General features: G+C 39.8%; 2 protein-coding genes and 1 long non-coding RNA gene across 5 annotated transcripts; 1 reads left to right on the forward strand and 2 right to left on the reverse strand.

Annotated features, from left to right (window-relative positions):
• Positions 1–10,844: 10,844 nt before the first annotated feature.
• On the reverse strand, positions 10,845–11,907 carry LOC132492783 (uncharacterized). Its single transcript, XR_009532865.1, has 3 exons — positions 11,839–11,907; positions 11,569–11,728; positions 10,845–11,023 (listed from the first exon to the last, which is right to left on the reverse strand). It is a non-coding gene; the product is annotated as an uncharacterized LOC132492783 (long non-coding RNA).
• A 135-nt stretch (positions 11,908–12,042) lies between these two features.
• Positions 12,043–39,495, forward strand: RNF20 (ring finger protein 20). Of its 3 annotated transcripts, none has more exons than XM_060101098.1 (20): positions 12,043–12,167; positions 13,240–13,394; positions 19,673–19,867; positions 19,988–20,135; positions 20,288–20,470; positions 23,833–23,951; positions 26,175–26,321; positions 26,496–26,573; positions 26,781–26,900; positions 28,273–28,452; positions 29,409–29,544; positions 29,870–29,991; positions 30,113–30,483; positions 31,974–32,091; positions 32,671–32,820; positions 34,811–35,023; positions 35,572–35,697; positions 35,865–36,005; positions 36,961–37,062; positions 37,317–39,494. In XM_060101098.1, exons 2-20 carry the CDS (start codon positions 13,266–13,268, stop codon positions 37,491–37,493), a joined length of 2,955 nt encoding a protein of 984 aa, XP_059957081.1. In that variant the 5' UTR covers positions 12,043–12,167; positions 13,240–13,265; the 3' UTR covers positions 37,494–39,494. The 3 variants fall into 3 exon arrangements, with proteins under 3 accessions (XP_059957081.1, XP_059957083.1, XP_059957082.1); XM_060101100.1 differs by having other exon boundaries at positions 19,700–19,867; XM_060101099.1 differs by having other exon boundaries at positions 12,052–12,152; positions 37,317–39,495.
• A 7,353-nt stretch (positions 39,496–46,848) lies between these two features.
• On the reverse strand, positions 46,849–198,512 carry GRIN3A (glutamate ionotropic receptor NMDA type subunit 3A). Its single transcript, XM_060101066.1, has 9 exons — positions 197,814–198,512; positions 155,618–156,222; positions 132,926–133,973; positions 86,077–86,222; positions 81,913–82,028; positions 73,027–73,178; positions 53,564–53,728; positions 51,911–51,987; positions 46,849–47,188 (listed from the first exon to the last, which is right to left on the reverse strand). Exons 1-9 carry the CDS (start codon positions 198,510–198,512, stop codon positions 46,849–46,851), a joined length of 3,348 nt encoding a protein of 1,115 aa, XP_059957049.1.
• Positions 198,513–288,358: the final 89,846 nt, after the last annotated feature.

Consider the following 288,358-nt stretch of genomic DNA (forward strand, 5'->3'; position numbering starts at 1 on the left):
ACCCCCCAAATCAATTCTGAATGAAGTCCTTTTGACCTCTAGCTAACTTTGGGGTGTTTCAGACGTTCCCTGAAACATCTCAAAGAGAGGTATTAAACTAATGAGGCTTATTTTGGTATGCTGAATTATGTTGGAAGCATTGTCAAATGAGTGATGATAAATTTTCTTAGATTATATTGTATGGGCAAATATTATTAATATAAATGTTCTAGAAGTTATACGAAATTCCTAAAATTCAGATATGTGTTGGTATGTTGTCAGTCATAATTCTGGTTATTATCTTAAAATTTTGTATGTCACAGAAGTATCAAAATTTCCTTTTCAATTGCGTTGTAGTCATGTCTTTAACCATGCCATTTAAAGTCTTTTGTCATTTACAGACAGTTATTGTTTTACTCTGATGTCTTTACAAAGATGAAACTCTTCAAGAAGATTAATAAAAAGGACTTTTTGACAAGTGCAGGTTTCTGATAACTTTTAGATAATACCACTGAACTGGGTAAGAAATTCCAGAACACTAATGGAAAAACTTTATGACTTCATAAACTGTTAATGGAAATCATGATCAACAAGAATTAGTTACAAAGGGCTGAATGATCATTTTTATGACTTTCTATCTGAAATATTACTGTCTTTTAATCTTCCTGTTCCAGATATAAGGAAAATTTCCTGCTTAAGCTAACTATAACTTGGAGCAGTTTGGTAAATTACACCTTTGTAAGCAGAATTAAAACATTTGTCTTTTTCTCTGTAACATCTCTCCAGAATTTGAAATTCTTAGTGAGTATTCTTATCTTTATGGCAGTATAGTTATTTGCATAAGTTCAATAAAAATCTGTTCTCCTTATAACAGGACACAAATGGGAACATTGGTTATATTACCAAGGCTTTGACTGGAATGTCATGTTTGAGAATTACATAGAATCAGATATAACCAGACAGCTTTAAAGAACTAAGATGGACTTTATGGAGCCATTTCCTTAGAAAAAAACAGTCTGATACCTTGCTTACAGAGTTCCCAGCAACCTTACCAGGTGACTAAGAAAGGTCACTTCCTGGCAGGTGTAAGAACCTAAAGATATTTTGGGGGCCTTGAGAAGAAAGGAATTCACCCAACTCTATAGGTATTACAGTCAAATCTCATGGTGAGTCCTTGGAATGACGTTCCTGGCCTCAGGAGTCTTTCAACAGTCAATCTGAGATTCCTTATAAAAAGTTCTATAGGGGCTTCCCTGGTGGCACAGTGGTTGGGAGTCCGCCTGCCGATGCAGGGGACACGGGTTCGTGCCCCCGTCCGGGAAGATCCCACATGCCGCAGAGCGGCTGGGCCCGTGAGCCATGGCCGCTGAGTCTGCGCGTCCGGAGCCTGTGCTCCGCAAGGGGAGAGGCCACAGCAGTGAGAGGTCCGCGTACCACAAAATAATAATAATAATAATAATAATAATAAAATCAACTGCAGTCCCCACCTGATCAAGGCTCCCTCAAATGGCAATACACACGGCTAGTATCCAGACTAGGATAAAGGATTATAAAGGATTATAATCCTTTATAAAGGATTATAAGATTATAAAGGATTTTAAAGGATTCCTTTATAAAGGAATGTATGGGATAAACCCAAACATCTTTGGTTTCTTAATCTTATAAGAAGATGAAAGTAGTTAAACTTAGACATGCTCAACAATTAATGTTTCATTATTTTATCTTATTTGGAAATGATCTGGATATTCAATAAACTTCCATCATTTAGCTTACTTTAGAAAAACTCTAAAGTTTTAAATTACCAAAAAGATTTGGAGAAACTATTTAAATAGACATATCATAAAACATAATTTCTTTTTTTAAAGACCTCAGAAGGATATTTTAAAATTGAAGTAACATTGGTTTAGAACATAATAAAAGTTTTATGTGTACAACATTATGTTTCAAATTTTGTATACACTTACAGTGCACCTACCACCAAAAGTTTTGTTTCTACCCATCACCATACAGTTGGTCCCCTTTACCCATTTCACTCTCCCTCTGGTAACCAGTACTTTGGCCTCGTTATTTATGAGTTTGTTTTTGTTTGGTTTGGTTTTATTTTACTTTTAAAATATTCCACATATGAGTGAAATCATACGGTATTTGTCATTCTCTGTCTGATTTATTTCACTTAGCCTAATATCCTCAAGGTCTATCCATGTCATAGCAAATGGCAAGATCTCAACTTTTTATAGCTGAGTAGTATTCCATTGTAAATATATATATATATATACAAAACACCTTTTTTTCTCATGAATGCTGTAATTTTTATTGATATATAACTCACATGCCACAAGTCAAACCCAGACCAATTAACCCTAGAGGCAAAAATGTCTCCATTATTGCTTTTATTAGCCCCTGAATATTAGCCCCCAGTTTTTACCTCATACTGTGTGGGCTCCAGTAACCCTACTGGTTTCCCTTTATTATGTTAAATTAACATTGCCTGGGGGCAGATTTACATGCCCTGTTTTATCATAGCAGGTGGGGAAAACATTCAACAGTTGAGACATAATGTCTATCTCCACAATATAATCCACCAAAAGAGATGCACCCGTCTTATATAAAGCTATTCAGATAAACCAACTTTCTTATAAACTTCATCTCAATTCTATTAACTCTTACCCCCTTAACCTTAGCATCCATTAGGACCCCATTAACAAAGTCTTGGTCTCACAAGGAGCCCCGGAAACTTTTTCATCCCCTGGCAATTTTATCCATTCCTATATAAAAAGGCTCTGGGGTCTCTGGTGAGGGGTGGAGCCAAGGGACCCAGGCCTATTTGTCAATCTTTAACTTGATTAATTGGCCTAACTGTTGCCCCAAGCAATTGCTGGTCAGGTTTCTCAGTGTAATTTTATCTTCCAGCCTTTTAAATTTTTCTAAAGTGAAAGAGTAGACTTGTATCAACAACAATGACAAAATTAATCAGTTGATCTAAGGAAAAACAATGGAAAATTTTATTCAAGCCAAATTGATGATTATAACCTGAGAACAGTTCTCAGAAAGCTCAAAGCACAGTTACATAAGTGTTTGAGACAGAGGGTTGTACATTAAATGATGTATTATTGACAGTTTACACAATCCAGATCTAAAGAAAGTACAAAGCAAGGAGTGGGTCATGGGTCATCAAGCCCTTTACAAGATTAAGAAGGAAAATTATCTCCTAAAGAGTTGTGAGCCTAGATGAAATTAAGAAGAAATGTTATCTCCTCGGGAAGTCTGGTTAAAGCAGATGCACAACACACACTAAAGGGGAAGGAGGAGGCCCAAACGTGGAAAGAAAAATTCTATGTTTAAATTTTTCTTGTCTTGCCAGAAAATAAGAGTTTTATTTCATCAATCGTTTGGGGCCCTTTAATGTTGGAGGACCAAAGGGTGTCCTTTTGGCTCATCCAACTTTAGGTAGTGCTGTATTCAAACCTTTGTTTTAATCCCATCAATGTCTGTTTTATCTATTCGATTTCTTAATGGCCATCTAAAGGCTTCCATTCTGCTGGGACAAGTCCTTTTAAAATTTTCCACCTGTTGGGAAGAGTCTCTTGACTTTCCTCTCAGTTTTTTATTCCCTTGTTAACAAACCTAATTAGCATTAACTTAATGTTTTTATTAACATATGTAAGACCCATTGAGGGGAAGGTGAGATCACAATTTCAAAAAGTCTTCCCAAACCATTTTGTTTGTTTGTTTAAAATAAGGGAGTTCCTAAGGTTAGCCATTGTCTTTGTATCCACCTTTTAATTTGGTCTTTCCATAGGTACCAATAAGCAGTTATTTATGATGACAGCTCTCTAAAAATTTTCCAGTTTAGAAGTTAATTACAATTTAAAGGGTCCCTCATCTAGAGGACCTTAATAGCAACTCAAATCAACAACACACAAGAGGTGTCCCCACAAGAGAGTGCAAAGGATGTAGCCCTTACAAGATCTAGAAAGTTTACTCCCCTTCAAAAAAAGTCTGGAAAGTAAAAGGTCTTTGTTTTACAGGTGGATGCAATGAAGATTGAAATGACAAAGGGTCCCTTGGGGACTGGGACCCCTTATGATAAATTTTCCTGAGAGCTGGCATGGCCAGACAAAGAGACTGTCTGGAATCCCAGTGTATTTGATTGGCTGCCAAATGTACACCATATGCATACCTTTCAGATGGCAGAGACCAAAGAGAATTCTCTCACTGGTCAACAAACCAAAGAGGGTACCTCTTTCCTGAACAGGCTGAAGTTCAAGGAAACCCTACTCCTTACAGCAAGGAGTTTATCAACCACCAGATAACACTAAGGATTATCAACCAATATGGGAGGTCTGAAACCCAGGAGAGATATACCCAGGTGTCTGGACTCCCTGAGGAGGTAGATGGGTACAAGGGGCCCTTGCTGGTACCAAGGCTCTGGATCCTCATAGAGCTCAGCTGAAGGAGAGAATCTGCTCAGTTCCCTTTATGGTCACTCAAACTGTCCACTGAAAGAAAAACATACAATCTAAAAGTTGCTTCAGTTTTACTGAGGGAACTTACTGAGGATGAGAGGCTGGGCAGCAGCTCTGAGGAACGGCTCCAAAGAGGTAGGGGAGGAGCCAGCATATATATGAATTTTGGGGGCTAGGAAATACATGTAGTCAAGCACATATCTTTGTAAAAGATTACTGCTAATCACAAAGAAAAGATATCTCAAGTTAATGAATTTAGTGCTTTTCTGTGTATGGGAAGATGCAAGAATCTGGGATTCTTGAAATTCTTCCTCAGATATGTATCTTAACTATCTAGGGACCCATTCCAAAGCACAAAATGCTTCATCCTGTTTTTCCATCTTGATTCCCTTCAGGGTGCACTGTTGTTGGGCAACTGCAGTGGGTTTTGACTTAACCCTTTGTATAACTGGATGATAAGTGACACCCTTTGTTCTTTCTTTGTTCACAGAGGTTTTAGTTCAATAAGTAAGGCATAACAACTTAATCCATATGAAGGGGAAAGGTTACCTACCAGACTATGCTTGGGAGGAAGAATAGGGAAGGGATGTCATCTGAACTCTCTCTCACCTGCTCCAAATAAGATCATGTGTCTCCTGCTTTATAAATGTCTCCAACAGGAAATATTATCATAATCCCACAGTAAAGATCAAGCAAACTGCAAATGTGAATGAGTCACTTGTGACAGATAACACATCAGCTTAAATTCACAATAGTCAGTATGTGTATGTACAAGGTCAGAGTGTTTCCTGAGGTTCTGAGAAGGAGAAGAGAGAAGAGAGTTGGCTGAGGTATCACAGAGGTGACAGGAGTAGGAACACAGCTTTGAGGACTTTACAAGAGCTGGGATGCTGGAGGGAGTCTTGGTTGACTTCACAACTCTGTAGTAACTGTAACGGAGTTAGTCATCAGTGTTGTCAGCCTTATTCTTCCTCTGAGGTGGAGAAGGAGTGCCAATAAGGCAAGATTCTAAACATCCATGGGGTCCTGGCCATATATTGATACTACTACTACAAGATCTCCTTTCAGCTAAGTTTGGCCACATGACTTCAAGCCCCAGAAATTCGTAACTGAATATATCCAAATGAATGTGAGTAACATCTTAATACATGTAGTTTGTTAGAATCAATGAATATTTAAATTGATATACTATGCCAGTTATATTGATATCAATTCTCCTTTATTGATCTCAGAATAATTTAAAAGATAGAGAATGAAAAAGACTAGAAATAAGTAATAATCATGAACCAACCACACAAGACGTATATATACAACTAAATAATAAATAGTATTTTTCAAACTTAAGTAATGTACAGATTCCTGTCTAAAGGAAAATAAACTTCTCATGGACCACCTAGTGCTTACATAAATTATTTTTATTATAATGTTTGGTAAAAATATATCAACGTAATCTTGGTATAAATGCCTTACGCTTAAGCTATAAAACCAAAACATGTTTACAAATTCAATATAAATAAAGTCAAATAAGCTTCACCTGAACAACATTTGATGCGACACTTGATGTCATTTTGCTGAAATTAAGATCCTACCCAAAATGTGAATACGGTATGATATAGATTCTTTGGAGTTCAGTGATCCATCTCATAACTCTTGACTGTGCATTGGGGAAGATGCCTGACCTCTGTCCATGTGGATTCCCTTGAGACTCCTATAAACTCCAAGGGTGGGGACAGAGAGTTGTGCCTGGAAACCTGAGTTCCCCAAATTTGTGCTTAGAGGGGTTGAACTGAACAAGCAAGCACAATTACCCTGGGCTGGGATAATGATTACTGCATTATAAAAAAACACTTTTTGGGGGGGTGGTGAGAACATTTAAGTTCTTCTCTTTTAGTAAATTTTAATTATAAATATGGTTTAATTTTTTTCATGAAAATGAGCATATTATTCATATTGTCATGGTGTTTCATATTAGTACTATAAATTTAGATACGTTTTCCATTGTGAAGCTGTATCATTATTTAGCCAGCCATTCTTGATATGTACTGTAAAAATAATACATCTAATCCTGCTTTTTTTCATTCCAGGTTCACAAAGTAGCCTTCTGATTATCTATAAATGTGGCTTCATGCACACACCAGCTACAAGAAGAGAAATTAATAGCCAGAGAATGAAAACTCTTGTCTTGTTGAAATAATTAACAAAAGGGCATTTTTGTTAGAACATTACATAGAAGTTTGGATAATGAGTGTTTTCTTTACTCCCTGATCACCTTTGGGGGTCCTAAAACTCTAATCAGTTTTGTGTTTGCCCCAGAATAGGAAATAAGGTGACTTCACCTACATACCACCTGGAGAGATATCTTTACGTTAACCAGACCAGCCTTCCTTAGGGGATGCTTCCTTCTTGCATTGCATTTCAAGTTTTAACACTACCTTCATTGTCAGAGTTGGTGAGTTTCCGCAGCAAGAGTCTGGGACATGATCTGGAAAGTCTTAATCAAAGGAATAGAGATTTGAATTGGGCCTTAAAAGACAGATATGATTTAGATGGGTGACCCAGATGGGGCATGGTGATTAATAAATGAGGGTCGCATCACACAAGCAAATTCAGCTGTCAACTTCTGAATGACAGTATATAAGGTGATTGGCATGGACTGAAAACAAACATGGTGGGAAAATACATGTGGTGGGGAAAAAACACATGAGGAAGGGAATCTTCAGTATCATCATTCTCTTCAAAACATAATGAGATAAGAAAAGGGATAAAAGGAGTATATATTGAAAAGGAAGTAAGACAAATATTGTTATTTGCAGATTATATGGTTGTTCTCCACCCAAAAAAAGGAAAAGGAATCCAAGAGAATCAACAAGAGAGTTTTGTAAGATAACAAGTCAAAAGCTATATATATGTATATATATGTGTGTTTGTATATATATATATATATATATATATATATATATATGCATACACATACACACATATACATATATAATATAGCACTGTCCTATACAGCACTTATAAACAATTGGAAAATATAATTTAAAAAGTCTTATTCTCAATAGTAGAAAAACCTATGGACTACCTAGATATAAACCTAATAAGTAATGTGAAAGAGTTATAAGAAGAAAACCATGAAATTTTACTGAAACATAAAGGAAGACTTGAGAAAATGGAGAGATATGATATGTTCCTGGTTGAGAAGAATAAATATTAGAAAATGTTCATTTCTAAATTAGTCTATAAATGTAACGCATTATATCAAAATCTCAATGGAATTTTGTTTGTAAAGTTTACAGATGGTTTTGATTCCCTGTTCCTGTCGTAGGCCCCATCTCCAAATACCATCACATTGGGCGACACATACGAGTTTGAGGGGTGCACAATTTAGTCCATAGCACTGGATTATTGGAAGTGTTGGGAAATGGGCTCTTCTTCCATTTTTATCTCTGCAGGAATAAAAACAGAGCCATAATTTCAGAGTAAAATACAATAATCTACATACAAACCATCATCTGAAGGGATCAAGGAAGTACCTATATGCTAGGAGTTAGACCACTTTTCAGCGAAGACACCACACTTTCTTTTGCAGAAGTGGGAGCCCCCGACCTCTGTCTCTTAGCAAGACTAAAGTGACATTCTTTCAACTCTCACAGCTCTAGGACCTCCAGCACTGATTACCCCTATCCTTTGCTCAACCAGTGGATGCCATGGTGTGCTGCCAACATCTTCCCCACTCCCCATTAGAACTGAAGAACTCATTTTCCCCAGCTGCTGGGAATGTTGGACGTTGACAGCGGTGAGTTGAGTTCCCCTCCAGAGTTTGCCCTTGGCTGAAGGAAGCCACCTTGTTCAAGCTCCTGCCCGCTTCCCCAGGCCACCCAATATCTACATCCAATGACTGATTGATGTAGGGGTATAAAAGCCTGGCCTCCCTGCCTCAATTCAGGGCAACTCTGAAAGGCTTTCCCAGTTCTAGAGCTACCCATGCTACCAGTAGAGGCCTTTGTTGTGACAGCAACACAGTCCAACTTCTCCTTCTCCCCAGTCCTGCTTCCTTTACTTCCCTTAGGTATTAAACCTCTTGCACACAAATCTCCATCTCAGAGTCTATTTCCTGAAGACTCCGATAAGGAACAATCTCTTGTTCCTATTTGGCTTTGCCCATGGCCTTTATGTATCCTTCCTTCACCCCTCTGCATTCTTTGAAATTCTTTCTGAGTGCCTTCTGGAATTCCTGATCAATCAGCAAAAATCTTTATACGAAGGTTTGAAACAGACAATTTTCTTTCAGTCCCTTGGATGTTAGAAGAGTTATATCTAGTTTACTCTTTTGGGGAGGGGTCTGTAATAGGCACCCAACCTTGATAGTTCCTGGGCTTTGTCTCCTGCCCCACCTTGCCCTTCAAGGCCATGAAAACCTAAGTTCATATTTGCCCAGTGTGACAAATACTGTGCTGCTGGAAATGAAAATTCCAAAACTCACCTTTGTAATTATGCTCTGTACCCCTACCCTGATTAAGTACAGTACTCTCTGCAAGCAAAGTTTTACAAGAGGAACTGGGGGTGGAAGCATGCTGCCTGCTTCCACCTGGTGGCAGAACTGTATATTTAACGAAGACAGGCAGCAAGTCTGAAGACTTGGGTCCTTTGAGAAATATTCATCAACTAGGAAAAATCACTTGCAATCTTTATGACTCTGTTTGCTCCTTTAAAAAAAAGGACTATTACCATATTACTTAAATTATAATGTTGTTGATACAAGCAATTAGAACTTTTGAAGACAAGTAGTATAAAATAGCAAGTATTCTTATAGCACAGCAAATGTTCTGCCATTTAGTAGTGAGGGCCAAAATTATTTTTCCAGGGTTATTCTTTTTTTTCTCTTGATTACGATTGTGAACATGTGGTAGCTGATCAGAAATTGGAAACATGGTCAATGAAAGAGGTCTCTGCCATCCTCCATTTCATCTCTTCCATTTTCCCAAATCTCTAGGGTTAGGCTATCTCTTTGGATCAGGACAGGCTATTGGGAAGGTGTCAGATGACTGTGGCTTTTGCAAAAGATAGATCTCACCAGTAGCTGGAGAATCTGGTTATCTACATGGTGAGAATTGAAAGGTTCTATAAAGGTCTGCTTTCTTCTCAATATCTTCTCCAGCACTCTGAAGTGTGGGTGGAGTAGGGGTGTCCTAGCTGAGTTGATCTGGTGCCACTTCCCTGTTAAAAAAGAAATGACAGGCCCAAAATGGAGTCACCTGTGCTAAAAGGAAGACTTAATACCTGACCTTACTGCAGTTACAATCTTCTCCAAGAATGTAATCCTAACTGGTCAGTGTGGAACTTTCCGGTCAGCACCAATGAGGTAATCCTTTCCATCCTCCAAAAGGAAGATGAGGTAATCCTTTCCATCCTCCAAAAGGAAGATGAGGTAATCCTTTCCATCCTCCAAAAGGAAGATGAGGTAACCTGGCACATAGATCCCCTTCATCCCATATAGATAGATTATCTAAGCCTGAAATAATCTTTATGTTTTGTTTTGTTTTTGACTTCCTTGTCTTACCTTTAAAAACCTCTCCCTTTCTATAGCCTTTCAGAGCTCCCCTCTACTTGCTAAGTGGGATGCTGCCCAATTCATGAATCGTTCAATAAAGCTAATTAGTCTTTAATATTTACTCAGAGTTTTGTTATTTAACATCCCTTAGATTCTCTTTCATCTCTGTGTTGGTTTCATTATCAAGCCTGGTAGCAAGAAGGCTCCAACAGTTTCAGGCCTCACAAGAAATTCAGAAGATAAGTAAACTGCTTCAGTCCTAGTATTCCAAGCAATTCACCCTGATTAAACTATCCAATGCTTAGACTAGGACTTTGGCTTGGGGAATGGGACTTACTATTTAAATGAAGACAATCTTTGGAGATGGAAGTGAAGTCAGCTTCTTTCGAGACATATAGAATGAAGGGGTCTAAATGGATATAAATAATCATATGAATAAAATCCTGGTTGTGTTCTATTAAGAAGGTGAGAGGGGAAATGGATGCTGAGTAGGCAATCAACAATGTTCACTTAGTATCAGGGATTGACTTAGCACAATACAACACACAGGTGATAATGTTCAAATGAAATTCAACTAGTGTCAGGGAATTGATAATGAATAGTGGTGATCACGGCAAACAGGAATAAAAGAACAATCCAATTCTAGGCAATGTGGCCATGCAAGAATATAAACCCAGTGTTACTAGATCTTCAACATTTTCAAGAGAAGTTGGTAATCTGGATTTTTATGTAAAATATCTTATTTTAAATGTTGGCAACGAAGTCAGTTTTTGTTTTTAACCATAAAAGGCAGCCGATACCGTCCAAAATAAGCAAAGCATACCTGTTGGCCACATACAGCCTGTGAACCTCAAGTTTACAAACGTTGGGCTAGAATCATTGCTTGCCATTCAGTGGCTCTGTGGATGCAAGGCTTGCCGAGAGCAGAGCCGAGTAGCCAAAGGAGGGAAGTCAGAGAGTGTCATTATTTCATACAATGCTTTTCCGTGGTGGGTCCCCAAACACGGTTCTCAGGCTTCTGCTTCACCTAACAAAACGTGAAGTCCATTTGGAGCCAGTTACTTCTTTCTAGGTTAGGCAAAGTGTGATAGTACCAGGAACAGTGAACACTTGTATCCCACTGTTTACGTTCTGACGTTATTAGGTAGTTTTTCATAGCTCTGCGAGGCATACAGCTTTTTATCGATACATTACATTGATTACCTTCTTATCATTAAAACACAGACATTTAGTTTAATTGAGCGGGAAATAGCAGTTTGTTATTAACTATAAAAATCAATGCTTAATTAGCTTAAAATAGGCTAGTGTTGAGATCAGAAACTACTTATTGATTTACGTTTATCTTTTCCCGGCTCAATTTCTGCTTCAAAAGAAGCACAAAAGCAATTGTCAATCCCGTTTGCACATTAGAATCTCGTGCGGGTGCGGGAGGGTTGGGGAAATGCTTTTTTAAATAGTGTGGATGCTCAGGCCCTACCCTAGAGGGAAGAGAACTACCCGAGTGACTCTAATGTGTAGACAGAGCTTTTACACATTTCCCTGTAAGAAAAGTCTACAAGCTCCGAAACCTACCTAATCTCTTGGGTTTTCTCCAGAACCCTTCATTTCAGCAAGAAGGGGCTAGAAGTAATACTTTCCCCAAGTGTCTGAAAACTAGTTCTTTCCCCTGGAGATTGACGGGGCCATCAGCCAATCGGCAGTCTAAGGAGAACCAACTGAGTCTCGGTAGAACCTATAATAGGCAACAAAAAAACAGGCACTTTAAATAAACAGGCACTTCGTCTCAGTAGAAAAAGCAGGTCGCAGTAGCAATGGCCAACAAGAGGAAAAAAGCAGAGGCACCCCCTCCGGCGTCAGCGAGGCCTCGGGACACCTGGAGATCTGAGCTGCCGCCGGATCCCCAAGCGTTGCTAGAGAGACGGCGCTTACTTCTGTGCCGGGGCGCCCTGGAAGCGCGTCACTTCCGCCCGGTTGGGTCTTGTGGCCCACTGCGCCAGGTTGAAGCGACTTCCTCTTTTCTTTCCCTTCTTCCTCTCCCTGGCCCCGCCTCCCGGAAGCCTCGCTTGGTCTTCGCTCGCGGGTAAGGGGTGAGAGGTGGGAGTGCTACGCGGACGTTGGTGAATAACTGCCCAGAATTCCGCTCCCGGGCGGCGCAGGTTGGAAGAACTCAGGTTAGATGTCTGACAAGGGTGGGACGGGACTCTGCAGGCAACGGAATCTCCACCCTCTCCCGCTCCCAGGCCTCCCTCTCCGGGGCCTGCAGTTGGCCCATCCGGAGGCTGGGGTCCTTGGCCCCTCTCGAGTAGGATTGAGGCCCTTGTCCTGCTCCTCTCTCTCCAGGCGAGGTCCCACTCAGGTTGCTGCTACCGATACCCTTCTCCTGGAGCTTGAATTGGAAGCAGAGTAGTGTATAGTCTCGTTGATGGCAGGGCTATTTCCTAAAGTAGTAAAATGCTTTAGCATCTATTCCGCCTCCTATGAGCTCCGAAACCTTGGGAGGCAAGTAGGGCAGACAGAATATCTGTTCTCTTGCATTGTGTATATGGAGAACTCACTCTTCCAAGGCAGCATGGCTCCCTAAAAGTTAGAACTGGGATTCACACCCAGGTCTAGCTTCCACAGGGTTGCACAAATTCGTGGGGAGAGCGTTTGGAAATAGAGAAGAAACTGCAAATATATAAAGGAAAGCTAGCATTTCTGAGTGCATACTTCATGCTAGGCATTATGCTGAGTTCTTTCTGTACTTATTTATTCCTTATAAGGAGCATAGGAAGCTTATATTGTTGTTATTTCTGGTTTAGGAACTTGAGGCTCGGAGATGATAAATGACTTGTCCAGTGTTAATAATTTAGTAGACATCTCCCAGGTCTCTTTCAGCTCTCTAGTTCTCCCAACGCTATAGAATTAACTTCTTTTCTAATCAAACTGAACTTTTCAGATGTTGACATTTCAGGAAATGAGATTCCTGAAATTTTTCTTGGTCTCTTCACCCTTTGCCCATTGTCTTATTTCTTAGCAGCATCCTATTTAGAAATATGTAGTTCCATAAATTCATCTGTGACTCTTACTCCACAGTTTTTCTCTTTCCAAGAGGAACTTAAGGATCATGTTGCTGAGTGTGGAATTAATGGATCCAGGTTAAAGGATTGGCCAGAAAAACTGCTAGTTTTTACATCATAAGTAGACCCTCTTTACTTCTCTTTGCAAAACTTACCTAAGTTTCTGTCTTTTTTTTCTCTCCAGGAAAACAGCTATCATCTTGTGCCAAGATGTCAGGAATTGGAAATAAAAGAGCAGCTGGAGAGCCTGGCACATCTGTACCTCCAGAGAAGAAGACAGCTGTTGAAGACTCAGGGACCACGGTGGAAACAATTAAGCTCGGGGGAGTCTCTTCAACAGTAAGTGGAAATAATGCTGTGAGAGTGTGTTTTTCTTCTGTCAGTGGCAACCTGAAAGTAATCATTTATGGAAGCCTTCTGGAGTAAGGGAAATTGATTTGAAAAGAAGAGGAAAATAAAACAGCCAGAAGTAGATGAAATGATGCATTGCTCATTTCTGAAGAAGAAATATATTGACATTTGATCTTTATTTTTAAAGGTATGTTTATATTCTCTGAAGAGTCTGGTCCCTGATACAGCATTGAGGTATTTAGCATGATAGGTATTTAGCAGTGAGGGAGCTATACACTGATTTTTCATTCACTGAAAACTTAGGTGCCAGGTACTAAGAAGCAATGTAGCAAAATCACTGAGAGAGTGTCTTCTTATTTCCTTGTCTGTAAAATGTAATTATAGTACCTAACTCACTGGGTTTTTTTTTTTTTTTTTTTTGCGGTACACGGGCCTCTCACTGTTGTGGCCTCTCCCGTTGTAGAGCACAGGCTCCGGACGCACAGGCTCAGTGGCCATGGCTCACGGGCCCAGCCGCTCCGTGGCATGTGGGATCTTCCCGGACCGGGGCATGAACCCGTGTCCCCTACATCGGCAGGCGGACTCTCAACCACTGCGCCACCAGGGAAGCCCACTCACTGGGTTTTTGAGAGGTTGAAATGAAAGAGTTCCTGTTAAGGAATATTACCTTTAACATGGTAATGTACTATTAATAGTTTTTATTGGGCTAGACATTGTGGCTATAATGGTGAATAAATAGATATTGTCCTTGCTGTTACGGAGTTGACAGTTTTATTAGACTGTTATACACCAACAGCTTATAGTAATGTTATATGTCCATTAGACATCAGAAGCTCACTATAATAGGTCAGGAGTCTGTATTTTGGAACTCAGCCATGGTGATATGGTGTAAAAATGCTTCACATTTGTATAGCCTACAAAACCACATCTACTCTTGGAAATTGAGGATCAGAGAGAATAATAGGAACATTCAGAGTAAATTGTTGATCAGTATCATTTCTGAATTCGTCTGGGGTTCATCAGCCTCCTGTTGCCAGGATTTTTGTCTTGGCACTGTCTCACGTCATGCATCCCAAGGACATTTATTTTATTTATTTATTTATTTATTTTTTTAAGAACTAGACAGGGTCTTTTTCTTTTTTGGGTGGGTGGGTGGGTGGGTAGGAGTTTAGTAATTAATTAATTTATTTTTTCTGTGTTGGGTCTTCGTTTCTGCGCGAGGGCTTTCTCTAGTTGTGGCAAGCGGGGGCCACTCTTCATCGCGGTGCGCGGGCCTCTCACTATCGCGGCCTCTCTTACTGCGGAGCACAAGCTCCAGATGCGCAGGCTCAGTAGTTGTGGCTCACGGGCCTAGTTGCTCCGTGGCATGTGGGATCTTCCCAGACCAGAGCTCGAACCCGTGTCCCCTGCATTAGCAGGCAGATTCTCAACCACTGCGCCACCAGGGAAGCCCCCGCAAGGACATTTATTCATTCAATAATAAATATTTGTTGAGAATCTGTTATTTGCCAAACACTGTGCTTTACCCTAAGGACAGCCCCTGGACTTCAGTTTGTAGGTTGGCACTGAGAAGGGAAAAGACTGTCATAATAGAGTGGGAAACGTGCTCTTCACAGGGATAACCACATGTGCTAAGGGAAGCACCGAACACACGTCCCATTTTGGACTTTATCCAGAAGGCCGTGAGGAGCTACTGGAAGGTTTTAAGCAGGGGAGTAACATGCTCTGACTTAGGTTTGGAGAATAGACTCTAGGGGAGCAAGGGTTGTAAGCAGGAGTTCAGTTAGCAAAATTGTTCCCTCATTCCTTCTCCCTCTCCTCCCTCCCACTCTCCCTCTTTAAGGGTGGGGAGCTGGGGCATGTATCCACTGATCCCTGCCCCAGTTGGTTGAAGGTTGCCCTTGAAGGCAATAACTCCTCCTTTGCACTTTGAGGTTGCTGTAGTAAATAAACTGAGATTTCGGAGCAAAAAAAATTGAGACTGCAAGGTATGCTTGAAGTGGGACACTGGTAGGGTGACTGGAGCTGTCCACCGGAGGTGTGCTGAAGTCTGGAAGGCTGACAGATCGTGGCATGGGGCGCAAAAGTGTCTGCTACATGTAGGAGGCTGTTGCCGTAATCTTGAGGGATCACGGTGGCTTGGGCCACTGTGGAGGTAGTGTCGACAAGATTTGCTCATGGATTGGGTGAAGTATATGAGAGGAAGGAGGCACGATGACCCCAGGATTTTGGAAGTATGCAGTTTTCACTAACTGAGCTAGGGAGGGGTATGAGAGGAGCAGATTTCTGGGAGCTTTGGGGGATGAATCATGAGTTTGAAACTGGACATATAAGTTTGAGGTATTTATTAGACCTGTGAGTGGATAGGTAGTTGGATGAGGTGATCTGAAGTATGTGGAGAGATCTGGGCTAAAGCTGTACATTTGATAATCATTATTTTTTAGATGGTATTTAAATCCATGAGGCTGTAGGCTCTCCCATAAGGAATGAGCATAGGTAAAGAAGTCTGAGAACAGGGCCCTGGAGCACTGCAACCCTTCACGTCAAGGAGATGAGAAGAGACTAATTTAAGAGGGGCCATTGAAGTAGGAGGAGAATAAGAGAGAGTGGGGTCCCAGAAGTCAAAAGAAGAAAGTGTTTCAAGAAGGAGTTGATCAGGTGCTCCTGATGGGTTGAGCAAGGGGAGGACTGAGACTTAGATTTAGCCATAGAAATTTCACTGGAGACTTGACAAGAGCTGTGTTCATGGAGTGGTGGCAATGGCAGCCTGACTGCAGTGAACTTAAGAGAATATGAGAGGAGGGGAATTAGGGAAAAGAGGGCAGAGATGTTGCTTTGGAGGAGTATTGATGTAAAGTAAAACAAAGAAAATGGGGCCTTAGCCAGAGGGAAATGTGAGGTTGAGGGAAGGTTTTCTTAATTTGTTTTTTAAAGTAGGAGATATTACAGCATTTTTATTTTTTGATGAAATGATTTGCTAGAGAGGATAAAGTTGATGATGTAGCAGAAAAAGAAGACAGTTACTGGTGTGATGTCCTTGAATAGAAGAAAGAATGTAATATGAAGCACAAGTGGGAGAATGGGCCTTAACTAGGAGAGGGATGTTTTATCGACAAGAAGGAAGGCAAGGGATGTGGGTTCAGACGTAAGCAGGGCAGTAGTGAGGGTTGTGGGAGATGGATGTGGACATGCTCTTCTGATTGCTTCTGTTTTTTTTTCAGTGAAATCAGAAGCAGGACTCATCTGAGAGTGAGGATGGGGGAGGAAGTTTTGGAGGTGCAAAGAGACAGGAGAAGGTAGGAAGTAGTCGTCTTGAAGAGAGAATGGACTAGAGAGAGGGAGTAGGGCTGCTGGGCAGCACTGAGGACCTACCTGAGTCTGTGAGCGTGAGTTTAAAGTGAGGCCAGGGCTTCCCTGGTGGCGCAGTGGTTGAGAGTCCGCCTGCCACTGCAGGGGACACGGGTTCGTGCCCCGGTCTGGGAAGATCCCATATGCCGCGGAGTGGCTAGGCCCATGAGCCATGGCCGCTGAGCCTGCGCGTTCGGAGCCTGTGCTCCACAGCGGGAGAGGCCACAACAGTGAGAAGCCTGCGTACCGCAAAAAAAAAAACAGAAATAAAAAAAAATAAAGTGAGGCCAGTCAGTATGGTGCTTTTTTTTTCTAGTCACATTTAGCTTCATGGACGTAGGTGGAGAGTTGGATGTTACCAGGATTCGGGTTTTTAGCAGGCAAATATGGAGCAAGGGAGGAGAAGCTTAGAAAACAGTGTGATTGGTCATGGAATTTAAGTTTGATAAGGAAGTGAGGAAGTGAGAGGAGTGAAAGACATAGGCACAGGACGAAGGTATAGGACCAGTGGATTGTATAATAGATCCTGGAGGAGTTGAAGAATTGTTGGAGTTGATAAACTAGAGAGAGTGAGCTGGAAAAACAGGTGGTAATTGTAGAGAATGGGTTGTTTGAAATTGAGTTTATAGAGAACATCCAGGTACAGCTAAGACCAAGAATAGGAATAACTGGGAGTTTGGTGACTGAGGGAGGTAAAGGACAAGATCATTGGAGGAGAGGAGGTCAGGATACAGGATCTGAGTTACAGGAACGATCATCTATATGGGAATTGAAATCAGTAAGAAGTACACCATGAGTAGTATTGGAGAGAGTGATGACAAGCCAGGTGCTCCATCTTCAGGAAACGTGGGGAAGTGACCTGGGCATTTATAGGTGAGTGCAGCAAGGCAGGGTGGCAGGTGGTCCAGACCAATGGCATGAGCTGCAAAGCTAGGAGGTTTTAGGGAGCAAAGTGGATAATGGCTTAGTGGCCGTGGAGAGCAAGGAGGACACCCACCTGCCTCCAGGCACAGGGCTTCAAAGCGTGTGGGAGAGAAACAGCCATCACTGGAGAAGCCTGCAGGGAAACTGTTCTTATCCAGGTTTCAGGTGGAGCAAAGAAGGGGAAGGTGATGCTCAGAAAAGAGGTTAAAGGTATAGTTTATTAATAGTATTCATAAACTGGTACAGTTGGGAAGCTGTTGACTGTTTTGGTGTATCAAGACTGTTTAACCAAATGGAAGAGAGAAAGTAAAAGTAAAACAAGAAATTGGTGCTCTAATAAACGGTTCTTACTTTAAAATATTCATTAATTTCTAAGTAAAGTAAAAATGCAATCCTTTCGACATGCTGTTTCTTTGTCTGAGGTTCTCCCTCCCTCCCCCCCACCCCCCCATCCCCCACCAGCTTTTCTTAGAGAGAGGTTAAAGATACTGAGAGGGGTACACAATTACTGATGGAGTGACGTTTTTGCAGAAACAGAAGAGAATGGGATCCTCAGCACAAGTTGAGGTTTTAAGAATATGGGCATAAGTTGGTAAGTTGTGTGGATGGGTTTAGGAGATGGGAAATTGAACAACTTTCCATCTGATGGTTTCTGTTTTCTCTTTAAAATGGAGGCCAAGTCACCTGCTTAGTGTGATGTGAGAGGAGACAGGGTTTGGTAGTTTGACGTTGCCTCAGTGAAGAATAGGAGCTAGATCACTTGATCCAGAAAGAAACATTTCCGGACAAATGATAAGATCTGCTCAGGTTAGAATTCATTTTATTTTATTTTATTTATTTTTTTTTAATTAAATTAATTTTTTTTTTTTTTGCAGTACACGGGCCTCTCACTGTTGTGGCCTCTCCCGTTGCGGAGCACAGGCTCGGGACACGCAGGCTCAGCGGCCATGGCTCACGGGCCTAGCTGCTCTGCGGCATGTGGGATCTTCCCGCACCGGGGCACGAACCCGTGTCCCCTGCATCGGCAGGCGGACTCTTAACCACTGCGCCACCAGGGAAGCCCTAGAATTCATTTTATAAAGGCACCAGTCTCCCTGGTTTAATGACCTTATCTAGAAGTCTCAGCATACTGGGTATAGGACTGGAATAGTCTAATACGTGGATTAATTCAGACTGGGGTTTGTTCGCAGAGGTAGAATAAAAAGATTAAAGGCAGAGAACTTGAGGAGCCTGATAGGCAGGAGTTTGAAGGAATGTATTATAGGGTATAGTCAAGGTATGGAAGATAGTGGAGGCAGAGGAGAAAGGAGAAAATTCAAAATTTTGGAGATCCAGATGAAGACTGGTATATTGAGATAAGAGCATGAGCTATCTGGAAAGATGGATTCATTCAGAGAATGGAAAGTTGGAATTTAAGATTTCAGATGTGACACAGTTCCACATAATGACAAAAGTCTAGGATGTGGCTTTTGAAATGTCTGGCTGAAGAACAGTGAAGGAAGTAATCATTGGAGTTAAGGAATTCAAAATGCTGACAGCGTAGATGCTAGAGGATTTGATGGTTTGTCCACACATGTACATGTCCACATGTATATTGAAGTCACCAGATGTGTTGACGGGGACTGGGATACAGAAGGACCTGGTTGTCAAAGTCTTGAATAAATGACGGGCAGTGGTTAGGAAATAGTTGATTGATTGGGGTAGAGGGTGATCTAGCTGGATGGTGGAGCCTCACAGTAGCAGTATTTTGTGGATGTATGTGTGACTAGAACAGTGAGCTGGGTGAAGTCTAGGCTCTAGTGTATTTGTGTGTGTCATTCTTTCCTCCCATCCTCACAGACCTTTACCTTTATTTATTTCCTCTGCTTCTACTTCTTATCCCATTATTTGCTGTAAGATTTTGTTAATAAATAGCTTTTTTCATAGGAACTAAGTAATGCACATATTAGCCCCTGTTGAGTTTAACCACCAATTTGTCTAATTTCTTTATGGAGATTAATAAGACTGGTTTCCTGGGGCAGGAGGAGTTAGACATTCGAACACTGCAAGCCAAAAATCGCAAACTGGCAGAAATGCTGGATCAACGGCAAGCCATTGAAGATGAACTCCGTGAGCACATTGAAAAACTGGAACGAAGACAGGCCACCGATGATGCCTCACTATTGATCGTCAACCGGTACTGGAGTCAGGTAGCTAGCTTGTTAATGTACTCAGGTTTTTATCTGAGCATTGTAGTTCTCCTTAGCAGAATCTTTATTTCCAAAGTTGTTTCCTTTTGTATTTTTGTAACTGTACCTTCCCTCCTCCAGTTTGATGAAAACATCCGTATCATCCTTAAACGTTATGATCTGGAGCAGGGTTTGGGAGACCTACTCACAGAAAGAAAAGCCCTTGTGGTGCCTGAGCCAGAACCAGACTCTGATAGCAATCAGGAACGGAAAGATGACCGAGAGAGAGGTGAGTGTTGGTGGCGGATTTGCCACTTCACGCTTTCTGGGTGTTTGAAGTAGAGCTTTGCTTTGAGGCTCTCCATTTGAGGGGAAAAAATAGATTTTGATATTTCCAGTTTTATAATTTTAGGGGCTTCTTTTTTCCCCTTGTGTCCTCAGGGGAAGGGCAAGAGCCAGCTTTCTCTTTCCTTGCTACTTTGGCCAGCAGTTCCAGTGAAGAGATGGAATCTCAGCTGCAGGAGCGCGTGGAGTCTTCCCGCCGAGCTGTGTCCCAGATTGTGACTGTCTATGATAAACTGCAAGAAAAAGTGGAGCTCTTATCACGGAAGCTGAACAGTGGAGGTGAGGCAAAAACCAGGAGACTGGAAGCAGAGGGGGAGAAATAGGAACTCACCTTTGTATGCTAGTTTGTAGTTTTCAGACTTACATATTTATTTTTAATTAAATTTCTTGGAGTCAATTTTCATATGTCGTTGTTTTTTGTTTTTCTGTTATCTCTAATATTTTCAAAAAAAGTTGACTCAGGCTTTAGAATTGTTAGATTTCAGTGTTTAAAAAGATAAAACAAAATATTATAGGGATGGAAAAGTGTCTATTTGAAATAAAAGTATTATTTTATGTTACTAATTAGATTTAATGCAAAAACTTACATTTGTTCAGTGTAGTTAAGTATTTGTGTAGTTAGGTTGCATCTTCTTTTTTTTTTTTTAATTTATTTATTTTTGGCTGTGTTGGGTCTTCGTTGCTGCACGCGCGCTTTCTCTGGTTGCGGCGAGCGGGGGCTACTCTTCATTGTGGTACGCGGGCTTTTCGTTGCGGTGGCTTCTCTTGTTGCGGAGCACAAGCTCTGGATGCGCGGGCTTTAGTAGTTGTGGCACGCAGGCTCAGTAGTTGTGACTCATGGGCTCTAGAGTGCAGGCTCAGTTGTTGTGGTGCACGGGCTTAGTTGCTCCGCGGCATGTGGGATTTTCCCGGACCAGGGCTCAAACCCACGTCCCCTGCATTGGCAGGCAGATTCTTAACCACTGCGCCACCAGGGAAGTCCAGGTTGCACCTTCTTAAGTGCCTTGATTTCATGCTTTAAATAATAATCCTGGTCTAGTTGTAATATATTAATTTCTCTGATTGTCATTAAGATGTTTAACCTTTCATTTCTGAAAGAAATATGTCGAATGCAATGGAGGTTGAACCATTGGCTGTGAAAATAAGAATTTTCTTACTCTGTAATTTTGTTTTTTAAGATACTTGGGCTAAATTATCAATAGAATTAAAAGGAGAGGCATATTAAAGACCTGTGAGTATTTTGTGGGCAGAGGTTTCCTTTGCTTTTCCAATAGGGTGTTTGTGTATTTCTGTATTTTATTATTTGGATAACAGATACTTGTTTTAAGATACACAAATCAGAAATCACATAAAGTACACTACACAAGTCCTTCCATCTTACTTTCCAAAGACAGCCATTGTAAACAATATTATTTGTGTCCTCCCAGACTTTTGTGTTCATATATTACATCTACTTGTGTGTTCCCAGCTAAGCTATGTCTCTTGGCGCGGTGCCTTGCCTCACTCTTCTTTGTTTCTCCATTTTCTAGCACTGTTTCTGGTGTCTAGTGGGTGCTTACATAATGGTGAATGAATGGCTATAAATCTTCCCTGTCACCTAATGTAAACCGAGCTGTATGTTACTTCTTTCTCCCTTGGCTCCACTTGAATAGTTAGAAGGTATTATTAAACATTAGTAATATGCCACATGGATACACCATATGCATTATGGTTTATACAATATGCATGGTATACCAGATAATATGCTATATGCAGAGGCTATGTCATTATGAAACTTGATTTCATAAATGAATATCAAGTAAAGGAATTGCTGTATTTAAAAAGTAACTAAAATGAGTAGCGCATTAAACAGTACTTTAAAATTATTCTTTTTGATGGCATGCGTTTTAAGGTCGGATTTAAGTTAAAAAATAAAAACATTCATTACAAGTTACGAACTGCTAAGCTATTATTTATAACATAAAAGGCGATTGCCACTGATAAGCTGAACGTTCTAAGAGATAAAGGTGTATAAAGTATGAATTGTAGCATCAACTGTAACTTTTGATGGTTCATTTCTTTCCTCATGTTTATTTGGTCCTTGATTCAAAAGAGTTACATTTATCAGCTTGTTTATTAATTCACTAAATACTTATTGAGCTCTTATTGTATTCTGGGCCTATTCTCAATGTTTCAAGATATTAAGAGGACTAAAATTCAGCCCCTAGTTCTTAGCTTGGGTTATGAATCAGAATCACTTTGAGAGTTTTCGGAGCACACTCTTTTTTGGCCCTGCCCATGTTTATTCTTATTTAGTAGGTATAGGATGGGTCCTAGGTATCTAATGTTAGAGGTTCCACAAGTGATTCTGATGGGTAATCTTGGTTGAAAACCATGAAAGCCACCGCATGACCAACCTGTATTATGTTTCTAAGAGTGGTGCCAATTTTACTTCCTGATAACTGTCTCTAGGGGCAGTATATAACCCGAGAGTATGTGGTTTCATTTACTAACATTTGGATTTCAGCTATAGTATTTGTGACTCTGATTTTAAACATACTAATTTGGTATGGTAAGTTCTGTAGATTTACTACCTTCTTTGTAAATAATACTGCACACTTTGGTTTTTTTTGTTTGTTTGTTTGTTTTAACATCTTTATTGGAGTATAATTGCTTTACAGTGGTGTGTTAGTTTCTGCTGTATAACAAAGTGAATCAGTTATACATATACATATGTCCCCATATCTCTTCCGTCTTGCGTCTCCCTCCCACCCTCCCTGTCCCACCCCTCTAGGTGGTCACAAAGCACCGAGCTGATCTCCCTGTGCTATGCAGCTGCTTCCTACTAGCTATCTATTTTACGTTTGGTAGTGTATATATGTCCATGCCACTCTCTCACTTTGTCACAGCTTACCCTTCCCCCTCCCCATATCCTCAAGTCCATTCTCTAGTCGGTCTGTGTCTTTATTCCCGTCTTGCCCCTCCCTAGGTTCTTCATGACCATTTTTTTTTTTTTTCACACTTTGGTTTTTGAGCCTCAGGAGTGCCTCTGGCATAGTATACCAGAATATGATAAGTAATTCTATGCTCTTGTCTTTATTCTTCATGATTTTATAGGTGCTCATTTGAACAAGGAAATTACTGCTCCCTGCCCTGCCCTTCCCTTCTCTCCCAACAGAGAGATGCTTCATGTTGGTGTTAGTGAATAATAGGAATTTGTGACAGCCTTAGAAAATAGAATTTTATTGCTATTAAGTCTGACATTGATTAGAGATACTTCTGTCTTGTCTACAATTCTAAAATGCAGTTTTTTTGGGTGATTGTGCCTTATCTGAATAAAGTTATAGGACCTCTCCTTTTCTTTTCTCAAGGCATTTTAATTTTATAGAAAGGGATGGGTGTTAGGTGACCTTGCCTCTGTGTCTACCTCTACAGAAGCACAAAGTTGACTTATTTCCTTAAGCAAGTGCTTTAACGAAGGACTGAGTCCTCTAAGCAAGCCTGGGTTCTTAATCTGTCATGTGAAGATAATAAAAACCAGCCTACTTCTTGAAGTTTTCAGGAAAATAAAGTGAGATAGCACGTTAATGCTTTGGTGGGATACACAGTTGTAAAATCTGACACTATAGATGCTAAACTAAAGTACAGTTCTTCTCCCTCAGATAATCTGATAGTGGAGGAAGCAGTGCAGGAGCTGAATTCCTTCCTTGCACAAGAGGACATGAGGCTACAAGAATTGACAGACCTCCTTCAGGAGAAGCATTGCACCATGTCTCAGGAGGTACTTGACCAGAAAGGAGATGGCAGTTTCCAGTGGCCTGTGGCAGACATTGACTCAGAACACTAAGTGCTTCAAAGATGATCTTACTCTAGAAAGCCTGTTTTTATACTGAAGAGCATGCAGGGCAGGTTAAAGCAACCAGCTCTGAGAAATCAAAATCCGAGTAAAGGTTAAGGGAAGGAAATAATTGAACGTTTCTCCTTGACTCTGCCTCTGTTTAAGTGGACATTTTAGTACCTTAGTTTTTAGGAAGAATTACCATCATGGAGATTTGCAAAACAACACACCAGACCCCCAAATATTAAATTACTCCAAATATAAAAGACCATGTACAATGTTACTGAGGAATAGGTTGGTAGAAATTTATCTGAGAATGGAGCAGTAGGAAATACTGCATTTATGATGACCTATGAACTTGAGGAATGTGGGTTTTCAATCCCAACTTGGACACACGTAGTGCCACGACCAAACCATGTCAAGATTTGGGTGTTTGTTTATTGTATAAAATGATTGAGACAATGTGGTGATAAGCCTTCTGCTGAAATTTGACCTACCTTAGTTTGGCCACCCAACTCTTATGCTTATTGGTAAGTTAATAGTTAACCGTTTACTTAGTGCCTAGCACTTAAGTACTTTACGAATATTATCTCTCATGGTGAAATAACTCTCATCTTACTGCTAAGGAAACAAATTCAAAGAAATTGGTGGCTGGTCTGAGGGCACGCAGCCAGAAAGTGATTGAACTGTGATTTGGATGTAGGTCTGTTTAACTTCAAAGCCTATGTTCTTCATTATGCCCTCTTCCTAAACTCCAGTGCCAAGGTGCATGCTGGGCTGGTTGCCTGGGAATCATCTGGGAAGTTTATTAATACTTCTCATCAACCTTCAAAGGGGTTAGAGTATAGTGATGCTTATAAAGAAATTGGAGTGTAGTAAAAAAATCAGTATAACTTTCTGTCATGTTTTATGGCGTAAGCTAGGTGCTACCAAGATGAAAAGGTCTTCCTTAACCAGCCCTTTCCCAAATCTCATTTAGCGTTACTAAGCTGGAGAGACATATTGCTCTGCTCAGCTGAGCTGATATCCAAGATGGCTCTCATGGCTGGTTGTTTTTTTGTTTTGTTTTCTCTTGTTTTTTGGGTTTTTTTGGCCATGGCACATGGCTTGTGGGATCTCAGTTCCTTGACCAGGGATTGAACCTGGGCCACGGCAGTGAAAGCACTGAATCCTAACCACTGGGCCACTAGGGAACTCCTGACTCATGGGTGGCTGTTGATGCTGCCTGTCAGCTAGGAGCTCATCTTAGTTGTCCACTGGAGTGTCGCCTCTCCAACATGGAAGTTTCAGGGTAGTTGGACTTCTTACATGGCGGCTGACTTCTTCCAGAGAATGAGTGTTTCAAGACTATCAGGCAGAACCTGCATGGCCTTTCAGACATAGCCTTGAAGTTATGTAGCATCATTTCCACTGGGTCACCAAAGTTGACCCAGATTTAAGAGGAGGGGACAGTGACCTCACCTTTTGTTGGGAGGACTGTCAAAGAATTTTGGGGCCATATTTTAAAACCAACACAAAAGATACGTGTAGATTAATGTGAACATGTAACAGTTTTATAATTAAAGTATTAAATAGCATTAGCTGTGTATATCCTAAATAAGCAGAGAACAACATAGATTTTTGTATCTTTATAGCATCTGATTCTAGATTGCTCTGGACTCAGCTTGAAAAAGAGAATGGAAGTTTTCCGTCCATTCTCTTTGGATTATCATTTGTTGGAATATGGGAAGGGAAAGTAGAGGGTAAAGATAAGCTGTCTTTTCTAAATAAATATTTAAATTTTTATCTCCTAAAATATTTGTCTGGTAAAATCAAGATGTTATCTTTTGTCTCTTAACATATTTTCTGATGGGTTTTTGGTCTATATAGGGAAATGGTGCTTCTCAGAGGTAGAAAAATTATTGAATCCTAAGTAGTCTTTTCTTTGTGAGAGTTCTTATACTTGTACAGTTTTCATGATTGTGACGTACCCAGAACTGTTAAACCTGTGATTTCAGTTTTATACTCATGTGTTGGGAAGAGGGTGAAGTAGCTTTTACTTAAATCTTTTCTTTAATGACACTTAAGCAAGGGTTAATTTTGTGGGATTTGGGATATAAGGCATTCCTTTTCTAACTTGGTCTTTTTTTTGCTGTATTTTTCTGAACACCTGTGTTTGGGATGTAGTTCTCCAAGTTGCAGAGTAAAGTGGAGACAGCTGAGTCACGAGTATCTGTCCTGGAGTCCATGATTGATGACCTGCAGTGGGATATTGACAAAATTCGAAAGAGGGAACAGCGACTCAATCGACACTTAGTAGAAGTCCTAGAACGGGCAAGTGCTGTTTTATTCATAGTTTGAAGACTAGAATCATTTTAAGGAGTCTACTCAGAAAAGATGGACTTGGGTAGTAGTACTTGGAGAAAAAATGGACTTCTTTGAAAGTACTTTGGTTATCAGACTAAAATTTTAGGGCCTCTCACTAAAGAATCTTTGTCTTGTCCATAGGTGAATTCAAAAGGTTATAAAGTATACGGTGCAGGGAGCAGTCTCTATGGCGGCACAATCACTATCAATGCCCGGAAGGTAAAATCGCGACTCCCTGAGGGTGTGTTTCTTTGACCTGGTGTCAGGTATTGTGTTAGGTACTTAAGATTGTGTTCACAAGTTCACAAGTGACAACGTGGGGTTTTGCTAGAAGAGTGGATCAGTGGATCTGGAAGCTTAAGAATGGGAATGATTTAGAAATTCCTTTTCTTTACTCTCATTTTGCTATTTCCTCCTTTTCTCCAGTTTGAGGAGATGAACGCGGAGCTCGAGGAGAATAAAGAGTTGGCTCAGAACCGTCACTGTGAGCTGGAGAAACTTCGGCAAGACTTTGAGGAGGTCACTACACAAAATGAAAAGCTGAAGGTAGGAGACACAACTCTGAGAGGCAGTAAAATGAAACTTTTTGCTGATCAACTCACATATGTGTTGTGAACCGTCATAATTTATTACGGAAAAGAAAAATGTAAGTTTTGTTGCTATATTCATTTATCTAGTTATATATATACTCAATATTGGTACCCTGCCTTTTCTGAAAAGGATTTAAAGCAACCTACAAAAATACATTGGCTGAATCAAAGTGCACTAGCTTAAGAATTGTTGAGAAAACATGAGGAGTAGGGTGAACTAGGGTGAGGATCCAAAGTGGGTTTTAAAAATGGGGCTTGTTGGGCTTCCCTGGTGGCGCAGTGGTTGAGAGTCCGCCTGCCGATGCAGGGGACACGGGTTCGTGCCCCGGTCCGGGAAGATCCCACATGCCGTGGAGCGGCTGGGCCTGTGAGCCATGGCTGCTGAGCCTGCGCGTCCAGAGCCTGTGCTCCGCAACGGGAGAGGCCACAACAGTGAGAGGCCCGCGTACCGCAAAAAAATAAATAAATAATAAATAATAAATAAAAAAATAAAAAGGGGGCTTGTATACAAGATACATGCAAGAAGCATGTAGCTACAGTACGTAGGCCACTCTCATGTCAGTAATTGCCAAATGTGGGCCACAGAATTTGCCTCTGCAGTTTCTATCTGCCAAAACAGAGAAAGAAACATGGTCAGTGATCCTATTGGTTTTCAAACCTGCCCATTAGAATTTTCTCTCCCTGGTTCTTGCGGGGAAGAAAGTAGATTCTGAAAGTCTTCCCACCCCTCTTTCGGTCACAACCACCCATCTTTTATAATTTGATTTGTTTCTAGGTAAATATATGAATAAAGATGTTTGAACTGGAAAAAAAAAAAAAGAAAAGAACAAAAACAACCTGAGTTGAATCAGTTGAAGTGTTTGGGTAATTAAAGTAAACAGTTACTTAGGAGAAGCATAAGTAGTTTTGATACAATAACAAAAATATTTTTCTCTGTGACTGTCAATAAAGGGAACAAGTTAGTGGCTAGGGTCCTCAACTATGTTCTTAAAATAAGTATCCTGACAAATTTCATAGTGCTCTTCTCTGTCCCTAGATCTGACAGATATCATAGGGCTCTTCTAGTGTCCTTGGATCTAGGTTGACACATAATGTAAGACATGTATCAATTAAAACAATCCTTGGGTGGAAGAATACAGGTACCAGGTACCACCTCTTGAAGGGTCTAATTTAAGTTAGGATAGATTTTATGTAACTAGAGGAATAGGTAGATAGATTTCATAAAGTTTGTCTCAGTTGCACAAGACGTCAGAGAGTTTAAGATTTTATTTCCAGGCTAGCATCCTAGATTCTGCTTCTGACTTTTCGTTACTTTGGGCCCTCCTAAGGTGGAATTGCGGAGTGCTGTGGAGGAAGTGGTCAAGGAGACTCCAGAATATCGCTGCATGCAGTCACAGTTCTCTGTCCTGTACAACGAGAGCCTGCAGTTGAAAGCCCACTTGGATGAGGCTCGGACCCTGCTTCATGGCACCAGGGGGACCCACCAACGCCAAGTTGAGCTCATTGAGGTAACAGCCTAGCTTTGTCTTCTGTATATAAGCTTTCTCCCTCATAAATTTTATAATTTTACTCTCTTATGCTCAATCTTTTATTCATTCAGCAAACATTTATAGAGTGGCTGTAGGTCTTTACTCTGCTAGATGGTGGGCATCCTGCCATCAGAGATCTTAGAGCCTAGTGGGGAGAACAGTATCCAGTAGAATGCAGTGTGTTGCAATAGAGCATATCCAAAAGGTGCAGTGATAAAGGAGACAGAACATCTGATTTGACTGTGGAGCCGTCCTGATTCCACTTGCCAAAATGCAGTATGACTCTTAAGGATAAATACAAGTTTACTGGTAGATAAAAATAGGAGAAGGGCATTCCCAGCAGTGAGAACAGCAGATGTAAAAAAAATAGTTTAGTATGGCTGGAGTCTTATGTGCACTGGGGAGAATAGTGTCTAGAAGCTGTATCACTGCTTACAAGCCATTATATAATGGCATATGTAAATAATTTTTTTAAGGCAGGAACTTTCATTCATGTGTTTACTTCTGTATTTTCCATTGCCTTTAAGGTTATGTTAATAGTAGTTTGTCTTTTACTGTATGTCTGCCAAAGAGTTGAGTATATCTTACTTTACTGTTTATATACTGTTTTATTCTTTAGTTCTCCAACCAGATTGTAATATTCTCAGAGTTAGGAGCCATTTCCTATATTTCTTGAGTCTCCTGCTAGTTCTCAGATCAGTGTTTTGTAGCTGTCTGGTGCTCATTAAGTATTGATTGAATTGGAACTTTTCAGAGTAATCCCTTTTTTCTTGATATTTTCTCTTTTTCTTCTTAGATCCTTATAGATTAAGGATCTATATACATAGATAAGGATCTTGATCCTTATAGATCAAATTTAGGAAACAGTAATAGAATATGATGACATGTCCACATTTTGATAAGAATTTTTGATTGGTTCCTTTTTCTGTGTGTAGCGAGATGAGGTTAGTCTTCATAAGAAGCTGAGGACCGAAGTGATCCAGCTGGAAGATACACTGGCCCAGGTCCGCAAGGAGTATGAAATGCTGAGGATAGAATTTGAGCAGACCCTTGCTGCCAATGAACAAGCAGGTACAGTTAACTCTGGCTCCACCCTGTAGTTCGTCTGCTGCACATGCCTTCCTTGAAAGACACAGCGTGGTCACCAGGGTTTGTTATAGAGCTCAGAAGTCCTAAAGAACCTTAATTCAAATCCTGTCATTCATTTTGGTTTACAGCCTGGGTGCTTGTTTTTTGACTCAGATTGCCCAGTTTTGTTTTCATCTTCTGAGAAGGAATCTTCCTTTTGTCAATTCTCCCTGTTTCTCAGAGGTCCCTCATGTGTTCTACACTTTTCTCTCCTTGTGCCTTTGCCCTTGTCACAGTTCTTCCTGACATTGCTATTGCTGTATTTAAGGTCCCATAAACCGGGAGATGCGCCACCTCATCAGTAGCCTCCAGAATCACAATCACCAGCTGAAAGGGGAGGTCCTAAGGTATAAGCGGAAACTGAGAGAAGCCCAGTCTGACCTGAACAAGGTAACCAGGAGGAGGAGAATAAGTATTATTTTCTGTTAAGTTTGCAAAGCTGTCTTGGGGTGAGGAGAGTGATGTGGTTACCATAAGTGTGGGTGCTGCCTTCCTTTCTCTGCCCTTCCAGACACGGCTGCGCAGTGGGAGTGCCCTCCTGCAGTCTCAGTCCAGTACTGAGGACCCTAAGGACGAGCCTGCAGAGCTAAAACAAGATCCTGAGGACTTGTCTGCCCAGTCCACCGCATCGAAGGCATCTCAGGAGGAAGTCAACGAAATTAAGTCCAAACGCGATGAGGAAGAGCGAGAACGAGAAAGGAGGGAGAAAGAGAGGGAGCGAGAAAGAGAGCGGGAGAAGGAAAAGGAGAGAGAACGAGAGAAACAGAAACTAAAAGAGTCAGAAAAAGAGAGAGATTCTGCCAAGGATAAAGAGAAAGGGAAACATGATGATGGAAGGAAAAAGGAAGCAGAAATTATCAAACAATTGAAGATTGAACTCAAGTAAGAGCAATGTTTAGAGTAACTGTTTCCGACTCAAAAGCTAAGGTTAGGACATCGTGCATGAAATGTTTGAATGATGGTGTGGCTTATTCAATAATTGTAATGTATCAGGTGTAACTAAATGTACAATTAATGCGGTCTCAAGTCTTGATCAAGTGTACAACTTCAGTGGCCTGTGTGGCTATTGTATAGTCTGGTTCAGTGATCAGGTCTCAGTAAACCCCATTGTTGTAGCCTTATTTTTCATGAATCCAAATTAAGGAAAAGGATGTCATGATTGAGGTAATACTCATGAGAATTATTGGAAATAAATACTGCTGTTTACTAGATTTGTGCAAATTGTTGGCATTAATTATAATTTAAATTATAGTAGGTAGAATATGTATTGCTATAACTTGAACAATATTGATCTCTTTGCCTGACAATTAAGTAGTCTGTGTATATATCAGATCATTTTAAGAGATTTCTGGGAGGTTTACTCCTACAGGCATTGAAACGGTAAGACAGACCTTTAAGTCAAGAAACACTGCCATAATCTCACATATCGCCGCTTCTCATCCTGCTCAGCCGTGCCTTTTCTGATAGAACTGGTTCCTTCTTGCTCCCCATTGGTCATGGTTGAGCCTTTATTGGTGTTTGGATTTAAGGGACTACTGTGCTCAAAACATTTGAACTACTTTGGTATATAAAAGGATAGTTAAGAGGTTCGAAAATTTAGTAAGATAAAGTTTTAGCCTTTAGCTGATGGTTAATCACTCAATTGTCAAATCTAGGATTAGCAGTATATTTTTTTTTTTTTTTTTTTTTTTTTTTTTTTGGCGGTATGCGGGCCTCTCACTGTTGTGGCCTCCCCCGTCGCGGAGCACAGGCTCCGGACGCGCAGGCTCCGGACGCGCAGGCTCAGCGGCCATGGCTCACGGGCCCAGCCGCTCCGCGGCATATGGGATCCTCCCAGACCGGGGCACGAACCCGTATCCCCTGCATCGGCAGGCGGACTCTCAACCACTTGCGCCACCAGGGAGGCCCTAGCAGTATATTTTAAACTTTGAATTTTCTCCCTTTTTTTCTCGCTTCCTCTTGCTCTCTTTAAGGCAATTTTTTTTCCTCCAAGTGTGGTATCAGAATCATTTGGGTGACTTACTTAAAATACATTCCTGGACTCCATCCCAGACCTACAGAGTCTCAGTTTCTAAGAGTGGTGCCCCAGAACTTTGCCTATTTAACAAGTGCCATAAGTGTTTATTTTATAACTATATTGGAGAACTTGGTCTGACGGGAGAAATGAGTCTTTTGTACAACTTACTTTTCTATACTTTCTGAGTGTATCCAGAAATCTCTTGATAGTCTGTGCAAAAGTTTTGTCTTTTAGATGTGTTATATAAAGTGTAAAATAGGACTGTTGTAAAATATTTTGCATAATTCAAAATTCCCTTGCTCTGATGCCCTTTGTTTTCTCATTACACCATTCCCCTCTACCACCCTCATCATAGGAAGGCACAGGAGAGCCAAAAGGAGATGAAACTATTGCTAGATATGTACCGCTCTGCCCCAAAGGAACAGAGAGACAAGGTTCAGCTCATGGCAGCTGAGAAGAAGTCTAAGGGAGAGGTAATCTAATCTGCCATTACCTGTCTTTCTGGTCAAAATCTTCCATTTGTGGGATTTTCCTTCACACTTCTGAAGGCTGTAGTTTCTTTAAAGTTAGCATTTAAGACTTAGCAACATTTTCTTCCCTTTCAAAGACCATCTAATATAGAGTCTTCCAGATTTTCCACTAGGTGGTAAGGTATATCAGAATTACGGGGAATCGGAGTAACCTTTTCAAACTTTTTGTTCCCCTTTGTGCGATATAAATCATTGTCATACTGATTTTCTGGTTACTTTTGGGAAGAATGCCTTATTCTTTTAAAATTGGGAGCCTAGGAAAAAAAAGGGTGAGAACTATTCTAAAGAAAAGTACATTTTCACTCCTCAAAAATGCCACTTGCAGAAGCGTGTGATGTTGGCATGGAGTGATGTTAAAGCAGGGTTGTGATGTGGTGCACTAGTGTATCATTTGTCTCCTTCCATAATCCTGTAAAGGTTCTTTTGGTGTTATGGGCCCTTCATCTGTGCACAGTATTAACTTTTGAAATTGTATTATAGCTTTTTTGTTTTTCTTTTTGTGTGATTTCTTTCCTCCTATAGTTGGAAGATTTAAGGCAAAGACTCAAAGATCTGGAGGATAAGGAGAAAAAAGAGAACAAGAAGATGGCTGATGAAGATGCCCTGAGGAAAATCCGGGCAGTAGAGGAGCAGATAGAATACCTGCAGAAGAAGCTGGCCATGGCCAAGCAGGTGGGCATACTTTCTTTATTTAATGAGCTTTTTTTTTTTTTTTTTTTGCGGTATGCGGGCCTCTCACTGCTGTGGCCTCTGCCGTTGCGGAGCACAGGCTCCGGACGCGCAGGCTCAGCGGCCATGGCTCACGGGCCTAGCCGCTCCGCGGCATGTGGGATCTTCCCAGACCGGGGCACGAACCCACGTCCCCTGCATCGGCAGGCGGACTCTCAACCACTGCGCCACCAGGGAAGCCCTGAGCTTTTTTTTTTTTGTTCTTTTTTTTCTGCGGTACGCAGGCCTCTCACTGCTGTGGCCTCTCCCGTCGCGGAGCACAGGCTCCGGACGCGCAGGCCCAGCAGCCGTGGCCCACGGGCCCAGCTGCTCCATGGCATGTGGGATCCTCCCGGACCGGGGCACGAACCCGTGTCCCCTGCATCGGCAGGCGGACTCTCAACCACTGCGCCCCCAGGAAAGCCCTAATGAGCTTTTAAAGTAAATTTTACTTGATAAGTAAGTTATTGACAGTGAAATTTGCCCTGTCATTCCAGTCTTTTTTTTTGGTTAATATTTTTTTCTCCTATATGTTTGTTTTTACATTGAAGTCTGTCATCCTTCAGTTACTTTGTTTTGTGTATTTGTGAGGAAGGAAATTTACTTCTATTTTCAAATGGATAGCCAGTTATTCAAAAACTGTTTCTTGAGGGATGTATCGTTTCTCTGCTGATCTGCAATCAGGGGATGTAATGAATATAAAATTTTATAAAAAGATATAAAATTTTATACACATTATTATTATAAATACATGAAACCAAGAAAAACATGTTCCCCAAATAGGTTACAAATAAATAGCCAATATGTCAACTGTAGTGGTTTCTGTATCATAGAACTATAGAGACTTGTCCCCTTCTCATAAGGAACATATATTTCTTTATTTTTAAGTCCCAATGAATTTTATTAACTTTCGATAATAAAGATACCAAAAATGGTTGGAAAAACCATATAGGTACATAAATAAACCAAAGTACACATGGGTATTTAATATGTGCAAAAGATATAGTTTTAAATCAGCAAGAAAAAGGAAGACGATTAAATGCGGGCAAAAACAAAATAATTTTGGAAAAAAGTTGGAGATATATTTGAACACTCTACACTAAGATAATTTCCAAATGGAACATATATAATGTTAAAGAAATCCATAGAAGAACCAGAAGAAAACAGATAAATTTCTTTTTAAATTTGAAGTGGAGAAGACCTTTCTAACTATTAGTAAAAGTCTAAAAAATATGAAAGGTAAGATTGATAATTTTGACTTATGAAAAAAACCACACAAAACTTCTACATGGCAGCAAAGCCAAAGGGTAAATGAGAAAGCTGGAAAAAATATTTCTAACTCTTATCATGAAAGGGCTTATCTTTCTAATATATATTTAAAAATCCCCAAAAAATGATAGGGAAGAAAACTCAAAAGCCCAATAGAAGAACAGACAAAAGATATTAATAATTCATAGAAAAACAAATGGCTCTTAAACGTATGAAAAGATGCTCAGTGTAATTTATAATAAGACAAATGTAAATTAAAACTATTTTTACATTCAGTTTTTCACCTATCAGATTGTTATGAAACAGATGTTTTCAGAGTTGAAAAGTCTGTAGATTCAAGTCAGTATTATAATTGTGGAAAAGTATGAGAAAATGTGAGGTTTTATGACAGAAATTTTCTTAACCAACTCCTGCTTGATCAGTTTGCTAGATCATGGTGTGTATAATTTTAGTCTGCTTCAGCTGACCTCAAATACGGATCAATTAATGAGCATCAGACCAACAATCAATGCCAATGGCTTCAGATTCCTAGGGCTAACCTAGTGACAAAACTAAGCTTCTTAAAACTGTGTTCTCTGTCACTAGGTTATTTCCATAACAACAGTAGGAAAGTTTAGTTTCCTGTGTGCATTCCTTTGGAGTTAGAAGATTCTATTAAAATGAAGGTTCTTCTTTCTTATTTTAGGAGGAAGAAGCTCTCCTCTCTGAGATGGACGTCACAGGCCAGGCCTTTGAAGACATGCAGGAGCAAAATATCCGTTTGATGCAGCAGTTGAGGGAGAAGGATGATGCAAATTTCAAGCTCATGTCAGAACGTATCAAGTCCAATCAGATCCATAAGCTGCTAAAAGAAGAGAAGGAGGAGCTGGCAGACCAGGTTTTGACTCTGAAGACCCAGGTAACTAGAATGAAAAAAGCTTTCCAGAATCCTGTTGAAATAGGGTGCTTTCTACACGAAGATACAAGTAAAAAAATGATTATTGTGGCATTTTTTGTAATAGGAAAAACTCCCCAAAACTAATGTACATGATTAGGGTATTGGTAAATAAATTATACATCCCTACAGAGGAGTACAGTGCAGCTGTTTAAACAAAAGTGGATCTGCTAATAAGGAAAAATGTTTAAATATATCATTAAGGGATTCATCTATTTATCCCTTTTGTGTTAAAAATGTGTATGTCTTTGTGTGCACGTGCTGTGTATCTTAAAAATTTCTGGAAGGCTGCATGAGAAGCTGTAACAGTGGTTACCTGATTACGCCTGAACATTGGGATGAGAGAATTCCCGTAGTCTTGCATGTAATTTGAAGGGTTCATGGATAAAATCAGCAATAGTTGGAGTTTTCTAACAGATTCTCACTTATGGGCCTGTGGATTAACAGAGCCTAGTCAGTTTTTTGTTTTTTTCCTTCCTGTTTGTGTTAAAATGTGATTTTCTTTTTCTAAGGTTGATGCCCAGTTACAGGTAGTGAGGAAGCTGGAAGAGAAGGAGCATCTGTTACAAAGCAACATTGGCACAGGGGAGAAGGAGCTGGGTCTTAGGACCCAAGCCTTAGAGATGAATAAACGCAAGGTATGATCGATTACTCTGTGGTCTAAAGTGACAGTTAGTCTTCAGAGGAACAAATAAGTTTAACACTGATGAAATTACAGGTTCACTTTATTCCTTGGGCTTGGTAACATTTTGTCTCACTGGAAATAAGTGGTGATAAGATAATGTTGTTCATACATCCCTCATAGGCAATGGAGGCAGCCCAGCTTGCAGATGACCTCAAAGCACAGTTGGAGTTGGCTCAGAAGAAGCTACATGATTTTCAGGATGAGATCGTGGAGAACAGTGTCACCAGAGAAAAAGATATGTTCAATTTCAAACGGGCCCAGGTCAGTTGTTTTTCCTTCACTTTTTGCCTTTTATGTATTTTCTGAGCTCTAAGATGACCTATGTTACAAAGAGTCATTGGTCTATTGTATCAATATGTCGTTTCCTATTTAACTGTAAGTTCCTTGAGTGAAGAGATGGAGTCTGTTTTCTTCACTGAAAACTATCCCCAAAGCCTATCATGGTGACTGCCACCTAATGGGCATGAAATAAATACTTATTTATTTAAATGAATAGGTCAGTGAAATCATAAAGAAGTAGCAGCAAAAAAAAAACACTAGGGGCTTCCCTGGTGGCGCAGTGGTTGAGAGTCTGCCTGCCGATGCAGGGGATGCGGGTTCGTGCCCCGGCCGGGAGGATCCCACATGCCGCGGAGTGGCTGGGCCCGTGAGCCATGGCCGCTGAGCCTGTGCTCCGCAATGGGAGAGGCCGCAACGGTGAGAGGCCCGCGTACCGCAAAAAAAAAAAAAAAAAAAAAAAAACCACTAGCGAATTTTAAAGTTCTTCTTTAAATTCTTCTACAATTTTTCTATTTTTTGCATGCCAGCTGTTTCTCATGATGCCTTTCTATACTTACCTATAAATCTGTAAATTTTGATCCAATCTGTCTTCAGCCTAAAAACTAATTGCCTTAAAATAAGGTGGCCTATCAAGTTTTCATCTTTTTTTTCTTTTTAAAAAATTTAATCCCTCTAAACTTAGACTGGAGTTTTGCAGAACTGAACTGACAGTAGTTAGATGCAACTGAAGTTTGGTGATATGATTATGGTTGCCTGTTCCGAAAAAAAAGAAAACAGCTTGTCATTTGCAATTCTCTACATTCCTAAAATATAGTTAGGCATGAAAGGACAGAAAGTCCTTTCTTTCTGCAACAGAAAGTTCAGGTTGGAGCAATTAATTTTTCTCAAAAATGACAGATCTTGGGGAGTATGTAATGGGTATGCTATCCCACCACAGGAGGACATCTCTAGACTTCGAAGGAAGCTGGAGACCACAAAGAAACCAGACAATGTACCCAAATGTGATGAGATTCTGATGGAGGAGATTAAGGATTACAAGGTTAGAAAAACTGCCTCAGTGATTTGTGTGTTTTTTTGTTTTGGCCTACAGTGGCCTACTAACAGATTAGTATAATAAATACTGAACCTCTTTACTTGAAGGTAACAGAGAATGCTTTATTATGTGTGTGGGGGTGTGTGTCTGGTGCTATTACTTACTGTCTTAGTGCTTAGTGGATTTTTCGCTTATATATAAGAGCCATTTGGGTCATAAACCTTTATGGTTGCTCTGACTCTGATTTCTTTTTTTTCTAGGCACGCCTGACCTGTCCGTGTTGCAACATGCGTAAAAAGGATGCTGTACTTACCAAGTGTTTTCATGTTTTCTGCTTTGAGTGTGTGAAGACCCGCTATGACACCCGCCAGCGCAAATGTCCCAAGTGTAATGCTGCTTTTGGTGCCAATGATTTCCATCGCATCTACATTGGTTGATCCAAGCCAAGAGAAGAAGAGGGGCAGGCTGGACAGGCACTTAGTCATTAACCACCAAACCTCTACCTCTTCTCTCCTTGACTGTCACCCACAGGGCAGTTTGTCCGTCAACTCCCTTTCCTTCACAGACTTTACGTCCAGGTTCTCCTCACTAATACCTAGGTGACTTCGGGAGGAAAGGACTGGTAATGCAAGTCTTGGGTTTTAGAAAGAATTAGAAAAAACTTTTATTTGTCTTCCCTACCAGCTTTGTGTATTTCCTGCTTTTAGACTTTTCAACATCTTCAGGCTTACTGTATAATCTTGGATTGTCCATTCCTCCTGAAGAAGTCAAATTGGTATTTTTGACACAGAGAAAGAAAAAGAGGAGAGACACATGACTACTTGCAGTGGGCGGTGATCTTTTAGAAATAAGCTGTCTGCAGGCATAAACAGTACTTGATTGGGGCAGTAAACTTTTTGTAAACTTGGATTATAAAATGGTATCATCCTGCTACTTATTCCTGGATAGTTTGAAGCCTTAATAAAATTTATGTCCAGGATAATTCAATCCATTTCCTATTCACTAGCTAAGTAATTTGTTAAGGTCAGCTGGCCTCCTCGTTACAGTTACTTAAGTTTTGAATGTTCTACTCATTGATGCCTTTAAGTTTCTCGAGGCCAGAATAATTTCAAATACTATAGCCCCTTTTATCTTATAATGAAATCAAGATTGGAGAGGATGGGGCACAGGACTGAGATGGTGAAGAGATCTTCTAGGTACTCTGGGATCTCGATACAAGGAGGCCTTGGTGAGCTATGAATTAGTCTCATCTGCCTCTCCACAGGGGTTGTCGTCACTCCTGTTTTCCAGGAGATTCTCTGTAACGTTTCTGTAGGACTTTATACTCCACAAGCTTCAATTAAAGCAGGATTCAGTTTGCTTTTGTGTTCATGTTTTCCTTTGAAATTTTTCTATTTGTCAGTATTAGTTGATTTTATACCTGCTGTTTTAGAATTGAATTCTCTTGAACAGAAATAATCAGTTTTAGATTAAGGGGCTAGCTCTGTTTAACGTGTTTATTTCTCTGATTAATTGAAGCACTTTTCTCCCAGTTGTTTTATTGAATCTGTTCTGGGGAGAGATTATGCCTAAAATATAATGGTTTATTTGACTATTTAGTTCTCTCTCATAGTTCGCTATGGGGGTAAGAGATGATGATTTGTTTTCCAGAGGGTATCAGACTGCCTGGCACTTTAGTTTGAGAGTTCTTGAAGTACAAGATTTATAGTAACCAGAAAACCAGAGGTTTTCTATATCTCTGGTAAGGGGTTGTGTAAAATGGATCCCTTCTTGATCATTACCTGTCCTAGAAGATGGGTAAGGACACATTGCGTGTCCTTTTGTGGTCACTACCTGTAATTAGAAGGACTTGCGATGGGTTCTGCAGAGTCATGTGGAAATGGGTCAATAAACGAGTCTAACTGAGAAACCTTACAGTGTCAGCAAAGAGGTCACGGGCCTCTCGATCCCCCCTACCCAACACACACACAGAGCCATAAGGGGGTCTGGCCCTGCTTCAGGATACACGGTGCCTTTGCATTCATTAATAGGGCACTTTCCCCTTACTGTTCTCTTCTTATAAGGCAAGCACGAGCATAAGTTTGTTGTGAGGGCAAACAGACTATTTGGGCAGCTAGTGGTTTGGGTTTGCATATTAATTGTTTATGACACTTGGCTAGGAAAGCCAGCTTGCCCAGCATCAGGGGACCCTGGAGCCTGTGGAATGTTGTGGAAGAAACCAGGAGTCCAATGGGAAGCTGGATTTAGGGGAAGTTCCTCTAGCTGGAGAGAGCAGGGAGCCCCTAGTCCCAACTAGCTTCAGGTCCAGGCAATACAGGAGGAGCTCTTAAAGTCATTTTTAGATAACGACCAAAAACAATGGTGACTTGGTGCACTCCGGCTTCTCATTAGAGAAGAGGTCAATGAATGGGCTTCAGGAATACCCACAAATGGTATACGAAATTTTGTTTGTGTGTGTGTACATTAGTCATAGCTTTTTTCAGATCCTTAAAGAATCAAAATTTCTTAAAGGAATTTTGAAACTTAACAAATACCAAAAAAGTTAAGAATCACTGCCCTAGATCCATAAGAGATTTTTTTGAAGATTCCTTTCAAGTAATGCCTATAAATGCCAGTTTCGAAGATTATTGTGGAAGTACTAGAGTCTCTGTTTCTCTCTCCTTTTTTTAAACATTTCAGGTCTTGTAGAGATGGTCTCTTATTCTTTTTTCTTTAGTTCTTACCTTGGAAATTATCTTGGCAATTTGGACCAAAATCAGGGTTGGTGTGCTCTAAGGCATATATCTTAACTGCATGGCTTGGCTCTTACCTTCTTACCTACTCTACAGATCTTTTTCAAAGGTCTTTGGCTGTTTCTGCTAGTGATTGCATTCTCATATGAATTTACAGTGGGATTTCTTGGTTCTTCTTTTTTTTTTTTTAATTATTTATTTATTTATTTGGCTGTGTCGGGTCTTAGTTGTGGCATGAGGGTTCTTGGTTGCAGCATGCATGTGGGATCTAGTTCCCTGACCAGGAATCAAACCCGGGCCCCCTGCATTGGGAGTGTGGAGTCTTATCCACTGCACCACCAGGGAAGTCCCTAGGACTACATTTTATTCCCTTGTTTAATGAGAGTTCCCATAGCATTTTGTTCTAGCATAGAATTGAACCAAAAGGATCTTAGGTTTCTCCTTGCTCACTCAACCCGTTTATGCATTTGTGGAGTGCTTATTGAGATTCCAGGCACTATGCTAAACGTATTTCTCATGAAGTCAGACTTGGGTGAGTATGGCCCAGCTGCTTAGCAAGTTACTTCAGCTCTCTCTGTTTCAGATTCTTCATCTATAAAATAATAACTACTTTGTAGGATTGTTTTGAGGATGAAATGAGACAATATATACAAAACATTTAGCCCAGTGCTTGCACCTAGTAAATGCTCAAGACAGCATTTTGCAAATAAAGAAATTGAGAGGTCAATTTTTCTTTCTTCTACATTTTCTTTCTGTTTCTAGGAAAAACAAGACTGACATTTTCTTTGGAATCTAGGCCATGTGTGTTTATCTGTGTCTGTCGGTCTCTAAGTCCACCTGTCCCTGTTAAATGATGCCATGGCCAAGTCATTCCAGAACATCAAAAGGTTAACTTCATTTGCTCACTGCCCTACAAACAAATGCATGTGAATGACAGCCAGGTCCACCTAGTGGTGAGGATCCTGATCTTTTCACAAATCCGTTTTCAGCTTAAAATCCTTGAATGGTTCCTGTAGTCTTTGGGATACAAATCCAATTTAGCACAGTGATCTTGCCTCTGCTTTTCTCTTTCCGGGCCTGATAGCTTGCTACCCACTGTGTGTTTTATGTTTCTGTCATATTGAACTATTTGATGTTCCTAAGTGCCTTGATTGCCATAGTTTCCCAACTCCAGAACTGCACGTGCTGTTTTGTTTTTTTTTAACCTGGGATGCCTATTACCCTCCACTCAATTTCTCCACTGCACACTGCACACACACACACACACAGGAAAAAGGGAAAAAGTGTCTTCTTTGCTCCCGTAGTACCCGATGTGCATTTCTTTATCAGAGTACACGCCACATTGTTTTCCCAGTTTGTGTCTCCCCACTAGACTGAGCTCCATGGGATCAGAATCTGCTTTATGTCTTTCTATCTCCAGCAGCCAGCCCAATGCCTGGCTCAGAATAAGCATCTAAAAAATGAATGACTGAATGATGCACAACAGACTTGGGTAAGTTGGTGGTTGAACTAGGTTATATAGTAGGTCTATATTTTTGTAGGATTTGACTTGGGTATATGCCAAAAGATTGTGTGGGAAGAATGCATCCATCCAGCTAGCAGATTGATGACGGCAAGTTTGCCAGCAGCTAATCGTAAAATGCCTGAGACTGCAGGACTGCTGAGTGATTTGCAGCTGTGTTTGCACCAGTTCTTGGTTGGACTAGAAAGCAAAAAGAGATGCCTGAAACAGTATTTCTGTGCTACTCAAGGGCTACAGTGTGGAGTTCAGTGGACCATGGCAGGTGCAGTTACCACGTGAGCTTTCTGTGGAGCTGGGGACCAGGCTGAGGCATGGGCAGGAGGCAGTATGGCAGAAAGACTAGAGGGGGAGGGTTAGAGGAAGAAGGGGAAGTTGTAAGGAAATAATCAGTATGCTGACAACATAGTATGGTTGTTCTGGAATTGCACTGCTTGCGTATGAATCTCTGCCACTACTCATATTAGCTGTGGGACTGTGGGCAGCTCACATAATTCCCCGACCCTTAGTCTTTCCATCTATAAACTAGAGGTCCAGCTTGTCTACTCTAGACTAGGTCTAGAGTATCAATCTCACGGAATTTTAATGGAGATTAAATGAGATCACAGTTACTAAAATAGGTGCTCAGTAAATGTCAGCTATTATATATAGTATTATCAGTTTACAGGTTGTGAGAAGGACAGATGAGAAGGTCCCTGAGGTTAAAGACCATGCCCATCTTATGATGGTCTCCAGCACGTGGCACATAAATGTAAATTCTTTAACAAATGTTTGTTGAATTACTAAATGAGGGTGGTTGGAGCAGAGTTTTTTAGAGATCTCTTAATAGTGTGGCTTTTCCTAGAATGTCTCAGACGAAGCTATTTCAGTTTAACTGCATGATGCCAGGGCTCTGAGTTTGCTCAGCATGTTTTGTGTCGCTTTGGACTATACCAAAGAAATAAGCATAAGTCACAGCATCACTGGGTCTCCTGTTAGGAAGGGGCTGGTATCATGTCAACATTTGAGTCCCCAAAGACAATGCCAGCAGTACATCTGGAAGTGAAGTTTTTATCTCAACATTTATTCCACAGTCATAGAAACTGAAAATGGAAAAGGCCTGAGGACATCTAGTCCATCCACGTGGTTGTACAAGAAAAGTGGCTGGAGCAAAACAGCCTGTTCACCTCATGCTCACAAGACAGCATTTCAGTTCTTCCTGGAAGGGAGCGATTGCAAACACATTAAAGTGAAGACACAATGCAAACACTCTTTACAAACCTTAAGAAAATACTTATAGGTACATTATTTTCATAAAACGATTAGGAACTAAACTTAAGAATGAGGGAATCCTGGATTAGATGGGTGAAGAAAGGAATAAGTAAACAGTGCAGAGTGAAGTGGTTTTGATGACTAGAAAGCAGTTCCTTCTGAAGACTGGATGGATTTTCTGGTTTGCCCATCAAATATATGAGTTGGGAGGAAGAGAGGCTAGTAGTTTCTTTCCCCTTAAGTCTTTATCCATACCGAGGAAGTGGTCACTAGCTCCGAGGCTCTAACAGACCCAGCACCATCACTGAGAAGTCTGTTGCCCAGATGACATAGCTCTGTCCTGCTCAGCAGCTGCTCCACTTACTGCATATCTGGTTGGCACAGAAGCAGCAGCTCCCATATAAGGTTTGTGCAACAGCAAGATCCGTGGATAATGGAGAGTTACCTCCAGGCACCTTAAAGACCTCGAATGATTGGGTCCCTGTGGCTGCCTCACTTGTCTGTCGCACTCATTCTTCCAACTTGTCTTCAATTGTTGGAAGGATCCCCCTGCTCCTCCACCTTGGGCATCCACACTCTGGGGCCCTTATTTTCATTATTTACATGAACCAATAGCCTTATCTGTTCCAACTTGCCCAGTCCTACTTTATTATGTGCTTCCTGTGCCAGGAATTCCCCCTTGGAAAGCAGGGTTGGGGGGTGTGATAGTGGACTTGTCGTGCACATGATTTCCTAGCATCAGAGCTTGGAAAAAAATGGAGGTCTTGGGCTTCCCTGGTGTCTCAGTGGTTAAGAGTCCGCCTGCCAATGCAGGGGACATGGGTTCGAGCCCTGGTCCGGGAAGATCCCACATGCCACGGAGCAACTAAGCCCGTGTGCCACAACTACTGAGCCTGCGCTCCAGAGCCCGTGAGCCACAAATACTGAGCCCATGAGCCACAACTACTGAGGTCTGTGTGCCTAGAGCCCGTGCTCCACAACAAGAGAAGCCACCACAATGACAAACTGGTGCACCGAAACGAAGAGTAGCCCCTGCTCACCGCAACTAGAGAAAGCCCATGCACAGCAAGGAAGACCCAACACAGCCAAAAATTAAAATGAAAAAAAAAAAAAGGAGGTCTTCCTGATCTCATGGAAGAGAAGCCCACAATAGGAGGCAAGGTAGCATCCCTTATCTCCTTCTTCTTTACCAGAAAACCACCCTCCACCTGAAGACTTCTGATCCTTGTGTTTCTTGAGCCTGAGGGGAGTTGAGAGAACAGAGGTGGAGCAGAACAGGAAGGAAGGTTTTCAAAGGACCCACCATTTCATGAAATCTTTTTACAAAACACAACACACTGTTTCACAAATTGCAAAACACTGTTCAATTACCATTCCTACTTAACATGAAGACTGCATCATTTTAACACAAGCGATTATGCTTTGTTTTTCTTTGTCCAGAACATGGAGGCATTTCAAGCAATGCTGACGGCAGTAAGCCTGCTTTCAGCTCCTGCTGCTTCTGGCCACATCCTGGCCGCAGTTTTGGCCAAGTAGTTCCTCAGAAGATAATGGAGGAGCCATGCCCTGGTCATCTACATTTTTGTGGATAGGCAGGGTGATCTGGAATATTATCACCACTGCTCAGAATGCCTCAGTAGAGAAGCTTAAGGTAAACCTGATATACAAAAATCCAAACTTACAAAACAAATACATTAAGGGATAATTAATTGCATTAAAAAAGGATTCTTTACAAAAGAATTCACCTCTGGGTTCCTTTAAATATCCCACTTCTCAAGTACAGTCAGAATCTGAGCTGAGTTATAAAAAATGTCCAGGTACAACTTTAGGAGCATGGCTGTTACGTGAGTTGAGGTACACCTATACATCAGCCTTCCAGGCTGCGCAGAGGTTAGGGCTGCAGAGCATGATGGCAGAGTCTCTAGAGCATCCTTAGCTGTTGCAGATGGGCGGGGATGGCTAAGGGGCATAATCTTCCAAAGGCAGTTGCAAACCTTTTCTGTCTGGGGTGAGAACATGGGAGGATGGGCATTTCAAAGCAGAGCTGTCCTTTCTGTTTCCAGGGATCACTGTTCCCTCATTGTTGAACTGTTTCATCTGTGAGGTTGATGAAGTCTAACTTTAGAACCCGTCCACCTCCCTCATCAGAATCTCTAAGCCTATATCCACCCCCAGGGTTTTCTCAGACAGCTAATTGCTAGAGTCTTATCTAATTGCAGCTTAAAGTGTTATCTTTCCTTGGGGGACTGGGCAGCTCTTGGTGGAAATGCAGGGGCTGCATCCAAAAGTAGGGAAAGAAATTTTGTGATTGAGGAGCCTTCCCAATGATCTGCAGCTTACAGAGCACGGTGCTTGGCACAGTGCTGAGAACTCTTTGTAGGTCTTCAAACTGATTGGGGCGGAGCAAAGATGATAAGCAACTGAGAAGATAAAGCAATTAATTGATAGACAAGGAAGTCTAGTCCTACGTGGTGTCCTGGGGTGGGCGTGGCTGTGTGGACAGTGAATCATCAGGTGTGTGATGAAGCCTTTTGAGAAACTCTCAAAAAGGCTCTTCTCAATTCTCCCCATGCCTGGAGCAGCCAAATTTCTAGAACAATGTTTCTTGAAGAGTAATTTTTAGACCACATGTCAGTCACCTGGGAGTGTTGGTAACAGGTTTCTGAGCCCACATTCACGCCTTTCCCATGTCATCCTTTGGGAGAAGAGCCCTAGCAGTCAGCATCCTAATGAGTTCCTAGGTGACTGAGAACTGAAGTTCTATAGTTCACGTATTCCTTTCCCTTTCTGTGTGTCCAAGCCTTTGCACACTGGAAAAGGGATGCCTAGGCAGAGGGGAAACAGCTTACTCATATCAATCTCTTGGGGGCATTAGATGGGGTTTGGGGGAGAATCAGAGGGACCAGTGCCTGTTCACAGTTTCTCACAGATGAGGGGGTGTGAGGCTGCAAGACTGACTTGCTAGTGATCCATATAGATATGAAAAGCACAGGGCACATTCCTGAATGTTTAAGCTTGTGGTGTTCACAGGCTTGAAGTTCACTTCTGGGATTCCTATAGCTAAGACCCAGGTGACTGCTGCTCTGGAAATAGCCAAATATATGGCTTGCAGAACATCTTCCCTTAACTCACAGTGCCAGCTCACATGTCCTGTGCAGGCAATTAGCAGGAATATTCCAGTTTCATCCTAAGGCCACATCCTTGCCTTGCTCTTCTCACTTTCCTTTCTGAAAGGCACACACTATAGTGGAGATGCTTAATTAGATTAGAAGTATGGGCTTATTCATTCCTTAGCCAAATTGCTTTTCTGGCCCAGAGCTTTTGTTTGAAGAACATGGTATACATTTTTTTTTTTTTTTTTTCCTTTTTGCGTTATGTGGGCCTCTCACTGTTGTGGCCTCTCCCGTTGCGGAGCACAGGCTCCGGACGCGCAGGCCCAGCGGCCATGGCTCACGGGCCCAGCCGCTCCGCGGCATATGGGATCCTCCCAGACCGGGGCACGAACCCGTATCCCCTGCATCGGCAGGCGGACTCTCAACCACTGCGCCACCAGGGAGGCCCCATGGTATACATTTTAATGCCTCTTCTGCCTGTGCTCTTTCCGCTCACTATATCCCTGTTCCCTTTCATAGTGGCATGTAAACATGTTCCTACTAAATGTTAGGATGATGTTGGAGATCCAGGACCCTTTCAAAAACATGGTTCTTGCCTGATCCAATTAATCCTTGGCCTGCTATGATGTGAATGAGTTCAGTTAATTTTTCTAAGTACCCACCTTCCTGTCTTAAGTTTCTCTAGCTCTTCCCTGGCTCCCCATTCAGACTGTAGGAACAAATCTACACTGGGGAGTTATAGCAAAAGTCACAACCCTGAATAATCCCGCTCTATACTAAGATTAAAACCAACAACCCAGTAAGACACAGGTATAAGTAACAATTTTCTCTCGTTGATAGTGCAGAGAAAGGGCTAAAAACCAGAAATGTTACTGTGGCACCAGGTGAAAAGATTAACAGGAGCTGGAGTTGTCTGGTTATTCACAGATCCCTCACAGGGTGTTTACTTCTGACTAATGTAAGATTCCTGCTCTGAAAAATCCTCCTACCCTGGAGACCTAGGAATGAGCTTGAGGAGCCTGCTGCTTTGCAGGCTAGGGAGAGCAGACTTGACCTCTAAGAAGACCCAGACCTCAACTTCCCCCCACCTTGGTCAGTAATTACAAAAGAGCATTACAAAGTGTCTTAAGGGCTCAGAAGAAGACCAGGAACTGAGAAAAGAGAGCAGCGTGGCCACTTAGGGCTCACAAATCCGATTTGTCCTTTGGTACTCTTCCAGCTCCGTTTTCCTGCTCACAGCCAGCTGCAGCTCTTGCTGGATCACCTGAATCTGCTTCTCCAGCTCTGAGAGCTCCTGCATCACTGAGTTCCGAGCCCCATTTAGGGAGTCTGCTTTCCCATTGGTGGTCAGTGAGGCAGGAAGCTCTCTTCTTCTTGGTGGGAGAGGGATGTCTTGGTGGGTCCGGAGGCTCAGCTGGTTTTTTCCCCCCTCATCACTGAAGATGTATTTTCGTCGATTGTCATGACTCAGATTGGACGTATTCCACACAGTGAGCTGACAGGGTCCCACATTGGACCTAGGAAACCAAGAGACACTTTAGATTGACTTTCTACTCTGCAGCTCTCCCCATCTTTTAGCACTTCCTTGTGAGTAATATGGAACTGGGTACGCAGAGAGAGATGGAGTCACAAAACCATGGACAGACTGCCTGCTGGAGTGTCAGGGGAATAAAAGGAGCCAATGCAGTTCTTTTCAACTGAAGTTCAATGTTTCATCAAGTCTCATGCTGTCCTGAAACTGGAATGGGTGTTTCACCTGGAAGGCTGATGGACCAAGGTATGGCACATTCTTTTATGAAGAACCTTAGATGCTTTTCTATTCTCTTCCTGCCAGTGAGGCTCAGAAAGCCGCACTGACTTGAAACAGACTATGGCTATGAAGATGATGCTTTGGTAGAAATGAGATTCTGTTTATTCAGCTGTTGGACTCTAAGCATGGTCCTGCTGGTAGATACTCTAATATGACTCATCCTTGGCCCTGCAGGACAACTCTGATGTTTAATAGTTGAGTTTGAGGAGAATAAAAGCATTCAAGCTGCAGGTTTCAGCCCAAAGTGTCCCATTATAAGGATGACTTTGTGAGTTGAGAATGACAGCTGAGGTCTGAAGCTTAAAAAAAAAAAAGACCCAAGAAAGCCTCAGGTTCTTGCTGGAATAATGAAAGTCAAATTGAAATAGATTCATAATCCTCTTTCAGGCTCATGTCAAGCCACCTACCACCATCCTTGAGATGGCTGTAGACAGCAAAAGAGTTATTGCTGACCAGGCACAGGAAGAGGGGGTCTGGTTTCTGACATACACTTTGACAGATGCAATGAGAAGAGCTTCTTGCTATAAGAACAGATTAGAGCCCTGAGCACGTGGCTGCTAATTTCTTCTAGCCTTGTTGAAGGAGAAGGAGGAAGAGGAGGCGGAGGAGGATTATGACCACTTTTGCAATCTACCACAGGGCAAAACAAAATAGAAACACTCTATTAAGTCCTTGTGTCTTTGTTCCCATCCATGTAACTGAATCAAGACTTTATTCCTGGACTCTTACTAACCAGGAGGAGAAGGGAAGGACCTGCAGGCGAGGGGAAAAGGGAGAGATAATTAAGTGTTGATTCAGTTACATGGATAAGAACAAAAACACAAGGACTTAACTAAGGTGATCTTGTTTCATTTTGCCCTGTGGTAGATTGCAAAAGTGATCATAATCCTTCGTTCTTCCTTTCATCCATATCCCTCTGCAGTGTGACTTAGCAACTCACCCTTATCAAGGGGGATTCCAGGGGAAAGTCTTCTTTCCCTCCCCCTTGAATTTGGCCTGGTCACATGACTTGTTCTGGCCAATAGAAAGTGGCAGAAGTGGCAGGTGGTGGTTCCAAGTCTTGCACACTTCCACTGCCTCTCTCAGAACCCTGCTGCTACAGTGGAACCAGTCCAGACTAGTCTATTGGTTGATAACAGACCATTGGAGAGAGTCCCCAGTCTTCCCAGTTGACCAGCTGAGGCCATCCTAGACCAACCAGCCCTCTGCTTCTCCCTCCTTTCCCCAAGCTGGCTGTAGACACAGGAGCAAATGTGACCATGATCAGCCAAATTTGGCCCAAATCAGTAGCCTGCACAGCTGACACATAGATTCATAAGCAACTCGCTGTTGTTTAAAACATTATGAACTGAGATGATTTCTCACACAGTGAAAACTGATTGATACGTGCTCCGAGCCATTAAAACACACAAACACATTCCAAACCACTCTGCAGTTCTTTAACATTTCTCATGATTTAAGTCCCATATAAATGAGCAGGGAGCACCACAGCCCAGCTTTCCTGTGTTCTGGGCTGGGTAAAAGTTCTATAATGAGCTCACTTACAGCTCCATTGTCTTTACACTGGGTCAAAGGTGTGGTTATAATTTTCCTTCTAGCCTTACAGTTCCCTTTAATTCTTCCTTCAAATCTTTTACTATTGAGTTTGAATAATTTCAAAACAATCTTGTTTGTGGCATGTGTTATTTGTATATATATGGTTTACAAGTTTTGTATATCTTGAGGTGAGAGGAAAGAGAAAAGAGGAGGTGTATTGGAAACCCGGTGGAGTGAAGGACAGACGAAAATTTACATGAAATCTCATGTTGAATAAACTAAGGACTATATATATAGTCTTTTGCAATATATACTTTTTTCCTCTGCTTTAAATAGAAAAAGAGCAAAATGTTTTCATACCATGGCCCATAATTTCCTCAGGCCTTTCCTCAAACCCGTATGTTAGTAATTCATTCACTTATCTATTATTTTATTCACTCAATAAATATGAAACATAGGGGAGGGATGTCAAGTTGCAGTGGATAAAGGTATTTGCATAGATATTCTTGCAAAGAAAAAAGAGGGAGAGAGTTTTTGAGCCAACGGACCTAACTCTAGGATCATGGAATGATTCATAGTGCAGGAAATCCTGGGAGTTAGGCATCAACACATTTTCCTGGAATGTCCAGGCAGCCTCAGAAATCAGGCAAATAGAAATAGCCAATCTGGTTTTTTTCCAGAGCTTTGTACATATATCTGGGAGAATAATATAGAAGAATAAGCAAAAGCTGGCTTCCATGACATACTCTAGGTGGTAGCATCACAAGTGCTCTGACGATTGACATGCGGCTCTGAGCCACCTACGAATGCAAGGTGATAGGTGCTGAATGCCGGATATGGTGTCTAATTGGAAGAAATGAACGTGTTATATTGTTGGCCTCTACAGTGTTTTGATTGTGGTTTGCAAGCTTCCTCAGCCTTAGAGTGTAAGGCGACCAGTGAGTTAACTGAAGTTAACACTAAAAAGCTTTCACAGGACAATTTTGTAATGCTGAGGTTCAATACTCCACTAGACCATTCAGAAGAGATGTGACAGCTGTGAGCCCTCAAACACTCACTGCGTTTGAAAGGTTATAGGTGGGTGTTGGGTTGTAGGGAGGTACCACAGGAAACATGGGCCCACTGAGCCATGAGGGTGTATTGCCTTAGCTCCTTCTCAAAATAAGGGATTTCAGAAGGGAATCTGTCAACAAAAATGGATAAGCTGAGTGAAAGATGCATTTGGTTCTGAATTTAGGTGAGAGAAATGCAAATAGGAGTCATCTCACAGTTGGAAATGGGATCACTGGCAGCTCCCTGTTTCTATTATGGCTGGAAAACAAATGCTTTGTTATTATGAGATGGTGTCTTTGCTGCTATGTCTTCTTGTGTTCCTCTCTCGTTAAAAATTTATGTGAAAAATAATTATAGAAAAAAAAATATGTAACATGACATAGAACAGCTGTGACCTGATCAGCCTGCAGCTTGTTGCTGATGGGGCCGCAGTGTGATACAGGAACACCACAGACCCTGAGGGAGAGGGGTGTGTGCTCGCTGCCTGGAAAGAGAGGCTTTAAGAGATAACGGAAATGATTCTGACAAACTCGATGCAAACTGCAGAGAAGGGGACTGCAGCAGTCCCCAAGGAGGTAAAAACAATGAAAAAGAGGGCCTCCCTGGTGGCGCAAGTGGTTGAGAGTCCGCCTGCCGATGCAGGGGATACGGGTTCATGCCCCGGTCTGGGAGGATCCCATATGCCGCGGAGCGTCTGGGCCCGTGAGCCATGGCCGCTGAGCCTGCGCCTCCGGAGCCTGCGCGTCCGGAGCCTGTGCTCCGCGACGGGGGAGGCCACAACAGTGAGAGGCCCGCATACCGCAAAAAAAAAAAAAAAAAAAAAAAACAATGAAAAAGAATCCTGTTTTCCACCCCCTTTTCCTTGTCCTCTATTGTGAATAGGAAGTGTGCGTGTCAGGTTTTAAAATTACCCAGAAAGCCAAGCTTGGAGCTGAGGATCTGACATAGATGAGAGAGTTGCTTGGAGGAAATGCTGTAAACCGAGGCCTCTGGACATAAGAAAGAACCAGGACGCTGTCTTAGGCAGCATGAAACAGAGGCCAGCCAGGTACTAGACCCAGATACTTCTAACATCCTTAGCCACCATGAATGAGGCAACAGTCTTCCACAGGCTGGATGTGGGGAAGATGCAGAGTTTCAATTTTCAAATGTCAACTATGCATTTAATGCTTGTTACTTCCTATTAATGAGATGCTCTTTTCTGGGGAGTTTGTAGTAACAGTGCCGGAAAATAGGTTAAACAGAACACGTCTGTTGCATATTTCAAATATTCCTAGGAGTGCTGGAAAGGAGTGGGGAGTGGAAACATGCCAAAAGGGCAATATTGCATGAAATTGCCTGTGGTACTTATGAATTAAGTCTAACTTGTATTTTGTACACAATAATAGCTAAAATAGCTTTGTTTTCAGGGCTTTAGATGTGTTTTATCATTGAATTCTTATAGCATCTCTAGAAAGTAGGTACTCTATTTATCTAATTTTCACGAGTGAGGAAATTGGGGCATAGAGAGGTTAAATAAAGGACTTGCCCAAGACCACACATATTGTAAGTGTCAGAGTCAGTATTTGGATCCAGATGCTTGACCTTAGAGATCACACCAGCACTTAAACCACAACATATATTGCCTCTACTGCATTTCAGTGTCCATCTATGTACAGATATGTTTTTTATTTTGTCTGTTCTACTTCTATTTGAGACCATGTATTTTTACTGATGGTGTTTATCAACAACTTGGTCCGGATTTGATTCATTATACATAATTTCCCTTTTGAGCATGAAGTCTCAGTTACATCTCTAAACTTCTAACAAACATAAATGACACCTGGAACTGGCCTCTTACCTCTTTTCCACACGCTTAGTCTTGAAACGCTGCCGCTTCTCCTCTACGAATGAGGTGTTTAGTGCTCTATGTAATCTCTGGCAGAAAGAACAGATTCACACACAGAGACTGTTAGAAACACACAACCAGGGGACAAACTACCCCCTGAGATTTAATCTCTTCACTACAAACCTAGGCCTCTTTAAACAACTTAACAACGATGACGGAAAAAAAATCAATATTCAGTCCCAAATCTCAAGAGAGCAAAAATTCTAATTATAAGTTATTATTCTACCTGGAGGAAAGAAAAGTAATTTGATGGGAAGCTCAGAAATACTCTGAGTTGTAAAAAGGTATGCGATATAAAGAAGAGTTATAACCAACACGTGGCAAAGGGCCTGGTACAATCGCTAAAGGTGAGTCAAATACTTAAGTCTGACTTCTTAACAGCCAAAACAAAGAAGGTAAGAACTCCTGATTAATTAAATTAATCATGCTAGCATACAACGGAGAGGATCAGTTGTCTGCAGCGTCCTCCTTAGGAGACCAAATAGGTCCTAGGATGAAAGTAGGAACAACAGGGTTCACAGGTAACCAAACCAATGATAGTGACCTATTTGGAAAAATGTATTGCGTTAACAAAGCAGCGAGTCAGCATAACAATGCAGGGGGCAAAGGTGGCAGAACTGGCAGCCTCACTACTGAGAGGCTGCGATGATAGTGCACTGGGAAGTAGGAGGGAGTCCGTCGGGAGGTCAGGATGGCTCCTCCGGCCTCGCTCGACGCCGCGCTCAGCGGGGAACTGCTGCCTTTGCTAGAGCTCCTTCATCAGTAAGAAGCCTTCGGAGTACATTTTGGCTCTCAGTGCCAGTTTCCATCAGGGTGAGATGTGCAAAGGGATACGCTTGCATGGTTGTCTGCCTGACATTTTCAGTTCTCTCTGTAAGTGAGTGTGTAGGTGTCTGGATTACATGAAGGAACTTTGATCCTGTGAGCTCGGCCTTGGCACCAGTGGACTTCAAAGCTCTGGACCATTGAAATGCAGTGAGAACAGGGGCTGGTAGGTTCATCTAAAGGGAAATGGACTTCAAGCTCATGTAATGGGTTTCAATTTTTTTTTTTTTTTTTTTTGCGATACGCGGGCCTCTCACTGTTGTGGCCTCTCCCGTTGCGGAGCACAGGCTCCGGATGCGCAGGCCCAGCGGCCATGGCTCACGGGCCCAGCCGCTCCACGACATGTGGGATCCTCCCGGACGGGGGCACGAACCCGTGTCCCCTGCATTGGCAGGCGGACTCTCAACCACTGAGCCACCAGGGAAGCCCTAATGTGTTTCAATTTTGGCAAGAAAAGAGTCTATAGGAAACAAATCTTTCACACCATCTCTTCAGACTGTCACTAAGAGAAGCCAGGTTAAAAGCGATGCTATTGCTTCCGCTGTGAGCAACAGTGGAGGATTATATGTAAAGGCACGAGCATTATGGGATAGCTTAATTTAAGGGGCAAGTGAATTAATGGGATAGAGGGAACTCCATCTTGTACATTGAGAGTGTCTACACAACCCTGGTTCTCTTGGTAACCTGTCATTTGTCAGTCTGACTTGGGGTCCTGGATTCTCCCATTACTGGGAATTCTGACGTTTAGGAATATTGGAGGAAGATGCCTGTGGCACTCACCTGACTGGTGTGGAGCCAGTATTGCAGCCTAGATTTGTTCTTGATGCGTGGGAGCAGCAGCCTGTACACTATGTGCTCACCAATGGTGGTCAAGATGGAGAGACCAAATCCAATGCACAGCAGCACGAAGAGTCCAGAGAAGTGTTTGATGCCCATTTGCAAAGTCTGTGGCAGAACAGGAAAGGAAAGGCAATGAATGTGATGCTCCATCTGGTCCCACGATTGTTCACTCTTAGATGCAGATTCCTTTTTGCTGGACCCAAGGAAAGCTGGAGACTGTTCCTCTGCATGCTCCGCAGACATCACTAAACTACACTGTGAAGGGAATCCATCCAGGACTGAGGGTTGCTGCAGGGCACAATTCCTGGGGTGCTACTCACATACAGTCCTATTGTATGAATGGTTTCTGGAGTTGTGCAGAGGCCCTGCATCTGGACTACCCTATGGTCTCAAGAGAGACACAGAGAGATAGACATCGAGAGAGACTGAAAATGGAAACAATTTAATATATCAAAACATTAGTTATCAAGGAAAGAACCTCTCTCAGGGACAGAGAATGAGTAGATTTAAGGGGAAAAAATGATGAGTTCAGTAATTTTGACATTTAGATCTGCCAGGGAACATGGAGATCATCTAGTTAAATGTCCTCATTTTAAAGATGAGGAACCTGGGCCAGAGAAGTGAAGGAAATTGAGCCAGGTCACAAAATTAGACAGCCACAGAGGAGAAAGAGAAGGGACCTATTTGTTGATTGCTTACTTTTTTTTTTTTTTGCACCGAGATAGGTACGATAACTGCAATTTATAGTTGAGGAAACTGAAGTTCCTGCAGCATTTAAGTGACAAAGCTGGTCTATAAGTCAATGTTTGTTTAGCTCCAAAGCCTGGGCTCTTTCTACTCTACAACAAAAGAGCAACAACAGCCATAAATATAATAACTTTAACACTTGTGACAGGCACTTTGCTAAATGATTTACACGAAGTCCTTATGAAATACGTATCATCCAGTCACCGACATCGATGACCAGTCAGTCCTGCAAAAAGAAAGACATTTGATACCTTGAGTGCCTACTATGTGCCAGGCACTCTCCCAAGTACTGGGGGGGTGAAGATAGGAGGGTTATGCCCCTGCCTTCAATCAGCTTGAATCTAGGGAGGAAGCAAACATTTATACCCCGTGGTAAATTGATCCATGCCTCCTGGGTTTTGCAGAGAAGCTGGCTTATGAGATAAGACTTAAAGTAAGGGAGGTAGAATGTGGAGGCTCGGGTGGGAAAGTAGCACACTAAGCTGAGGGAAGCAGAAACAAAGAATGTAACAAAGACATGAACTTCCAGCACAGTGATCTGGGGGCTTGTGAAATAGAGAGCTGTGTTCAGGGGTAGGGTGCAGAAGGTCTGTGTCCTGAGGGAGAAACAGGCCCGCACTAGGCAAGCCTAGATTAAGCACCTCACCCAAGATCATACAAACCAATGCTAAGGAGCCTAGGTGTCATTCCTTTGCTGGAGGCTTTTGGTCACCATCATCATCGACAATTATTTAGCACTTAATATGTGGAAGACACAGTTCTGAGCTCTTTATCAATGTAGCAACTTGCTTAATCTTCCTAAGCACCTATGAGAGAGGTACTGTTACTACCTCCATTTTACAGGTGAGGAAACTTAGGAACAAAAGAATTAAGTGACTTGTCCAGGGTCACATAACTAGTAAAGGTCAGAGCTGGAGTTCACACCCAGGTAGTCTGGCTCCAGAGCCTACACTCTTAACCACATAATTTGACTGACATGAGTGATACTCCCGTCCTCTTGATGGGTCTTCCTTTCGTTCATTCTCTCCACCTCTACCCCCAGTCCTGGAGAAGCAGCCATTCGGGATGGCTCAGACATGGCTAGACCTCCGTGGTATGCCAGGAAGTCTATCTGGGGACCCAGACTCAGAGGCAGAGTTTGGAGATTTCAGGCTTTGGGGGAGCCTGGGTCATGGAATCTCTTTTCCTCCATGACACTACTTCTGGCAGTGGCTCTGGACCAAAGATGGGTGCTAGGATCCCTGAAGAAGAAAAGACGAGGTGAGCAGGGGCATAGAGTATGCACCAGGTTTAGGAGACTGGGACACAGGCAGGAAAACTAGCACACACCTGAGAACGAAGGAGGAAGCCCAGCCTTAGGGAACAAGAAATGCTGGTCTAGGAAATGTGAGAGGTGTATCAGACCCTGAAGGCTACTCGGGTACGAGGGCTTTTCCTGGGACATCTCTGTACAAGTGGTGACCAGCCTGACCTCCAGAAAGTATACACAAATGTGCTTGAAAACCTCCCTTGGCCTGGGCCTGTTGTAATGTGTAAAGGATACGGCTATTACAGAAGGATTCAATTACTACTGCTGTGGGTGAAGAACGCCCTGGGGGAATTAATTTTGGACTTTAACACTAACAGCATCAAACACTCAGCAAAACGCTAAACAGACTGGTGTTGCTTTCTTATAAGGTGCTGCCAAGATGAAGAAGAAAAATGTAACTTACAGTGAATCATCCTGCTTTTAAAAGCATGATGTTCCCTCTGTTTTTTTCTGCATAACAGTAATTAGTCTCATTTTTCTCTTATTATCCCAATAACAAAGAGGCTGTATTCAGTTTATTTTATACATTTCTTTCTTTAAATTTCTGTTGTTTACATCCACATGCTAATAGACTAATAGAAGTAGTTGCTGCGTTTTTTTTTAATTGGACATCTGTGTGCCAGACACCATATATGCATATTATGATCTTATAATAACATTGTAAGTTAAGTAGTATTATCCCTATTTTACATTTGAGGAAACTGAGGCTCATTAAATACCATACCCAAGATCATATAAGCTAATAAATGGGGAAGCCAGGCTATGGATCCAGGATTGTCTGATGCCAAAGCCTGCACTGCCTTCAAGCGAACACCATTCACAGCTACCCCTTGCTATCTGAACTCTTACTATTCCCTGCTACAACTTGCAAAAAATTTTATTCAGAACTCACCATCTGAATAGAAAATCCACTATAATCTGCCTTTGGGCACCAATGAAAATGCTTATACTGTGTCTGGGTCTCAGTGATAAGATGTACCGCTGCAGTTGTAATTCAGCTGTCCTTCCCCTAGGACCACACTACTTCAATGTGCTATGCATTACATATGTGCATCGGCCCCACATTATCAAGTGAAAACTTTTTGTCTGATAGAGTGGAACTTGCTCAACTTGACATTTATCACTGGTCAGAGGAAGAAGAAGAGGAGCAATGAATATTCAATGTCAATCTTGAAAGTAAATTTAAGTGATGCAGACAAAATAATGACTGCAGGTGCAAGTGACAGGAGTAGAAACATCACATTCAGGAATGCAATCACAGCCCAGTCTCATGTTGTCAAGAGCTGTATTAATGAAAGCAAAGAAATGCAAACAGACATAAGTTTTTTATTTTCTTCATCCCATTACTTTATCCCATTTGATAGCTCACAGCCACGCACTTCTGGAGTCTCAAGAGCCAAGGAGAGAAGACTGTCCCAGGATTTAGCCACAGGCAAATCTCAGGCATTTATGGCTTCACTTACTTCTTCACAAGCTCACTCTAGCCCATCCAATCTCACTCCGTTAACTCTTTAATCAATACGTAACCACTCAAAAAATTGTCTTGCTTGCATATCAGCCTGTAGGTAACCATGCTGAAACTGGCACAACAAAGCCATGGAATACCTTACCATTAGATCTACACAGTTTAAAAGAAAGGGAAAGGTTTAGAGGCTAAAATATTTGATGACTGAATTATTATCCCGACTGAATTAACTAGATCTTAAAGAAGCATGGAAGGGTGGAAAGAATTTAGAATAGTATAATAGGGGCGGGGCGGCGGCTGTTAGCGCGAGACCGAGATGGTTAGCGCGAGACTTCGAGACCTCGAGACCTTGAGACCTCGAGACCAGTAGTTTTCGGCGGCTAGAGGTCTCGCTCTGCAGACAGTCAAGCGGGCTGTGGTCCCCATGGTAGAGAGTGCGGTGAGAGGCGGATCGCGGTCTTCTCTCAGGGGCCCTCCCTTCCAGGCCCTCTGGCCTCGGGCTGGTGGTTGAGCCGTGGGGGGCGGGGGGGGGCCCGCACACAGGCTGAGGGCTGTGTCCTGCAGAGCTCCAGAGCCCTCGCCATGGCCCCCTACTGGCCGGGCCCAGGCCTTGAGGCAGCAGCGAACCTCTGCCCCATCCCCACCTCCGCCACCTAGTAGCGGCGGCGGCAGTCACCGTGGGTCACCGTCCGTGGGACCCGGCCCTCGTCTGGGGGGTCTGAGGACCCTGAGGGCCGGCTGGGTCCTGGGCGGTGATGACGGCTGCGCAGGATCTGGGGACGTAGCCCTGAGGGTGCTGCCAGCTGAGCTCTGCCTCTTCAGTCGGGCTGGGCACTGGCAGGAGGACCCAGACTGAGTGCTGGACTAACGCTCCCGGGCAGGGTAACTGGCCCCCCGCAGGGACTCCTTCCTCTTAGCCAGGGCCTGGGCCTCAGAGGGCGAAAGTCGAGCCTTGCGACCTTGAACAAGTAAAATGAGGGGTAATGATGTCGCTTTGCTTACAGAATTTGTTAAGTGTTAAAAGCCGCAAGGAGGCATGGAGACAGAACTAAATGCCTCCCCTTCCCTTTCTTGTCAGAACAAAGAATAACATTTGTTTTGGCGAGGTTTACAGGAACATCATGACCTCAAGAACAAAGGATCTGACGCCAAGAAGTCTGCATCAACTAACCACGCCCCTCCCTCACCTTTCCTATAAAAGGGCTTTGCTGAAAGCTTTCTGGGAGTTCGGCGTTTTCAAGGTATGAGCCACCCGTCTCCTTGCATGGCCCTGTAATCAACCTTTCTCTATTCCGAACTCTGATGTTTTGGGATTGTTTGGCCTCACTGCGCATGGGGCACACGGACTTGCATTCTGTAACAATAGGGCAATCAAATCTTAACTGTCTACTTAATAGCAGTAAACAACTTGGAGAATTTGCTTAATGTCAGTTTTCCCCATCTGTAAAATGGGGCTAATAATATATTTAAAACAGTTGTATGAGGATTAAAGCTGTTACTAGCCAATATGATAAATCATTATTATTGTTGTTATTATTACTAATTTTATTACTATTTACCCTGCTGGTGGAGATGAAGGCTTAAAGAAAGAATACTTGGCAGCCTGGGCACTTAAGTGTATGTGCATTCATTTAATGAACACTCCTTGTGTACCGTGTACAATATGCCAATCGCTGCTCTAAGCCCTTTGCCAGCATTAACTTCAGCTCCTCCAGAGCACTGTTCTTTGGGGGCTGATGGCAGATTTTCCATCGCAGGCTTGAGGAATGCAGTGACGGACCTCACTCGTACTCTTATGGAGTCCTCATGGTTTTCTCCTGAGTAATGCCTTGATGGTTGTCCTTTAGGAAGGAGTCATCAGTGTGGAAACTCTTAAGTAAGTGCCTTCCTCTATACGGTGTGTTATTAGGAGGTAGCGAGGGGCAGTGGTGAGAGCATAGGAATTAAATAGACCAGGTTCCAGTCCCTGCTGTGCCCCATGAGCTGTGAGCTCTTAGAGGAGCTGTTACTGTCCCAGCCTCAGTGTCCTCATCCGTAAAGTGGTGATAATAATCACTTGCTTTATATATTCTAAGAGTGAGATGAGGGATTGCATATAGAAATATTATGTAGAAGGAGAAATATCATCCCAAGAGTTAACTAATTTAATGGTGAAACAGACATTACCAGGAAGATGGTACCACTTCTTTGAAATAAAACGGTGCACAATCAGAATTGCTTTACTCCTGCCTTGTAGAGGAGGTAATGTGATGCTGGATCTGAAATTTTAGTCAGTGTGAAGTCGAGTTCCCCATTGTTCCACATATTAGAAACTTTGTAGTTCAGCATTATTATGGGACTCAATGCCATTGTTTCAGTTTTCTCCAGCCATTATTCTTAGTCATTTCCATGGAAAACACTATTTGTCACTCTTTCCATGTATCACTGTGGGGGGATTTGGATTGCTGGACATTCACTGCAGGAAGCACATTAAAAGGACTGGCTGATTGTTTTGGAAGAAATCAGGATCCTGACACCACTTCCATTTCAGTAAGCCATTTTTTTTTCCTCAAGAGTTTTCAGGAAAAGGACTGTGAAGGGTTACATGCAAATACAACTGACACTGGAAAATAAAATAGAAACAGAAGTAATGAGAATTGAGGCTCATATAAAGCTTCATCTTCCAAGTTATTCAGCAGAACAAGTTTCTGAGTAATTCACACAGTCACTCTGGGAGCTTTACAGTTGGAAGCCCTCACCTTTCTGTGATTTTGCTGGGCACCATCTTTAGCATCTATTTGTATTGAGGTAGTCACTGTGTAGACTGTGGAACCACATCGCCGTGAGTTTAAAAGCATTCATGAGCATCAGAGTTCTCAACTGCAACTCAGAAATACTATAATGGTGTCATATAATGTTATTATAGGTTTAAGTGGGATAACATCTAAAAATTAAAAAAAACAACACAACACAACTAAAAGAGCACACCAGCGCACATTAGGGGCTCAAGAAATTTTATACCTTGTCTCCTTACTTTTCCCTCTCCTACTCCTTTATTTGCTTTCTCCAAAGCAGAAATTTGACTCTGGCTGTATGTGTTTTATCTTTCTTGGATGTGACAAACCTTGTTTGAAGTTTAAATCCATTTAACAAATATTTCAACAACATGGATGGACCTAGAGGGTATTATGCTAAGCGAAATAAGTCAGAGCGAGAAAGACAAATACAGTTTTCACTTATATATGGAATCTAAAAAATAAAATGAATGAATATTATAAAACAGAAACCAACTCACAGATACAGAGAACAAACTAGTTGGCTCCCATTGAGGAGAGGGGTGGGGGGAGGGTCAAGGGAAGATAAGGGAATTTAGAGGTACTACTAGGTATAAAATGAGTAAGATTTAAGTATGTAATGTACAGCACAGGGAAAATATGGGCAATATTTTATAACATCTTTTTACGGAGTATGATCCATAAAAATAGTGAATCCCTATATTGTACACCTGAAACTAATATTGTAAGTCAACTCTACTTCAATAATAAAACAATCCATTTAACACATATATATTGAGCACCTACTATGTGCCAGGCCCTGTGCCAGGTAATGGAATTTTCTGTGGTGAACAAGACACAGTCCCTTGAGAAATCTACAGTTTAGTAAGTGGTATGGCTTTAAGGATGTATCACTATTTGCTCAGTCTTTTATGTTTATCATGTATATTCAAAAGGATCAAGAGTAATATGCTTGATTTTCTTTTGTAATTCTGGGATGGTGTTTAATATGAGCTTTGGAACATACGGTTTTTCAATCATAGTTTTGCTATTTAACAACTCTGTGATCTTGGGCAGAGTTACTTACCTGAGCCACTGTTTGCTCATGTGTAAAACAAGGATACAATTGCTAACTTATAGCATCATTTTCAGAATTAAATGAGATAAAATGCATAAAGTATTAGACTCAGTGCCTAGCACATAGTAGGTACAAATATGGTAGATATTACAATTATTGCCTACTGGAGACTTGTCTAGAAAATTCTAATTCTAGTAGATTGTTTGTATATATACACATGCAAATATACTCAAGTACTCATTTGTTTTCTACACAAATATCTATTGAGCATCTGCAATATGAGAGGCATATGGTAGTGACCTAAGGCAGATACTTTCCCAGCTGTCTCTGTCCTCATGGAGTTTACCGTTTGTAGGGAAGATGCACATGAACCAAATTATCATGCCCATAAATGTTCAGGGGCACCTGTGGTGAGTGTCACAGATGAGAAGTAACACAATAGGAATTTAATCTTAATCTAGTCAGAAAGATTAACAGAACTTTAATTGGGGAAGTGATGATTGAGCTGAAATCTCAGGGAGAAGTTAATTGGATGTTTAGGTAAGGATGTGTGTTCCAGGAAGAAGGACTTCCATGTGCAGAGGCACTGGGGCAGGAAGAGTATATCAAAGAGGACAAACTTAAAGGCCAGTGTGGCCAGAACAGGGAGGTCAAGGGAGAGCATGGTATTAGATGAAGTGAAGAGATGATCTGTCCATGCCTTAGACACTGAAGAAAGGGCAGCATTTATTCAATCATTCCTTTACAGGGCATCATTTATCCAATTATGTTTTGACATATAAAGCATTGAGGGCATTCAGAGATGGTCCCTACTCAGAAAGCTTACCTACTGCTGAGTGAACTGAGGCATTAGAGATTGTGATTAATTACAGCACAAGATGGAAAAAGAAAGATGTCATCAGAGAGGTAAGGGCAAAGAGCTATAAGAATTCAGAGAACTGAGAAATTGTTGAGAACTTCCTAGAATTCTTGCTGGGGACAAATGGAAGAAGATTTTTTTCCCCAATACAAACAATACAAAGAAGTATTGTTTGATCCTGATGAAGACAAGGGTGACAAATACCATAATCATAGAAGTAGGAAAGGGAGTAGGCATAGATACCAGCAACTAGTTTAATGCGGCTGAAATACTTGAGCAAAATATGAGAAGATTAGCTGGAAGGAGACAGATCAAGGGGAGTTTTGAATGTTTGGCTGAGGACACTTGGTTTCCATATGACAGGGAAAGCACAGATGAGTGACCAAATCAGAACTTTATTCTAAAAAGATAAATCTGGCATTGTTAAGGGTGAGCTGAACAGGGGGAGTGCCTGACAGTTGGGAGAGCGCCTGACAGTTGGGAGAGCGGCCAGCGAACAATGACAACTATGCATGTTTGTCTGGAATATGAGAGCCTGAGCTAGGATGAAAGAGGCACTAGAGGTGAAAGGTGAGGTGTATTCATTTGCTAGGGCTGCCATGACAAGTACCAGAAACTGGATGGTGCTTTCAACAGAAATTTATTGTCTCCCAGTTCTGGAAACTAGAAATTTGAAATCAGGATGTTGGCAGGGCCATGTTCCCTCTGAAACCTGTAGAGGAATCCTTCCTTGCTTATTCCTAGTTTCTGATAGTTTGCCAGCAATCTTTGGTATTCCTTGGCTTGAAGCTGCATAAATCCACCCTCTGCCTTCGTGGTCACATGGTGTTCTCCCTGTGTGTCTGTCTTTGCATGCTAGTTATCTTCCTATAGGGACACCAGTCATGTTAGATTAGAGACTCTCTCTACTACAGTGTGACTGTTTAATATCATCTTTGATGACCCTATTTTCAAACCAGGCCCTATTCTGAGGTACCAAGGGGTTAGCTCCTTAGAACTTAAACCTATCTTTTTGGGGGGTACAATTAGACCCATAACACTAGGCCCAGTGTCTTACTGGACAGAAGGACAGAGGGAGGAAGCAAAGGTGAGACTCCAAATGTGACTGCACTGGCTTCCCTGGCTGACCAGCCCTGTGCTTGGATGTTGCAGGAAGCCACCTCTGCTGTGTGATGAAGGGCTCACACGGTGTGTGTAAGGGCTCCAGGGCTCCCTGCCCCGCACCCCCTGACGATACTGGCTTCTTATCCAACTCCCACAGCCACATGGGAGGAAGTGTCTTCAGAGGAAATGTCGGGGCAATTTCTCACATTCTTAGACTTGGTTAATACCATCTGTGAGATATAAAAAAGATGGTTTTCTGATATTTTGTGACACTTCACATTATAGCCACTAGGTGATGATCTTCACACATTTCCTTCCTTTTTTTTTTTTTCAAGCTGGAATCTTCAGAGCCTGGAGAGTTAACTGTTTAGCACTGGGAATAATTAGGGAGGAGTCCTGTTTCATGTGATTCCCCCACAGATTTCAGTGTATGGAAATCTAAAGTGGAAGGAAGACTGTCTCTCACAATAGTTCTAATCAGTCTGAGCACTGTTCACACCTTTTAGTTGCATAGTAAATAACATTTTGTAAATATTCACGAGTTCATTGAATTCAACCAGGGGAAAAACAAGGACTATTAACAGTATGCGATCATGGGTATAATGGATGCTCAAGCATCTCTGGTGTATAAAAGAGGAGACCCTTATTCCATGTTATCTGTTTAATTGCTCATTAGCATGGGTAAAGCGGGACACTTGCTGGAATTAGTTTTCACTGTATCAGAATTAAAACTTCTGTCATTTATAGTAACCAGAGAGCAACAGAGAAGCAGCCCTAGCTTTGTGATGATATGGGGTGACGAGAAAACAAGACTAGAGAATTGTAGGTCTCCAGCTTGTGCACCCAGCAACCGGACTTTGAAATACCATTGACCACATTTAAAGAAAGTAGTTACTGTTGTTTCTTTAAATATCTGTTTTAAGTTCAGGCTAATGGTTTGTATAAGCCACCTTCATGTTTTCCCACTCAACCTAGAAGCTGAGTTGGACAAAAGGAATAACATGATACTGTAAATGCTGGTTTATCCAGCACATTGCAAAACAGAAAATTCCAGAATCATGTATTTCACAAGTCCTCCCCCCAAAAGTCTTCAGTTCTAGAACATGTAAGTAATATAATATAAAAGAACATTTATGTTGGAATTATAAGGTGCTTCTGCTTTTTTGGAGATGGGTCCAGGAGTAATTTTTTGCATGTGTTTATTATTTATCAAATATTTTTTCTTCTATATGCATAGCTCTATACTCAGGGAAGGAGGGGGGAACATTTGCTAAGCTAGGTGTTCTCCATAAACCGTCTCATTAAATACATTTTATTACTTACAAGCAGACTCTATTATTATTCCCAGTTTTGGGGTGAGGATGTGAAGTTTTAGAAGTTTCACGGCTTGCACAGACACAATGATGGAGCCAGGAGTCAAACCCTAGGATGTCCACTTCCAGAACTGAAATTCTTTCCATTATTCCAGACTGCCTTCAATACTAGAGAGGATGTCCCCTGCCCTCGTGGAGATAATGGTGGGCTCCAAGGCAGAACACAGGAAAAGTCAAAGACCTATAATTTATTCCTGGTTCTAGCTGTGGCTGCATAACAAGTGGGCCAGGGAAGGTGGCCACCTGTAATTTTAGAATCCCTGAGGAGGGCACCACTAAAAGGATGTGGAGTCCTGTGCATCCAGCGTGGTTTGGTGCGGTGTCTCTGGAGGGTGGGGCCAAATTGCATTGCTTTTAATTTCGTGCCTTGGTGTCTTGCTCACGCTCTGACCAGAGGGCTCTTCACTCTACAGGGGCTTCCCTCCTCCAGAAAGCCTTCTCTGATTCCTTCTTGCTCTTCTGTGAGTGAACCATGGGCTTGCCTGTGTCACCGTTCCACCTTGCATCTTCTTCTACTGCTGCCCCTGTGGGGTGTGGTCTAGGGCAGGGGTCACCAACCCCTAGGCCACAGACTGGTACCGGTACCGGTCCACGGCCTGTTAGGAACCGGGGTGCACAGCAGGTGGTGAGCGGCAGGCGAGCCAGCGAAGCTTCTTCTGCTGCTCCCCATCACTTCCCACTGCTTACGTTATCGCCAGAACCATCCCCACCACCCAAGTCTGTGGAAAAACTGTCTTCCACGAAACCAGTCCCTGGTGACAAAAAGGTTGGGGACTGCTGATCCAGGGGGTTTCTTCACAAGTCTGTCTCTACCTGCCTGTGAGCTCTGTATTCATCTTTGCATCAGCTGCCCCTGGCTTGGAGCTGGCACACAGGGATTCAAGACATGTTTGCTGAAAGATGAATGAATGAACGAGTGAATGAATGAATAAGTGAATTTGTCCTGGTAGCAGAGTAAGGGAAGGTGAGGCCTTTCTGAGACTGGGCTCCCTTTCTTCATGCACAATTTCACTCCACATCATAAAAGCACATAGGTACAACTTTGTGTTTCTTCAGGTTTCCAGAAAGCGCTACCTGGATAGGTTCCATCTGACCTTATGCTTGGCTTAAATACTAAACTTAATTACTTAGGCTAGTCCAAGGGAAGCACTCAGCTCTCAAGGTGGTTCTTGACTTACACATGTTTTCAATTTAAAGCAATCTGCAGTCATTAACTCTCCCTGCCTCGCCATAACTTTCATCAGGTTGAAGAGCAGACAGAGACATTTTAAATTGAAAAAGGAAGGAGTAGGGATGAGAGAGGTGCAGGAGGCTGTTGAGATGTGACCTAGTTGTCAAGAGCAAAAAAGGACTGCATTGAGACTCCCCCCTCCCCCACTCCCATACCATTCTGTTCGGGTCTTTAAAAATAAACTGCAAAGAAAATTGACAGGCATTGAAGCTTCTTGATGGGACTGTGTGATCTCTTCAGATTTCAGTGTATAGTTGACTAACCCATTACTCCTCCCCACAAAAAATTAACAGAGGGAAGAATGGGTCTGCCGTGAGAAAGCTCCATTTTCTCAGTGAACAGATATTAATAGGTTTCACACTAGATGCACGTTTTGGTGGTCTGGGGCAGTGGTCGGGGATGGAGAGCCTACACTGGAGGCCAGTCAGTTCATTGTCTTCCTCTGTGTCCCAGGATCCAGATCTTCAGCTAGTTAGGTTGGGATCCCTCTAAACGCACCTGCTTGAGAACCACAGCATTCTCTTAAGCTGGACATGCTGCTCGACTCAATCTTAAGGGCCGGAAACAGGTATCAGAGAACTTAAGGTTTGCTGAAGGTGACTCAGTTGGTTCATGGCAGAGTCAGGACAAATATGGTAACTACCATTCATTCAGCACCTACCACATGTCAGACACTTTTATGTACATTATCTCTGTTCCTCACCCCAAGGCGAATCATCAAATATTCTTCTCTCCATTTTGCATAGGAGGAAACTCAGAGAGGTTAAGTAATTTGTGTTCATGATGTTTTGATGTACCTTTTACATGTGGATATTTTGACACCGTGGTTGTTTTTGCATTTGCACCTCTACCGTGGTCCTAAAGACAGACCATTTACACTTCAGCTTATAAAAATGACTTAATAATGAGCTTCACAAACATCTTCACTCCACCCCTGTTCCATGGCCTCATCCCTTACTGGATGAAGTTCAGGAATGGGGGCTGCCAAGGATGCGTAAGATTAAGAATGAATTAAAGGTCAGGTTGGGGTTGGGTGCCAGGAATGGGGTGAGGGTCAAGTTGAAGGTGAGGTCATGGGTAGAATGGGGCAGAGTTTCTTAATGTGCACTTTCCTTAGTAATAAAAAAAACACTGAAAAGATTAGTGATTTATTTTTAGACTATTTCAACATTTCCTTTTCCTTTTCCCTACCCTATGTAATCGAGGTCTCTGGATTCCTGAAATAGAGCTCTCTCCAGTGCAGTGTTCCACTTCTTGCTTAGTACGTATTTGTTTCCCTAAATACGCAGTGACAACACAAGGAGACCCATGGATTCAGAGGCAGAAAACCTTGTAAAAACCCAGGAAGATATGGATTCAACTGAGGCTCACAGAGATTCAGTAACTTTCCCGAGGACATAAAACTGCCTCCTCACAGTAATGATGGAGCAAGGGTGACTCCCAAGACCAAGGTCATTCCAGTGGCCTGGTTGTCCTTCTCCCTTCTTCCTGATCAGTGCAAGGCATGATCTCTCTCCCTGCAGGTTGGACCTCTGCAGTTACAGAAGCTGCACATTCATAGATGGTCAGGCTGCCAGCGCTTTCCTTCAGCTGGCCCCATCCCCACCTTCATTTGCCATGAGGGGCTGTTCTGGACATTCTTTTGCCCTTCCAGATCCACTTTCCACCTCTTCCCATCCTGCTTTGTGCCCTGGGGAGGTCCTATATGGACCACATTGACAGGCTTCCTGGGCTTAAGGCAGTGGTGGAATATTGGAGGGCCAGAGGAGACTAAGGTCAGGTATTTACTTCCTGGCTCTCAGCCAGGTCACTGTGGCATGGCTATGTCCCTAACCAAAGGCTGCAGCTCCTATTAGAATGCCCTCACCTGTGCCTCTCTGGGTTCTAGGAGTGGCTCTCTCCATTTTTCCCTTTGAGCTAAGGTGTGGTAATGGCTCCTTCACTTTACCTGCCCTGAGAGATTGCACTATTTCTGTTGGTTTACTTAAACCAAACCATATCTCTGCCAAGAGTTTCTTGAAAACTCTCCTTAGACTGTTTGAGTATGCTATCCATTCCCTGCCCAAACCGTTTCCTCTTCCTTCTTGACTATTCCAAGTTGGTTAAAAGGCACATTATTCAACCCAGTATTTAAAGGAGACTTTCAAAAAGAGGTATCATCATATATCTTAATAATTCCTTGAAGAATTTTGGGAGTTTCCTAAGCTGTGATCTGCTGCCTTCCTTTTCCTGGTTTGTAAATAACAGATTTCACAAAACTGTTGCCCTGGAACTCTTAAATTCAGTCAGTGACTCAAAAAAAAAAAATACAATTTTTTGCTGAGTCAGAGGGAAATGAAGGTAATTTAAAGCCTGCTATACGTGTTCCCCTGTGGAATCGATCCACGAGTCCACTGTGGGCAGAGGCACAGCTATGCTAGGAGGATCGTGAAGAAACATCTGAGGTCAGTTTAAAATTCCTCTCTGAAAATTGCTGGAGTCTGGCCTGCAGAATTGGACCTGCAATTTCCTAGGTGACTCTGGGAGCAGATAAAGCCCTAAAATTAAAAAAAAAATGAGTTTATCCTCCAGAGAGATTGCAGCTAGACAGCTCTGGTGTTGCCAAGAGATGGAAGGTGAATAGATCAAGGTTCTGACAGGAGACCAAGTATTAATGTCCAACTGTGAGAAACAGGTGGAAAAAAAGCATCTTTCATGTCATGTTACTAGGTGACCATATATTATTCATTAGGCAAATGAGGATATTTTTTTCAGAGTGAAATTGTTTAATTACTTTGTGACAACATACATGGACTAGGACTGTACCTGGAAAATGGGAAGTCAGAGGAATGTCTTTCTCAAGAGCACCTGTTGGGAGAGGTACCCTCCAGAATATACCTGCTTCTGCTGTGCTGTGCTCTGCACCCCTCCCCCTGGGGAGAACGAAGGAGGAGGGATGAGTTCATTAAACTACCATTTTATTAACTCTTCACAAGAAGTTACTGAAGAGATGAAGAAGCTGAGACTGAGGTAGGTTAGTGATTTTTCCCAAGTCAAGTGGATGGTAGACGCAGGCTTCAAATATGGCTTCTCTGATTTCAAATCCAGTCCTACTTTCTTCACACTAATAGCCCAGCAATGTATGACATTTGAGGCAAAAGGGATGGCAAGCAAAGTACTGACAAGCATGCTTCCTTCTTCTGACCTTTTCTGGGAGAAAGCTAAACCCCCCACCCAAACAGCAGGTAGAGACTCAGGAACTGAGTGATAGAAAATCCAGCAGGCACAGGGCCTTCACAGAGGAGACTAAGCTCAGCCAATGAGCTGAAGATGGGTTTCATTTGATTACATTGTACCTTTAGGTTCTGTGAGGGTGACATCCTGAAATTCTGTCTTAGGTTGTTCAAGACAAACATGCCAGTCAGTGCACAAGGATATGCACTCGGTTTAAATGCACACAGGTGAGCAACATTGCAAAGCAGATTGTTACTGCACAGACCAGAATATGCAGTAGTGCAGGCCACCATCACTGAGAAGTGCTCCATACATGTTCTTAACATTCCCTGAAGCTGGGGGTGGCACCCCCATCTCTACACACACATGGATGTTATCATAATCTTTATTTGTGTCTCTGAAGTTCCAGTTAAGGGTACACCTCTCTTCCATTCTCCTCATTCCTACCTCTCGCCCCCTTCCAAATTCAGCTGACCTGGAAAATGGGCCCAGGGTTGTCTTAACAACCATAACTTGATCCTGATATCAGCCTCTTATCCAGTTGCTTCCAGCTCACTACCTCCAGAATTTCCCTAATGCCTCTCCCCTGAATTTGTCCTGTTAAAAACCATGGTTGAAAAAATATGTGGTGTGTTTTGCACATATCATCTGAACAGTTTATGGCTTTTGCTGATTATTTGTTTTTCAAAATCTGCCTTCTTTTTTGTCCACACTTAATTTGGTTTTGTTTGAAATTACTGATAAATCCATACAGCCCTGGAACAGTTGAAACCTCATCATCCTTAAGGATGTAAGTTACTTTGTGGTTATCATATTTGGGTATAGGCTCAGTATTTTATAAGCATTAATTATCTGCCTTAATTTTCACCACAATCCTATAAAGTAGACATTATCACCCCAATTTGCAGAAACTGAGGCTCAGAATGGACAACTAACATGTCTTGTATCACACAGGTGGTGACGTTCAAACCTAGAACTGTTTCCAAAGCCCATGCTTTCAACCATTATGCTATACTGTAAATATATTAAATATTCTTATCTCAGGATGACATAAAGGAAAGACCGTAATCGCTGTATCAAAGGTGGGAGGGCTCTTGCATATGATTAAATCCAAATACCTCATTGTAATGATGACTAGAAGTGGGTAGGATGGGAGAGAGTGTAGAAGAGGTGGTTGGTTGCCTATTTAGCATTCATTCTCCTGTCTCCTCCTTCCTAAGGGAGCCCTGCTTTCGTTTCATTTCATTTAGAGAACCCCATTCTCTATGGGGCCATGTATTTCAAGGGAAGCTGCCCCTGGAGCAGCTAATAAGTCCTGGAGGATGAGTCATGACTGGCTAATCTATCATGGTGATCTCATTCCCCTCACCACTGATTGGCTTTAGACATGGACAGATGATGTAATTTTGGCCAATGAATATGAGGAAATCTACTGGAGAATTTCTGGGAAGGTTTCCTTACTTCTAAATAAAGCTGCAGAAAGATAACTGAAGATATCTGTGAACCCCAGGAAGTTCTCCTGATGGAAGGAGAGGAAGTATTAATATTTCTATTATTTACTATGCCAGGTTTTTTACTCGGTCTCTCCATAAATGATCTCTTATTCTCAGAACAATATGACAAGGCAGGTTTTGTCATATCCATTCATGGATGAAGAAATTCAGACTTACGAGCAGTTAAGTCACTCAGTTGTTAATTGGTAGAGCCAGGATGCAAGTCCAGAAATGTATGGCTTCAAATTTATCATGCTTTGTGTTAGATATTTTCACACTAGAATCAGTAGATTTATGTTAGTGCTTGTTAGTCTCCAAAAGTATGTTCCCCTGTATGTGCCCAGGTGGAGTTAGGTTCTGAGCCTGAAGAGCCCTGCACCCTCAGAGGCTTGCCCTGGGAGTCAGTCCATCCAGCTGATGTCTTGGTCTGATGGTCCTCTGAAATGGCATAGCCTCGAGGTATGCTTGTGATCAGGGAGGTGCCAGTCATTCTATATTGCTGGCTTTGGGGGCATGACGGGGAGGCTCCCTTTGTCTTGTCTAATGTCTTGCTGTCAACTTTGAATTACTTGGAGATTTTGGCTTGAGTTAACCATGGTCAAAACAAATGGTAGGACCCACGAAATGATTGTTGCTTTCTTTGCACAGCTTAAGCAATTGGTTTGTTTATTTTCTTGGCTGAATTAATTCAGCTGACCAGTGTAAGCCCAATTTTATTTCTTTTAGGAAAAGCCATGCAAATATCTCCAAAAAATATAAAAATGCTTGCCTTACAGGGTTGTAGTGAGAACCAATGAGTTAATGTCCCTAATACAGTTTTTGTCATGTGATAAGAAACAGAGCATGCTAGTTCCCTAATTCCTTATTTTCCTCTTTGCTTCCTTTAAATCTTTGCTCAGTGACGATCTTCTAAATAAGATATAATATGAGATTATAAAGGGAGATATGATTCAGATTGCATCAGGGACTATGGGCAGGCTCTGAAGAAGGGAGATTTCAGCTGGGAGTTTATAATGAGAAGGCATTAGCTAGGTAAATGTTGGGGGTTGGGGAGAGGAAGAGTATCTGGGAAGGAGGATGCAACAGCATGTGCCAAGACCTCAAGGCAGGAAAGCCACTGGTGTATCTCCATCTGGAATGACCATTGTGGTGGGGTGTAATGAGCCAGGAGGAAAGTTGCATGAGATGAGGCTGAAGAAATAGGCAGGGTCATGTCCCGCAGGGCATTGCAGGCCATGTTCAGCATTTCAGATTGTTCCCTAATTAACATGGGAAGCCATCACAGGCTTCTAAGTAGGAGAGTGATCTACCATGTGGAAAACAAATTGGAGAACGGCAGGCATGAAAACAGAGAGACCAGTTAGGAGACTTTTGCAGTGGTCCAGGTGAGGGATGATGGCTTGGACTAGAGTGTTGACAGTGGAGATGACAATAAATGGGCATATTTGAGACATATTTTATAGAGGAAAAGATATGGCTTGTTGATGGATGCAGAAGGTGAGATGTGGGAGGCATTAAGGATCCCTGCCAGTTTCTGGAATGAGATACTCGATGGACAGAGGTGCCATTATCCAAGATGTGACGCACAGGGAGAAAAGCAGATTTAGGAGAGAAGAGCAGGGTTCAGTTCTGACAAGTTAAATGTCAGATGCCTGTAAGATATTCAAGTGGAAATGTCAAATAGGAAGGTAGATGTATGGTTCTGGAGCCCAGAAGAAGAGTTGGTGTTGAAATACAAATGTGAAAGTTGTTGGCGAAGAGAGGCTATTTGGAGTCATTATTGTTGGCTTTAGATTTTTTTTTCAAATGTCAGGCAGACCTCATACTGCTTTATTTGGCTTCTCTTTTAAATACTGAAGCCTATGGCTCTTGTTACACCTTTTAGTCTCCTATCTTAATCATCCAATTTCTGGCTCACTTTGCAGGTTTCCTTCTAATTACATCATAAAGGCAGAGCATTGCAATAAAAAGATGTAGATTCTGACTATTTGTGTGCCTTGGGCAAATCACTTAGGATCTCTGGATATTAGTTTTCCATCACTAAAAGAAGGGAATTGGTTGTTTTCAGTTTAAAAAATCTAGGATCGGGCCTCCCTGGTGGCGCAAGTGGTTAAGAGTCCGCCTGCCGATGCAGGGGATACGGGTTCGTGCCCCGGTCTGGGAGGATCCCATATGCCGCGGAGCGGCTGGGCCCGTGAGCCATGGCCGCTGGGCCTGCGCATCCGGAGCCTGTGCTCCGCAACGGGAGAGGCCACAACAGTGAGAGGCCCGCGTACCGCAAAAAGAAAAAAAATAAAAATAAATAAAAAATCTAGGATTATCTAAGAATTACCAGTTATAAGTTCATATCTATTTCTCTAAGCAGGATTCATCACTGGACCACTGGGAAGTTAGCTCTTGAGAATATTTTGAAGTCCACATTGTGACCAGCAATTAACAGTTAAACCAAACACTGTTAATGTCAATCTCAGATACTATTGCTGTAATGCAGAACAGCATTTCTTCTGCACTTGTGGATATAACATATAGGCAAAAAATAGAAATTCAGACATTTACTCATCAAAATAGCATCACAGTTAAATCCAAGACAAACTTGTCTTACGGAAAATTCCTATTGAATAGGCATCCTTCAAGTGAAATTAGGAGTAATCTAAATACCATGGTGAGTCTTAGGAGATGTAATAGCCTGGATTATTGGCCACATATGACACCATTTCCTCATATTTTTCAAGGTAAAGCTGTACAAAGCATCAACATTATCAGCAGTTTTTCCCTTACCTCAGTGACAGCGAAACTTCTCTTGCCACAGGGAACCACCTTGTACCACTTGTCATGTAGCACATCCATAAACCCATGTGACTTGTATTGACTGATTAGCTCGGACATATTGGAGGTCAAAGGAGAGTTGGGAGGGAGACCAATGCCGTATCCTAGGAGAAAATATAATCTCAGGTGAGTATTTCACCTGAGAGGTTCCTGAGATGTTGCCACCACGCTTGCATGATATTGCTGTCAGGCCTGGTGACAAGGGCATAGTGAGCTTTCACCATCTTTCCTTCAAAGGACTCAAAAATGTCCAAGGTATATGGGGAAGGGGAAGAGTAAGCTGGGACAAAGTGAGAGGGTGGTATGGACATATATACACTACCAAACGTAAAATAGATAGCTAGTGGGAAGCAGCCGCATAGCACAGGGAGATCAGCTCAGTGCTTTGTGACCACCTAGAGGGGTGGGATAGGGAGGGTGGGAGGGAGACGCAAGAGGGAGGAGATATGGGGATATATGTATATGTATAGCTGATTCACTTTGTTATACAGCAGAAACTAACACACCATTGTAAAGCAATTATACTCCAATAAAGATGTTAAAAAAATGTCCAAGCTATGATTACCTTGGATCTGCTACCCCTCTGAGTAAAAGAGATGAGTCTGGAAAGGAGAGGAATGAGCTGTGTACTGTGTACTGGGGCACATTGTATTCCAAGGCTTTCTGCCCTTCCCTTCAAGATATTCTTTAGAAGCCATCTTCGAGGTCTTTACCAGGGCTAGGATTCCCTATCTACTTCTTCCAGAACACCTCCCCTGGACCTTAAATACACAAAATTAGATGAATTACAATCCCTGGTTTATGAAATACTCTTATCATTGGTCATGCATGACCCTCTTTTACTTTTATTTTTTAATAATAGAATGAGACCATGTGAATGTACAATATAGCATAAGTACTAAAACATCAACAAAAACTTGTCAAAAAAAAGGGAGTCTGATAAAACCAAGTGTTGGTACAAATGTAGATCAATAAGATCACTTATTTGTTGCTTGTGGGAATGCAAATTGATGTACCCACTTTGGAAAACCATTTGCTATTACTTTGTATAGTTGAAGATTTATAAGCTCTAAAACAAGCAACTTTAAGTACATTCCTAAAGAACTCCTCCATAACCACACCAGGAGCTATGTACAAGAATGTTCTTAGAGGCGTTCATAATAGCAAAAATTGGAAACAACCCAAATGTTGACAAGAGAATGGGTAAATAAATCGTGGAATGTTTACACAATGGAATATTGTATAGTGTGAAACATATGAACTAGAATGACGTGGAATAATATGGATGACTCTTAGCAACACTGAATGAAAAAGATCAATCCCAGAAGATTATAGCCTGAATCCATTGTGTAAATGTAAAAACATTCAAAACAAAACACTGTATTTTTAAGAATTCATATGTATGTGACAAAAGTATATTCAGAAAAAAATCAAGGAATTGATAAACCAAATATCTGTGACAGTGGTTATTCAAGGCAAGAGAGGAAGGGAGAAGGATGAAGGAGGAGCGTAAAGAAGATGTAATTGTCAGAGTTTTATTAATTAGCTTGGACTCTGTATCCTCACTTAGTATGGGGCTTTACTTGCTTTCCAAACTGTTAATCTCTTTGAAGAGCCATGTGAAAGAGCTAATTACCTACATTTTGTCTGTAGCTATTGGATAGCATAGTCGAAAAAAGGTGTATTGCCCTCAAGATGACTGAGGAAGACAAACTGAAACTATAGCTAGCTCCTTTTTTCACATATAAAGACCAAAAAGCTGTCAAGAATCCAAAGATACTTCATGGAAACAAATACTTGCTATAATGATTCTATCTTACAATTTATTTCCAAGGACATTAGTTTTTGTTCTTTTTTTAAATTACAGATACACAAATCCTTTTTCAAAAAATACAGGGCTTGAGATTTGTGTATAACTAATAAAAGAGAGGAAATAAGTAATACAGAAAAAAATTTATGTGTTTTAAAGAGCTATATATTTTTCCCCCCCTGGTAATTTTGTTTGTTCCTTACCAATGGCGAGTCAAGGAAATGATGACAATGTCAAGAGCATTATTAGAATTTTCCATTCAGAGAGCTATTCTGAGTGCCTATTTTGTGCCTAGTAGTTTTGTTTTGAAAGGCAAGACTGACAATAAAAGACTTTACACAGGCAGTCTGTTCTGCTGATTCTACCATGAAATAACATTTATTTAAAGTAATGGGTAACTATAAGGAAGTAACCAATTTTCTTTAGAAACTTTTATTATAATGAATGCTATTGACAAATTCAGTTGCACAGATTTTCATTCAGTACCTATTTACATGTCAGGCACAATACTAGTCATGTGTATGATAATTTTCACTGACTAATTCACACATTTATTCATTCACTCATTCATCCATTCAACAAATATTTATGAGTGAATAGGCACTGTGTTAAGTGGTTGGGATTTAGCAGTGAGCAAGGTAAATATGGTCCGTGCTGTCATGGAGTGTACAATCTCTTAGGGAGACAGATATTAAACAATGCACTGCATAATGATTATTTCATTACAACTGAGACATCCCAGCTTGTACCAGCCTGAGGGAGAAGAACTGGGACTTATACAAATAGTAGAAGATCTTGGAACTATCTGGTGGGTATGGGATTATGGTCAGGATCATTAGGCCACGTTTGCTGAATATTTTATATTTTTCCCCTGGAGACAATAATTTTCAACAACAACAATTTCTAATACTTATAGAGTGCTTACTATACACCAAGTACTGCTCTATAATAAACTTTTTACATGTCTTACCCCACTTTGTAGATCATGCACTAGTCTAAGATTGCATACTGGAGTGTGGCATACAGGTCAGTTAAATCACTCTGGGATTCTAATAATGAGAACTAGAACATACTGAGCCCTGCTCTGTGCCAGATACCATTCCACATGTGTCTAACCCCTATGTGAACCCATGCAGAATAGAAACTTAAAGATTGAATAAATATACAGCCCAAGTTCACACAGCTCATAGATGGCAAAGCTAGCATTTGAAATTAGGTTTGTTTGAGTCTAAAACCAATGCTCCCTCCACTGTATCCATTATAGCATGTGACCAAGGCAAAGGAATACTTGACCTATTCCTCCCCTTCAAACAGGCCCTATCACTACAATCATATTGATACAATCTCCCTAAACCAGGCAATGCAGTAAAAAACTACAATCATCTAAACTGGTGGTTTGAATTCAGCAGACACAAATATATATTATTCACGGGCAAATTTTGTCATAAACTTTTCAATAAGTTGTGTAAGTATAGTGTAAGTACAGCCCCAATTGGTATATGATTGTACATAAATGAGGAAATTAACTAGCAAGGACCCTCCCTGACTATATTGTTTCTCCTAAAAATCCCCTTAAAGCCAGTAATTCCAGCACAGGTTACTGTAATCATGGCAGAATTGTTTTCATTTTTCATTTGATAAGCATTTATTGCATTCATCTATTCATTAATTCCACAAATAGGGGTTGAATGCTATTCTGTCCCAGACACTCTGCCAAGTGCTATGGAATTTACCAAGTTAAATTAGACACCAAGTCTATCCATATGAAGCTCATGGTGGCACGGGGGAGATGAGGTATACGTAAATAACTACACAGCATGGTAGGATGTTATAGGACTTTTCTTGAGAAAAAAAAGAGAGGTGAGTCATAAATTCAATAAACATAAAATATAATGACAAAGATGCAACGAAGAGGATGAAGAAAAATGTTGTTAGGAGGAGAGAGATTGCTACCAGATGAAAGGATGAGAGAAGGCATCTTGGAGTGATTCTTGATAGTGGTATTTTGGATAGATGAGACCAAAATGCATGATAAGAAAGTTTAGAAATTGGAAATTAATATTTACGATAAATTTACATATTCTAAGAATAGAATTTTGGCACTACAACAAATGTATAAAATTGCCGTAGGGAAAAAGCTATGTTGAAGTTGCAGAGACATTTATAAAAAATTGATACATAGGAGATAATAAATATTAAATCACTCCATTCCATCATGTCAAGGTTAATTTGTAATTGACCACTAAAAATAGATTCCTGTTCTTTAAAATTTTCTATGTTAATGCATATATTAAATATTGATATTTTAATAATTATTGGCATAAATTATTATTATCTAGTTAAAACAAACTATGCATATGGAACAAGGGGAGAAACAAAAACAAAGTTATGTGGCAATTAGAAGAGGTATGTGTTAAAAGACATAAAAATCAGTTTTATTCAGAGACAAAATAGTAAAACCATTTTTGTCCTCTTTATCAGCTGCTTTTCAAATTTGATTGTTTTCATTGGTCAAAGAATTCTTATTTTTAAATTGCTGACTCAACTTAGCAGCCTGAGTTGCTTTCATTATCATTAGAAACGTGGCTTTGCAATAAAGATGAGGTTAACTCTTTTGAGGTTGATAGATGAAGCAAAATGGAATCCTTCAACCCTAGAGATGAAGGCTTCAGGCACCCTTGAAATTGGATACAGCTTAATAGCCCAAGAGAACAATTTTCAGAATAGAATTCTGATCTTTTCCCCATGGATAAATCAGCTTTACTCAGCTAAGAGTGGTGGAAATATATTTTGGCTAGCAAATGTATAGTTAGAAATTCATAGACTTCAAAAATCTTCCTGAAATATGGTTGGAAAATAGATATTTTGAAAATAAGATCTTAGATAGGGTTAAAAAGACTTCAGGAAGAAAAATTAATTTCGTTTTACGGTCTGGCCTTGGAATACCATATTTAGCTACTGCAGGGCAATGATTGAGAACATATTGGAATAGTCCTAACCTTAAAGGAGACTTTAAAAATGGGTTTCCCTTACCCCCAGCACATCATAGTGGAGAGAGAAGTATGTGTGAGAAGCTGAGATATATTAACGCTATCTATCCTAGGATAATTTATAATGAATTGGTCTCAATCTATTAATTCAATATAATGAATAATAATAATAATTTATTGGGCACTTACTGTGTGTTTGTACGTGCTTAACATATATTATTTTACTTACTCTTCACGACAACTCTGTCATAGATGTACTATTCACAAACCCATTATGCAGATGAGGAAGCTAAAGAACAGATTAAGTGACTTGCCCAATGTAGCACAGTTAGTAACAGAAACTCTATTCTAACTCAAGTACTCAGACTCCAGAGCTAGTGCTCCAAGCACTGTATTAAATAATTAGTGGAAAGCAAGTAACAGAACAAACTCAAAAACGCGCAGTCTTCAGCAGAAAGCTCACAAATCAGTACTGTGCAGTTCCATTACTCTTCTCATTTGACCTTTACTGTCAGCTAACTCCAGTGCATAAATCTGGGACATGTATTCATTTATCTCAACACTTTCTTTTTTTCCAGAGCATACAATATGTCTTTTTGTCCCTGGTGTATGATTTTTAATATGACCAGAGACTTTCCACATGCTCTTGAATTCTTAATAGTTTTGGTTTGCTGCACTGAAGACTTACGAAAAGGTTTCAAACTCAATGTGGACTATTATCTTTCATTTGTCCCACTTGACCTTTAAGCCTTAAATAAATGCAGGATGGTGAAGTTGGGAGGGGTTTTCAGTAGTCACACCGAGTTGGTATAATGTCGTTACTACAGAGAGAGAATGTACATTCAGCATGAAGGAATCAATTGACTCTGTTTTCTTTCCTCAGTTCCCAAAGTCATTTAAGCACTTTGGAAAGTGTATGCAGACCTTCAGGGTGCTTTTGATTACCTACAATAATAAGTGAATTAGGTACTTATTTCAAATACAACCTAATGAGTTATATAATACGTAATACATCATTTATGACATAACTGTTACATGCTTTGCATTATACTAGGTCCTATGACAGGATACAGATAGACATATGAAACATTCCTGTAAGCTAAATGGGTAAAACTTATTCATAAATTGCTTTTATGATATATTTATGCCTATGAAGTCTAATTAATTAATAATAAAGTCCAGATTTTCATAAGTTCACAAATCCTAAATGTTGCTAAAGGAAAGCATATAATAGTTTAAAAATTTTTCATGAAGAGAGAAATATTCCATAAAAATCTATGAGATTAACATTTTTGTTAAAAGCATCAATCAAGACTTACTAGTATCTCTATCAAGTTGTTTTTAACTTATGTGTCCTCCCTTTGTATTTTACAAAGTTCTGCTTTTAGGTTGTGAACTTGTTCACAGAGGTAGTATTGAATTAAAATTTCTGATTTGAACCTCACCCAGAATAAACCTGCAATGGTTTTTTTAGAATAAGCCAATAATGATGAGACTGTTCTCTGTATTCAAATCTGTAGTCTCTCTGCTCTCTTGCAGAGAGAGCACTTCCTTGCGCCATTTTGTATTTATCCCCTTTGAAAACAACGTGGTATCTGGAGATGATGGGAACTGCAAGACACCAAGTCTCAGGAGCACAGATGGAAATGTAAACAGGAAACCAGTGGGGAGTTCATTGTGTGGCATCTGGCACTGGGGTCTAGCAGAGGCCAACAAGCCATCTCACCACTGCCTTTTGACAAGATAGTGTTGGCCCCTAAGACAAAGGTGGAAACTAGAGTCCTTCATTCTTTTGCCCACTACAAATAATTCATTGTTAACAGCTGCTAATGGCAAAAGGGACCTCAATTACCCAGTGCATCTAGGACAGGAAAAAAAAAGTAACATCTCTTCCATATCCCTAGATGCCACGAAAAATGGGAATTTTCCCGTTGTTACATCAAAATGAGGTTATATAATGAATGTTCTTTGGTTTTCTAGTTTTTCTTTGGCTTTTCTTTTCTTTTTGTGCCCTGCTACATCAGAATATCATCTTTTTTTTAAAACATCTTTATTGGAGTATAATTGCTTTACAATGGTGTGTTAGTTTCTGCTTTATAACAAAGTGAATCAGTTATACATATACATATGTCCCCATATCTCTTCCCTCTTGTGTCTCCCTCCCCACCACCCTCCCTATCCCACCCCTCTAGGTGGTCACAAAGCACTGAACTGATCTCACTGTGCTATGCGGCTGCTTCCCACTAGCTATCTATTTTACATTTGGTAGTGTGTATATGTCCATGCCACTCTCTCACTTTGTCAAAGCTTACCCTTCCCCCTCCTCATATCCTCAAGTCCATTCTCTAGTAGGTCTGTGTCTTTATTCCCGTCTTACCCCTAGGTTCTTCATGACTTTTTTGTTTTTTTTTTAGATTCCATATATGTGTGTTAGCATACGGTATTTGTTTTTCTCTTTCTGACTTACTTCACACTGTATGACAGACTCTAGGTCCATCCACTTCACTACAAATAACTCAATTTCGTTTCTTTTTATGGCTGAGTAATATTCCATTGTAGATATGTTCCACATCTTCTCTATCCATTCATCTGTTGATGGACACTTAGGTTGCTTCCATGTCCTGGCTATTGTAAATAGAGCTGCAGTGAACATTGTGGTACATGACTCTTTTTGAATTATGGTTTTCTCAGGGTATATGCCCAGTAGTGGGATTGTTGGGTCATATGGTAATGTTTTTTTAAACATCTTTATTGGAGTATAATTGCTTTACAATGGTGTATTAGTTTCTGCTTTATAACATAGTGAATCAGCTATACATATACATATATCTCCATATCTCCTCTCTCTTGTGTCAGACTGTCATCTTAATAGAAGATCCCTACCACTAAATCTCTCTCTTCCTGAGTTCTATTCCTGGTTCAGGTGGAGGTAGCATTGCCTGGAGAGGGGATTGATTTCTCTTAGGAGAAGGCTCGAAGAAACCGCATCAGCTTTTACATTCTCATTCATCACAAAAACGAAGACTGAAGTAAAAAATTTGCTGATGTGTTTAGGGGAGACAGGGACCAACTGTGGGTGGGGAATTGGAATCTGAATAGTCTCGATATACTAATTTACATACAGGAAAGTATAGTTTTCTGGAAGTAGGACTTGGGCACCCCCGTGGGATTGTTTCAAGTCAAAGTGCTTTCTGACAAGTGAGTATGGCTTGTTTTGGGAACCAGCATGTACTGTCAGAGGAGGGAAGCTGGGAACTGGGAGATGTGAAATTTGCTGGTTCAAACTACCAGCTCCGTATATCAACTGTTGTCCAGAATGCAAGGAGCTACTGACAAAGCAATCTTTCTTTGGTCCCAAAGTTTGATTGATTGGTTGACCAAATTGAAAGCAAAAATTTGCTGCCAGTGGGAAGAAAGACAAACTCAAGGTCCCAAACAAGGTTTTGTTTAGGACTCTTAGAGGTTACTAAACCACAAAAGCTGATTTTTTTCTACTTATTTTTCAACTAGTAGAAACATTTATTTAAGGACCATGAGATTTGGATTCTAATTCCAGTATTATCATCTAATTGTGTGATTATGAGAAAGTGATAAAATGTCTCTGGGTTTTTTTGTGGATAAAACTGAGTAGACTGGATTAAATCAACACTGGGGCCCTTCCAGTTGTAATGCAATCATTCTAGTTTTAGCATCAGATTCATTACAGGATTTGGACATTAGAAAATACAGATTAAGTTAAAACTGGACTCCCTATTTATTACACTGTCACCATCCCCAGATATCTAAAGCAACATTGTTGGGATAACAATGGCGTTTTGGTTGTTGTTTTTCTAACAATTGGATAACAATATGTTTGTGGAGTAGGTAGAAAATAAATACCTAACTTCAGCAACTTAATAGCTGAGTGCTTAAGAGCTGAAAATGAAAGCAAGGGAAGATGAATAGCTCTTTGCCTCTGACATTGGCATTTGTGACTTGCTAGGTTGGCAAACTGAGCACATTCCGAGTAAAAGTGAATCAAGAATGACTGATTAATACCTTCCATGGCAAATGGCTTCCCCACAGTTAGAAGTTTGCAGTCAGCATCTACTGACACTTCATAATCCAGAAGGGCTTTGTCCATGATGAAGGCATCTAGTTTCTCTGGATCATTCCTATGTTTAAGGCGAAGAGAAGAAAAGTGAAAAATGATTCATTAATAGACAGGAAGCACTAAGGCTGACAGCTGGCTTTTGTTTAGGGAATGGACAATAAGGGCAGTACAAGCTGGGCAGCTGCTGGCTCTGCCTTGCTGACATCTCACTGACCTGCAGAGAATAGACCAGGGGAAACAGACACTCTTATAAGAGAGCACGACATCTTTCCAGTGGATTCATCTACCAGTTTCTTTCATTCTAAATCCAACAACAAAACCAGAGCGACTATGAATTGAATGGGAAGGTAAATAGTCAAGGTTCATTTCTCTTACAATCACTGAATGACTTCTTTGTGTAAGCATTGTATTTATTGTTTTCCATACATTTTACCCCTTATAATAACCTTGAAGGGGGTGGTAGTATCCCATTTTAACAGATGGAAAAATTCAGGCTCAAAGAGTCAAAGTAACTTAATCCAGTCTACATAGCCAGTAAATGTTGGAGCTGGGGGTCTCATTAATCAGTGTGTGAAAATTCTTAATTCTTTCTGTCATGATCACTATCATATTCTTCAGAGATCAGGCATTATTTCATATTTGGGAGTACATATTAAGGAAGGGCAAATAAGAGATCCAGCACTCTTGGTGAAAAGGGAGTTCAGGTCTCTTTAAAGTTCATAGGCTGGTGTTCAATAAATGGAATGGGAAGCATATGTAATAGATCTTTGTAATCTGATTTATTAATATATCTCCAGAGATTCATGTTTCATTCCCATCCCAGGAGGCAGTTCAGGCAAAAATCATTTAAAGGCAGTTGTTTCTGGACTATATCAGTGAATCGGCTGTGGGCTGGGCTCAAGGTGCCAGCAGACATCCTTGTGCATCCTCCATGTGTTCTCCCCAGTCTTTGGACATAGACACAGAGATGGTCCCAAGGAAGGCAGTCAGCACTGGCTGAGCTCCACTCACAAAGGTGGCAAGGGAGGATGAGTTTCAAAGGGAAATGTTTAAGGTGTATGCAATGACTCTGTTTTCAGCTACCTCAAACTTTTTTTTGAAAGATACAGGACATATATCCATTTAATAAAGGCTTTCTGACCCTCAGTGCTGTCCAAACAGCTTGGCAAAGAGAACAGCTCTTCTCTATTCCATCTGGGTCCAGTCATTCCTCTCTTAGAGCCAAAAATGAGGCTGTTGGAATTCAATACATAGGAGTAGCTTCTAAACTCAGAGGAGAACATGGCTAGGGCCCATCAAAAATCTAAAAGAGAAAGACACCCTTAGACATCTCTAAGATTCATCATTGAGCAGCAAGTACCTTTTTGATGGCTTTGTCTGAGCCACACATGGACACACATTAAGTAGGTCAACATCCCTTCTTGGTGCCAATGACCATTGCTTCCTTTGTCTACTCTGTTAGGAGGTAAAATAGGCACTTCAAAATAAATCCCTTTTCCAGGGTTATTGAATTTAAGTTACAGTGAGGCCTATGTTTAACTTTAGCCAAAATGAAAAACATATCCCAGGTCCAGAGCTGTAGGAAGCTTCTAAAAGGGCTGGGGATAAGAATTGTCTCCTGGAAGCTGAAGATGAGGAACCTTAATGGAATCCTGGCAGTAAGATAAAAATCAAGCTGAAAGGTGCTTCTCCAGTCAAATCTTGACGCTCACAGTACCAGAATGTACCTTGTGAGCTACACAGGAACAAGTTACCATTTACCAATACTCTGCAAATATTTGTGGCAGCAATAACAATACAAAAAATTAGGGCTCAGTTTTTCTAACCAGTATTTCCAGAGGTCCATCTCAGTGGTATCCCTAAATAACTCCTCATGATTTTGAATTGCAAAGTGCAGTTATCTATGGCAGGTTTCTATTGCATAGCAAGGCAAGAAGCAATTAGCTCACAGACTCCCATGGGGCCCTGAGTCACTGGTGAGGAAGTGGCAGTGTTTGATCCAGGTATAAGGACCTTACAGACTGGTTGAATCATCCTAATAGTTGGCATGGCCATGGCCTACAGTTGTTTCTCCCATTATAAAATCATGCTGTCTTTTTGAGCATTCATTTAATAACACATATACCACAAAAACCAGTCAGATATAAACATACTAAAAGTAATTAATACTTTACTGGGGATTAATTTATTGGAATACTGTCACCTCAGAAAGCAGGGCCCTAAATGAGTAGGATGAAGCCCAGGGGAATTCTGATGGGAGAGGGGAGGGACAGGTTTAACACAGGAACCTGTCTTTATGGGCGACTCCAAGGGTTGTGCTTGCAGGTCAGCGCACTGGGATGTCAGGGGGTAACTTGAAGACTGGTTGTTTGGAGTGGTGGCTAAGAGCATAGGCTTTATCTGGGCCAAAAGTAGAGAGAGAAGCCCAGAGAGAAGAAGGCAGAGGGCATTGATGGTAAGCTCTGTTCCAATTTCACCTCAATCTATGAGTCACCTGGGGAGCTTTTTAAAATGCAGATTCTGGGACAGGGCCTGAGAGTTTGCATTTCTCACATGCACCCAAATGCTATCTGGTACACGGATGCTGCTGAAACATGGACTGTTTTTTGAACACCAAGGACCTACTTTCCGGTTTTGGTTTCCAGACTAGCCTGCAGCAGTGGTTGGATTCTAGAGACCTGGTTCTAGTTCTGACACTGCCACTTGCTAGCTGTATTTCCATGGACAAGTTGCTTCTTTTGGAACTCGGCTCCTTCATCTGTGCCTGTTTTCCTACCTAACAATTTCTTCTCCCCAGGCTAGAGGAGGGCCAACTCTGAGCACTTGGGCCTTCTAGATGAAGCCTCCAGAATAAATGAATACCCTGAGTGGAATGGAACTGGAGACTGCAGCAGTGGCTTATCTCACCCTTTCACACTGCCATAAGGGCCCAGTTTGTCAGCCATTACTATCTAGCGGGGAGCCATCGCCGTCTCCCTGACATCTGATTCTTTTTCTCAGCCATGCATTTCCCTAAAGGAGAGGATAAAGAGGAGGAACTGGGAGGCAAAGGAACACTAAACTCTGTGTCAGAGAGAGACTCTAATGTTTTAATGTTCTTGCAAAATTGAAAGTGCCATTTCATAGTGCTTCAACACTATATAACTCTGCAAATCTGAGAACACAAGGCTTCCTTTCTAGACTCTAGCTTAGTCCATAAAATTGTTTTAGGGGCTGATTACTAGAACTTGAGAAACACAGAGCCCCTATGTCCCATAAAGTTATTTATTTCCCTTTCTTAAAAAAGATTTGAGGTGCCAAGTCTTGTTGTCCTTTGGGGAGATTATTGTGTTTGACAATAGAGAAACCAGTTTCCTGGTGCTGCACAATTCTAGGGACTGGAGTTTGAATGTATGTCATTGTCCTGAGACCATCAGGCAGGAGGGAGAGGACTGCTTGCCTGCATGCTGTGGTGCTTATCAGGAGCCATTCATCCCCTTCTCCCAGGCAGACTAGATGAGCAGACCCATAACTGCACCAACCTCTTTTGCATTCAGCTTCACTGAATTACAGGCTCTGATAATCTGCCATGGTAATGTGATTGCTCTTGATTGCTTCTCATAAATGCCGATGAGAAGGATGCAGGCATGGGAATCATTGCCTTTTATCTTATTTTCTTTCTACAGGAAAGCTCTAAGATAAAGTCCACTTCCTTGTGATAAGAGGAGACAGTCCACATGCTTAGAGATTCACTGTGAAGGAAAGGGTTGCTTTGGGGTACTTTATCCTCTGGCCACATTCCCTGAGTGTTTGATCATTTCAGCACCATTGTTTTCCCAAGTGATGTCGAACCAACATTTACTTCCCCCACCATCTGCTACACTAATGACTGCACTGGCACTTTGATCAAAGCTACGGCCAACTTGGGACTGTGCAGGAACTAGTAAACTAGGTCACATAATTAAATGCACACATTCCACATTGCCTCCTGGATCTCACATGGTGTGAGATATTACTGAACACACAATGGATATATTTAGCTATCATTTTAAAAAACCGACAAACACTACATCAATAGCAAGACTTCTTTTTCATTGAGGACTTTTTGGATGCAAGAGGTTGACACTCACTTCAGATACTCCACTCCATTGGGTGTGGCTGGTACATTGTATCTTCTCATATACTCATGCATCTCTGGGAAGCTTTGCCTCACATAATCTTCAGCACTGCTTTCCCGGACAGTTCCAAAGCGGAAACCTTGAGAGGGATGATGTAGCTATGAGGCAGAAAAAGAAGTGTCTTTAATATAAATTATTCTTAGAGTTGTTTTCAAAATGTTCTTTTCCATCATTCTTTGGAATCTAATGATGACTTAGGATTTTTCAAATGCACACAGTCATAAACAAATTTCCATGTGCCATGTGTACATGCTCTTTCATACAAGCTTTCACATCAGTAACTGTTGTATCTTCACATAAATAATTGTTCTGTCTTAAGAAGCAAACAGATGAAAACAACAAACACAAAGTACAAAACAGCTTTCTCCTTTATATTGAGAACCTGTCAGAATTCTTTCGAAACTATAAAACGGTGTGTAGAATCAAACTTGGTATTAAAAATTGCTTGTCAGACAAAGCATAAAGTTAAGATAATAAAAGATTGTGCCTTTCCTTGGTTAGAACTACACAAAGGCTAAGTTAAAACCTTGCATCCTGAGATTGAAATATACATGACCCCAAAGAGTGAATACATCTCTTTTATGTTTATTGGTCTTTATGTTGCAGTATATTTTAAGTTTGTTGAGTTTGTTTTTGGTGTAATTACAAAATGATCTCTTTCCTTTAAATAACTGTATTACCAGTCATGCTGTATATTTGCTCAAATGGAATGGTATGTAAGACAATTAGGAGCAACAGAGCAGGAGGGTAGCCGGAATAGATCCAGTAATGGCACAGTTCTCCAGAATGTAAGACCTCACAGTGAGGAGAGGCAGTGTACTGGGAGTCCTGTAGAAGCTTTCTGTCACTAAGGATGATAAGGATACAGCACATGAGGCAGTATAGTTCATGGAAGTTGTACAGAAGTGTTAATATAGAATCTAGACTTACTTAAAATATAAGAATGAACTGGGATTGGGCTGTATTATGAAAATAGTCGAATGTACTGTAGTAAGCAGTATATTAGAGATTATACTTCTCCACAATTATGTTACAGTTCTTTAACTTTTTTGTTCTGCTTCGTGTTAACATATTTGATATCATTGGTTCTGACTGAGGCCCTGGGGATAGGAATTCACTGATGGGCTTCATGGAGTTTATACGTCTCCTGAAATTCTAGGCAACATTTTATGTAAATATGTGTTTGTAATTTTCTTCTATAAGTAAGATAGTACAGAGTTTCATATTTTTTTAAATAATTAGGTTTTCAAGTTGTTTATAGCCCCTACAGGTTAAGAAATCACTGAATTTGGTAACAAATAACTTATATTTGAAGATTAATTAGTTTTGACACACACCCAAGGTCTAACAATATGGCAATAGTTAAATAAATTATATGCCACATCCTTATAGAATGTTATCTAATGTATAAATCATGTTTGTGAAGCATATTTAATAAAACAAAGCAAATGCTCATATGACAAATTGAGAAAAAGCTTTTGTATGGTCTGATCAAAATTAAATATGTATATAATTATTTTAAATGCTGTGAGCCCCCCCACAGATATCATATATGTACACGTACACACACACACACACACACACGTCTTGGAAAAAATATATCAAGATATTAATGATGGTTGTTCCATTGATGGTGAAACTACAGGTGTATTTATTTATTTATAGATTGTTTATAGAAACATGCCTCATGTTTGTAAGTAAAAAAACCTTTATTTTACAATCAGTGAAATAAATCTCTCGTTAATTTATTCAATATTTGGGGGGGGAGCTTTGTATAATTTTCAAAGTTACTGGGCCCACAAAGGTAAATACCTGCAATCATTGCCACAAAGGGACTCACCACCTGGTTTGTGGTATTTCTTTGGATATCCCACTGTTGAGCAGGTGATATGGTAAACCCTTGTGTTCCATACACTGAACAAATTTTAATGTTTTATGCCAGCATAACCTTAATGAGGCATCAATAATAATAATAGCTAACATTTATTAAATATTATATGCCAAATATGATGTTTACCTGCATTATCTTGATTAATCCTCATAAAAATTTTATGAAGAGGGCTCTATTAATACTTCCTTTTTAAAGATTAATCAACTGAAGCTCAGAGAAATATAGTAAGTAATAAGTAAGAGTAAGTAATAAAAGTAATAAGATCACACAGCTATAAGTAGAAGGGACTGGATTAGAACCCATGTCTGTTTGACTTCAAAGCCCACGCTGTTACTGACCACATCACCCTGCCTTCCAGCTCATGGCAGCAAATGGAGAGAAGATGTTTATTAGAATGAACTCACTAGTCTTTTAAAATATTCTCCTTAAGCCTTAGGCCTAGGCTGCTCTCACAATAGCAAACTGCAGCTCTACGGCTTGAGCAAGGCAAATTTATCAGCATTCTGTTTGTCCAACACCTATTCATTTTTTAAGGCCTAGAACAAGACTCTCTGTATGAAGTCTTTGGCCTTATCTAGCTTCACCCTCCTATCCAGGAAGAACAAAAACAAAAATAATTTACTGCTTATTTATCTGTGCTGATACAGCACCTTGAACATACAGAATATGTAGGCTAGGTACTTATTTAGCCATCTTTCACATTTTTCATGCCTATCTCCTTTGAGCCTCCCAAGAAACTTATGAGGTATTTCTCTTATCTTCCTTTTATAGATAAAGAAACTAAAGACTAGAAAGTTTGTTATTTGCCCAAGGTCATAGAGCTAGTAAACATTGGATCTGGAATTTGAACCCAGATAGTCTGATGGAAAATAGTGAGCTCTGAACACCATGAACAGAGCTTCTGACACTATGTCATACTGACTCTGGGTCTGGTCATTACAGAACTTGCTACTGATGTGACAGGCAGTGAGCTCAGGGCTTTGCACATTTTGAATTCTCACAATAATCCTGCAAGATAGATGTTATTTTCTTATTTTACATATTAAGATGCTGAGGTTCGGGCAAATTAATAATCAAATTCTCATAGCTAGCCATTAGCAAGATTCAGCTTATTCTTTTCCCTAACATGCAGACCAGGTTTCATTCATTTGTGGACCACAGTTACCTATTATGACACTTGGCACCTGATAAGGGCTCTGTACAGGTTTGTCAAATCAATTAATTTTACCACTATTCTTCTATCCTCTCTTCACCCATTTAACTTCTATTCATCCTTCTATTCTCAGCTCAGTAATCACGTCCCTAACTTGCTGTCTAGGCCAGATGCTCCTCTCCTAAGCCCTCATAGCACGCATACCTTTCTTTTGTAGAACTTATTACAGTTGCACTTTTAAAATTTAATTGTGTAATAGTTTAATGTCTAGACTTTCAGCTTCTTCACTGGACTGGAAGTCTATGTAAAACATTAACTGTTGTATTCCAATGCCTTTCACCATGTAGTTGCTCAATAATATGCTTGATGAATGACTGACAGATTCTTTGAACCACAGGGAGATGAGAGCTTTGTCATCCCACTAAGCACAAAAGGGACTAATGATATAGCTTACAACTCAAGCTTTTGAAACGAACCCTCCTTTTAAGGTAAAAGGGTCCTGGTCAGTAATTAGAATACTTTTGTCTTACACATGAAAATAATCCTTTTTAGAAGTCCATTTTCTCACATTATGCTGTGACACTATCTTTATGGCCCACGAACTATTTCTAGGCAAACTCTGGGCCTCTTTTCTTTGCTGAGTGCATCAATACAGCACTCCCTCCCAAGACACTGGAGGGAGTTGTGAACCAGCAGATCAAAGCTCGGAATTCCAGAGGAGGACTAGCTAGCCCTTTGTGTTATCTCCTTTTCATGTTTTCCCGCTGCCTTTTGCCCATGGGCTCCCACATCTCCCTGACATGGCTCTCATGCCTGTGAAGGAGCAGTTTTGAGAATGGAAATTTCCTTCAACATTAACATAAATAACTAGGTTCTATGGGAGGAAGAATTTTGTTAGTCCGACAGGAACCCCACTCTAACCTGGAGATGTATTACAAACACTGCCACTTCTCCAGTCCAAGCCACCTGCACATTCCCTCTCTTCCCCTCCAATCCAGTCAGGGTAATCTTCTTAGAGTGCAAAACTGATCATGTCACTCACTTGCTTAATACCTATCAATGGCTCCCCATAGCCCTTGGGATGGAGTCGAAATTCCTCACGTGGCCTCAGCATGATCCTTCTCCTGCCTTCTTCTCTCCAGCCTCTTCTCCCCACTCTCCCCCTGGCCTCTAAGCTTTAGCCAGTTCTCTCAGTTCTTCCAACATATACTTTTTGCTTGATCAGAGCTCTTGCCCATAGCCTTCATTCTGCCTGGGATGCTCTATCTCCTCAACCCTAACTTCCCTTTGTGTAGCTAACTCTAAAATGTCACTTCCTGGAGAAGGGTAGAGGGAAGGGATAGTTAAGGAGTTTGGGATTGACATGTGCACACTGCTATACTTAATAAGGATAACCAACAAGGACCTACTGTATAGCACAGGGAACTCAGCTTAATGTTATATGGCAGCCTGGATGAGAGGGGAGTTTGGGGGAGAATGGATACATGTATATGTATAACTGAGTCACTTTGCTGTGCACCTGAAACTATCACAACATTGTTAATTGACTATACTCCAATATAAAATAAAAAGTTAAAAAAAATAAAATGTCACTTCCTCAGAGAAGACTTCACTGACCCCTAAACTAGATTAGGCCACCTGTAGCACCCTCCCATTGTACCCTGCAATTTCGTATTGCATTAATAACATTTGGGATTATTTGTTCAATGTCTGTTTTTCCTGCTAGCTTATAAGCTTCCATGAGGGTTGGGCCTATGCCTGTCTCATTCGTGTAGTCATAAGTTCTCAACAAATGTTAGCTGCTATTACTCTCATCATCATCATCATCATTATGCAGCAAACACGGTGCTTGGTACAGAGCAGATGTTTGATAAGTATTGGTGTAATAAGTCTTCATTATTAACACAAATTCTCTTAGGTTAGATACATTACAAATTAGATACTTTTGTCACACTTCATGTTGTCTTTCTTTCCTTTTAAACATTAAAAATTTTCCTTTAATTCTTAATTCTTTCAAAACAGTATGTTCTTTTTTATTTCTATGTGTGAGTTCCAATAAAAAAAAAAGCATGAGCTACTGAGCAGTCACAGAATAATAGAATCAGAAAAGGGATCTAAGAAGCTGTTGATGCAATTGGATGGACTAGCATAGTCTGCCCTTTATGTCCATGTGGTGTGTAATTCAAAGAGCCAAGGATGTCAGAAAGCCTGCATCCAGGAGGGAGGATAAAAGTATACAAAGAGCTAAAGCAGTTGAGCTGCATTACAAGCATCACCAGGAAGTTCCAGAGAGAGAAAAATTTCTTTAAAGTTTCAGCTAAATATTTCACCAGCTCTTCCAATTCTGTTTACATTTGTGTCAGCCTCTTCAGGCCTTGCAGAAATATCTAAGGTTAAACCACGTATTTATATGTGAATTGTTCAGTATTAATGGAATACTGAACTCTACCCAGAGCACCTGTGTGGAGAATAATCAGACATTTTGCAGAAAGCAGGGAAGTGGCTCAAAACAAGATGGAAGCAAACTCAAGAAATAATCAAACTGCTCTGTCCATGGTAGATACGATGATTTAGATTCAAAAACAATCTCAATGTTGAGTATTTTCATTTAAGCTCTACATTTGTGGTTATCTGAGATTGTTACTTAAGTATGAGTGGAATGTAGTCACTAGATCTGGTAAAATGTCCTTTGGAGGTGGGTGGAAAAGGCCATTCTTAATTTCATCAATGGAATGGGATATACTAGGTATTGGGACCATAGTTCCTCCCTGTGCCAATATAATGTCCAGTTAAAACCTATGGACTGTATAATAGAGAGTGGTCTCAGAGTTCAGAGGGGCTTTAAAAGTCATCTACTCTGTTCACTGATGCTTGAATCTTTGATAGCAAAGCTAAATATATTACTTGGACTTTCTTCAAAATGTAGATTCTGACTCATTAGGTCTAGGTTGGAGCATGAGAATCTGCATTTGTAACAAGCTCCCAGGTGATGCTGATACCTTGGTTCATGGACCAGATGTTAAGTAGCAAGGCTTTACTTATAATGTCACTATTATTTGCCTGTTAAGTCTCTGCTTGAATGTCTCCAGTGACAAGGAAATCATTTCTCTTGAAGCGTATCTTCTGTATAGGAAGGATGCCTTTGTGTTCCACCCAACAAATCTATCTATTTGAATGTGTAATAATAATGATAATAATAAAAAACCCAGCTAATATCATTTTTTGTTATTGTGGGTGTTCTGTTCATAAAAGGTTAAAACAAGCTTGATGGATCGGCCAAGCTCGCTAAAACAAGCACGTTGATCCTTGAATCCCTGGGGGTCCAATACTTGTGTTCAGTACCTAGCTGTCTTGGGAGTGGCCGTAGGAGAACTGAGCCCTCCCTGCTCCTTCCTCCCCTTGCTGGCATCACCACATCTTCACCCACATCTCTGCTGCCACACTGGCCATCTTAATGCTTCTTTTTTCCACTCTGCTTGGGTTACAGGTGGGGGCTAGGGACTGAACTTGAAGAGAGGTATCAAAGTCGGGGAGGCTGTAAAAATAAGGAGTCCAGACTACAGGGAAGATGAGTAGCTGCAGGAGATGCTAGAGATCATTTAGTCCATTCATTTATATATATATGTCTTGCATTTATTAAGAACTTTCTATGTGTCAAGCGTTGTGCTAAAACTTTAACATGGATTGTATATTTTAAGCCTCACAGCAACCCTATGAGCTATTTATTATCATCTCCAACTTTCACATAAGAAGTAAGGTATGTGTTTAAATAACTTGCCCAAGATTGCTCAGCCAATATAGGAAGGTTCTGAACTTAGTCGGACTGTAGAGACTTTGTATGTAAAATTCCACTGTACTACTTCCTGATCTATACGATAAGGAGACTTATGCTCTGATGAAAAAGGTGAACAAGAGACTTGCTCCAGGTCACACAAATAATGCAGAGGTGAGCTTGAAAAACCTGAACTCAGGCCCAAGTAGAATCCTGTTGAATGTATAATCCCCTCCCCAAATGAGTATGGCTGATAAGAAAAATTGTTCTTTGTTTCTTTATAGTAAGCTATGTTCAACAACACTTTCCCATCTACTATTTATGAAACCACAAGTTTCCAGTCTTTATGTCCTCCTCTAAAAAATAATTTCCTGAGTTAAATTTGCTCAGCAACATCCATAAATGGCACTATGGTATTCATTTACTAGGCCTTTGGAAGTCCTTGGTATTTCTCTGTCTCATGTATAGTCATGCAAGGGTAGGGTCTATTATCATGGTCTTTGTAGTGTCTAAAAGCTAGATATTATAGGATTTCTAGAGGGGAATTATTGCTATTCTGCTACAAATGTTCAATCTCTGTCTTTGTTGACTGTTCCCTTTCTTTGATGAAATTCACTTTGTTTTGCTTCTTCTCTGACCCTGGTCTAATGTGTCATTCTATTCATCTGGAGCAGGCTCCCCTTTTCAGTTCACTGAGACCATTCCAATTTATTCAAAATCCCCTTCAAATCCCATTTTATGCTGTGTGCTCTTTTGGAGCTATGTCCATTTCTCCCTTATATGCCAGATTAATTATTTCACTGTGGGTACTGTAACGCTACTGGTGTTTCCAAATACAGAGACATAGAATAATAATAATTGCATTGGTGGTGATGATGATGATGATGTAGCTCACCCTGTGCCAGGCATTGTTTAAATACTTTGGACATATTAACTTTTATAATCCTTACAACAATCATATGAGGTTGGTTCTATCATTATATCCATTTTATAGGTGAGCAGCCTGAGGCACAGAGCAACTAACTAACTTGTCTAAGCTATGGAGCCAGTAAATGACAGAACTGGGCAGTCTGTGTGGCTCCATTACTTATGCTCTTGACTACCATTATACATAGCACAAAAGTTTTTGGCTTTACCAGCTATTCTCTTAATTGCTGTGAGACTCAGTTCCCTTATATGTAAAGCGGCTAACTGAAAGAGTTCAGCCATTGTACATGTAGCCCAACAGCCAATGGGGGAGCTTAATTAGTCCCTAACAACTTCTTAATACTAGTAGCTATCTGTTGTGTTGATTACATGCATGACCCTGCATACTTAAAATCTCATTTCAGCCTTCCTATATCCCTATGAGATAGGTTCTGTTAATAGCTCTAGTTCATGGTTGTGGGCAAGTTCAGAAAGTTGAAATAACTTTCCCCAGGCTCTTCAGCCCATGCTGTTGTTATACCCACTTATCAGCTGACTCTAGAACCCAGCTACAGGTAAAATTATTGTCTTAATGGGATTTTCAAAGGTAATTATGATCACAGTGCAATTACTTTAGAACCATAATTCCTCTAAAGATGTAATTCCACTGTGACAGAATTGAAGTTTGAACCAGGTCAGCTGAGTCCAGAACCGACACGTCTTACAGAAAATGGGAGGATTCCATTCAGCTCATGGCATCAGAACAGCCCTGTCTTTTTGTTTATATAATTGACTTGCTATCTAGCCAAACTTCAAGGTGAAAAATGACCTGTGGGCTGTGGAACTCAAACTTCTCACTTGAGTCATTGCGCATCACCAGCAGTACTGTACCCTGCAGACTGAGCAGGCAGTAAGGTGCTTGCTGAACCTAGACTCAGCAATTCTGGGCTGATTAAATGCAAATGAATGAAAACAGCTATAAATTTACCTGCAGTCTAGCGATGTAAGCTTTTTGGCACAACTCTACCCAAATCCTTATGGCACAGGGACTTGTTTTAATGCCAGTTTTTATTATATAACAGAATAATTAAATATTAAAGTATGTCCAATTGGGCCTTCATTCAGGGTGGGCTGGATGCAAAGGTACAGTAGGAGGTTTAGCCTAAAGGTCAGTGATCCCGCAGCATCGACCCCAGGAAACCAGCCTCTTAGAGATCCGCTAAAGCAAAGCATCCAACAAGCAGAAAGACTACTGAATAACAGAAAGAAGAGAAATGCTTTCCTCTTGCTTTAATTTTCCCTTAGGCTAACCCTTGGTGGTGACTTGGGCTGTATTTAATAATTTTGTTTGCCATGGCTGAAGAGTCAATCTGTCTTTGCTCTAGAGTGCTCAGGGAATCAGTGATTGAGCCATTATGATGGAGGGGCCTGCAAAGATTCAAGCATCTATCCTTAATCTATGCATCCAGGAGAAGATATCTCCTCACTCCCCCTCCTCCAGGGCAGCCTGCCTGTAGCCTTGCTGCCAGCTTTTCCATTTCAGACCATCTCCCAGTTTATGAGTGAGCTGGTGTTTGCTTATCTTTCTCTTCTGTTCAGCACACTTGCTCCTGTTAAATGAATCACAAGAGCAGCACAACTAAAGTAGCGTTTTTGCTTTGTGAGCCAAGCACCAGCGGGTAGCAGTCAGCTGAGTTAAGGAGGCATTTTCTTTCTCCTCCTTTTGCAAATTTCAGAAAATTTTCATGCAGCAGTAAAAATGACATGCAATGATTCATTTAGTTTGCAGTTGAGAAAAATGAGGATCAGCAAGATTAAGCAGTTTGACCAAGATTAGATAGCTAAGTGGAACTATGTCATATACACATTTAACAGATTGAACTTGTGTGCTGCCTCTAGAATTTAACCTGAATGCAAGTTCTAAATTCCACTATCTTGAGTATTCTCACAAACAAACTAGGAGCGTGAATTGAGGAGTTTATAATTCATATGCAGAAACTGGCTTGATGCAAACTGAAAAAGCAGGTCCAGGAACTTTTTCTAGTGTCTAGATAGTAGCAGTAAATGCTTTTAAGTGTCTGATGAATGAATATGCCCAGAGTTGAAAGAAAAAACAGTTTGCTCAGAACCAAAAATTCATGGTGTTAATTAATCTACACTGAGTTTAAAAAGATAATTTAAATGTATCTCATCAGTTTAGAAGTAATTGTAAGTGGAAGCTATTTGATTGTTTTAAGATCATCTGTTAACATCAGTGTACATTAAAAAGTAAAATATTTTTAACTACAAATATTGAATTATAAAATTTGGTCACTTATTGAACTCTGAATTAACTCTTCCTCTTTTCTTGGGTTCATATTCTGAAGGATAATTTTCAGATAAGTGGGATTATCTGAAAAAATAGACCATTTCTTCTGAGAACTATAGAATGTTAGACCCAAGGTGATCTTAGAACCATTTAATTCATAATCCTTAATTTGCAGATGAAGAAATAGAGTTGATCAGGGTTAAATGACTTGCCCAAGGTCAAAGACTTGATTATGGCAAAGTTGGGACAAGAACCTAGTTTCCTGAACTTTTGAGATAACGAGTCATATTAATAAAAATAAAGCACGACTAAATAGGTAATATTTGAGGATGAAAATTGAACAGAAACAACCTTGAATATCCAGATCAATGTTTAAGTTGTTGAAATGGAAATTATGGAAAAACTTCACTAGTTTCACTTTATGAAAAAAACATTCATTTACCTAATGCCACAACAGAACATGAATCTATTCTCACTGTAAAATGCAAACAGAAGTTTTATAGCGTAGAACATTATAGTAGCTCTTTTTCCTTCCTGATTCTACAGCCTCCTCCAGAAGTAGCCATTGCTAATATTTTAGTCGTCATCATGCATATTCTTGAGCTTACCTCACTCTCTAAGGGGCAGAATTTGGTATTCAGATGTCCTTTTCTGATTACAGCCTGGAAAATGTTCTAACTTGTTTGAGACTACTGTTTTAATGAACATGAAATAGGAGTTTAAGCCTAAATGTGGAGTTAGCTGGCAGGCAAGCCTCAAACAGAGTGACCCCAACCTCTTAGGTTTCTATAGTAAGTCTTTTTTTGTATTTGTCTATTTTCAGCTAAAGAACTTCAAAAAAGCCTTCCATACATTTTCTCCCAACAATCCTGGGTGTGAGGAGGAAGGAATTGTTGTGTTCTCCATTATAGAATAGGAAACCAAACTCTGGAGAGATTAAGTGGGTGCAGTCTATTGATTGTATTAATGGCTCCAATTCTTCTCCCCTCTTTGATTCACTTCCTTTGCCATTTCACCATGAGTGCCCTCCCTCTTGGACTCTGGTCCCGAGCAGGTGACTGACTTTGGTCATTGGAATGTTAGCAGACATGATGTTAGAACAGTCTCAGAAAAGTGCTTGTACCTTTCTGCTTGTGCTATAACCCTCTGCTGTCACCACGAGAAGGACATGCCTGGTTTGCCTGCTGGATGATGAGACATGTGGAGTAGAGCCAGGTCACTCCAGCAAATATTAAAGCCACCCCAGATCAGTCAACAGCTACCTGCCCCCAGATACATAAGTAAGCCTGTACTAGGTCAGCCAAACCTTGCAAACTTGTGAGCTATATAAATTTTTTTGTTGTATGCCACTGATGTTTATGGCTGCTTGTTATGTGGTATTACTGTAGTAATAGGAAATTGATACAGTGGTAATAACTATAAATGAGAATCCGGAAATTTAATTAAGACTCTGCCTCTAAGCCTGGTGCTCATGTCATTTGGCCCAGTTTTGCCTTTTTGCATTTACACATGCTGTTACCTTTGTGTGGAATTCCTATTTCTGTTCCTCCTGTTCTTCCTTTAAAATCCAGATTAGGTACCATCTCTTTTCAGAAGCCTTCTCTGATCTTCCCAAGAAAGAGTTAACTATCCTTGTGGGTGCCACCTCTCCCTTTTGCATATTTTTATTATTTCATTAATCACATTGCAGAGCAATTAGTTGTTTATTTGCATGTATTTCTGAAGGGAATATGATTTTCTTTGAACTCTTTTAGAAATCATCATATTGTCCTCATTAATATTTTTTAGAATTATAGTAATTGGTAGAAGAACATGATAGAAGAAAGGAATAATTTCTTGCTGAATGATTTTAAGCATATTTCTGATTTGGTTTTGCCTGCTATCTAAGTTAGGATTCCTAGGTCAGGTGAAGGTTCAAGAACAAAGAATCCATTAATTCAGCACATATATAGTATATATACTGTGTACCATTACCATGAGTAACATAGGACAGGTCTGTACTCCAATGGAAAAAAACGATTAACAAAAGGCAAACTAGGTAATTACACATAGTGACACATTAAAGAAAGAAAGAAAAAAAATGGTATGATGAGATAGAAATTCAGGTGAGGTAGTCAGGGATATTGACATCCTCACTTCGTACTTAATGGTGAACACGCCTCCTTTCCTGGTTTTACTGCAGGGTTTAATCTTAACTTGATTATACATTTTCTGAGAACAAAAATAGGGTGTAATGTTCTTTACATCTTACATAGACTCTAGGCACAGAGAATAGCTTGCTGGCTGATTTATTAAATTCAGTGTGTGTGTGTGTGTGTGTGTGTGGTGTCTTCCCTTCAGATTTTGAAATTTATGCTACTTGCTTGGAGGGTTATTATAAGTCTGTAAATTCTACAAATAAATTTCATATTCCTTGGTAATACTTCTGGGCTTCTTCTGAGATTTCCCATTTGGAAATGGTCATAGGCTTTATTTTGAAGATGTATGTCAAAGCATAAATCCTGAATGCCATGACTGTTGGCTGTAATTCTTCCTGGAGAAGTCAAGGATGCAGTTGTTCTTGCCCTAATGTTAGAGGTATGAGAAAAATAGCTAGAGTGAATCCTCAGCCCTTATATTAGATATAATCTGTTCTTCTTCATTCATCTGGTCATCTGGGATTATGGTCATCTACAACTCTGGAGAATTTAGATTTAACAGTTAATTACAGAGCACTGATACTGGCCAGCCACTGTGTTCAGAAATTTTATACACATTATCTCATAATTGCATAAAGACAGGGCTATGAGTAGGTATTATTTTCAGTTCTATTTCTTAGGTGAGGAATCTGAGGCTTGGAGTTTAAGTAACTTGCCCAGGATCTCAAAGCCCAGTTATTTCCCAGAGACAATATTCAAATACAAGTTTTCTGACTTTAAACAGGATTTAGAGGTCTTTCATTTTTGTCAGGAAATGTTTATCAAGTACCAGGCTCTGTATACAAAAATGAGCAAAATGGCATGGGGCAATTCCCATGAGATGATTTTTTGTCACCCCATAAACCTCCGAATAAGAGAGGGAGAAGAGAAAAGGAAAGAGTGGGTTTGAGGGGTTCTGTGTAGCAGTTTGTCAATTTAGAAGAGCAATTTTTGCATTGAATTCCCTGGAGAGCCAGAAGTTCCCAATATTCTGTTCCCACTGAAGACACAGTCCCCTAGGGATGACTGACCGCCAGTGGGTTGATCAGGGATCCCAGGCAGTAAGCCTTGCATCATGCCCTGTGACTGTGGTTTACGTGCTTTTTACAACCTCCTTGGACCAGGGGACACCTGGGACAAACTGGCTTTCATATTTTCCTTCAAAGCAAACTGGTCAAGTAAACTTTTCTTTTATGAGGCTTCGTTTTCTATCAGCATTTAGTTTTTATGTATTCAGACTTTCCTCTAATATGCATAATTGCTGAAAGAAAAAGGCTGTAGAGCAGCCATGAATTATGGCTTTTAGGGGAATGAACATTGCAGTTAATGTTGCAAGACAGCTTCCATTATAATCCTGTTTTCACATCCTTATGATTTTTTAGGGGGGATTAAGGGGAGGTAGAACTTTCCTTTGAGCTAAAATTTTCCATGGTTTGACTCAGCCCAAGGTGATTTTCAAAAATGAAACATTTGCACAAATGCCTCCATTTATTTCTTGAGTTATTATATTTGGAAAATGCTGTTCATTTTTACTCCAAGTATTAATGCATAAAATATTCCAAGTATGAATGGCTATTAAAACTTCAGTCATCACATGCCACTTGTCTCAGGAATGACATCTGAGTACAACTGTAAAAGAATTATAATTCCCAAAGGCTAGATTCTCTGTATAACCATATTATAGCATTTAGTGCAAAAATGGTTAAAATATTTCATTATTTTCAGAGTTTCACTGTAGTGCTTGGTTAGCACACAGCTTTTCACAGTGGAAATAAATATTTAGGTTACTTTTACTACTTTCAAATTTATAATGAACTCTAAAGTGACAAAATACATTTAAAAATAATTTCTATACTTTTTGAACTATATTAATCGTGGTTTTAATTCTTTAGTTTAGATCTGTTTTAAGTGTGTCTCTTGTAAATGACACAGTATTGAGACAAAAAAAATGAAACCAACTTTTGGGGATCAGAATTACTAATAATTATCATAAAACCAAAACCAATTCTTCCCATATCTGAGAATATCTATTTAGAACTTGGGGCACGTATGTAGTAAGTGCTTTGTTCTATTGGTTTGTGTCTCTAACTTGTTTTTCCCTTCCACCTATTATTGGTATAGTTTGATATTCTGAAACATAATCTTTTTTTTTTTTTTTTTGGTGGTACGCGGGCCTCTCACTGTTGTGGCCTCTCCCGTTGCGGGGCACAGGCTCCGGACACGCAGGCTCAGCGGCCATGGCTCATGGGCCTAGCCGCTCCACGGCATGTGGGATCTTCCCGGACCACGGCACGAATCCGTGTCCCCTGCATCGGCAGGTGGACTCTCTACCACTGCACCACCAGGGAAGCCCCCATAATCTTTTTTGTGGCTGTTTTTTGTTTTATGTGTATGACTTTAGATAATTGATTTATGTTTTACCTATGCTAAAATACTTCCAATGTACCTAGTCACTAAGCTGAGAAAATATTAGGTATATTGTAAAGTTTGATACAAATGAAAATTGTATTATCACTTAAAATAATAATACAATTAATTGTTTGCAATGATATTGAAATATTGTTGAGAACTGTCTTGTATGGTCAGTAGCTCTTTCTCGGCTTTTCCACTTGGTGACGATCTTTACATTCTTGTCCAAAATGAATGACATCTTCATTAGGTAAATATTTCACACTGAATAACCTCTTGGTCTCTTTTAGAATTTTGTACCTTTATTCTATTCAATACAATATTTTATGAGCTTATCATCCTGATTAGTTACCCTTTGAATATTATCTCTATAGTCTTTAAATCCTTATTCTTTTCTTTTGTGACTGGAGATCAGGCATTTTATAGAAAATGGCTAGGTGTTTTCTCATTGCAAATTCTGTTCTGGTACATACACACGCACGTATGTGCATCCATACACACATATATAAAATATACATATATCATAGACTGTGCTATATATACTATGTTTCTCATGATATACACATATATAATATGCAAATATACACAACATATTATGACATATACATATACAATATATAAGCATATAACATGTATTATAAATGTATATATAACAAGACATATATATCATATATTAGCATATGGAATATACATATACATAAGAAATATGTATACACATATATAATATATCATTATGTTATATATGTGTATACATATTTCTTATGTATATTATATATATAATATAATATGCATATTTCTTGCTAATGTCTAGGCTACATTATTTTCTGATTCTTTCCCCCTTTTTCCTGTAGCATATCCACACAGCCGTTCTCATCATCTGGGAGGAGGTTAGATTTCTGTGTTCTCCTTTCAAGGTCTCTTTTTTCTCTCTCACTCTCATTATCTGCTTAAGAATGAGCTTTCCTCTCCTCTTATCCTTCATAGTTCTGTTTCATCATTCAGAGTTCATTTAGCTCTATGTTTACTTCCTCAAGGAGGCCTTCTCTGATTGTGTCTCCTGCTCCCCCCACCCCCAAGTTGGTAAGCTTCCTGTAATATACTGGCATAGCACTCTGTTCATCATCATAACGCTTGTCTCATAATTATGGTCATTTAATGTCTGATTCCCCTGCTAGAATGAAAGTTCTCCAAGGGGAGGCTTTGGGATTTGACTTGTCTGCTGTTGTAACCCCAGGCCTTATCTTAGTGGCAGACATAGGGTGACATACATATTTATGGAATGGATGGATGAATGAATCGCCTGTCTGCCTGCCATTCTCATTTTAAAAAATAATTTCTATATTTAAAGTCATTAGTCAGTATGACTAGGCATTTAATATAGTTTTTCCTATAATTACTATAGAGGACAGGCTAGTTATGGTACTCAATGGCTGAAAGCATTTCAACAACTTTTGCCCATGGGGAGCTATAATTTCACCTTATGATATCATAAACCACTCAAGGATTTCATGTAGTTACCAGAACCTTGGGGTAAAATTATAACCCTGAAAGCCCTTGCTGCCTGTTAGTCATTTGGTACATGACACAAAGCAAAATATATTCTGCATTCTCAGACTTCAGTTTGGCTCTTAGTATATTGGCTGCTCGATTTTATATTTGACCTGCAAAATATTCAGCTCCCTGAAAGCATAATCCATCTAAAAATCTAAGGTAATTCGCAAGTACTAGGTGTACCTCAAGCGGTAATTAACTGAACATATTATGAATTTCTTATTTGTTCTGATAATTATTTTTCTCAAATTACATTCCTGAAATGCTAAGCAGAGCTTTGGGAGCTGCGAGCATTCCTACCCTTGCATGCTTAAGAAGTTTTTTTGTAAAAATTAATTAATTTTTGTCTGCGTTGTGTCTTCATTGCTGCGCGTGGGCTTCCTCTAGCTGTGGCGAGTGCGGGTTACTTTTCGTTGCGGTGCGCAGGCTTCTCACTGTGGTGGCTTCTCTTGTTGCGGAGCATGGGCTCTAGGCGCGTGAGCTTCAGTAGCTGTGGAGCACGGGCTTAGTTACTCTGTGGCATGTGGGATCTTCCCAGACCAGGGCTCGAATCTGTGTCCCCTGCACTGGCAGGCGGATTCCCAACCACTACGCCACCAGGGAAGCCCTTAAGAAGTTTTTGAACATAGCTTAATAGGAGGCAGAACGTTGTGCTGAAAATTGTGATGGATCTGAAATGAGGAAACTTTGGTTCAGGTAGCAGCTTGAACTTTCAAAAAATCACTTAACTTCTCCGAGCCTCAGTCTTCTCTGTTATTAAATGTCTTTTCTGCCTCCCAAAGACATAAGGGATAAATTGAGGTGCTGGAGTGAAAGCGTTTGGGAAGCAATGGAGAGCTTTAAAAATCATTTGTATCATTATTATTTGTCATAGTAGTGAAGCAAAATAGTCATTTTCTAAAACCATGTAAAAATGAAAAGAAAATCACTGGATCAGGCTAAAAGCTTGTATTTCCTATATGTAATACTTTCTCTTCTTTTAGCGCTCAATTGTAGATAAGAACTAGTGCAGGCCTGTGCCCATGGCAACCTTATGTGAGTACACGGGCATCTCCTTTCATTCCTCCAGGCTAGCTGGAAACAATGATTTGTCCAGTGATTTATAAGATGTGAAGAGCAGGGTGAGAAATGGGTTAATAATGGTTCAAAGAAGAAGCTGATAAGCCGGTTGTTATCTCCACAGAGGAAAGAAGAAGCGTGAAAAGGCTCACAAGGCAACACAAGGAAGAGCTTCTTGGCAGTGAGGATCAACCAGTGACAGAGGCGAGGGGTTCTTTTCCAAAACTCGTTAGAAGATGGACTTTTTGTGCTACTGGTTTGGCTGGAAGGTGCAGAAGCAGCATAGGTCAGTTTGACAGTGGGAAGGGAGAATTCTGGGTGGACCATGAAGAACTAAACTGTTATAGGTCCATTATCCAAGATGTCTACCAGCTGGGCTAAAATTAAGGCTGGGGCTCTGAGTCAAAGCATTGCCCCAATGCTGGGAGAGGACCAGAGCTAAACAGGATCACAGTATGAAAGTGACTGGAGCCTTAAACTTGTTAATAGGCAAGGCACCACTTATAAGATGGAGGTAAGGTTTAGTCCTGGAACATGTCATGATTCAAGGGTAAAGGGCCAGGAGCAAAGTGACCTGATGCTCGCTCATGTGAGAACTGACCAACAGAGATGCTTCTTCAATCTTTTTAAAGAAATTTATCTATTTATCCAATTTTTTCTTCCAGTTTTATTAAGATATAATTGACAGACAGTACTGTATAAGTTTAAGGTGTATAGCATGATGATTTGACTTACATATATCATGAAATGATTACCACAATAAGTTTAGTGAACATCCATCATCTCATGGAGATACAACATTAAATCCTTCTCCAATTTTATTGTACAAATGAAACACCTAGGGATCTTGTTAAAAATGCAGATTTTGATTTAGTAGGTATGGAGTAGGGCTGAGATTCTGCATTTCTAACAACAAGCTCCCGGAAATGCCAAAAATATTGGTACTTGGACCACACTTCTGAGGAGAAATGATTTAGATAGCACAACTTAAATTCTCCCTGAATGAAATTGGGATTAGTTCCTGAACCTGGTTGGGGGAAAGATAAGAAAGAGGGCTGTGCCTGAACGTGAGGGAGAAGTGACCTCAGCTATAAGAAGTAGAGATAGAGGGAACTGATCTTGGCAGGAAGCTGTGCTGGCTGCCTTTTCCTTTGATCTGTTCCACAAACCTGATGGTTGGTGTCTTCTCCCTAAAGTTCATCTAACTGTGCAGTGGTACATATGTTCCTTGCTCTATGTAAGCAGAATTATCTAGTCTAAATTAACCCATATAAGAAACCAAGAGAAGTCTCTCCCCTCCTTCAGGGAACAGGTCTTTTCTCAAAATATATGCAGAGTATATAGGGGGGCCTTTTGGAGGAAATTTTCTTAATACAAAGAAATGGCTGATGGGAGAATTTCAGGACCTGTGGCAGGAAGAAAGATTTGAGGTGCCTCTGATATCATTATTTCTAGGGGTGAGCAAACCTTTTACATGAGTGCCAATTCAGTAAAACTAAAAATGTTAGTAGAATGTTTTTACTGTCTTATTTTATATACATATTTTGTATAATCTACTTTTTTTACTTAATGATATATAATATATCTAGCTCATTTTTTTTGTTAACGGCATCATTATGTATCAGCCTCCTCTTAATGACTATGAATTATGTCTAGCCTTTAATAGTATAAACAATAGCTTGATGAATAGAGACTGATTTAGTCTCTTTGAACAAAATTTATGTGACCTGAGCAGTGCTGAAGGTGGAGTGGAGTACCAGTTTGAGGGATTTAACAGGGGGAAGATTAATTAGCACCAGAGTTCATAATCAGACACTACAGCTTCATTTGGAGCTTTCCAACAGCAGGCTAAGAGGAGAACTTAAGTGACCATTTCACAGGAAGCAGAGACAGGGGAGCACGGCAGCATCTGAGACTGTGACCTTATGCCACAGTGGTGGTAGATGGAAGACACTCTGCAGATAAAAAGCTGCTTCTTCTTAGTGTATGAAGTACCCAGGAGGGCATAGTCTTGCTGCAACACTTCCCTGGGTAGGGTTGTAATGATGCTGATTGTGAGGGTGGGATGGGAGTTAATCCTTCCTGGATCTGTGTCTCTCTCACTTCGTCATCACATACTGAGTCACATACTATACTGTGTGTGCACAAATTCAAATGTCACAGCCTCAGCAGCTGTCTCTGCCCTTGAATCATCTTTGTACATGAACAGCTTCCCCAGACTAAGTCCAGGGGTGGGGAAAGGGCTGGTTGGAGTAAATCAGGTTGGGGAGGACATTCTTACTGCATGTATAAATGAAGCACTGAGTGGAAATAATTTACAGTCAGATATTGGTGGAAATGAATCCTGCCTCTACCAATTATTAGCTATATGACCTTGGATAACTTACCTAATTTCTTTTAGCCCTGTTTCCTCATTTGTATGGATGCAGTAAAGTTTAAATGAGAAAAATCCATGTAAAGCAATTAGCATAGTCCCTGGAACATAGCGGGAGTCCAATAAATATTATATTATTTATTGATGATATTTTCAGTTCCTATTCCTGACGTTATGTCTGTGGTCTTATTATGAAGCTAAGTAGTTCATATATGACCCTCAGGATGCTGATTGATCATCATTTTAAACACATAAACCACAGGAAATGCACATATTTATATACCTACTTTCACTTACATTCTTATTTGCAGTAAGATTGACTTCCATTAATTCTACATCTTTAGATCATGCATGAGAAAAAAGCCTAGTTCAAATATAACTTAAATAAACATTGATAGGTTCTGTTTTGGTTGGCACTGTGAAAGTTTTACTGTCTTTTGGCATTTTTTAGGCAGCAGCTTTTTGATAAAATGTGATGGTAAGTGCACTTCCAAGTTTGAAAAATATGAATGGATTCTGACAAGATGTCTGTCTGAACTTCAGCTATGCATAACATCATCTATATTATATGTATATATATATATGATATATATAGTGCAACTGAATCTATATTATATATTATATAATAATATATTATTATATAATATTACATATATAGTGCAATTGAATCTATATTATATATATATATATATATACACACACACACACACACAATGCAATCAAGTTGGCTGGAGCAGGCTTATATGCAGTTGCAAGTGGGAAAAATGAGCACCAACTGGCTGAATATCCCAGACTGAGTTCATAATAGAAGTGAACTCACAGTTAAGCCTCCTGACTTGCCACTGGATACACTGGTGGTTAGATCACATAGCTTCTGATTTGATAAAGAACCAAAATGTCAAGTTGAGACTAAATCATAAAAATCCAACATTCACCTTAATTCACATTATTAATGGAACTAAAATACGTATTTTAGACATAAAAGGAGTCCCTTTGGGGGTTGCCACATAGATATTTATTGAGGATGAAAATGAGATTTTTCAGAGGGCAAACCATCAAACTTAGCATCAAACATCTATCTATTCAATATCAGGACTTTGCCTTTTGTATCACAGTACCTCACCCCCTACCAGGGCTCTCCATCTATCCATTCCATAACATTGAGTATGGAATGGTCTGAATGCTTTGAATGATTGTGAGACCAAGCAGTGAGGTGTGGTCAAGATGAGTGCAGTAGGATGGAGACAGAGGGTGGGAGCACCTCTTACCTGCAGTTGAAGGGTGTAGCCAGGTGATTTCCACATTATGTCCAGCAGTGATCTGGAGTAATTGTTCTAATTACAAATGTGTGTGCCCATTTAAACTGTTTTAATTTTTATATAATATAAATGTATGTGTGTGAACATACATACAGTCCATAGACATGTATACAGATAATTGTTTATAACTACAAAATATATATGTGAATATTTACAGATATCCTAGGACATATTCATTGATTTAGAAAGTATCTATGTATAAAGACAGTGCTTGCTAAGTAGATTAATAATGTAAACAAAGTTATAGGCCAATTTTCCCCTAATTTAAGGGAAGGGTTTGCAAAAATTTGACATGTTTTCTGTTTGTATTCAAATGAAGGAAGTGATGTTTGACATTCGTTAAAGAAAACCCAGCAGAGGGCCTCCCTGGTGGCGCAAGTGGTTGAGAGTCCGCCTGCCGATGCAGGGGATACGGGTTCGTGCCCCGGTCTGGGAGGATCCCATATGCCGCGGAGCGGCTGGGCCCGTGAGCCATGGCCACTGAGCCTGCGCGTCCGGAGCCTGCGCGTCCGGAGCCTGCGCGTCCGGAGCCTGTGCTCCGCAACGGGGGAGGCCACAACAGTGAGAGGCCCGCATACCGCAAAAAAAAAAATAAATAAAAAAATAAAAAAGAAAACCCAGCAGAGTGTCTAATTGAAAACATTTTGCTGCAGTTAGTATGAATTACTGTATCTGAAAGTAATAAAGCTGCAGTTATTTAAAAAATTCTATAAAGATGCCGTCTCAAAATTATTTTGGTAGTAGGTAAGGAAATAAACAGATTGCATGCTCATTTGTTCAGTTTTCCATTTATCAGCCTGAATTAGCAAAGTCTTATTTTTTTTTAAAGTTCCTTCAATTAAAGAATATTCAGGAAGGGAAGAGAAATATCCATTTTTCAAAACTCCTACTAAGTGTCATGTACTGTGTATCTGATCCTTAATGGACCATTAAATATTTCTGACCTAACTCCACAGTCTGCTGCCAGGGACCCAGAACCACCTAGGCTGTGGCAGCATTAATCTGTCTCATGTTCCCATTCAAGGATCCTATATCTCTGACCCCCGGCTCCACTATGGGCATCATGGTCTTAGGTTTTCTTTGCTTTGATAATCTGCTTATATCAATCTCATGGCTCAAACACTATGGGTCACTCTTGGATTTGAAACTCATTTGGGTATACTCTCCAGCTGCAAGTGAGAGGTGCTCCTGCCCTCTGCCTCTTTCCTGCTGGACACATGCTGGTCACCTCTGCTTTGGCTCTTGGCCAAGTCCATTATCTGAATGAGTGGTTGACATATGCTTAGGCTCTAGGAATACAGGTGCGTAGGATAGATCTGATTTCTACTGTCATGGAGTTTATAATCTAGTGGTGGATGGAATAAGAACTTCAGACAGATATTTTACATCCATTATCTCCTGTAATCCTCTCAAATGAGGATACAGAGGCCATGGCAAGTAACCTGCCAAACTCCACACAAACATACATCAAATTTAGATTTGCCCAACACCAGGATTTTGCTCTTTGTATCACAGTACATTGTCCCTTACTGGGGGGCTTTATTCATTCCATAGCATCTAGTATGAGAACGTTTTTGTATGGTCTTATCAAAAGCATTTGATTGATTGATTGATCGATTACAAAGTAATCCCTGCATAATGCTATAGCCCTATTCCTATGATGCTGCCATTTTTCATTCATTTATTAATTGAAAAACATTTGTAAAATATTTACTGTTTCCCCAACACTGTGAGGATCCAGTGATGAGCAAGACACAGTGGGACGGTTAACAACTAAACAAATAGATAACATGACAATTTCAGTTTGTGTTAAGTCCTATGAAGGGAATAAACTGGATAGGAATGAAAATATGCTTCCTCAAGTCTCTGTGAAAGCATAGCATCTTAAGGATGTAAACATTTTACTGTGGAAGTGCTACTCAGTGAGGAACTCATTCTACCTAGACGTGAAATGCTGCAGACAGCAGGAGTGCATGTATAGCAAATATTGCTGTTGTGACTATTGTTATGTCTGAATTATTCTCATTCTTACTTGGCATATTATGCACTTTCTCATAACATAAATAATACATGAACATTGTAGAAAATATGAAGTGGAAATAATAAAATAAATATTTTCTGTAATTACACTGCTCAGATACCAGTGCTGTTAACATTGTGTTATATTTCCTTCTATGCATGTTATATTTCCTGTACATATGCATGTTATAAAATTGGAAATATATGGTTTTGTATCCCAACTTCTCACTTAACATTATATTTTGATTTTTTGACATTTTAAAAGCGCTTCAAAATCGTCTCTACTGGATGCATTTTTATAGCACATAGGAACATTGTAATGCATTAACTGTGCTGTTGCTGGACATTTACGTGGTTTCCAAGTTTTTGCTATTTTGAGAAAGGCTGCAGTGAATCTTTGCAATAACTTGTTATCTATCAAGTTATTTTCTTTGGACAGATTCCTAGAAGTGGAAGTCAAGGGTGAAAGGGCATGAACCCTTTTAAGGCTCTTGATATAAATGGCCAAATTGATTTATGAACATATTGTAACAACTTACAATAGCAGTGTATGCTGGTGCTAGTCTTAATGTGCTTCCATCAAGATTTAGAACTATCAATAGAAGATGCCTATTTTGATAGGTAAAAACATCATTTCATTACTGTTTCAATTAGCATTTCTTTGATTACAAGTAAGATTTAATATTTTAAAAAATTATTGGTCAATTTTGTTTCTTTTCTGAATTGCTGTTAATATTCTTTATTTATTACTTGATTTTAACATTACTTATTGTATACATTCCTCTCTTCCTGGAAAGATTTAAGGCAGCTTAATGGTCACATAAAATACAAGATAGCATAAATTAAAATAGGGTGAAGTAGAAAAAGAAACTATATGAAGCCAGGAATGATGTTTAAAATGCATACCACAATGATAATAAATCTGCTATTAGTGCACAAGAATTTTGCCTCCAAGCTCTGTAGAACTGAGCTCAAAAAGAGAATCTTGCCATTTATCCAGTTCACACTGGCAATGAAAGAGAGAGAGAGAGAGAGAGAACTAATTGTTCAAGATAAATATAATTAATATTGGTATTAAAATCTGACAAGACTTTTAACTATTTTTATTATTATTTTGTGCCCCCTAGTTGTCAGACACTATGCAAGTTGCTTTACTTGGATTATCTTAATTTCTATGACTATTTAATGGGGGCAGGTACTTTATTAATGTCATTTATAACAGTGCTTGGCATATAGGAATGGTCAGTGAGTATTAGCCTTTTCTCTTATTATTACTAATATTTCAATATTTAGAACAAAAAATCCCTTGAATCTTCTTTTAAAATTATATATATATATGTATAAATTTTTTAGAAGATTCTGCAACAATCAAACGGACAAAAAAATCCTTTGGGATTTTTTTTTTTATTAGTTTCTGCTTTATAACAAAGTGAATCAGTCATACATATACCTCTGTTCCCACATCCCCTCCCTCATGCATCTCCCTCCCTCCCACCCTCCCCATCCCTCCCCTCCAGGCAGTCACAAAGCACCGAGCTGATCTCCCTGTGCTCTGCGGCTGCTTCCCACCATCCATCCACCCCACGTTTGGTAGTGTATATATGTCCATGCCTCTCTTTCGCTTTGTCACAGCTTACCCTTCCCCCTCCCCATATCCTCAAGTCCATTCTCAAGTAGGTCTGTGTCTTTATTCCCGTTTTACCCCTAGGTTCTTCATGACATTTTTTTTCTTATACTCCATATATATGTGTTAGCATACGGTATTTGTCTTTCTCTTTCTGACTTACTTCACTCTGTATGACAGACTCTAGGTCTATCCACCTCATTACAAATAGCTCAGTTTCGTTTCTTTTTATGGCTGAGTAATATTCCATTGTATATATGTGCCACATCTTCTTTATCCATTCATCCGATGATGGACACTTAGGTTGTTTCCAGCTCCGGGCTATTGTGAATAGAGCTGCAATGAACATTTTGGTACATGTCTCTTTTTGAATTATGGTTTTCTCAGGGTATATGCCTAGTAGTGGGATTGCTGGATCATATGGTAGTTCTATTTTTAGTTTTTTAAGGAACCTCCATACTGTTCTCCATAGTGGCTGTACCAATTCACATTCCCACCAGCAGTGCAAGAGTGTTCCCTTTTCTCCACACCCTCTCCAGCATTTATTGTTTCTAGATTTCTTGATGATGGCCATTCTGACTGGTGTGAGAGGATATCTCATTGTAGTTTTGATTTGCATTTCTCTAATGATTAATGATGTTGAGCATTCTTTCATGTGTTTGTTGGCAGTCTGTATATCTTCTTTGGAGAAATGCCTATTTAAGTCTTCTGCCCATTTTTGGATTGGGTTGTTTGTTTTTTTGCTATTGAGCTGCATGAGCTGTTTATAAATTTTGGAGATTAATCCTTTGTCAGTTGCTTCATTTGCAAATATTTTCTCCCATTCTGAGGGTTGTCTTTTGGTCTTGTTTATGGTTTCCTTTGCTGTGCAAAAGCTTTGAAGTTTCATTAGGTCCCATTTGTTTATCTTTGTTTTTATTTCCATTTCTCTAGGAGGTGGGTCCAAAAGGATCTTGCTGTGATTTATGTCATAGAGTGTTCTACCTATGTTTTCCTCTAAGAGTTTGATAGTTTCTGGCCTTACATTTAAGTCTTTAATCCATTTTGAGCTTATTTTTGTGTATGGTGTTAGGGAATGATCTAATCTCATACTTTTACATGTCCCTGTCCAGTTTTCTCAGCACCACTTATTGAAGAGGCTGTCCTTTCTCCACTGTACATTCCTGCCTCCTTTATCAAAGATAAGTTGGCCATATGTGCGTGGGTTTATCTCTGGGCTTTCTATCCTGATCCACTGATCTATCTTTCTGTTTTTATGCCAGTACCACACTGTCTTAATTACTGTAGCTTTGTAGTATAGTCTGAAGTCAGGGAGCCTGATTCCTCCAGCTCCTTTTTTCGTTCTCATGATTGCTTTGGCTATTCGGGGTCTTTTGTTTTTCCAAACAAATTTTGAAATTTTTTATTCTAGTTCTGTGAAAAATGCCAGTGGTAGTTTGATAGGGATTGCATTGAATCTGTAGATTGCTTTGGGTAGTAGAGTCATTTTCACAATATTGATTCTTCCAATCCAGGAGCATGGTATATCTCTCCATCTGTTTGTATCATCTTTAATTTCTTTCATCAGTGTCTTATAATTTTCTGCATACAGGTCTTTTGTCTCCTTAGGTAGGTTTATTCCTAGATATTTTATTCTTTTTGTTGCAATGGTAAATGGGAGTGTTTTCTTGATTTCATTTTCAGATTTTTCATCATTAGTGTACAGGAATGCCAGAGATTTCTGTACATTAATTTTGTAACCTGCTACTTTACCAAATTCATTGATTAGCTCTAGTAGTTTTTCGGTAGCATCTTTAGGATTCTCTATGTATAGTATCATGTCATCTGCAAACAATGACAGCTTTACTTCTTCTTTTCCGATTTGGATTCCTTTTATTTCCTTTTCTTCTCTGATTGCTGTGGCTAAAACTTCCAAAACTAGGTTGAATAAGAGTGGTGAGAGTGGGCAGCCTTGTCTTGTTCCTGATCTTAGTGGAAATGGTTTCAGTTTTTCACCATTGAGGACAATGTTGGCTGTGGGTTTGTCATATATGGCCTTTATTATGTTGAGGAAAGATCCCTCTATGCCTACTTTCTGCAGGGTTTTTATCATAAATGGGTGTTGAATTTTGTCAAAAGCTTTCTCTGCATCTATTGAGATGATCATATGGTTTTTCTCCTTCAACTTGTTAATATGGTGTATCACATTGATTGATTTGCGTATATTGAAGAATCCTTGCATTCCTGGAATAAACCCCACTTGATCATGGTGTATGATACTTGTAATGTGCTATTGGATTCTGTTTGCTAGTATTTTGTTGAGGATTTTTGCATCTATGTTCATCAGTGATATTGGCCTGTAGTTTTCTTTCTTTGTGACATCCTTGCCTGGTTTTGGTATCAAGGTGATGGTGGCCTCGTAGAATGAGTTTGGGAGTGTTCCTTCCTCTGAAATTGTTTGGAAGAGTTTGAGAAGGATGGGTGTTAGCTCTTCTCTAAATGTTTGATAGAATTCGCCTGTGAAGCCATCTGGTCCTGGGCTTTTGTTTGATGGAAGATTTTTAATCACAGTTTCAATTTCAGTGCTTGTGATTGGTCTATTCATATTTTCTATTTCTTCCTGAGTCAGTCTTGGCAGGTTGTGCATTTCTAAGAATTTGTCCATTTCTTCCAGGTTGTCCATTTCATTGGCATAGAGTTTCTTGTAGTAATCTCTCATGATCTTTTGTATTTCTGCAGTGTCAGTTGTTACTTCTCCTTTTTCATTTCTAATTCTATTGATTTGAGTCTTCTCCCTTCTTTTCTTGATGAGTCTGGCTAATGGTTTGTCAATTTTGTTTATCTTCTCAAAGAACCAGCTTTTAGTTTTATTGATCTTTGCTATCGTTTCCTTCATTTCTTTTTCATTTATTTCTGATCTGATCTTTATGATTTCTTTCCTTCTGCTAGCTTTGGGGGTTTTTTGTTCTTCTTTCTCTAATTGCTTTAGGTGCAGGGTCAGGTTGTTTACTCGAAATGTTTCTTGTTTCTTAAGGTGGGATTGTATTGCTATAAACTTCCCCCTTAGAACTGCTTTTGCTGCATCCCATAGGTTTTGGGTTGTCGTGTCTCCATTGTCATTTGTTTCTAGGTATTTTTTAATTTCCTCTTTGATTTCTTCAGTGATCACTTCGTTATTGAGTAGTGTATTGTTTAGCCTCCATGTGTTTGTATTTTTTACAAATCTTTTCCTGTAATTGATGTGTAGTCTCATAGCATTGTGGTCGGAAAAGATACTTGATACAATTTCAATTTTCTTAAATTTACCAAGGCTTGATTTGTGACCCAAGATATGATCTATCCTGGAGAATGTTCCATGAGCACTTGAGAAAAATGTGTATTCTGTTGTTTTTGGATGAAATGTCCTATAAATATCAACTAAGTCCATATTGTTTAATGTATCATTTAAAGCTTGTGTTTCCTTATTTATTTTCATTTTGGATGATCTGTCCATTGGTGAAAGTGGGGTGTTAAAGTCCCCTACTATGATTGTGTTACTGTCGATTTCCCCTTTTATGGCTGTTAGTATTTGCCTTATGTATTGAGGTGCTCCTATGTTGGGTGCATAAATATTTACAATTGTTATATCTTCTTCTTGGATCGATCCCTTGATCATTATGTAGTGTCCTTCTTTGTCTCTTCTAATAGTCTTTATTTTAAAGTCTATTTTGTCTGATATAAGAATTGCTACTCCAGCTTTCTTTTGATTTCCATTTGCATGGAATATCTTTTTCCATCCCCTTACTTTCAATCTGTATGTGTCTTTAGGTCTGAAGTGGGTCTCTTGTAGACAGCATATATATGGGTCTTGTTTTTGTACCCATTCAGCCACTCTGTGTCTTTTGGTGGGAGCATTTAGTCCATTTACATTTAAGGTAATTATTGATATGTATGTTCCTATTCCCATTTCCTTAATTGCTTTGGGTTCGTTATTGTAGGTATATTCCTTCTGTTGTGTTTCTTGCCTAGAGAAGTTCCTTTAGCATTTGTTGTAAAGCTGGTTTGGTGGTGCTGAACTCTCTCAGCTTTTGCTTGTCTGTAAAGGTTTTAATTTCTCCATCAAATCTGAATGAGATCCTTGCTGGGTAGAGTAATCTTGGCTGCAGGTTTCTCTCCTTCATCACTTTAATTATGTCCTGCCACTCCCTTCTGGCTTGTAGAGTTTCTGCTGAGAGATCAGCTGTTAACCTGATGGGGATTCCCTTGTGTGTTATTTGTTGTTTTTGCCTTGCTGCTTTTAATATGATTTCTTTGTGTTTAATTTTTGACAGTTTGATTAATATGTGTCTTGGTGTATTTCTCCTTGGATTTATTCTGTATGGGACTCTCTGTGCCTCCTGGACTTGATTAACTATTTCCTTTCCCATATTAGGGAAGTTTTCAACTATAATCTCTTCAAATATTTTCTCAGTCCCTTTCTTTTTCTCTTCTTCTTCTGGAACCCCTATAATTCGAATGTTGGTGCATTTAATGTTGTCCCAGAGGTCTCTGAGACTGTCCTCTGTTCTTTTCATTCTTTTTTCTTTATTTTGCTGTGCAGCAGTTATTTCCACTATTTTATCTTCCACCTCACTTATCCGTTCTTCTGCCTCAGTTATTCTGCTATTGATCCCATCTAGAGTATTTTTTATTTCATTTATTGTGTTTTTAATCGATGCTTGATTCATCTTTAGTTCTTCTAGGTCCTTGTTAACTGTTTCTTGCATTTTGTCTATTCTATTTCCAAGATTTTGGATCATCTTTACCATCATTATTCTGAATTCTTTTTCAGGTAGACTGCCTATTACCTCTTCATTTGTTAGGTCTGGTAGGTTTTTATCTTGCTCCTTCACCTGCTGTGTGTTTTTCTGTCTTCTCATTTTGCTTATGTTACTGTGTTTGGGGTCTCCTTTTTGCAGGCTGCAGATTCGTAGTTCCCGTTGTTTTTGGTGTCTGTCCCCAGTGGCTAAGGTTGTTTCAGTAGGTTGTGTAGGCTTCCTGGTGGGGGGGACTAATGCCTGTGTTCTGGTGGTTGAGGCTCGATCTTGTCTTTCTGGTGGACAGGTCCACGTCTGGTGGTGTGTTTTGGGGTGCCTATGGCCTTATTATGTTTTTTGGTAGCTTCTCTGCTAATGGGTGGGGTTGTGTTCCTGCCTTGCTAGTTGCTTGGCATAGGGTGACCAGCACTGTAGCTTGCTGGTCGTTGACTGAAGCTGGGTGCTGGTGTTGGGATGGAGATCTCTGGGAGATTTTTGCTGTTTGATATTATGTGGAGCTGGGAGGTCTCTTGTGGACCCGTGTCCTGAAGTTGACTCTCCTACTTCAGAGGCACAGCACTGACTCCTGGCTGCAGCACCAAGATCCTTTCATCCACCCGGCTCAGAATAACAGGGAGAAAAAGCAGAAAGAAAGAATTAGTAGAAGAAAGAAAGAGAGAGGGAAAGAAAGGAAGGAAGGAAGGAAGAAAGAAAGAAAGGAGGGAGGGAGTGAGGAAGGATGGAAAGAAAGAAGGAAAGAAAGGAGGGAGGGAGGGAGCAATGAAAGCAAAAGGAAGAGTGAATGGAAGAAGGGAGGGAGGGAGGGAGGAAGGAAAGAAAGACAGGAGGGAGGGAGGGAGGAAGGAAAGAAAAAGAAAGTGGAAAGAAGAAGGGTGGGGGGAGGGAGGAAAGAAAAAGAAAGAAGGAAAGGAAGAGCGGAGGGAGGGAGGGAGGAAGAGAAGGTAGGAAAAAAAGAAAGAGCAGGTAAAGTAAAATAGAATAAAGTATGAAATATAGTAGCGTTATTAAAATTAGAAAGTAATTATTGAAAAAAAAAAAAAAACGGACCGATAGAACCCTGGGACATATGGTGGAAGCAAAGCTATACAGAGAGAATCTTACACAGAAGATTACACATACACATTCACAAAAAGAGAGCAGGGGGAAAAATCAAAAATCTTGCTCTCCAAGCCCACCTCCTCAATTTGGGATAATTCGTTGTAAAAAGAGGAAAAGGGCAAGAAGTCTGAAATCTTGCTCTCTAAGTCCACCTCCTTACTTTGCAATAATTCGTTGTAAAAAGAGGAAAAAGGGGGAAAGTCTTAAATCTTGTCCTCAAAGTCCACTTCCTCAATTTGGGATGATTCGCTGTCCATTCATGCACTCCACAGACGCAGGGCACATCAAATGGACCGTGGAGCTTTAATCCGCTGCCTCCGAGGCTGCACAGAGAGATTTCCCTGACTCTGCTCTCACAGCTCCCGGGTCTCAGCCTTGGACCTGGCCCCGTCTCTGCGCGTAGGTCGCCGGAGGGCGTCCGTTCTTCGCTCAGACAGGACGGGTTTAAAGGAGCCGCTGATTCGGGGGCTCTTGCTCACTCATGCAGAGGGGAGGGAGGGGCGCGCAGTGTGGGGCGGGCCTGCGGCGGCAGAGGCCGGCGTGACGTTGCAGCAGCCCGTGGCGCTCCGTGCGTTTTCCCGGGAAAGCCGTCCCTGGGTCTCGGGACCCCGGCAGTGGCGGGGTGCACAGGTCCCCCGGAAGGCGGGGCGGACAGTGACCCGCGCTCGAACACAGGCCCCGCGGCTGCGGCGGCGGCAGGCGGCGGCGGTGGCGGGCCGCGGGGGCGGCGGCGGCGGCGGCGGGCCGCGGCGGCGGCGGGCGGCGGCGGGCGATGGGCGGCGGCGGCGGCGGCGGCGGCCCACGCCCGTCTCCGAGGTCCATGCCTTACCCGCGGCTCGCGCCTGTCTCCGGCGCTTCCCTAAGCAGCCCTTTTAATGCCCTCTCCTCGCACACCAGGAAACAAAAGTGAAAGTGAAAAAAGACTCTTGCCTCTTCAGCAACTCCAGACCCTTTCCCCGGACTCCCTCCGGGCTAGCCGTGGTGCACTAACCCCTTCAGGCTCTCTTCCTGCCGCCAGCCCCAGTCCTCTCCCTGCGCTCCGACTGAAAGCCGATACCCAAGCCTCAGCTCCCAGCCCCGCCCGCCACGGCGGCCGAGCAGACAAGCCTCTCAGGCTGGTGTGTGCCTGAGGGCACCGATCTTCTGTGCCGGAATCTCTCCGCTTTGCCCTCCACACCCCTGTTGCTGTGCTCTCCTCCGCTACTCCGAAGCTTTCCCCCTCCGCCACCTGCAGTCTCCGCCCGCGAAGGGGCTTGTAGTGTGTAGAAACCTTCCCTCCTTCACGGCTCCCTCCCACTGGTGCAGGTCCCGTCCCTATCCTATTGTCTCTGTTTATTCTTTTTTTCTTTTGCCCTACCCAGGTATGTGGGGAGTTTCTTGCCTTTTAGGGGGTCTGAGGTCTTCTGTCAGCGTTCAGTAGGTGTTCTGTAGGAGTTGTTCCACGTGTAGATGAATTTCTGATGTATCTGTGGGGAGGAAGGTGATCTCCGCGTCTTACTCTTCCGCCATCTTCCTCCGGGGCCCCTTTGGGATTTTGATTGGAATTGCTTTACACCTATAAACTAATCAAGGAAAAATTCGACATCTTTTTTTTTTTTTTTTTTTTTCTGTACGTGGGCCTCTCACTGTTGTGGCCTCTCCCGTTGCGGAGCACAGGCTCCAGACGGGCAGGCTCAGCGGCTATGGCTCACGGGCCCAGCCACTCTGCGGCATGTGGGATCTTCCCGGACCAGGGCACAAACCCATGTCCCCTGCATCGGCAGGCGGACTCTCAACCACTGCGCCACCAGGGAAGCCCTGACATCTTTAAATATAATACTTAGTCTTTCAGTTTGGTAATATGGCAGTTTAGAATTTATTAAAATAGCTTTATTAAGATATAATTCACATGCCATACAATCCACCCATTTATGATTCAGTGGTTTTATTATATTCACAAGATATGTGCAACAATCAGCACATTCAATTTTTTATCCAAACCATCTTTTATGTTTTGTACATTAAAGTTGTTTTCTTTTAATGCAATTCTTATAGAGGACACTTCCCTGATCTATCATGAATTTTTGTTGCTAGAGTGATTGGGATGTTTCTCCTGTTATGTTTTCTATCTAGAAGTACATGGAGCCCATGAGAAGTGCCACTCCACTCAAACTACAGCATTTCTTACATTTTTCTTCTTTTGAGAAATTTTCTCTCTAGAATGTCTGGTAATAAAACCCTTCTAGTTTATTGCTTGACGTATTCTTGTTCCCCTTTTTTTGGCTTTCCAATCTTGTAGCACATGATGGAGGGTCATGACTACACCCTCTCCCTCCAGTCTTGGGGCTTCTGCACGGGCTACCATGTCACCCTGAGATGCTCTTATCCTGACATGCTCTAACACCCCACCCAACTCCTGTTTTCTCATTTCCCTCCTTCAGGTCTTATCCTTCAGATCTCAGCCAGACTTTCTCTCCTCAGGGTGGTGGTCGGGGAGGGGCTTCTCTGATTCTCCATTCAGATCAGGTCTCCTGCGAGGCTTTCAGATTCTGATGTATTTTCCTTCACAGTAACTAACCACGGTTTAAATCATTACCTGATTTATGTGTTCCCTTGATTAATATCTTTCTTCCCCACTAAACTCCATGTTGCAAGGACAGTGTCTGTTTTGCTGACTATTAAGTTCCCAGCCACCTAGCATGGTGCCTGGAACAAAAGTTGCTGTTATTGGATGAATTAAAGGGAGAACAAATAAATGGTATGGTGTAGTTTAGTTTTCTTCCCTCCCACCTCAAACTCCATTTTCAATGTCTTGTTTGACCTAGAGTTCTGGGACCCGTCCCTTCTTTAAGGCCAGCTTTTATTATATGAATTCATATGTTTTATTGGGCAGCCACATGCTGTCATATGAAGATCAGTGAAGGTGGTTTTTATTATTTGGGGAAATGCTTATCATTTCATACTAGGGCTGTGTGAGTGTCCTTTAATATTTCTTATTAAAGTTTCTCTTGCCTTCATAGGCAGGACTGTTTAATTTTTAATATTTACTTGAATGTTCACCAGGACTCTTTCTAAAGCAGCACCATCACTTATTTGCCTGTACAAAAAATGACATTAGTCTCCTAATCCCTCTAAGGAGGTGACTTTTTTTTATATGTTAGAGACATGGGGCTAAAAGGGGCATTTTATATGAGAAGCTGGAAAAAAACAACTAGAAAGTGCATTAAAATCAGCAAATGGTTCATTTTAACTGCTCATGTATCCTTTCAACTGGGTCAATTCAACTCTATGAGGGGAGGCAGGGCTTTATTTTTCAGTGTACCTTATGATTTATGAAGTGATTTTCTTATCTCTTATACCTCAGCAGATTGTATGTCAATGGCTAGAATGTTCTAAAAATGCCCAGATCTACTCCTTAGACCATAGACCCAGATGAAGAGCTCACTGGATAAAAATGATGCTGTAGGTTTTATCCACCTGTCAATCATCCCAAAAGGCTAAGAGTAAATGACTCTGGATGATGAGGCAATGGGTGCTTGCTTCCATGTGTCTACATTACTCTATTTTCTGCATTGCCTATAGTGAGTAGTACTAGTTTTATGCCAGAGACATATCCATATAAGCTCTATTAAATATATTACTCACAAATTCTTGCTTTCATGGTCTGATGCTTCAAGAGCCCACCCACTTTGAAACACGGAGCTTGCTTCCCAGAATTGTTGGTGGGAGGCTGTGAGAAGCTACATATATTACTTTTAGTGTAAAGTAAATTATTCTGGCAAAATAGTTTAGTTAAGTGAGGATAGAACTATCCTCTTGAATTTCATTTGTACAGCAGGCCATTCCCTCTCCCTTGGGGTTATCTGTAGGAGCAGCCAGCAACAAGATTATTTCTTCCCTCCGACACCCTGTCAGAAAAAAAAAAGCATTCCAACTTGCCTTGGCTGCTTTAACATATAGTGAATCATAAATTGGTCTATCCTGCACAGCCTTTTGCCTTTAATTTTATTTCTGATTCAAAGTGGTTGGTTGAAGCCAGTGAATCTCAACTCTGAAAGGGTGATAAAATGTTCACACTCTTAACAGTTTTATTAATTGTGTTAAATGTATAGCCAGCATGCGAAACAACTATGTCCAAGAAGAAAAATGGAGCTATTATAGTCATCGTAAGTTATCTAATATCATGGTTACAGATGCGTTTAAGCCAGGACTCAATTTTCTGATGGATTGGGTATAAATACAGATCATAAATCTTACTTTTTAAGTCAATAGGTTTTCATCCAAACACATTTCCCTTAAGAATATTTTATAAGTATTTTTTATAGATTCCAAGACTGATATCAAAAAACTATAGCCAAATTTTTGGGCTAGAAATAGATACTATTTACACGAAAATAAGAAAACACTATTTCTATAATTTAAAATATTTTATGTAACACACAAGTAGTTTTAAGGAAACAGTAGATGGAACTCTTGGAAATTTCTTTTTTAGGTTGGGGCTGCTTAGATGGCCTCTAAGAGCTGAAGACATCAATTCCTAGGAGCACATTTCTTTTTTTTTTCGTTTATTAACATATTTATTGGAGTATAATTGTTTACATTGTTGTGTTAGTTTCTGCTGTATAACAAAGTGAATCAGCTATACGTATACATATATCCCCATATCTCCTCCCTCTTGTGTTTCCCTCCCACCCTCCATATCCCACCACTCCAGGTTGTCACAAAGCACTGAGCTGATCTCCCTGTGCTATGCAGCTGCTTCCCACTAGTTATTTTACATTGGTAGTGTATATATGTCCATGCCACTCTCTCACTTCATCCCAGCTTACCCTTCCCCCTCCCTGTGTTGTCAAGTCCATTCTCTGTGTCTGTGTCTTTATTCCTGTCCTGCCCCTAGGTTCTTCAGAACTGTTGTTGTTTTTTTTTTTAGGTTCCATATATATGTGTTAGCATACGGTATTTGTTTTTCTCTTTCTGACTTACTTCACTCTGTATGACAGACTCTCGGTCCATCCATGTCACTACAAATAACTCAATTTCTTTTCTTTTTATGGCTGAGTAATATTCCACTCTATATGTGTGCCACACTTTTATCCATTCATCTGTTGATGGACACTTAGGTTGCTTCCATGTCCTGGCTATTGTAAATAGAGCTGCAGTGAACATTGTGGTACATGACTCTTTTTGAATTATGGTTATCTCAGGGTATATGCACAGTAGTGGGATTGCGGGTCATATGGTAGTTCTATTTTTAGTTTTTTACGGAACCTCCATATTGTTCTCCAGAGTGGCTGTATCAATTTACATTCCCACGAACAGTGCAACAGGGTTCCCTTTTCTCCACACCCTCTCCAGCATTTATTGTTTGTAGATTTTTTGGTGATGGCCATTCTGACTGGAGTGAGGTGATACCTCATTGTAGGTTTGTTTTTTTTTTTTTGCAGTACGCGGGCCTCTCACTGCTGTGGCCTCTCCCGTTGCAGAGCACAGGCTCCAGACACGCAGGTCAGCGGCCATGGCTCAGGGGCCCAGCCGCTCCATGGCATGTGGGATCTTCCCAGACCGGGGCACAAACCTGTGTCCCCTGAATCGGCAGGCGGACTCTCAACCACTGTGCCACCAGGGAGGCCCCACTCATTGTAGTTTTGATGTGCATTTCTCTAATGATTAGTGATGTTGAGCATTCTTTCATGTGTCTGTTGGCAATCTGTATATCTTCTTTAGAGAAATGTCTATTTAGGTCTTCTGCCCATTTTTGGATTGGGTTGTTTGTTTTTTGGATAATGAGCTGCATGAGCTGCTTGTAAATTTTCTAGATGAATCCCTTGTCAGTTGCTTCATTTGCAAATATTTTCTCCCATTCTAAAGGTTTTTTCATCTTGTTTATGGTTTCCTTTGCTGTGCAAAAGCTTTGAAGTTTCATTAGGTCCTCTTTGTTTATTTTTGATTTTATTTCCATTTCTCTAGGAGGTGGGTCAAAAAGGATCTTGCTGTGATTTATGACACAGCATGTTCTGCCTATTTTTTCTTCTAAGAGTTTTATAGTGTCTGGCCTTGCATTTAGGTCTTTAATGCATTTTGAGTTTATTTTTGTGTGTGGTGTTAGGGAGTGTTCTAATTTCATTCTTTTACATATAGCTGTCCAGTTTTCCCAGCACCACTTATTGAAGAGGCTGCCTTTTCTCCATTGTATATTCTTGCCTTCTTTATTAAAGATAAGGTGACCATATGTGTGTGGGTTTATCTCTGGGCTTTCTATTCTGTTCCATTGATCCATATTTCTGTTTTTGTGCCAGTACCATACTGTCTTGATTACTGTAGCTTTGTAGTATAGTCTGAAGTCAGGGAGCCTGATTCCTCCAGCTCCGTTTTTCTTTCTCAAGATTGCTTTGACTATTTGTGGTCTTTTGTGTTTCCATACAAATTGTGAAACTTTTTGTTCTAGTTCTGTGAAAAATGTCAGCGGTGGTTTGATAGGGATTGCATTGAATCTGTAGATTGCTTTATGTAATAGAGTCATTTTCCCAATGTTGATTCTTCCAAGCCAAGAACATGGTATATCGCTCCATCTGTTTGTATCGTATTTAATTTCTTTCATCAGTGTCTTATACTTTTCTGCATACAGGTCTTTTGTCTCCTTAGGTAGGTTTATTCCTAGGTATTTTATTCTTTTTGTTGCAATGGCAAATGAGATTGTTTCCTTAATTTCTCTTTCAGATTTTTCATCATTAGTGTATAGGAATGCAAGAGATTTCTAAGCATTAATTTTGTATCCTGCTACTTTACCAAATTTATTGATTAGCTCTAGTAGTTTTCTGGTAGCCTCTTTAGGATTTTCTATGTATAATATCATGTCATCTGCAAACAGTGACAGTTTTACTTCTTTTCCAATTTGGATTCCTTTTATTCCTTTTTCTTCTCTGATTGCTGTGTTAAACTTCCAAAACTATGTTGAATAATAGTGGTGAGAGTGGACAATCTTGTGTTATTCCTGATCTTAGTGGAAATGGTTTCAGTTTTTCACCACTGAGGACGATGTTGGCTGTGGGTTTGTCATATATGGCCTTTATTATGTTGAGGTAAGTTCCGTCTATGCCTACTTTCTGGAGGGTTTTTTTTTTATCATAAATGAGTGTTGGATTTTGTTGAAAGCTTTTTCTGCATCTCTTGAGATGATCATATGGTTTTTATCCTTCAGTTTGTTTATATGGTGTATCACATTGATTGATTTGCGTATATTGAAGAATCCTTGTGTTCCTGCGATAAACCCCACTTGATCATGGTGTGTGATCCTTTTAATGTGTTGTTGCATTCTGTTTGCTAGTATTTTGTTGAGGATTTTCACATCTATGTTCATCAGTGATATTGGCTTGTAGTTTTCTTTTTTTGTGACATGTTTGTCTGGTTTTGGTATCAGGGTGATGGTGGCCTGGCAGAATGAGTTTGGGAGTGTTCCTCCCTCTGCTATAGTTTGGAAGAGTTTGAGAAGGATGGGTGTTAGCTCTTGTCTAAATGTTTGATAGAATTCACCTGTGAAGCCATCTGGTCCTGGGCTTTTGTTTGTTGGAAGATTTTTAATCACAGTTTCAATTTCAGTGCTTGTGATTGGTCTGTTTATAATTTCTATTTCGTCCTGGTTCAGTCTCGGAAGGTTGTGCTTTTCTAAGAATTTGTCCATTTCTTCCAGGTTGTCCATTTTATTGGCATATAGTTGCTTGTAGTAATCTCTCATGATCCTTTGTATTTCTGCAGTGTCAGTTGTTACTTCTTTTTCATTTCTAATTCTGTTGATTTGAGTTTTCTCCCTTTTTTTCTTGATGATTCTGGCTAATGGATTATCAATTTTGTTTATCTTCTCAAAGAACCAGCTTTTAGTTTTATTGATCTTTGCTATCGTTTCCTTTATTTCTTTTTCATTTATTTCTGATCTGGTCTTTATGATTTCTTTCCTTCTGCTAACTTTGGGGTTTTTTATTTTTCGTTCTTCTATCTCTAATTGCTTTAGATGTAAGGTTAGGTTGATTATTTGAGATTTTTCTTGTTTCTTGAGGCAGGATTGTATTGCTATAAACTTGCCTCTTAGAACTGCTTTTGCTGCATCCCATAGGTTTTGGGCCATCACATTTTCATTGTCATTTGTTTCTAGGTATTTTTTGATTTCCCTTTTGATTTCTTCAGTGATCTCTTGGTTATTTAGTTGTGTATTGTTTAGCCTCCATGTGTTTGTATTTTTTACAGATTTTTTCCTGTAATTGATATCTAGTCTCATAGCATTGTGGTCGGAAAAGGTACTTGATATGATTTCAATTTTCTTAAATTTACTGAGGCTTGATTTGTGACCCAAGATATTATCTATCCTGGAGAGTGTTCCATGAGCACTTGAGAAGAAAGTGTATTCTGTTGTTTTTGGATAGAATGTCCTATAAATATCAATTAAGTCCATCTTGTTTAGTGTGTCATTTAAAGCTTGTGTTTCCTTATTTATTTTCATTTTGGGTGATCTGTCCGTTGGTGAAAGTGGGGTGTTAACGTCTCCTACTATGATTGTGTTACTGTTGATTTCCCCTTTTATGGCTGTTAGCATTTGCGTTAATTATTGAGGTGCTCCTATGTTGGGTGCATAAATATTTACCATTGTTATATCTTCTTCTTGGATTGATCATTTGATCATTATGTAGTGTCCTTCTTTGTCTCTTGTAATAGTCTTTATTTTAAAGTCTATTTTGTCTGATACGAGAATTGCTACTCCAGCTTTCTTTTGATTTCCATTTTCATGGAATATCTTTTTCCATCTCCTCACTTTCAGTCTGTGTGTTTCCCTAGGCCTGAAGTGGGTCTCCTGTAGACAGCATATATATGCATCTTGCTTTTGTATCCATTCAGCCAGTCTATGTCTTTTGGTTGGAGCATTTAATACATTTACATTTAAGGTAATTATCAATATGTATGTTCCTATTACCATTTTCTTAATTTCTTTGGGTTTGTTATTGTAGGTCTTTTCCTTCCCTTGTGTTTCCTGCCTAGAGAAGTTCCTTTAGCATTTGTTGTAAAACTGGTTTGGTGTTGCTGAATTCTCTTAGCTTTTGCTTGTCTGTAAAGGTTTTAATTCCTCCATGGAATCTGAATGACATCCTTGCTAGGTAGACTAATCTTGGTATAGGTTTTTCCCTTTCATCACTTTAAGTATGTCCTGCCACTCCCTCTGGCTTGCAGAGTTTCTGCTGAAAGATCAACTGTTAACCTTATGGGAATTCTCTTGTATGTTATTTGTTGCTTTTCCCTTGCAGCTTTCAATATTTTTTCTTTGTATTTAATTTTTGATAGTTTGATTAATATGTATCTTGGCATGTTTCTCCTTGGATTTATCCTGTATGGGACTCGCTGTTTCCTGCACTTGATTGCCTATTTCCTTTCCCATATTAGGGAAGTTTTCAACTATAATCTCTTCAGATATTTTCTCAGTCCCTTTATTTTTCTCTTCCTCTTCTGGGACCCGTATAATTCGAATGTTGGTGCGTTTAATGTTGTCCCAGAGGTCTCTGAGACTGTCCTCAATTCTTTTCATTCTTTTTTCTTTATTCTGCTCTGCAGTAGTTATTTCCAATATTTTATCTTCCAGGTCACTTATCCATTCTTCTGCCTCAGTTATTCTGCTGTTGGTTACTTCTAGAGAATTTTTAATTTCATTTATTGTGTCGTTCATCATTGTTTGTTTGCTCTTTAGTTCTTATAGTTCCTTGTTTAACGTTTCTTGTGTTTTCTCCATTCTATTTTCAAGATTTTGGATCATCTTTACTGTCATTACTCTGAATTCTTTTTCAGGTAGACTGCCTATTTCCTCTTCATTTATTTGGTTTGGTGGTTTTTACCTTGCTCCTTCAAGGGCTCTGTATTTCTCAGTCATCTCATTTTGCTTAACTTACCGTGCTTGGGGTCTCCTTTTTGCAGGCTGCAGGTTCATAGTACCTGTTGTTTTGGGTGTCTGCCCCCAATGGGTAAGGTTGGTTCAGTGGGTTGTGTAGGCATCCTGGTGGAGGGGACTGGTGCCTGTGTTCTGGTGGGTGGGGCTGGATCTTGTCTTTCTGGTGGGCAGGACCATGTCTGGTGGTGTGTTTTGGAGTGTCTGTGAACTTATGATTTTAGGCAGACTCTCTGCTAATGGGTGGGGTTGTGTTGCTGTCTTGCTAGTTGTTTCACATGGGGTGTCCAGCACTGGAGCTTGCTGGTCATTGAGTGGAGCTGGGTCTTAGTGTTGAGATGGAGATCTCTGGGAGAGCTCTCACTATTTGATATTACATGGGCCCGGGAGGTCTCTGGTGGTCCAATGTCCTGAACTTGGCTCTCCCACCTCCGAGGCTTAGGCCTGACACCCGGCAGGAGTACCAAGACCCTGTTAGCCACACGGCTCAGAAGAAAAGTGAGAAAAATAAAATAAAATGAAATAAAATAAAATAAGGTTATTAAAATAAAAAATTATTAAACTAAAAAATAAAATAAATAATTAAAAAAAGAAGAGAGCAACATAACCAAGAAAAAAATCCACCAATGATAACAAGCCCTAAAAACCAAACTAAGAGAAACATATAAATTAGAAACTAGTCAGTCGCATACAGCAAACCCGAAGTCTACAGTTGCTCCCAAAGTCCACTGCCTCAATTTTGGGATGATTCGTTATCTATTCAGGAATTCCACAGATGCAGGGTACATCAAGTTGACTGTGGAGGTTTAATCTGCTGCTCCTGAGGCTGCATGGAGGAATTTCCCTTTCTCTTCTTTGTTCACACAGCTCCTGGAGTTCAGCTTTGGATTTGGCCCCGCCTCTGCATGTAAGTTGCCCTGTGGCTCATGTTCTTCACCAAGACAGGAGGGGGTTAAAGGAGAGGCTGATTAGGGGGCTCTGGCTCACTAAGGCTGGCGGTTGGGGGAGGGAGGGTTATGGAATGCGGGGCAAGCCTGTGGCGGCAGAGTCTGGTGTGATGTTGACAACAGCCTGAGGCGTGCTGTGTGTTCTCCCAGGGAAGTTGTCCCTGGATCATGGGACCCTGGCAGTAGCGGGCTGCACAGGTTCCCAGGAGGGGAGGTGTGGATAATGACCTGTGCTTGCACACAGGCTTCTTGGTGGCTGCAGCAGCAGCCTTAGCATTTTCATGCCTGTCTCTGGTGTCCACGCTGATAGCCGCGACTCGTGCCCATTTCGCGGTGTTCTGCCTTCTGTGTATAGACTAGGAAGGAATCCCCTCTCCTCATGCATCCCGAAACAATGGTCTCTTGACTCTTAGGCAGTTCCAGACTTTTTCCTGGACTCCCTCCCGGCTAGCTGTGGCACACTAGCCCCCTTCAGGCTGTGTTCATGCAGCCAACCCCAGTCCTCTTCCTGGGATCTGACCTCTGAAGCCCGAGCCTCAGCTCCCAGCCCCCACCTGCCCCAGGGGGTGAGCAGAGAAGCGTCTCAGGCTGGTGAGTGCTGGTCGGCACCGATCCTCTGTGCAGGAATCTCTCTGCTTTGCCCTCTGCACCCCTGTTGCTGCACTCTCCTCTCTGGCTCCAAAGCTGCCCCCCCCCCACCCCCCGTCTCCACCAGTGAAGGGGCTTCCTAGTGTGTGGAAACTTTTCCTCCTTCACAGCTCCCTCCCACTGGTGCAGGTCCCGTCCCTATTCTTTTGTCTCTGTTTTTTTGTTTTTTCTTTAGCCCTACCCAGGTACTTGGGGAGTTTCTTGCCTTTTGGGAAGTCTGAGGTCTTCTGCCAGCATTCAGTAGGTGTTCTGTAGGAGTCGTTCCACATGTAGATGTATTTTTGATGTATTTGTGGGGAGGAAGGTGATCTCCACGTCTTACTCCTCTGCCATCTTGAAGGTCCTCCAGGAGCATGTTTCTTAATAAAATTCTTCTAGGGAAGTCTGGGAGTTGTTGTTATTAAAGTTTTCAGGCACACAATTATAACAGGAAGACATGGGGAGATTATCCCAAGATAACTAAAGAAGAGTTAGAGAAGGGAAAGATGCCGGTGTTCAAGAGCATTAATGTGGAGGCACGGGGAAATTTGCCTGGGGTGAATTAAATGAGCTGTGGGAAAATGGAATGAAAATGGCAGCATAGTACAGTGGGACCTGTCTTGATACCCAGTAGGTCAGGGGGATGAAAACATATGAAAATAAATGAGACAGACTGTGAGTAAGGGGCAGAAGAATTTTCAGAGTGTGACCAACACTCCATAGAAATCACGTCTCATTCAGATGTAGGAGATTTTTACCTTACATGGAAAAACAAATATCCCAAGAGATCCACAGGAGATCTGTGACTTCTATGTAAATGACACCTTTTCACTCCTCAGCTAAAATGCTATGAAAATGGAATCTTGAAAAATACCGGAAAAAAGCAAACCACATAAACCCAGTTTCATCAGACATTCAAAGACACACACACACTAATTCTCATGGTTTGGACTGGGCACTGATCAGCCTGTGTCCTATTTGATAACTGCCTTGGCAGATGGGATAATATCACTCTTCATCTCAAAAAGTTAAAATTTAATCTACAGAGAGGCATTCAAGGGCCTGCATGACTTTGCTTCAAGGTACTTTTATCTCCTCACCTTCTACACCTCATCTCTCCACAAACCCATATTCCAACTTTATGCCTGCTGCTTCTCCTCAGACAGTAATTTTTCTCCTTACTGCCTTCTCCCTTGGGGATCTTATACTCCCCCAGTGCTTTAATACACAGTGTCACCTCTCTGCCCAAGATTCCCACCAGCTTCAATGTCACTCCTGAACTCTGGCTCCATGTTTCCCAGTGCCTGGTGGATTTCACCTGGATGTCCAATACAGCTTTTAAAATGCCCAGTATGAAACTGACCTGATCATTATATTTTCTAGCTCTTAAACTGCCTTTTCTGCTTCCTTGAATGGTACCATCCCCTCAGACACTTGGGCCTGCAACTTTGAAGGTGTGACTCTATGTTGCCTCTCATATCCAATTAATTGCCAAGTCCTACTGACCTGGTCACCGCAATGTTTCTTGACTCTTTCTTCTTTTTATCAGTGACAGTAGTTATAAGTTCAATCTGTCCAGTGTCTTTCTCTTCTAATCGTGTTTACATGCTGCTGCCAAAAAAAACCATCCTAAATGGATTCTGCTCCTCTGTGCTATTCCACTGTTCAAAAATGTCAGTGGATCTCTAGTGTCAAGTATTCGCTTTCCTTAGCCTGATGTCAAAGATCCTGTGATATCTCAACTGAACTTACTTTTCAGACTTGGATCTTCTCTTTCCTTTCATGCTGTGGCTAAAGTGAACTCCTCAAGATATCCTGACTGTGCCTTATACTTTCCATCTCCAAGTAGTTCATCCTGTTCTTTTGCTTGGAATGTCCATTCTTCTTTCCTTGACGCACATGTCCAAATTCCAAGTCTTCTTCAAGAATACGCACACATTTTATCTTATTAATTAAGCCTTCCCTTGAAGGTGATCACACTTTCCTTGAACTTTTACATATTTGTTTCTTAACTTTGGCATACTTATAACTTTATTTTTTGTAGTTCTACTTTTAGTTTTTTGAGGACCTCCAGACTGTTTTCATAGCGGCTGTACCAATTTTCAATCCTACCAACACTTATAACTTTCTAAGTTATTTCTCCTTGTGTTTTTATCTTTTTTATCTTTTCTCCCCTAATTGACTTATTTACTTCTGAATTTCTCCACATCAGTTAGTGTGAAAAAAGGATAGAGTCACTCAAAGAATTGAGCATTGGTAGGAGAGAAAACAGCTCATGTGAGTGAGTGGAATATACTTAAGAATGAATGCTGAGTGACTGAAAGGGTATGGAAATTATTTTGATCATACCTCTCCATGGGAAGGTGAGGACATTATGTCATCTGCATAATACCATACATCTGGATGAAAACTGAACAATTCTGTCACCAACATTATTTGCCAAAAGCCCAGATGTAGAGTATTGCTTAATCAAGTAATCTGGGTGTCTTTATATGAAAAAAAAATGAGACTTTAATATAGAAACAACATTAGGAAAGAGAAATACATTTTTGGGAACCTTAGTGGATCTTCATTTATTATCTAAAGTTGAAAATGTTTTAGATTTAGGCTTGTCCCACTTCTTTAAGACCTTACTAGATGTAACACAAAGTTTACATTGTCCATTTCCTCTCACTCTGTCTTGTGGGCTGGGTTAGATTATAACAATGTCACCTTTTTATTCTGGTGGAGTTGGGGTTGGAATGATTGTTTCTTTTTGCTTAGAAAAACTTTTACTGCTGTGTATGGTTTATCTTTATGCTTTCTTTCTAATTCCTAAAATAATCATTACTTCAGGTTTGTCATGCATAACATCCATAACAATTTTGGTAATCTTTGGTTCTGATTAATGAAACTCTAGTCAGTATTGTGTTCACCTTTTTACATACGATAATGGTCTGGAATCTTCACAACAACAGGCGTATATATTAGATTGTTTCTTATACTAGATTGGATTGAATGGTTTCCAAGTCGAGTTTGTAATTTAAGCATCACATTGCAAGATTCTTGCAAGAAAATTCGAGTAAGCTTCTATTAAGATGGTGAACCTTTGGGAGATTTATAGGCCTCTTGGGGCAAAGAATAAATAGAGGCCGCTAATACCAGTGCAGTGTGAATGCTGAAGCATCACCAAAATCTCTCTTCAGGGTAGCACATGTATTTATACTACAGAACTTATTTATATTCACTAAACTCCAGCTGATAACCTAAAGTCCTGAGTGCACAATAAGAAGTGATGCAATTCATTGCCTAGTCAATGACCCATTGTTTGTTGAATCTTTTCATGAGGTTCACGTCTCTTACGAGGAGGTTTTCAGTGTATGGGTCAAATTTCTCATGTTCATTTGTTTGCAAAACAGACCATATCCTAATCCAAACCATTTATGAGAATTCTCCAAAGCTGCCACCAGCCTTCTGGGCCACTCCATCATTTAGCAAAGACAGTTGTAAATGTCCTATTTGTTCATGCTCCGTGTAATTAATTTTAAATGTTTGATAAAAATATGTAGTAAATGTTTCAATGCCATGAGATTTGATGTGAAAACGGATATTTGAAAAGGCATGGTGAATGTTTCACAGTTTGAAACGCTCAGCTTAACTCAAGTTGCTTTAAACACAGTGTGTCCTGGGGATGCCCACTGAATTGCAGCTTTCTCCAGTCTCTCCTAGATGGGTCTTACACATTGGTATACACTTCTTCTCTGGATCTGCATTCTGTTCCCCATTGGGACTGTAGTACTCCCTGGAGTCCTATTCTAATTGCTTTGAGCCCTGACAACCCCCTCCTCTCTACTCCCACCAGGTTGGACCAAGTTCTCCATACTCCCAGTCACAAAAGAGGTCTTGTTTCAATCCAGAGAGAACATAGACATGGCTGTCCTTACTCAAGTATCACCAGTGCTTTACCTGCTTACCTGAACTTCACCCCCTTCCTCCCTTCTACCCTTACAGTCAGATGTCTAGGATATCAAATGTGGCCTAGCATAGGTACAATTTTCTTGAATGTTCTTGGATGTTGTAATGTGACTGCTGGCACACTCCTCCAACCCCAAGGCGACCAGTTTTCCTTACTCTATAAGGACACCCTGTTCCTAGCTAACCTTGCCACCTCAGTTAGCTCAGTACTCCTTGTCTATACCCATTGAGTTTTCTAGCATCCGACTTTGGGTGCTTATGATAAAATGTTAGTTCTTTCCATTTTACAATTTTTCATGGTGAAAAAAAGTTTCTTTACAATTTAAAATATGGACCTTACTATTTATTTCCATTAATTCCCAAGAGAAGTAATTAATCAATTTTGAAGTTTACTTTAGGTGAAAATACTTTGTAAGACTATTCCCTGGGCTTCCCTGGTGGCGCAGTGGTTGAGAGTCCGCCTGCCGATGCAGGGGATACAGGTTCATGCCCCGGTCCGGGAAGATCCCACATGCCGCAGAGCGGCTGGGCCCATGAGCCATGGCCACTGAGCCTGTGTGTCCGGAGCCTGTGCTCTGCAACAGGAGAGGCCACAGCAGATAGAGGCCCGCGTACCTCAAAAAAAGACTATTCCCTGATAGCTATTCTGCCAGATGGTTAACTAACAAAGGAAAAACTGCACAAATAGATGTTTCTACCAGAAGGACTTTCTCTGGAACAAACATCTCCTAAAAACATCCCTCGCTCTTTTTGTTTCATTTAATAAAACAATGGAATATTTAGTGCAACCAGGCAACAGGCTTTTTTGGACTAGTCTCTATGGATGGTTCAGAAAATATTCTTCTGTTAGATGAAAGAATATAGACATACTACAGCATAAAATACAATATATGGAGTTAAAATTGACAATAAGGAAATCTAGAGTTAAAAGAAGTATTACCTTAGGGTCATGTATTCCAGAAAGCTCTTCATAGATCTTCTCACCTACCATGACAGCAGCCAAATTCGCCGTGTATGTAGAAAGGCAAAACATACAGAAAATGGCCCAAAGGTTCATCAGAAACCTTCCAGTCCAGCATTTTGGGGGTTTGATGGCTGCTGTTCTACCAAACAAGAGGGCATAACACACATTCAAGGCTGAAGAGAAGGAGAAAACTTTACTTCTGTTCCGTCCCTTGGGAGTCATACCAAAGGGGCTGTTCCATTCATAGAGAGTGAGGAAGATGGCAGTGATGTGCAGAGCCACAAAAATCCCCAGCCACATTGTCCAATGGAGTGGCCACATGAAGGCTCCAATGGGAGCTGCTGTGTCTCGGGTCCTCACTAAGATGCCCAAGCTGGTGGAGAAGAAAGAACTGGTGAAATCTATCACCTGGCTTCGTGCAGTATTGATGCTGAAGGAAGTGACTGCCATGTGGGCTGACCCACTGAGAAGTTCACCCACCAGCCCAGTCCAGTGCCCATTTTTCCAGGCTCCATATTTGCCATCCCCAACAATATAGAGATCAAAGTCAAAGTTCATGTCTTCTGCTAGCTTTTCCAGCAGATCAATGCAATATCCATAGCAGCACTTCTTGAATTTGATGGGCACTGTATCATTACGGCTATGAAGGCTGCTAAAAAGGCTGTCCAATGTGGAAGAATCATTAGTCATGGGGTCTAGACAGAGTTGGCCAGCAGGGCACAAGCCTTCATCATCTACCTCCCGTGTGAAGACAAATGGATGCTCGATCAAAGTAACCACTCGCAAGTGTAGCTTACTTGGGTGTTGGAAGTGAGTTTTGTGCCTCTGGGCTTGCTCTGGCCATATTCCATAGTCCATGATAATCTTCCCCTGCTGCCAGCTGCCCAAGCGTGCCCACATTGGCTTTCCCAGGGGGTCATGTTGCAGATTCCAGATGAAAAAGTTGTTTTCTGAGCTGATGATAGTGGAACCTTTTACTTTGATGGAACCACTGAGGCCTCTGAAAGTGGTGTTGGCTAGAAACCTGGCAAAGAGGAGCAAAGGCAAAAAGTGAGGAAGAGAGGTGAGGCCAAAGTCCGGAAGCAGTGCTCATCTTTTCTTCTCTGTCTTAATAAGAAGAAACTCTAATTTTTTTCAAAAGGCACTGCCTGTAATTACTTTAGGAATTAATAAGCTGGACTCTTTCTAGGACAAGAGTCCTATTTCATTGAGCAAAAGCGATCTCACCCTCAGGTTCTAACACCTGGGCTGCGTGCTTGACTTGTGGTCTTACTCCAAATCTTTATTCCTAGTTAAGGAATGTCTTAATTGTTTTCTGTTGTAAATGGTTAATTATATATTCTCACAAATTTCCAAGCTACGAAGGTTCTCAGCATCTTTAACATGTCTCATTTCTACTCACCACATTCAATTGCAAATAAGTCTGCTCAATAAATATATTATCTTTGGTGCAAGGAATAAGTTATAATACATATGTATATACTTTTATAATTGCTTAAAATTATATTCATAATTCTAGAAAATAGCCAAATCTTGTTATCAGTGTTTCTCCTTTTAGCATGTAAACAGTCAACATGTCTGTCCCCATGAGGCCAGTCTAAGCTGCATGTTGGATACCGTCCATGGAATAAAGAAAAAGATGATAAATAGACTTGCAGTTCCCAGGACAGCCTCAGGCTAACCTCCCTCTAAGTCATTAGAGAAAAACAATTGGCTCTGGCTCTAGAGAGAGCTTCTGCCAGAAGTCAAAGAAAGGAAAATTACCAACTGAATGATACACTGTTTCCTAAGCCTGCGAACCAGGGCACTGTCAGTTTATGTTCTGCTATGGACAAGGCAGGGAAATGCTTGGTTAGTCTTTGTCTTTCTTGAGTTTGGGAAGATAAGACAATAAGAGGTAATATATGAGCTCGAGGCACCTCTGTACTCTTAATTATGGTCTTGTGTCAGAATAAAAGCCCACACTTTGACATCAAACACACCTGTGTTAGAATATTGGTCCACCCACCTTCTAGTATTGTCCTTGGACACAAATTTACTGAACTCTAAGCTTCAGTTTTGTCATCAGCAAAATGGGGGAGGTAATTACATTTTTATTTTTAAATTATTTCTACTGCAAGGGTTAGAAATAATGCATATGAAGTATATACCACACCTTTTGACATAGAACAGATGTTCCAGATATGGTAACTAATATTTAATGTCATTCAAATTTTTTCAATCAAGGCTGTCCCAGGTCACTTTTCCTAGTCTTTTAATAGAACTTTTCTAGTTGGAGGCACAAAGTACTGCATTATGATAAACTCACTGAGGCTACCCAAGACTTATTTCAAACTAAAAGAAATTAAATTGAAATATGGACTGTAACATAGAAGATTTTTATGAGGAGTTGGATGATACAGAATGTGTTTCTTCATGAAACACATTCATCCATTGCTTGCCACAACATTACTCTGTAATTTATAAATGCAAATACCAGTAGTAAGAAGTTGTGCTGCCACAGAAGAAACATAGAAAAATCAGAAAGTATGAACAATATACTAATTTTCATTAGAGATATAAATGTAAGTCACATTTGAAGATGCTACTGTCACTAAATGCAATGAAACTGCTCATTTTGGTAGATTGCGTATAATAGTAATTATTCATGTTAGCTCTCCCCAGTGGGACTCTATCACTTAAAATGAATTCTATTTAGCAACAAGTAATGAAGTCTCAGTTATCTTAGACTTTCAAACAGTTTTCTGCTTCTTTAGGGAAGTAGGGAACCAAATCATTAAAATATACAGATTAATCAACTGATAATTACCTAGGTACTATAATAGAAGGGTAACTACAACTGTGTCTCTGATGAGCGATTTACTGTTAGATTTGTTAAGACACACACACACACACACACACACACATACACACACACTGACATAGTCTAGGGAATAAAACAGTTATTAGTAAATAGTTTAATTTTATTTGGTCAATTTAGTGATCAGGAAAGTAAAGTTAAAGTTGTAGAAAGAGAAGCCCTTCATTATTTTAAGAATAGTTGGGGCTTAATGATTATAGACTTTTAACTGGATGGCCCTATGAAGGACTACCACTGAGTAAATATATACTTAAATCATCTCAGAAAAGCAGTCTTCGGGAATCTTTTAGAGATTATATAACTCCCTCATTCCAGTAAAACCTATTCCTCATTATCGATGTTAAATAGCATTCAACATGGCCATGACTAAAGAACAATGCTCAGGGCCTCCCTGGTGGCGCAGTGGTTGAGAGTCCGCCTGCCGATGCAGGGGATACGGGTTCGTGCCCCAGTCTGGGAGGATCCCATATGCCGCGGAGCGGCTGGGCCCGTGAGCCATGGCCGCTGGGCCTGCGCATCCGGAGCCTGTGCTCCGCAACGGGAGAGGCCACAACAGTGAGAGGCCCACATATCGCAAAAAGAAAAAAAAAAAAAAAAAAAAAAAAGAACAATGCTCAGTTGTCTCTGAGGCACTCATCTATCACAGAAAGACATATCAATCAGGATCTAGATGTCTTTCATTTTCCCAGATTGGAAAATCCAGTGTTTGTTTCACTATGCAGTTGGCACCAAGAAATTGGGTCTCAGAGAATCCCCATTAATGATGGATTATTTCTATTTTATTTTCAGTTTTACAGAGAGGATAAATTAAAATAATCTCATTAATAGCTTTAGTTATTGTCACCTTCACTATGTATTCTTTGTAATGGAATGACAATGCATAGCCAAGTTTGAATATTCACTATATTAGTTAAAAGATTACAGTGTTGAAATCTTGCTTTTGCTTGAAGTGATTTCTACCATGTTCCTTTTTATCTTGCCCTGGACTCTTCTTGGATGAACGAGAAAAAGGAAAATTAGGAATAATTTTATTGGCAAGATAAACTGATATGAATACCAGGCACTGTTCTTAGTATGAGTTATAGAGATGAAAGACACGCTCATTGTTCTCAGGGAGCTCAAAGTCTAGTGATGGGGAGAAAGAAAAGCGAACAGGCAATTCTAAACCAGTGTAATAAGCATCCTGATGGAGGTAGAATTGGGTGCCATTGGAACAGAAAGCAAGGGCACCCACAATCTAGGGGTGACAAGGAAAGCTTCTGAGAGGAGCAGGTGCGAGAGCTGTCTTGAAGAAGGAATTACAGTTAACCAGGAAGAGAAGCTGGGGCTTGATGCTGTCAACACAGGGAGATGCATGTGCAAAAGCCAGAGACAGAGCAAGCTACATGATGGTAAGTGGTGAGAAATAAGGCTGGATATGAGGGTGGGAAATGAGTTACAAAAGTACTGAGGCCATGATGAAGCTAATGGAGAGCCATCGAGAGAATTTTTCTGGGGAGGGACAGGATCATCAGATTTGATTTTAGAAAGATTTTGTTTTCCTGCTAGCTATATAGGAAATGGTTTGGAAGGAGAAGGTGGCTGAGCACAGTTCAGCTGTGAGGAATAATGCTCCTTTCTGCCTCTTGCTTCCTCTCTTCCTCTCTCTCTGCCTGTTTCACAAGGACCTTAAGGTGACAAGCGCTAAGGTAAAAACAGAAGTGGAGAAGATGGCAAAATCAAGAGATACATAGTTTCAGAAAGAAAAGTAGTGATTTTGAGAGGATCAGATGCACATGATTGCATTTAATTCACAAACTATATTAAGAATGTGTAAAACTTGGCTTGATGGAAGGTCATATAAATAAGACCTGGAGTATTTAAGTTGATTATCAGCTAAATGTAAGCCCACAGAGCACTCTGGGGAAAAAAAGAGAGAAAAGTAATCTTAAATTCTTTTAATAGTAATTTAGAGCCTGGGTCACAGGGACCAATAATAATACCACTACATTCTGTGCTGTGCTGATCATACTACCGCTCCAGCCTAGCTATGAATTCTCAATAAATCTTCCAGTTCAAATATGATGAGGAAAGGTAGGAGGTGGAAAATTTAACAAGGGGTGGTAAGTATAACAATCTGATTGGACAGCAGAGTAGAAACATATTCATGTTGCAACTGGACTCTAGAGGCTTTGCATGTCCCTTTGATGAGACTGGATTTTATTTAACAGGAAAAGGGGAGCAATGAAGATTTCGAAGTAGCGTAATGATGTAACCATAAGTCTGCATTGGTAATACTGCTCTGGCAACAGGTATAATGTGTCCATAGGAAGGAAGAGATAGTGACCAGGAGACCACTTAGAAGACTAGTACAATAGCTCTGTCATAGTATGATAAGGGCCTGAATCGCACTCCATGAGTGAGAATCTGGTTTAGCACTGTGCCTTGTGCATAGTGAGTGTTTAACAAAGCAGTTCAGGTATACATCTTTCTTATCAGCAGATCTCCCAAGATACCACTCTGCTTGAAAGAATAAAGGTCATTGGTTAATCTGCATGGAGGTAACTTATTACTTCAGTAAAATTCCCAATTATGTCACTAATTAAGAATATGGGGCTTCTGGGTAAGATGGCGGAAGAGTAAGACGCGGAGATCACCTTCCTCCCCACAGATACACCAGAAATACAGCTACACGTGGAACAACTCCTACAGAACACCTACTGAACGCTGGCAGAAGACCCCAGACCTCCCAAAAGGCAAGAAACTCCCCACATAGCTGGGTAGGGCAAAGCAGAGAGATTCCCGCACAGAGGAGCGGCGCCGAGCGGCACTCACCAGCTCGAGAGGCTTGTCTGCTCCCCCGCCGGGGCGGGCGGCGCTGGAGCTGAGGCTCGGGCTTCGGTCAGAGCGCAGGGAGAGGACTGGGGCTGGCGGCGAGAACTCAGCCTGAAGGGGGCTAATGTGCCACAGCTAGCCGGGAGGGAGTCCGGGAAAACTCTGGAGCTGCCGAAGAGGCAGGAGACTTTTTCTTCCCTCTTGGTTTCCTGGTGCGCGAGGAGAGGGGATTAAGAGCGCCGCGTAAAGGAGCTCCAGAGACGGGCGCGAGTCGCGGCTGAAAGCGCGGAGCCCAGAGACGGGCGTGGGACGCTGGGGCTGCTGCTGCCGCCGCCAAGAAGCCTGTGTGCGAGCGCAGGTCACTGTCCACACCGCCCTTCCGGGAGCCTGTGCAGCCTGCCACTGCCGGGGTCCCGGGATCCAGGGGCGGCTTCCCTGGGAGAACGCACGGCGCGCCTCGGGCTGGTGCAACGTCACGCCGACCTCTGCCGCTGCAGGCTCGCCCCGCACTCCGTGCCCCTCCCTCCCGCCCGGCCTGAGTGAGCCAGAGTCCCCGAAGAGGCTGCTCCTTTAACCCTGTCCTGTCTGAGCGAAGAACAGACGCCCTCCGGCGACCTACACGCAGAGGCGGGGCCAAATCCAAAGCTGAGACCCAGGAGCTGTGAGAACAAAGAAGAGAAAGGGAAACCTCTCCCAGCAGCCTCAGAAGCAGCGGATTAAAGCTCCACAATCAACTTCATGTACCCTGCATCTGTGGAATACATGAATAGACAACAAATCATCCCAAATTGAGGAGCCAGGAGTCAGTGCTGTGCCTCTGAGGTGGGAGAGCGAACTTCAGGACACTGGTCCACAAGAGACCTCCCAGCTCCACATAATATCAAACGGCGAAGATCTTCCAGAGATCTCCATCTCAACACCAGCACCCAGCTTCACTCAACGACCAGCAAGCTACAGTGCTGGACACCCTATGCCAAACAACTAGCAAGACAGGAACACAACGCCACCCATTAGCAGAGAGGCTGCCTCAAATCATAAAAAGTCCGCAAACACCCCAAAACACACCACCAGACGTGGACCTGCCCACCAGAAAGACAAGATCCAGCCTCATCCACCAGAACACAGGCAGTAGTCCCCTCCACCAAGAAGCCTACACAACCCACTAAACCAACCTTAGCCACTGGGGACAGACACCAAAAACAACGGGAACTACGAACCTGCAGCCTGCAAAAAGGAGACCCCAAACACAGTAACATAAGCAAAATGAGAAGACAGAAAAACACACAGCAGGAGAAGGAGCAAGATAAAAACCCACCAGACCTAACAAATGAAGAGGTAACAGGCAGTCTATCTGAAAACGAATTCAGAATAATGATGGTAAAGATGATCCAAAATCTTGGAAATAGAATAGACAAAATGCAAGAAACAGTTAACAAGGACCTAGAAGAACTAAAGACGAATCAAGCATCGATTAAAAACACAATAAATGAAATAAAAAATACTCTAGATGGGATCAATAGCAGAATAACAGAGGCAGAAGAACGGATAAGTGAGGTGGAAGATAAAATAGTGGAAATAACTGCTGCACAGCAAAATAAAGAAAAAAGAATGAAAAGAACAGAGGACAGTCTCAGAGACCTCTGGGACAACATTAAACACACCAACATTCGAATTATAGGGGTTCCAGAAGAAGAAGAGAAAAAGAAAGGGACTGAGAAAATATTTGAAGAGATTATAGTTGAAAACTTCCCTAATATGGGAAAGGAAATAGTTAATCAAGTCCAGGAGGCACAGAGAGTCCCATACAGAATAAATCCAAGGAGAAATACACCAAGACACATATTAATCAAACTGTCAAAAATTAAACATAAAGAAATCATATTAAAAGCAGCAAGGCAAAAACAACAAATAACACACAAGGGAATCCCCATCAGGATAACAGCTGATCTCTCAGCAGAAACTCTACAAGCCAGAAGGGAGTGGCAGGACATACTTAAAGTGATGAAGGAGAAAAACCTGCAACCAAGATTACTCTACCCAGCAAGGATCTCATTCAGATTTGATGGAGAAATTAAAACGTTTACAGACAAGCAAAAGCTGAGAGAGTTCAGCACCACCAAACCAGCTTTACAACAAATGCTAAAGGAACTTCTCTAGGCAAGAAACACAACAGAAGGAAAAGAACTACAATAACAAACCCAAAACAATTAAGAAAATGGGAATAGGAACATACATATCAATAATTACCTTAAATGTAAATGGACTAAATGCTCCCACCAAAAGACACAGACTGGCTGAATGGATACAAAAACAAGACCCATATATATGCTGTCTACAAGAGACCCACTTCAGACCTAGAGACACATACGGACTGAAAGTAAGGGGATGGAAAAAGATATTCCATGCAAATGGAAACCAAAAGAAAGCTGGAGTAGCAATTCTCATATCAGACAAAATAGACGTTAAAATAAAGACTACTAGAAGAGACAAAGAAGGACACTACATAATGATCAAGGGATCGATCCAAGAAGAAGATATAACAATTGTAAATATTTATGCACCAAACATAGGAGCACCTCAATACATAAGGGAAATATTAACAGCCATAAAAGGAGAAATCGACAGTAACACAATCATAGTAGGGGACTTTAACACCCCACTTTCACCAATGGACAGGTCATCCAAAATGAAAATAAATAAGGAAACACAAGCTTTAAATGATACATTAAACAAGATGGACTTAATTGATATTTATAGGACCTTCCATCCAAAAACAACAGAATACACATTTTTCTCAAGTGCTCATGGAACATTCTCCAGGATAGATCATATCTTGGGTCACAAATCAGCCTTGGTAAATTTAAGAAAATTGAAATTGTATCAAGTATCTTTTCCGACCACAATGCTATGAGACTAGATATCAATTACAGGAAAAGAGCTGTAAAACATACAAACACATGGAGGCTAAACAATACACTACTTAATAACGAAGTGATCACTGAAGAAATCAAAGAGGAAATTAAAAAATACCTAGAAACAAATGACAATGGAGACACGACGACCCAAAATCTATGGGATGCAGCAAAAGCAGTTCTAAGAGGGAAGTTTATGGCAATACAATCCCACCTTAAGAAACAGGAAATATCTCGAATAAACAACCTAACCTTGCACCTAAAGCAATTAGAGAAAGAAGAACAAAAACATCCCAAAGTTAGCAGAAGGAAAGAAATCATAAAAATCAGATCAGAAATAAATGAAAAAGAAATGAAGGAAACGATAGCAAAGATCAATAAAACTAAAAGCTGGTTCTTTGAGAAGATAAACAAAATTGATAAACCATTAGCCAGACTCATCAAGAAAAAAAGGGAGAAGACTCAAATCAATAGAATTAGAAATGAAAAAGGAGAAGTAACAACTGACACTGCAGAAATACAAAAGATCATGAGAGATTACTATAAGCAACTCTATGCCAATAAAATGGACAACCTGGAAGAAATGGACAAATTCTTAGAAATGCACAACCTGCCAAGACTGACTCAGGAAGAAATAGAAAATATGAACAGACCAATCACAAGCACTGAAATTGAAACTGTGATTAAAAATCTTGCAACAAACAAAAGCCCAGGACCAGATGGCTTCACAGGCGAATTCTATCAAGCATTTAGAGAAGAGCTAACACCTATCCTTCTCAAACTCTTCCAAAATATAGCAGAGGGAGGAACACTCCCAAACTCATTCTACGAGGCCACCATCACCTTGAAACCAAAACCAGACAAGGATGTCACAAAGAAAGAAAACTACAGGCCAATATCACTGATGAACATAGATGCAAAAATCCTCAACAAAATACTAGCAAACAGAATCCAACAGCACATTAAAAGGATCATACACCATGATCAAGTGGGGTTTATTCCAGGAATGCAAGGATTCTTCAATATACGCAAATCAGTCAACGTGATACACCATATTAACAAACTGAAGGAGAAAAACCATATGATCATCTCAATAGATGCAGAGAAAGCTTTTGACAAAATTCAACACCCATTTATGATAAAAACCCTGCAGAAAGTAGGCATAGAGGGAACTTTCCTCAACATAATAAAGGCCATATATGACAAACCCACAGCCAGCATCGTCCTCAATGGTGAAAAACTGAAACCATTTCCACTAAGATCAGGAACAAGACAAGGTTGCCCACTCTCACCACTCTTATTCAACATAGTTTTGGAAGTTTTAGCCACAGCAATCAGAGAAGAAAAGGAAATAAAAGGAATCCAAATGGGAAAAGAAGAAGTAAAGCTGTCACTGTTTGCAGATGACATGATACTATACATAGAGAATCCTAAAGATGCTACCAGAAAACTACTAGAGCTAATCAATGAATTTGGTAAAGTTGCAGGATACAAAATTAATGCACAGAAATCTCTGGCATTCCTATATACTAATGATGAAAAATCTGAAAGTGAAATCAAGGAAACACTCCCATTTACCATTGCAACAAAAAGAATAAAATATCTAGGAATAAACCTACCTAAGGAGACAAAAGACCTGTATGCAGAAAATTATAAGACACTGATGAAAGAAATTAAAGATGATACAAATAGATGGAGAGATGTACCATGTTCTTGGATTGGAAGAATCAACATTGTGAAAATGACTCTACTACCCAAAGCAATCTACAGATTCAATGCAATCCCTATCAAACTACCAATGGCATTTTTCACAGAACTAGAACAAAAAATTTCACAATTTGTATGGAAACACAAAAGACCCCGAATAGCCAAAGCAATCTTGAGAACGAAAAATGGAGCTGGAGGAATCAGGCTCCCTGACTTCAGACTATACTACAAAGCTACAGTAATCAAGACAGTATGGTACTGGCACAAAAATAGAAATATAGATCAATTGAACAGGATAGAAAGCCCAGAGTTAAACCCACGGACATATGGTCACCTTATCTTTGATAAAGGAGGCAGGAATGTACAGTGGAGAAAGGACAGTCTCTTCAATAAGTGGTGCTGGGAAAACTGGACAGGGACATGTAAAAGTATGAGATTCGATCACTCCCTAACACCATACACAAAAATAAGCTCAAAATGGATTAAAGACCTAAATGTAAGGCCAGACACTATCAAACTCTTAAAGGAAAACATAGGCAGAACACTCTATGACATAAATCACAGCAAGATCTTTTTTGACCCACCTCCTAGAGAAATGGAAATAAAGACAAAAATAAACACATGGGACCTAATGAAACTTCAAAGCTTTTGCACAGCAAAGGAAACCATAAACAAGACGAAAAGACAACCCTCAGAATGGGAGAAAATATTTGCAAATGAAGCAACTGACAAAGGATTAATCTCCAAAATTTATAAGCAGCTCATGCAGCTCAATAGCAAAAAAACAAACAACCCAATCCAAAAATGGGCAGAAGACCTAAATAGACATTTCTCCACAGAAGATATACAGACTGCCAACAAACACATGAAAGGATGCTCAACATCTTTACTCATTAGAGAAATGCAAATCAAAACTACAATGAGATATCATCTCACACCAGTCAGAATGGCCATCATCAAAAAATCTAGAAACAATAAATGCTGGAGAGGGTGTGGAAAAAAGGGAACACTCTTGCACTGCTGGTGGGAATGTGAATTGGTACAGCCACTATGGAGAACGGTATGGAGGTTCCTTAAAAAACTAAAAATAGAACTACCATATGACCCAGCAATCCCACTACTGGGCATATACCCTGAGAAAACCATAATTCAAAAAGAGACATGTACCAAAATGTTCATAGCAGCCCTATTTACAATAGCCCGGAGATGGAAACAACCTAAGTGTCCATCATTGGATGAATGGATAAAGAAGATGTGGCACATATATACAATGGAATATTACTCAGCCATAAAAAGAAATGAAATTGAGCTATTTGTAATGAGGTGGATGGACCTAGAGTCTGTCATACAGAGTGAAGTAAGTCAGAAAGAGAAAGACAAATACTGTATGCTGACACATATATATGGAATTTAAGAAAAAAATGTCATCAAGAACATAGGGGTAAGACAGGAATAAAGACACAGACCTACTAGAGCATGGACTTGAGGATATGGGGAGGGGGAAGGGTAAGCTGTGACAAAGTGAAAGAGCGGCATGGACATATATACACTACCAAACGTAAGGTAGATAGCTAGTGGGAAGCAGCCGCATAGCACAGGGAGATCAGCTCGGTTCTTTGTGACCGCCTGGAGGGGTGGGATAGGGAGGGTGGGAGGGAGACGCAAAAGGGAGGGGATATGGGAACATATGTATATGTATAACTGATTAAATTTGTAAAATAAAAAAAAAAATAAATAAGAATATGTGTTGATTTGAATAGGAGCTGAGATAAAATCTGAACTTTTCAAATTATGTAAAAAATGTTTTTGAGACAGTTCACAAATATAAGCAAGATCAATGTTTAATGTATTTAATATATTTTAGAAGTCACATTTGCACATGAAATGACTTACTAATTAAAAGACTTTCTTATGCATTAAAATAAATGAACAAAGATGTTAACAAAACATCACCCAATCAATCATTTATTCATTCCATAATACTCACTTTTGCCAGGCACTATTCCAGATTCTGGGGGATATAGTAGTGAACAAAAGACAAAAATCTATGTAGCTTTTAGTCTATCGAGGGAACAGAATAAATATGTAACTAGGGAATATGAATGGGATGTTAGTGCTAAGTGCAAAGGAGAAAAAATAAAGCAGAGTAAGGAGATAAGATGTGTCAGGGTTGGTGGCAGTAGGGTGGAATTTTAGATTAGAGAGGCCAGGAGAAGGTGATATTTGAGTAAAGGGCTGAAGAAAGGGAAGGAGCTGACCAAGAGATATCTGGGTAAAGAGCATCCCCTGTATAGGGAGCAAGGAGTCCAATGTCCTTGAGTGTGACTGTACCGGGTATGTCTGTAAGGACTTTGTTTCTTCTCTATGTGAGATGCAGAGCCACTGGTAGGTTTTGAGTAGAGAAGTGATAAGATATGACCTACATTTTATTTATTTATTTATTTAATTTTTTTTGCGGTACATGGGCCTCTCACTGCTGTGGCCTCCGCTGAGGAGCACAGACTCCGGACGCGCAGGCTCAGCGGCCATGGCTCACGGGCCCAGCCGCTCCGCGGCATGTGGGATCTTCCCGGACTGGGGCACAAACCCGTGTCCCCTGCATCGGCAGGTGGACTCTCAACCACTGCACCACCAGGGAAGCCCATGACCTACATTTTAACAGGCTCATCTCAGTGTTGTGTTGAGAATGGACTACAGAGAGACAAGAGCAGAAGCAGGAAGACCAGTTAGGAGGATGTTTCAAATACCAGACAAAAGTTGATGATGGTTTAGACTGACGTAGTAGCAGTGGAGGTGAGAAGAATTAGTTGGATCTTGATAAATTTTGAAGCTTCAACTGATAGGATTTTCTGATGGCTCATATAGTTGCTAGGAAAAGGAAACATAAGGATGACACCAAAGTTTTTGCCCTGAGCAACTGGAAGGATGGAGTTGCCATTAAGATAAAGAAAACTGTAGAAGAATCGGGTTGTGAGGTGGGTGAGAACCACCAGGAGTACAGTTTTGCTAATGTTAAGTTTGAGATAATTCATAGATATCCAAATGGAGTTGTCAAGTAGGTAGGTGGTGATCTTCCAGAGTTCACGAAGTAGGTGTGGACTGGAGGTACAATTTGGGAGCCCAAAGTCTACATATGGTATTTAAGGAGTTCACAATGGTAATTGTAGATGAGAAGTACAAGGAATGAGTCCAGGACACTTAAACATTTGGAGGTGGTGCAGGTGAGGAAGAACTAGCAAAGGAAACTGAGAAGTAACCAAAGACATAAAGCAGGCTGTGTTGTGTTCTAGAAGCCAAGTAAAAAAGATTTTTCAAGGAGGGGACACTGATCAGCTGTGTCAATGCTTCTAACAGCGCAAATGCAATGAGGACTGAGAACTGACCGTTCGCTTTAGAAACATGTAGGCCACTGGTGACTTCATGAGAGTAATTTCAGTGAAGTATTGGAGCCTAATGTTTCAAGGGAAAATGGAAAGAGAGAAACTGGAGATAACTCTTCAGAGAGTTATGCTATAAAGAGGAGAAAAATGGAATAGTGGTGGAGAGGAAAAATTAAGTACATATATAAATATAAGTATATATATATGTGCAGGCTTTTTTGATGATGGGAATGATCTAGTAAAAATAGAAAAATTGTTGATGTAGGATAGAAGAGAGAGAATTCCTGGGACAGTTCCCTTGAGGGGCAAAAGGGATTGTGCTCTAAGGTGCAAGAGGGGGTGATGCTCTTTGCTGTGACAAAAGAGGAGCATGGACATGAGAGAAGGCAGAGAGAATACAGGGTCCAGAGGCAAGTAGGTGGGTGGATATGGACAAGAGAGCTTGTGGAAGTTCTCTCTTGATTGCTTTAACTCATTTAGGGCATTTAAAAAGTAGATTATAGAGCTCATTATACTCTCCCCCTTATAATTCATTTGAGAGAAGGTTTATTGTATTACTCTCAAAATGAGACCAAAGGCACTCTTAAAAATGCAGAAAGCAAATAACTTTCATAAGAAATGTATTAGCTCAATTCCAACTAAAATGTTTAGTGTTTTGTTTTCCCATTTGAGTTTGCAAGAGTAAGTTGTAAAACTACCTGGGCCTACCACTTTCTAAAAAATTGTAATTTTTCAATCACTTTTTCAATTTCTTCTATTAAACTTTCTATTTCTCTGGGTCCATCTTGGCGAATGATATCCTCCTAAGAATTTGTTGCTATGGAACTGTATAATATCATTTATACTAATCTTAGGATTTCTTCTAATTAATTAACTTGGGTTTTGTTAATTCCTTCTTTCTAGATCTCCTCCCACCTCTCTCTTTTCTGGGGTTTTGGAAGATGAAATATTTGTGTTCACATATTCTTTAATAATAGAATGTTAACTGCAGTATTTATCTTAATTTATTGGCTTAATTACATATTCATGTATTATTTTTACTTTTTAAAAACTTGCTTTAAAATTTACTAAAGTTAAATAAAAATCTCCTACTGTAAATAATGTTGCCATGTTCTTAAAGATTTTAAGACCTGTTGCCCCTGATTTTTCTTCTTATTCAGCATATAAAGTTTTACTAATCTTATGTTTTTATATTCATTATAAATTTGTTATCTTTTCTTGTCTTGAACTAGTTCTATCATAATCCCATTTTTTCCAGTCTTCATTTTGGAGACGTATGAGTCTACTTTTGTGTTGTCCGAATGCATCATCATCCTTATGTCTTCTTCCATGCCCAGTTGTTTATAAGTCATATATTTATTTCTACTTTGATCTTTTCTTCACGCATCAGCTTGTCTCTTTGCATGTCTGTTCTCTCATTTGTTTTTCATTTCTTTTAAAATTGCCCTCTTATCTTTGCTTTTTCCCCCTGTTATAGTTGCCTTCCATTAACCATATCTGTATCTGGGAATATCTGTTTTGCTCTATAAGTCCTTAAAATTTATTTTTTCCTTTGGGGAAAATTGTGTCTCCAGTCCAGACCTCCTCCTGAACTCTGGAAGATCACCACCTACCTACTTGACAACTCCATTTGGATATCTATGAATTATCTCAAACTTAACATTAGCAAAATTGAATTCCTGGTGGTTCTCACCCACCTCACAACCTGATTCTTCCACAGTTTTCTTTATCTTAATTAATGGCAACTCCATCCTTCCAGTTGCTCAGGGCAAAAACTTTGGTGTCACCCTTATGTTTCCTTTTCCTAGCAACCACCTAATTGCAGCCAATTAACTCCATCTTTGACTTTTTAGACTGTAAGATCCTCAATGGCATGGATTTCTACATTCTCCACATTCTGAGAGCAGTCTCTTCTGTACAGTTGCTGTGAGGAATGAACAAATCCTCACTTTCCCACTGCTCTGCTTCATAACACTGCAGGCTGTCCAGCTGAGACTTCAGCGTTCATCTAAGCATCTATCACACTGAGTCATCTCTGGATCTTAGGCACAACACGGTACCTGGACAGGATAACTGCTCAGTGATGTTTTTGGGATAAATGCAATTAAACACATGTTTTCTGCGCAAATCAGACATGGGTCTCTTCAAGAGCACTTCGTCACATTGCCAGAAGAATGGAACTCGATCAGCCAGGAAGTACTGATATTGTATTTGCCATTTATAGATTATTCAGAGCATTAAAATTCTAATACATTTCTCCCTGAACAATGGAGAGTATCAAAAATAGAAATTAGTTCTATTGGAAACCTCTCTAACAATAAGGAATTTAATAGGAATTGGAAATTGCTAAATTTCAGTCTTTAAAGCAGAGGGCCCCACATTGTAACCAATGACTATATCCTCTTTTAAAACAACTTACAAAGCTCATCTTTTAAAATAGATTTCCATCAGCTAATCAGCAAACAGCAATTTAATAACATATTAAATGTACATACGTACACCCATGGACCATTGGGGTCTGTTTTGCCAATAAGTGAAACTATAGAGTGGAAGGAGAGCTCTTGTCCTTGACTTTTTTCCCAAGAGGAGAAAAATATCAATACTAATCTTTGTGATTGAGTCATGTTTGAATATACTTTTGGGCTGTGTGTGTGATGTGATGGGATCACTAAGTCAAAAAATCAGACACATAGACATAGTGCTCTATTTTTCTGCTTTCATGTGGCACAACTGGCAAGCTGGTACTTCTTTTCTTTCTGTGTTTTTCTCCCACAGTAGTTAGATTTGTTCCATATTCTTAGGTTGTTTTCCTTTCCTTTCATTTTTTGATATAAACCTTGACTTCACTCCACAATTATGGCCTGTGCCCATCCCTTGGATGGCTCCTCTTGCTTTGTGTAATATCCAACCTTAATTCCTTCTAGCTCTCTAGATCTGGCTCCAGCACTAGTCCAGGTGCTGATATCCCTTCCCTTAGCATAGCCCTGTCAATGGGACACTATGTAGTATTTGCCACTGGAGGTTGAAGTTGGCCTGGAATAGATCTAGAATTCAGAGTACCTCTTTTTTTTGACATATTTCCAAATTTTATAGTAGATGCATACAAAGTAAAATTATTCAACAAAGAATATAATCACAATTTCCACTCAGGCAAATAGAAGCTTGGAAGTTCTCGTAATGTGGGAAATTTCCACAGTTTAAAACCTGCTGGAAACTAGATTAAGCAAATTTAAGCTGTATTCTTCAAAACAGGGTCCTGAGGGAATACACATCTTTTACTGTTCCTTGTTTGAGGCCCCCATGACTTAGAGAAGATTTTCGACACAGCTCTTGGCATGACTTATGTGACATAGAGGGATGGGCAAATTCAAAGGATTTAGCCAAATTAGTCCAGTAACAGGAGTTCTTACTGGAAACATCTGGAAACACAGACCTTAACTGTTGTCCTTAAGATTCATGACACCAAAGCATGTGTTTTCTAGAAGTACTGACTCCGTGGTAGCCTTGCAGAGAAAGTTAACTTAGGAGTAACAGCTGGACACACTAGGTCACCCCACAGCAATGGGTTCTCCTTGGGGACCCAAGGAACCAGTGTTAACATCATCCAACCCCTGGCTTTCAGGTTCAATGCAACTTCATTTCTTTTGATTACATGTTGAAACACACAGGCTAACTAGTTTGGCTCAGTAGAGGTCTTTAGGACAAGAACACTTATACATGGGTAATCGCACCTCCTGATTTATATAGCTTTTGGCTAAAAGAATATGAATGACAAAGTAATGGGATCCCAATTAAGGAAAGTTTATATTAATTCTGAAAGAGCCTGGAACTTGGATTTAGACAGTTTAAACCTTCCCCTATAAAGTACTAACTGAATGACCTTAGGCATACCACTTAACTTTTCAACTTTTCAAGGTAGGAATCCTTATAATTAAGGAAATTAAATTTTCTAGAGATTAAATAACTTTGGCAGGGTCACAGTGCCAGTAAATTATTGTAAAGGTGAATGGGAATACCCCAGATTAGAATTATATCATGCCACCTCGAGTTCTCCTGGAACTCTTCTAGTATCCAGCAATGAGACCAGGAACATCATCAATTTATACCTTGGGACTTTTGAATGGGTATTTGTTTTAGTCTTTTTTTTTTTCTGAAGCTTCCCAGTGCCTCATAGTACATGGCACATATATGTTCTGGATAATACATGCAGAATCAATAAATAAAGCAACATTTACTATTAATGAAAGGCCAGTGAATCTTGGTATTGCTTGACCATGTAAGCATAAAGATGAACATAGCCTGGAGGGGAAATAGTCTCTCTAGCACATTGAACCATTTTTCAGGGACAACTGAGGAGCGGGCCTAACAGTGCCAGCTAATGCCAGAGGATAATCACTAGTAGAATGGGTGTTGTCTCAGTGAGGAATGATAACCAAACTGCTCGGTCAAAAAAAATGGATAAAAATTATGGATGAGTGGAGGAGCATATTGTCTCTCGCTGAAAGAACAAAAGAAGGGGGTTGTAAGCTTCCTGGGAGCAGGGCCCCTGTTTTCGATTCTTTGTGTCTCCAGCATTAGCCAAGGTCCTAGCCTAATATTAGTAAGCTTCAACATATGTTTGTAGATGAATAAATGAATTAATCACTGCCCACTTGATACAGAACTGAATTGCAGAAGCTATTCCAAGAAGAAAGGCAAGATTCCATAGCCTGCTGAGAAGCTAGAATAACTATTAGGACTATGATTAATTAGCTAAAGGGTCAGAGACTTCTTAGGCCAAGGAGAACAAGGTGTCTTTCGATGTCTAGGGTCTTGGAATTATTAAAGGAAGGATAACTGCCTTTGACCAGGCTATGAATAACTCAAGGGGCTCTTTCTCTAGAAACATAGATTCATTACCACCCAGGGCCTTCAGATGAGCATGGGCAAATCCTAACCCTAAGAACAGCAGGGAAGTCCTCAAACTCCTATTCATTTTCAACAGAGTCTGGTGTTTAGAATGAGGTAAGGGAGTAAATGTGGGCAAAGCTAAAACAGATTTGGAGAAATAAAAACAATTTTTTATATCTTAATGGTTTTTAAAAAATTAGTCACAAGGATTTTATGCTGTATTACTTTATTTGGTTAATTTGTTACAGGATTATGATTTTATAAATATGTCATGCCTAATGTTCTGCCATTCAAGTGACATTCAGAATGCATATAAAATGCATACTCCTTAGCTTGGCAAAAAAGCTCTGTGTGGCATGCTATCAAATTAACAACTTCTCCAGAATCATGTCAGATTCTCTTCATATGCAATGTACACGCCAACTCTACTAAATTTCTTTCAGATCTTGGTAAATTTGCATATGCCATTTCCTGTGCCTGTGAGGAAATGTTTGCTCCAAACCAGAGAACTCCTATTCATTTATCAAGATCCAATTCCAGTATTTCTTCCTCATCATCAACTCTCTGAGAAGAGTTAATTATTTCCTCCTCTGTGTATTTGAATTTTTAAGAATAACATATCCCTTTGTTTTATAACCATTTACTTTTCAACCTCATGCACTAGGCTGTCAGCTCCAAAATGGCAGGATGCAACTCTTCATTTTGTCTGCCTCACCCTAGTTCAACAAATAGTTACTGACTGCACAGAAACACCTTTGCACATGTATTTGTGAAGTTATTGCCAAATGATATATCAGATATCATTGCTTCAAAGTAATTAACACTTAATAAAACAACTTGCAAATAAATTGTTAAAGATCACAGTATGAACTTGGCCCCCAAGTGGTTTTGTCTACATTTAGTTATGATGGATGTTTGCTCTGGCATGTGGGGACCCAGGAGGAATTAAATCCTTTTTACCTGTTATTACGTCTATGTAGTTTGCCATGAGAAATGATTTTTTTCTAGTCTAAAGGCCTATGCTGAAAAAGCCACGTTTTTGGTGATTTCATTAACATTTAAAAATGTTAACAATTCTGTCAGCCTAAACTGAAAATGACTGTGTGAGAAATGAAAGCTTGCATAACTCTGACACTCGATATTCATGGCTCATTATCCTCATGACTTTCATTATGCAGTGAGGAAGTAGGGTCAGCCTCACAAAATTCAGGAATAATTAAGAAAATTACTATATGGAGATGTGACTTACGGACTGAGAATAACGAACTTTCTAAAAAGACTGTATTCAACAAAATAAATAAGGATGATGAAAAATCCACAGATGTTTTATAGCTTAAGACAGCTTTTCAGTTATTCATTATAAAGACTCCTTGAAGGCTTTTGCTCACTTCCCTTGACCCTTTCCTGAACACTTTGAAACTTTCTCTTTGACTGTATTCCTCAGGGAGTTTAAGAAGTCCTAGGCATATTTCCTGAAGTTCTTTAAGTTCATTCTCAAACACATCCACAGAGATGAAGATATTGTTGCTGACCTGTATACACGGTGAATTGCTTCCAGGCTCCAAATCTCACACTCTTCTTTCACAACTTTCAAAGTTTGTGGAATAATCATGTGGAAATAGCCACAAGGGCAGAGGTTATCTGCTAACCTAACATTCTATCAAAAAAAAAAAAAAAAAAGGAAAAGAAAACTGGATGGTATCTAGGTAAGTTAATAAAACTCTGTTTTTAATTTAGACAAAATTTTATTTATCTATTAACCACCCATTATTCTTCTAGAGCAATAGATGGTGTAGGATGTAAATATAATATAAAATTTCCTTTTCTTTCTTTGTTAATGTCAATAAATGTCTATTAAGTAGCTGCTATATGCCAGGTATTAAACTAAGTTCAATAGTATCTCCACTTAATAGAATTTATATTTTAGTTCAGAAGTCAGACACATAGACAAATAATGATGATGGAATAGACTAAGTACCATCATATAATTTCATGTACAAAGTGCCATGGGATCTTTATAGAAGGAGGCACATAACTTTAAATTAAATTTTGAGGAGCCAGAAAGATCAGTTTGATCTTGATAAAATGAACCCCTAAAGTATATACAACCCAAGTCAACAAATATTTCTCTCTGTAGCTTCTAAACATTTTTAGGATCCAAACAGAATTATTTTTCTTGTGCTCTCCATTTTATATGAGACAGAAAAACATTAAAAAATTTAATATAGTTTTCACAAGTGGTTTTTCCTGTTTATTGTTTAAGATTGTCCTTCCAAACTAATGACTATTTGAAATTATAACAAAAGGCTTTGCTTATATTTTTGTTATGAAGGAGGATGTTTCTTATCCCAGATAAAATCCTGAGCCTCAGTGAAGTGCTAGTTGGAAAACAGTAGATTAGGACTTCCCTGGTGGCGCAGTGGTTAAGAATCTGCCTGCCAGTGCAGGGGACACAGGTTCGAGCCCTGGTCTGGGAAGATCCCACATGCCACGGAGCAACTGAGCCTGTGCGCCACAACTACTGAGCCTGCGTGCCACAACTATGAAGCCGGCGCACCCTAGAACCTGTGCTCCGCAACAAGAGAAGCCATCACAATCAGAAGCCCGCACACCACAGCAAAGAGCAGCCCCCGCTTGCCACAACTAGAGAAAGCCCGTGCACAGCAACGAAGACCCAATGCAGCCAAAAAAAAAAAGATTAAAAAAAAACCCAGATTAGTTCTGGATAGTGGCTATAAAATAAAACATGCATAGACCTTATCTTTTTTTCATAGACTTTAATCTTGAGGAAATTCAAATACATTATGGAAAAAATGGAAAGTTCAGTTGATGATAGGACATCTAATTTTATCATTTATAGATTCCTAATAAGTGAATTTTTGAGATATTTTATTAACATTCTTTAAGGAGCATGTAGGCTGTGCTTAAATTCTGCCATATATATGGCTTTTAGCATGTTGCCTTGCGCATAGTAGGTGCTCAATCCATACATGTGAAATTAAATGTAAAATGCTTGGCACCTTCTGATCTTTCCTCACACGTTCATGTCTTTTAAAAGGCAAGACACCATGAGGTTACCTTGTGCTCCTCAACACAGTCAGATGTCCCTGTTCCAAGAGGACTTCCTAAAATGGGGCCAGACTATAGCTAAGCCTTCATCTCTGAAACAGCAATAATTCTCTGATTTGGCCTCTCTGACCATAGGTGGTCCTTTTCAGGAAAAAATCTAGGCCCCTGTAAAATATCCTTTAAGTATTTCTCCTTTTTCCAGGGATCATGAAAACCATGTCTATAGGATGAATTATTCTTTAACTTAAACAGGCTTTTTCATTCTAGATTCTGAACCAGATTGAGGAACTAGAAAAGAAAGGTAGCTAATTTAAAAAAGTATATATATATATATATAAAACATAAAAAAATACATATACATTTTACTCTTGTGGAACTCTTAGTTCTATCTATCTACTTCCTATCATCTACTATCTACCTATCACAACTCCTCCATGGATAGTAGGATCTACTGTTATATCTTTTTTACATAAGTGGGTATAGGACATAGGAAACTTAAGGCTCAGAGAAGTTAAATCACTTGACCAAGTCATACAAAGCTAAAATTCAAGCATAGGGAGTCTGGCTCCAGGGTCTATGTCTTTAGTCACTTCTCTATTCTGCCTTATTCATCATAGCCTGGAAGTAGAGAGAAAAGTCTATCTCCAGCGTGACTGATTTTTTTCTCTGTATAGATTTAGAGAGATTTGTCCAAGTCTGTTGATATAGGAAAAAGTGAGCAGGGATGGAAACATTTGTTGTGCATCTACTATGAGCTGAGCAGTGTTAGGTACTTTTCATATAGAATTTTGTGGTGTCTTTATTATAATATATCAAGCTATTATCTTAGTTTGCTAATGAGAAAACTGAGGCTCAAGAGTTTTTAAATAGCTTGCCAAGAACACATAGCTAGTATGGGACTAAGCCAGGATTTAAAAGTGGGACTGAGGATTCCCCACTATATGCCATGTGCTTTCTGCAAATGGGATAGATAGGGAGATTTTACTTCCTATCACAGTCCTATGACGGGGGATGTAAACCAGGTCTTGCATCCTACCTTGATAAATATTGTCCTGAAGTGAGATTTGCAGTTTCCACATCCATGCAGTTCATCGTGCTGGGAATGAGAGCAAGTTCTGGCTGGATCATGGTGGCTGTGGCTACAGCTCTTGCAACCAGTTCCATGGCATCTTGTACATAGTACTCAAAGACAGACTGTGTTGTTTTTCCATGAGCAATGAGCCCTAAGGGCAGACCTTCTGTCCTCAGTTGCTCAACATTCTGGGAATCCCCCAGCACCCAATGAAGCTCAGGGGGTGCTACCCCAAACTGGGTAGTAATTTCAAAAATCCGCCGGATACTTTCCATGTCGCAGCCAAACATCACCATTGTGGGCGTACTGTTCTTAACGCTCTCAAGCTGGACCTGCAGGAAGCTCAAGACGTCCTCAGTGGAGGAGAGGTTGATGGTGATGTTGATGATAGAGCCCAGGTGGAACTTGGAATTATTCTGGGTAAGGACGAGGAAGTCGGTGATGTTCCAGTCTTCCTGGCATAGCAACAAGCTAAAATTGTACCAGTTGTTCATGGTCAGGATTGAGACAGTGACATCAGCATCAGAACTTAATGAATTTTCTAAACTCAGTTGGAGGTGAAGGGGATTCTGTATTTAAAGATATGAAAAAGAAGAATTAGAAAGTAATGGCCAAAGATTATAATATAGGGTATTTTTGCTTTCTTATGAGGCTTCATCTTTTATATTTCCCTATGATATTCAAGTGCCTCTGGGATAAAATTCCCATAATTTTGAAAGCTATGTTTCCTGTCTAATGGAATTGATTCCTTACAACTGATTTCCTTATAATTTTTGCTCAGAGTACCAGAGGGCAGATGATTCTTGGTGTAAATGTCAGGGGTGACACAACTATACATTTAGTCTTAAGTTTTTATCAGGCTTGTCTACTTCCTACAGACAGTCTCCTTTAGGCATCCCATTTCTAACTATCCCTCTTCTTAACTCATTTGTTCAATTTTCCTGTCAGGTGAAATAATTTAAAGAAATTACTTTTGCTTTCCTTTAAAACTACTAGTAGAAAAATCTTAAAACAGTGCAGGTGCTTGTATTAAGGATGGTGTGGAAAAAGGATGCATCATGGTTTCCCAAAGTTCTAGCCCCTGAGGAAGGCACATTTAATATATGTGGTGCTATATTTGAATGTTTATGTTCCCCAAAATTCATATGTTGAAATCCTAATCCCCAATGTGATGGTATGAGGTGATGGGGCCTTTGGGAAGTAATTAGGTCATGAGGGCAGAACCCTCATGAATGAGATTAATGTCCGAGAGGCTCAAAAGTATTCCCTTACCCCTTCCACAATATGAGGACACAGTGAGAAGCTGGCAGTCTGCCACCATGCTGGGACCCTGATTTCAAACTTCTAGCCTCCAGAACTGTGAGAAATGAAATTCTGTTGTTTACAAGCTACCCAGTCTGTGTTACAGCAGCCTAAATACACTAATACATATGGAATAATTAACAATATACTTATAAAAATTAAATACATAGTCTAATATTGAAGGTTTGATTGCATTTCTGTATCTACTGAGACTGGATTCTTGCTGTGAAAGGTGAAATGTGTGCCATTTGAACACATTTATGTAACTTCTGCCACAATTACATCTACTTATAGAACTCACCAACTCAATGAAAGAAAAGTATCTTATTTGAAAAATCACAAACTATTAATCATATAGATGAAGTGGAAATAGTCCTCTAATGAGTGAATCTGTTAATTGTTCTAAGAGTAGACATTTGACCTATTTATCCTTTAACACTGACATCCTGAGGATGGTTAGCACAATGCTTTACACAAGGTAGTGTACAATAGACACAGTCCAAATTGACTAAATATGGTCCCATTTTGGAGCTATTAGACTATTGAACTATTTTTGAGAACTTGCCAAACATTCAGGTCAATAACATGAGGAGGGCTTTCGCAGTAAAATTTCATGCCCTTGTACAAAAGGAAAGAAGTGTGGCCTTCCTTTATCTACCAAAAAGCGTATAACAAGAAATAGAGTTTGAGCTGAACTTTGAATTCTTTGAAAGGTTAAAAGCATTCTGATATGTGTAGAATGAGGAGTGAGGATTCCAAAGGAATTTATGGGAGAAAAACTATTACCAAAGGCAGTAAATGAGAGTAATCATAATGGTAAGGAGGAGGGAGTCTTAAAATTTATTTTGATAACTTGACTTTTGTCCTTCTAAATTAAGCTTTTGAGCAGGACTTGTAATGATAAAACCAGAGCTTTTGAAGGATCATCTATGGGTAGCATTCAAAAGGGAGAGGGAAAATAAGCCTTCTAGGATTTTGATTAGGTGCTAAGGGTTTAAACTGGAAGCCAGTGTTGGTAATGATAGGAAGAGTGATTAAAAAAAAAGGTTTTTTAAAAATTAAAATTTAGTGACAAGGTCAGATGTAAGAAGCAAAAGGAGAAAGGTGTCAAAAATCCAGGAGGTAGGTAGTTCCTGTTTCTAGGCCTGGGATGCCATATAAGATAAAGGACCAGAAGCTTCATTTCCTCACTCTTACTACTGATGAATATAAATTGCTCCAGAGAGTTCTTTCTTTCCTCCTCTTTTAACTTTCTTCCTTTCCTTCTTCCTTTTTATATCCTCCTTTGCCTTAACCCTCTTCCAGAATCAATGAGCAATGGAAGGCAAGCTATACATTTAGGTGGCAGGAACAAATTATTCCCAACTGTTTTCTTGGCCTCAGTTCCCTATTCTGTTGCCAGTTTTCTTTCTAAAACATAAATATGACCGTATCATTCTTCTGCACCATAACCTCTGAACCACCCATAGGACAAATTTCAAACTTCACCTGTAACACTCCAAACACGTACCCCAAGACAGGTCATAGTGGACAATTTATTTTTCTTGTGTCAGAGTGAGCATTTTCATATCTACACAAATTTGATATGCTGAATTCTCCACGTGTGACTGTACTTGCCTATACTCACATTCATCCTTCAGAACTCAACTCTTGCATGCAGATTTCCAGAAATTAGCTTACATTACTTACTACTGTTTCTGCTGCTGAGCTTTTTTTTCTCGCAGTATTTTTGCCCTTTTGATTTCCTGCAATGGTGAACTGGGTTTTTGTTTGACTGCCCCTCTGACTGTTGCCCAATCAGAATTAATCGTCTCATGTCTGTGTCAGGGTGTCATTTTGTTCATCCCTCTATTACAGCACCCTTCATACCATAAGTTAATTATTTGGTTAAGTGTTTATCTCTCACACTAGACTGGAAGCTCCTTTAGGATAAGGACCATATCTCAATCATCTCTTCTAACACAGTTATTAGTTAACCAGAGATAGTATTTATCAACTGGAATTTTCTTTTGTCCATCCTGGGCTATGATCATAATCTTGTCACTGAAAGACTGAGAAGAAAACCATTTCCAGCAGAGCTGCACGACCCAGTATTTTGCCCCCAGTGGGGACAAAGGCCCATCTATCCACTTCCTACAGAGAGATTTATTAAATCAGTATGTGAGGATCATGTTCTAATGGAGGCAGAGATGAAAATGTTCTCCTCTTGCTAAATAGGGAAGTAAAATTAGCTAATCACATTGAGCATTCAGCACCAGAGAGACAAATGCATTTGGCATGAGAGAGTGACAGAGGAGTAAAATGAAAGCCCCTCCCCATGGATTATGTGATCCGTATAATCACACTCATCCCTACAAACAATTCTAGTAAGAAAGTCTAGATGTGGAAGTTAATCCTTACACGAATTTAAGGAACACAATTCTTCAAATAAATATTTATTAAGTAATAGTTTAGAAACATCTAGTGATATTGTATTTATCTGGCAGCCTCAGAAGCAAAATCTCCTAATTTCTCTCCATATAATAATCAAGGGAAAGGTGCGTGTGTGTGCATGACACACACACAGATATGAAAATTTATAACAAAAAATTCAAGCCTAATAGTAAAACTTTCATCAAAATCTGGGACAAAAATTAAACAAGACCTATCAAATGAAACTGAGAATCAAAATCTATGTCTGACAGATAGTTTGATGTTTGCAGAAGAACAACCCATAGCCTGAAGGAAGGTATAATTTAAAAAAAATTTCTACATTGTTTATCTCCTAAATCAGAGATCCAATAACAAAACAACTTGAGTCAAGAAGCCTCTCTCAACCATGCTGACAGTAAAAACTGCTTCATAAGTGCATTCAATTTATATAAATTAAAATATACAGGCGCAGGAAGAGGTAAGGGGAGAGAAAAATGAAGTAGTACTGATAATTCTAATTATTCTAAGTGAGTGTATTCTTTATTACCTATGACTATTATATATAGGTATTATGTATTGTAATAAATACATGTTATTGCACACAGTTATATACACAAAATCATATATGCCAAATTAAATAGGTAATTTTTAAAAACTGAAGTATAGTTAATGCACAACATTATGTCAATTTCAGGTGTGCAACAGTGATTTGACATTCAAATATATTATGAAATGATCACCATAATAAGTCTGGTAACCATCTGTCACCATTCAAAATTATTACAGTATTATTGACTACTATATTCCTTAAGCTGTCTAATACTTCCTCATAAGTTATTTATTTTATAACTGGTAGTTGTATCTCGTAGTCTCTTTCACCTATTTCGTCCAACCTTCGCCCCAACCTCTGGCAACCACCAGTTCTCTTTATCTACGTCTGTTTCTGCTTTGTTTTTGTTTGTTGATTCGTTTTGTTTTTTAGATTCCACATATAAGTGAAACCATATGGTACTTGTCTTTCTCTGTCTGACTTACTTCACTTAGCATAATACCCTCTAGATCCGTCCATGTTGTCACAAGTGGCAAGATTTCATCCTTTTTATGGCTGAGTAATATCCCATTGTGTGTGTGTGTGTGTGTGTGTGTGTGTATCACACATCTGCTTTATCCACTCATCTTTTGATGGACACTTAGGTTGTTTCTATGTTTTCGCTAACTTAAGGAATTTTCTAATGTAATTTTCCTATACTTTGAATTGAGTCTTTATTTCTAAGCAAGATAACACGCCTCTCCACTCCATTGAATTTTAGGTTTTTATTCCCATCATAATCTGCTTCTACATTATTTGGGGGCTGACATTCCCAAAAGTATGGGCCAGAAGTGTGGATGGGAAATGGCCATGTTGAAATGCACTCATGGAATGAAATCTCAGCAAGTCAAGTGCAGAGCTGGAAGGAGAGAGGAGTTGCCAAGACAGCAGTGCAGTTGCCAGTGTCAGAGAACTGCAGAAGTGTCAGAGATTTATTCAGTTGTGTAAGGGAAGATTGCTTTAGCTGTTATGGAGCACAGTGGATTTACAACTAGTAAAAGATTAAAATTCCACAGAAACAAAAACCAGGCAAGAAGGGTAAGAAAATGTGGAAAAATAAAAAGATAGAGGGGCCGTGCCTAAAGAGATATTAGGACACAACAGAAAATGCAATTTTTATATAACCGTAATAATTAAAACAGGTAAGTATTAACAAAAGGATTAACAGGTAAATAAGTAGAACAGACGTTAATGTACGTTAAGAAGTACATTGATTTAATATACTATATTAATATATTGACTACTATACACTGAAAGTTATAAAGGAATATAGAAGAAACATATGAAGTTAGGAGTTGAGAAAATAGATTATTTGGGAAAATAAATATCATTTAAAGTCCTAGTTCTACCATATATTAAAAATAAATTCCAGGCCATTTAAGAGTTAAAAGTATAATGTCAAATCATTAAAAGTTAGAACAAATAGGTAAATGTGTCAGAAATCATAATGATAAAGAGAAATACATTAAACTAAATATTACAATATGCTTTATTTCCAGCATTAAACACCTCTCATAAACAAACAAACAAAAAAATAAAGGAACATGAGAAACAAAAGAATATTTGCAACATATTTGACAGAGTTAATGGTCACAAAATGTAAAGAACATTTACTAATCAATCAGGAAATAGAACCCTTGACTGAGCATTCATTCAATCAAGAAAATTAATTTTAAGCTCCTACTGTGAGCCATACTCTCTGTAAAAATTTCCTGTTGTCTATACAGTGGGTGAGAGATAGACAATTTACAGATAAGTAGACAAATAAACACTTAATATAATTATAAATTATGGAAATTACTGTAAATGAAACTAATAGGGTGTAGCAAGACTAGGAAAGGGGAAAGAGTATCCCAGGAAAAGTGTAATAATTATGATTAGTAGGGTAGGTGGATGCACATATTTGCACTGTATAAGCACTCTCTAACTGGGACTTCAGAAAAAATAAGGGATGTGTATAAAAATGATTAATCACTATATATAGGTAAACACAAATACTGATTTTTTTTTTTTTCTTTTTGCGGTATGCGGGCCTCTCACTGCTGTGGCCTCTCCCGTTGCGGAGCACAGGCTCCGGACGCGCAGGCCCAGCGGCCATGGCTCACGGGCCCAGCCGCTCCGCGGCATATGGGATCCTCCCAGACCGGGGCACGAACCCGCATCCCCTGCATCGGCAGGCGGACTCTCAACCACTGCGCCACCAGGGAGGCCCATAAATACTGATTTTTTAAAAAATACACATTTAACTAAAAATGTAGTTTCATTTTGACCATCCATTCCTCTTTGACTAGGTACAATCTTCCTAGTCCCAGATAAATAGTTGGAGCCACTACCTGCTTCTACATTCCCTCTGCTTGATTCTTTTTTTTTTTTAATTTTATTTATTTATTTATTTATTTATTTATTTATTCTTGGCTGTGTTGGGTCTTTGTTGCTGCTCACGGGCTTTCTCTAGTTGCGGTGAGCGGGGGCTACTCTTCGTTACGGTGCGCAGGCTTTTTATTGCAGTGGCTTCTCGTTGCGGAGCACAGGCTCTAGGTGCACAGGCTTCAGTAGTTGCAGCATGCAGGCTCAGTAGTTGTGGCTTGTGGGCACTAGAGCGCAGGCTCAGTAGCTGTGGCAGAGGGGCTTAGTTGCTCCACTCCATGTAAGATCTTCCCGGACCAGGGCTCGAACCCGTGTCCCCTGCATTGGCAGGTGAGTTCTTAACCACTGCGCCAGCAGGGAAGTCCTCTCTGCTTGATTCTTTACCCTCCCCTTTTGCAGAGTCTTCAATGTCCTTGCTCAAATCCTAAACTGTCCCTTCTGGCTGGATCACTGTCTTCAGTCAGCTGAGCTTTTCTCTCCTTTTGTGGGACAGTAAGTATTGTGCTTAGGACTTAGTAGTCCTAGCAACCTATCCTTAGCTTCTGGCTCCATCATTTACAAGCCATGTGGCTTTCAACAAGTCACTCAGTGTCTCTGAGTCATAAATTTCTCATCTCTAAAATGAGGAAAATACTACCTCCTACCTTACAGGTTCATTTAGAGAATGAAATGTGAGAATGTGATAATGCATGGAAAGTAACTGGCCCAGAGTGAAGGCCCAGTAAGTAATAGTTATTACAATTTTCTTAGAGTTAATTCATTGTGTTGGACATGCCTGCTAAAGTGACTGCAATACAATTGTTTTTCTTTGCTATTATTGCTCTTTTTCCTTTCTCTTTTCTATTTTCATTCAATGGTCCCTGCAATAAATATCTTTCACAAATACCAATTATACCAACTCCTTAGCAGGAAAAGAGCAACTCCATCTCAGATGGGAGCCGCTATTTATTTGGAAGACATCATATTCACAGCAGAGCACACCCCCCCATAAAAAAACCCCCAAAGCAAAAAACTTCTTTCTTTGGTAACTAGCTCCAGTGTGACATCACGAGTTAAGGAATTTTGGGTGCCAGTTGCTGGAGATCCCCCATCAATCTTTGTTCTTCCCAAGAGCACAGATTCAGCTATTTTGGGGATCAGTAAAAGTTTCAAAAACAGGATTCATTGCAGCAACGAGCTTGTCAGATGCTTTGAGATATTCCCTGACAGAAGAAAAGAGGTAATGAGGTTGGGTTTGCTTCAAGAGAGGAGAAAAGATGAAATTTTCTCAGCTCTTTCCTGGGCAAGCACACCCATTTAGTTTTGACTTCTAGGCCAAAGCTCAGAAAGCTCAAGTGAGCATAATATTTCCACTACTTTTAATGGAGATGAAATGCCCTTCTATTCCTAAGTCTGCTGATTGCTAAAGGTGTTCAAGGGGCTCAGAACCGCTTCCTACACTGCTTTCGCTTCTCCTCAGCCAAGGAGGCTGCAGGAAGTTTGCTGTTTCTCATTACCGCACAGCTCATTTGACCTATATTATATAGAAGTCTTTTTCTTTCTGAAAATGAAAGCTTATTCCTTTAGAAGCCCAGGCTTTTAAATAAATTAACTGTTTTTGCGGTTGCATTAGGGATTCAGGCAAACATAAGGCATAGTCCCTGCCCAGAAATTGTAATCTAATAATAATAATAATACAAATGAAAAGCTAATACCTACCAATGGCCCTAGTGCTTTTTGCATATTGTCTTATTTTATCCTCACAATGACCTCATGAGGTGATTACGATGATTAGCCTCCTTTAACAGATGACAAAAATGGGGCTCAGAAAGAGTGAGTAATTTCCCCAAGGTTGCACAGCTACTGAGAAATAGAGCCTGGGTCCAAAATCCAAGTTTGTAAGTCTTGAAAGCCTGTGCTTTGGGCCAGTACTCTATACTGCTCCCTCCACTTGGTAAGAATAAAATGTGCATTAGAGTCTTGACATCTGTAGATTTAAAATTTATAGCTCCAGTTATTTGCAAGTAATCCTAAAAGCCCATGGAATCAAGTCCCTTTTAAGATGTGTCATGGTATGGGTTAGAATGACATGCCCTGTGCGGCTGGCACACGGGAGCCAGTGAGGGAGGCCAAGCCTGCTGCTCAGCATGCACATGGCTTCTCAGCCGTTTTCTTCCCTCATCCTCCCATTTGTAGCAACTCTTGTGAAACAAGACTTGTGTTTCTTCAATAATGACAACTTAACAAAGAAAGCCAGTGGTATAATTAATGACATCAGTTTTGTGTTTGGTAAAATAAGAAAGTTTGGAGAAGGTCACTTAAGTTTTTCATTTAGATTCTACTGAACTTCATGGACGAAACTATAATCTACAGTGGTGTTTGACTGTTATGTATGGGAGTGTCAACAAAGATCTTAGGATATATCCCTCAGGATTTTTGAGTGATATATGAAGCAATATATAAGAGAGCAGTAGAATACAATGAATGCTTCAGAAGGCAGGATTATGGATACATGGTACAGTTGGCATAATCCTGCCAACCATGCTGGGTGTGGTCTATTTCACTGCAGCAGTTTGAGGAAAGCTAGTCTTCCCTCCTGGAAGTAGAGCAGACACCGGTAGACTGGCTCAGTTTTAGGAGGAAGTGTTGGTACAGATACACTGTCTTCAACAACAACTGGCTGATGGATTCATCCAACAAAGCAAGTGTTGAAAGGCTATTATATGTCAGGCCATGGGTACAGAGATGCGTGTCTTCAGGCAGAGGAATGAGCAGACACATGCATGCAGTAGGTACTATTTGAACCAACTCAATCCTTTTTCACCTTAGGCCAATTTCCAGAAAGAGAAGTCAGGGGCATAGCAGGTCAGCTTGTGGCAATCACTCAAGCTTCCTGTGCTGGGCTTTCGATCACGTATTTTTTTCCCATTCTAGATCCATCTAATTATCGATACTCAACTCTTTCATCTGTGTTCCACCCACTTCTACTTTTTGTTGTGGATGGTTATACTTTGTTTCTCTCACCTGACCTTTGGTAATCTTGAAAGCCTTTAGCTGCCACTCACTCTCTGAGTTCTGTCCTCTCAGCCCATGCATACAAGATATACCCTGCCCAGGTACAAATTCTGGGGCTTAAAAAAAACTGTCACCAGTATACTTGGGGAGGGGGAGGACTTTGTTTAAAAGGATGTTGGCTACAGAAGATATGTAGTCATATGGTGCTCAAGAGAGCAGTCAGTACAGGCAAAATGGCCCAGTGTAGGAAAAGGTGAACCAGGGACAGGGAGTCACTGAAAATGTGGCCCTTTGACATCAGGAAAGACTAGTAGCAGGCAGCAAGGTCCAAAACCTTGGTTTGGGGTTCAGTAGGTCACTGCAACTCCCAAGGGAGCCCAGAGGAGAGAACACTTCGGCTCTTTTTGGAGTAACTCAGATCTTTGTTTGAATTGTGGCTCTGCTATTTACCAGTTCTGTGTGATAGACTTTATGAAAATCATTTAGCCTCGTGGAGCTTCATTTTACTTTTCTGCGCATTGAAAATGATACCACCTACCTTGCAAAGTTTGTGAGTATTAAATAACATAATATATATAAAGCATCAGCACACAGTAAACAGTAAGCGGTAGCTTATAATAATGATGCTGTTGCTGATGAGGTTAGGAATATTATACTAAGAGAACTGAAGTATAAGGGCTAGACTGGTGGTACATTCAGCTTATTTAATGAATAGTTGAGTATCTGTTTTGTGCCAGTCATTGGGTACTGACTGGGACTACAGTAGCAAATAAGGCCAAAGTTGTCTTTTCTTTTATGGACTTTAATGTCTAGAGGATACTATTATCAGCACCAAGACACAAACTGAGGATTAATTTAGACATAAAGCAGCAGACCAGTGACAAGAAATAGGGCCCAAAGTTTGAGCCAGGCTAAAAGGAATGGTGATTTAGTTTTTCAGTTTTAGATTATGAGGCAAATATCTTCACACCCTTCTTTCCTGAATTTCAGACAAGCCCTGGGTACGGGGGCAAGACCAAGTTTACAGGTGAAGGTCATGGATGACATGGAAGGGAGGAGGAGGCTAGAAGAAGGCAGGATCTGACAATTAAGGAGGTGTCCTCACATGCCCAACATGTAGTAAGTATCTAGTAAATGTTAGCCTTATTATTATCATTGGTGTTGTTAACAAAATTAGCCCACTTACTTGGGCTGGAACAATTGATCCTTCCCTCATGACTCAGAGCATTCTGATGTCAGCACCAGTTACTGTGCCTGACTGCGGGACCATGATGTGCTCAGGGGCCATGGAGCCAGCTGCTTTCCATGTTGACTGAACTAAGTAGGGCTGAGCTTATGGAAATGCTGGAGCTCTTGAGCCTCTCTCGAAAGTATATTTTTTCTATTTCCTGCCACGGCGTAGGGTTACCTACTATCCCCTTTTGTTTTGTCAGTTTGACAACTTTCATCAACTCCTTGCAGCCTCTTTTTAGTATACTTTGAGCTAGAAAGAATATAACTCTCATGTCACTATTTTGTCTCAAATAAGAGTAAAATACATCAAGACCATCTTATAAGCAAATATTAAGGAGGCTGTGGCCTGGATTTGATATCAGGACTGTTCTGGGAAACTTGACTTCCACTTCTTTAACTGTGGCAAGAGAATAATAATAGTCAACCAACTACCTCAGGACATTGTGGAGACCACATGATGATATGCAAGTGAAAGTGATTTATGAAGTAGAAAGCACTGTTACAATAGGGGATGCGATGCATTTGCATGTCTGTTTTCTGGACAGTAGGGGGTTGGCAGGATCAATAAGCTGGATAGAGGTAAAAGAGGCATTTCTAGAGTAGAATATTCAAATTAGATATAATTTTCAAATTCTATGCCAACTTTTTCATCTTCATATTACAGAGGATAACATTATTTGTTACACTTCAAAAACTTTTGGAATAAAGATGTTGGTTTAAGACTGATTTTAGTTCCTATTTCCACGCTCAGGTTTTCGTCAAATTAAGTAGTATTTGAACGAACCTCCACATTTACAGGTATCAGCAGGGCAGATGATTTATAAGATAATTAAAATTTATTGACGTATTCAAACTATTATAGACACTCTCTCGGTGACAAACTGCAGCATATTTTCTTATAATGGGAACTGTTGAAATGTGCACCAGATAAACTGTCTAGCATGCAAGTTAAATTTCCTATGGAAATTTGATTATTTTATGTCAATGCAGCTTGAAACTATTATTAAGAGATGGCTTATGTCACATACTAATTTGCTTTATTATACTAAGAATGAAAAGTCAGCTAAATATTGATTATTTCTATTAACTGACACCACAGTTGACATAAACTTTTTTCTCGATTCCGTAAGCCATTTTTTAAATTGATACAAGTACATGTTTTGTACATTTAAACCATGGTTCAACTAACTGTGATGTAACATGACTTTCGTATATTCTGGTTTAGCATTCCAGATTAATTTTTACAATATCATAAAATTTATAAAATCAATTTAGTCGCATAATGGCTTCTTATTTCATTTGAATATTTTGAAAAATTAGATGGACTCACATTCATTGCTTGCTACCTGACATTGAGCAGTTTAATACTAGAAATAGTATTAGCATGACCTTAAATAGTATCTAAGTAAATTTCCATCTTACCACCTTATTTCAAAACTTGTGATCTATTCATTATGATTAAGCTTCGCTGCAATACATTTTATTTCACTTGCATTAATAGGCACACATTAGCGTAGTTAATTCTTTGTACCTTTCAAATCCTGGTTCAAAGTAAGAAGGCATTAGAAGTATTGAATTTAGTTTCAAAGTCTCTGGTCACAGAGGCAGTACTTTCTCATGAATTAGAGAAAGTAGAATTAGAGCCTTCAAACTCTTAAAGCCTCTATAAGCAGTTCTGGTGCCTTCAGGTCTAGAATGATGAATCCTGAATGAACAGACCTATGTTCATTCAGGATGGTCTATGTGAGCATTGTCACTTATTATGAAATGAAAAATGAACTATTTGGTTAATTTTCAAACTTAAGATTTGGATTGCATCTGGCCCTGTTGTGAACTCACTTGTCACATCATGGCCTGTATCCATTCAAGCCCAGTGATAATCAGATAAGGCAGAAATATTAATTTTAAGGTCCACCAAAAGCTAATTAGTGCACTTATGATTTTATCATTTGGTTTATAAGGGACCTTAAAGCTCACTTAATTCAAATTCCTGTACAGTTTACAGAATGCCATGTATTAAGGTGCAAGAGTGAGTTAAAGGTCTTTCTTGTTCTATTTGGAAAGTTGATAATTTGTTTAATTGAGGTGGTCTGTCTTCCTTACAGTCTTTTGTGAATATGACTAAATTTTTAATATTTATGAATATATCTACTTGTGTTTAATTTTATTTTAAAGGAAAGATTCAGGCTCAGCCCAAACTTGCACACTCTAATCTCTCTGCAGTCCTTAAACCACAAATAATTGCTCTTTATAAAAGAGGTATAATGAGTGTACTGATTTATGAATTCACTAATTTTTCTTCTCCACTGTGACAAACATATACAATCACATCATGTCTTGAAAGGGAAACATTAATCACTAACATATCTAGTGCTAAAAAGAATTAAATCAAATAAAATGGATTTTCTGGGTTTCCATCCAACTTACTATATGAACTCTGGAATGATCTCTTTCTGGAATTACTTACTGTCCATATATATTCATTCTGTTAGCATTATTTAGCCTCTATTGGCATTTTTTAAAAAAACTCTTGCATATCACACCAAAGGCCTTTAGGCTTTAAAATGAGAAGAACTACCAAAGATCATCATTATGTTTTCTAAGTCAGTCCAGGGAACATAGACCCACAAAGAGATCAGGGACCTTGAGAGGTCTTTACTGTTTCCAGAATAAAAGAGAATTGATAACCCAGCCTTTGTAACCCAGTCCAGCATCTCAAAGTGCTAAATTCACAATGTTGATGATTTTCTCTCTCCCTCTGCCTGTGTCCTGGGTGATCCTGGAGAGTCCTGATATCTTATTTCTTGCCTCCCTTTCCAGATTATGCAAGATCCATCAGAGCTGACTGTTACATCTCTGTTTTCTAGCCCTCATCCTTATCTCCTTTGAAGCACAACAGAGGTGGTACTGTTTATTCAATTGTCTAAATATATCTTAGTTTCCTTTGATCTTGGAAGCCACTTCAAAAACCTTGGAATTCCCAGCTCTCTTGCCTCTACATCCATGGATCATTTTCTCTGCCCAGAACACTCTTTACCTCTCTTTTTGCATCACTAACTCCCAGTCATCTTTCAAGGCTGTGCTCAGGTTTCTTTTCTCTGGTTAAACATTGTTACTTCCTTCACCCTCAAGTTGTATTACTTGCTTGTCTTTTATCTGCAGCCCCACCATATTTTGTACATTTGCCTCTCATTTATTACATGGCATAATCATTAGTTTACTCATCTCTCTCCTTCCCTGGAATATTTGGGGGCTAGAGATCTTCCATTATATAGTGAAATCCTGAGTTACATTGCCCAGAAAATAAGAGACTCACAGAGAAGTGTTGGTTGAATGAATAAATGGTGATATGTAAGTTTAGATTTAGAGGAGAAGTCTGACCTTTAGCTGAGATGTGTGTCTATTTTTTATGTCATTTTCCTTCCTGTTTGACTAATATGGTGTCTCTCTAGAGCCAAGAATGATTATCTGCTTTCCCATAAAATCCTGTCCTTCCAGATGACACAAATCTTTGATGTCAATCAGAAAAGTGGCATCTGAATGCCAAGAGGATTGACAGAATTGCTCAAATGCATATTTGCCCCAGGCACTGTTTAGAAATACAAGTGAATCATGATATGCTCAAACTCAGTGTGTGTCAGTCATTTTCTTTACACTATAGACGGTTGTGGAGAAATATTTATTGTGCTTTGTAAATTATTCGTAATTTAATTTGTTTAAATGCTCAACAGTGATGCATTTAAAACATGATTCAATATACAAAAGTATCAATACTGAGGCAACCTTTCAGTTACCTGTTATCTAGAGTGAGGTACCATTACAGAACTGGAGAAATGACTTTGAAATCTCTGTGACCAACCTACAGTGGGATTCTAACAAAGTAACTGGAAATGACAATAAATAAAAACTATGTTAAGGGAAAGAAGAGGACAAAGGAAGATGACAGAAGTCTTATCAGTATTTTAAACCTTAAAATAACACACCTGTTATTACTACGAATAACAAAGTATCTTGGAGTTTGCATAAAAGAGAAAGTAATTAAGCTTCTGCTTGAGTTCAGAGACACAACTTGGCTTGGAGAATGGGAGAGGGGAACATGGACACCTGAACTACAGTATGAACTCTCCCCTCTCCTTGCCCTGTGTTAGTCTACTTTGCCACTTGCTGTAGATGGTGGAAGTATGAAGATGCTTACTCTTCCTCAAGAAAATAAAGTGCAGATTGTTATGAGTAAGGTGGGTCCAGAACTGGTACCTGTAGTGTCTGGCAATTTTCTTTTTTTTTTTTAAATTTATTTTTGGCTGTGTGGGGTCTTCGTTGCTGCACGCAGGCTTTCCCTAGTTGCGGCAAGTGGGGGCTACTCTTCGTTGTAGTGCGCGGGCTTCTCATTGTGGTGGCTTCTCTTGCAGCGGAGCACGGGCTCTAGGCACGTGGGCTTCAGTAGTTGTGGCGCACAGGCTTAGTTTCTCCGCGGCACGTGGGATCTTCCCAGACCAGGGCTCGAACCCATGTCCCCTGCATTGGCAGGCGGATTCTCAACCACTGTGCCACCAGGGAAGTCCTGGCAATTTTCAATTAGAGAAATGATGGGGAATTTTTCTTTCTTCTCTCTCACCTCCCTAATGATCTTGTTCTGGAATTTGCTTCAGCAGTTTCTCTCTCTCCCCTGGAATCTCCCATAAGCTTACAAATATCCTCAATATCATCCACTTTCCTACTCCAGCTTCTATTCTAGCTATTACTCCTTTTCTGCAGCACAAGTCTGAAGATGTATCAATACTTAAAATTACTTATTCCTCATTTTTCATTTTTCTCACCTAATCAGGCTTTTAAATTCACCACCACAACTTTTATTGAAGCAGACAATGACCAAATACTACTGAAGTGAAAGGATGATTTTCATTGTATAGGTGACTCACCTCTAAATACCATACAACACAGTTTTTCACTCCCTCTTGAGACACTTCATCCTCTAGGCTTCTCAATTCCATAGATGGGCCTTGTTTTCTTCTTACCTCACCAGTTTATCAGTCTATCATTTTTCTAAATTTGATGCCCCTGGCTCTGTCCTTGCCTCCTGTTTTCTCATCTGCGCTACAGCCTACTAAGTTTAAGTACCACGTATACCCTTTATTCTCTAACCTGGGCCTTGTGTATTTGACTGCCTTCTTGATATCTCTTTTTGGATTCCTGTTAGGCACCTGAAACCTAACAAGTCCAAAGAGATTCATTGTGTTCTTTCCTCTTACCCCCACTCCACCCCTGCCAAATCCACTTCCTTGAAAGCCCTCCCCAAGTACTATCATCCACACTGACTGCTCCGAGCAAAAACTAACAAGTCTTCATATCCCTCATTAATCCATCAGTAAGTCTCATTCACTCCAAAATATATCTCAAATTCAATCACCTTCATCGTCTCACTGTTTCTTTTTTTTAAGATATCTGCGCTCCCATTTTTTAAAAAATACATTTATTTATTTATTTATTTTTGGCTGTGTTGGGTCTTTGTTGCTATGTGCGGGCTTTCTCTAGTTGAGGAGAGTGGGGGCTACTCTTCATTGTGGTGTGTGGGCTACTCTTCATTGTGGTGCATGGGCTTCTCATTGCAGTAGCTTCTCTTGTTGCGGAGCACGGGCTCTAGGGTGGGCGGGCTTCAGTAGTTGTGGCACACAGGCTCACGGGCTCTAGAGCACAGGCTCAATAGTTGTGGCGCATGGGCTTAGTTGCCCCACAGCACGTGGGATCCTCCCGGACCAGGGCTCGAACCCGTGTCCCCTGCATTGGCAGGCAGATTCTTAACCACTGTGCCACCAGGGAAGTCCCCATCTCACGGTTTCTAGAGCACACCTCCCTCCCCTCTGTCACCTACTCTAATGTGACAGCCTCCTCATTTAGTCTCCCTGCCTCTACCACTGCTGATCCAGCAATCAGTTCTATACATAGCAGGCAAAGTGATCTTTTAAAAAAATCTAAAATCTAAAATCATTCCTTTGCTTAAAACACTTTAATAATTTCCCACTGCAACTAAAGCAAAATGTAAGCTATTTACCCAGTGCCCTAAATGATCTGGCTCTGCCTATTTCTCTAAATTCCCCACTCTACCTGTGTGGTCTCAAAGCCCTTATACTCAAACCTGTATCTGGTGTTCCTTCTTATTTTATGCAAAGTGGGAATACTGTTCCCCCATGTGGCTGATTCTTTCTCAACATTGAGGCCTCAGCTCAAATTTCTGGTCTTTCTATCTAACATGAGCATCCTCCCCACTGCATCACCATCCTATCATTTTCTTCACAGAACATGATTTTATCTTCTTCAATAACAGAAATTATTGGAACTTCCCTGGTGGCACAGTGGTTAAGAATCAGCTTGCCAGTGCAGGGGACACAGGTTCGATCTCTGGTCTGGGAAGATCCCACATGCTGTGGAGTAACTAAGCCCATGTGCCACAACTACTGAGCCCGCCTGCCGCAACTACTGAAGGCCGTGTGCCTAGAGCCTGTGCTCCGCATCAAGAGAAGCCATTGCAATGAGAAGCATGCGCACCACAACGAAGAGCAGACCCCGCTGGAAGCAAGTGGAGAAAGCCTGCATGCAGCAACGAAGACCCAATGCAGCCAAAAATAAATAAATAAATAAATTTATTAAAAAAACAAATTATCTTATTCATTTGTTGATGAATTTGTTGAATATTTTCTCACGACTAAAGCGAAAGTTTCTAGAGGGCCCAGACACTAGATCCCTACTATCTCCTCAGGGCCTAGAGTATTGTTGAATGGTGTTTGACTCAAGATATCTCTCTATCACATATTAAAACTGAACTCTCTACCAAAAACTTCAAAAGCTCAGTTTTTGAGCAATAACGTGTATCCTAGAAGTTGTCCCAGTAGAATAATTTTGGGGCGGTTAATCTGTACAAATCTGTCTTCTTTGCTACCTGTCTCTATCCATGCCTCCATGGTGCTCCCTTTGCCTTTATTTCTCCCTCTGTCTCTGTCTTGATCTTAATCTCTATCTTGGTCTCTAAATTTCTTTGTCTAAACATTTGTCTCCTTTGTGGCCCTATCTCTAGCTTTCCCTCTTCTTTAAACACAAGCAAAGGGCTTCCTTTAAAAGGAACATAATAATGGCAAGTGACTGTATTTACTGAACATTAGAAACCATTATCGAATTCAAACAGCCTGCTGTTTTGGCTATTGTCTTGGAAAGATGAGATATTTTAGCTATTATTTAAAAACCTCATTATGGCATAGCTCTTTACTGCAAAATTGGCAATCTGTGGATCAAATCATATTTCCTAAAATATTCTCATACGGTATTTCTCGACAGAATAGGGCTAGTCCATTCAATAAATTAATGTAATGTTACAGAGAGTCTCAATTTAATTCTTTGGTGTCTGAAGTCGTATTCACTTTCAGAGTAACTCATGTTTTTAGGCAATATACTTTAAGTATATTTTTATTTGTTGAAAATATTTGTTGAATTGCTACGATATGGCAGGCACTGTAATACGTATTGGAAGTGTGATGGGAATGAACAAAACAGACATGTCATCTGTCTCTATGGAGCTCAGAGTCTTAAGGGGGAGGTGGATATTAATAAAATAATCCATTAATAAAATAAAAAATAATAGTAGGTAACAGTTATTGGATGAATGTTTACTATGTGCCAGTCAGTGTTTTAAGTGTCTTACAACTATTAACTCATTTAATCCATACAACAATTCTATGATGTAGGAACTACTAACATGCCCATTTTATAGAGGATGAAACTAAGATCACATATCTGGTAAGAAACCAAGATGGAATTCAAAATCAGTCTCTAGAAGCCATACTTTTAATCACTACATTTTCCTGCCTGAAGAGACTTGCTGAAAAAAAAAAATGAAAGGCAAGAATCATTCCAAGTAAATTCATAATCATAATGATAAGTTCTATGAACCTAAAGTGAACAGTAAAAAGAGAGTACAGTCCAGAGTGACCTAGTCTGGGAAATCAGGGAAGATTTTCTTAGGGAAGAGAGGGGGAGGCTTTAATTAATTTACATTTCATTCCCTCCAGCCCTATTCTGCCCTACCTGATACTACAAGAACCTTCTTTTCAAAGGAATTAAGAAGTTCCTCACTGACAATTTGGTAGTTAATTCATTCTCTGACCTTTCCACTTCCTGCAATATAATCAATCTTGGCTGTTGCTTAACATAGTGCAAAGTCAGAACAAATGAATATAGGTCAGATACACGTAAAAGCACCCTGAGTGGCAGTGGGGTCTGTCTTAGGATGAATGTGGCACCTTCAATAATAAACCTAACAAGTGAACAATATTAACTCCAATTCTTTGGTGACCCATTCTAGCCACTTGTAGATAAAGCTATAATCTGGAGAGGAATTATTTAAGAGCATCATAATCAGATTATGCAATTAAGGTCCTGGAAGGACTGACACTATTGCATTTAATTTATGACACTATAGTAAATCATTTCAGGGAAATGGCGCCTCTCCTTTTAACACAGGTCATTAGGAAAACAGTCCTCACCGTTCATGTGACAGAGCACTAGAATGTGCTGCCAGAGGATGTCATCATAGGTTCTTTTTAAGCAACAGCTCATTTAATTCCCACATAGGCCAGGGTGCTTCAATTTGTTCCTTGGGTACAGATTTCATTCTTCACCCCAGCACTTATCTAAAAATGTAGGGCCTCCCTGGTGGCGCAAGTGGTTGAGAGTCCGCCTGCCGATGCAGGAGATACGGGTTCGTGCCCCGGTCTGGGAGGATCCCATATGCCGCGGAGCGGCTGGGCCCGTGAGCCATGGCCGCTGAGCCTGCGCGTCCGGAGCCTGCGCGTCCGGAGCCTGTGCTCCGCAACGGGGGAGGCCACAACAGTGAGAGGCCCGCATACCAAAAAAAATAAAAAATAAAAAATAAAAAAATAAAAATGTAGAACGTTGCACACAAGGGAGACCAAGAGAAAGAATGAAGATGAATGTGTTGCCAAATGACAAAGTTTTATAGTCTTTCAAATCCAAGAGGATTGATCTCTTTATTTTTTTCACTTGCAGATGAAACTTACAGATTTCAGAAAAGAAGTCACAGACGTGTAATGAGGTGGTGAGACTAAATCAGCAAATGAGAAGCAGGAAACATCCCAACAGCAATTCAACAGCCGCTGAAATTTGCAAAATATGCCAGTATCTCCCAGGAGAGTAAACAGGAGTAAACAATCATGTTGAAATGTCAACTGTGGAAATAGTATGTTAAAAATGCAGTGCAAAATTTCCCAGCAGTATATTTTGTCTTATGAAGTGTAGCTTTATGCACAATAGTCCATAAGTAGCCCCAGAGTTGTAGCTACATCAGCAGAAATCTCTTTACTTCTCTGTCCATGGTAATCACTAGTGAATGCAACTGGGGACACACTGGCTAGCTTAATTTATTATCACCAGTTAATTGTCTATGTCTAATAAGGTTAAACGATGAAATTCAAACCCGAATCCTATATCACCCATTTGACTGCTCTTCTGGAAGGCTAGTTTATTGTCTGATCCTGCATATCTTTGGCACAGTCAAGAAAGGCCTCCCTTTTGGTTGCCCTGGTGATGCTTTCCTCATATGTCTTTTAAAATATCCCAGATGGGCAGCTCCTCAGAAATAAGAAATGGATATAGATGGGAGTCATATCACTTAAAAAGTAAACAAATTATTAACGCACTTAACCTTTCTAGTTTAAGCAAACACTACTTTTGTTTTGATTTAACTTTTTACAATTGCTCCCAGTACTAATAGAGACATTTCTAACACTATACAATACGCCTACAGTTTTCAGGTAATATCAAGGCAGTTGTTTTCATTCTTAACTGTGGCATCCTAAGAATTTGGGATTAGCGGACAGTGAATTTTGACTCCCTTCTTGGAATGTTAGGGTAATGTTCTACTCTTTTATATGCTTAATATTTCTGCCAAAGAGGAGAGTGAAAAGGAGCACGAAGTCAGAAGTTACTCACTATGCTTTTGATAGTTCTTTGGCAAGGCTTTCCCTTTAATATTAACCAATTAATTGCCTCTCCCCAATCATTAGGTGAAGAAAAGATGGAGTCCCTCAATGAAAAAGACTGGGGTAGGGGGCGGTGCTCAGAGGTGCTGCATGTGTAATAGACAGGAAGAGAATGAGAACAATCCTACCGTTTGGAGGAAAAGCCTAAAATGAGTTTGCTGATGAGAGTAAAATATTTGTCATTCTAAAGGGTCCTGAGGCCATGTCAGTGATTGAGTGCTAATAGTAGTCGAAAGGTCACTAAGTGACTAATGCAATCCCATTTTAGGACTTGAATAGCTAATTGGATTTTATGATTTTCGGGGATTTAACATTATTTATTATGGGCAATGGGTTGTCCAGTGGTGGGAAGACCAGCATCATATGCCTTTTAAATACCTCTTCAAACAAGATAGTGTGTTTTTTTTTTTTTTTATAGGTAGAGCCAATTAAAGCATATTTTGCTCCAGCGGCCCTAGAGGACTACATGATAGTATTGCTAAGCCAAAGTGGGAGTAGAATGCTCTGTACGAAAGGAAGAGATGGGGTACTGTGGCTTAGCCCACAGTGAGCTGAAGGTCATAGATATTAATGTGGCCTGGGAATTATCTGTATGATACCTACCATGACAGGGTTCTATTTATATAATTATAATTAATAATGAATAAGTCATTTTGGTTTAGAGACCCAGAATTAAGTTTATCATCTGTTCAAGACATAAATCTTCAGAAAGAATGGGATAATGATTTGTCTCATGCATTTCTATGGCTAGCCTGACATTTTTATACCAGATGAGTGAGCATGTAGCTCCAAAGTTATAAGGTCTACACTAATGTCTCCCAGATGTTTATAAAAAGTCCTCAAAGTAACTATACAGACTCTCACATAAAATTTCGCAGTAAATTCCCCAACATATGCATATGTCTTAGGACGTATTTTATGAATCTCACAGAATAGCAGAAAGCTCAGGATTAAATTTTTGACTGTTATAAATGTTTTCAAAAAGCTTTGAAAAGGATTCAAAATGATCATAACACACAGGCAATTTCAAAATTCTCCCATGACCCTTGGCAATGGACTTACTCTTTTTTTTTTTTTTTTGCGGTACGCGGACCTCTCACTGTTGTGGTCTCTCCTGTTGTGGAGCACAGGCTCCGGACGTGCAGGCCCAGCGGCCGTGGCTCACAGGCCCAGCCGCTCTGCGACATGTGGGGTCCTCCCGGACCGGGGCACGAACCTGTGTCCCCTGCATCGGCAGGTGGACTCTCAACCACTGCACCACCAGGGAAGCCCTGGGCTTACTCTTTTAATGGTATGTTCATATTTTCCCAGCCATAACCTGTATCCTGATTCTTTTTTTTTTTCTCTTTTGAAATTGATTTTTCCTAGGAAGATGGGTGGCTTAACATTTCTAGAGGTTGGACATGAGTAAGGGAAGTTAATGGTAGGTATGTTAATATGTATTCAAGGTCAGATAGGTCTCAGAAAATTCAAATAATCTTTTCCAGAAAGAAACAAGAGCCATTATTTGTCCATCTCAGGAGCTTCCAATGATAATAACATTTTAAGATGCCAAAGCGGTCATCTAAAGGCAGTTTTAAACAACATACCATTTATTGAAACAGAGTACAGCTACCTGCTTATAGAATCTTTCGTAGAATATCCCTGGTGTTTTGAGGCAGCAGAACCTGGTGATTAAAGTCTCAAGAGAGAAGCCAGGACCTTTGGATTCTGAAGTTGGTGCCAGAGCAGCTCACACACTCACTATCTAAGTTCTCAGAAGGAGAATCTCTGAATCTGTAGTGATTTAGAAAACAGAGGACTGAACTTAAGATCAGAAAAATTCATTTTAATACTTGCTTGGTAAATAGTACACCTGAGGTTCAGTTTCTTTAAAACTTCATTTGTAATTTGATGGATTAATATCTTCCTCCTAGAGTTGTAGGGTGTTGTGTGAGGTTATGTGAACTAAAATTATTTTGTAAACTGTAAAAGACTCATCAAATGAGAGTGATTGTTTTTATTATACAGATACAAAAAAAAAAAAAAAGGCTCATGCCTTGTCCCCAAGACCTAAAGGGAATGAGACACTCTGTCATAACCTTACACTGTACTTATTCCTTCTTCAGTTATAAAAGTCTGTTGGAGAATGTAGGAATGGTGTTTTTATGCTATCAATATGATGGTGTAAAAGGCCTTTCAAAAAGTGTTGTTTGGATATGCCAAACAAATTTATTGTATATACAACCTGTCTCTTTTAGTTACTATTATTCTTCTAAATTCTTTTTCATGGAAATCTTTTGTTTTAGAGAACTCTTGATTTTACCTCAGTAATTTGGAATGCTGGAGGAAGGAACTAAAGTGCTGGCAGTAACAGTCCAGTCTTTAAAAACCGGAGAATTATTTATAGATAAATGATAATTGAGAGTCTGGGCAGAGTAGGGGTGGGTGAGTGGAAACTAGGGAGCTAAGATTATTAAGGATCTAAGTCTCAATTATGAAAAAATCTCAAATGACAGATAATAGCAATTTTGTATTGAATCAAATTCTCTATGTCAGAGAATTCTTCTTATTTTTTTGAGCATCAAGCATAAATATAAATTAAGACAAAAGTTCATTTATTGTTGCATGGAGAATGCCCAAATATGTGCAAATGCTAGTAATCTTTTGCAGTTATCAGTGGATATATTAAGTCTTGACAGATGACCAATGTCCCAAGTCTATTCTCAACAGTAATAATTTATTACCTAAAAAGAGAGCTCAACTAGTGTAGAGGTCTGTAGTAGGCTGATACTTGCCAATTTCTACCCTGGTCCACAGATCCATTTTGTAACTCAGAGATTTATATTTATGGCAAAATTGTATAGTCAGTTTAATCAAGTTGCTTTCTTAATGGAGAGGCTACTGAAGAGAGTCAACCTCTGGTGATGAGGTACCCGAGGGAGGAATTTTGCCAAACAATTACAGTGACCTTACGTGGCATAAAGTCAACTGGCACCTAGGCATTGTCCCAGGCAATCTGAAAGACAAAGTAGATAGCCAAAGCAAATAATTCACATTAATGTATTTTTCTTTAAACTCTGTACTGTCTGATTCAACTATCTGTTTAGTTCAGATGAATTGGAAAATTGCCCACTCCACAGTTCTCAGCACTCAGGTACACATGCCTAACATACTATGGTTAATGTTGTGAAATAATAATTTTATTGAGAATAAAACAGTATCAAACAATGTTGAACAAGGAGACATTAATCACTCACAAATACGTCTCAGAGTTAGAAGATATCATAGCATCAATGGCATCCACTGTAGGCCTAGTCAGAGCTCTGTAGAGGCTTTGGAGCTACAAAGAATGAATATGATTCCTGACTGTGCCTCTTACTAGATGAGTGACCTTAAGCAAGTAAGGTCCTTAAGTAAGTGACCTTAAGTAAGTACTCCCTAATCTCTTTGCCAATAATGTAAGAAGAAAAATATTAGCTATGTGAGAAGATCTGGTGAGAATTAAATATGATAATGCATGAGGCCTAGCACATAGTAATGGTGCATTGAATGTTACCAATCATTACTACTATTTCTTTGAAATCTGAGTGACACACTGTGTCTATTGTCTCTCAGCTCCAAACCCACCTTCCTCTTCTTTGCTTTGGGATGCTGGAGCTAGTGTACTACAAATCACATTTCTGTTTTGCCAGGGGATTCTGGTAGGCTCTGCCAATAGAGGCCACTAGAGGGAGACTGCAGGGCTGGAGAAGAGAAGGGACTTGCTTCTTGTGGGTTTTCTGCCTGCTCCAGTTTCCATTAAGTATTGCTTCAATTGAAGCAATGCTTCTTCATTCTTTCAGCAGTTTCTTTCCAGGGCAGAAGCCAAATCCAGTGCAGCTTTTCCGGCACTTGCAGAACCACTTTATCCTGCACACTCAGAGATACCATTACCAACCAGCCAGTTAGAGCTCTGTATCTGAGCCCTGATGGGCCCTCCTTAGAGCTCAGAGGCACTATCACTAGTTGCGCAGCACCCCCTTTTCTCAGATGTCCAAGTTTTAGCTTCACAGGGCTCTTCCTCTAAGCTTTGAAGTATTAGTATTTCTAGTCTCTTCCTATTGTTTCCTCAGCTGCAGGGATGGTAACCCCTTTCAGGATTTGCTGTCTTCACACCACAGAGTTCTCTTATTATCCTTCCAGTTACCAGACTGACAACTTTGTACCTAGTTAATTATTTATTGTATTAAATTTCCTCTCTTCAAATAAGTGGTATGGTTTCTACTTCCTGAGTAGCCCTCACTAACACACTCAATATCTGACAGTTTAATCATTTGGACAGCTTAGAAAGATCTCGGTTTTGAGAGGGGGGCCTTTTTAACCACACAGAACAACTTTCTGAATTTCACCAGCTTATCCAGTATCAACATGTTTCAAATAAGGTTACTGCTCCAAAGTCACATAACTAGGTGGAAGTTATGAGGTAGACAAAGCAGCCAGTAGGAAATGGCATGAAGGCATGAATAGAAATGAAATGATCGATTGCTTGTTCAAAGCAAAACTACAGTGATGAATCACCATGCTAGAACTTATCCATAAAATTCCAATAAAATTCAGGAACTGGTCTGATGCAACATTCCTCAACTTCCTATTAAAATATCAAATAAGACATAAAAATATGAAAGCTCACAATTCTACAAGCTTCTATTAACAACCAACTTTTTGCTAGAATGGAAAGATGTTGCACAAACTGCAAGCTAGTGGAACCAGAAGAAAAAATATGAAATTAATATTGTATCTGAAAATAATAGCTAATATTTCTTGAATACTTAATATATACCAGGCATTTCTTAATACTTTTTTATAACTTATTTAATCTTCCTTAAAACTCAAAATAGGATAGAGATCCTCCTATCTCTATCTTATAAATGAAGAAATTAAGGCATAGAGAGGTTAAGTGATTTACCTGGTTACCTTTAGCTAGTCAATGGCAGGGATGGGATTAAAACTCAGGTAATCTGGGCCCTCTGGTTTTTAACTCCTATAATGATTATCACCTCTTTCCTTCTATCACTTAGCTCAATTAGAAGAGTCACCAAGTCCCCTCCATTGCATGAGTTTTGATCTTGAGGTAGTCAGAATGACATTCAATTACTTTCCTTCTCTGATTAGTATTTTAATTCCTGAATCTAGATAAAAGAGAAATTGCATATCCACGAGGAGTGTGTATAGGAGAGGTTTAATGCCCACAAGCAAAGCACCATAGAAGGTAGCAAGATCAGAAATTACTCTAGAAACATGCAAAACCAACTGCTATGGTGGTTTTTTGTTTTTGTTTTTTTCATGTCATTCATTGGTTCAGATCAATGATTCTCAACAAAGAGGGCACATTGGAAACACCTGGGAACTTTTTTACATACACAACCCTATGTCTCTCAAGATTTTGAGCCAAGAGGTCTAGAATGGAGCCTAGGTGTATATTTTGAAAAGGTTGCCTAGGTTGAGGAACTAATTAAGAGTCACTTATTCATATTATCCGAAAATGACTCAGCAAATTTGCTGATTCAGAGAAGCAGATTCCAGCTTGGTTCAGCAGAGTCATACCACATGCTTGATGACTGCTAAAGACTGAGGTTTGGTTTAGGCAATAGGCACAGTAATGTCCTGTCTAGCTTTATTTATTAGAAGGGGATTTAGTCAGAAGAAAAGTGAGTTCAACGTAAGGCAATTAGCAATCTAAGCAGTCTGTTTCATGGCAGACAGGGTATAGATAGATTTCTTATTGTTCTAGGATAAGAACTCCTTCCACCCAATTTAAAAACAAACAAACAAAAAACTTCACAAAGGCTAGGCACCCTTCAGTTACCTAAAATTTTTACTACTCCCTACTGAATTATTTGGGACTGTTTTTCACATTTCCATTACCATCCTGGCTCCTGTATGGCATCTGAGTTTGAGACCTCTGCCCCAGGTCATAGATTCTCAAACTGTACTATGCATATATAGAAATGACCTGGGGGAGTTTCTTTAAAAAAAAAAAAAAAAAGCAGATATCAGGCCACGACATATAACTTAGTGGAATTCAGTGAGTCTAGAATCTAGACTTTAAAGAAATTATCTACTTGTGATTTTGTTTCAGATGGTACCCAGTCACAGTCTGAACATTAGGGGAGACTCTTAGGATAATGTGGTTCACAAAATATACTCGGAATCACCTGTGGACACAATCACCAGCGAAGTTGTTTGGTTTTTGGATAGATTTCTACACTCCAACCCCAGGGATTCTGATTTGATAAGTCTGAGAATCCATATTTTGAGAAGTTATCTGGGTGTTGCTGACACACAGATGGCCACCACTCCAGGGGCTGAAAGCCTAAGAAATTACACTTATTGACAGAAAAACAGTGAGTACAATGGGAAGCTAGGAATAGAACTGGCTAACCTTAGCCAGATCTGAATTCTTGTCTGATTCCCTGATACTTTGTTTGGTAAGAGATGACAGGATAAAATACAATTCCAGGCTTTTTCTCTTTTTCACTAATGATTATTTCCAGTAACTTTACTTTTCATCAACTCTGACTTTCTCTAATTTTACATGTCAAGAATTTTTGGCCACGCAATATAGTGGCATTGGCTGGGGGATGTGGGCAAGAATTTGGGAAAGCAGTGACTCAAAGCCAGGAGAACGACATCACTTTTATCTGGGGACAATGAAAATTTTAATAGGGTAGTAGAAACACTTTTTCTACTTCTTACAAAATCAATTTCCTCAAGGCCTTACTCTTCCAGCTTTGTTCTACATAACACAGTAAGTTCTGGGTGGTCGTGAACTCTATCCACCCAGTGAATGAGAATATTTTTTCATAAAGTGGGACATTTCTTAGGTTCACATCACCCCCATCTTGAAAGATGAGGACTTTTCTACAGGTGTTACTTAGTTCCACTACACTGGAAAGGATGGAAACGGACCATTGATTCAGTTTGATCAATAGTCACTGAACATCTCTTATGAGCCACCCACTGTACTAGAAGCTTAGGGTTCAGTTTAGTGGAGGAAAGAGACACATATGTCAACAAATAATTACATGGCTGTGCAACAGATCTAGAGAAGAAGAATGCTCATGGTAGAAATGACACAGAAGTTAAAGTGATAAATTGGGGTAGGGATAGGGTGGGCAGTGGACTGCACAGGTGATATGTAAGCAAAGTTTTGAATGTTGAATAGGAGTTTCATGCAGACACCGGGAAAAGGGCATTCCAGGCAGTGAGAGCAGCATGAGCACATTGGGCATTGCTGAGCAGAGTGCACGGGGTGAGGGTTAGTATCTAGAAGATACAAGAAGAATTAAGCCAGGCTCAGGTGATGAAAGGTCTTAGAAAGCTGCTTAGAATTCATCCTATAGGTTAGAGCTTTGCAGAGTGTCAGGGGTTCCTGAGAGGATTTTAGGTTGCTTGGGGGGCTTGCCGTTAAAAAACTGAATTGCATAGTGAGAAAGTTAATCCCTTTTCAATTAAATGTTTAATCCTTCTGCTAAATCAAGGAGAAAGCCTCAGTTTGGTGTCAGTATGTCTTTAACACTTCTCTAACACCTGGAAAATTTCCCTTTTAAAAAATAACTCAGGCAATTCTACCTAGCCAGAATTATTTTGTTTTCATTGTGTACTTATTTTCACAGTTAACTTCTATTTATGGCAAGGGGTACTGGTTTTTCATTAGTGTCATGATGAAAAGATCTTTAAAAATAAATTTAAATAAAACAGTTAATTTTAAAAATAGCAATAGGTGATCAGAGATACAGCAGAAATTATGAGGGAAGTACATGAAAGCCTAAAGTTTGGGAAACAATGCTGTTGTTTTTAGGAAGTAGGGAAAGGGTTCAAGCAGCTAGCGAATTACTCTTCTGACAGCAGCTTGGAGAATATAATGGAGGATCCAAGAATGGAGGCAGAGAAGTCAAGAATGGAGATGACTGAACTACTGGCAGACATGGCGTGGCCAAGGTTAGCCTGTTGGTTTATTCCCGATCTTTCCTAGGGTTACATCATCACATGAGGGGGATCCTAAACATTCTCCTGGCCTGAGCTGCGGCTGTTGCTTGATGAAGATGCAAAGATCTTTAAGTGGCTGCTGCCCAGCATGTGTTAAAGGCAGACTTGAAATAAAGGTCAGAATGAGATTTAATTATTTTCCAGTATTCTAACGTATGATGGACTATTATTTAGAAATTGATACAATCTCAAAACTCTTAACTAATGGATTTTTATGAATATAAGCCAGCAATCTTAGCTTTAGTTTTTTGTTTTTTTTTAAATTTGACAAATGGTAGTTTTTTTTTGGCTGTGTTGGGTCTTCGTTTCTGTGCGAGGGCTTTCTGTAGTTGCGGCAAGCGGGGGCCACTCTTAATTGCAGTGCGCGGGCTTCTCACTATCGTGGCCTCTCTTGTTGCGGAGCACAGGCTCCAGACACGCAGGCTCAGTAGCTGTGGCGCACGGGCCCTGTTGCTCCAAGGCATGTGGGATCTTCCCAGACCAGGGCTCGAACCCGTGTCCCTTGCATTGGCAGGCAGATTCTCAACCACTGCGCCACCAGGGAAGCCCCTTAGCTTTAGTATTTGATTTCCAAAGTGTCTCATTCTAATCTGTGTCCTGGCTGGGGGTCTCCTATCCTGTTAGTTCCTCAAGCTCCCTCAGCGCCCCTCAGGTCTAGGACAGGTGGCAGACTATGCAGGCGGTTAGGGGGAGCACTTTTTTAGCCCGTTTGGGAAGTGGGAAACCCTGTTCCTCTTTCCTCCCCCTCCAGCTGCCGCTGACCATTTAGGAGTTACGGTAGGACCACTCCAGTTCAATGCAGGGCGATAGAACATGGGTGGGCTGCTCCTACTGCCAAATGAGTGCCCAGGAAGATGTGCCCTGGCCTTCTCAAACTGAAATTAGAATCATTTTCCCAAAGAAAAAGGTGTTTCAATAAAAATGCTTCTCATCTGTTTTTAAAATTTGAAGGTACAAAGTGTTTTTATGTATATTAACTCACTGAAACCCTTATCAATTCTTTAAAATAGCATGGTAGGTGCTCAATAAATACCTGTTTAATGAGTACTATTTATAATTTATAATGGAAGAAATTGAGGCTCAGAGAGGTTTCCAAAGCCATACAGATGGTTGTTGAAGACAGGTCTTCTGGTTCCCCTCCTCACTCCACATCCCCTTGATCTCAAACAAGAAGAGCCTTGTTACAGATAGTGTTTGGTGTCTACAGAACTATAAAAATCAGAGTTCTGCTATATTATGATCAAACAGGCTCTTGTGTCCTGGCCTGAGGTCTTAACAGCCACAGATAACATTGTTTCAATGGAAAAATCAATTCTGTATTAGAGATTAATTCATCTGCAAATCACGACAACTTGGTGCATATCTTTCTATATAGATATATAACAGAGAAATGCTTTTTAATATAATGATTTACATTTATTGATTTTTTAAAAAGAAATCACACACACATTTTAATTCCTAGAGATTTTATGCTTTCTGGGCACCTGTATCTCAACCGAATGTCACGAACTGGAAAGAATTATCTGCACATGTTTGTGGAAGGCCTTGAGGACCAGGTTCTGTAAGATTGATAGTTATTGACCTGTATTTCTCTGGCTTTAGGGGAGGCATGTCAGAATCTTGGGATTTGGGGATGGAATGCTTTTTTGAACTATATTCAAAAAAGCTAGAGATTCTGATATATTCCTTTAAGGCTGGTGGATCCTGCTCCAATTTTGTGAATTACTCTTGTAGTGATTGTTATTAAGGTATGGGTTTCATCCATCAGGAGTGTTGATGAGTGGAAAAATGATAATATTGCCATAGTAAAGTGTGTTTTGAGCAATGGGGAGGCATTAGACTCAGTGCAGTATACTTTATGTTTGCTGAATGAAAGAATGAATAAATGAATGAAAGTTGCTTTGCTTTAAGAAGATTGATCTAGCAGTGGTGTGCAGAATGATTTGGAGGAAAGGAACTAGAGATATTAGGGGCTATTCAAGAGTATGGGTGGGAGGAGCTAATGTCCTGTGAAAATAAGAAGGAAGAATAAGGACATGCAAAACATACTGAGGAAGGCAACAGAACCAGATGCCAAGAAAAGGGAGAAGTCAAAGATGCTATGAGAAATCTTGTTATAGGTGGGAGGGGACACCATCTCAGGATGTCTTTAAATATTTTGAGTTTAAGGTGAGAATGAGAGATATAACTGGAGATTCCAGTTAGAAATTCCTGGTGTTGCCATATGCAAAGAGACAAAATCAAGAGTCTCAACCTTGGGAAATGCCCAGATGTAGGAGTGTACTAAAGCTCATTATTACCTCATTATTTATACCTCCTTCTTTGAAATTGTTTGAACTTGTTAGCAAATAGTGTTATGGATTCAACAAATATTTATTGCTATGCTCATTCCTACCTCAGGGTCTTTGCACTTTTGTTCTCTTTGCTTGTTATGCTTTTCCCTCAGAAATTTGCATGGCTCACTCCTTACTTCAATCTCTGGTCAAATGTCACCTCTTCAGACAGGACTTTGTGACTAACCGTCATCATTCTTTAATCCTTTACCCTGATTTATTTTCTCCATTGTACTTGCCTTTACTTAATAATACCATATTATATATTTATTTGTTTGTATGTCTTATTGTCTGCCTCCCTGACTAGAATATAAGTTCTTTAAGAGCAAGGGCTTTGCTATTTTATTTCTTGCTGTATTCTAAGCTTTATATTGAGCAGTTAACTTGGGAGGCTGGTCACTGCTGTTTGGAGTAAGGGAGGACATATAACTTGGCATGGAGGGGAAACCATTCTATGTGGGTTGAGCCAATCAGGTGTCTGGCGAATGTGGGCTATGAGATTTAAGGAACACAGTCAGATGATTTGATTAGAGTTATAAAGTCATACAGAGTTCAGGCTAAGTCCTGTCATGGTACATTAGAACCACGTCCATGCAGAAGTTATAGCAGGGCAGAGGAAGAAGCTGCTGTCCAGACAGGAGGATGGAGCAGATGAGAAGTGAGAGCCAAGAGAAGAGCTTTTGGGCCCCAGAGGAAGGGAAGAAGAGAGTAGCTGCCCAACACTCCCCAGTGGTGCAGTCCAGCTTCTCCTCAAGCAGTTCCACTCCTTGTCATTTTCCTGTAGTTTTTCAGCACAAACCCCTTGTTTTTGAGCTCCATGGAGTGAGTTTTCTGTTCCTTCAAACTCCAAGGCCCAGACGGCAGTAAAACTGTCCAACAGAATTTGTGTGAAGATGGAAAATGTATATCTGTGCTGTCAAACATAGGAACTACTACCTGCATGTAGCCACTGAGCACTTGAAATGGGTTTAGAGTGCCAAAGAAACTGACTTTTAAATTTTATAACATTTTCAAAAACTTAAAATTAAGTATTCATATAGGGCTAGTAGCTATCAATATTGGACAGCCCAGCACTATGGTTATTACTACAAGAGGTCGAATACAAGAAGCGCAATCAGTAAAAGACAATGAAAGTGCCAAAAAAAAAAAAAAAAAAAGAAAAGAAAAGAAAAAAGGAAACCATAATGGTGTCACAGAACTCAAGTAGAGGGTGTCCCACAGCACCAAAAACTAAGGAGGATGAGTCTGGTAAAGTCCCATTAGTAGCAGTGTTATTTATCCGTTCACAGTAAATACCTGGTCCAAACAACAGGGGTTGGTTCAACAAATCATGAAACAACTCATTCAAACTATCTAGCCATTAAAAAAATAGAAAAATCATTAATGATATGGGAAGATGTTTGTAATACGTAAGTTAAACAATTTCATAAAATATCATGATCCCAATTTTATAACACATACATGTGTCTAAATCTCTGGGCTGTGGGTTTATGGGTGATTTTAATTTCATTCTTTGGCATGTTATTAACTTTAAAAATTATCTACAAAGAACATAATTTTTAATAATCAGAAATAAAGGAACAAATGATATGCTTAACACAATAAAATGGCTACATCTTTTCAAGCTGCATCATAAACCAGAGTGATAGTAAATACAGCTGCTAAAAATAATTATCTATCCTACATTTCTAAAGTTAGTCATTCACATTTTCCTCCCAACCTCTCTAGACACACACTCTGAGATATCTTACTTTAAGGTTTATAACTGCAATTATGGTGACAGAACAGCAGAGATTGTTGGATCTTCTTAGAAGGCAGAAGAAGATCTTTTCTTAGATGGACTAACCTAGATTTCCCATAGTCAAAAGACCAAGAAATGGACTAAGCGCTGCTTGGAGTCCTTTCCTGCCTTTAGAGGTTGGATTCTTAGGATGCTCTAACTTAAAGCTATATTTTAGAGACCACTAGATGGCGCCCTGTGCCTGCAACCAGGTGAAGGCACATTGGATTAATTCAGGTTTGCATTTATCATTCATTTTCAGGTATACACCGAAGCATTTCCTTATGTGTATAACACACTGTGTGACGTGACTCAAATTAACTCCTTGTATAGCATTAAAACAATAACTGTGCTCTATATGAACCTATAAAATTCACAACACATAGAAGCAAATTCTTTGTTTAATGGAATCCATGTTTAAGTACATCTGGTTGGGACTGAACAAATAGAATTCCACAACTGAGCCAGATTGTAATTCTATTAGATAAAGACATGCTGAGCATCTAACTTCGTTTATGGAAATAAAAATTTTTATTTTTAAACTGGAGAGTATTCACCCAACTTTTGTTTGGCTTTGAGTTGAGGCTTTCAACAGAAAAATACACCAATTGATTGTATGCAGGCTGTGCAGCCATCAAAGTGCTTGATACTGAAAGTTCAGTTAATGACCACCCCTAACTGAGAAGAAAGTAGTGACAACCCATGTCTAAGTCATTCCTAAGAATGCTACTGAAATATCCAGACAGAGCCATTGTCTGGAACTGTACAGGCTTAGCACTTGCAGAGCAATGAAAATATAAAGCTAGACTCAAATACAAAGGAAATACCACCTTTTAATACAGAAATACCATCAACTCAGAATGTCCATGCTTCAAAAGCCATGTCAACTCTGACTTTTCAGGAAAAACAAAAGATGAATTCCTTTCTCCTGTTCTTTGATGCCATCATCCAATTGGAGTGACAATAAGGCTTTTTTTACTTGGACCCAAGTGTTTCTAAAAATTTTAAACCATTATCCTTGAGAGAATAAAATATATCAAAATGTTACTCAAGGTTATATGAGGACACCCATGGGGTAGTAGCGCATATGCATTACTTTTATAATCAGAAAAGCGGTACACGTTTTAAAAGTCCCTGAAAATTGTACGCATCAAACAATTTTGTTATAGTCAGGATTCAACCAAACAGTCTTCCTTATGGATATCCTTTTTTATAATCCTTAGTATATAACAGTGCTACTGTCTAAACTTTGATCTAATAAATGCCACAAGTCGGTTCCATTAGTATGGATAAAGCCTGCATGAAAAAAAGGGAAACTTCTGAACATTCAATCCATGTCAGGTGAGACTCTCCCCTTTCTAACAACCCCTTTCTCCCCTTCTCCCCCAAGAAGTCTAGACCGTCAACTGGGTCATGTTTCTACTGTTCCTTAAGTTTAGTTCCTAGAAGCCTCCTACGAGAAATCAGGGTAGTAGATAAGACTTGTGAATTCCTCACTAATACCGACAGATAGAAACAGAACACTACTTTTTACCTCTGACGTAACTGGTCCAAAGATCCAATCATTTAGAATCCATACCAAAAAAGCAACTAGTTGAAACTGGACCTCAAAGTTCACTTCATTGCTGACCAAATTTACACATACCTAACCTGAGGTGCACCTCAGTGAGTTGGAATTCTAAGTGGGGTTTCAAAACAGAAGAATTTTTTTTTTCTTTTTCTTAGGCTTGGTCCACTGGAACCAGATATCTTAAGCCTAAATATCATATACATACTGAAAATGCATGTAGAAGTACTCTGGAGAGAGCAAGCTAGAATATTTGAGTTCTTATTCTGATTATTTTAGTTTTTTTAATAAGCTACATCAACACTATGTGCTAAAAGAATGATCATTAGAATAAGAATACACAGTGCTCTGGGCTTCCCTGGTGGCGCAGTGGTTGAGAGTTCGCCTGCCCATGCAGGGAACGTGGGTTTGTGCCCCAGTCCGGGAAGATCCCACATGCCGCGGAGCGGCTGGGCCCGTGAGCCATGGCCGCTGAGCTTGCGCTTCCGGAGCCTGTGCTCCACAACGGGAGAGGCCACAACAGTGAGAGGCCAGTGTACCTCAAAAAAAAAAAAAAAAAAAAAAAATTGAAGCATAGAGACATCAGGCATGTTTTCTCAAGGAAAGATGTCTAGAAAGTTGTAGAGCTAAGATTCAAACATAGGTCTGTGCTTCTCAAAAACCTATTCTCTTCACCCCTACTTTGTATTTCTTCCATCTATATGTTATTATTGTCTGTAAAATAAATACTGTCTTGCTCACTTCACAAAATAATTGTGAGGATAAAATTGAAATACAGATGTGAAAGGATAAATTTAAACATATACTACAATTAATTTGTTCCTGAAGTCTATACTTTCATATGAAGTATTAAAAGCACTGGTGAGGAAATGTGAAGGTAACTTGTCTTTTTTTCTCTTATTATTTTTAATTGTGTAGGTAATACATACTTATTTTTAGAAAAATATCAATAGAAGCATGCACAGGGGAAAATGTGGACTTCTACCATTCAGTTACAATCACATTTAACATTTTTATAAATAAAATTCTAGACTTTATATTTTACAGAAGGTTACACTTTACATACAATGTACACTTTTTATCTCTCTGTGTCAACAAATATTTTCATTTTGAATGGGTATGCAGTATTCCATTGTAAAGATATTGATATATCATGATTCATTTAATTAAACTTTTTTTATATATTTGGTAACAACTTTTTATTCTGAAATAAACACACTTGGTATCAATACTTTATTAAAAAGTATTTGTTAAATAATAAATTAAGAAATACATCTCTGTTTCTCAGGAAAGTTGACAATGAATGTGTCTTGTACAACTTATCAAAATTTGGTGTTCATCATGGAGGACTTTGAACTATCACTTACGACATGTAAGCCAGAAAACGAAAATTTGTTTAAGAAGTATTGACCTCTACTTCATAATTTAAAAGTCATTGTCAGCAGACTGTGCACTAATATAATGGTTTAATTGGTACAGCAGCAGGTGCTACATTTAGATATCATGCTGTAAAGAATGATTTTTCATTTAGATCAAGTGGTTAGTCTTCCAAGTTAATCTTGCACTTTTTTTATTCCACTATTTTTTGTGCATATAAGAAAAATGAAGACAAAGTTAATATGTAATAAACTTCTATTATTGGATATTTTAGTGTGAAATATGCTTTAAACCATGGAACCTAGAAGTAGATCTCTCTTTTATCTTTCTTTTTTCTGCAATAATTCAAAAGCAGTGATGGATCCAGTCTGTTCTCGGATTGTAGGCTGACAAATACACTAAATTCAGAAGGAGCTTTTAGTCTGTTTTCCTCTTGGTGACGTCTCACTTCCTACAATGCATAACTCTTTTAGTCCTTTTATGTTGTCTATACATTGTTATTTACCTCACAGGACTGTTAAAAGGATGCTTGCTCTAAGCGCATTTGTGAAGGAGCCTTGAAAAGCATACATTCTACAAAAATATATATGGCTGGGTTTTTTCCTAAATCTGTCTCAAATGAAAAGCAATGAGGCATAAATCAGCCTCACTAAAAGAGAAGTCATCCTGCTTAATTCTTTACCACTTGAACCCTTGAAGGCTCATCTCTACAGACAGACCATCCCTGTCCAAGCAGATATTAGCTTTTCAGGGTCAGAGTTTACTCCAGCTGACATAATACCAGCCCAGGTAAGTAGGATCAACTGACTCCCTCAGGACAGGAGAAACACAGTCTCCCCTGAAAGTGTCTGACTCCTTCACAGTCAGGAGATCTGAAAGTCTAGCTGAGGTGTTAGGTTGAGGGAAGGTGGCTGGCTTACTCCTTGTTTACCTTTTCCCCATTGCTCTCTTCTCCCACCATCCCATACAGGAAAGATCTGAGAAAGAAATGAGTGGCTTAAAGATTGCCATTAGTTTGTTATTCATGCATTTACTCAGAAAGCAATGTGGCAGATGCTGAGATGTTCTTTCTTCCTTCTTGCCTAGTTTTAGAGATTCTGCATCCCATTTCTAGTGCTGTACTGTTCCTCTTTTGTGTATGTGAATGGCAGTAGCTAGAGTAGGCAGGAGAAAAGACAATGAGATTCTCATCTCTGCATTTAGTGGTGCCACTAAAGTGTACAATACCTTGCTATGAGAGCTCCACATATTTGCCTAGGGCAATGATACTCAAAGTAGCTGGTTTGCAAACTACTGGTTTGTTGTCTATCCAAGATGAGATAAGGAGCTTGTGCCAGTATGAACCAAATATGAACCAACACACTGCCTTCTTCATTAAGAAAGACTTGCCAAGAAAATAATGTCAGATGAGCCGAATAGTGGGCTTAGTGGTGTGGTAGGCAGAGTTGGGGTAGAGAGGTTAGACTGTGTGTCCGTAGTCTCATGAGGAATTTACTACAATTTCTCCTATAGGAGAAATGAGAGAGACCAACATTTCTGAAAAACCTTGGGCATCTTATTGAAGCTTCTATGGCAATACCTAAGGCTCTAGAAACTGCATTGATGATGTGCATTTATAAAGATTTGCCATTGGTATAGAAACAGTACCTATGGCATGTCTTCTAATCCTAGGCAAGGGTGCAAGCTAGTTAGGAACATAGTTCTTTTCGGGGGTGGGTGCTAAACCCACTTACTTTTTTTTTTTAAGAAAAATAAAATGAGGGAGTGGGTAGAGAGTAAGGTGGAATATGAAGACATGTTACACTGTGAATCACATTCTATTTTGATTAGTAGCAACTAATGGAGAATTAGTGGTGAATTAGGACTAGAATGATTCTTATCAGATCAAAACCAACACCTCTCTACTGGTTATTTAGCTAACACTATAAATTTTTCCAAAGTACTTCACTTTCTTATTTGATTCACACAACAACTCTGTCAGATTGGTAAAGTAACCTTCTTTTGATTGACAAGCCTAGATGCTCACAGATAAGAGTCACTAAGATTCCATGGCCAGTAAGAGGCAGAGGTACACTGAGTCTTTTTTTGGGTACTATTTAATATACCTTCCATTATGTCATGCTCGTTTAACCAACATGACTGGAATTTGACTGGAGGTATTCATGAAATAAAATCTAGTGGCACAAAATCCAAGGTGATTTCTGCCACACCAGAAGATAAAACATTAAGGAATTAGACACCAAAATTGGTTTTCAGTTGATTCAATCATAAGTTAACTCCAAGATGTAATAGCCAAGGGGATCAAGACCCAAGATTCTCTATGACTATTCTATGGCAGGCGCAAAGAAAAGGGGTGAGACAGATTAATTGCCCAATGAATGGTGTGTGCTAGTCTCTTCTGCTCTATTTATCTAGAAAAATAAGTAAGTGTTGTAAACAAAATTCCCAGAATGGAAATTAAAACTTCCAAATTAATCCCAGGTCTCTGTTTTTCAAGAGGAACCTGTAAAAGATCACTGCTAAGAAAAGTTTTGCATCACTTGACATTTAATTTGAAATCATTTATCTTCAAGTCAGCAACAATTAGGTGCTACTATCAGCCATTCATCATGAATTGCAGAATACATTTCCCCCAGAGGAGAGAGAACAGTGCCTTGAATAGAGAAAGTCAAGGAAAACCATCACAGTTGAGAGCAGATGTTTTAAAAATAAATGTCCTTTACTTGTCCCCTCATGAGGCACGTAAGTTATATTGTGATATCATTGCTTTGTCCCTTGTACCATACAAAAGTGGCACCATGCTAGCGAAATTCTAATAAACAGAATTCAGTACTTTGCCCTGTATTATAAAAATGGACCATCCAAAACACTTATATTTCCATGGGAATAAACATATACTAATTAGTTAGCATATATGGCTCTCGAGACAGGCACATGGTACATTCAACAAGAGAAGAAAATAGTAGTGTGGTCACCTTTTAATTGCATGGGTTTGAATCTAAGCCAATTATATTACTCCATTAACTCTGCCTAATGAAACCAATATGGAATTAACATGAGATACACATTTTAGAAAGAAATGTGTATCTGTCACTACCTCAGTAGGTAAATTTGAGGCATTAACTTTGGAGAAACAATACAAACTCTCAGAAGAAAAAGTAGTGGGGGGAGTGAAGAGAAAGAACTGGAGGAGCTGAATGTTACTTAAATGTAAATGTTAACTGCATCCATGTGTAGAATCATTATTTGAAGGTCATGGGAACAGAATTTAGTTGGCCTCAAGTGGAGGTTTGGGTGTGATAAAGTCAGAATTTTTGGGGTAGAAGCATTCTTTGACTCTATCCTATATGTAATGTTGTATTAAGCTTTTATTATGTAGTGATAATACACATACGGTTTCCAAAAGTGGGTAGCTAACTATCTTATTATTTTAATGGATTTCCCTGATTGAAGGAAGTTGGTTCCTTCCAAGCTGATGAACCTATGTGTTTATGTTTCGAATACATAGTATACTGAAATAAAACGACGATGCTGCTCTCAGGGGTTTGATCATATCAGTGGTATCTCTTTCCATTCAGGAGTTGTGGCAGGATGCTATCAAAACCATTATCTACTAATTAAAGGTTTCATATGAAAGAAATCAGTAGCCCAAAAGAAAGTGGGAGAAAACATTGTTGCTGCTCCTGCTCTAAAAGCAATTTTGATTTGTCTGATTGTGTGGACAAGTCCACTCTCTTCTAGAATCCTTTAATCATGCACTGGCACAGTCAACAAATTAGGTCACTGGGCATAGATTCTAATAAGGACAATGGCTAAATTAAGTCAATTTGATTTAATGTGTAAAATGACTTCATCATTCTTTTATATTTAGAAAGTTTAAAAAAAATCACATCATTGTATTAGAGAAAGGTCCACTTTTCAGAAGCCGGGGAAGATCAGTTATTATTTTTGCTGAAAGCAGATGGTGGTCATATCCTAACGTTACATGTTACAGTGACTTGACATTGAGCTGGACATTTTAAATATAGGACATTATAGAATGACATTTAAATTATATACTAAAAGTAAGACAGGTTAGATATGTTTGAGTTTAAAATACAAAGATAAATGAAAGAAAATGTCCTCAGTTGGCCAAACTAGATCTGAGTTAATAAAATAATCCCTCCCTTTCAAGATGTGTGCCATGAAAGTAACAATGACAACAGTGATTTAAAATACAAGGGTTGCAAGAGTTGTCCCTGGAGGACTCTTCATCCTTCAGTGGTCCTAAAGCTTTGAAATTTACTTATTCTAGATGCTTCTTCACAGTTTCTCTGGTCTCCAAGTTGTAGTGTGCTGTATACTATAAAAATTCATCATGGAGCACAGACAATTTCACTGCTAACTAAGGAACACTACTTTTGGGGAAAATTCTTGCTCTTTAAGACTCTTGCCAAACAATCTACAAATGGAAAGGAGTCTGGAGAATGTGAACACTATTGGCATGTATGAAGTATTAGGTAATAAAGAAGCAATGATGAGAAGCAAGTGATGCTGACTCTTGCATTTGTTAGATCTTATTCTGCATATCTATTAATAATGATACACCTTATGGATGCAATTTCATGTTTATAACACTCTGGGCATTGGCAGCATTGTGCACCTGTGTTTTCCATGCCTTCCCATCTGCTGCCTACAGCCATTCAGATTCAGGTGACGGAAATATTTCAGATAAAAGTTAATTAGCCTGCACTCTGCAGATCAAATCTCTACAGTTCAGCATTAAATATAAATCTTCTGGGCAACTGCTGAAAGTAGCCTGAGGCTGCCCTTCCTAAAATTAAAAATGCAAGATTCATTTTTCTAGGAAAAGAAACCTTTAGTACTCTCTTTATATTTTACACGTAGATTTGATCAAACTTTTCACATATATTTGCTCTTACTCATTTTATTTTTTTATCTCTGTATATATATTGAAAGTGGAAGAGAGATTAGAAATTTTTTTTCCAGCTACAGTGATAGAATGAAAATGATATAGAGTTAGAAATTTTCCCGAGTCTGGACTCTATTATTAGTACACCAACCAATGTTGATCAAGCCCCAGAACTTTCCTCAGTTTCTCAGTTTTTAAAATGGGACCAACACCAACTACCTATTTGTTTCATAAATACTTTGTGCAAGACTCAATAATGCTTGATATTTTATTAAAAACTAATGCACAAAATGCAGAAAACTCCCTTTGCTAAGAGGACCCCACCTTCTCCGTAAATATTTATCTTATTGTCAACAGTTAAGTTCTCAAATAGCTTCCTTTATTGAAACTATATATATATATATATATATATATATATATATTTTAACCCATAGGAAACTAAATCATTATAGTCTTCTTTACTTCTAGATAATTGGAGCAGAAATGGGCTGAACACAACTAAATATAGCCAGTCTTTGAACCCACATCACATAGAGAGAATAGGGACAAAGAAACAATCCCAAATGAGTCCTCCCATCCATTTTTATGGTATCAGATAATACTTCTAATGCCTTTCAATACCCAAGACTAATTAACCACTCTACCTATTGCTTCTGTACTAATTGCAGATTTCCTGTTTATTCAAAGGAATTCAGAGGGAGGTGTTTTCTTCTTTACACCGTCGCCTTAAAGCTCAGGGACATCGTCTAAAGAAGTCAGAAGGGGCAGGTGCTCTTTCCGACAGGTGCTTTTAGAGTTCCTCAGGGGAGTGAAAGACTGGAAGTCTGGGATCTTCTGTGCCCATTCCCCGCGCTAGTCATTAGAACCTCGACTGCTCTCCACGCTCCTGAACTTCGACTTCTATTCAATACTTCCATAGGGTATCCACTAGGTATCTCCCAACTGGTCAAAACGTGAAGATTTTTTCGCATATTCTCCCACTTCCTTACTTCCATCTGCTACTCTACCTCTCATTTTATTTCCATCTGCGCTTTAAAATGTTTTCTTTTACTTCTACTGAGATCCTTCTGCCTATAACCTACGGATATGATCCGATCCTTAAACAATATCAAAGTTGCAAAGCCCCACGACCCTCAGGTCTTCATCCGCGTTCTCTTCCTCCGCCCTCCCTCCGCCCCCGCTACCATCCCGGCCCCCAGCGGTGCCCATCTCCACTCCACGCGCCAGACTCCTCTCACCTGACTCTCCCGCGGAAACTCGTGGCGCACGATGCTGATAACTGGAATGTGCAGGACGGAGCTGACCAAGTCGAGCTCCATCATCTCGCCCAGGCCCTGGGGGAAGGCGAGCAGCGCCGATACCCCTTGCACCACCACGGTGTGACACACGCTCTGCAGAAAGGAGAAAGGGTCACTGCTCCACGGCGAGCTAGGGGAGGAGAAGGGCAAGAGCGGCAGATCGCCCAGGCCTGCCTCGATGGCCATCACTACTTCCAAAGACAGGTTGTAGGGCAGCAGCCCTTCCACTCGGTTCAGGTTGTCCACGGCGAAGAGGAGGGCATCCCGAGGCCACAGGGTCTCGGCCCGGTCGCCCTCCCCGGGCTTCCGTGCGCCCGGCGGCCCCCGGCCATACAGGGCGCTCCCCAACCAGCGTGCGCCCGGCGAGGGCGCCGGGGGCCGCCAAGTCCCTGGCTCAGGTTCATCTCGCTGGGCGCCTGTCCGGCTGCCGTCTGGGGCGCGGCTGGCCGTGCGGGGGGCCGTGGTCCAGGGCTGCAAGTGCACCGCGCCCACCCTCACCGCGTGTCCGATGCGCTTGAGGATCTGGCAGGGTTGCGGGTGCGAGGAGGAGCCGGGCACCCCGGCCAGCACCAGTGCGCAGGGCGGCGGCAGCAGCAGACAGACCCTGCTTAGCAGCCACCACAAACTCAGTCTCCTCATTACTGAGACCCGCAGGGAGAAAGCGCGCCCCCTCCTGACCCCGGCTCTCTCCCGGGCAGCCTCCGCCTAAGGTCTCCGCCCCCAGGTTCCGCTGGCAGCTCACTCCGCGCTGCGAAGCTGTCCCAGGAGCTGAAGCGGACTCCGGGCCATCCAAGTTGGAGCCTAGCACGCCCTAGGCAGTCTCGGGACCTGCTCCCAAGTCCCTCCGCCTCGCATCCTCTGCCCGCCCGGTCCCTGCGCTGAGCGGGGCGGGCGGCGCTGGTCACCCGCGGCTTGGGCGCTTGTTCCCCGTCCGCCCCATCCGCAGGGCGGCTTGGGCACTGCGTCCGGCCCGCGGGGAAGCAGGACTGAGAAGCGGCTGGGATTCCTAGGGGGCAACGGTGACCGAGGAGGCAAGGTTCTCACTTGGATTCTTGTCTCGCCCAGGCGAGACCCACTTATTTCCTTGGGGTCGCGCAGGAGAAGGCGTTCACGCCCGGGGTGCGGAAAAGCAGCCAAATCCTCCTTGCTCCACCGTCGGCCACCCTCTCGCGGGCTCTCCCAGCGCTCGCTTCATTTTTCTTCTTCCTTCGCTACTTCTTCTGTTCCTTTCTTTCGTCCTTTTTTCGCCCAGTCGCCGCTGCCGCTGGCTTCCTCAGAGGAGCGACGCAACTGGCCAGCAAAGGGTGGTTCTGCTGGGAGCGCAAAGTTCTCCCCGCCTCAGCCGGCGCCTCTCTGCTGCTGAGCCCTGGCGCCAGCCTGTCGCTTGGCTGTGCTAGACGCCCACTGTTGGTGAGATTCCCGGGTGGCGCTTCCCGCGCCCCTGGCAAGTTCTCTCCCCTTCAAGGCTAGGGGTCATAATTTGCGAAATTTCTTGCGACCTAAGAGGGAGAGTTCTGGATTCGGAGTTGCGCCTGAGGATCTGAAATCCAGTAGGTTGAAAGAGGCCGTGATTTTAAGAAGCTTCTCTTCGATGTCTTTCTTTAACGGTTTTTCTAGCTGAGGGTATTAAAGCAAGAATCATATACACGTTGAATCTCGGCTTCCTGCTCTCTGGCGCATGGACCTTTGCCAATTTTTAAGGATCCCAATGTTTTGGGGTTCTCAAAATTATAATAGTGAATTCGAAGCAATTATTTGATCAAGAAATTAAAGAGATTTAAAATACTTTGAAAGTATACTTTCAAGCACAGTCAACAGCAGTTTGTAGTTTAGACCAAGGGTCCTCCAAATCACTGTTACTAATAAGTGCTTTCATTTGTGTGGTAATACAATGAGGTCAGTGAGTTATCATTTGATCTTTACCTCCATGATCTGAAAGATCTGGAGTTAGAAGGAAGGAGAGGGTTAAGTGTAGGCCTGTGGTTTCCACACATACAGTACATTTATTTTATTTTATGGCACAGTTTCATTTAGAAGGAGAGTCGGAGAGATATCCATGGGGCAGAGCAAGCGCCCGGGATCAGGAGTTCTGAATTTCAATAACACTTCCAGAGAACCATGACCTTGGCGATTTATTTTACCTGACCTTGCCCTGCTGTTTGGATCTGGTAAATTGTTATGCAAATACAGCTAGCTTTTAGCTCTGGAGAGTTGTTTTGATTCATGAGCTACAGTTTCCATCTTGCTTTAAACCCTTGGGATGAAGAGGCTCTAGGTAAATAAAATTCCCAAGAAGCTTGCAAAGTGAATGTTGTTTTCCTCAGCACAGATCTTGAAAGTCATCTCAGAGCTAACCTTACCTGACATTCTAATTAGCTCTTGCAAGACTGGGATGCCGGAGAAAAGACTCCCATGAGGCAAAAGTGGGAATCACAGGAGAGTCTGAACCAGAAGGGAAGGATTCTTCCTGAGGCCATAGAGAGGCTCTCATGCATGGACGCTGGAACTTTCCTCTTGCTCCAGATGATTCCACTGATTGGGATCTGAATAAGAAAACTATAGAATTTTGTGGTCCTTGCCTTACAGGAAGACTGGGACTCAATTAATTGTGTAGTAAGGAGGTGTGTTTGTCTGTGTATGAGTATGTGTGCATGGAGGAATATGACATTCCACATTATGACCGTGCCCTCGAGTGATTATCTGAGTACTTGGCATTACATGTATGTTCAAACCAGATTCCCAAGAAAGTAGTCGGTGATGAAGAACAGTTGGATCTCATCTGTTAATGGCATTCGAGAGCCGCTGTGTTACTAACCATTTCCAGTCAGGCCCTAACAAGGGTCCTACTGCCCCGTGTCCTTGGAGCCAATAGAACAGACCAAGTTCAGTTTAGAAGCAAAGTAAAGTTTTTTTCTTTGGTCAGAGAACAGAGAGGTGCAGGCTCGCACCTCAGAGAACGTGCTTTCCCTGACAGGCTACAGGTGGGGCTACTTTATAGGGATCTCGTCAGTGGGGCGGGGCAGAGTCCTCACCGGGCAGGCACAGCTGTGCTGCTTACGCCCAAGAGCACGCAGGGTCTCTGGGCGTGGCCCGCTGCCGCCATCTTGAATTGAGTAGCCCGCGCGGTTTCTGCACACCGCTCGCGAGCTGAGGCGTCAATGCAGCATTTCTCACAGGGAACTCTGGTCTGAAGTGCTGAGTGTGAGGCCTCTGCCCCGGCACCCCATGAGTAAGTGAAACTGGACTAAGCGCCGAGGAAAGAAAGGTTAGACTTTATTTTATTACCCGGGTTCCGTTTTTACTTGCCGGGAATTGTTAATGGGTTCTGCTGGTGCCCGTTGTGTGTTCTTTCGGCCTCTCACGAGTCCTGGACTACTTGGGGGGAATGCCTCCACTGGTTGTTCATAGAATAGAGGATGATTCCCACAGTTCTGAGGACAGTGCCGCCCTGGCTCATGATAAAACTATAGCTAAATCTTTCAAATACTGTTAGAATGGTAAAGAGCAGCCCTTCCTTCTTGGGCTTCCTCTTGTTTCTTTGTGGGTTTTTCAATTATGCTACCCTGATTTCCTTCCCATTTCCTCATGCTGCTTGGTTCTCTTTTTCCATATCACTGTAATCTGAACATCTCTGACATGATTCTTTTCTCTCCTTTCCCCACATCTTCCTTTTTCTTTCCCCTTTTTCACACTTCAGTGGTCATAATTTTGAAAGCTTTTTAAAGATTCAGTCATGAGTTCAGTGACCATTTATGAAACTCCTACCATGTGCAGGCATTGCTGTAGAACTGTCCAGGGGAGTAGACGAATAAACTCTAGTTCAGAGAAGTTGAGGATATCTTTTTCCTCCACAAAGTCACATAGTTAATGAGTGAACAAAATGCTAACATCGAGCTTATATTTTAGTGGGAGAGACAGACAATAAAACATACAAGTAAGTAAATGTAGGATGTGTTAGTTGATACTAAGGGGAAAAATAAAGCAGCAAAAAAGAAGTATTATGGAGGAGACTGGGTAGTAATTTTAGATAGGGGAGCCAGGGTAAACCCCTCTGAGAAGATTACTTTTGAATAAAGACCTAAAGGTAGGTGAGAAAGTGATTCATATGAATACTTAAAGCAAGAATTTCCGAGCAGAGGAAACAGCAAGTGCAAAGGCCCTGAGGCGGGAGTGTTTCCAGTATGTTTGAAGAGTAGTGACGGGTCCAGAGTTGCTGGAGCAACATGACCCAGTGCAAGAGTGATGGCTGGTGAGGTCAGACAGGCAATGAGGAGGCGGCAAAGTAAGCCAATCATTAACTTTGACTTCTACTCTGAAAGGGATGAGAAGGCACTGGGAAGGAGAGAGTTAAGAAGAACTTATGGACTTATGTTTTACCAGGACCACTCTAGCTGCTCTGTTGATAAGTAGAGGAAAGATGGGCTAGGATGGAAGTCAGGAGACCAGGTATGACGCGGTTGCAGTTATCCACGAGAGATAATATTACTGTCAAATCGTAAAATAACTTTATTGCATTAGTGTTATTCCCATTCTATAGAATAGAAAATCATATCTGAGGAAAGTTGAGTTATTTGCACAAAGTCATCACATAGTGAGTGGCAGTGTGGATTAGAAGTTTTAAGTTCATTCCAGCTGCATTGTTGGTAGTAAGAATCAGATTTTGAAATTGGCTCACTCAGAGAAGATGAAGCTCTTTTTATTACCAGATTTGAAGTGAGAACTACTAATCTAAGAACCCACGTTGGAGAGTCAAATAAACAAAAACAAATCCAAATGTTCACAATTTAAAATGTGCTTTTGTGCACATCTGTGTTTTCTGGTACCCATCATGGGTAGACTGAAAGTTGAGATATTCGGAGGTAGCCCAGGAAAGGCTGCAGTGAAGGATGCTGCGTGAGTCAAGAACTTGGATGCTGTTCTCATCTCTGTTTCCCTATGGATGTGACATTTAACCTTCTGGAGCTCAAGCGTTCACCTGTATCCTGGGGTTGTGGTGACAGCTCTTGGTAGTTGTCTGCATGGCAGTGCGTGGACTCCTGTGAACCCTTTCAAGTTCCACGGGAAGAGGAAGCTTCTTGTAGGGCTATCAGTTCTGTCACATTTATAAAGGTTTGGAAAACTATCTTTTTTTTTTTTTTTTTGCCTATACCCTGACATATTTCAAGTTCTACCCATATCTTGCTTTGTTTTTGTAGATGGCAACAGTATTAAATGGCATGTTTCTATCTGGGTCTGTCTTTTATGCAATAGTAACCGTGTAGGTTTTTAAAATCAATATTCAGATGAAAAGTGTTCTCACCTTTAACTAATAACACGCATGAGCCCAATTATGCCCTCTCCCACATCAACTTCTCTGTCTCTATTGCGAGAGACCTCATGGTTATAAGAAGCTTTCTGGGTAGAAACAAACAAACCAAAAAATATGTGGAGTTGGTAGAGGAACCATGGTAGCAGAATTTGAGGAGGGAATGTATCTAGAGAATCTAGAAAAAAAACAAGTCAGTTTAGAGGAGCAGACCCTGAGGGCTCATCTATATAAAGCTTAATTATTTTTTTCTTGTTCCCCTAGTTAAAAAAAAAAGCTATGTCGACTTGAAACCTTGTAACATTATCCTATATTCTACTAATTAGGCATTAATTTTGGCAGTAGTCATCCTCTTCTAAAAATACAAATAACTCTCATGATTATGGGACTATCCATCACACATTAGTGTAAATTATTTTACCCCAGTTGTTGAAAAATTAATATCGTGTTGGGAATTTTGGTGGGGGGGGAAAGGAATTCATTTTGTATTATAAGGGAATTTGGGGATATAGAAAAGAACCAGTGGGATTTCACTAAAGAAGTTTTGGGCAATCTGAGGGACTGGAAACAGGAGAAAAAGAGTATTAGGAACTAAGAAAATGGGGTGATGAAAAGGAAGCAAAAAATTATTAGTCGATCTTGACTATTTCAAATAGTGCTTAAGCTTTGCCCTCATACTGGAAAAATAAAGAGAAATGGCTTCTCTTTTGTACCACATGATCACCTACACCTGGGAAACCAAATTCAGTGCAAAGTTATTACCAACATATAAATTAGGAACTGCCAATAGTTGTCTTTCAGCTGTGAGTAAGAACACAGCTGTGGTGTCTTCAGACTAGTTGTTGTCAGGGCAGTAAGTTATCAGCTGTGACAAGAGCATGGCCTTTTCAACATCCACCAGGATTATTAGCTGAGTGTTTGGATCTCCTGATTCTTGTCCTAAACAACCCACCACAGGGAACTCAAATAGGACTCTGGAGAGGCCAGTATGGCAGTCTCCCTCCATCTCTCTCTCTCTCTCTCTCTCTCTTATTCTAATCATTCCAATTTAGTGTTTATCCAAATGAGCTATAGAATAAAACTTGGCCCATTACAGATTGTGACATTTTTAAAGGACTTTTTCTTGCCCAGTTTGTAGCATGAATTTTATAACTGTAGCCAAAAGAATTTGGGAATTTTCTAAAGGCTATTTGCCTTTCTAGATCTCATGCCTTACATCTGTGAAAAGCATTTTGTTTTTAAAAAATAGTTTTTGTTTCTTTAGAAAGAGATTTTAAGGGAGGTTTTCAGAACATGCACAAGAATTGGTAAATCTTCATTATTCTAGAGCTTATTATCTTGAGTGTCTTTTTCATGTCAGGCACTTTGTACACATGATATGCTGACGTTTTATAGATGATGAAACTGTTGCTTCGTGAAATTGAGTCATTTACAAAGGACTGGGAGGCAAACCTAGATTTGATTCTCTGACTCCAAAGTCCATGCTCTTTTAATTTCCACTTCAGCCCTGGGTGACTCTTGAACCATTATCTAACTAATATATAGGGATGAACATAATCACAGAGCTACTTGATTATCACTTGTCAGAGTATATAAATGAAAACTCTGAAAGTTTTAATATTGAAGGAGGTCTTAGGGAATGGTTTTTTCACTGTTTAATAATGCACATAAATAGGCATGAATCATAATTTTCTATTCTCATATTGGGCCACAAAATATCCAGGAGATATATTATCTATTTCAGTTGTGAAATGACACCTACCATGGCTGCAGTTGGAATGTCATTGGAAATATTATCTCATAACTCATTATCCTCCTTAGGATCTCTGTTCAGCAACGACATAGTCATGATATCAAGAAATATTTCAGTATGTAAAAGTTGAAGTGATTTGGGATGGTGCTTCTGGAACGTTCTTGGGAAAAGTTTAGTTCAAGGGCAACCTTTATTCTCCATAAGGAAGACCAGAGTCTTTTCTTCATAGACTGTAATTGACAAGAATTCTATCCTGATCAAAAGATTGAAGAGTTGGCTTGGTATAAGCTAGCTCACTCAAAAATGAGTTTGGATATACTTTATATTGTGATGTGTGAGTTTTGGCTAAACAGAGTTATCCTCTGTGTCATTTCCAAGGGCTACAATTGATGCAGACAGAAAAGAAAAAGATCTCATGATTTTGCTGAAGGATAACCTCCTGGGAATTGAACCTCTCTTTGAAATGAGAGCTAGTCGTCTAGAAATTGTTAGTGAAAGAGGAATTACCTCTTCCTGAATTTGAAATCCGCTCAAAAAACACTGTACCTTTTTCTTCTGGGGGTGCCATAATTGGGTTAAAAAATCGATTGCTCCCCTCCCCAACAGTTCTATCACTGCAGTATACACTATGGAGGGCAGACTGAGAAAGACTGAGACAGTAGCAGCAGCGATTAGCTTACGATCACATGGAATTCTACCAAGAGCTCAATGGGAAAGCATTCCGTCCATTAAAGATGCTGGTATAATGAGACCGATTAGGTTGAAAATAATAACTACTGTATTCTGGAATGGGATGACACCTCTTTTTTTTTTGAAGAGCTTAATGCATTTTTGCAAAATTAAAAAAATTTCCAAAGTAAGAAGAGGGTAGACATATTAATATATTTATGTAGTTTTAAATCAATTATAAATAGCTGATGCCTGCAGCAGAGACTCCATAAGTGAATAGCCCAAGGTTCCACAGCAGAATTAAAATCCCATTTCTTTTATAGCAGTAAAAATGGGAGGCAGAATTTACTACTGTGACCACAGATGGGGGAGCTGGTGCTGTGTAGTCTGGTGTTTCTCCTCTGATCTACTCTCAAGCAAAGAGACCCCTATTTGGTTCTGATATTTGAAGCCATTAAGGTGAGGGCTGAGCTTTTCTGGTAATGAAAACACTTGCAGCCCATTTGTTTATAATGGCCATATCTGCCTTAATCTTCACTTGTAGTTTTTAGCTGAGAGGTTTGCAGTTTCCTCCAGCCTTAGTATGACTTCTTCCTGAAGTCCTTCATCTGGTTGTTGGCTCAGTCATGTTTCTGTGGAGTTTTGAAAATGGTCTTCAGCAAAAGCAATCTTCCTTTGCTATTGTACCAGCTATTCAATCTTCCTTTTTAAGACTCCCTGCTGCTTTCTAAATCAAGCTGTGATTTTCCTGGTTTATTAGCCTCAACATCTTGGGGTTTAAATTTGCTATTAGAGACTTTTTTTTTTTCCATTGCTATGTTCTCCAGTGCTGAAATATATTATCTTCATTCCAGAAGTGGGTGGCCTGGCAGCATCCACAGTTAGTGGTGCAGGCATCTGTGTGTGCATGGGATACAATCTGTATGTATATGGGATATAATCTCCCATTGTCTATAGCTTTTTTGCTTTTGCATCCATAATTTTCAAGTGACTACAGTATCTGTAGGTTGCCTGTATATTATTTTGTTCTGATTCTGTAATGCCAGCAAGTCTTTGTCTACATAGGAGCTGTGGTGTAAAGAAATGAAACTAGCTAATGCAATCTTTGACTATATTTTTCACAAAGTCAGAAAATATGATGATAATGAAATTACACTGAATCCTATGAGTGTATTAGGAAAGTCTTTAGTAATGTATTCATATATAATGTATTATGAAATAGATGTGTGTATAATAGAAATATAATTTAGCAGTAGGTACAAGTTGAATTATTAATCTCAATTCTTTATTCCCCTGTATTAGTAACATGGCCTCATGCTAGGTGGAATATATATCTCTAGTCCTTGATTTGGGGCTTGGCTAACCCATTGCTTTGACTAATGGAATTTTAGTGGATATGATGCAAACAAAGGCTTGATATGTGCTTGCACAGTTGGACTTGTTTTCTTGAGCTCCCACTTTTCACCCAAAGAAAAATATTCTTTGGATAGCTGCTGGTCCAAAGACCATGAGAGGTTTGTAAAACAGACCTGGACCCAACTGCAGCTTGAAACCAAGTCCAAATGACTTCAGCCTGGATCAGCTGAATTCCTGTGAACAACTGTCTGGTGAGTGAGAAATAAGTGCTATGCTTTATGCTGAGATTGTTTTGTTATCTGTTATGCAGCAAAGTGACTGATACACATGTATAAATCTGTGGGAAAAATTACTTACATGCATTGTGTTCACTTTCAGGAGAAGCATGCCAAAGATAAACCAGAGATTTATAGGTTAAGAAAAAACTCTCAAACATCTCCATAGTATATCCTGGGGTTAGCCCACGTTCAGTCCAAGCTCTTACATTTATTGGGTTGGCCAAAAACTTCGTTTGGATTTTTCCCTAAGATGTTACAGAAAAAAAAGAATGAAATTTTTGGCCAATTCAATGCTTCTGTAACCTCACACCGTGAATATTCACACTCTTTTCATGACCCAACACAATGAAGATATTGTACCGTCGTGAAATTGAACATATTCAGCAAGTACTTATGAAAAACAATTACATAAATTCATATAGTGCCTAGAATAAGCGTTATCAAGGTTAAAATGAATACATCTAGTCACAAAATAATCTTAAAATAACATATACTTTATTTGCACTTTTCAAATAGCATGAAGAGAGATACATACAGTGTAGTAATATTAAAAATTTTTTAATCTTTCCCATTCATTTCCTTTATTCATTGTAACTTTTCCACATTTCTTTCATTTTAAATTGTCCTTAAAATCTCCTTTTCCCTGTTTGAAGATTTTCTCAGCCATAGACTGTTTTCTCCGCTTCTAGCATTCTTCTTGGTCCTGCATAACAAACCCTGAGAGAACTGAGCCCAATCCAGCTGTCAGGAGACTGAGGACTTCAAGCCAGAATCTTCTTTAGTGCCCAGAGTTAGGATAAAGGCTGGGAACACTCATAATTTAATAACTGTTGACACATCACTTGTGGAAACGAAATCAGCTCTGTGTTAGGGATATGATAAATGTTTGTTGTAGAATGCAGACACAAGTGAAAAGGTCCCTGCTTTGGTGTTAGAGAATTTTGTTGTTCTAACAAAACATTAAAAAGATATGAGAAATAAAGCTTGAAATGGAAGATACTTCCTGAATTGCTAGTGAGTTCTTTGTAAGAATATCAAACATAAAAGAATCAACAGAAAAATGTTAGACAACAGAAAATACAATATATGCCAGAAATCAGAAAGTGGGCCTAATAGGATAAAATAAAGCCTAAATATATTATTAATACACATATATACATATAATATTGGTGTTTTTTTTTTTTTCGGCACGCGGGCCTCTTACTGTTGTGGCCTCTCCCGTTGCGGAGCACAGGCTCCGGATGCGCAGGCTCAGCGGCCATGGCTCCCGGGCCCAGCTGCTCCGTGGCATGTGGGATCTTCCTGGACCAGGGCACGAACCCGTGTCCCCTGCATCGGCAGGCAGACTCTCAACCACTGCGCCACCAGGGAAGCCCTAAATATTGTTTTTAATTTGATATAGTAAATATAGGAGTTCCCAAATTTTATGGTCTCCAAGTCAGTGGCATTTTGGGTTGTAAAAGTGCCACTTTACTTTCTATAGTTAAAATTTAATATACCTTTCCAATTTCCATTCCTACTAATGGTGAAAAACAAAATAGGCCAATTTAAGGATATTCAATCTGTTTTATTTAACACAATCCCTTAGGGTTCTTTCTCTCCCATATTCCCTTCCTCCCTTTCCTGGGGTGGAAGTGGACTTATGAATTGTCCTCGTGTTCAGTGAGGGGAGTTAGCTTTGTGGGCACCTCTCTCTCTGTTCTGGCTTACACCGGCATCTCCTGATGTGGGCTGCATCTTCTTTTGAAGCCTTAAGCAACATGCCTTCTGTGTCCTCCTTGTTCTAACTCCAGGATTCTTTGAGCCATTGGCTTTTCAGCCACTTCTACACATCTCTTAAGCAGCTATGAGAATTTTCTGATGCTTGTCCATACAACACTTGACAGTGTGGAATATGGGGAGGCTGCCCTCAGGCCTCTCTCTAGGTGCTGCCCTCAGCTACTGTTCAAATGCTTAAGGGCTTCTCTACAAGGCTTCCAAACCCATAAGTTATGCTCCAAGTTCCTAGGGGATAGTTCTTCCTTCTGTGGGATCCTTTTAACCTATTTGGGGTTCATATAATCAATCTTTCTCCCACTTAAGGATTTCAACCCCATATTGGTTTTCTCTTGGTGGTAATAACAAATCACCACATATTTAGCTGCTTAAATTAACACACATATTATCTCACAGTTTCTGTGGGTCTGGAGTCCAGGCATGGCTTACCTGGGTCCTGTTCTTAGGGTCTCACCAGGCTGCAAGCCAGGTGTTGGCCAGGCTGTGTTCTTCTCTGAAGGCTCAACTGGGAAAGACTCTACTTTCAACTCATTCAGGCTGTTGTCAGAATTCAGTTCCTTGGTGCTGTAGGACTGAGAGCCCTGGTATTTGACTGGCTATCAGCTGTTGGCTGCCCTCAGATCCTAGAGACCACCAGTAATTCCTAGAAGCTGCTCGCTGTTCCTTTCCATTTGGGCTTCTCCAGACTGGCAGTTTATTTTCTCAAGGCCTCAAGGAGAGACTCAGCTAAGATAATCTTATGTAAACATAATCAAAGGAATGACATCCCATTACCTTTACCATAAAACATAACCTAATCATGGGATTGACATCCTGTTAACTTTCCATATTCTATTGGTTAGAATCAAGTCACAGGTCTTTCCTTTACTCAGGGGTAGGGATTATTTAAGGGAGTGGACACAAGGAGGTGGGGATTATGGGGACCACCCTGAGGTTTGTTCATCACAGACCCCAAAATGAGGTAGAGAGCTGGGTACCTTCAGAGGCCCACTGCAGAAAAGTTGTAGTCACATCCCCTCTACTTCTCCTTTTCCTGTCAGCTGGTAATGTTTGTATTTCTTCAACTAACTCTTACATCATCATGTACACTTTTCTAATCTATCTATGGATAAAATTTATGACCTAAGGGTTGGTCTCTAGATCTTTCAAGTTTTTAGAATTCCAAAACAAAAACAAAAATTTTCTCTCTTGAGCCTGGCTCTTGAAAATATGGGCTTTAAGAATGATCCACTGTGCTATAATTTTGCAAAAATCTACTCAGGAGATAAAAAGCCAAAATATGATTCTTATCTTTTCTCTTTCTGCCTTAAATTATGCAATAAACCTCTTTTCTTTGTCTAGCTTTAATGATGGGATAGATGCAAAATTAAAAACAAATTAATTATCAAGAAGGAAAAATAGATCAGGTGATATTTCAAAATATAATTCTTGTCCATAGGCCTGAAAACAGTGCAGAATGCTATTATTAAATGACTACTTCTTGAAAGCTTGCATATCAACATTAGAAAGCTCACTTTTTACCTAATATAATTCAGTTGGATTAAAGAGCTGAGTATAATTACATAGGAAAGTTAAAACATATAGATCAGAGTACTTAAGGCTACATTGTTGATGCTTTGAAGAAATAAGAATATTCCTATGATGATTATAAAATCAAGCTATCAACATATATGGAGGGCTGCACACATTTTTGATAAAAAGATCTGGTATATGGAAATTAATACCAAAAAACAAGAAAAATAAGGAAGAAAGGAAGAAAAACTAAAAGTTGTAAACAGAAAGATATTTTGCAGTACAATTGAAACAGTGTAGAAACCTGGAAAGCAAAATAAATATTTAACAAGAGGAATGATTAAGTTATTTATGGCATATTAATTCTATGTTATTTCATTCAGTCAGTAAAAATGATGAACCTGAAAATTTTAGCTTTTGGTAAATCACCTACAAATATGAAAAAAAAACTGAGTATGTATTGCATATATTTTGCTTACAAATCTGTATACTGACTCTACATGTTACCGAACAAAAGTTCCTTTGCCTGATGCGCAGTGAGGCCAAACAAACCAAAAAGTCGGAGTTTGGAGCAGAGAAAGGTTTATTGCAGGGCCAAGCAAGGAGAATGGGTGACTCATGCTCAAAAAAACCTAAACTCCCCAGTAGTTTTTTGGGGAGAAGTTTTTATAGGGAAAATTTGGGGTGAGGGCCGCAGGGCATGTGACTTTCTTCTGATTGGCTTGGGGATGAGGTAACAGGGCAGTGCTCCCGGCATCTTGTGCTCAGCCTGAAGTTGCCATCCTCCACCTGGCTGGGGGCCTTAGTTCTGCAGAAGAACTCAAGATACTGTTATGTATATTCCTTGAGGAGGAACCAGGACCCTGCCCCAAGGCTGCACTATTGTTTCTTGATTGCTCCTCCCTTGTCTCTATTCCCTCCCTTCCCTGATTAGGAACTGTTTGAATCTGCCCTTTGGAAGTCAGGGAAGGTTAAGGAGGCTGAATGAAGCCTATTTCCTACAAACAAGAAATGGGGGACACTGAAAGGATTTGTACCAGGGAGGACCCCACAGGGTTCTGCTCCATTTCATACACATTGATAGAAATTGGAGAATGTCAGAAAAATACTAATAAAACTTAATGGTTGTTATTTCTTTTAAATTAGTAGTACCTCCAAAAATAAACTCAAAATGGATTAAAGACCTAAATATAAGGCCAGGCACTATAAAACTCTTAGAGGAAAACATAGGAAGAACACTCTTTGACATAAATCACAGCAAGTTCCTTTTTGACCAACCTCCTAGAGAAATGGAAATAAAAACAAAAATAAACAAATGGGACCTAATGAAACTTCAAAGCTTTTGCACAGCAAAGGAAACCATAAACAAGATGAAAAGACAACCCTCAGAATGGGAGAAAATATTTGCAAATGAAGCAAGAGACAAAGGATTCATCTCCAAAATTTACAAGCAGCTCATGCAGCTCAATAACAAAAAAACAAACAACCCAATCCAAAAATGGGCAGAAATCTAAATAGACATTTCTCCAAAGAAGATATACAGATTGCCAACAAACACATGAAAGGATGCTCAACATCACTAATCATTAGAGAAATGTAAATCAAAACTACAATGAGGTATCACCTCACAGTCAGAACGGCCATCATCAAAAAGTCTACAAATGATAAATGCTGGAGAGGGTGTGGAGAAAAGGGAACCCTCTTGCACTGTTGGTGGGAATGTAAATTGACACAGCCACTATGGAGAACAGTATGGAGGTTCCTTAAAAAACTAAAAGTAGAGCTACCATATGACCCTGCAATCCCACTACTGGGTATATACCCTGAGAAAACGATAATTCAAAAAGAGTCATGTACCACAGTGTTCATTGCAGCTCTATTTACAATAGCCAGGACGTGGAAGCAACCTAAGTGTCCATCAACAGATGAATGGATAAAGAAGATGTGGCACATATATACAATGGAATATTAGCCATAAAAAGGAAAGAAATTGAGTTATTTGTAGTGAGGTGGATGGACCTAGAGTCTGTCATACAGAGTGAAGTAAGTCAGAAAAAGAAAAACAAATACTGTATGCTAACACACATATATGGAATCTAAAAAAAAAAAAAAAAAAAGGTTCTGATGAACCTAGGGGCAGGACAGGAATAAAGACGCAGACATAGAGAATGGACTTGAGGACACGAGGAGGGGGAAGGGTAAGCTGGGAAAAAGTGAGAGAGTAGCACTGACATATATGCACTACCAAATGTAAAATAGATAGCTAGTGGGAAGCAGCCGCATCACGGGGAGATCAGCTCCGTGCTTTGTGACCACCTAGAGGGGTGGGATAGGGAGGGAAGGAGGGAGACGCAAGAGGGAGGGGATATGGGGATATATGTATACATATAGCTGATTCACTTTGTTATACAGCAGAAACTAACACAACATTGTAAAGCAATTATACTCCAATAAGGATGTTAAAAAAAATTAGTAGTGCCTCATTTACATATTTTAAAGTGAAAAAGTAATATGCAAATTAAAGTTATAACTAATCTAGGGAGTGATTACCCAGTTACCTCTCATATTTGAAACATGTTTAGGAACCAGAAAATAAGCAAAAACATACCCCAGGAGCCAAAAAGGAAAAAAAAAAATTGGGAATGCTGATGCTCCGAAGTTCACACATTTTATTTATAGAAAAACACTTCCAACTGTTACTCAGAGCATTCAAACCAGCCTTATTCCTATATCACAGCAGATTTGAAGAGATGGTCAGAAGACAGGGAACAAACCTCAGAAAACTAATGATAATAATAAAATCCATACAATATCTTGTACTGTTTATAAAATGCATCCACATACTTTGTTTCATTTGATTCATACAAAACTTTTGAGATACTATTTTTAGAGTGTGTCCAATTTACAGACGAGGACATTGAGACTTAAGTAGTTAAGTGTGTTTGCCCAAGATGGTAAAACGTGACATCTGACTGTCTTGCAGCTTTTCAGCATAGTGGGTTCTGGATCAGTCAGACTTGTTTTGCCTCCTGGCTTACCAGCTTTGTGACAATTCTTAGCCTCAGTTTCTTTGTTTATAAAATGGGGAAAACATTTATTGGGCTGTTGTGCTAATTAAATGAGAAAATGCAGGTAGAGTGCTTGGCCTAGTGTCTAGCTAGTAATATGGAAAGTTTTAAATGCTTACACTAAACATGTACTTCAAATTAAAACAAGTTGGAATAAATTGAAGAGACAGATTACTGTCTATTCACTTTGGAATTTGACATTATTTTAAGGCAAAATGGCTTCATTGGCCACATTTGTATGGATGTTGGTTCTTTTAGAATATCCTTGTTACTCTGAATCTTCATTGTTCTCTTAGCTTCCATGGTTTTCATTCTAATCACGAAATTAAAAAGTTAGGAACACTGTGTTTTTTCAAATGCAGGTAACAATTTTCCTTCCAGAAAATCTTAATGACTGGAAATACGTAGAATTCTACCTGATGTTACTTTATATCGTGGATTTTTAGAAGGAATACAAGGCCCTGAAAAAATGGACATCAAAAGCTTCCATCCTAGGAAAAGATTTCTGACCTGTAGAAACTTGAGTCAAGGGGTACTCCTTTGAAATGAGCTTGAGGCATCATGTTATTCTTTCTCATGCTGTCTTTTGACTTCATGAAGTACTTAATATATTTTTTAAAGTCCTTCTGGCCAGATTAATAGGTATTTTCTAGATTATCTTGCACCCATAAAAGGGCCAATCAAGGAAATAGTTTTGGTGCTGGTAATTTTTTCACACACACACACACAAACACACACACACGCATACCACACATCCTTGGCCTCGACTGTCTTGACTGCCCTGTATCGAATTTCTGTCCTGTCTTTGTTTTTTTTTTTTTTTCGGTACGCGGGCCTCTCACTGTTGTGGCCTCTCCCGTTGCGGAGCATAGGCTCTGGACGCGCAGGCTCAGCGGCCATGGCTCATGGGCCCAGCCGCTCCGCGGCATGTGGGATCTTCCCAGACCGGGGCACGAACCCGCGTTCCCCGCATCGGCAGGCGGACTCTCAACCACTGTGCCACCAGGGAAGCCCCATGTCTTTGTTTTAATAGGTAAACCTTTGAACCCAGGGAAATAGGCCCGATTGTGTGTATAAAAAGATAATGGGATCTGCTCTTTCTTGGGTCATATATATGCACTTAACTCTTTGCTACCTCTCCAAAATTGCTTATGGTACCAAATAGGTGTGCAATAAGTAGCAGCAAATTCAGACTTTCCTACTTCCAGCAGACCAGGTACTAGCTGAATTAACCATATTTTACTTGCCTTCTAGCAGTCAGAAGAATAGATGTATCACAAACTGGGATGAATGAATAAATGGCAGGGGCCACTGAAGGTTTCAGCTCTGGTCCTCCTTCCCGCCCTCCACGACTCGTCCGCAAGAATACAAAAGTGATTCATAAACACTTCTGAAAAACAAAACAATAGAACAACAACAAAACAAAAATCCTCATTCACAAACAAACAAGACAGAGAAGCACCTGGTAGAAGCTACTGGGGTTAGGACCTACAGATGGAGACAATCTTTCTAAAATGCCAGGCTGTGTCCTCCCTTTTGTGATACATTTGAGCTTATGACTGTGGCCAACTAGACTAAGCCACAGCTGGGATCAAATCTTAGATTAAAATGTTCTAATACATGTTTCTTTGTGTTAAGGTGACAACTGATGGGGAATATTACTGGTGATTTTAGAAAATTCATATAGAGAAAGTTAACCAAGTGGTGTGTAGAGGGAAAGGAATGGATTGAATATCAACAAGAGGACCTAGCATCTGAGTAGGAAAGAAGGCTCAGATTTTTAATGGAGAAACCTTTCTGAACTTCTGAATTGTCACTCTGGCACATACTGTGCGCTCAGTATTAACTGTAATTATTACTGACTGAAAACAAACTCTATATACCATAAAAAAAACTAGAAAAACAACTTTGAAAAGCATAGGGTTTTAGTATATAGGCAAGTTGTATTAGTCTTCGAAAGCATCTCTCCATTTCAATAGAGTACAGTAGACAGCTGTTTATTCTCTTTCAATTAGATTGAATCATCACAAACCTGTACAGTTGGATTGCATTAGTTTATTCCTTTGAAGAACTGCATATAATGAATTTTATTTAGTATTATGCACTTGTCTTTTTTTCAAAAAAACTTTAGAATTTATTTTTATTCATTTATTTTTGGCTGCATTGGGTCTTTGTTGTTGTGCACGGGCTTTCTCTAGTTGTGGCGAGCCGGGGCTACTCTTGGTTGCGGTGCACGGGCTTCTCATTGCAGTGGCTTCTCTTGTTGTGGAGCACAGGCTCTAGATGCATAGGCTTCAGTAGTTGTGGCTCGTGGGCTCCGTAGTTGTGGCTTACGGGCTCTAGAGTGCAGGCTCAGTAGTTGTGGTGCGTGGGCTTAGTTGCTCCGCGGCATGTGGGATCTTCCTGGACCAGGGCTCAAACCCTTGTCCCCTGCATTGACAGGAGGATTCTTAACCACTGCGCCACCAGCGAAGTCCCTCACTTGTCTTTTATTTTAATTGCTGTGACAAGATTTGCTAAGCATTTTCTGGAAATAAGGTTGAAAATTTTCTCTACTACCTAACTTAGTTGTGCTTATATAAAATTCTCTGAGTGATTCTTTTAGAAATAATTTATAGAAAAATCTTGGTTTCCCTTTAAGAACTGTGATACCCCTTCCTTTCTAGAAATGAGAAATATGATGTGTTCTAATACCTCTTTCACTGTCTTTACCAGGAAGCTCAGTAGTACCAACTTAGAAATTTAGCTAAAGCAAGCATATTGACATTTTTTTAGCCTTTTCAAATACCAGTTCCTTGATTTTTGTGTTTTATGTAACTTATATTCCACTATTACACTTCATGCTTTTTTTTTTTTTTTGGTGGCCTGTTGTCTCAAATCCTTTGTGGAAAATAATCACAATTATTTGTGATCAAAATTTAACCATGCAATCAATCAATTCCACCAAGTTCTGTGTATTTTGTTTGAATTAAGAGAGAAGTGTGCAAATGATGCATTTAAAATGGACACATGCATTTATCTAAACTTATTAAATTTGACAAGGGAAATACTCAGCCAAAATGCAAACAGAGAACTTCTAGATGTTAGACCCTTAGGATTGAAAGGACTTTGGAGGTCACCTAGTTACACCTTTAATCTCTTAGCTTTTGCATTCCTATTGACATGATTTTCTGAAGATTTTGTAAAACTCAGTGTACAATTCTTCCATTCTTAAACCTTGTGATAAATAAGCATTTAAAAAATACACTCAAATTAAGGTAGGATTGTTCAATAATGATAATGTACATCACAGCATGTCAAATAATTTTAACTAAAAGTGAAGTATTTTGATCTCTTATTTTCCTCATAATTTATACATTTATAAATATCCTAAGGCTCATTCAAACCACTTGTTTCTGAATTATTTATATTCATCTAAATGCTAGTAAGAGTTATCTTCTATCTAAAAATAACATCTAATTTGTGCCTTTGTAAACTTTTCTAAGCTTGAAAAAAAAGAGAAAGCAATTTATTTCATTATTATTTAAATTTGGGTGTGAGCTGAAAATGTAGTAAGTTTTAAAAATGTAGAAACTTAGTAAATAGTTAATCTCAAACACAGGGATCTGTATACCCTTAGCTGTAAAGAGTAACAAAAGTGAATTGTAGTTTCAGTCAGTAACCTACATCCCACCTCACCTAACACTCCGTCAAGTTGCAGACAATATGGAAAGATTGTTTAGGAGCCCTGGAAAATCTAACTGAGGAACTAGGGACATCTGAATCATAAAAGTAGCTGCCAAAAAAAAAAAAAAACCCTGCTAGCTATGGTTGGTTTTGTGTAGGAATGGGCAGTCATCACAGCTGGGGTTGCTGGACTGTGTTGAGAGAAGAGGTTTCCACTAGTTGTTGTGGTAGTATCCTGCCCATAGAATCATCCACTTTCCTGATTCAGTGAGCCTCTTCCAATGCTTTATCTTGTGGAAACATTTCCTACTAAAAAAACTTGAGTCACGTGCAAATGGTTGTGACGTTCCCTTTCCCTGAAAAGGAAAAGGAGAAAAGCTTCACTCATTTACTTTGGGTAGACTTAAAGTACTCCTTTGGGTGCCTAGAGAAGACTTCTTTAGAGGTGAGAACCCCGTCTTCGTGTGTTTGGACTGCTTATGACAAAATACCACAGGCTCAGCAGCTTGTGAATGACAGAAACTTATTTCTCATAGTTCTAGACTGGAAGTGTGATTTCAGGGTGCCAGCATGGTCTTCTGGGTTGCATACTTCTCCTGTATCCTCACATGGCAGAAGGGGCTAGGGAACTCTGTGGGGTCTCTTTTATAAAAGCACGAATCCTGTTTCTGAGGGCTTCACCTTCATGACCTAATCACTTCCCAAAAGTCCCTCCTACTGATACCATCACATTTGGGGCTTTGGATTTCAGCGTATGAATTTGGGGGTGGGGACACATTCAGACCATAGCAAACCTTTTACAAAATATCCCTTGTTTCCTCCAATTTAAATTTATACCAGTACCAAAAATAGGCTGAGAGCTTTCCAAATGGAAAACCATGGGCATTTCTTCATGGGCAAATGCTGCATTTCCTTTGAGGATTGCAGTCTTGGGATGACAGCTTGTGTTTGCTCTTCTCTTCCTCTGTTGTTTGTGCTTTGTTAGTATCACTTCAGCACATCACATGCTCAATTAGCCAATTAGTGTAAAATTATTGTCATATGTGGAAGTGTTTGGATATAGATAAAAACACACAGGCTTTTTATTTTCAAAATAATGTCCATACCAGGTCGCTCAAATATTAATATTCCAACCAGACTTGATCAACTGTCGGGTGAGACAGTACACTTGCCAGAGCATTGCAAGTGACCCACACAATTCTTCTGCTAGAATTGAGTGTGGATCATGATGTTTTTATACTCAGGCATTGAAAAATCATGAACATCTTTTTCCTTATTTTTTTTTCCTGATTAATTCTGTTAACCTATACATAATTTGCATGGAGAAGCTCTAGTCAGAAAAGCTCAGTTCAGGCAACGCAGAGTATATAAAAGTGCAGCCTCACTTGGGTTCCATCATGGAATAATCTGAGATGGAGATTTTGTTTTTACAGTAAAATTTAGGGAAGCTGTAAGATTATTACCACTTTTCTGTTAATGACTTGAATTTTTAAGTTACAAACATGACAGCTGATCTTTGTGCATAAGTCATATCGAGATTATGTTGAGGATGATGCCCCAATTTAGGCACCAAATTTAAGAAACAAATATAAGGCCATTTAAAATTGGATACAATTTTAGATGTCCTGGGAAACTCTAATTTTGACATGTTTTAATGTTTTTATTTATTTTCATTATGCTTGATTAATTGACCCCATACTTGTTAAGTACTTTTATATATTTTTATCATTGGTTTTTCAATGAAAAAGATTATGACAGATTCAATATGGAAACAGGAGGGTAGAGAAAGCTATGTATCAAGAAAGGTGTTTGGGCAGGAATGTAACAGTCAAGGAAAGATGATGCCAGAAACAGAGTGGGCCCATCCTGGGTAAGTCCCACTCTTCATGGTCTGTAAGAGATCTAGGATACATTTCTCTGTGAAAAACCAAACACTTGTAGAGCATCTTGTGGCTTCAGGTAGCTGTGAGGCATTGTGGAGTCTTCTCTTGAAGTCCTAGGCCAGGTTCTCCAGAAACATGAAGAGTTGAATATAGGAAATTTACTGGAGAATGTGCTTGGGAACAGCACCTGTTGGGGGTGAGGAATTGGGAAGAGAGAGAAGGTGATGTAGTTGCAGCAGAGTCCTCAATAGACCCACCGGGAGCCCTGGAGCAGGGCTGGCCTCTCAGAGCTGTCCCAAATTGAGGCAAGGGGACAGGGCCTTTGCTTTGTCTCCTCCGACCTCCTCCAACCTTCCCTTATCAACCAGGCATTGGAAGAGGGCTGCCTCAAGAGGGTGTGAATCTTGGGTGGGGTTGCTCCCTTTATTACTGGGCATTCGCCAAAGACTGTCTTGGTCATGAGCTATCAGTACTCCTGGTAGCTGGGATAATGAGGTCTCTGTTCTGAAGGGGGATTATGGTGGCCTGACCACAGCATTCTTTGTGATTACCAGGCCCTGTTGAATGTAGAGCATGCAATGATTATATTACTATTGTTATTATTAGTGATCAAAGCTAACATTTATTGAGACCTCTTCATGCATTGGGTACTGTGCCTAATGCTTTGTGAGGCTGGTCACTTTAAGCATGACCTCATTGTGAGGCAATATAGAGCAATGGTTACAAACACAAGTTTTGGAATCAAAGCGTTTGGGTAAAATGCCAGCTTGGCGTTCTGCTTTTTTACCTGTGCAACCCAGAACAAGATACTTAAACTTATAGATGCTATCTCCCAGAGTACCTTGAAATATTAAAATAATGAGCTTAATTGTATAAAGCATTTAGAACAGTGCCGTCATATAATTTATACTTAAAAAATGTTAGTTGTAAGTATTGTTTTTCCCACTTTACAGCTGAGGAAACTGAGGCTTGGAGAGGTTAGGTAAATGCTAAGGCACGTGAACTCAGATAATTTGACTACTGAGTCCATTCTCTTACCTTTATTGAGCACTTTCTGTAATAAAGTGCTAAGTATATGTGATAGGTAGAGGTCCAGGAAATCTAATAAATTGTGTTTTCCATGCCTTTTGGATAAGAGGGTCCAACTGTGTGAAGATTAACTCCATAAAATAATGAGAAAATAATCATTTATTTATTCATTCATTATACAACAAAACTGTTTTTGAGTTGGGCCATAGTGTTTCAGCTGTTCTGCTGGACTCTGGGATTAAAGTGGTTAGCAAGACTCATTGTTCCTCCCTTGAGGACTTATGATCAAATTATAATAGCATGCTAAATTTTATAAAATATAAGTATAAGTTATGTGGATATGAGAGGAAGAGCGAGTTTCAGATTTAGTTAATACTTAAGAACCTTCTACATTTATGGCAAAAACTGCCACTCTCATACTCATAACCTACAAGAATCACTAATGATCACCCTATTTCCGCCTGACCCTTGATGTGGCCTCACAGCATGTAGTAGAAGCACATTACATGTGCTCAAAAGGAAAATAAAAAAGTGAAATTTTCGTAGTACCGGTGAGCCATTTCATTCAACGGCTGTATGCCCTGGAGAGAGCGTGAAATGGGAAACATTAGTTTGCTATTCAGTCAGTTGGCTTCAGTTTCCATTTATTTTCTATGATATGAACACTGTCGAGCTGGGCATGATTCTCATGTTAAAGACACTTACTTTTCAAAAATATAGCCTTTAAACATAAACTAACTGTTTAATCTGTGCTGAATTGAAGAAACAGCAATCTGTTCCAGTCCTGAAGGAAAAATTTCTGGTGTTGAACTTATTGGTCTCCAGTGTATTATAAAATATGCCCATGTATGGTAGGCATGATCTGTGATGACAGGGATTTCTAGTGGTAGTTTTGATTATATGCAATTTTTGCCTTGTATATTGACTTTAGAACTTAACCCTTGAATATAATGTGACTTCATATAGTATTGTCCTTAAGTAAATGGATCCTGCAACCAAGTAAACTTGGGTTCAAATCACAGTTCCCACATGACATTTGTGATATTGGGGAATTCAGTTAACTTCTCATGCTTCATTTTCCTCCTCTGTAAAATGGGGATAATCTTACAGCATAGGATTGTTAGGAGAATTAAATGAGAATATATGTAAAACCCTCAGCACAGTTTATTGAGCAATAAGTGGCATTATTAAAAAAATCCTTGTGAAAGGTAGAACTCTAGAGAGTCAGAGTTGGCACAATAGCTAAAAGTTATTTTTGTGCTGATATGCATATTAGGAGCCAATAAAACATGGAAGAAAGTAGTGTATAAAACAGTGATTAAGTTTAATTTTGGAGTTAGTGCTGAGCTTGAAACTCCACTTACTACACTTACAAGCTTTGTAACTTTGGGCAAGTTATTTGACTTCTCTAAGCTGCTCATCTGTAAAATGATGCAACTAAGAATTCCAAACTCATAGGGTTGTTGTGAGAATTAAATGAAATGATCCAAATGAGGCACTTAGCTGAGTTCTGGCACATAGTATGCCCTCAAAGCTGTTAGCTCTTATTATGGGAAATTTTCATACATGGTAGCTTTTTTTTTTTTTTTTTTTTTTTGACGCACTGGCTCAGCGGCCATGGCTCATGGGCCCAGCCGCTCCGCGGCATGTGGGATCTTCCCGGACTGGGCACGAACCCGTATCCCCTGCATCGGCAGGCAGACTCTCAACCACTGCCCCACCAGGGAAGCCCAACAGTAGCTTTTTAACTCTCACAGTTTTTTATTTTACAAATGCAAGGAGGGAAGTTCAATGATTTGTCTAGCTAGTAAGTGGTGACCCTGTCTCAGTCATGGATCTTTTGACTCCCAAGTTCAGGGCCTTTCCCACAACCTGCTTCTGGTCCCTCCTCATACTCCCTTTCCCCTCACCCCCAGCCCCACATCTTGTCCTAACCTCCCCAACAAAACATGGGTAAGTTGCTGTTACAGTTTATGCTTCTGATGTAATTGTAATATAATTGCACAGACCTGATACTCAAAATGAATCCTAAAACTAAAATTAAACTCATAGAAAATCCCAGCAAGGTTTCAATAACATACAACTATGTCAAACTGTGGAAGGCCACAATACCTGAATGAATCTCCAGAAATAATTCAGAGGATATGTCAAGTTTAAATATTCAGACAGAATTTTAAGAGGAAAACTAAAGATAACTTTCTGTAAATACAAAGCACAGATTAGAAGTGGCAGAAGAGCATGAAAGTAAACTTTTCATTGTGGTTGTTTTAGTTTAGGAAGGATTCATGATAATTGCACTTCATGGTTTAGAAAATCAAATACAGTCTCTTGTTGCCTCCATTTTTTTTTTTTTGTAGTTACAGAAGCCTTTTAATATATACATCTTTTTTTTTTTTTTGCGGTACACGGGCCTCTCACTGTTGTGGCCTCTCCCGTTGCGGAGCACAGGCTCCAGATGCGCAGGCTCAGCGGCTATGGCTCATGGGCCTAGCTGCTCCATGGCATGTGGGATCTTCCCAGACCGGGGCACGAACCCGTGTCCCCTGCATCGGCAGGTGGATTCTCAACCACTGCGCCACCAGGGAAGCCCCTAATATATACATCTTTAAAATCCATTTTAGTGTTCACATTTATCAACTGGGAGTGCAGCGTTTTATTCAGTGGAAGAAACAAGTTAATGCTGGATGTCCACTGCTTCAATACCTAATAAAATTGACCCATGTCTTTGAACCCTGGAATCTAGTGTGATGAACAGGTCCTTAGCATCATATTCAGAGACATTAGGGTGCCTGCTGCATATCGTGTTTGTGGCATAAAGGAACATGACACAAATTCAAGGCCATGGTGGTTTTAGTCTAGTCAATCTGGATCACAGTGATTCTCCACTTTGTTTAGGTGTTGAATCCTTCTATCTTTTGCATTTAAGCCTGCCTAACATCCACTAACTCAAAAGTGAGGCGTGTAGTTTCAACAAGATTGACACAGTTGTCCCACTTCCTCTTCTGTTTTTCTATTGCTGCCTGTTCTCATTCTGACTCAACTGTTCAGTTCCTGGCACCGGACTGAGTCTCTCCACCTCTTTACATTGTGTCTGAGGAGCTCCTGACTTTCATGTCACCCTCAGAGATTTTGACTTCTACATTTTACTGCTTTGAATGTCCTCTGTTAGGATACCCTGCCCTACTTTGCTTTCCTGCTCCTAACTTACTTACCTACCTACACTCTAGGAAGATAATACAACCCAAACAGCTGGTTGGTGGCATCAGGCAGACTTCTTCAGATACTTGCCCCACTCTTGGGGGATTTCACAATTATCACCACCCCATCCCCCAACTCACATGATAAATCCATATATATTATATACAATTCTTGAATTGCTTTGTGCACCACCATTTCTTGCATAAACTCTGCTCAACTGCACACATGTGGTATTATTTTCACACTTTTCCTCCTGGAAATTATAATAATAACTAATGTTTATATAGCACTTACTGTATGCCAGGTACTATTCCAAGCACTTTATACACATCAAACTTATGTAATCCTCAAACAACTCTGTTGGGTAGGTAATATTATCTCCATTTTACATATGAGATAACTGAACTGCAGAGAAGTTAAGTAATTCATCAAAGGTTACCTGAAATATTACTAAATGAAACTTATACAGTGTTCTGACTATGTTAGTACATTAAGTCTACTCAATCACTGACAGTATTGATTCTTTATCCCCAAGTGGGATACAATAAAAAAAAAAAAGTGGGTTCTGGGTTACAATATTCAGTTACAATGTAAGATACATTTGTCTATTGAGTTTCTCATTTCCCCATTGAAGTACCATCCTTCCCCTCAAAGCCCAGTTCTTTTAATTGTCTTACTAGGAGAAAATCCTAATAGAGCAGTGGTCCCCAACCTTTTTAGCAGCAGTGACCGGTTTCGTGGAAGACAGTTTTTCCACGGATGGCGGAGGAGGGGGTGATTCAGGTGGTAATGCGAGTGATGGGGAGTGATGGGGAGTGATGGGGAGTGGCAGAAGATCACTTGTGTGCCTCTCACCTCCTGCTGCGCAGCCCAGTTCCTAACAGGAACTGTACTGGTCTGTGGTCGAGGAGCTGGGGACCCTTGTAATAGAGGATGTATAGTAAAAAGTAATGTGACTCAGAAGAAGAAATGTAAATGCTCCATAAACATATGAAAAGATGCTGAACCTTACTAATAATCAGGAAAATGCTAATAAAAACAATAAAATATTTTCATCTAACACATTGGCGAAATTTTAATCATGATACAAAGTTGTGGGAAGTCCCATTTATGCTCTGCTGCTGGATGTACACATTGGTATAGCCTTTTTTGGATGGCAATTTGGTAGCATTTTATAGACTTAAATATGTATAATCGTCAAGACAGCAATTCCACTTTTAGGTATCTGTCTTAGAGAACTATTCAGATATGGACATAGTAAGTAGAAGGATGTATACCATAGCATTATTAGTAAAAGCAAAATCCACAAATTGATAATAAGTTAAATAAATTGTGGTACTTGTATTCATAGAACATCATGTATGTAGCAGTTCCAAAAAATCAGGTAAATATTGGGTTGACCAAAAGGTTTGTTTGTTTGTTTCTGTAAGATGGCTCTAGTAGCACTTAGTTGTCTTTAACTGCATTCAAAACAATTTTGTTAGATTGTGTGTGACAGATGTCCTATCAGCGTGCATTTTAAAAAAGACATCAAAATTGGTGATCTTTGTGTAGCCATTTTAATATTGGTGATGGAAGAAAAACAACATTTTTTGTATATTATGCTTTATTATTTCAAGAAAGGTAAAAATGCAACCAAAATGCAAAAAAAAAAATTTTATGCAGTGTATGGAGAAGGTGCTATGACTTATCGAACGTGTCAAAAGTGGTTTGTGAAGTTTCGTGCTGGAGATTTCTCACTGGACGATGCTCCACGGTTGGGTAGACCAGTTGAAGTTGATAATGATCAAGTCAAGACATTCATTGAGAACATTAACGTTATACCATGCAGGTGATAGCCGACATACTCAAAATATCCAAATCAAGTGCTGAAAATCATTTGCACCAGTTTGGTTATGTTAATCACTTTGATGTTTGGGTTCCACATAAGTTAAGTGAAAAAAACCTTCTTGACCTTATTTCTGCATGGGACTCTCAACTTAAATGTAATGAAAACGTTCCGTTTTTTTTTTTTTTTTTTTTTTTGCGGTATGCGGGCCTCTCACTGCTGTGGCCTCTCCCGCTGCGGAGCACAGGCTCCGGACGCGCAGGCTCAGCGGCCATGGCTCACGGGCCCAGCCGCTCCGCGGCATATGGGATCCTCCCAGACCGGGGCACGAACCCGCATCCCCTGCATCGGCAGGCGGACCCTCAACCACTTGCGCCACCAGGGAGGCCCCAACGTTCCGTTTTTAAAACAAATTGTGACGGGCGATTAAAAGTGGATGCTGTACAACAATGTGGAATGGAAGAGATCGTGGGGCAGATGAAATGAACCACCACAACCACACCAAAGGCTGGTCTTCATCCAAAGAAGGTGATGTTGTGTATATGGTGGGATTGGAAGGGAGTTCTGTATTATGAGCTCCTTCCGGAAAGCCAAACGATTAATTCCAACAAGTAGTGCTCCCAGTTAGACCAACTGAAAGCAGCACTCTATGAAAAGAGTTCAGAATTAGTCAACAGAAAACGCATAATCTTCCATTATGATAATACAAGACCGCATGTTTCTTTGATGACCAGGCAAAAACTGTCACAGCTTAGCTGGGAAGTTCTGATTCATCCACCGTATTCACCAGACATTGCACCTTCGGATTTTTATTTATTTAGGTCTTTACAAAATTCTCTTAATAGAAAAAATTTCAATTCCCTGGAAGACTGTAAAAGGCACCTGGAACAGTTCTTTGCTCAAAACGATAAAAAGTTTTGGGAAGATGGAATTAGGAATCTGCCTGAAAAATGGCAGAAGGTAGTAGAACAAAAGGGTGAATACATTGTTCAATGAAGTTCTTGGTGGAAATGAAAAATGTGTCTTTTATTTTTACTTAAAAACTGAAGCACTTTTTGACCAACCCAATATATATGTACTGACATCTGAAAAGCTCCAAAATACATTACTACGCAAAAAAGGGAATTTTTATTTTTATTTATTTATTTATTTATTTAGGCTGCATTGGGTCTTCCTTGCTGCGCGCAGGCTTTCTTTATTTGCGGCAAGTGGGGGCTACTCTTCATTGCGGTGCACGGGCTTCTCATTGCAGTGGCTTTTCTAGAGCCTCACAGAGCAAGGGCTCTAGACACAAGGGCTTCAGTAGTTGCAGCATGTGGGCTCAGTAGTTGGGGCACGCAGGCTCTAGAACACGCGGGCTTCAGTAGTTGTGGCACGTGGGCTCAGTAGTTGCTGTGCGTGGGCTCTAGGGAATTTGGGCTTTAGTAGTTGTGGCTCCTGGACTCTAGAGCGCAGGCGCAGTAGTTGTGGTGTATGGGCTTATTTGCTCCGTGGCACGTGGGATCTTCCTGGACCAGGGATTGGACCTGTGTCCCCTGCATTGGCAGGCGGATTCTTAACCACTGTGCCACCAGGGAAGTCCCAAAAAGGCAATTTTTAGAAAAATAAAGGTACCTGTTAATCTAAGAAAGACAAAATTACACACCTCTATATGAACGTGTATACCATATGCATATATACCAAATAGAGTAGCAGCTATATTGGGGAAAGCTATCTGGAAAGTGGACATACTATTGTTTGAAGTTTTTATATATATACACACAAATACATTCATGGCTTTCTTTTTGTGTGTACGTTTAAAGAAAACAAATAAATGTATGTCTTTTTACAAAGAGTTTGTGTCTACCATACTATTCCTCCCTGTTTTATTTGCTTTTTTGAAGAGGACTGCAGAAGAGGACTATTCTTTGATCATTTTCTATCTACTCATAAGAGGCTATCCTATGATCAAGGCAAGTTAACATCAGAAGTTTCCTAGTGTTTGTATATCACCTCCAAGGCAAAGTGGACTTAAATGACAGGGGGATAGCAACAATCATTTAGCACAATTCATTAGAATTTCCCAAGGTCCAAACCCCACTGTTCTTACCTATATTACTCAGTTGCCCAATATTGCAGCCTAACTTGACCCTCTAAATATTGGGTTTACTCTTTTCCCTTTATGTGACTAGCTTATCTGGATGCCAAATAGGCTTAACCCTTGGATTTCAGATGTTCCGATGATATCTTTGTTTTTTGAATTGAAAAAAATTTTTATTTTATTTTTTTCTTTTCCATTGTGATTTATTACAGGATATCAAATACAGTTCCCTGTGCTATACAGTAGGACCTTATTGTTTACATTATATACAGTAGTTTGTATCTAATCCCAAACTCCTAAGTTATCCTTCCCCCAACACCTCTCCCCTTTGGTAACCATAAATTAGTTTTCTATGTCTGTGAGTCTGTTTCATACATAAGTTCATGTATGTCATATTTTAGATTCCACATATAAGTGATACCATATGATATTTGTCTTTCTCTGTCTGACTTTCTTCACTTAGTGTGATAATCTCTAGGTCCATCCATGTTGCTGCAAATGGCATTATTTCATTCTTTTTTATGGCTGAGTAGTATTCCATTGTGTGTATATACCACATCTTCTTTATCCATTCATCTGTCAATGGACATTTAGGTTGTTTCCATGTCTTGGCTATTGTAAATAGTGCTGCTGTGAACATTGGGGTGCATGTATCATTTTTTTTTTTTTTTTTTTTTTTTTTTTTTTTTTTTGCTGTACGCGGGCCTCTCACTGCTGCGGCCTCTCCCGTTGCGGAGCACAGGCTCCGGACACACAGGCTCCGCGGCCACGGCTCGCGGGCCCAGCCGCTCCGCGGCACGTGGGATCCTCCGGGACAGGGGCACGAACCCGCGTCCCCTGCATCGGCAGGCGGACTCCCAACCACTGCGCCACCAGGGAAGCCCGCATGTATCATTTTGAATTATCGTTTTCTACGGATATATGCCCAGGAGTGGGATTGCAGGATCATATGGTAACTCTATTTTTAGTTTTTTTAATGAACCTCCATACTGTTTTCCATAGGGGCTGTACCAATTTACATTCACACCAGCAGTGTAGGAGGGTTCCCTTTTCTCCACACCCTCTCCAGCATTTGTTAATGATGGCCATTCTGACTGGTAAAGGTGGTACCGCGTTGTAGTTTTGATTTGCATTTCTCTAATAATTAGCGTTGTTGAGCATTTTTTCATGTGCTTATTGGACATCTGTATGTCTTCTTTGGAAAAATGTCTATTGAGGTCTTCCACCATTTTTTGATTGGGTTGTTTTTTTGTTATTGAGTTGTATGAGCTGTTTGAAAATTAAGCTCTTGTTGATCACATTGTTTGCAAATGTTTTCTCCTAGTCTTAGATTGTCTTTTTGTTTTGTTTATGGTTTCCTTTGCTGTGCAAATGCTTATAAGTTTGATTAGGTCGCATTGGTTTATTTTTGCTTTAATTTCTATTGCCTTGGGAGACTGACCTAAGAAAACATTGGTACAATTTATGTCAGAATGTTTTGCCTATGTTCTCTTCCAGGAGTTTTATGGTGTCATATGTTGTATTTAAGTCTTTAAGCCATTTTGAGTTTATTTTTGTATATGATGTGATGGTGTTGTTCTAACTTCATTAATTTACATGCAGCTGTCCAGCTTTCTCATCCCTGCTTGCTGAGGAGACTGTCTTTTCTCCATTGTATATTCTTGCCTCCTTTATTGAAGATTAATTGACCATAGGTGTGTGGGTTTATTTCTGGGCTCTCTGTTCTGTTCCATTGATCCATATGTCTGTTTGTGTGCCAGTACCTCACTGTTTTGATTACTGTAGCTTCGTAGTATTGTGTGAAGTCTGGGAGGGTTATGCCTCCAGTTTTGTTCTTTTTCCTCAGGATTGCTTTGGGAATTCTGGGTCTTTTATGTTTCCATATACATTTTAGGATTTTTTTTTTCTAGTTCTGTGAAAAATGTCATGGGTAATTTGATAAGGATTCCATTAAATCTGTAGATTGCTTTGGGTAGTATGGCCATTTTAATAATATCAATTCTTCCAATCAAAGTGCATGGGGTATCTTGCCATTTTTTTGAATCACCTTCAATTTCCTTTATCAGTGTTTTACAGTTCTGAGCATATAAGCCTTTCTCCTCCTTGGTTAGGTTTCTTCCTAAGTATTTTATTTTATTTTATTTTATTTGGATGTGATTTTAAAAGGGATTTTTTTTTTTTTTTCTTTTTGCGGTATGTGGGCCTCTCACTGTTGTGGCCTCTCCCGTTGCGGAGCACAGGCTCCGGATGCGCAGGCCCAGCGGCCATGGCTCACGGGCCCAGCCGCTCCGCGGCATATGGGATCCTCCCAGACCGGGGCACGAACCCGTATCCCCTGCATCGGCAGGCGGACTCTTAACCACTGCGCCACCAGGGAGGCCCGGGATTTTTTTTTTTTACTTTCCCTTTCTGATATTTCATTGTTAGTGTAAAGAAATGCAACAGATTTCTGTATGTTAATCTTGTATCTTGGTACCTTGCTGAATTTGTTTATCAGTTGTGGTGGTTTTTGTGTGGAGTGTCTAGGGTTTTCTATATAGAGTCTCATGTCACCTGCATATAATGACAATTTTACCTCTTCCCTTCCAATTTAGATACCTTTTATTTCTTGTCTGATTGCTGTGGCTAGGACTTCCAATACTATGTTGAATAGAAGTGGTGAGAGTGGGCATCCTTGTTTTGTTCTGGATTTTAGTGGGAAGGCTTTCAGCTTTTCACCATTGAGTATTATGTTGGCTGTGGGTTTGTCATAAATAGCTTTTAGGTTGAGATAAGTTCCCTCTGTACCCACTTTTGTAAGAGTTTTTATCATGAACGGATGTTGAATTTTATCAAATGCCCACCCCAGCCACAGGAGCACCAGTGTTCCATTCAGATGTACCTCAGGCACTGAGTTTACAAACGAGCTGTGGTGAGTAAATCCATGGATCTCACAGTTGCTGGGACACTCAGATTTCAGTCGTGCTCCCAAAGTTGCTTGGTCCCTGAAGATCTGCTCAGGTTTTAGCCCCACCTCTGCGTGCGGGCAACCCACCAGTGCTTGCGTGCTGCCAGAACTTGTAGAGGCAGATCTATACTCACTGGGAGTGCACCTAGAATGAGGCTGCTATGGCAGACTCTGCCCCTCCCTTCAAGCGCACAGGTTAACAGTGGGACTTCAATGGCATACCCAGGCTCCTTCCTGCGCACAACCCTGGTTGTGGCCTGGAGCACACTCCAGCCCCTTCAGGCTATCTCTACGCAGCCAATCCCAGTCCTCTCCCTGGTCTGTCCTCTGAAGCCCAAGTTTCAGCACCCAGCCCTGAAGCTACCAGCAGATGTATGTCTTGGGCTGAAGAGTGCAAGGAAGTGGCTAGGACCCTCTGTGCTATTCTCTCTCTGTTCTGCCTGCTGCAAACCAGCTGCTGCGCTTTCCTCTGAGCCATTGATGCTCCCTTTCTACCCTGGCTGATCTCCCTGTCAGTGCAGCAGCTTCCCAGTGTGAGGGAACTTTTCCTCTTTCACAGCTCCCTCCCAGGGGTACAGATACTGTCGAGATTTCTTTTTTTTTCTTTCATCCTACCTGGTTACATGGTGATCTTTCTTGTAATTTTAGCTTTATGAGATCTGCCAGCATCCAGCAGGTATTCTGTGAGAATTGTTCTACGTGTAGATGTATTTTTGATGTATTTGTGGGAGGAGGTGAGCTCCACATCCTTCTGTTCCACCATCTTGACCTGCCCCTTCCCCCAGTGATATCTTTGTTAGCTCTCAATACTTTTTCTAATGAACCCACTGATAGTCTCTCTGACTGCCCATAATCTTGTGCTTCCAACCTCCGGCAAAACCATGATCCTAAAATGGACTAGGCAGGCTTCTGAACATTGTGGACCGCTAAAGGCTACTATGAAGGACTTAAGCTCCTTGAAACTGGGAGACATGGGAGGTCAATATGTAAGAAGCAACCATTGTACTTTGGTCCCCTGTCCAAGAGGCAAAGTAGGGATAATGTGAGTTGTGCTTCCCAGGCCACAGGCCAGAAGTTTCCTGGGAAAAAACTATGAATACAGTGAGAGTGATGCCAGAGACTGGATGAGGGAACCACAAGAAACATGTGTGGTAATTAAAAATAAGGATATGGGATATAGTTGCTAAAGTGACCTTGTTCTGCTAAAGGATGCACGTTTTTCTCAGACTCGGTGTGGTCATGGCACACTACTTACAGACATTGCTTAGACTGCTTCATGCTCCATTAAGCTCTTCATTATGGTCTCCTCTTTCTCCCACACCGCCCCCTACCTGCTGCCTGTCTTTTCTCAATATGATGGACAGTGTTTGTCTTTGGTGATAGCAGGGTTGTTGTGCTGAAGGCATCTTAGGCCCATAATCCTGCTTTTTATTTCTATAGGCAACCAACAATCTGCCCAGGTGCTCCTGGGGATCTAGTATAATGGAAGCAAAAGGACAAGGTGATGGCAACATGTTGTTAGGCTTGGTGTAAAAGGAGAAGGAAGAGCACTGGCTATAATAGGAGCCAGACTGCAGCCTTTGTAGACTCTATGCTTTCTCTTTACACTCAGGAGTATTTTGAAATCTCTCAGCCTGCTTAACTATCCTAAAGAAATAGAAGAGAAGAGTTATCATCTATTCCTGAACCAGGGCCTTAGTGAGAGAATAGTACAATCTCCAAAGACTGGTGTAATGGTGGCTGCAGGAATCCAAGGGTGAAATTCAAGAGGGAAAGGCAGAACCTAAGGAGAACCTAGCTGTAATCTCTTGGTCCTATTTGGAGGTATATTCTAAGGTTCTGGGCCTAGTTTAGGAGAGGGTTTCAGTTATCTTTAGTAATAGTAATTTCCTTGCCATTGGGGGTGTTCAGACAGAGGCAGGATGACTGCTCCTCAGGCTTGACATTGAGAAGATTAAGGAAGCAGGTAAAATAGAAACTGTAGATGATACCACAGGAAACTGGCAATCTTAGGATTTAGAGTTATTGAATTCTTGGTATTAGTCAAACATCATATGGAGTCATGAAATATAGCATAGTTTATTTTGAATTTTTGGCAAAAGAAATGCAATAGTCTATCTTTTTTTTTTTTTTTTTTTTTTTTTTTTTTTTTTTTTTTGCGGTATGCGGGCCTCTCACTGTTGTGGCCTCCCCCGTTGCGGAGCACAGGCTCCGGACGCGCAGGCTCCGGACGCGCAGGCTCAGCGGCCATGGCTCACGGGCCCAGCCGCTCCGCGGCATATGGGATCCTCCCAGACCGGGGCACGAACCCGTATCCCCTGCATCGGCAGGCGGACTCTCAACCACTTGCGCCACCAGGGAGGCCCGCAATAGTCTATCTTTAATTTGGGTAATTGATCCTAGGATAATCACTTAAGTGATTAAACTGATACCCTAAAAGCTCACGAACGAATTCAGTAGAGGCAAGCATTTATTTATGTGGTATTCTACCTAATTGTGAAGATCTTATTCTTATAAAAGTTTTTTTTAAAATCAACGTACATGCATATATCCAATGAAGACATTCTTTGTACTTCTCAGAATCAGTAATTTAAGAACAAATATGTGGAAAATGTCTTCACATTATTGTCTATATGATCTTTAAAATAACTAAAAGTGTTTAGACCAAGGCATTCACCATACTTGTTTTTCTGTCTACAGTCACTGAACTCTTTTTTTCCCTCATTTTGATTTGTAAGATTTGGCCCAACACCCAAGTCTCTGAGTACACATGTTAACATGATTTGGAGGCAATTGAGTGCTTAGAAACCGTAGTGATTTGTGTTGTTAAAACGGATTTTTAAAGTAATAACAACTCTTGAACTTAAGCTCCACTCTGGCAAAGGCTTGATTAAAAAGAAAGCATTTGCAGTTTTCAGATCAACTTATTATTTGTGCTCTAAGGACAATGAAAAGAAGCACTCAGCATAACCAGCCATCTTCCAAACTTAATGAAATGCAATGAGAGTGAAGCACAGTTATGCAACGTATCCCATTCCTAGAAATTTAAACACAACGAACAATCATTGTTCTCACAAAATATAACTCTTTTGATCATTCCCTCTTAGTCCTTATTGTTTCTATCATACATTTACAGGGTCATTTTTCAAAGACAATGAGAGGAATTAAAAATGATTTTTTAGCCCCCACTAGGAGACACCTCATTTTAGCCCTGATTCAATTGCAATGCGAGTCAAATAATTTGCTCTTTGGACATAATTTACATGCAGCTTTTTTTTTTTTTTTTTTTTTTTTTTTGCGGTATGTGGGCCTCTCACTGTTGTGGCCTCCCCCGTTGCGGAGCACAGGCTCCGGACGCTCAGGCTCCGGACGCGCAGGCTCAGCGGCCATGGCCCACGGGCCCAGCCGCTCCGCGGCATATGGGATCCTCCCAGACCGGGGCACGAACCCGTATCCCCTGCATCGGCAGGCGGACTCCCAACCACTTGCGCCACCAGGGAGGCCCTACATGCAGCTTTTTAATATGATGTGTAAAGTGTCTAAATGCTTGGCTTGGCTCTTCACTGTAATGGAATATTTGCAGTTCAGAGACAGTAGTAGTAATAGTAATAACAATAGTAATAGCAGCTAACATTTATTGAATGCTTCCTATACGCCTATTACTTCCATTTATAGAATATATATGTATGTATATATATGTGTGTGTATATATACACGTATATATTTATTTTAGCAACTGACTCTTTGGTACTGGCCTCTCTAAGTTGGCAAAGGCTTTCTTCCTGAGAATTGCTCCTCTTATTTCCAGGCTGGGTCCCATAAGGTTGAACTTATTAAACGTGTACTCACCCTCTGGTAGGTGATAGGCACTTGCATTATCTACTGAGAGGCATGAGAGTAACAGTTGCACATTGTGATTTATAAGAAATATATATTTAATCTTCATCCCCTTTTCTGTCACAAAGTTCCTAAAACCTTTGGAATTTCCTAAGTGGAGAGAGCAAAAAGGTGTGTTTTGTTATGCTATGAGGCAACTTTTGGAACCTATGGAGGGATGGGAGCTGGTTGCCAGGAGAACCAATTATGTGATTGGAGGGTTAAAACGTTTGTTCCCACACTCCTGATCTCTAGAGAGGAGAGGACTGTAGATTGAGTCAACTGTCAATGTCCAGTGATTTAGTCAGTCATGTCTATGTAATGAAGCCTCCATCAAAACACAAAAGGAATGGGTTCAGAGTTCTTCCAGATTGGTGGACACATAGAGATCTTGGGGAGAATGGTGCCCTTTCCCCATACCTTGCCCTATGCTTCTCTTCCATCTAGCTGTTCCTGAGTTATATCCTTTTATAATAAATGAGTGATCTGGGCTTGTAACTGGCCTCTGAAGTCGGTAGTGGGGGTAGGGGGATGGGTGGGTGGAGGGAGTCTTGTGGAACTGAACCCTTAACTGTGGAATTTGATGCTATCTTCCAGTAGATAATGTCAGAATTGAATTGAATTATTGGAAAACCAATTGGTGTTCAGAAACTGGCTTTTTGGTATGTAGAACTACCACCCGCAAAGTGGAATTGGGTCCCAGAACCTAAAGACATATGGTCACTGCCTGCCATGAATACCTACTTAGGTGCTGTATATTAAGGAAGACATACAAGCTGTTATATGCTTAATACTGTTTAGAGGTATAGCTTTTTAGTTGACTGTCTTTCTGGTTAAACAATAAGCTCCTTGAGTTTAGAGACCATTCTAAGCTGTCTAGTGTTGCATATCCAATTCCTAGCATAGTGCCTGGCTCAAAAATTGTTTGCTGAGTTAATGGTCTAGTGGAGGAGATAGAGATATACACAGATAATATGATAAATGATATAGCAATAAGAAGTGAGATCATGATGAAAGTGGAGATTGAGATCACAAGTATTATCCTTCTCCTTTAATATATTATAGCAATATGGTGGAATTCTATTGTTATATCTTTAATTTGATAATGACATTAATAGTATATTAGGTATAATAATACCTGAACCACAGTATGTGGCTTTTAACTTTTTTAGGTAATTTCACAACCTGAGAAAATATATTTTCTCTCATTCTGTAGGTATGCCTTTTCATTTTTTGGTTGTTTCTTTTGCTGTGCAAAGTGTTTTAGTTTGATGTAGTCTCACTTTTTCATTATAATCACGCCATATTTTTGGAGTAGGTAAAAGTGTCATTGCCCTCATTTTGCAAATGAGGAAATTGAGGTAAAAAGGGTTTTAACAGATGCTGTGTTTTCTAAGCAGCGTTGCTATAGATACAATCTATGCTGAATAGACAGCCCATTGGCTAGTCATATTTAATTTAATTTAATTAATTAATTTATTTATTTTTTTTGAGGTACGCAGGCCTCTCACTGTTGTGGCCTCTCCTGTTGCGGAGCACAGGCTCTGGACGCACAGGCTCAGTGGCCATGGCTCACGGGCCTAGCCGCTCCGCGGCATGTGGGATCTTCCCGGACCAGGGCTCGAACCCGTGTCCCCTGCATCGGCAGGCGGACTCTCAACAACTGCGCCACCAGGGAAGCCCTGGCTAGTCATATTTTAAAACATTTATTTTTCCAGCTTTTTGAGATATAATTGACATGTAACATTGTGCAGATTCAAGGTGTACAGTGTGTTGATTTTATATACTTATGTATTGTGAAGTGATTACCACAGTATGGTTAGTTAACACCTCCATCACCTCACATAATTACTTTCTTTTTTATTATGAGAACACAAAATTTATTCCCTTAGCAACTTTCAAATATATAATACAGTATTGTTAACTATAGCCACCATGTTCTACATTAGATCCCAAGAACTTATTCATCTTATATCTAGAAGTTTATACACCTGTGGCCAACACCTTCCCATTTCTCCCACCCCTCAGCCTCTGGAAACTACCGTTCTATTCTCTGTTTCTATGAGTTTGGCTTTTTTAGCTTCCATATATAAGTGAGATCATACAGTATTTGTCTTTATCTGACTTATTTCACTAGCATAATGCCCTCAAGGTCCATCTATATTGTTGCAAATGGCAGAATTTCCTTCTTTCTTGTGGCTAATACTCCATTCCATTGTATACACACACACACACACACACACACACACACACACACACACACACACACACACACACACACACACACACACACACACATTTTCTTTATCCATTCATCCATGGATGGATATTTGGGTGTTTCCATATCTTGGCTACTGTAAATAATGCTGCAATAAACATGGGAGTGCAGATACCTTTTTGATATAGTGATTTCATTTCCTTCAGTAAATACTCAGAAGTGGTATTGCTGAATCATATGGTAGTTCTATTTTTAAGTTTTTGAGGAACCTCCATACTGTTTTCCAAAGTAGCTGTATCAATCTAGATTCCTATCAACAGTGCACAGGGATTCCCTTTTCTCCACATCCTCACTAACACTTATTTCTTATCTTTTTGATGAAAGTCATTCTAACAGGTATGAATTGATATCTCATTGTGGTTTTGATTTGCATTTCCCTGATGATTAGTGATATTGAACATTTTCTTTCATGTACCTGTTGGACATTTGCATGTCTTTTTTAGAAAACTGTCTATTCAGTTCTTCGCATTTTTAATTGGATTTTTTTTTTTTTTTTTACTATTCAGTTGTATGAGTTCCTTGTAGTTTTTGGATATTAACCCCTTATTAGATATATGATTTGCAAATATTTTCTCCTATTCTGTAGATTGCCTTTTCATTTTATTGATGGTTTCTTCTGCTGTACAGAGCTTTTTAGTTTGATGCAGTCCCGGTTACTAATTTTTCCTTTTATTTCTTGTGCTTTTGGTGTCATATCCAGAAAAACGTTGCAAAGACTGATGTCAAGGAGTTTTTCCCTATGTTTTCTTCTAAGGGTTTTATGGTTTCAGGTCTTATTTTTAAGTCTTTAATCCATTTCAAGTTAATTTATGTGAGTGGTGTAATATAGGGGTCCAATTTCATTCTTTATCTCTAAAGTATTCCCTTATCCACAGCTTCATTTTCCACGTTTTAAATTACCTGCACTCAACTGCAGTCAAAAAACATTAAATGAAAATTTCCAGAAACAAACAATTCATAAGTTTTAAAATGAATGTTGCTCTGAGTAGTGTGATTAAATCTCATTCCATCCCACTCCATCCTGCCTGGGCCGTGAATTATTCCTTAGTCTAGCCTCTCTTGCCTGTTAGTCACTTAGTAGCCATCATCTCAGTTATCAGATCAACTATCCAGTATCACAGTTCTTGTGTTCAAAGTGACCCTTATTTTACTTGATAACTGACTCAAGAGTAGTTAAGCTGGCAATTCAAATATTCTCTTACTGTGCCTAATTTATAAATTAAACTTTATCATAGGTAATTATGTGTAAGAAAAAACATAGTATATATAGGGTTTGGTACTATCTGCGGTTTCAGGCATCCACTGGGGGTCGTGGAATGTGTATGTCATGGATAAGGGGGAACTACTGTATTTTTATGCCAGTACCATACAGTTTTAGTTACTATATAGCTTTGTGGTATAGTTTGAAATCTGGAAGGACAGCATTGTTTTTTGATATCAGGCGCTATGCCCTTTGGACATAGCTGATGGAATTAAGGGATAGCCTTGATCCAAGGTCAACCAATTTATAAGCTGGTGTGATGGAAAAAAGATAAATTGAGCCAATCTGATTCTATCTCTGGAGAATACTGAGAGAAAATGGCAGAATCATGGAAAGCTAAAGCTATGAGGGAACAGAAGTAATAGACACAGGATATAGATACAGGGTAATGGACACAAGATGGGTGACAAGGCTGGTAGAGAAGCAGGGAGACACAGGTAGGGAGAGAGTCGCTGAGTCATGTAAATGGATGAGCGTTTGAGGAAATAGATCTGAGGTCCCTTGAGCTGCAGTGGACTCAAATTAAGTCTCCAGTTTATGCTGTTCCTGAGGCCAGATGTTCAGGTTTTCATATGCCCCTCTTGTAGTTTCCAGGAACTTGAATGAATTGTTGTTTTTGTAACCCTACAGCATAGGAGAATATTGTTTAACTATAGTGCCAAGGTTTGACGATCAGCTCAAAGGTATTGCCAGTGCCAGGCTGACCCCAGGCCCAGCAGAACTGGCTACCTTGATGGGAGTCCAGTATAAGACTCAGCCAAGGAGTAAAATGGCAGTGACCCATTATTCACACCGGGATATAAGGTTGGAGTTGTGACCATGGGGATGTGAGCAGAGTGAGTATAGCAGAAAAGTCATGCTACCAGTCGGTGAATCTTTGCTTTGAGGCCTCCTCGTTCTTCCAGGCTGAGAACAGCAATGGCTTCTAACCCTAGGGCAAGACTGAGATAGTTGCTAGGATCTACTTGGATCCAGTTGTAACTCTGCAGTCTCATCTCATCCGTCTTTGCCCTTACTCGTTAAATTTTCTAGCCACATTGGCCTTTTTCAGTTTCTTAAGTGTTCTGATTTTTTCCGCTGACGCCCTTACTTTCTCCTCATTAGTAATGTCTACCCATTCCTTCGGTTTTGGGTTAACTGTCCCTTCCTCTTAATGCCATCCTTGACTAATAGTTTTAAATACTCTAAAGTAATTCTGTACCATCCCTCTACCTTATCTCAGAACAATTTGTAGTTTTTCCTCAGGGCACTTAACAAAATTTATAATTATATATTTACTTGCATGTTTATATGTTAAATGTATGTTCTCCCCACTAGACTTATACCTCACAAGGGCAGGGCCTATGTTTGCCTTAGTAACTTCTATATCCCTAACACCTGGTACAGAATTAGACTTTAATAACATCTGATAAATGAATAAGTAAATACATGAGAGTTAAAGCAGTGTATGGGTAGGGAGTTGGGCAGTCTATTATTGAACCAAGTGTTTGCTTTCCTTCAATACAAGATCATTATTGTTACCTAATGATAATTTTCTTCTTACTATAAAACTGCTTTGTATTTTTAGTGATTTTTAGTCTCTCTGAATGCCTTTTTTAAAAAAAGCACCTAATCAAGGAAATTTCTTTTCTCAGGTGAATTTCTTGGTGTTATGTGACTGACATATATTGAGTGATACTGCTAATGACAGTCTTAAATAGTTGCCTTTTAAATAATTTTTCAAAAAGCTTTCCAAAAGAAAGTCACAGAACACACAATGTCATTTGTAAATGATGTCACCCTTTCCTTAAAAAATTCTGCATTTTTAATTTCAGTTGGAAATCTGAGTATCATGACATTTTTCTTCTTTTAGAATGAGAGTTTAATCCTGATAGCCTAGTTTTAGCTGGCCTTGTAGAATTTAGCATGTCAAAAGCAATCTTATCTGTTTTTCATATCAGATTCTAAAGCAAATTCACAGTTGGATCTAGCAGAAGGGAAGGCAGGGATGTCAGAGAAACAGATGTTGGCATTGTAAAAGCAGATACTCTGTGCTTAATTTTACATGCCCAAAATTTCTATTATTAAAATTCAACATCTGTCTTTTTAGAGGAATTACTCTCAGCCAGGTTGAAAGTAAGCCTTAGTATTCAATTATAGGTATTCTGTGACTCTGAACATTATACTTTTGAAAATCAAGCCAATAAATCAGATGAAAACCTCTTCCAATATTAGGCCTTCCAGTGATGTATGCAAGTAGCTTCTGACATGAAAAGTTTTTTATATGATTTGCATCTAATTTCTGCCCTCTGAACACTCCCTTGTCCCTTGAAGAACCTGGCAATGACAGGGATACTGGTGTAAGACTACCCATTAGAAGGAAGACGAAAAGGAACTGAAGTCTGAGCCCAGGAGTGTTCCTGGAGAGACTTTTGATCAGTAATGAAGGGAGGCTTCTCTAAGCCTGGGCTTTGAAATCCTGCATCCTTGATAAGGTCAATGATACAGAGCTGGCTGCCCTAGAAACCTAATTAAAGCCCTGCCTCTCTGAGAGAAATTAAGCATCGGCAGGAAGGAAGGCACCAGCAGCTGTCAGGAGGTCATTTCTTCAAGGACAACCACACCTTGACAGTATTTTAAAAGTGTTTCCCTCATCTGCTCTGTGAACTCCTAAAACTCAGTCCTTTCATCTCTGATTTGACAGCTGGCCTTGAACAACTTAGTGAGTCTGTGCTGCTTTTCCAATGCAGGAAACTGCATTCATGCACAGGCCTTCTCATTTGTGGCAACTCAATTAGTTGCAATGATTGGACAGCGAGTCTATGGATGGCCCATTCATTAGGAGGGAGGTGAAGGGGAAGCATCATATTAAACAAGGAACCTGAGTTTCCAGGGTCATGCATTTCTAAATTAGACAGTTGGAGTTTCAGTGCAGCTTTTCAAAAATTTTTATTTATTTATTTATTTATTTATTTATTTATTTATTGCGGTACGCGGGCCTCTCACTGTTGTGGCCTCTCCCATTGCGGAGCACAGGCTCCGGACGCACAGGCTCAGCGGCCATGGCTCACGGGCCCAGCCGCTCCGCAGCATGTGGGATCTTCCCAGACCGGGGCACAAACCCGTGTCTGCTGCATCGGCAGGCGGACTCTCAACCACTGCGCCACCAGGGAAGCCCTCACTTGGCTTTTAAGGAAGAGGGTTGGAAAATCCATTTAACCCCACAGAAACTGGATGGCAGAAGGGCACTTAGGCACTCAACATGTGTTGATCTGTTTTCAGACATTCTGAAGTCTTGGAGGAAAGTGTGTAACACCTTGTACGTTTCCATAATACTTCCCACTGTGGGTTCTGTAAGTCCACTGCAATTCCCATCAGGAAATGCCAGGAGGAAATTTCTTTTCACCTGTGGATTTGGCATCTAGATATTGATGCCTGTAAGAAGGATTTGGATTTGACAATGACTAGAGGATGAGAAAATCCACAAGGGAGTTTTCTGAGCACGAAGGAGAGAAATCCAAAACTTGTTAGGAAAGGCAGAGAAAAAATGTATTTCTACTACAAGAAACCATCAAATATATACTTCACTTCTGGTTGAAGACTGAATTTGAAACTTGGGAAGCACGAAATTGATAAATATGCAAGATTCTGAGGTACTTGAAAGAAATTCACTTGGTAATGACAGTAGTGGGGAAGCATGTCTCTCAGGACCATTGAGAGGGTCTAATAAGAAATCTGTAGCTCTCCAGGATAGTGTCTGTTACATAATGCTGAGATCAGCATTAAAAACAATAAATAAAAACAAACAAAATATTGTACAGCCATTTCTTTTAGCACTTGATATTTTAAAGCTCCCCTTTTGACTCATATATGCTGAGTGTTAGGATAGGTTTGCTCTAGCATGCTGGCTTTTGACTTTGACCTCTTTGAGTGTGCATCTGATTCTTTCATCCAGCTTCAACTTGAGGAGCTGGAGTAAGTTGAGACAGAGTGACAGTACCAGTATTTTCTCTAGTATACAAAGAAACATAACTCAGACACCAGAAGTGTGTGTTGTTTTCTGATCCTTCCAAAGGATTGTGGACTCTGACAGCTTGCTCTGATTCCCTCTGATGCAAGAAGGAGTACTCAGATCTTCCTGGGTGAATGAGAGAAAGCTTCACACAGCTCCTGTTTTGACTGAGATCTAAAGTAAAAGTTTGAGATCTGAGTAAAAGTTTGCTGAAGGTGTAAAATAGAGAGGCATAGGCAAGCGTGGTATGACCCGATACCTATAAATTCTGCTCCTATATTTGTTTACTGTAATTCTCTTTTTATCCAGTGGCTGAAGTATTCTTTTTGAAACATAAAAATCCGGTTACATCACTCCCCTGCCTGGTACCCTCTCTTGGCTTCACAATGCCAAACCTCTTATTTCTCCTGATCCATTCTCCCCCTGCCCATGACTTTTCAGACACACTGGACTTCTCTTTCTTGAACCTGTCAGCCTTTCTCCTCAGTCTTTACCCTTGTTCCCTCTGCTACAAAGTTCTCCCTCCAGATTTTCAAAAGTTGGTTTCTTATTATTCAAGCCTTTCCTGAACACCTTCCCAATCTAGCTACTCCTATAATATTTTTCTGTTATATTGTATTCATAGCATTTATCCCTTTCTGAATTTATTAATTTTGCTACTTACTGTTTCAGTAAAGAGAACATAGTACCATGAGACTAGGGACATATCATCTAGCTTCAGTAAATTTGTTAAGACAGAATAGTCACAGGTGGTAGGTGCTCCACAAATGCTTATTGAATGGATGAATGAAGAATGAAAGAGTGAATATTTTTGTAAAGTTGAAAAGCAGTGAGTGTCAGAAAATAAAGCTTAAGAGGTAGATAGACACCTGACAATTAAGGCTGAGTGCTGTGTTAGGAACTTTAAACTTTATTCTGGAAGAGTATAAAAGGCATTGAATAATTTTGAGAAGGGGGTTAGTATCAGAATGGATTTGAAGGATGTGAAAGGATGGATTGATGAAGAAGGCTGGAAATAAGAAGATGACTTAGACATGTGTTCCAATACCCTTCTAAGGAAGGGTGGTAGAGGGAGGAAGTGTGTCATGGTGATCAGTTGTGTAAGCTGTGAGGTCACACTGCATGGGTTTGAATAATGGCTGCCTATTTTTTCTTCTGTGAAATCATGGCAGATTACCCATAGCCTCTGAACCATTTATGAAAATGTGCTTTTCAGATCTTTGACTGCAGGGAGAGAAACAGCCTCAGCTGCTGCACTCTGAAATCGATCACTGCATTCCCACCGAGGCCGTATTTCCCTGGGCTGCTGCTGGCTAGTGCCTGAGTGTGCTGGGGACACTAAGGCAGGTCCTTTCCTGGGAGCTGTGGGGCTCCTCTGAACAGTGAATTTACTTTGAGGGCTCCCCGTCTGCCTTTCAAAACTTTTTTAGGACTGCGCTGTGGTCTAAGCAGTTCCGACTCAACCTTTCTTCCCTCCCTCCTTCATTCACATAAGTTAGATCTGCATCTTGGTTAGATTCCTCTCGCAGCCTCCTCTGGCTTCCATCTACTTTCCCCTCACATGTGTATTCCCCAATAAGTATCTTGCTAATCCTGCCTTGATGCCTGCTTTTTGAAGAGCTGAAATGACACACTTTTAGTCTTAATTCCCTGCTGTTGTTGTTTTTGTTATTTGAAAGGCAGTTTTAGAGAGAATAGATAGAGCTTGGTGATTGCCTGGATGTTTGTAATAAAGCAGAAGGAAGAGTGTACTCCCAGGTTTTTGATCACATGATCTTAAGTAACTGAGGCGAAGGTGTTTACTTGCACAGATAAGGAATACAGGAACTATGTTTGAGGAAAAAAGGAAGAAAAATGGGTTTTGTTTGGACATATTACTCTTGAGACCCCTCTAAGACATCTTGAATAAATGCCTGGTTGGTCATTTGGTCCATGGATCTGGAGCTCAGAGAAAATTTGGGCTAGAGATTATGAGGTGTAGGTGTCATCAAGGTATGAGTACAAGTCATGGGAATGGACGAGACTGCACAGGAAGAGCAGGAGAGCTGAGAGAGCTTCCGGGAATAGCAATTCTTAGTGTGTAACGGAGGAGGAATCAGCAAAGGACAGAGAACAGACAGTTGATTATAAAGCTGCAATTAAGTTCAAGAATAGAAATACAGATTAATGCAATAACAGAAAACTCAGGAAATGGCCTTGATTTACATAGTATTTTTTTATGTGACAATACAGTGGAATTGGAAAGATTGTAGGAATCTGGGAAAATACAATTCAAATTCATACCTAACATCATAAACCTAAGTATATGTGTAAGTAGATAGATAAAATAAGTATAAGTCAAACAAAACAAATTTAGATTATCATATACCCAATTTTGATTAGAGTTGATAGAATTACTGAATTTTGGAGAGTTGACACTTTTCTATATACTACATGAAAAACTATCAGATTCAACTAAATAAACATTTAAAATATTTGTAAAATTAAAATAAATGTAACCAAAGCAAAAATGGAAATCAACAAATTTAGAAATATTTAGAAAATTTACAAATCTTTAAAAAATTTACATTTTAAAAAATATTAGAACATTTAGAAATATTAGTAAAATGAGAGACAAAGGATTCATACCAACAATATTCTATAAAATATGAAAAGTTCAATAAATTGGCAAAAGACATAAAAGATATAACTATAAGCAAGCATATGGAAGATTTCTACCTCATTAGTGATGAAACATATGGATGAGTGTTCAACCTCTTTATTTATCCAGGTATAAAAATTAAAAATGTTTGGAGGTACAGTTTTACACCTATGAAAGTAACAAAATGAAAAATAACTTGCCAATTATTATATTGAATAGATTCCTTTATTTCATTCCTCATATTTTATCAGTCATTAAATTTATTTACTAATTTAGCAAATATTAAATAGCACCGAGTACTAGATACTGCTCTAGGGACTAAGGATAAATGGTGGTTAAGATAAGGTCTTCCTTAATATCACTCATTAGAACATCCTCTCCTTTTTCTCTCATTAGTATTGCCTTATGCATTTATTAATCCTTTTTTTCTTGCTTATGGTGGTAATATTCTGAATCTACTGGGTCCACACTTTTTTCAATCAGTTTTTTACCTTGCTACCAGAGTGATATTTTTAAAATATATTTTTGTGAACTTCATTATACATGTCAAAGAGTCTATAAAATATGAAGCTTAGATTTCATTTTAATTTGCATTTTATTATTACTAGTGAAGAACATCTTTTCATCTGATTAGGGGCCACTTGTGTTTTCTTTTCTATGAAATGCTTATTCAAGTCTTTTCTCCCCTTCTTGTGGCCAATTTAATTGTCTTTTTCATAATGACTTGAAGGTTTTTATGATTTATACCTACTAATCCTTTGATACTTGTGTGTGTGTGTAAACCCCCCCCCCAAATACATACATAAGTACATTTCTTTCTCCCTGATTAGCAGTCCTTAATTTTAATTTTCACGTGGTCAAATTTACCAATCTTTTCCTTAATGGTTGTTTGTGCTTTTTGAGTCTTTTTATGAGATATTTCCTAGTATACATTTTTGTTTCATTTATTTATTTATTTATTTTTGCGGTACGTGGGCCTCTCACTGTTGTGGCCTCTCCCGTTGCGGAGCACAGGCTCCGGACGCGCAGGCTCAGCGACCATGGCTCACGGGCCTAGCCGCTCCGTGGCATGTGGGATCTTCCTGGACCGGGGCACGAACCCGTGTCCCCTGCATCGGCAGGCGGACTCTCAACCAGTGCGCCACCAGTGAAGCCTCCTAGTATACATTTATAAACATATTTTCCTAGATTGTTTCAAAATATTTTATGAGTTTATATTTCACCTTTATTTTTAATTCTCTGGGAATTGATTTTCATCTATGGTGTGTGGTAGAGATCCATTTTCATTTTTTTCCACATGGATAAGCAGTTGTCCTAACACCATTTATTAAATAGTCTAGCCTTTTCCTACTGCTCTATAATACTATCTTTGTGATAAATCAGTTTCAATACACATGTGGGTCTGTTTTGGTGCTCCATATTCCCTTGGTCTATTTCATTAGCCCTTACAATGCACCAAACTGGCTTAATACCCATAGCTTTAAAATAAAGTATTGATAGTAAGTAGGGCAAATCCTCCAACCTTGCTTTCTTCTATAGGAATATTTTGTATAATTTGACTCTTTGTTCTTTCACATGAATTTTAGAATAGCTTGCCAAGTTCCATGAGAAAAAAATATCCTGTTGAGATTCTGACTGGAATTGCATTGAATCTATAGATTAAGTTGAGAGAATCGACAGTTTTATGATTTTGAATCTATCTAAGAACATGGTTTGTTACTCTATTTGGGTTGTATTTAATAGCTTTTAATAGTTTTATAGTTCTATCTATAAAGGTCCTGCACATCTTTTGTTAGATTTATTCCTAGCAACCTTATATTTTAGCTGCTGTAATAAGTGGTTATATTTTTAAAGCTACATTTTAAACAGTTGCCAATGTCTAGAAATGCAATTGTTTTTTGTGTATTGATTTTATATTCAGCAACATTGTTAAAATCTTTTAGAATTTTCAAACATCTGTCTGTAGTTACTTTTTAGGGTTTCTACAGAGCCAATTATAGCATTTCCAAATATTAGCACATTGGTTTATTCATTTGTTATCCTTATAACTTTCATTTATTTCCCCTTAAGCCCTGCATTAAAGAACTTCTAATACAATGCTGCATAGAATTAATGATAGTAGATTTTTTTTTAATTTTACAGTATAGGGAATGCTTTCAATATTTCACCATTGTGTTTGAAGTTTAAAGTAGGTTTTGGTAGTTACCCTTGATCAGGTTAAGGAATATTATTTCTAGCCTTGTCTTCTATGTTTTTTAATATCATGAAAGGATAATACATTTTATAAAAATGATTTCTCATCTACTGAGATTATCATTTTTCTGCTTTAATCTATTTATGGTGCATTACATTTTTTGATTTCTAATTTAAAACTAACTCGCAGTGTTGAATATAATAAACCAATTTGGTCACAATTTAATCCTTTTAAAGCGTTATTGGATTTGGTTTAGTAAAGTTTAAAATTATTTTTTGTCTATATTCATGCATGAAATTGACTATTATTTAATCTTCTGGTTCTGTCTTTGTTAGGTTATAATAGCCTCATAAAGTGAATTGGGAGAATTTCCTCTTTCTTGTTTTTTCTTCTTTTTTTTAAAATAGATCTTTATTGGAGTATAATTGCTTCACAATGTTGTGTTAGTTTCTGTGGTACACCAAAGTGAATCAGCCATATGCATACATATGTCCCCATATCCCCTCCATCTTTTTTTTTATTCAAACAGAAAGTCACAGAAATTATAATCATCCTCATCAGTTCACTCAGTCCCATGTAATTAATTTTTTTTTCATCTTGGTCTTTTGTTAGCACTTTTATGAATTCATTAGTTTTCCATTAGAGTTCTGAAAATGCTTCTTCATTCAGTTCAGCAGTATAGTGAGTTAACCAGAAACCTGTACTTGTCAGAGTCTTTTCCATGAATTCCTTGAAGATGAAACCCTTTTATAGCAACATTTTTACAACAGCATCAGAGTACACCCAGAACTGTCATTAAATGACAAAAGACTTAAAAATGACCATGGTTAAAGATTTGATGAAAGTTTATAATAATGCAGTTGACAAGGAAATTTAGTCATTTCTGAGATATTCATTTTAAAGTAATAATTAGAATTATGACTTATAACATTATAACAGAACATATAAGACTTTCAGGAATTTCATGTAATGTCTGAAATATTTATATTAACATATTTCCATACAAATAACCCAAAGTTTAGTATTAGTTTTTTAAAAAAATTTTAATTTAATGTTATTATTTTTTTTATACAGCAGGTTCTTATTAGTAATCAGTTTTATGCACATCAGTGTATACATGTCAATCCCAATTGGCCAGTTCAGCACACCACCATTTCCACCCCCCAGCGGCTTTTCCCCCTTGGTGAGCATACGTTTGTCCTCTACATCTGTGTCTCAACTTCTGCCCTGCAAACCGGTTCATCTGTACTGTTTTTCTAGGTTTCACATACATGCGTTAATATACGATATTTGTTTTTCTCTTTCTGACTTACCTCACTCTGTATCACAGTCTCTAGATCCATCCACATCTCAACAAATGACTCAATTTCATTCCTTTATATGGCTGAGTAATATTCCATTGTATATATGTACCACATCTTCTTTACCCATTTGTCTGTTGATGGGCATTTAGCTTGCTTCCATGACCTGGCTATTGTAAATAGTGCTGCAATGAATATTGTGGTGCATGTGTCTTTTTGAATTATGGTTTTCTCTGGGTATATGCCCAGTAGTGGGATTGCTGGTTCATATGGTAATTCTATTTTTAGTTTTTTACAGAACATCCATACTGTTCTCCATAGTGGCTGTATCAATTTACATTCCAATCAACAGTCCAAGAGGGTTCCCTTTTCTCCACACCCTCTCCAGCATTTGTTGTTTGTAGATTTTCTGATGATACCCATTCTAACTGGTGTGAGGTGATACCTCATTGTAGTTTTGATTTGCATTTCCCTAATAATTAGTGATGTTGAGCAGCTTTCATGTTCCTCTTGGCAATCTGTATGTCTTCTTTGGAGAAATGTCTGTTTAGGTCTTCTGCCCATTTTTGGATTGGGTTGTTTGTTTCTTTAATATTGCGCTGTGTGAGCTGTTTATATATTTTGGAGATTAATCCTTTGTCCATTGATTAATTTGCAAATATTTTCTCCCATTCTGAGGGTTGTCTTTTCACCTTGTTTATGGTTTCCTTTGCTGTGCAAAAGCTTTGAAGTTTCATTAGGTCCCATTTGTTTATTTTTGTTTTTATTTCCATTTCTCTAAGAGGTGGGTCAAAAAGGATCTTGCTGTGATTTATGTCATAGAGTGTTCTGCCTATGTTTTCCTCTAAGAGTTTGATAGTGTCTGGCCTTACATTTAGGTCTTTAATCCATTTTGAATTTATTTTTGTGTATGGTGTTTAGGGATTGTTTTAATTTCATTCTTTTCCATGTACCTGTCCAGTTTTCCCAGCACCACTTATTGAAGAGGCTGTCTTTTCTCCATTGTATATCCTTGCCTCCTTTGTCATAGATTAGTTGACCATTGGTGTGTGGGTTTATCTCTGGGCTTTCTATCTTGTTCCATTGATTTATGTTTCTGTTTTTGTGCCAGTACCATATTGTCTTGATAACTGTAGCTTTGTAGTATAGTCTGAAGTCAGGGAGTCTGATTCCTCCAGCTCCATTTTCTTCCCTCAAGACTGCTTTGGCTCTTTGGGGTCTTTCGTGTCTCCAAACAAATTTTAAGATTTTTTGTACTAGTTCTGTAAAAAATGCCATTGGTAATTTGATAGGGATTGCATTGAATCTGTAGATTGCTTTGAGTAGTATAGTCATTTTCACAATATTGATTCTTCCGATCCAAGAACTTGGTATATCTCTCGATCTGTTGGTATCATCTTTAATTTCTTTCATCAGTGTCTTATAGTTTTCAGCATACAGGTCTTTTGTCTCCCTAGGTAGGTTTATTCCTAGGTATTTTATTCTTTTTGTTGCAATGGTAAACGGGAGTGTTTCCTTAATTTCTCTTTTAGATTTTTCATCATTCATGTATAGAAATGCAAGAGATTTCTGTGCATTAATTTTGTATCCTGAAACTTTACGAAATTCATTGATTAGCTCTAGTAGTTTTCTGGTGGCATTTTTAGGATTCTCTATATATACTATCATGTCATCTGCAAACAGTGACAGTTTTACTTCTTCTTTTCCAATTCGTATTCCTTTATTTCTTTTTCTTCTCTGATCGCCGAGGCTAGGACTTCCAAAACTGTGTTGAATAATAGTGGTGAGAGTGGACATCCTTGTCTTATTCCTGATCCTAGAGGAAATGCTTTCAGTTTTTCACCATTGAGAATGTTTGCTGTGGGTTTGTCGTATATAGCCTTTACAATGTTGAAGTAGGTTCCCTCTATGCCCACTTTCTGGAGAGTTTTTTAATCATAAATGGGTGTTGAATTTTGTCAAAAGCTTTTTCTGCATCTATTGAGATGATCATATGGTTTTTATTCTTCAGTTTGTTACTATGGTGTATCACACTGATTGATTTGTGTATATTGAAGAATCTTTGCATCCCTGGGATAAATCCCAGTTGTTCATGGTGTATGATGCTTTTAATGTGCTGTTGGATTCTGTTTGCTAGTATTTTGTTGAGGATTTTTGCATCTATATTCATCAGTGATATTGGTCTGTAATTTTCTTTTTTTGTAGTATCTTTGTCTGGTTTTGGTATCAGGGTGATGGTGGCCTCATAGAATGAGTTTGGGAGTGTTCCTCCCTCTGCTATAGTTTGGAAGAGTTTGAGAAGGATGGGTGTTATCTCTTCTCTAAATGTTTGACAGAATTCACCTGTGAAGCCATCTGGTCCTGGAGTTTTGTTTGTTGGAAGATTTTTAAGCATGGTTTCAATTTCATTACTTGTGATTGGTCTGTTCATATTTTCTATTTCTCCCTGGATCAGTCTCGGAAGTTTATACCTTTCTAAGAATTTGTGCATTTCTTCCAGGTTGTCCATTTTATTGGCATAGAGTTGCTTGTAGTAGTCTGTTAGGATGCTTTGTATTTCTGCAGTGTCTGTTGTAACTTCTCCTTTTTCATTTCTAATTTTATTGATTTGAGTCCTCTCCCTCTTCTTCTTGATGAGTCTGGCTAATGGTTTATCAATTTTGTTTATCTTCTCAAAGAACCGGCTTTTAGTTTTACTGATCTTTGCTATTGTTTTCTTTGTTCCTATTTCATTTATTTCTGCTCTGATCTTTATGATTTCTTTCCTTCTGCTAACTTTGGGTTTTGTTTGTTCTTCTTTCTCTAGTTCCTTTAGGTGTAAGTTTCGATTGTTTATTTGAGATTTTTCTTGTTTCTTGAGGTAGGCTTGTATAGCTATAAACTTCCCTCTTAGAACTGCTTTTGCTGCATCCCATAGGTTTTGGATCGTCGTGTTTTCATTGTCATTTTTCTCTATGTGTTTTTTGATTTGCTCTTTGATTTCTTCAGTGATATCTTGGTTATTTAGTAATGTATTGTTTAGCCTCCAAGTGTTTGTGTTTTTTACATTTTTCCCCCTGTAATTGATTTCTAATCTCATAGCGTTGTGGTCAGAAAAGATGCTTGATATGATTTCAATTTTCTTAAATTTACTGAGGCTTGATTTGTGACCCAAGATGTGATCTACCCTGGAGTATGTTCCGTGCGCACTTGAGAAGCAAGTGTAATCTGCTGTTTTTGGATGGAATGGCCTATAGAAAACTATAGTATAGATCATCCAATGGATGATCTGTCCATTGGTGTAAGTGAGGTGTTGAAGTCCCCCACTATTATTGTGTTACTGTTGATTTCCTCTTTTATAGTTGTTAGCAGTTGTCTTAGGTATTGAGGTGCTCATATGTTGGGTGCATATATATTTACAATTGTTATATCTTCTTCTTCAGTTGATCTTTGATCATTATGTAGTGTCCTTCCTTGTCTCTTATAACATTCTTTATCTTAAAGTCTATTTTATCTGATATGAGTATCGCTATTCCAGGTTTCTTTTGATTTCCATTTGCATGGAATATCTTTTTCCATCCCCTCACTTTCAGTCTGTATGTGTCCCTAGGTCTGAAGTGGGTCTTTTGTAGACAGCATATATATGGGTCTTGTTTTTGTATCCATTCAGCAAGCCTGTGTCTTTTGGTTGGAGCATTTAATCCATTCATATTTAAGGTAATTATCGATATATATGTTCCTATGACCATTTTCTTAATTGTTTTGGGTTTGTTTTTGTAGGTCCTTTTCTTCTCTTGTGGTTCCCACTTAGAGAAGTTCCTTTAGCATTTGTTGTAGAGCTGGTTTGGTGGTGCTGAATTCTCTTAGCTTTTGCTTGTCTGTAAAGCTTTTCATTTCTCCATTGAATCTGAATGAGATCCTTGCTGGGTAGAATAATCTTGGTTGTAGGTTCTTCCCTTTCATCACTTTAAGTATATCATGTAACTCCCTTCTGGCTTGTTGAGTCTCTGCTGAGAAATCAGCTGTTAACCTTATGGGAGTTCCTTTGTATATTATTTGTCATTTTTCCCTTGCTGCTTCCAATAATTTTTCTTTGTTTCTTTGTCTTTAATTTTTGCCAATTTGATTACTATGTGTCTCGGCGTGTTTCTCCTTGGGTTTATCCTGTATGGGACTCACTGCGCTTCCTAGACTTGGGTGGCTATTCCTTTCCCATGTTAGGGAAGTTTTTTTACTATAATCTCTTCAAATATTTTCTCTGGTCCTTTCTCTCTCTCTTCTCCTTCTGGGACCCCTATAATGCGAATGTTGTTGCGTTTAATGTTGTCCCAGAGGTCTCTTAGGCTGTCTTCATTTCTTTTCATTCTTTTTTCTTTATTCTGTTCCACAGCAGTGAATTCCACCATTCTGTCTTCCTGGTCACTTATCCACTCTTCTGCTTCAGTTATTCTGCTCTTGATTCCTTTTAGTGTGGTTTTCATTTCAGAATTGTATTGTTCATCTCTGTTTGTTTGTTCTTTAATTCTTGTAGGTCTTTGTTAAACATTTCTTGCATCTTCTCGATCTTTGCCTGCATTCTTTTTCTGAGGTCCTGGGTCATCTTCACTATCATTATTCTGAATTCTTTTTCTGGAAGGTTGCCTATCTCCACTTCATTTAGTTGTTTTTCTGGGGTTTTATCTTGTTCCTTCACCTGGTACATAGCCCTCTTCCTTTTCATCTTGTCTGTCTTTCTGTGAATGTTGTTTTTGTTTTACAGGCTGCAGGGTTATAGTTCTTCTTGCTTCTGCTGTCTGCACTATGGTGGTTGAGGCTATCTAAGAGGCTTGTGCAAGCTTCCTGATGGGAGGGACTGGTGGTGGGTAGAGCTGACTGTTGCTCTGGTGGGCCGAGCTCAGTAAAACTTTAATCTGCTTGACTGCTGATGAGTGGGGCTGGGTTCCCTCCCTGTTGGTTGTTTGGCCTGAGGCAACCCAACACTGGAGCCTACCTGGGCTCTTTGGTGGGGCTAATGACAAACTCTGGGAGGGCTCATGCCAAGTAGTACTTCCCAGAACTTCTGGTGCCAGTGTCCTTGTCCCCACGGTGAGCCGCAGCCACCCCCTGCCCCCTGCAGGAGACCCTCCAACACTAGCAGGTAGGTCTGGTTCAGTCTCCCCTGGGGTCACTGCTCCTTCCCCTGGGTCCCGATGCGCACACTACTTTGTGTGTGCCCTCCAATAGTGGAGTCTCTGTTTCCCCCAGTTCTGTCAAAGTCGTGCAATCAAATCCCACTAGCCTTCAAAGTCTGATTCTTTAGGAATTCCTCCTTCCATTGCTGGACCCGCAGGTTGGGAATCCTGACGTGGAGCTCAGAACCTTAACTCCAGGGGGTGGACTTCTGTGGTATAAGTGTTCTCCAGTCTGTGAGTCACCCACCCAGCAGTTACGGGATTTGATTGTACTGTGATTGCACCCCTCCTACCATCTCATTGTGGCTTCTCCTTTGTCTTTGGATGTGGGGTATCTTTTTTGGTGAGTTCCAGTGTCTTCCTGTCGATGATTGTCCAGCAGCTAGTTGTGATTCTGGTGCTCTCACAAGAGGGAGTGAGAGCACGTCCTTCTACTCCGCCATCTTGGTTCTACCCCTCTTTTTTTTTTTTTTTTTTTTTTTGCGGTACGTGGGCCTCTCACTGTTGTGGCCTCTCCTGTTGCGGAGCACAGGCTCCAGATGCGCAGGCTCAGCAGCCGTGGTTCACGGGCCCAGCCTCTCCACGGCATGTGGGATCTTCCCGGACTGGGGCACGAACCCGTGTCCCCTGCATCGGCAGGCGGACTCTCAACCACTGCGCCACCAGGGAAGCCCTACCCCTCTTTCTTTTTATTCTCTGGATGAATTTGTATAAGATTGCAAAACCTGTCTTTGAATGTTTGGTAGAAGTTACCTAAATTTCTATCTGAACTTCCTATTTTCTTGATAAGAAGATTTAAGCAGGTTCAGTTTCTTTAATTGATATAAGTGTATTGGGATGTTCTATTTCTTCTGGATAAACAGTCTTGATATGTTATATTTTTTAGGAATTTGTTCATTTCATATGTTTTAAAAACACTTGTTCATAATGCCTAATCTGTTTATTCTCTGCTACATCTGTGGTTTATTTCCTTTTTCATTACTAGTATTTTCACTGTGTTTTCTCCTACATGCTCTAATTTTCTCTTCATTAATCTTGCTTTTCTCTTTCTACTTATCTTTATTAAAAAACCCAACATTTTGCTCTGTTGACCTCTTTATTTCATGTTTGGTTGCCGTTTCATTATTTTCTGATCTAACTTTTATTTCTTTTCTATGCCAGCTTTGGCTTTATTTTGATGATCTTTTCCTAATGTGTTACTCTGTATGCTTAGATCATTGATTTTGAAGTTTTTTTCCTAATGAAAGCAATTAAGTCTTCATATTTCTAAGTACTACCTACCTGCATTCAACATTACTCCTTTATTTTGCAGCTGGAAGTTTGTAACTCCTAGTCTCCCTAATCTGTTTCTTTCCTCTCCCCATCCCCCTCTCCCCTGGGCAGCCACTTATTTGTTCTCCTTATCTTTAACTCTGCTTCTGTTTTGTTATGTTTGTTCATTTGTTTTGTTTTTTACATTCCAGATATAAATGAAATCAAGCAGTGTTTGTCTTTCCCTGACTCATTTCACTTAGCATAATGCCCCCTAGATCCATAAAGAGCATGTTGTCTTTTTTATGGCTGAGTAATATCCCATTATATCTATGTATGTAGATATAGATATATATCTCACATCATCTTTATTCATTCATCTATTGATAGGCACTTAAGTGGCTTCCATATCTTGGATGTCTGTTTCCTGCCTCAGGTTAGACAAATTTTCAGCTGTTACGTCTTCAAATATGTTCTCTAGCCCTTTCTCTCTCTTCTCCTTCTGGGACCCCTATATTGCAAATATTAGTATGCTTGATGTTGTCCTAGAAGTCTCTAAACTGTCCTCATTTCCTTTTATTCTTTTTTTCTGTAAAGCTTCAGTGATTTCCACTACTCTGTCTTCCAGCTCACTTATCTCTTCCTCTGTATCATCTACTCTACTTTTGATTCCTTCTAGTATATTTTTAATTTTAGTTATTGTATTCTTCAGCTCTGGTTTTTCTTTATGTCTTCTGACTCTTTGTTAAATACTTCTCATGGTGTTCGTCCATTCTTTTCCTCTGTTCTTTGATCATTTCCTTTAACTCTTTATCAGATAACTTGCCTATCTCCACTTCACTTAGTTCTTCTGCAGTATTATCTTGTTCCTTTGTTTGGAATATATTCCTCTGTTGCCTTATTTTGCCCAATATGCTATTTTTATGTCTATGTATTTGATAGGTTGGTTACGTTTTCTGACTTTGGAAAAGTGATCTTTTATAGGGGATGTCCTATGCATCAGTGTACTCCTCTCTTGTCACCAGAGCTATATGCTCTAGGGTACACTCTGTTTGGGCTGTGTGAGTCCTGTTATGGCAGGCTGACTACTGTGGGCTATCTGGTGGGCATGGCTGGCCCCCAGTCCCATTAGATGGTTGGCAGGCCCTGCCTTGGGTGTAGGCTGCCAGCTGCTGGTGAGTGGGGCCAGATCACAAGGTTGCTGGCTGTGGGCCCCCAGGGGCCCCAGGGCTAGTACTGGCCAACTGGTGACCAGAGCCACGTTCTGGAGTGGGTGGCTGTTGGCCTGGGGTCCCAGATCCCCCAGATGTCAGACAGCTGGTGGGTGGGGCAAGTTCCTAACATGGCTGGCTGCAGGGTTTGGGGTGTTCCAAAGTTGGTGTTGGCCAGCTTGTGAGTGGGGTTGGATCCTGGGGCAGCTGGCTGAGGGGTCCACAATGTCTCCAAGTGGTGTAGAACTGCTGATGGTTGGGTCCAGGCCCCAGGGCGTCCTGGGGCTAGTGCTGGCTCACTGGTGGGCTGAGCCAGGTTCCCGGGTCTTTGGCTACAGGTTCCTTGGGAGCCCTGGAGCTGGTGTTGGCCCTCTGGTGGGTGGGACCAGTTTCTAACATGGCTGGCTGTGCCATCCAGCATGTCCCAAACCTGGTGTTGGCCTGCTGGTGGGTGGGGCTGAATCCGAGATGGCTGCCTGAGGGGCTGTGGTCATCCTGAGGCTGTTTTCTGCCTGCTGATGGGTGGGATTGGGGCCTAGGGGATCCTGGGGCTGGTGCCTACCCACTGGTATGTGAGGTCAGTTCCTGGGGCTGGTGCCTACCACTGGTGGGTGAGGCTGGTACTGTGGCTAGTACCAGCCCACTGGTCATTGGAGCTGGGTCCTGGGCCTCTGGCTGCAGTGTCCTGGATGTCTTGGTGTTAGTGCCAGCACACTGATATGCAGGGCTGTGTCCTGGGGCATCTGTGGGCTCAGGAGTTCTTAGGCGGCAGGCCTCCTGGTGGGTGGGGCTGTGTCTCTGCTTGGCTATCTGCTTGGCCTGAAGTGTCCCATTACTGGTGCTGATAGGCTGGTGCGGGACTGGATTCCTGTGCTGATAAGCTAGAGGGAGGATTCCAGAATGGTGCTTGTCAGCCCCAGTGTCCACATAATAGCAGGAGCTCTACCAAATGGCTGTCATTAGTGTCTGTATCCCCAGGCCCAGACCCAGTTGCCTTCTGCCTCTCTGGGACACTCTTCAAGATCAGCAGGTGGGCCTGACCTAGGTGCCTTTCAAACGACTACTTCTGCCCTGGACCCCAGAGTGTGTAAGATTTTGTGTGTACCACTTAAGAGCAGAGTTTCTATTTCCTACAGCCCTCTGGGCCTCCTAAAAGTAAGCCATGCTGGCCTTGGAAGCCAAACATTCTGGGCTCCTCTTCCCAGTGCATGACCCTGGGCTGGGGAGCCCAATATGGGGCTCAGACCACTGGCTCCTGGGGGAGAGTCTCTTGTGATTGTAATTACCCTCCCCTTTGTGGGTCACCTACCCAGGGTTTGTGTCTTGACTATACCACTTCTCCACCCCTCCTACCCATCTCATGGTGGTCCCTTCTTTACATCTTTAGTCGTAGATCTTTTCTGCTAGTCTTCCAGTTTTTCTCATCAATAGTTTTCTCTATAAATAGTTGTAATTTTGGTATGCCCATGGGAGGCAGTGAGCTCAGGGTCTTCCTACTCCACCATCTTGGCTACTCCCCACCCATCACAAAGTTATTTTAAGGGTGGCTTAAATCAACATAAATTTATTCTGTCATAGTTATGGAGGTTAGAAGTCTGAAATATAGGTGTCGGTAGGTTGATTCCTTCTGGGGTTTCTGAGGGAGAATTTGTTTCACGTCTCTCTCCTAGCTTCTGGTGGTTGCTGGCAATTCTTGGCATTCCTTAGTTTGGAGATGCATGGCTCCAATCTTTGTCTTCATGGCATTCTCTCTCCACCATCCCTTACCCCTTGTGTGTCCATGTCTTTGTTTTCTTTTTCTCTTCTTATAAGGATATCAGTCATTGATTAGGGCCCACCCTAATGCAGTAAGATCTCATCTTAACTAATTACATCTGCAAAGACTCTATTTCCAATTAGGTCAGAGTCTCAGGTTCTAAATGGACATGATTGGAGGGAGAATACTGTACAACCCACCCTAAGAAATAACATGGGCTGAAATCGTTTAGGTCTCTATAGACTGTAGTAACATGTTTGGCTTTTACTCTGAAGGAGATGGGAAGCTGTATGAGGGTTTTGAGCCCAGAAGTGACATGACCTGTTTTAAAGGGTTATTCTGGCTGCTGCATTTAAAACAGACAGTAAGGGGCAGGGTGAGGTGAGGGGAGACTAGCTGGGAAGCTATTGCCTCCTATTCTTACTAAAATAATTGAGATGCCAAAAGATCGTGTTTTGGATTAGAGTGAGACCAAGGAAATGGAAAGTGGTTATATTCTGGATGTTTTGAAAGTAGAGCCAACAAGATATTCTGATGGATTGGAGGTGGCACGGGAGAAAAAGAGAGGAGTAAAGATTACTCAAGATGTTTTACCTCAGCCACTGGAAGAAAGTAGTTGCCACTGAATGGAGATAAGAAAGGCTGTGGGGCGGGACAAGTTTAGGGGAAATATTGCATGATTCATTTCTGATATAATTTCAGAAGCCAATTAGATATGGAAATGAATATGTCAATTAGGTAACAGACTACATAAGTCTCAGTGAGTGCAGTGAAGAAGACTTGGAAAGAGACATAAAACTGAGTCATCAATATATAAATGGTATTTAAATCTGTGAGATTGAATGAACTCACCAAAAGAGTGAAGATAGAAAAGAGATGAGGCCCAAAGACTGAATCTTAGGCCACTTCAACAAGATCAGAGATCAGAAAGAATAGAAGAAGGAGCTACTGGTGAGGGAATACAGAAATCAAGAGAGTGGGGTGTCTTGTTATCCAAGTGAAGAAAGTGTTTCAAGGAGGAGGGAATTATTAACTCTGACAAATGCTGGGAGGAACATGAGGGAGACCAAACACTAAACATTGGATTAGCAATGGGGAGGCCATTAGTAACCTTAATAAAAGCACATTTAGTAGACTGGTGGTCATGGATGCCAGCTAGGAAAGCCACGAGAAAACAGGAGAAGAGGAATTGAATCGAGTGGAGAACTTGGTGTGAAATTTTGCTATAGAGCATTGGTTACCAACTGGGGCAGTTATTCTCAGGAGAAATTTGGTCATGTCTGGAGACATATTTTAGCTGTCACAACTGGGGCCAGGGGTGCTACTGGCAACTAAGTGACAGGGGACAAGAATGCTGCTAAACATCTTACAGTGCATAGGATATCCTTCACTGATGCATCCAGACCATTCTCCATTCTTCCTCACAAAAACTTAGCTTTGAAACTATTGTCACCTCTCTTTCATACCCACTCCCTTTATGCTATAGTTATCTAACATCCTCTAGGTAATTACCCTTCATTTTTAGAAAATTTAAACTCTTGATTCACTCTCACCCCTTGAACAATTCCCATTTTAATTATTATTGATTTCAACATCCACATGGAAAATCCAGCAGTTCCCCAGTTCCTTGAATTTCCCCCCTTTTGGTGAGCTCGTTCTCCAGTTCATCACTTCCACAGTCTTCTCAGCCAGGGTCTTTGTTGTTGCCAGTCACTACAAGCCCTCCATAAACTGTTTTGAGCAGGCTACTTTCTGACCACTGCCTCCTATCTTTCCAGGCTATTCACTGTTCTGGTTCCATTCATGTGATTTCATGAGGTCCTAAAATTTATTTTCTATCACATTTTAATTGTTTTTCATGCACTTTATGTTCTCACTTTTCTCTTTACCTTGCTGAATCATTATCATTACTCCATTCCATACAACTTTTTCTTCCTTATTTTTATCACTTTTTTTAATCACTTTGCTAAAACCTGGTCTTCTCTTCCTACTACTTTCCTGTACTTCTGAAGCTGAATTGTCTCACTTAAATTTCGTGACCACAACCTCAAGAAGATTATTAGTGTTTCTAGCAATCATTCTATCTTTTCCTACTTTATTTACTCTTCTGACAATTATTCCATAATTTCTCAAACCCCCAGATTTCCCCACCAACCTCCACCTTACTCTCCATTGATGACTTGTTCCCTATTTCATGGAGAGTTAGTTCTCAGAATAGAACTTCTGGGACTTCCCTGGTGGTCCAGTGGTTAAGACTCCACACTCCCAATGCAAGGGGCCCGGGTTTGATCCCTGGTCAGGGAACTAGCTCCCGCATGCCACAGCTAAGAGCCCGCATGCTGCCATTAAAAAAGATCCCATGTGTCACAACTAATACCTGGCACAGCCAAATAAATAAATAAATAAATATTAAAAAAAAAAAAAAAGAATAGAACTTCTTCAAGCTTCCTCTGCCACGTCTACCCACCCACCAACATTTATACTCATATCCTTGGCTTTCCCCTCTGGTACTAAAACTGAATTTTCTGAACCCCTCAGTTTAAGGCCAACCATTTGGACACTTGATCCCATTTGTCTTCAGTTTCTAATTGCTTTATAGTTTCTCTTTTAGAGGAGTTTTCATTTTGTGTCTATTTGTAGATTTAAAAAACATCTTCAGATTTATTATGCTTATATTGGATCTATGGATGATATCTTTCAGTACTTCTGGAAAAAAATTTCTGTTATCTCTTGGATCCATAGAAACTGGGTAATATCCATTATGCAGACATCCTGGAATTTTTTTTGGATAATTATTAGAATTTATCCCTTTGTCCTCCACCCTCACTTAATGGCACTTTAATACTTTTTTCTCTTTTTCTCTATGTACAACATTCTAGGCAATTTATTAAAATCTGCCTTACTGTTCACTAATTTACTCCTTGCCTGTTTTCTAATCTTCTGCATAATTCTTCACTTAGTTTTAAATATCAGTTTGTTAATATGTTTATTTCTTTTAGAGAAGCACAGTGGCCAGCCTCCTGCGTATTTTAAAGTTCTAGACACCCAAAAGTCTGTATTTTTCTCCAGGGTATCCTATTGACTTGGTGCTTGCTTTTCCTTCATATGTGTTCACACTGATCCTAACGTTACCAGATTCCCTTACTTTCTTGTTGGCTCATTCAATTATTTAAAACATTTCTTCCCCCCACCCCACCAGCTTTCAAATTTTAGCAAGCGTTTTCACATGTTAGTTTCTGAATGTTTTCAGCATCTCTGTTCTACCCTAGTGACAGAAATGGAAGTCCCATAAATTCCTTCCAACAATTAATTTTTAACAGACCCCTCCTGTGCCCCCGATTCAATGATAGAAAAGAAATACTAATACAGTGAGGCATGGTGTTGCAGGCTAGGGCCAAGGGGCCAAATCAGGTCCACTGCCTCTTTTTTTTTTTTTTTTTTTTTTTTTGCGGTACGCGGGCCTCTCACAGTTGTGGCCTCTCCCGTTGCGGAGCATGGGCTCCGGACGCGCAGGCCCAGCGGCCATGGCTCACCGGCCCAGCCGCTCCGCAGCATGTGGGATCCTCCCAGACCGGGGCACGAACCCGTGTCCCCTGCATCGGCAGGCAGACTCTCAACCACTGCGCCACCAGGGAAGCCCCCACTGCCTCTTTTTGTATGGCCTGTGAACTAAGAATAATTTTAACATTTTACAAGAGTGAAAAAATCAAGAATAGTATTTTGTGACATGTGAAAATTACATGATTCGAATTTCAGTATTCATAAAGTTTTACTATAGTACATTTAAGCCCATTTGCTTATGTGTTGTCTATTGCTGATTTAACACTACAGTGGCAGAGTTGTGACAGATAGAGCATGGCCCTGAAAGCCTAAAATATTTACTGTTTAGCCTTTTACAGAAAAATTTTTATAGACCTCTGCTGTAAAGCAATGCCTTTCATGTTTACCTAATACAGGGAGTTGAGAGAGAACTGCTAAGAAAGGGAGAGTTCCTTTGTGATCTATGAGTGTAGGTGTTTATTTACTCCAAGTTTTTTCTCGTTCAAATGCTCCTCAGATTCTCTTTGACACTTTGGCACTGATGTTCAATATTTTCATGATACAAATCACATTATTTTTAATGCTCTACTCTCCTTAATATATGTTACTGCGATTACTTTTGCCATATGGTAACAAATAGAGCTCGGGAGTTTCTAACTAGGTTGCTTCTCCCATTTACACTTGCCATTTTTAAAAACAGAAAATGTGCAAGTTCCATATAGTGTAGGAGTTTTCCATTTACTCTGCAGAAGCATGTTACATGAGGAGGAAATACAATCTACAGATGATATGCATTAAAGCAGCTTCCTTTATTTCTGGGAGTTAAAAACATTTCGTCAAATAACTTAAAATGACCTTGCTCTTTTGGTAGAAATTGCACTTCCAGCAGCCGATAGTAAAGCTGTTATCTGGAGGAGGGAATGATCTGTACAGTTATTGTGAAACATTCCCAGTCATCAGCCGTGTTACAAATGTGCCTGAGATCATCTTCCATAGTATATTTTAAAATCTTTCACTCAGCCTAATGAGATTTCTAAGTTAATCTGTGTGGAGAAACTTAAATTAGGGAAATTAAATAACCTCTTTCTTTCCCACACATTTTGAGTTTCCATTCAACAATAGCAGTAGTAATTTAATAAGATATTTCTAGTACAGAGAAGAGACCCTGGAGGAATTCTGAACCACGACTATTGAATGGGAATGCCACATTCTTCTGTACTTAGGGTCACATGAGAAAATTTAGCTGGAAGAGGGTTGTTTCTGGACAAGTCGGAAGTAATTAAGCAGTGGGCCAAAGAGAGCCTCGGAAGAAGGAGTCAAGGACAGGATGAATTTGCAGGAAGATCTGCAACAACATTGCAGATCCAAGTTAAGAGAGGTTATCAAAGACATTTCAGAGGTGAAGAAAAAAAAAATAACCATGTGACTGTTCACAGCAAGGATTGCAGGTAAAAGCCATACATGCAGTGCTGTTAGTAGTGAATATTTTTTACGGGCTAAGATCCAGTTGTCTGCTTTTGCTTTTTGAGTCTGGCTAATTTAAATGAGATTTATTCCTATTAGTAAACAGGCTGTTTGAGAAAATGCCACAACAAAAAGTGAATTCTAATAAGGTCTCTGGTAAAAGTTAGGACTATCCTGGCACAACTGGAGAGGGTGGAGACAGAGCAGGAATCCTGGCAAAATCCCAGTAAGAATTTCCTCTCATTATAACTATCTCTTCCATTTCTTTACTAAAATAGTTAGTCTCATCTAGACCAGAGGTTCATAATTCTGGTTGTTAGAATCACCTGTGTAACTGGCGCATGCGCGTGTGCGCACACACACACACGTCTACCTCAGACCACTAAGGTCTGATTTCTGGGTGTGGGGGAGATCCAAGCAGCATTGACAGTTCTAAAAGCTCCTTAGGAAATCCTAATGTTCAGCAAGGGTTGAGAACTGTTGATCTAGACAAGAGTTTGTCCACCTCAGTACTTTTGACATTTTGGGGTAGGTAATATTTTGTTGTGGGACTGTCCTGTGCATCATAGGATGTTTAGTAGCACCCCCAGTCTCTCCACTAGACGCCAGTAGCACTCTCCTCCCCATTAAGTTGTGGCAATTAAAAATTTCTCTAGGCGTTGTCAAATTGCCCCCAGTTGAGAATCACTGATGGAGACCAGATGAAACCAGGAATAATCAGATAGGTGCTCTGAGATGCATTCCAGTTCCTTTGAGGAGGAGAAGATACCTTACATAAAACATTGTAATAAATTCAGTAACACTGAAAATTAGTATAGCCACTATGAAAAACAGCATGGAGGTTCTTCAAAAACTTAAAAATAGAATTACCGTACAATCCAGCAATCCCACTTCTGGATACTTATCTGAAGGAAATGAAATCAGGATCTTGAAGAGATATCTGCACTCCTGTGTTCGCTGCAGCATTAGTCACAGGAGCAAAGATATGGAAACAACATAAGTATCCATCAGTGGATAAATGGATAAAGGAAATGTGGTATACATACAATGGAAAATTATTCAACCACGAGAAAGAAGAAAATTCTGCCATTTGTAGCAACGTAGATGGACCTTGAGGACAATATGCTAAGTGAATAAGTGAGACAGAGAAAGATAAATACTGTATCATCTTACTTACTTACATGTAGATCTGAAAAAGCCAAACTCGTAAAACCAGAGCATAAAATGGTGGTTTCCATGGGCTGGAGGGTGGTGGAAATGGGGAGATGATGGTCAAATTGTACAAACTTCTAGTTATAGAATGAATAAGTTCTGGGGGTTTAATATGCAGCTTGGGACTATAATTAACAATACTATATTATATACTTGAAAGTTGCTAAGGCAGTAGATCTTAAATGTTCTCACAACACACACACACACACACACACAAATGGAAATTATGTCAGGTAACAGATGTGTTAACTAGCCTCATTGTGGTAACCATTTCACAGTATATTATATGTATCAAATCATCACATTGCACCCCTTAAGCTATACAATATTATATGTCAATGCTACCTCAATAAAGCTGGAAAAAAATTCAGATACACTGAATAATATGGATAATATAGACTCTATATTTTTTTCCCTCATACTTCTATATTAATCTGCAAAGATAGCTCCTTCACTTGAAGATATTCCCTTAGACTTGGCTCATTTGAAGTAACAGGGTAAGCTGGGGTATGTATGTATTTGGGAAAAATTAATGTTAAAATTTACATCATGCATTCTATTTTACTTATGGTGTTATATTTGTGTGTGGTATTAATATAGAACAAGGATTCCTCGTTATCTAACCCATGAGTCAAGTGATCAACTGATATACTTTAAAAAGAAAGCTCGTCAGAAACTGACCAATAGGGGGATGGAGGACCGAATCCCATACTCCGCAAGGGTTTTAGGAAGCAAAGTGGGACATGGTGATAATGATGAAGAGTATGTGTCAAGTACTGGCTTAAACCCTTTACATGTTTTGTCTTTTTAAAACATTCACGGGCTTCCCTGATGGCGCAGTGGTTGAACGTCCGCCTGCCGATGCAGGGGACATGGGTTCGTGCCCAGGTCCGGGAAGATCCCACATGCCACGGAGTGGCTGGGCCCGTGAGTCATGGCCGCTGAGCCTGCGCGTCCGGAGCCTGTGCTCCACAACGGGAGAGGCCCCAACAGTGAGAGGCCGGCATACAGCAAAAAAAAAAAAAAAAAACCAAACAAAAAAAAAAACATTCACAAATAACCCTATGAAGATTAATGCCATCTCCTGGTAAGAACTACATCCATATTTACAATGAGTTTGCCCTGCTTGGGAGACACAAGTATAGTGGGAAGAAAACTTTAAAAATTAGAAACACCTGAATTTGAATCCTAATTACATCAATTGTTAGATGTTTGTTCTTAGGTCAGTTATCCATTTTGAGCTTCTCTTTCCTAATATTTGAGGTGAAAACATCTTGGCTATTATGTGTGATAATTAGAAATCATGCATATAAGAAACATAAATAATATCTGGCAATAGCTGGCATAAAATAAACATTAGATTCCTTTCTTTGTCTCTTTCCTTTTTTACAAAGTACTGACTGTTCTAGGTGCATTTTTCTCCTTTAATCCTCACTACAGTTATGTCAGTTAAATATTATTACTTTATTTTACACTTGAGGAAACCAAAACTTAGAGAAATTAAATAAGTTGTCTGAAGACAGGTGCTAAGTCACAGGATCAGACTTTGAACCCAGGCAACCACCTGGGTGAGAACACTGAGATAGAACACTATTTACCTGTTAGGTAGTATCCTTAATTCCCTTTAAACAGGCACATGGATACTTTTTATTTGGATGTTCTACTGCTGATCACTACAGGATACTATACAGAGAAAAATGGAAATAAGTATGGGAATTAAAGACATTTCAAAATTATATCCTTAATCATTATAGACTCCAAATAGTACCAGGACTGAGTTTTTCTTAGTCTCTTTCTTGACTTATTTTTTTAGATTATTCAGCAGAAATCCTCTACATCCCCATTCTTGCAGTTTTATTCTTAAGAAGGGTGGAGAGAACTCTTCAGTTTTCCCCCATGTTTTCCTTTCTCTCCACAAAATCTCTTGTTGGTTCTCAAAGGAGAAAATAAGTATGAAATTATGGCAATTAAGAATAAAATCCATGACCAAAGTCCCACTTTTTCTTAATTTTTGCAAAAGATGGAATTAGTTCAGGTAGGTCCATAAATTTCAGATCAGTGGTCAAGTTAATCTAAGTCTTGAGAATAAGTCAAGATGTCTAAAGGAAGAGTGATTCCCAAATAGTTAACCATATCTCATTATGATTAGAGTTTGTTAATTGGCTATCACAAAACAAAAGACAAGAATCTCACAAAATCCCCGAAGCCCAAATGAACGCAACTTGCTAGAAACAACAGAGAAACAAGCTGATAAAAAGAATAAAGGGAGGGCCTCCCTGGTGGCGCAAGTGGTTGAGAGTCCGCCTGCCGATGCAGGGGATACGGGTTCGTGCCCCGGTCTGGGAGGATCCCATATGCCGCGGAGCGGCTGGGCCCGTGAGCCATGGCCGCTGAGCCTGCGCGTCCAGAGCCTGCGCGTCCGGAGCCTGTGCTCCGCAACGGGGGAGGCCACAACAGTGAGAGGCCCGCATACCGCAAAAAAAAAAAAAAAAAAAAAGAATAAAGGGAAAAAGATAAAGGATGCCAGGTTTTCATAGATTATCTTTTTACTGTTTTATCGACTATAATCGTTTTATCGACTATAATCAGGAAACCTGATAAGATGGAAATGTGGTATACATACAATGGAAAATTATTCAGAAACGAGAAAGAATTTCCTTCAGTGCTTTTTTTCAGTGACTTGGACAGTTCACTCAGTTACCACAGAACTTCCCTGTGCCTCCTTCAGCAGGTCCAAACTGTAGTGATTACCACTGAAGCATGTGCACCCTCAATTTTCTCACTTTTACCAGCAATTTAAATTTCAGTTTAAGCTCAGATATTTGTGTTTGGTTTCCAGAGCTGATACATTTTGCCTGCACATTTGGGAAATATTACCATGGAAAATAACTGATAAAGATTAAATTAGTGGTAGAAATTATAATGTTATGTGGTGATATAATCTCTTCAAAAATGTCTTAAAAACAATGAAAGTAATTTTAACAGATTTTAAGAAGTAAATTTCACTCTATATATTTTAGAAAGTGAACACAACAAAAATTAATTATAGTTACCTTTGGGAGAAGAACTGAAGGGACAGAGGTTTTGGATGAGAGGAATAGAGAAGGAATGCTTAAATTTTTTTAACCTTTATTGTTCAATTTTTTTTTTTTTTTTTTTTTTGCGGTATGCGGGCCTCTCACTGTTGTGGCCTCCCCCGTTGCGGAGCACAGGCTCCGGACGCGCAGGCTCCGGACGCACAGGCTCAGCGGCCATGGCTCACGGGCCCAGCCGCTCCGCGGCATATGGGATCCTCCCAGACCGGGGCACGAACCCGTATCCCCTGCATCGGCAGGCGGACTCTCAACCACTTGCGCCACCAGGGAGGCCCTGTTCAATTTTTTAATCCACATATATGGATCAATTTTTTTTAAGTCAAAAGTACAGTAGAATTCTGGGGACCTCTTTTTCTTTAAAAATTTCTTTACTAAGAAGTAACTAATAAGTAAGATTGATATTATTTAAGGATTAAGCATAGGCTTTAGAAATCTTACATTTTCATGTGACAAAATTTGTCTGAAATTTACTTAAATTCATAGAATGTATTAAGTTTAATTTTTTGTATGGCATATTTATGGAAACAATGGAATATTTTACAGTAGCTACCATATCAACTGGTAGAAACATCCAGTGAGTTATTCGGTATAATAGTTGCATACATGGTCCTTGCCCCTTAATCCTAATCTTGTTCTGTTGTAGTTAACTGACCACTTCATTAAATCATTCTTATTACCTTTGGGTTTTGCACTGCTGAAGCTGGAACTCATGTTCTCCATTGATGTGTTAACAGTCTTATCAGCAAATCTGCTTTGCTCTGAGAAGAGTAAACATCACCATTAAATTTGTTATTAGACCCATGTGTGAGGACTTCAAGCTCAAGAATGTCATGCTGAAACCTTACCATTATAGCATAAGGAATTCCACAGGAAATGACTTCCTGATATTAATAGTTAGAAAAACCCATGATAATACTAAAATACAGTTTTATTCAATTCTTTTCCAAAGTCTTTGAGTCTATGAAGCAAGAATGTTTTCACAGTTGCTTAGAAGTGATCTGGCAGTGATATATGAAGGTTAAGAGATTGGGTTTTGGGGTTAGACAGACCTTGGCTCTGTTCTCTGTTTACCACTTGGTAGCTGCTTAACCTTGAACAATTTATTTAACCTCTGTGAACCTCAGATTCTTCATCTATAAAATGCAGATAATATTACCTTACTTTATAGTGTTGAACTGAAATTATATGGACAATTAATTTAAGGCACTTAGCATTCAATTATTATTGCTATTAATATTTTCATTGCTCCATACTTTCCTCATATTTGTGAAAACTTAGTTTGTACAATGAGGAAGTTTGCCTAAAAGTATAATCAAAATAGCTTAAAACTCTGATAATGATAATGATAATAGCTAACATTCATTGTACTCTTTACAAGCACTTTTCTTTCATTATCTTATTAGATTTTTCACAACATTGGACTTATTCTTGCCAAGATGGACTAGCAAAGATGAGATTTACCCTTCTACCTAAAGTAACTAAATCAAGACATTGTACATAAGGAGGAGAGATATCTCTGAGAGATAGGAAACAATTGCAGTGAGCCCTACAATTTCCCTAGCTTACTGACTTGATAGCATTTCCATGCCATGGTACAGAGAGAGGGAAGTCCATGTCTACCCCAGGAGACTTCCTGAGCTGAGAAGACAAAGGTGAGAGTCTGGTGAGATCAAGGTAGCTAGAGTTTACAGAGCAGAGTATCAAAGAGGAGGGAGATGTACAGAGAACTCTGGAAATCTTCAGAGATACCCTCTTCAGTATTCAAGAGAGTACTGATTAGCACATGCATATGAAGAAACTACTGAGGCATAGGAAAAAGAACAACCTGAAAGGATTACAGGGAAGGGTAGCTGGCACTCATATAGGGCCAGCAATAGTGCCTGTTCCCACTAGCCAGACCTTATAATTCATGAGACATTGGATAGAGCACTCAGAAAAGTCTTGCCCCAGTAGAGAGAAAGCATTAACCCTAGTCTAAGTGTTGCTCTGGTTCTGCCTGACAAATGTGAAAAGCAAGGTCCAAAAGGGTCTAATTGTTTCCAAGTTCACTCTGGACAAAGTACAAGAATAGTTATTGACATAAAAAAATCTCACACCAGACAAGATAACATTCACAAAGTCTGACATCCAGTAAAAAATTATAAGGCTTTGGGCTTCTCTGGTGACACAGCGGTTAAGAATCCACCTGCCAATGCAGGGGACATGGGTTCAAGCTCTGGTCTGGGAAGATCCCACATCAATAAAGCCTGTGCGCCACAACTATTGAGCCTGCGCTCTAGAGCCCGCGAACCACAACTACTGAGCCTGCGTGCCACAACTACTGAAGCCTGCATGCCTAGAGCCTGTGTTCCACAACCAGAGAAGCCACTGCAATGAGAGGCCTGCGCACTGCAATGAAGAGTAGCTCCCGCTTGCTGCAACTAAAAAGAAAGCCCACGTGCAGCAACGAAGACCCATTGCAGCCAAAAATAAATAAATAAATAAATTTTTAAAAAAAGTGTTTAAAAACTTATAAGGCATGTAGCAGGAAAGTACAATTTGTAATGAGAGAAATCCCTATATTAAAACTAACCAAGAACTAACCCGGATGTTAGAATTAGCAGAGGTTGACATTAGAACAGTTATAACTGCATTCTGTATGTTCAGAAAGCTAGAGCAAAGATTAAACATGTTAAATATAGACATGAAAGATATTTTTAAATATCCAAATTGAACTTCAATCGATGAAAACTACAGGATCTGAGATGAAAAGTACACTGGATGGAATTAATGACAGACTGGACATTGCAGATGAAAAGACTAGTGAATTTCAAGACATAGAAGTAGAAAATATCCAAAATGAAGCACAGAGGGCTAAAAGGGAATAATAATATTATTATTATTTAAGAGTACATTAGTGAGCTGTGTGACTACTTTAAGTATGTGTAATTGGAGTTTCTGAAAAGGGAGGGCCAGAAAAATATTGGAAGAAATAATGAAAAATTTCCAGTTGTGTAAACCCACAAATACAAGAAGCTCAGTGTGAAGAAAATGAGAAAATCTTAAAAGCTGCCAGACTAAAAATATATTACATATAGAGGAACACAGATAAGGATTACAGTAGATTTCTCAGTGGAAGCAATGCAAGTGAGAAGATAGTGGCGTGACATCTTTACTATATTGAAATAAAAAAAAATCTGCCAACCTAGAATTCTATACCCAGCGCAAATATCTTTCGAGAATAAAGATGGTGAAAAAAAGACTACTATACTACAAGAATATGAAAGAAATTCCTTCAGGTAGAAGAAAAATGATACCATATGTAAATGTAGAGCTAAACAAAGAAATACTTTAAACACCCCAGTTAAGAGCAGAAATTGTTAGACTGAATAAAAAGACAAGACTCAACTATATGTTAACTACATAAAATGTACTTTAAATATAAAGACACAAATGGATTAAAAGTAAAAGGGTGGAAAACAAGAAACCTGATAACAATAATCAAAAGAAAGCTGAAGTGGCTATATTAATATCAGTCAAAATAGATATCAGAGTAAAGAGTTTTACAACACTGCTGGAGAGAGAGAGAGAGAGAGAGAGGGAGGGACAGAGAGGAAGAGAAAGAGAGATCTTAAGGAATTGGGGGCTGGCAATTCCACAATGTACAGAGCAGGCTGGCAGACTAGAGACCCAGGAGAGAGTTGGTATAGTTTTGAATCTGAAGGGAGGCTGGAGGCAAAATTCCTTCTTTCTTGGGGGGATCTGTCTTTTCTCTTATGGCTTTCAACTGAATGGATGAAGTTTGCCCCCATTATCATTATAAAGTTTAAATGTTAATCACGTCTAAAAAACTACCTGACCGGACAACTGGGTACCATAGCCTAGTCAAGTTGATATATGAAATTAACCATCACAGGTGGTTAATATTTTTAGCCTCCTTTTTTAGGTGAAATAAACTAAGGCTCAGAAAGATTAGATAACTTGCCCAGGGACACATGTCTAGTTAAAGTAGCAGAACTGAGATTCAGACTCAGGGAAGCTGCCTCTGGAAAATATCCTATTAATCAGTATGTTACACTGCTGAATTTAAATGTTGCAATATAGAATTATCTCCTCCTTTGATACAGATTCTATTTGACTAAAATCATCTTTTAGGTGATATATAGACACCTTCATTGAATCTCTGTATAGTATACATTTGAGAGCTAACTTCTATCCCTTAGATTAAATTTGTTAAGTGAGATCAGATTATTCTATTATGAGGCTTACTAGAATATGAGTATTTGCTTAGCCCATGGATGAGTGCAGCATAAATGTGAACTCATTGTGATAAAAATATCTTACATTTGGGCTTCCCTGGTGGCGCAGTGGTTAAGAATCCTCCTGCCAATGCAGGGAACACGGGTTCGAGCCCTGGCCCGGGAAGATCCCACATGCCACAGAGCAGTTAAGCCCATACGCCACAACTACTTAGCCTACGCTCTAGAGCCTGTGAGCCAAAACTACTGAGCCCGCGCGCCTAGAGCCCGTGCTCCTCAACAAGAGAAGCCACCGCAGTGAGAAGCCCTTGCATGGCAGCGAAGAGTAGCCTCCGTTCGCCACAATTAGAGAAAGCCCGTGCACAGCAATGAAGACACATCACAGCCAAAAAAAAAAAAAAAACCCAAAAAAGAAATCCCCCCCAAAAAATCTTACATTCATTATGCATCTATTATGAACAGACACATTTTGCATGTATTATATTATTTAATCTTAGAACATTGCAGGTTATCTATAAACTTTATTTCCATCATAACATTATAGACCAAATGTTATGAATAAATGGTCACATTATTTAGGAAAAGTATTCCTTTTGACTTTGTATTGAAAGATTTCTCTTGTGTATTTATTTTATTAATAAAAATTGTATATACTTAAGGTGTACAACATGGTGATTTGATACACACACACACACAGTTAAATGAATACTATAGCCAAGCTAATTAACATCTTTTCCTTACATAGTTACCATTTTTCCAGGGCTTTTTTTTTTTTTTTTGGTAATTAGAGTACCTGAAATCTACTTTCTTAACAATTTCCAATATTCAGTAAATATAGTGTTACTAACTGTAGTCATGCTGTAAATTAGAGCTCTAGATTACATTAGATCATATTCATCCTCCATAACTGTAACTTTGTACCCTTTGACCAACATGTCCCTATTTCTCCCATGTCTGAGTCACTGGTAACCACTGTACTACTCTCTGCTTTCATGTATTTGACTTTTTTAGATTTCACATGTAAGTGAGATGATTAAGTTTTTTTCTTTCTGTGTCTGGCTCATTTTGCTTAGCACAGTGTTCTCTAGGTTCATCCATCCTGTTGCAAATGACAGAGTCTTCTTTTTTAAGGATAAATAATATTTCATTGTGTGTGTATATATATTTATCTCACAATTTCTTATTTGTCTGTTGATGGACTCTTCCCTTGTGTGTTTTGTTTTTCTTCATATTTATGTGAACAATAAGTAAATACTAAAAGATTTTCAAACGTACTTCATAAAAATCTGCATCCAAGACTGTAATTTTGTTTTTCTCTCAACCATTGTTGCTCAGGTTTTCATATGTGCTGTGGAATTCATGGAGCTTAATCAGCATAATGTGTCTTTATATCTTTTATGGCATTGGGCCCCAAATAGCTAAACAGTAAAATTCCTGAGCTAATTTATGCAAAGAAAATGTTTAATAGTGAGTTACACAGGAAAAATAGTAGTGACCTTATTTCTTCTCAATGTGTTACCCATCTTCAGCTCAAAGCCAAACTTGAAGATCCTCTTCCTACCAGAAAGAAGTGGGATAACCTCTGTTCATCACACCACAGAGCAGAATACTGTTTCTGTAGAACACAGGCAGCTAGCCAGAGAATAAAGAAATAGGGGAAAAAAGCCTGTTCAGCCTTACAAGAGAAAAAAAATAATTCCTGTGGAAAGAGAAATCAGATGCAGACATTTATTAGGTGGTACTGGAAGGTTTATAAGGACTCATACATGAAGTTATCAGGTAGAGAATGAGGCTGAAGACTTTCTGCAATTAGTAATGGGTATCTGATGCAAGGACGCAATCATCCGATTACAGACTAGGACGAGTATGTAATGGGGTAGGACACAAAAATCAGAATCAGCTGAAAGTGAATGAAGGGGCAAAATCCAAAGTAGACAGAATCGAAAATGTTGTCTTAACCAAACCAGGTAAGAGTTTTTCTAGTTTATTAGGTAAAATGTACAAGTTAATCATTCACCAAATATTTTCTGAGCACCTAGTCTGTGCCAGTCCCAGGATTAGATGCTGGAGAGAAAATAGAGCAAAGCAGATATGGTTCTTCCCTTTTTGGAGATTACAGTCTAAAGAAGGAGGCAGATTAATAAAATAATCAAAATGTAAGTGTGAAATCACAACTGTGAAAAGTCATCCCATCCTAGGGCTTTCGGTCATGCTGTCTGTCCTCTGCCTGGGAAAGTGTTTCCCTCAGCTGATCGTTTGATTAATTCCCTTACCTCTTTTCAAGTGGCTGCTTAAATGTCTTCCAAAAGACGACTACCCTGATCATCCTATTAATTACATCTTCTACCCACCTCCCTTCACTGGCCCTTTGGCCTACAGTTTTTTCCCCTGTAGGATTTATCGTCTTGTAACATACTATGTGATTTACTAATTTACATGTTTATTGATACTGTGTCTCCACTGCTCATATATAAGCTTCTCGAAGGCAGGGACCTCTGTTTTGATAATTGGGTTCATATCCCAAGTACCTAGTACAGTACCTGCACATCAGAGGTGCTCAGTATTTGTTAAAGGAGTGAATACATGAGGCTATGAGAGTCTATCAAAACATCTTACAGTGGTCAAAGTTGTTATAAATTACTATACCTGACTTAACTCCATTATAAAATGTATACTGTTTTCTTTTAATATAATTCACTCAGGTTTTTCACTTTTCTCAACTGATTTCTTCATGAAATCCCAAGAATTAGTAAAAAAAAAAAAAAAAAACAGAAAGTCAAGCCCTCTCACTCTTCAATTCTGATACTCAGCTTGTGCCAACCAGAAAAGTAGCTTCTCTGCAGAATGTTGCTTTAATGTGATTTATTGTTATCTGATTTACTTTTATGCAATTTAACATTACATACCTAGACATGTGTGATGTGAGTTAGTATGCATTGTGTTCATGGTATATCACAAAACTTCCTTGGCCTCTGATTTCTCAAATCTTTTCTATTCTTAGTCTTTTAATGTGTGTCATTTTATTGCAGTGTTTACTTTTACTTACTTCATCTTCTCCATGACTATTTTGATAAAAACTGTAATTCATTTGTATAACATTTCTATGGTTTAGAGAGAATGTTTGACATCATATTTGTCCTGGAGAATTTAGGTTACCTGGGCTTAACCCCAGTGAGGGATCTTCAGCCTATAGTTAAGCATTGATTATGTGCCAGAATCTGGGGATTTAAAAATGAGAGGACATAGAAGATCAAGGAGTTGCTTGGTTCTATTATACTTGGAATTGAGCTATTAGAGATGGTTCACTGCAGCCTAAATTCTGGGCCAATCATGGTAAGCATTGTCATAATTTAAAGAGCCTGGTGTAGTTAAATTTTTCTTGTTAATGTTTTTTTTTTCTTTCTCTCTAGTGGCCCCCTCAGGTCTTATCAGAAGTCTCTGTAGAAATCAAACCTATGTGTAACTGGCTATCTTTATGCACAAATCTAGGGTTCACTGACAGGGTTTCATTAGAAACCTGTATCCTCCACCTTCAGGCACTTAATAAGGGTGTCTTCTAGTCTTAGATGCAAGTAGAATTGTACTTGTTCTAAGAAACTTGTTAATGTTGTCTCATCCTGAAGTACGCCACCTATGTTGCTCAACGTGGTAAGAAGAACAAAACCACAGGTGAGAGGAATGAAAGATGAGTCTGGAGAATTAATGAGCCAGCTCAGAAGATAATATTATTCTATACTGGGGAGTTTTAACTCCATCCTGAGGCAGAAGGCTTCTATTTAAGTGTTTTATTTTTTTAAGTCAGAGGAATGGTATAATCAGATTTGCATATCTGGAAGATCACTAAGGATGCAGTTTGAAGAGTGAATTGGCGTGGCAGGATGAGATGCAGGATAATCTACTTGAGGGATCATGGTGACCTGAATTAGAAAAATGGCAATGGAAAAGGAAGAAGTATAGAGATGGTCTTGTGGTTGGTGTGCAGAGGAACCGGAGAGGGAAGAAAAGATGAAACCCATATTTCTGGCTTTAGTATATAGGTGTCACTTTCAGGACAAGCAACTCTTTTGGATAAAAGATGATGAATTTATCTATGGACTTACTGAGTCTAGCTATCTGTGGGCCATCAAAAATGTCATCTGTTTAAACAGGTATGTGTCTCTGGTGCTCAAGAGAGATACTTGGATGGAGGTCAAGATTTGGTATTTATTAGCACATAGATGTTACTTGAAGCTGTAGTTGTAAATCAGGTTTACCAGGGAGAGGGTGTGGAAAGAGGAGAAAAGAGAGCCAGTACTGTGATTTACTATTATAGGGATATATGGAGAATGGAATTTGGTAAATGATACTGACATGGAGTTGTCAGAGAGTAAGAAGAAGATTATGTTCATAAGCAATGGACCCATTATAGCTTCCATCATCTAAATGGATCTTGTAAGTTCCCAAGGACAAGAGCAGAGTGGAGAGGAAGACAGTTATTGCCAAGGTCTTTAATGAAGAAGGAGAATGACCAGGTGGTAGTAGATAACGGTGACTGATGGTGACTAGGTAGGGAGAGTGTGGCTGAATAGATGCCTCACAGCAATAAGAACAAAGAGTTTGGGGTGTGAGAGAATGAGAAACCTTCCTTTGAGAAGTTTGCAGGAAAAACAAGATTTTGAGAGGAGTGCTATAGACTGAATGTTTGTGTCCCCCCAAATTTATTAGGTCAGGAGGGTGAATCTCTTATGAATGGGGTTAACATCCTTATAAAAGAGACACTGGAGGGCTCTCTCATCTCTTCTGCTATGTGAGAAGAAGGCTGTCTGTGAACAAGGAAGAGGGTCCTCACAGTACACTGAATTGGCCGACACCTTGATCTTGGACTTCCCAGCCTCCAGAACTGTGATAAATAAATTTCTGTTGTTTATAAGCCACCCCATTTATGATATTCTATTATAGCAGCTTGAAATGGCTAAGGCCAGTTTAAGTTAAGGCATGAGAGGGATGAAGGAAACAGTTAAAAGACTGTGGATATAGAGGAATTTAGTATGACTCAGGACTCAGGATTCTAGAGGGAATAGTGGGAAGGTTTGGCACTGGGGAACAATAGGTGGTGTGTTAAGGGGAAAGCAGCACAGAGTATTATGGGGTGGTGATATGGTAAATGATAGCAAGTAAGAAGGCTTTCCTTGGGTGTTGCCTATAGATAGCAGGAATTTGAGGTGGATGGGTTTAACTGTTAGCAAAGTTAATAATCAGTCTTGACTCTACCTGTATGTGGCTGGAGTTCTTAGGTTTCTTAGGAGTCATTCTTGGCCATCAGAATCCTAGTTTTATTTATTTTAATTAATTAATTAATTTTTGGCTGTGTTGGGTCTTCGTTGCTGTGCGCAGGCTTTCTCTAGTTGCGGTGAGCAGGGGCTACTCTTCACTGCTGCGCGTGGGATTTTCATTGCAGTGGCTTCTCTTGTTGCAGAGCATGGGCTCTAGGCGCGTGGACTTCAGTAGTTGTGGCACACAGGCTCAGTAGTTGTGGCTCGCAGGCCCTAGAGCACAGGCTCAGTAGTTGTGGCGCACGGGCTTAGTTGCTCCGTGGCATGTGCGATCTTCCCGGACCAGGGATCGAACCCATGTCCCCTGCATTGGCAGGCGGATTCTTAACCACTGTGCCACCAGGAAGTCCCAGAATCCTAGTTTTTGATAGATGAGATCTTGAGGCAGAATGAGTGACCCAAGGTCTGGATTGATGGCAAGTGCTTTGTGAGTGACCCAGGTTTCTGCAAAGTGGCCAACCATGTTGAGTTCTATGTGCCAACCTTTGTAGTACGTGGAACACCCCCACTCTCATTTTCAGGTCACAATTGAGATCTGAAGACTTCTTTGTCCCTTGGGTCATAGTTATGAGCGCCTTTTAAATGCTTCTATAGCATTATATAACTTCCTGATCACAACACTGGCCAAAACACATTATTGCCAGTTTATATTGCTATATCACCCATTAAACCCTACTTTTTAAAGGACAAGACATTTCTGATCTACTGATCTATTTCCAGAAACTGGCATAGTGAGGGAAATATTTCCCTACACACACACACAGACACAGACACACACACATATACTGTACATATATAGTATGTGAGTGGGGCTAATATATCTTGTGAGTATTGTACCTCTCTGTGAGGAACTGGTATGTGCCTGTGCTCAGGGGAGGTGTTCTATATTAAGGTGGAGTTTTTCTGCCCTCAGTGTCTAGGGGAATGTGTTGAGTAGAGAGGCTGAGTTGCTTGTCATCCGCTCACATTGATCATGGCCAGAAGAGGGCAGCAGAGAGGCACAGATCGGAGGTGATTTGCCGTGGTGCAGAGACTGGGTGTAAGAGAATACAAAATCAAGAGGGAGAGTTTTGGATGCCAGAAACAGGGTGGTTCTCTTTACAGAGCTAGTACGAGGAAGGGGTAGGTTTAGCAAGGAGAGAGTTAGGAAATTTCCAGGTCTAAAGAGGATATTTAAAAGAAAATTAAAACCTCAAAACCAAGGAATGAAGCAGGAAGTAGTAAGGTATTTACTTCTTGGTTAGGAGGTAATTTGTGATCATTGTGTTTTTACCGACAAGAACGTCCTTTGAAGACCAGGTCAAGCCTCCACTCTGTTTCTTATGTGACATATAGAGGAGTATGACCCTGAAAGTGTGGCCTGTCAGTCATAGGAAGGAAGGGTGGAGGGTTGAGGAAGCTTAGCCAAGTGAAGGGAAGCTACGGATGTGCAAGAGAGGCTCTTCAAGTAGATGCTGGGAGGCCTGCCTCTTAGAGACAAGGCAGGTCCATGTGTTCTGAGTGACCCAATGGGAGAAAAACTGGGACTAATGAATGGGACTAACTAAAAACTGGGACTAACTCCCTGGGAATGACAGGGAGAGGGATCTCAAATTCAAAAGTAGAACTGCCTTCTCTCTAGCCTCATCTCATGCCACTCTCCCTCTGGTCTGCCACGCTAGAGCCACACTGGCTTCCTTTCAGTTCCTCACACATACCGAGGAGTTTCCTGCTGCTTCACTACTAGCACGGTTGGTCTTCAAATCCATCATCCCTCAAGGCTCTATTGAACTGCCATTTCCTAAGGGTCCTTTTCCGACTATCCTCTGCTATTCTCTATCACATTCACTTCCTTTTGAACACCTGTAACTATTCATCCTTATGCATTCCTTTATTTTGCTCATTTATTGTCTACCTTACCCTGAGGGGCAAGGACCAAGTGTGTTTTACTCCCCATTGTATACCCAGCATGTAGTATAGTACTCAACTTGTGGTAAGTGGTTTAATACACATTTGCTGGACAAATATACTGAACAGGTTGCCTTTGGAGGGAGTTGTCCATGATGGAAGGTATTTAATATAGACTGGACATACTGTTGGCCAAGGCATTGTATAAATGATTCAGGAATCAGATGGATTTTTACATAAAGTGGCACTTGAAGTTCCTTTCTGTCATTTGATTCTACTATTCCAAGAAATGAAGTATGTAAAATTAATGACTCTAAAATGGAGGCAATGATGAGTTCGTTGCTTATCAATGAAAAGGAAAGAAAAATAAATATGGCTGATTAAAGAGTAATGAAGATCTTGTCAAGCTATTAACAAAAGTAGAAAATATAATTTGTAGGAGATGTAGCCCTTAAATCAGTCAGTAGACTGGGGTAGGTTCCTAGGAAAATATTTAGGGACTGATACAGAAACAGATCTGCAAATAACTACTTATTCTCTTTGTATCTTTAATAACTAGCACAGTATTTTGCACATAGTAAATAAACAATAAATACTTACTGAATAAATAAATAAGGGAACTGTTAAGAACCACACCACCATACTTTTTCATAAAGCTATCCAGCTATAGATTCTGCATTAGCTCATCTCCTTTGCTTGATATTATTTGCCCATTTACAGCTTAACACCTTCCTACACATGATATACTTACAACATGTCATTAAAGTGGAGATAAAGTAATGGCTCCATGAAGATAGTCATGTTCCTCATTGTTGAGTGTTGATGTAGAACAGAATCGTTGCTGAAAACATTTTCAGTTTTCTGAAATTGCCTGTGAGCTGCTGGTATGTTTTTGTCAAAATTGATCTTTAAGTAAATATAATAATAATTAATGCTCATTAAGATGGTAGACATGATTTAGGTAATTAGTTTTTAAGTTTTTTTCACCTTGCTTATATCACTGATTGTCAAATATTAATACTAATTAAATATATATTTATTTTAATATTAGTTATTGTGGTGAACAGACTTTAAGGTGGCCTCCATGACCCCCAACTCTTGGTTCGTATACTTTAGTAATCTCTGCCCCTTGAGTGTGGGTGGGATCTGCGTCTTGTTTATAACCAATAGAATATGGAAAAGGTGATGAGATGTCATTCCTGTGATTGCTAAATTATATAAGATGCTGTCTTGCTAGTATACTTGCTCTAGGGCCTGTAAGCACCAAACGACTTAATAAACAGAACTGTTTCTTTTGAAACAGTTGTTTCTTCTGGCCTGTTTTTTCACAAGACACTAAGGGTGTTGTGAATGGAGAAAATTTGGAAACTTCGCATGGAGTGCTAGATAGTGCTTTAGGATTTGTATTTCTACTAACATACTTCATAAACAAACAAACCAATATTCCAGTCATTTGAAGATTATAATGCTTGTTATTGACTAAGTATCTAGGTGTACTATTAAAAATGTCATCACTGGCAGTAAAAGCAAAAATAGACAAACGGGGGCTACATTGAGCTTAAAAAATTTTGTAAGTCAAAGGACACATCAGCAGATTAAAAAGGCAACCCACAAAACGGGAGGAAATGTTTGCAAATTATATATATGATAAGGAATTAAAATCCAAATATATAAAGAATTCTTACAACTCAAAACCAAAAAATCAAATAACTGGATTAAGAAATGGGCAAAGCACTTGAATAAACATTTCTCCAAAGATGATATACAGATGGCATACAAGCAGATGAAAAGATGTTCAACATCACTAATCATCATAGAAATGCAAATCAAAACCACAGTGAGATATCATCTCATGTCCATTAGGATGGCTATTATTATTCAACCTAGTTTTGGAAGTTTTAGCCACGGCAATCAGAGAAGGAAAAGAAATAAAAGGAATCCAAATCGGAAAAGAAGAAGTAAAGCTGTCACTGTTTGCAGATGACATGATACTATACATAGAGACTCCTAAAGATGCTACCAGAAAACTACTAGAGCTAATCAATGAATTTGGTAAAGTTGCAGGATACAAAATTAATGCACAGTAATCTCTTGCATTCCTATACACTAATGATGAAAAATCTGAAAGAGAAATTAAGGAAATACTCCCAATCTCCATGTATTCACCAACAGAGAAGCTCCCCAAACCCTGTCCTTTTGGATTTTTATGAAAGCTTTGTTACATAAGCATGATTAATTACATAATTGGCCATTGTCAATTAATCCAGCCTCCAGCCCCCATCTCCTTTCCCCAGTCAGAGGGATAGTACTGAAAGCCCAACCCTCTATTCACAGCGTTGGCTCTTCTGGCAAACAGCTCCTATGCTTAGGTGCTTTCCAAAAGTCACTTCGTTAGCATAACAAAAGACACCTTTACAACTCTCAACATTAGGAGATTCCAAGGGTTTTAGAGCTCTGCCAAGAAAGGAGAGGAAGACCAAATAAGTACTTTTTTATTATAAGTCACAATATCACAATAGGCATTTTTTTGGGGGGGGTTGGAATATTAGAGCTTTAATATTGTACTAATTGCAGAAAATGCCTGGTCTTAGCTATGATTTCTCAACTATAAGATTTTAAGTGATGTCCTCATCAATTCTTTATTTAACCCCTTAGCTCTTTAAATTAGAATTGAGATCAATTTTCCTGTGATACAAACTTTGAAAAGTTCTTGCTGAAGCGACCTTTAATCCAGAATGGTTTGTCTCTTCTACCGTAATGTAACAGGACTTTGTAGACTGCACTAGCTTTTGATTAAATGAGAACGACTTCTAGTTGAGTACTGGAAAATGTTTTGCATCTGATGCAAAAGGTATTGGCTCCATATTCCTTTCTATTTTATGTTATTAAATATCACCCTCAACCTTAGAAATACTTGGAATTTAACTTAAATTATGCATGCCTATTAATTACTCTTACTTAAATTTTTCACTATGTATAAACTATGTATGTCCCCTGATTGCTAATGGGGTGAGCATCTTTTACTAAATATATCAAATGAAAATATTAAGAAAACAAACAAATGAAATTCATATGAAATTCAGAGAATAAGGTATGTTGATTTTCTAGGTTTACAACAGTTGCTGTATACACTAGGGATCCTGGCTGTAGTTTAGGAGAGCCATCCAGTGGTTGATTTACCACATTCCAGGGTTTAGTCTTCAGTTTTACAAGGCCAGAAATTTGGTCTTGTCGGAACTCTGAGATAATTAGACCCTAGGAAATTGCTTCATTTCAATAAAAAGAGGGAGATGTATAAACTAGAATATCAATTTACTCACTTGTAATGAGAAATATAACTAGCTAGGACTGAATCACTCTTGTTAGCAGATGAGCATATTCTTTCCCTGTGGGCAATAGACAAAGGCTACAACGTTTAATCAGAAGGCTCATTTGATGAAAATAGATTTGTTTAATTTTAAGGAGTGCCTCTCCTAAATTAAGGGTAGACTAAGATTATAAGGATAGTCTTACCCTCTAGAGGATAGACACCTATAGAATTTTTTGGCCTACAATTTCCATCCCTTGAATATGCACTTGCTGTGTTTTAGAGCTTGTCTCTCAGCCAATTGCTTTCTCTAGGCTGTTATGTCTACCTTCAATATTCCATATCATATTTTTAACCTTTTTAAACATTTCTAATGTTATTTTAATGTTCCATACTCTAGCACTGAATATACTTGTATAATCTCATTTCTTAACTGGTCACAATTGTATAAGTTTTTGCCTAAGTAGATGTTTTGAACTCAGTCTTCTGAAGTATTTCACTATATGCTTTATATGGACTTGCTACAAAAGCATAAATTATGTTTTCTAGATCAAATCAGTCTAGGGGTCAAACTAGGTTCCTCAATATGGTCATATCTACATTTTTTTAGTTTACTTGCACTCACTATGTGAGTTTTCCATTCTTCCCTTAAGTCTCCTTGCAACTACTTCCTGAAGTCCCTGGAGGGCACTGCACTTTTAAGCAGCCTGATGCCCACGAAGGAAGTGCTGCACTCCTGGAGATGCCCATCAATTCAGACAGTGCAGCTGCCCCTGTTTGATGTCACTGGCCCTGGTTCCTGCCCTGAGAATGCAGTCTTCTGCTTGCTGCATGTGATACCTGTCATCAAAGCCAAGTCTGTGTCCCACTGCTGCAAGAGCTGTGGCTCATAAGCCATGCTGCCACAGAAGCAGAAGCAAAATAATGGGGTTAAGATAAATCATGATAATGGCCAACACTAAAATAAGACACTTCTGGGTAAAGTCAAACCCTGAGGCAATGGAGTCAGCAGGGGTCAAGAAAATATGTGACAACCAAGAGAGTTTGCCTTAGAAGAGAAGAGGATTTTGGAGGTGACTAGAGAAAGAAAATAAATGGAAGTTAAGCTATCATTGTAGGAGGGTGGAAGAGACCTGATGTTTGCCCATAGGACGCCTATAAGTGAATGTAAAGAAAAGTGCCCCCTCTTCCTGGTAGAGGCAGCCACTCATCAGGGAGCATGACTTGAAGAGATCAAGGGCTGGATTTTTCTGTTTTCATACCCTCTTGGCCAAGTGCATTTATGCAGGGGACATATCATACAACTGCTTAAAGAATTGATGACATTTAACAAGAATATTGAAAAATGACATAATTAAGGGAAACTGGATATTTTTAAGAATACAAACATTTTTGGTGTTTATCACTAAGATATTTATCTTATAGCAAGAGTTCTTAGTTGTCAGTAAAAGGAAGGGAAGTAGGTTTAAATTACTAAATGTAGATTAGGTTAGTGTTGGTTATCTAGTTTATGTTGTATTAACCTCATGATTCTCACTCCCAAGTGCTTTGCAGATTCAGATTGTGAGCATGTTCATTTGAGGTTAAATCTGGAATTGACTTTCAGCAGTGTGTGTTGGAGGTGTGATACAATGGAAGAGTCCCTGGTGGGAATATGGCAATGGAAGAATATTAATATGGATGTATGCAAATAATAGAGTCATAAACTTTGGCAGAAAAACAACTACTTCACTTTTCTAGCAAACTGATTTTCTGGACTCATCTCAAATCAATTTCTAAAATCACTGTGGCCGTTTTTAGCTTCCCAAACTCCTCTGCATCTCCCCTTCCCCCAACTTTTCTCCAGCTAAATCCTCCTACTTTTCAGATTCGATTATCCCCATTTCTTCTTTGCAGTTGGCCTGTCATCCATTCTATCCCTTGGGTATCTGCCTCCCCAGGACTGGCCATGAAGTGAAACTGTCTCCCTAACCTTCCCAGTAGGCCTCTCCACTCAACTTATTTTCTTGTCATGTACCAAGATGGCAACTAGAAACTGCTGGCTTTAATATGTCAGCTGCTTGCTGATCATACTGAAAAAGGGAAAATAAAAAAATAACACATGGGGCTTCCCTGGTGGCGCAGTGGTTGAGAGTCCGCCTGCCGATGCAGGGGACGCAGGTTTGTACCCTGGTCCGGGAAGATCCCACATGCCGCGGAGCGGCTAGGCCCATGAGCCATGGCCGCTGAGCCTGTGCTCCGCAACGGGAGAGACCACAATACTGAGAGGCCCGCATACCAGAAAAAAAAAAAGAAAAAAGAAAAAAAAAAAAAACACATGAAGAAGACATACATGTTTGAAATCTTAAAAAGTTCCTATAGGCATAGCCCTTTATCCTGAGATGGCATCTGGTGGACTAGGTAAACACCTGTTATCTTATTCCTGGACATGAGACTACTAACAGCACCCCATTTTCCAGCTGCCAGCTATAATTTTTGGTGAACTCTTCCCTTAGCATCATAATCATCAGCAACAGCAACAACAAAATAAGCATGGAAACCATTATTCTTTGGTATAATCAAATGAATTTTATTGCTGATAAATTGATATCTTATTTCTTCAGACTTAGACAATAATAGATATCCTTTTCCACATATTGATTTATTCTTGTTCCTTCCTTTTCTTTTTTGGAACTGGACTTCAGGTGTAGTGACTTGTTTTGAATAGAACCGTTTAAACAATCTGAGCTCCTGGATCTGAAACCCTGGGATCCATGAGCCAAAGTGCTGAGTTTGCGATTTCACCCTTGATCCCATTTTCTGTCTTCTCAACACATTTAAAGATTATGATACAATAATACAGATTTGAGCTCTAAGTTGCTTATATCTGTAGGACTGAACTGCTCGAACTCTATAGCCCATATTGAAATAAAATATTGAACATTTTCCTGACTGTTGGTCAGATTATCAAATTTCATCCTGCTAGGCTTGTATTAATCTATATCATCTACCAACAGTTTATGAAAGTACTACTTTTGTTACATAATCTTTAGCAATAAAATATCATTTGAAAAGTATTTTAATATTTCATTAAAAGGGTAATTTGTCTTTGTAAGAATATTAATATTTCATTACAAAGGGTAATTTGTCTTTGTAAGAATTGTGATTTTGTAAAAAAAAAACACAACACAATCCTTATATAATATCATTTGAAGTGTGAAATGTCCTTTTTCTATTGCTTTCCTCCAAGGAATTAAAATGAATGCTCGAGACTTAAAAACCACATCATCATATTGAATCAAATAGGAGGTAATATTCCCTGGTATTAAATAACTTATGAAAACTAGCATAAAGAATATAGCATGATGAAAATTAGGCAAGGCAATAATGAGGTTCACTGTATGGTTTCCCAAAATCCATAGAGAGGAAGTTCAATGAGTCCTAGTGGCAGAAGGGACTTAGGGATCATATAATCCAACCACCCACTGTGCTGGAGAGAAAAACTACAACAAAATAGTATACATGAGTTTCCTAAGGCTTATTGTTGGCATGTAGGGATGAAGCATGCAATTCTTCTAACTTCCAGTCTTAAGAGTTTATTAAACCATGCTGGTTGTAATCATTATGCCACCAAATTTTTGGCATCTTTTTCAGCCTCATCATTATTACCATGAAATATATCTGGTGACAATGAACTTCAGTCACTTAAAATATACTTCGTTGTTATACATAAAAAAATTCTTAGAGGAAATCTTACTTCCTTTAAGCCTTGCCTAATTTTCACATACACAAATGCTTGTTAGTACAATTTGTCCTGAAGGAAAACATCTTAGGGCTGTGCTGTTGCCTGTGTTATTCCATAGTGAAGCTGCTCCTGCATTTTGTGTGAGTGTCGTTATTATTGTAAAGAGGGAGAAGTCATTTACTGTCAGTCTGCGTGTCGGAAAAGACTCTTCTTTGTGGTTGTATTAGGGTTCTCCCGAGAAACAGAACCAACAGGATGCATATAGATATTTTAAAAAACGGATTTATTATGGAAATTGGTTCACATGGTAATTGAGGGGAGGAAGTCCCACAATCTGCCATCTGTAATCTGGAGAACTAGGAAAGCTGGTGATATAATTCAATTCTGGCGTCCAAAGGCTGAGAATAAGGAGCTCTGATGTCCAAGAGCAAGAGGAGATGGACATCCCAGTTCAAGAAAAGAGAGAGAATTTGCTCTTTCTCTGCCTTTTTGTTCTATTTGGGCACTCAGTGGATTGGATGATGCCAGCCCACCCTGGTGAGGACAGATCTCCTTTACTCAGTCTACTGATTCAAATGCTAATTAATCTTTTCCAGAAACGTTGTCACAGACAACACCCAGAAACAATGTCTTATCACCTACCTGGGAATCCCTTAGCCCAGTCAAGTTGAAACATAAAATGACCATCAGAGAGGTTATGCTTTTTATTTTCAGAAACTGACATTGATTGAGTATAATTCTGAACTCAAAGTTCTAGTGTCTACATTGTCCTATAGTTGAAAAATAATCTACCAATGAATCTACCCTTATCTCAAATTTTGTGTAGCAGTTTGGTTTGCCTGTTACACTATCAATCAACATTTTCATATCTGCAACGATTCGGCCAGTGTCATTCTAAGTCAGAAGGAAATAGTATTACCCGCAGGCATTATTGCAATATGTTTCAAAAAGTATAAATCTATTTACAGGTGATGTGAAACATACTTCACATTTATAGCCACTTAATTGTTACTTCAATAGTGAAGTTAGCCTTGACTATGAATGAACTGGATCCTTTTGAGAAGCTTATTTATGAAGAAGACAAGTTCCTCTTTTCAAGAATTCTGAGGTGCCAGTATACTTTGATTTGGCTTTAAGTTGCTCCTAACTGAAAATCTAAAACCCAACATTAAAGAAAGAATTTTAGTTTTTAATGAAATGTGGAAATTGATGACCATATATTTCAGCACCGTAGAGTTTTCCATTACCTTTCTCTTTAGAGAGTCTTGCCAATGGAAACTAAACAACATGCATCATCTGGTGTTTTCCTCTAAAACTTACACTGCTAACAGAAAATGGCATGTTCAGAGTTTTCACAGAAAATTATTACGTTCCCTTCTTCCATTTCTGAGGGTAACTCAACATGGGAAAAGGGGCACCCTAACTTACCCATAAGCAAAAATATTTGCCAAAACCTCTCATTTCTTTAAACAGTTACCTTTCCCAGGTCTGATAAAGTAACTGAATTGAAGAGCTATAGAGCATAGGGAATGACATTAATCCAGTTATCTCTCAGAGTGCAGTAAAGAAAATCTGGATTCGATTTTTGTAGTGGAAAAATGAGTACCTCATTGAACCCAATATTTGTGATGACTATTACACTGAATAAAAGAATTAGTTCACTAATCAGCTCTTGGCAGTTCACCTCAATTGATTTTCAACTTTGAGGCAGAGCAAGTAAATATGTTAGCTGGAAAGAAAGATTTGAAAATAAAACATAAATATATTCCTTTTTTCTTTTCTTATGTAAGCTTAGTTGTAAATTATCTCTTACCTTTGGTCAATCCCAAATCAATTTTGATTTCTCTTTTTTATTTTAAAATTTATTTATTTATTTTTGGCTGCACCTGGTCCCCGTCACTGTGCGTGGGCCTCCTCCAGCCGCATCGAGAGGGAACCACTCCTCATCGCAGCATTCAGGCCTCTCACCGTAGCAGCCTCCCCTGCTGCGGAGCACAGGTTCCAGGCAAACGGGCCTCAGCAGTTGAGGCACGCGGGCTCAGCAGTTGGGGATCACGGGCCCCAGAGCGCAGGCCCAGCAGCTGCAGCACTTGGGCCCAGCCACTCTGCGGCATGTGGGATCCTCCTGGACCAGGGCCCAAACCCATGTCCCCTGCATTGGCAGGCGGACTCCCAGCCACTGTGCCACCAGGGAAATCCCTGGTTTCTCCTTTTAATTTTAATTTCTGTAACAGAGAACTCAATCAAGCTGACATCATGTTCTTCTAGCTTTATGAATCAAGTGATATACCTTCTATCTGTATCAGCACTGTGTCAGGCACTGGGAGAAATACAAAGACGTACAACATGTATAACATGGAATTTCTGTCTGGAAGGAGGTGGCAATTTAGCTGGAGGGACAAGCAATGCACACCCAAAGTTTCAATAACAATTTGGTCATTAAAAACAATAGAGACTAGTGTGAACTAATGGAATTTGCATTTATCCAGTTTACAAAAAGAGTAAGTAATCTGATTGACATCCTAACTTTTGTTTTTGGAATACCTGAGGCATCATAGTAATTTGAAATGGTTCTATCTTTCCACAGGCAATAAATTCAGCTTCTATGAGTGTATATGTATAGGCCAGACATGGTTAGAGGAAAGAACATATTTGGAATCTGAAGACCTGAGCTTCTGGCTCAACCACGTGGCTGATTTACCTTGGGTGAATTATCTAACCCCCTCAAGTGTAAAATAACAAAAATAATAGCACATGCTTGTAGTTAGCTGATCTCATTAATGACCATAATTAATGGCATCGCTGTAATATCTTTTCCCTCATACTGTAACACCAGGGTCAACCATGTGACTTTCTTTGGCCAATGGGACAGTAGCAAAGGAAACAATATGACAACATATTTTCTCTTTCTTTTCTCTTGCTCCTCTCCCTTTATCATGAGAACATGCCCAAAACTAGGGGATGAGTCATGTAGAGCAGAGTTAAGACAGCTCACTTTGTCCATCTAAGGCCCAAGGCTTGTGAGAGAATCAAGGTAAGGTAATCATAGTTGTTTAGGTGACCTGCCACTGATTGCAGATGCATGAATGAGCCGCGCTGAACTCAGGTGAACTGTGCAACCAGTGCCATCAGCTCTTAAGCAAAGATAAGTGATTATTATTTTATGTCACTGAGGTTTGCTGTTGGATTGTTACACAGCAGTAGCTAACTGATAAAATACTTCATTGTTACTGTGGGAATTGAATAGGACAGTGTATGTGAATGAGTTTTGCAAATTGTGAAGCAATATACAAATAAGAGTTAAAACTTTTTTTAAGATCAATGGTTTATTGAAGATGAGGACATAGAGAGTGATGAGATGTAGATGTTAGTTATTTCTAGTATCCATCCAAGTGTTCAAGTCATTCTGTCAATTTTTGTTGTTCAAACTGATATAAATTTATTGTGG

The sequence above is a fragment of the Mesoplodon densirostris genome, chromosome 6 (assembly GCF_025265405.1).
Source record: "Mesoplodon densirostris isolate mMesDen1 chromosome 6, mMesDen1 primary haplotype, whole genome shotgun sequence".
Lineage (NCBI taxonomy): Eukaryota > Metazoa > Chordata > Mammalia > Artiodactyla > Ziphiidae > Mesoplodon > Mesoplodon densirostris.

Excerpts from the sequence above, each read along its gene's own strand:
- RNF20 (XM_060101098.1), top strand. The coding sequence starts at position 13,266 with ATGTCAGGAATTGGAAATAAAAGAGCAGCTGGAGAGCCTGGCACATCT. Across the intron at positions 26,574-26,780 it reads TCACTATCAATGCCCGGAAG|TTTGAGGAGATGAACGCGGA; the intron begins GTAAAATCGCGA and ends CCTTTTCTCCAG. Across the intron at positions 35,024-35,571 it reads TTTTGACTCTGAAGACCCAG|GTTGATGCCCAGTTACAGGT; the intron begins GTAACTAGAATG and ends TCTTTTTCTAAG.
- GRIN3A (XM_060101066.1), bottom strand. The coding sequence starts at position 198,512 with ATGAGGAGACTGAGTTTGTGGTGGCTGCTAAGCAGGGTCTGTCTGCTG. Across the intron at positions 86,223-132,925 it reads CTGGAATACATGACCCTAAG|CTACATCATCCCTCTCAAGG; the intron begins GTAATACTTCTT and ends TCTGCCTCATAG. Across the intron at positions 82,029-86,076 it reads AATGGAGTGGAGTATCTGAA|GAATGATCCAGAGAAACTAG; the intron begins GTGAGTGTCAAC and ends CCTTAAACATAG.